We start from the raw sequence: 288,358 nt of genomic DNA on the forward strand, positions 1-288,358 counted from the left end.
TTTCTTTGTGGTCGGTTAATATTATAGTTCAATGGTTAATATCGAACTAAATACGTATACAGCTGTAACGATCCTTGGTGTTGATTAATTGATTTGCTTTATTTTACTTCGCTTTTTGTGCCACTTTTGGCTAATTTGCGAAGATGGGGATGAGTGATGATATGATGAAATTGATGAGTGGAGAATCACAAACATCCATGCCCAGGCCGGAATTCGAACTCGGGACCCCTGGTGTAGCGATCATTGTGCTTATCATATTTACAATTGCTTAGATATATGGTAACATTCAATGTGCGATATAACTAAACTAAAGTAATGTTCATACAAGTTCATAAAGGATTTAATACAAACGCTGCTAAAATAATTCCTAATGTTTACGATCAGTGGCGGCAATTGGGTTCCGAAACCAGGGGGCAAGGTGCCAAAACTGGGGGGGGGGGCAAATAAAGTAAATTTTCCTTTGTAGATAAGATTTAGCATAGTGCGGGGGTAAAAGTGGCGAAAAGTAGGTGGGGCAACTGCCTCCCCTCGCCCCCCTACGATTGTTTACGATTGTTTCCTGTTGCAAGTACCATTGTAAGATAAAGACACAGTTTTATTGACCACAAACTGTATGCCAAAACATTAATGCCGAACATAATCTAGTTTCTAGGTGATAGTGGATAGATGTCGTACGGATAAATAAAAGTTATTATTAATATTTTGGCATTGATTTCACAATATTTTACGAAATTTCATGGTAATGTTAAATTTATAATTACGAAAGTACAAAATTGAAGGTAAAAGTTTATACTCTTGACTCTTAATTACTGTAGTATATTTAACAATTCACAAAAGCCACAATAATATTTTTAAATTAATGGTTGCAATGATAACGAACAGTTGTTCTATTCCCCTCGAGCGACAGTCGCAGAAGAAAACACAACAAGACAATAATAACGCCAATGGAAGGGGGGAAAACAATAGAAGTCAAGGAAAGGGTACTTCAAACCAGCAAACAAGACATTTCATTCATTGTATGCAGAGGCATCTCGTGAACTCATGCGCTGAATGCTGCGCATGCGTCAATTGTGGGAAAAAGGACAGCTTGCTCTGCGACGACATTAATGAGCATTTCTACATTCTAATTTCTTCATATAGGAGAAGTATTTATTTTACACGAGAGCACTCAACTAAGCTTATATTACATTTCTTGGATCTGAAGTCAAAGAAAGTAATAATTCTTTTCCCACAATTGACGCATGCGTCACTTCAGATCCAAGAAATGTAATATAAGCTTAGTTCAGAGCTCTCGTGTGAAATAAATACTTCTCCTATATGAAGAAATTAGAATGTAGAAATGGTAATTAATGTCGCCGCAGAGCAAGCTGTACATTTTCGCGCAATTGACGCATGCGTTCACGGGACGCCTCTGATTGTATGCATGCAGTATGCTACAATCGAGGACTGAAGTGAACACGCTTGGGGACTTTGACTCTCCATACTTGGAAGAGATCATCGAAGATATTGAAGCGACGATGATTGTAGGTTACTAAATGGTACCAGATACAGGTCTGTTAGCATTTGTTAAGAAGACTTGTCATGGTGAAATAGACGAAGGATAACTCCCACTAGAACACTACTATCGCGCCTCTCTGTCTAAAAGAAGCTTGTGGATTTATAACCATCGACCATACGCATGGACGTTCGCAGGATATTTTCCAGGGAGGGGCAAGCAAAATAGGCAAGTTTTGCCCCCTCAAAAAACATTGCTTCAGACTCTGACTGAAATGAAATTAGGTGTGATATTCTATAGGGGAAGGTGGGGGAATGGCGCTCAGCGGGCAATGGCGCTCACCTCTCTGTAGTCGTTACGGAGGGTGTTATTGAAGAGTAATCTCTGCTGACATCTAGAACCCAGTACTACGAGGCACCAAAAAAAAAAAAAAGGGCGGCACATGTGGAGTTGACTTTTAAGAAGCAGGGTGCGAAAAACGAATTCGTCATATTTTCTTATAAAATTGGGAAGGAAAGAAGCGCAAGGTAAATAGACGGAACGTTTAAGCTAGAGTCTTGAAAATTTTACAGATATAATAATAGTATCTCCTGTTTATTTCTTAATTATTATGAAGTAAACATTTGAGGTTTTTCATGAGACGAGAAACAAAGAACATAATATGGCGCCTATCGGGTAATGACGCTCACGCTGTTTGTGATGGGAACATGAAGGGTGCAAAGACGTTTCTCATAATAAGCGTCCCATGTGTGCATTTTTGTGCAAAATTGTGCTCAATTTAATTTGTATCTGCATATTAATAAATATAAGTACTTAAAGATATAGTTTCTGTATAGTACAAAAATGGTATTGATTTATTGTTAGGATGATTACTGAGTGCCATTACCCTACCAATAGGGCAATTGCGCTCACACGCACATTGTTACTTTTTGATGTTTACAGATATAACTATTAACGACAGGGAGCAAAGTGATACGCAGAGATGTACAACAAACATTGCTTTTACATGCCCACATTTTCTTTTTTTTTTACTGCGTACAGTTTTTGAGATTTTTAAAATCTCCCTTAGGTGGTCGCAATTCCCCCACTTTCCCCCACTTAGGTGGTCGTTAATTTCCCGGGGGGTGGGGCGACGTGGCTCCCCTTGCCCCCTCATCCGGACGTCCATGACAACACCTGACTATTTCATACTTAATGAAGTATAACAGAGGTGAACGATGCTGTATGAAACTTTCAAGAAGTGTCCCCTAGGCCCATATGGTTTGATTGATTGATTGATTCGGTGTTTTAAGTCCACTTTATGCACAGTAAGGCTAATCGGGACTGGACCTATGTGGGATCAGAACCACTGTGTGCCTCCACCGGGTATCGGACCCGGAACCCCTTCATTACAAGGCGACGACGCTGCCACTGCGCCATCGTGGAGGCCTAGGCCCATATGGAATCCAAGTAAGGATTATACTAATCCTATACACTACAGTGAGAATACCTTCAAAGAAATGAACAAGAACGGGTATCGGCGTATTTTTCTGGCCGTTTCTGACAGTTTTGTTAATCGGTATTACATCATGATGTTGCACCCAACTGAATCATCTGATTATGTCGTCTGCTTTCACGGGAGCAACTAAACAAATAACAAAGTTTGAATTTTCACTGTGAAGAAATGACCTAGTTTATGCACGCTTTAAGATAAAGAAATAGGAGTCTTTGTTGGTTACCAGAACAAGTGTAATTTATGACTGTGACAAAAGTGTAAAGTTAACGTGTATACTCCACATGTGACGTAACCGTTGTGTAACGCTAAGAATCCAAAGGTTAAAAAAAATGCTTGCTCAATAACTTTTGGAGAGTATTTTACACGTAGAGCTATTTCAGCTGGGGAAATGTTGGCATTTTTTAATTTCTCTAAAACTTTGTGGGTATCCTGTGACCAGTTTCAAACTAACAAATTACGGAGGTGGGAGAGGGCAGGTTGGATCCTCTCGGAAAACAAAGTTTCCCAAGCGTATTTACAAACCCTATAGTGCTGCAGAACCTCCAGCGATATTCGGCTTGTGATTGGCTGTCATTCCGGAAGTTAATGCAGTGTTTCTCCAAGGTAACGCCAGATGGCAGGGATCAAGTTGACAGTGTAGATTTCAGAGATCTATCCCAACAAGATAAGAAACCCCTTTAAACTGAAGAAGATTTTTAGCACATTTTTTAAATTAATGTTTTGAAAGATAGAAATCAGAACTCTTCACATTAGTAGAAACATTGTAACTACTTACGACTATTGAGAAACGTATGTATTCCAACTTATTGCAAACAATACCACAATGAAGCCACTGGTATATATGATGAAGTAGTTTGCCCAGTAAACTTAATATGTATAATTTATTGTATTTTCAATTGTATTTCCAAAGATTCTTGATATTGTTCAACAATATTATGCTTCTAATTTCTCATTGCAACAGTTTGTTGTGCAGTACAGAAATTGCATTATTTAGCATATTTCAAGTTATAAAATTTCTCCTGTAATGCAGAAATCACTTCACATACATTGCAAGCCCTTTCAGAGATATTCAACATTATATCACAAAGTAAAACATTATTTCGACAATTTGATTTCAAACATTATTACTAAATAAAAACGAGTGTAATTTTTCAATACTTTTCCTGTAAACCATAGACATACTACTCTGTAAACTAACAAGCAAGGAACGATGGACACGAAACATAAACACTTCCGGTGCGCACAGCCAATAAGAAAGCGTTATATACCTCTGGTTCTGCAGCACTTTAGGTTTTATAAATACGCTCCCCGGAAGAGAGAAACTTATTTTGATGGGCATAAGGGATGTGCAAGAGGGATCGTCTAATATTATTTAAATTTATTATCAATAAAGTAATATGCATTAATCTCAACGTGTAGAACACGAATGAACTGAATATACGTGTTTTTCTTGTAAATCGTCATAGTAATCTACGAACGTGCAGTATTGGCCAAATTATTGGACTCATTAGTTGAAAAAATGAAACACAGAAAAACTCTCTTTATGTAGAGAAATTTGACAGAAATAATGTTTTGTGATACACATTGCATTGTGACACACACTGCAAGTACAGCCAGTACTTCGTATGACCACCTTTGGCTCTTTTTGACCCAATTTTAATCACTGCTTGTGTACAATTCCTTTATAACTCTTATTTCTAAACATCAAACCACGTGGTATATGAAATTGCATGTTGCTCCGGAGACACAAATAAATAACACGCTTCAAAAATCAGAATTAATATTATTTCATTTGTTATAACAAATTTTTCATTTGGCATCGAATCGAATACTGATCTACACTTAACTGATGAAAATCAGCCAAAATAGAGAAACGTGACAAGGCATATTTTAACATATCTTAGCAATCTCGCGTTTTTAAAACATATTTCTTCAATTTTCTCATAATAAGACATATCTCTGTATAATTTCGCAATTGTCTTGCACATAATCGGTTATTTTATAATTTATTCTTCGTACCTTTAAAGCAACGGATAGTTTATATGATCGATGCAGTATAATTAAATTAAGGACAAAGAAATTGAAAGAAGATGCGGTCTTTACTTACCAACTAATACAGAACAATAATACTCCTTCCCAGATTTTTTTATCCCGCGACAATTGATAGCGGTGCGAACATTATTGAGAAAAAATGTTCTCTGTCATTGTTGAAGTGCACAAGACTTACAGTAAACAAGTTTCAATTGTTCTCATTTCTTTACCTTTTTTTCGCTTCTCACAACAATTAGTCAAAGTAAAAATAGCATTCTGTACATTACAGCCCCCGGCAATCGAGTACAGGAGTTTCAAGATATCTTGTCGTTGCAGCCAGTGTGTATACTCTCTCCCTGCTTAAAATAATTGCAGTGAACCTCACGATATTTTCTATAATTTCCCACTACATTCTTCGGTTAATGGAATTCTGTCTTCATTTAATACCCCACCCTAATCCATCTTGCCTGGAAGATACTGACTTCCCGAATAATGAGAAATTTGAAAGTACTGTTGTGCATATATTTAGCTTTACAGGGAATATTTCTGATTTTTTGACATATTTCTAATTTTGTGTGACATATTTTTCAACTTTTATGACATAATTACATACATATTTTACAGTTCTATAGGACAAAGTTCCGGGCCCAAGTTATAACCAAACAAATAGCATAAGTAGCACGGGAAACAATATACGTGTTGTTCCAGTCATTTTTGCGAATATGCAAAGAATCGTGCTGCCATCTATCTTTGGGACACAGTAACAGAAAGGATTGTGGGAAACAAGATTATATCGAAGCAGACAAACAGTGTAATCCCATAAAAAGTTATAACAATCATCAAATTTATTTAGTTAGAACACGTTCAAAACAAGGAAATATGCTTTTTCTTTCCAAGGAGTCCAATCAGTGGCGGCGATTGGGTTCCAAAATCGGGGGGGGGGGCAAGGTGCCAAAACTGGGGGGGTAAAGACAGTATATTTCCCTTTGTAGATAAGATTTAGAATAGTGCTGGGGCAAAAGTGGCGAAAAGTAGGTGACAACTGCCCACCTCGCCCCCCCGCCGCAACTGAGTCCAATAATTTGGCCGATACTGTATACACAGTATAACCCCAGCAAATTAGAATATGCCGTGAAGCCATATGGAGGGAGTCGTCCCATTTGCAAAGGTGATATGATCAGCACCACGCTCCGGCAGGATATACCACCCAAGTTTCCCTAGATACCCTCTCCATGCAAGACAGTACTGTAAAATTCACTACAGTAGACAGACACCCTACCGATTGGATCTCTCTCTCTCTCTCTCTCTCTCTTTGTGTGTGATGGTGGGTGTATGTGTGCAGGTGTGTTTGTTCCAAAGCCAACCTCCGTAACGCAGTGCAACGTGCTACGAAAGCCAGATGTCCCAATTCAAATCCTGATTAAGGCATGGATGACCACGTAATCAAGGACTCTTAGGTTCGATTCACAGTTGAGGCACATTGCACAGTAATTCGGATCCTATTTTAAACTGTAGGTCCAGTCCCGATTAGCCTACCTGAGCAAAATGAGGCTTAAAAGCAAACAAAGCATGGATGATTCATTGTGTCATCTTGTCAAGTTGTCTTTTGAATTTCTTTTTTAAGTAAATGACTTAGAGTTGGTTTGCTCAAAAAATAACCCTGTTAAATTGCTCATTTTGAAATGAAACTCAGGCTACAGTTACTTTAAAAAGTAATTATGCATTACTTTTACAGTTATTTCATTCTAAATAAGCTATAAATAATAGAAATATTGCATGCATGAACAGAACACGTTCTTCTCTTTATTGATTATCCTTTAAGTTAACATTAATTTTGTATTAAATTATAATAAATTCCTTTCATTTAAATATGCAAATATAGTGACAAGAAAATACACAAACCAAACCTCTATACTTTAAAACGTTACATCATAAAAAGCATGCTCAATAATATGAATATTAACATTTTTCTGTTTTTATTTCTTTTTAGCAAATCATAATTTTCTTCAACACTATTGAGATGTACAGAAAAGTAACTAACTGCCAGAATAACTGTTCATTTCGTCACTCATTACATGAAAAAGTAATTGACTTACAGTTGGAGTTACTCAATTCAAAAATTAATTGTAATATAATTAAGCCTTGTCTCCATATTAAAAACACTAAGTTGCTGACCAAGGCAGTTTATTAAGATAATTATCTTAATAAACTGCCTTGGTCAGCAACTTAATGTTTTCAAAAATTAACTAGTTACTGTTACTCGGAAAAAGTAACTGTTACTTCAAACCGTAGAGAGGGATTTAAAAAAAAAAAACTACCTGTTTGTCGTTAGAAACAGGTTCCAAATATCTAACCCCCACCGACCCCATAATTTCGTAAAAATATTTTTGAATGCAGTAAAAATTTCGTTAACCTCCTCAGCTACATTATGGATAAGTTTCTGATTACAAGCACTAAAAAATAAAAATAAATTTACAACAGAAATGAAGACGTTGTTTGTCTCTTTCCGTTGTGATTCTGTGGCGGTTTAACAAAAATGCTACAACAAAATTTTGACTGCAATAACCCTCTACCAAGAGGCGTAAATAAGTGACGGTAGACCGTATGGAAGTTTCCGTTTCATTTGTTCAGTGACAACACGTAAACCTTTCATTAATTCTTAAATTCCCTGAACTTTGTTCTTTGCAAATAATGTTCCTTATATTGCGAGCATCGAGATAAGATTCTGGGTTCTTCTGTCTGGCTACAGTCAAGATGGAAACGAAACAGAATTCACCCGAAGGTGATGGAGACCGTGGTGAGTTCCATTTCCATTTATTTGTTCCTTGTTGCTGCTAAGTGTACGCAACATTTTGGAGTAGTCTGGATAGAGATGTGTACACGAGATATTTGGAAGTCATCAAATAATAGATCGGCGCCAAAACATCTAAGTTGGGAAGTTCAAAGTATCCTGTTATTGATATAGAAACTAGAAACTATGAGGAAATTGCTTATAACTTGTGCTAGGACATATACAGAGTGTCCCAGAATTCTTTCCCTGATTACAAACTTTATTCATATCCGCTATATGCAATATAGAGATGTGAAAGTGGTGCCAAAATGTTGGAAAACTAACCAAGTTTATTTGTTGCAGGTTTCAGTAATGTGGCTGTAGTGTAGCAGTGTCAGTGCCAAGGAATCTGGAATTAATGCTCTTGACACTGGGTGGCATCTTTCTATACAATGTTTCTTGGACTTGACAGGATTTGGGAATGAAGATGAATTCCATTTTTTAAATGCCAACTTATTGGTGGCAGATATTCTAGACGAAAGAATTCTGTACATTTGAAAGTTCCTCTGCACTGTTATTGGTGACTGGGTCTCGTGATACCAGAGGATATGCTGAGCTTTTTCCTGATTTGTGAACATTTCCGGTTTTCTGGAAACTGACACTGTTACACTACAGCCACGTTGCTCAAACCTGCAACAAAAAAAACTTGGTTAGTTTTCCAACATTTTTTCACCACTTCCACATCTCTACCTTGCATATAGCGGATATGAATAAAGTTTGTAATCAGGGAAAGACTTCTGGGACACCCGGTATATAGGGTTGATGCATAAGTTAGTAGCGTCTCTTTCACCGTGGCAAAAGTATTTTTATTTTATACTAATTTGAGATGAACAAAATACATTAATTAATCAGTAATATATTTTCCTTCATTGTCTATAACGGTCTACCAACGCTGGGACATTTTTTCAATTCAACGCCTGAAGATATCAGCTGATTCCGGGTTAAAAGCATCGTCAAGCCAAGTTTGAAGAGCATCTTAGTCACCAAAAGCGCTTCCTTGAATATTAATGGATTGAGAGCTGAAAAGGTATAGCAATCCGAGGGAGCAAGATCGGGGGAGTAAGGAGGATGTGGAATAAACTACACAACCAAGCTCCTGGATAGCACCTTCTGTCATGTTAGCGGAGTGTGGGTGTGCATTATCGTGCCGCAGGACTTGACTTTTTGGCCTACTCGCTGATTTGGATGTTTTCATTTAAAGCGTTCAAATCCGGGAACTTTTCTAACGTTGGAAGCGGCTCCGGCGCCCACCCAGCGTCGAATGACATGGGTACCTGGGGGAATCCCTGGGGGGTAAAGGCGGTCAGGGGAGTGATGCTGATCATATCACCCCCACTCACGACCGGATCAAGAAAGTGTGGGGCGTTACCCCTATACCCCCTATACGCCTTCATGGCGTGGTGCTAAGCACAGGGGAGCACTTTACCTTTTTTATCATTTAAAGCGTTCGGTATCCTGAACCTTACCCATCCAATGCAAATGTCGCACGGTGGTTGAATGGTCACAGTTCATTGCATTTGCTAATTCTCGAGTCGACTGATGTGGATCCTTGTGGATTAAAGCGTTTGAACTGTCTTCATTAAAGCCCGATGGTCTTCCTGAACGTGGAGAAACGCTTAAGTCAAAAATGCCCTCTTTGTAATGACAAAACCATTTTCTTGCCCTGCTTTCCCCGTTGGCATTCTCCCTGTACAAGGGACAAATGTTTCGAGCCACCTCCACTGCCTTTGCCCCTATGTTAAACTCAGATTCCCCCCCTCCAACCCCCACTGGACACTTATTGCTCAAATCTGTAAAATTCAATGCGTTCACAAGCACAACAATGTCACTCCAATTGATGAACATTAAACGATAAACAAACTCCTAACACCGCAGTGTTGCCATACCAAACACAAACGCTACGAACTTATGCATCAACCCAATAATAATAATAGTAATGAATTATTACTACAGTAAAACCTCGTTAATCCGGACTAATGAGGGATAAGTTGACCGGTTTAACGAAAGTCCGTATTAACTTAAATAACCTAAAAGACAGTAGAAAGCGCATTAAAACTCCGTTTATAGCACACGTTTATTATGCTGTATTTAAAGGACATAGGCCTAAATACACTATACAGCACAGTAAAATATAAAGCAATACGACAATGCAGTGCTTCTAGCCACATTTAAAACCTTGCATTCTGATATTTCTTTTTGCCTTTTGCCTGTCCGGATTAAGCGAAGTCCGGCTTATCGGCGTCCGGATTAACGAGGTTTTACTGTATTATTGATAATTACTAGTAGTGATTCTAATTTTAAGTTATTTTCCGAGATGAGTTCAACATTGAACTAGAGAAAGTTTGAGATGATTCGTCGACTACAAAGCGGCACATTTGTTTTATTTGAGCCCCACAACTTTGTACCGATTTCTTGCCTTGAAATGTTCCTCATGAGGTAAACGGGAGAATAAAGAAAATATGAAGAGGAAAGGGTGTGGTTCAGTGGTGTGCGTCTACGCGTAAACAACGATAGTCTACATTCTACACGTAGACTATGTTGTACACGTAGATTACGTAATCTAAACAACACGGCGAAAGGTGATAGCTTAGCAAAGGGCGGCGTGGAATTAGAAGAAAATTATACTGCGTATCAGTTGCTGATGTTTAAGAAGAAATTTTCATACTCTTTCTTCCAAATTCGAACAATTTCTCATCTAGGAAGAAACCTAATATAGGAGATATTCTCGTGTTTTATGGGGAAAAGACCACTCTTGCTTCACGACTGCCATCTGTTGTTGTTTTTTTCATAGTATTTATCTTCTTCCATAGTTGATAATAGAAGAGAAGAAAAATTTTGTTGTAAATAGGGTTCTTTTCATTTTGTTAGGAACCAATATAGTTGAAAATGTAACATTCATTTCATGAAACCCTTGAAAATTAATTTTAATGCACTTTAGATTGTCTACGTAGTCTATGTAAACTACAACCCAATGTAATCTACGCGTAGATTACGTGTAGACAACGCATGTACACGTAAACTTATAGTCTAGGGCGCATCATTGGTGTGGTTGCAGAAGCATGTCCCTGGATCAGAAATAAGATCTGGATATAATTGTATTTCTAATTTCTTAAATTATCGCCCTTTCAAGTTCCTATCCCCCTCCCAGAGAAGCAAGTTTGCAAACATAGGGTGCTATGTGCTAACGAAGCTCAAATTGTGCTAGGTCTAGCATCTTTGTGCCACGGTTGGCATCGCTGCAACCATTCCTCCCCCACATCTTCCAAGATAGTGGGGAGGGGAGGGAACTAAATAGCTTAAGGCTATAGCTGAGGCAAATTCATCATCTATAGCAGTAGTAACACTGTTAAACCTTGTTTCCATGTTTGATCAAACACTCAAACACTGACAAAGGCAAAATTTATTGTAATTTATTGTGAATCTTTGTCTGAAGAAGACCCACTTAGAGGTCAGCGTTTGAGTGTAAATTCCGCTTTTAAAAGGCAATGCCCTATATCAATAATGCTACTCGGAATTATCTTAATATTTTTTTAAACTTGATACATTAATTAATATGTACACTTGAAATAAAATCTTAACAAATGAATTGTGGCATAATTATAAACAGCAATAGCTCGATCATGTCTAGGTTTGCTGTCCAATGTAAATATTTGTTGAGAAAATTGCTGGGCACACTAAATCAGCACATATCAAAAAAGCCTCTCGTTGCTCGGTATAACTGATGCCAGATTCCGGAACCGGACCGCGGCCGGGTGGTTGAGAAACAGAGACCTGAAGTACCCACCTCACAGGACTAAGGTAGGTGAGCCAAAGGTAGCCCATGTTCCCAAGATGGCCTACGTTACGTTAGTATTTAACACAGCTAACAAATGGCATTAATATACGCAGTCCCCCCCCAAGTGCACCATGCAGAAACTTAACTGTCTCGGGATGCCAGCAGCCATTTTATTTAAGTTCTTGTGGAACCCCTGGCGTCGTAGGGACTGTGCACACCACTCCTCCACAAAGATAGGACTGTATATAATGCATGTCAACAATCAAAAGTTTGACACCAACAATTTTCTCTAATAAGATGTAGAAACATGAATAAATATGTTTTCTTGAGCACAAGCATTATTATTTAAGGGAACAGATGTAACGGTTTTGTAATTCTTGTTTTTTTTTTAAAAAAAAGTTACAAGCAATGTTACAAAATATCCATTTGGTACACGACGTTAATTAGTTACAGGAGTTATTTATTTTAATTTCAGAAATTTATCTCTCATTAGAGATTTGTAAATTGCCCTAGACGCTTAACTTGGGCCACCTTGGGTTCACCTAACTTGAAAATAGAGTGCTGTAGGAAGAGGATTTTGCTCGAGCGCCGAATAGTTCGCACGGACGACGCTAGATAGCGTACGGAATTGAGAGCTTCTTCACTCGAGCGAATAACGCTCGAACAGGCAAAGCGAGCGGCACGCTCGAAGCCCAGTAGTACACATATAACCGTAATTTGTTTGTGATAGTGGGTCCTCAAATTTGAATCGTGATGTGAAAGACACAGTGAAATTGAAACTTAAGTGAACATAGCCATCATCTCCATGTTAAAATGTAGTTCCTGAAACTACTCACCAGTGTTGCCACAATTTGAGGGCACAATTTCCCTTTCTAAGAGTCAGAATTTCCCTTTTCGGAATAATTTTTTCCTTCACCTAAAATATCAAATAATAATAACAGTAATAAAAAAAACTTGTAGCAGCACCAGTTGCAATTCTTATTATTATTAGTGCTGGTTGTGGTAGCAGTAGTAGTAGTATTTACGTTGGTCAATTTCGAATAAATAAAATATATTAAACAAATTTTTCACAAATGTCAGCTTCATCCTGGTCAGCAACCATTAAATCGTTAATCCTCATCGTTACTATTATCCGAAAATGCATAAAAGAGACGTACGTACAATAGATAAACTTAACAGAAATAGATACAGGCTTATATTCAAAGGATCAGAATGAGAAGGAACAGAAAAAAATTAAAAATATTGAAACGTGGATATGAAATTGGAAATGAACATAAAACTGTAATAGTGTAGAGTCAGTTGTCTTAAAATTTCCCTGAAATTGTGGTATTTTTCATCAAAATTCCCTTCTTCTTTTTGACTAAAAATTCTGTCCGAATTTCCCTTTTGCAGGGAAATTTCCCTTCATGTGGCAACACTGCTACACACGTGTCTACAATTACTGTTACGTTAAAATGATATTCCATTGTCAACGCTCGAGCGTGGGAGACTCGAACGAGTATGATCGAGCGAAAGTGGTCTCATGCAGTACTCTAATACTGTAGAAAACTCAGTAACATGGGTCAGGTTTATGTCCAGTAAGAAATTCCGTATGAACTGTGGGATAAAAGTCCTATAGCACCAATGTAGTAAAAAACAATGGAAAAGACTACGGCACAAATCTCTGTCCCCTTGATGCAAAGCTCATTTCATATGCCTTTCTTACATCTTGAATCTCCGAAGGCAGGAAACTAGCTCCAGCAAGATCCTGCCAAGTCACTCACCACACACAAGCATGGGCGTCGGCAAGAGAAAGGGGGTGGAGGGTTGAACGGGTCCGGCGACTCCCCTAGAAATCGGCATCGTTCATTTCACGTTACAAAAAGCAGAAAAACTGCATTAAATCGAAAAAATATAGTGTAAAATACAGTAATGAGGCTATATTTTAATCTTCTCTCATTTAGTTCGAATAATAAATGGTTTCACAGTTTCCAAAATTCCAAAAAATATAGTTTTACTTGACAGGTCACACACATAAACTTTATGAATAAAATTTCCCCGTAGGTGTTAAAGCCTTTTCTTCAACGATGTGAAAGTTAATAACAAAATACAATAACTAAAAATTTCAGTACGCTAACTGTACAGTGTACATGAGTATTACCGTGCAAATTGTCCATCATCATGTTCGTGCACTTAATTTGATCCAATAAGAGCTTCAAAAATAAAAAGAAGACTAAAAACAAGCTGTTGATAACTTCTGCACCAGCATACATAAAAACCCATCGCTTAAAAGAACATAGAATGTAAGCAGCGATGTGCCGTAGACTATACGTTTACGCCTACATGCGTTGTCTACACATAATCTACACGTAGATTACATTGGGTTGTAGTTTACATAGACTACATAGACAATCTAAAGTGCATTAAAATTAATTTTCAAGGGTTTCATGATAGGAAAGTGACATTTTCAACTATACTAGTTCCTAACGAAATGAAAAGAACCCTATTTACAACAAAATTTATCTTCTCTTCTATTATCAACTATGGAATAAGATAAATAGCAAAAAACAACAACAGATGGCAGTCGTGAGGCAAGAGTGGTATTTTCCCCATAAGCACTAGAATATTTCCTATATTAGGTTTCTTCCTAGGTGTGAAATTGTTCGAATTTGGAGGAAAGAGTATGAAAAGTTCTCCTCACACATCAGCAACTGATACGCAGTATAATTTTCTTTTAATTCCACGGCGCCCTTTGTTAAGTTATCACCTTTCGCCATGTTGTTTACATAGAGTACGCAATCTACGTGTATAACATAGTCTACGTGTAGAATGTAGACTATCGTTGTTTACGCGTAGACGCACATCACTGGATGTAAGAGAACAATTAATGAAAATAGAAATGGACAATTTTCACGGTAATACATAGATCCCACTGTACGAAATGTAAAAAAAATGGAAAACAGTTATGCTGGACATTCATTCATCTGGTAGATAGAGTAGCATTCCCCATTTATGTAATAATAATAATAGTCTATTTTCTATTAATTTATATTTATTGTATAATCACAATTATAACCTTAGTAATAATAATTATTGTTGTTTTTACTTTAGTTTCATCATTGGTCTGCCCCCCTTCAAAAATTTATGGCGACGCCTATGACCACTCACCCCCTCTTGCTAAATAAAGCTCACAGGGTAGGAGCGGTAGTGTTCTCCCAAATATACTCTCTTCTTATACGAACAAGTGACTAAGTAACACATCCCAACTCCCTGATCAGAACTCTCGCTTTTTGCTTGAGATGAATAAGTTTTTGTATCGCATTGCAGTCAAATACTTAAATAAGTTTTGCATTATTTATAAACATAGCACGCGAAATCAAATATGGATGCTAAATGTTTTAATTATTATGTATCTAATAGATACGGGTTTACGTTATGGTTAAGCAAATCTCGAGATACCAAATACAGATTTGACATTCAGAAATATACAAAATCATTCCTTCATATGTTATCGTCATAATAGGGCATGGATGTTGTACAAAATCATAATATAATGATATGAGTTAAAATCATGCACAAACAAAAACCGAGTTAATCGTATATGTAATTCATATTCGAAACTGTAACAAATTAAGTTTTATTTTGTATAAAGGAAAGATGTCAAAAATATTTATTTTTTTGCAGATGATCGGAACGAACGCATCTCGGCAGACTTCGAAACCGCCATTCGGCACGCAGGTAAGAATGTCTTTGCTAGAATTTATAAAGTTTTAGAACGTCTTTTTACACTTTATCTTCGTCAGTATCTAAACTAGGTGATATGTAACCTCCTTCCATTTGCACAAGATTTAGCACAAAAAAAAGACTCCTAAATGAAAGGTTACGTCACTATCTTTGATATGGATATTGATTGGCCTATCTATAACTTGTTCCTGTCGTTGACTTGGAAGATCGGATTTTTATTTTGGAATTCTAGAAGAATACTTTATATACGTTATGAGTTAGTAATTGTTGTTAAGTTGACAATACATGTGTTTTCCACTGAATTTGTAACGTGTTAGTGGGGTCAACTTGTGGTTGCACGCGATATTTAATTTGGAAACGGCTGCACGGCAACCACAACCACGAATGCAATAAAAAAAGGATCTGAGACCCGTACTACACGTCGCAAATTTCTATTTGCGTCGTACTTCCTGCACGGTGCTGCGGGAGTTTACAGGCGGCACATGCAAGAAGCACGAGACAAAAGCCCTGTAAGAAATGCACATATATAATTACGCAAAATATGTCAAAGGGCCCGACAATGAATAGCGAGTTAGGCCTTCTCCATTGTAAGCAAAGTTTAAAGGTCGTATTTTACCCAACGATATTCCCTTTCTCAATTGCCCCTTTAGATTGCCTTAAGTTTTAATTTGACTCGCAATACAACTTTCTCTCGCGCGGGACTTACTGACTAGAATTTGACAGGTAAATGAATTTATACTACTCCACAATTCAATCAACAATAACATATGTATATTGTCCCATTATGATACATTCTTATAAATACAATTATCCAAAAGGGTGTTGTAACAAATATCAACAAACGTATAACCCAATCGACAATCTTTTTTTTTTTAGAGCGCAATCACTCAATTATTTTTGTCCGCACGTCCAGCGTGCTATGCCCTTTTTTTTTACATTTAACTTTAATTCTGTACCCACAAATTATGCGTAATTTCCAACGCGCATGCATTCTTAACAACGGACTAATTCAACACTCACTACACACAAAAAAAGGAACAATTAACGTATGCACCATTCTCTCTCTCAAGCGTGCATGTAACGTTCAGCAGATCCCCCCTTTTTTTTTTACCTAATCAATGACACCTTTTTACTTTATTTTGTATTAGACTTAACCCCGCTGTTATTTGTTTTGTTCTGGTCCCTTTAGCATCGTTAGTGCTACCGTTACAAGAATAGGATTAATAGCAATTTGCGATTCAAACAAACTAGGAAAATGATGGGGGATTGTAGTTTTCTATGCCGTTTTCTTAAGTTCAAATAATGTCCATTTAACGCCACTAAGCCCAGTCTTGAATAAACAAGAACATCAAGTTGCACTGCAAGGTCGAACACACAGCTCGTACATCTGCCATATTATAGTACGCCTGTTCATTAAGTAACTAACCGTGCCATATACGTTACTTACAAAAACACTGTTCAAGAGAACGTATTTATGAAAAGGTAATTTTAACTAAGTTCGCTCATGTTTTATGCACGTTTTCCTTCTTTTGCCCCTTTTACGACACACACGCAAAAATATACTTATATATTTATTTTTGGCACAATTAAACTGTTCAACACGCGAAAAGAAGGGGGCAAAAATGTTGGGGAGAAGCTATAGGTTTCTCGTCGTTACTATTTAAGTCGCGTGAAAACAATGACGTCGCAAATAATTTTATAATGAACGGCGACGAGAAGTTAATGAGTTCCAATATCACAGTCAAGAGTTTTCTTACGTACCTCACCACTAATGTTCAGCCGATGTAAAGACACAAATCCACTACTCCATCGGGATCCTTGTGCTCATTGGCCTGGCCTCTTCGTGCTGGTGGTTCGCGTGGCAGGCTTCTCCTCCACAGGCAGCGTGGTTGAGTACGGTCCCTTGCCGACGAGGAATAGATGTAATACGCAAAAAACTGGTGCGTGCCGTTCGTAGCGGGCGATCGAGAGAGACTGTTTGCACGGTGGGGCGAGATTTACGGCCAGGCGTTTTACGCCAAATTGCCACTAGAGGCAGCACCAGTAGAGCTATCGAAGGAAGGAAACGCCCTCTGATAGCCGAAAATTGAACAAGCACTTCAATTTTCAATTATGTAATGTTTGCTGGTACGAAAGTAATGAAAACGTTACAAATTACAAATGAGTCCCCCCCTCCCACCACAAAATTTCCGAGACCCTATATGTATATGGAAACGGTTGGCTAATATAAATAACAGTTCACAAATGCTATTGACGGTTGACAAATATAAATAAATGTAAACATGTGTAAATAACTGTTAATATTTATAAATGACGGTTGACAAATATAAATAAGCGTAAGCAAGTGTAAATAACGGTTGACAAATATAAATGACGGTTGACAAATATAAATAACTATTGCAAATTTAAATAAGTGCAAGCAAATGTAAATAACGGTTGACAAATATAAATGACGGTTGACAAATATAAATAATGGTTGGCAAATTGAAATTAGTGCAAGTAAATGTAAATAACGGTTGAGAAGTATAAAAAACGGTTGACAAATATAAATAACGGTTGGCAAATATAAATAACGGTTGGTAAATATAAATAAGTGCAAGCAAATGTAAATAACGGTTGACAAATATAAATGACGGTTGACAAATATAAATAATGGTTGGCAAATTGAAATTAATGCAAGCAAATGTAAATGACGGTTGACAAATATAAATTACGGTTGACAAAATAAATAACGGTTGGCAAATATAAATAAGTGTAAGCAAATGTAAATAACGGTTGACATATATAAAAACGGTTGACAAATATGAATAACGGTTGACAAATATAAATAAAGGTTGGCAAATATATATAACAGTTCGTAAATATATAGAAATAATGGTTTACAAATATAAGTAACGGCTATTATGAAGACGAACAATCAAATATTGTTAAAATGAATTTGTTTATAAAATACTTCCTAACTTCTTTCCTTCAAAAGAAATGGAAGAAATTAAAATTTAACTTTAGTTTTCAATAGTTCAAAAATAAATCATGTATTAGCTGAAATATACAAGGTACTCATGTAATCGAATGCGACGATTTGCATTTACTATTAACTGTTACTTGTTAATTATTTAACCAATTACGAGATATATCTGATTATGCGTTTTAACTTCATTACATTTCAGTCTGTTTAACGCTCATAAGACAGACACGTGCGAACTGCCCATTAAATTAAAATAAAAATGTTCAGTTTATTATTATTAATTACGGGCAAATTTTACTATTATGGACAGATCCATTGTTAATACATTAAGCTTGTATCGGAAATGTAGGAACTTTATTTTACTTTATAAGTTTCTTATTTTAGGCTACGGAAAATACCAGATTGCCTTGATGCTGGCCTGTGGTTTTTACTATGTATCAACAGCGTTTGAAATCATGGCGTCTGGTTATCTTCTGCCATCCGCTCAATGTGATCTCGAAATGACCACCAAGGAAAAAGGAATTCTCAACGCTTCGCCGTTCATAGGTAAGTTCCTCTTTAATCCAAGTGTAGCACCAGCACCAAAGTTTACTCAAGGATCATATTATGAATTTGTATTACGCGGTTGTATACATACAGGATAGAAAATGCCGTTTTTTGAAGGCTGGTAGTGTCAAAATGAAATCTCACTGTAATAAACCTTATTGAGAGAAGTCTATTTTCTCTTTTTTGGCCTATTGCACCTTCTAGGCGGAATGTACACTAATATACAGGATTGAGATCAGGCAACAGTTCCGGCAATTTGCTGCTATGCCTTGCTCTTAAACTAATTTCTTGCCAAGAAATAAACATTAATTGAACATAAGTGTTTTCAGTAATAAACGAACTAAATTCTCGACAAACAAAAGGCTAGCGGTCAAGAAACGTGAGTTAAATTAGTGATTTTAATTACGTTAAACGTTTATCAAGACATACATCAAAATAACTAATGCAGGAGATCCAGAAAACACATGAGCAATAATACTGAAAGCTTTCACTACCTGACATTAATTTAATCAACAAGAGTAGCACATCAAATACTATCTACAATATGGGCCTCCCCCATGGCGCAGTGGTAGCGTCATTGCCTTGTAATCAAGGGGCCCCGGGTTTGATACCCGGTGGAGGCACAAGTGGTTCGGATCCCACTTTAAACTGTAGGTCCAGTCCCGATTAGCCTTACTGTGCATAAAGTGGACTTAAAGCACCAACTCAAACTCAAACCAAACTATCTACAATATTTACAAAACGATGAATTTCAAATTAAATACTTCGCCTCTCATGCATAAGTAATTCGATTATTCTGATGGATACGTCATCTGTTATTTCAGAATTAAGATATGTTGGATTTGTGACGTAATGGCAATTGTTATCGATAGATAGAAGGATTAAATTTAGAATTAAGTTTTTACTTTCTTCCGAAACTTTGTCATTATTACGTAAAATATTCCTTCTATAAATTATGTAAATTTACATTTTTATAATACTCAAATTTGACTTCACTGTGATTTTCTACACATCTAATCTTATACAAAATCACTAAAAATCACTAGAATTATTTATAAAAATAACGCAACAAAGTCTCAATTAATTTAGTGTTATTTATTAACATTGATTGATTCAACTCTTCCATGGGCTAGATGTAAGTTTGTATTTAGAGGAGTGAAAGAGTATTTTTAGACCCAAAATGAGCAAAATTTGGGGCTTGTGAAACATTGTAGGAGTATATTTAGAACATTTTGGAGGGTGCTGGTGGTGTGCAGATATATGACTATTTGCGAAAGAACAAAACTTCAAACGTTTACGTAACACGCTCCGTGAATCACTAATCGACCATCAGAAGTAAGATAAATCCATATAGGAATAACGAAAAATAGCCAGAAACAATTTTCATATAACTTTTGTAGCTTTTCAGATTAGTTACTTTTATTTTCTAATTTACTGCTCTAATACTTTCTGTAGTGTTGTCATTTTACTCTCTTGTATTTTCTTATCTTTCAATTTATTTGTAATTAGTAATTTTATTATTAAGTTGTAAACCAGCAAACAAAGCAAATTCACTTCATTTCAATAAGTCGAGCAGGGTTGTTGTAGGTCCATGAACACATAAATTCTGGCTTCCGCAACAGGACCGGAAACTTTTATCTCGCAAAATTTAAATTCAGTCCAAGTTGCGTATTGTTTCATTGAAAAAAGATTCCTAGACGGTATTTAAATTCATCCGGAAAAAAAGATTCCTGAACCGTATTTAAATTCATCCGAAAAAAAAGATTCCTGAACCGTATTTAAATTGATCCGGAAAAAAAGATTCCTGAACCGTATTTAAATTCATCCGGAAAAAAAGATTCCTGAACCGTATTTAAATTGATCCGCAAAAAAAGATTCCTGAACCGTATTTAAATTGATCCGCAAAAAAAGATTCCTGAACCGTATTTAAATTGATCCGCAAAAAAAGATTCCTGAACCGTATTTAAATTGATCCGCAAAAAAAGATTCCTGAACCGTATTTAAATTGATCCGCAAAAAAAGATTCCTGAACCGTATTTAAATTGATCCGCAAAAAAAGATTCCTGAACCGTATTTAAATTGATCCGCAAAAAAAGATTCCTGAACCGTATTTAAATTGATCCGGAAAAAAAGATTCCTGAACCGTATTTAAATTGATCCGCAAAAAAAGATTCCTGAACCGTATTTAAATTGATCCGGAAAAAAAGATTCCTGAACCGTATTTAAATTGATCCGCAAAAAAAGATTCCTGAACCGTATTTAAATTCATCCGGAAAAAAAGATTCCTGAACCGTATTTAAATTGATCCGCAAAAAAAGATTCCTGAACCGTATTTAAATTGATCCGGAAAAAAAGATTCCTGAACCGTATTTAAATTGATCCGCAAAAAAAGATTCCTGAACCGTATTTAAATTCATCCGGAAAAAAAGATTCCTGAACCGTATTTTAATTGATCCGCAAAAAAAGATTCCTGAACCGTATTTAAATTGATCCGGAAAAAAAAATTCCTGAACCGTATTTAAATTCATCCGGAAAAAAAGATTCCTGAACCGTATTTAAATTGATCCGGAAAAAAAGATTCCTGAACCGTATTTAAATTCATCCGGAAAAAAAGATTCCTGAACCGTATTTAAATTGATCCGCAAAAAAAGATTCCTGAACCGTATTTAAATTGATCCGCAAAAAAAGATTCCTGAACCGTATTTAAATTCATCCGGAAAAAAAGATTCCTGAACCGTATTTAAATTCATCCGGAAAAAAAGATTCCTGAACCGTATTTAAATTGATCCGGAAAAAAAGATTCCTGAACCGTATTTAAATTCATCCGGAAAAAAAGATTCCTGAACCGTATTTAAATTGATCCGCAAAAAAAGATTCCTGAACCGTATTTAAATTGATCCGCAAAAAAAGATTCCTGAACCGTATTTAAATTGATCCGCAAAAAAAGATTCCTGAACCCTATTTAAATTGATCCGCAAAAAAAGATTCCTGAACCGTATTTAAATTGATCCGCAAAAAAAGATTCCTGAACCGTACTTAAATTGATCCGCAAAAAAAGATTCCTGAACCGTATTTAAATTGATCCGCAAAAAAAGATTCCTGAACCGTATTTAAATTCATCCGGAAAAAAAGATTCCTGAACCGTATTTAAATTGATCCGCAAAAAAAGATTCCTGAACCGTATTTAAATTGATCCGGAAAAAAAGATTCCTGAACCGTATTTAAATTGATCCGCAAAAAAAGATTCCTGAACCGTATTTAAATTCATCCGGAAAAAAAGATTCCTGAACCGTATTTAAATTGATCCGCAAAAAAAGATTCCTGAACCGTATTTAAATTGATCCGGAAAAAAAGATTCCTGAACCGTATTTAAATTGATCCGCAAAAAAAGATTCCTGAACCGTATTTAAATTCATCCGGAAAAAAAGATTCCTGAACCGTATTTAAATTCATCCGAAAAAAAAGATTCCTGAACCGTATTTAAATTGATCCGGAAAAAAAGATTCCTGAACCGTATTTAAATTCATCCGGAAAAAAAGATTCCTGAACCGTATTTAAATTGATCCGCAAAAAAAGATTCCTGAACCGTATTTAAATTCATCCGGAAAAAAAGATTCCTGAACCGTACTTAAATTCATCCGGAAAAAAAGATTCCTGAACCGTATTTAAATTGATCCGCAAAAAAAGATTCCTGAACCGTATTTAAATTCATCCGGAAAAAAGATTCCTGAACCGTATTTAAATTCATCCGGAAAAAAAGATTCCTGAACCGTATTTAAATTCATCCGGAAAAAAAGATTCCTGAACCGTATTTAAATTGATCCGCAAAAAAAGATTCCTGAACCGTATTTAAATTGATCCGGAAAAAAAGATTCCTGAACCGTATTTAAATTCATCCGGAAAAAAAGATTCCTGAACCGTATTTAAATTGATCCGGAAAAAAGATTCCTGAACCGTATTTAAATTGATCCGCAAAAAAAGATTCCTGAACCGTATTTAAATTGATCCGCAAAAAAAGATTCCTGAACCGTATTTAAATTGATCCGCAAAAAAAGATTCCTGAACCGTATTTAAATTGATCCGCAAAAAAAGATTCCTGAACCGTATTTAAATTGATCCGGAAAAAAAGATTCCTGAACCGTATTTAAATTGATCCGCAAAAAAAGATTCCTGAACCGTATTTAAATTCATCCGGAAAAAAAGATTCCTGAACCGTATTTAAATTGATCCGCAAAAAAAGATTCCTGAACCGTATTTAAATTGATCCGGAAAAAAAGATTCCTGAACCGTATTTAAATTGATCCGCAAAAAAAGTTTCCTGAACCGTATTTAAATTCATCCGGAAAAAAAGATTCCTGAACCGTATTTAAATTGATCCGCAAAAAAAGATTCCTGAACCGTATTTAAATTGATCCGGAAAAAAAGATTCCTGAACCGTATTTAAATTCATCCGGAAAAAAAGATTCCTGAACCGTATTTAAATTGATCCGCAAAAAAAGATTCCTGAACCGTATTTAAATTCATCCGGAAAAAAAGATTCCTGAACCGTATTTAAATTCATCCGGAAAAAAGATTCCTGAACCGTATTTAAATTGATCCGGAAAAAAAGATTCCTGAACCGTATTTAAATTGATCCGCAAAAAAAGATTCCTGAACCGTATTTAAATTCATCCGGAAAAAGAGATTCCTGAACCGTATTTAAATTGATCCGCAAAAAAAGATTCCTGAACCGTATTTAAATTGATCCGGAAAAAAAGATTCCTGAACCGTATTTAAATTGATCCGCAAAAAAAGATTCCTGAACCGTATTTAAATTGATCCGGAAAAAAAGATTCCTGAACCGTATTTAAATTGATCCGCAAAAAAAGATTCCTGAACCGTATTATTAAAATTGATCCGTAAAAAAACATTCCTGAACCGTATTTAAATTCATCCGGAAAAAAAGATTCCTGAACCGTATTTAAATTGATCCGCAAAAAAAGATTCCTGAACCGTATTTAAATTGATCCGGAAAAAAAGATTCCTGAACCGTATTTAAATTCATCCGGAAAAAAAGATTCCTGAACCGTATTTAAATTGATCCGCAAAAAAAGATTCCTGAACCGTATTTAAATTCATCCGGAAAAAAGATTCCTGAACCGTATTTAAATTCATCCGGAAAAAAAGATTCCTGAACCGTATTTAAATTCATCCGGAAAAAAAGATTCCTGAACCGTATTTAAATTGATCCGCAAAAAAAGATTCCTGAACCGTATTTAAATTGATCCGGAAAAAAGATTCCTGAACCGTATTTAAATTCATCCGGAAAAAAAGATTCCTGAACCGTATTTAAATTCATCCGGAAAAAACATTCCTGAACCGTATTTAAATTGATCCGCAAAAAAAGATTCCTGAAGTATTTAAATTGATCCGCAAAAAAAGATTCCTGAACCGTATTTAAATTGATCCGCAAAAAAAGATTCCTGAACCGTATTTAAATTGATCCGCAAAAAAAGATTCCTGAACCGTATTTAAATTGATCCGGAAAAAAAGATTCCTGAACCGTATTTAAATTGATCCGCAAGAAAAGATTCCTGAACCGTATTTAAATTGATCCGGAAAAAAAGATTCCTGAACCGTATTTAAATTGATCCGCAAAAAAAGATTCCTGAACCGTATTTAAATTCATCCGGAAAAAAAGATTCCTGAACCGTATTTAAATTGATCCGCAAAAAAAGATTCCTGAACCGTATTTAAATTGATCCGGAAAAAAAGATTCCTGAACCGTATTTAAATTGATCCGCAAAAAAAGATTCCTGAACCGTATTTAAATTCATCCGGAAAAAAAGATTCCTGAACCGTATTTTAATTGATCCGCAAAAAAAGATTCCTGAACCGTATTTAAATTGATCCGGAAAAAAAAAATTCCTGAACCGTATTTAAATTCATCCGGAAAAAAAGATTCCTGAACCGTATTTAAATTGATCCGGAAAAAAAGATTCCTGAACCGTATTTAAATTCATCCGGAAAAAAAGATTCCTGAACCGTATTTAAATTGATCCGCAAAAAAAGATTCCTGAACCGTATTTAAATTGATCCACAAAAAAAGATTCCTGAACCGTATTTAAATTGATCCGGAAAAAAAGATTCCTGAACCGTATTTAAATTCATCCGAAAAAAAAGATCCCTGAACCGTATTTAAATTGATCCGGAAAAAAAGATTCCTGAACCGTATTTAAATTCATCCGGAAAAAAAGATTCCTGAACCGTATTTAAATTGATCCGCAAAAAAAGATTCCTGAACCGTATTTAAATTGATCCGCAAAAAAAGATTCCTGAACCGTATTTAAATTGATCCGCAAAAAAAGATTCCTGAACCGTATTTAAATTGATCCGCAAAAAAAGATTCCTGAACCGTATTTAAATTGATCCGCAAAAAAAGATTCCTGAACCGTATTTAAATTGATCCGCAAAAAAAGATTCCTGAACCGTATTTAAATTCATCCGGAAAAAAAGATTCCTGAACCGTATTTAAATTGATCCGCAAAAAAAGATTCCTGAACCGTATTTAAATTGATCCGGAAAAAAAGATTCCTGAACCGTATTTAAATTGATCCGCAAAAAAAGATTCCTGAACCGTATTTAAATTCATCCGGAAAAAAAGATTCCTGAACCGTATTTAAATTGATCCGCAAAAAAATATTCCTGAACCGTATTTAAATTAATCCGGAAAAAAAGATTCCTGAACCGTATTTAAATTGATCCGCAAAAAAAGATTCCTGAACCGTATTTAAATTCATCCGGAAAAAAAGATTCCTGAACCGTATTTAAATTTATCCGGAAAAAAAATTCCTGAACCGTATTTAAATTGATCCGGAAAAAAAGATTCCTGAACCGTATTTAAATTCATCCGGAAAAAAAGATTCCTGAACCGTATTTAAATTGATCCGCAAAAAAAGATTCCTGAACCGTATTTAAATTCATCCGGAAAAAAAGATTCCTGAACCGTATTTAAATTCATCCGGAAAAAAAGATTCCTGAACCGTATTTAAATTGATCCGCAAAAAAGATTCCTGAACCGTATTTAAATTCATCCGGAAAAAAGATTCCTGAACCGTATTTAAATTCATCCGGAAAAAAGATTCCTGAACCGTATTTAAATTCATCCGGAAAAAAAGATTCCTGAACCGTATTTAAATTGATCCGCAAAAAAAGATTCCTGAACCGTATTTAAATTGATCCGGAAAAAATGATTCCTGAACCGTATTTAAATTCATCCGGAAAAAAAGATTCCTGAACCGTATTTAAATTCATCCGGAAAAAAGATTCCTGAACCGTATTTAAATTGATCCGCAAAAAAAGATTCCTGAACCGTATTTAAATTGATCCGAAAAAAAGATTCCTGAACCGTATTTAAATTGATCCGGAAAAAAAGATTCCTAGACCGTATTTAAATTCATCCGGAAAAAAAGATTCCTGAACCGTATTTAAATTCATCCGGAAAAAAAGATTCCTGAACCGTATTTAATTTCATCCGGAAAAAAGATTCCTGAACCGTATTTAAATTGATCCGCAAAAAAAGATTCCTGAACCGTATTTAAATTGATCCGGAAAAAAAGATTCCTAGACCGTATTTAAATTCATCCGGAAAAAAAGATTCCTGAACCGTATTTAAATTCATCCGGAAAAAAAGATTCCTGAACCGTATTTAAATTCATCCGGAAAAAAGATTCCTGAACCGTATTTAAATTCATCCGAAAAAAAAAGATTCCTGAACCGTATTTAAATTCATCCGGAAAAAAGATTCATGAACCGTATTTAAATTCATCCGGAAATAAAGATTCCTGAACCGTATTTAAATTCATCCGGAAAAAAAGATTCCTAGACCGTATTTAAATTCATCCGGAAAAAGAGATTCCTGAACCGTATTTAAATTCATCCGGAAAAAAGGATTCCTGAACCGTATTTAAATTCATCCGGAAAAAAGATTCCTGAACCGTATTTAAATTCATCCGGAAAAAAAGATTCCTGAACCGTATTTAAATTCATCCGGAAAAAAAGATTCCTGAACCGTATTTAAATTCATCCGGAAAAAAAGATTCCTGAACCGTATTTAAATTCATCCGGAAACAAAGATTCCTGAACCGTATTTAAATTCATCCGGAAAAAAAGATTCCTGAACCGTATTTAAATTGATCCGGAAATAAAGATTCCTGAACCGTATTTAAATTCATCCGGAAAAAAAGATTCCTAGACCATATTTAAATTCATCCGGAAAAAAAGATTCCTGAACCGTATTTAAATTCATCCGGAAAAAAAGATTCCTGAACCGTATTTAAATTTATCCGCAAAAAAAGATTCCTGAACCGTATTTAAATTGATCCTGAAAAAAAGATTCCTGAACCGTATTTAAATTCATCCGGAAAAAAGATTCCTGAACCGTATTTAAATTCATCCGGAAAAAAAGATTCCTGAACCGTATTTAAATTGATCCGGAAAAAAAGATTCCTAGACCGTATTTAAATTCATCCGGAAAAAAAGATTCCTGAACCGTATTTAAATTCATCCGGAAAAAAAGATTCCTGAACCGTATTTAATTTCATCCGGAAAAAAAGATTCCTGAACCGTATTTAAATTGATCCGCAAAAAAAGATTCCTGAACCGTATTTAAATTGATCCGGAAAAAAAGATTCCTAGACCGTATTTAAATTCATCCGGAAAAAAAGATTCCTGAACCGTATTTAAATTCATCCGGAAAAAAAGATTCCTGAACCGTATTTAAATTCATCCGGAAAAAAGATTCCTGAACCGTATTTAAATTCATCCGAAAAAAAAAGATTCCTGAACCGTATTTAAATTCATCCGAAAAAAGATTCATGAACCGTATTTAAATTCATCCGGAAATAAAGATTCCTGAACCGTATTTAAATTCATCCGGAAAAAAAGATTCCTAGACCGTATTTAAATTCATCCGGAAAAAGAGATTCCTGAACCGTATTTAAATTCATCCGGAAAAAAAGATTCCTGAACCGTATTTAAATTCATCCGGAAAAAAGATTCCTGAACCGTATTTAAATTCATCCGGAAAAAAAGATTCCTGAACCGTATTTAAATTCATCCGGAAAAAAAGATTCCTGAACCGTATTTAAATTCATCCGGAAAAAAAGATTCCTGAACCGTATTTAAATTCATCCGGAAACAAAGATTCCTGAACCGTATTTAAATTCATCCGGAAAAAAAGATTCCTGAACCGTATTTAAATTGATCCGGAAATAAAGATTCCTGAACCGTATTTAAATTCATCCGGAAAAAAAGATTCCTAGACCATATTTAAATTCATCCGGAAAAAAAGATTCCTGAACCGTATTTAAATTCATCCGGAAAAAAAGATTCCTGAACCGTATTTAAATTTATCCGCAAAAAAAGATTCCTGAACCGTATTTATATTGATCCTGAAAAAAAGATTCCTGAACCGTATTTAAATTCATCCGGAAAAAAGATTCCTGAACCGTATTTAAATTGATCCGGAAAAAAAGATTCCTGAACCGTATTTAAATTCATCCGGAAAAAAGATTCCTGAACCGTATTTAAATTGATCCGGAAAAAAGATTCCTGAACCGTATTTAAATTCATCCGGAAAAAAAGATTCCTGAACCGTATTTAAATTCATCCGGAAAAAAAGATTCCTGAACCGTATTTAAATTGATCCGGAAAAAAGATTCATGAACCGTATTTAAATTGATCCGGAAAAAAAGATTCCTGAACCGTATTTAAATTTATCCGGAAAAAAAGATTCCTGAACCGTATTTAAATTCATCCGGAAAAAAGATTCCTGAACCGTATTTAAATCATCCGGAAAAAAGATTCCTGAACCGTATTTAAATTCATCCGGAAAAAAAGATTCCTGAACCGTATTTAAATTCATCCGGAAAAAAGATTCCTGAACCGTATTTAAATTGATCCGGAAAAAAGATTCCTGAACCGTATTTAAATTCATCCGGAAAAAAAGATTCCTGAACCGTATTTAAATTCATCCGGAAAAAAGATTCCTGAACCATATTTAAATTCATCCGGAAAAAAGATTCCTGAACCGTATTTAAATTGACCCGGAAAAAAGATTCCTGAACCGTATTTAAATTCATCCGGAAAAAAGATTCCTGAACCGTATTTAAATTCATCCGGAAAAAAGATTCCTGAACCGTATTTAAATTCATCCGGAAAAAAGATTCCTGAACCGTATTTAAATTCATCCGGAAAAAAGGTTCCGGGACCGTATTTATATTGATCCGGAAAAAAATTCCCGGACCGTATTTAAATTCATTCGGAAAAAAGGTTCCTGGACTGTATTTAAAAGATCCGGGAAAAAGGTTCCGGGATCGTATTTAAATTGATCCGGAAAAAATATTCCTGGACCGTAATTAAATTCATCCGGAAAAAATGTTCCGGACCGTATATAAATTGATCAGGAAAAAGATTCCTCGACCGTAATTAAATTCATCCGGAAAAAATATTCGTGGACTGTATTTAAATTGATCAGGAAAAAGAGGTTCCTTGACCGTATTTAAATTGATCCATAAAAAAGGCGCCTGGACCGAATTGAAATACTTTACAGATAAAAAGGTTCTTTACGGTCCACAACCCATTTACACTTGCTGATTTTCTCTCCTGGACCGGAATTGAATTTATTTAATATTCCTGGACCTTTAACAACCCTGCCCTAAAGCACCAACCCTTTCAACCTGCTCTCTTAAGAGGAGACCGCTATTTGGAGGTTAATCCCTTTGCTCCACTGGTCTGTGTTGTTTACAGTAATTACGTTTCACCAGGATACACAGTTCACTTGTGGCTTGTCCATTAAAAGGTTCCTTATTCGGGGCATACTTGTGGGGCTTCCTGGCCGACAAGTGGGGGAGGAAGAAGGTGCTCATAGTAACTTTGGTTATCGACATTGTGTGTGGCGTGGCCTCAAGTTTCTCTCAAACATTCTGGCTTCTGGCTAGCTGGAGGTTCTTCAATGGCTTCAGGCAAGTTATTCTCAAGTTTTCAAATATCTTTCGGCCCAGTTCATGTTATTTCTGGGGTGCGGATTTATAGGCACTAAAAACCTCTCAAATAAGCAGGCAAATAGGCACCAAAAATTATGAAAATAGGCACTTAAAAAGGCGCTATAAAATAAGAAAAGGCACTAAAATAGGCATTGAAGTTATAAAAAAATGACAGAATTGGCATTTGTAGGCACAATTAAGAAAAATAGGCACTTAATCATCAAAATAGGCATTTATAGGCATTATGAAAATGCGTTTTTGGACTACAAACACCATGAAAGGAACTTTAAACATTAAAGCCTATGTTTTACTACATAGGAATAAACAAAAAAGTCAATATGCTGACCAAGGCAGAATTTATTTTATTTTTAACATAAACTAAACGTTACGTTTCAACCTTCTAGCAAGGTCTTCTTCAGACTCTGTGCCAAAATACAAATGAAAATTTTCATTTTCAAAAAATAAATACTGCCTTAGTCAGCATATTGAGTTTTTTTGTTATCATGGTAACAAGACTTAATGGTGTTTTATGAATAAAAAAGGCAAATAGGCAAAAATCCGCACCCTAGTTATTTCAGTAGAAAATACAAGGTCTGATTATTCGACATTATTAGTGTTACTATTAAAATATTATTTCTATACTTCATGATTTTCTTATTTTGTGTTGCTTCCTGTCACTTTTGACTGATTAATTAAATGTGACTGATAGAGAAATACAAGGAAACAGCCATGCCTAGACCGTTACTCGAATTCGCAACCACAACAGCTACCAGGATGACTATCATATTATAAATGTATTTATTACTTATTCGAGTTACATATGCAACCATATTTTTCCCCGACCTCCGTGGTGGAGTGGTTACTGCAACGCGCTAAAACGCCAGGGGTCCCGGGTTAAAATCTAGGCTTGGACATGGGTGTTCTTTGCGAGTGTCACTTCATCAATTTCATCATTCCATATGATTAGCCAAAAGTGGCAGGAAAGCGACGTTAAATAACAAAAATCAAACCACAACACATAACTACGGAATATATTGACACATTAAGTGCAATAACTACGAAATATATTGACACAATAAGTGCAATAATTACGAAACATATTGACACATAAAGTGCAATAACTACGAAATATATCGACACATTAAGTGCAATAACTACGAAATATATCGACACAATAAGTGCAATAAATACGAAAAATATTGACACATTAAGTGCAATAACTACGAAAAATATTGGCACATCAAGTGCAATAACTACGAAATATTGACACATTAAGTGCAATAACTACGAAACATATTGACACATTAAGTGCAATAACTACGAAATATATTGACACTTAAGTGCAATAACTACGAAATATATCGACACATTAAGTGCAATAACTACGAAAAATATTGACACATTAAGTGCAACAACTACGAAGCATATTGACACATTAAGTGCAACAACTACGAAACATATTGACACATTAAGTGCAATAACTACGAAACATATTGACACATTAAGTGCAATAATTACGGAACATATTGACACATTATGTGCAATAACTACGAAACATATTGACACATTAAGTGCAATAACTTCGATATATATTGACACATTAAGTGCAATAACTACGGAATATATGAACACATTAAGTACAATAACCACAAAATATATTGTAAGGATATAAGGTTAATATTATGTGTTTAACAAGGACTGTGCCGAAGGACTATATTCAAAATGTTTTCCAACAGGAGAAAGAAATTATGAATCAAAATTTGCTTTTCATAAATCCATTTCATGCTTAGATAGGCTAATCGGGACTGGACGTACAGTTTAAAGTGAGATCCGAATTAATGTAAAATGTGCTTCTACTGGGGATCGATGCACTCCTCAATTGCAAGCAGATAGAGTTGGCCAATAACAGTGTAAAATAGAATATTGAATACACGATGCTTAAGTGTATAACCACATAACCAGTGAATAACACTTATAGGAAGTATGAAGTGTTATTGAGATAAGAATAGTAAGTAATACAAATATGGTGAAGGGAGTTTTCCTTAGAGAAATGTCTAAAATTTATTCCATACTTTCTTAATTGTTTATAAATGCACAAAAATAAAGAGCGGTCATCAATAAGTGTTGATAAGGACAGCGAGTTTCGTTTTTCTTCGAGTAATATTTCTGTTTACCTAAGCTCCATATAATTTATATTAATATTACTATTGAATTATTTGTTGCAGCGTTAACGGAGCTATCAGCATTGTTTACCCATATTTTGGGGAGTTCCACTCCAACGCTCACAGGGCAAAGGCGATCTGCTGGATCGAGAGTTTCTGGGCAACTGGAGTGTTCTTGACACCAGGTATGAATTTATATTCTACTTCATTCCAAGTCATTCAGTGTTAGTTGTGAAGTTATTTCGTGGATCAGTCACACCTCATGGAGTATTCAAAACAGTTCCCTTGAAATGTATTTTACTTTGCCCTCATTCAAAACAGTTCGCTTGAAATGTACTTTACTTTGCCCTCATTCAAAACACTTCGCTTGAAATGTACTTTACTTTGCCCTCATTCAAAACAGTTCGCTTGAAATGTACTTTACTTTGCCCTCATTCAAAACAGTTCGCTTGAAATGTACTTTACTTTGCCCTCATTCAAAACACTTCGCTTGAAATGTACTTTACTTTGCCCTCATTCAAACAGTTCGCTTGAAATGTACTTTACTTTGCCCTCATTCAAAACAGTTCGCTTGAAATGTATTTTACTTTGGCCTCATTCAAAACAGTTTGCTTGAAATGTCTTTTACTTTGCCCTCATTCAAAACAGTTCGCTTGAAATGTATTTTACTTTGCCCTCATTCAAAACACTTCGCTTGAAATGTATTTTACTTTGCCCTCATTCAAAACAGTTCGCTTGAAATGTATTTTACTTTGTCCTCATTCAAAACAGTTCGCTTGAAATTACTTTGCCCTCATTCAAAGCAGTTCGCTTGAAATGTATTTTACTTTGCCCTCATTCAAAACAGTTCGCTTGAAATGTATTTTACTTTGCCCTCATTCAAAACAGTTCGCTTGAAATGTATTATACTTTGCCCTCCTTTTCGACGACTTTTAGACTAATCGCAATAATGAAGATGAAGAAGGAATGCCTACAAGAGAGCATCAGTACATAAGGCTGTGGGGTTTACTAAAGGATGCTACTTTATATATACAAGGGAGAGAGAAAGAGAGAGAGAGAGAGAGAGAGAGAGAGAGAGAGAGAGAGAGAGAGACACGCGTACTGCCAGAAAAGTATCACAGTGTGTACAGGGTGGTGGATAAGTAGGGTGGTAGTTGACATATGACAAGTAGGCAAAGTGTGTGAGTTTGTTTGGAATATCCTCTCTTGCATCACACCCCAGGAAAAAGGCGTAAAAGAGACGTAATGTCTAGATATCATGGGAGGCACTCAATGCTACCAGTCAATGTAAAATACAAAAAAACAAAAAAACACCCCACATACACACATTATACTATATATATGCCGTACATATTACACGCCTGAACTCTCATGATGAGTATTAACGGTGCTTTGTGCAGTGAGAAATAGCAATTTATCTTGGAAATTCATTCCGAAGTTAACACCTATAGAAATGCTCAATTGGAAATTTAGCAGGCTTAGGATTGTTTCTACAAGTCTCCATAGAAGACAAAAGAGGATCAAGAGCTCGAGAGTGAAGTCAATTACGGCATCCACACCGGAAAATGTTAATTACAGCTTTTGTTCTTGAATCACGAAGAAAAGACTGCCACGGCTTCTTGCTCATTGAACATCATAGAAGAAAGCTGAACACGGTTTTCCTTTTTCGTACGGAGCGAGGAAAAGTCCCTTGAAACCCTACAACAAAAAAGGCCAACATCGCAAAATAATGCCGATATAAAGGAAATAATAGGATATATTTGCTTCAGCATCTTCGTCTTTCATTCCAGAATTTCCGAAGAGACTTTGGAGAAGTTACCTTTGAAGTGAAACCACATCACAGCAATATTGAAACCTTTGTAATTGTATGCTTTGCTTTAATTCCATTGGCTTCATACATTTCCATCAGGAGCGTCGCCAGCGGAGTGAAAAGGGTTGGCACCAACCCACCGTGAAATAGTCCTTACTCACGCAGGCTACATGAGAAATCTTCGAAATCATGGGTAGAGCAAGAATCGGACACTAGAAGAAACATACAGAAAGCAGAGAAAGAAATGGAAATAGAAATGGAGAGAGAGCACCAACAAACATGGTACTCAGTGGCGTCACCACAGAATTTCGTTTTGGTGAACTCGTTCGGAGGTGAAGGAATATCTTCATGTGAGCTCTGCTTCCATGGTGATGGTTACAACAATTCGCACTTGTCATTCTTTCTTCCTATTTTTCATATCTTCTTATTTATATATTTCATTCTCTTCCTTTCTTACTATGCTTCTCTACTACTTTAGTCTTTCTTCGTTCTCTGTTTCTCTATTGCTTACTCTCTGTTTCAATATTTCTTCCTTTCTTTCACTTTCTACTTTTATTTCTGCCTATCTGGCTCTTTATTTCTTTCTCAATCTGTCCTTCTCTCTCTCACTCTCTCTCTCTCTCTGGCGAATGTGAAGGCCATGTGCAGTCACCATTACGTGACATGACTCTCCCCGGAAACATTTCACGAAGAGTCTCCATTGAGACACGCGCTGTGTGCGCTGTGGCGCCATCTTATTGGAACCATATCATATCTACTACTGCTTTGATCTGCTTCACTAAATAAGGAGTGAAACAGCGCGCTATCTATATGTGAATGGCGCTAATTTCAAACTGTCTAATGAATTATGCCGCGCCTTGTATATTTTTCTGATAATTCACAGGAAATTTCAGTTTCAATGGAATGTGGTCTTATTTGGCTTCTGAATCAATCAGTGGATCATGCCTTACGAAAGTGTTTGTACGTTTGCTTCGTTCGGGAGTGGATTCCAGATTTTAGGTGCCATTAAACTAAATTAAGATTGCCAGACAGAGGTTCTGCAGCGAGGTATGTATACTTCTGGTGGGGCACTCCTCGCTCTAAGCTTCGCAGTCAGATAGTCTGGCACGAGACAGTGACTTACTGCTCAAGAGAGCTTTCATATTACTTGTCACTTGGGAAACGAACCTATAGAAATAAATGGAACGTTTCGTACCGATGTGAAACAACAAGCTGCACGTGTCGCTCTGACTGGGCCGTTTCCCCAATACCGTACATCATGTCGCCTCGGTATGTTGGTCGCTTTTGTTGCAGACCCCAGGAGACAGTCTCACTTGCCGCTGGGTTCTGAAAGATCGTTTACAATGTCTGGTTAGCTAACTACCAGTTCCAGTTTACCTCCAGCCTTAACACTTAAACGTCGAGGGCCTTGTAGGTAATTGGACCTCCCACATGGCGCAGTAGTATCGTCGACGCCTTGTAATCAAGGGGTCCCGGGTTCGATTCCTGGTGGAGGCACGTTGTGGTTTGGATCCCAATTAAACTGTAGGTCCAGTCCCGATTAGCCTTACTGTGCATAAAGTGGACTTCAGACACCAAATTAATCAGTTGTAGGCCACTTCTACACAGTATCTCTACACTCAGAGAACTAAATGCATCATATCGATTGATACACCAGAATGCATTGACTGATGCACTAAAGTGTATTTTATGGCTTCTTCAAGGAATCAGATTCACATATGATGCATTTGGGTACATTTCTGTATGTCGTGAAAGAAACACCAAAGTGCATCATTTGATTCAAGTGAGGATTCCTTTCAGTCGAGATGCACTTCAATGCATCAGTTGACGTTCCTTGATGCACCAGAATGCATCTTTGTGAATCTGATTCCTTGAAGAAGGAATGATTCCTTGAAGAAGAAGAATCTACACAGAGAGAGAGAGAAAGAGAGAGAGGCATTGATAGGCAGAAATGAAGAGAAAATGAGGGATAGAAAAATAGAGAAAGGTAGAAGGAGAGAGGAAGCAATAGAGAAGTAGAGAACCTCGACGTTTAAGTGTTAAGGCTGGAGGTAAACTGGAACTGGTAGTTAGCTAACCAGACATTGTAAACGATCTTTCAGAACCCAGCGGCAAGTGAGACTGTCTCCTGGGGTCTGCAACAAAAGCGACCAACATACCGAGGCGACATGATGTACGGTATTGGGGAAACGGCCCAGTCAGAGCGACACGTGCAGCTTGTTGTTTCACATCGGTACGAAACGTTCCATTTATTTCTATAGGTTCGTTTCCCAAGTGACAAGTAATATGAAAGCTCTCTTGAGCAGTAAGTCACTGTCACGTGCCAGACTATCTGACTGCGAAGCTTAGAGCGAGGAGTGCCCCACCAGAAGTATACATACTTCGCTGCTGAACCTCTGTCTGGCAATCTTAATTTAGTTTAATGGCACCTTAAATCTGGAATCCACTCCCGAACGAAGCAAACGTACAAACACTTTCGTAAGGCATGATTCACTGATTGAGTAGTATAATTGATGCTATAACCAGGACACTTATAGCGTAGAAAAGAAGAGCTCATATGATTAAACAGCCCGATTTGGCCACACTTAAGACTATGCCAAGATGCCCTTATTCCCCATTTCTTCAAGTGTGATATGCTCTCAATACCAAGAATCTTGAATCCTAGTGTAGAAAAGAAGAACCCTCAATAGACAGATTTGCCCATAACTTAAAACTATGTCAAGATGCCCATATGCCCCAATCGGCCATGTGTGTACATATTTAAATCTAAAGAATTTTGAATTCTAGTGTAGAAAAGAAGAATCCCCCTCAGACAGATTTGCCCATGTGTGTAAAAGATACATCTCTCAGTTTGTTGTCCATAAACTTGTCAAAAATATGCCCCCTCTTGATTTTGTTTTGACTATACTTAAAACTAGGGCAAAAATGCTTATAAGAGCTTTTGCTTACACAATAATATAATGTAATATATGCTTAAATACTTGTTACCTGGAATATGCTCAATATTGTAATTGGACACCAGCCTCAACTCTTATATCTAGTACTAAGACAATGTAATATGCAAAAATCTTCTAGAATTGCTCTGTGACTCTCTCATTTCTTACATCATAAACATATGATTTTTCAGCTATAAGAATAACACTACATATGGTGTCATCAGGGAGTGTATCGTGGAATTCACAGATAATTTTAATGTTTGTCCTGTCATTAACCACAACTTGTTTCCTTTTTGAAGTGTTGATGACAAACATGGGTCTCTGTGGTTTGAATTCATCTGGTGTGTAATGTAATACATGTCAGTATTGCCAGTAGTGACCCTTTTGTATGCTGTAAATGCTTCATATAATTTGAGGAAATCATCCTTGGACATGTCTAAATTATAATTTTCTCTAGGAAATACCTAATTTCTGCCATTTTTAAGATAAATGTTCTTGATGTTGCAGTTATCAAATTTACTTGAATTTTTTCCTGATTATTGTGTCTTCCAGTCTGAAACAGTACCACCACAAAATCCGGCATGTCATATTGCATACTGGAGAATGAATTTGTAGCATCAAACTCATAATAAGTACCAGCGGCAGGCTTCTGTACACATTGATATGTATAAAATTGTAAAGGAATCTGTGGATTTTTTATTATATCTGCTTTGTATTTAAGAGCATAACTGGCTTCATATTCAACAACTGGGATTCTTAGCTCCATAGTCTGAATAAGGCACTTGCCCTCATCAGGTAGGGTATTAGGCAAAGCTTCCCCGGTAGAGTTTATTGCACTGTACCTCATCAAAGCATTATTATCATTGGCAGCTCTTCTAAATGTGATTCTTAAACCACCCTTCCACATAATATCTTTGTAATCCGAGAAGAATCCTGGCAACAGGTGCATTGGGAACAGCACTGTGTGGCTCTTGGATATAATTTTATCACCAGCCTCAAATCCACCTATTTTGTAGTAAGAAGCCTCGGTTTTGGATAATTTTAGTGTGGCCAAAGCTGTGGAGGTAATGCCGGGATAATCCACTCTGTTTATAACAACACCATGTTTTCTGATCTCAATTTCAGAGAATAGATGCGGCACAAAATTGTCTACCAATCTTATATTTGAATTTGCCGGATAATCTGTACCATCGAGCTTTACAACATCAAATTTGATGTATAGATCTGCTCTGTGGGGGTGTATAAAGCCATCCCCTACATCAAGATCAACCTCAATTTCTGTGTTGGGTTGATTTAAATTTGCAAATGTCCTCCTGTTTGGGGGGAATGAGTGTAGCTCATAACTCTCAATATTTTCCATTTTTTTTTGTATGTATTTTTGTTTAAATATTAATCTCTATGATAGCAGTTGTTGTGGCACCAGCAAAATCAACTAATTCTTCTTTTTCATTAGTGACCATCAACTCAATATAATCTATTCTATTATGGCACACAGGAAAATATAATGTTGGGGATGGAGTGTAGATGATTGGCTCCATAAATTCAGAATTAGGTTTAAATGTTGCAATAATGCCAGTTTGTGTGTGAGTGCCTATGCCATTTGATTTGGTGATCATACCCTCAGCCACATTACAGTGAATATTCAGAATCTCTATGGCTAAGAATTTAGGTATATTAATAGCAGTGTGTTTGATGGCTGGTTCAAGTTTTGTGTTGTTCTCAAAGCCTAACAGCTCTCCTATAGTACCCAGATCCACTGTCTCTGTAGCAGATACAATCTCTACTCTGTGAGTGACAGAATTTTGAGTTTACACTATACCTCTGGGTAACTGAGCATTTAGAGATTATATTGCCCTGGAGTGATGACAATTTTTTGATCACCAACTGCAATTGTGTTGTTGTGGTGTGTAATATTAGGGATCAAGTACATGCCATAAAATGCTCTGAGAGCTATTGTTTTGGGATACACTATATCATCATGTAATTTGAGTTTCAATATTGAATTTTGGCTGGTGAGATGGAATACCCCCATGATGTTTCAGATACCACAGGGCTTTTTGAAAATTTTCAATTGATGGTTTATTTATTTGAGACATATATCTAAGAACAGATAAACACAAATGTCCACAATTAACATCTTTGAAGTTTTGAACACGGGCATTATTGTAATAAAGATTAGTTGATTTTAGATATTATACTAAATTTTCAGGTGGAACACCTCCAAATGAATCAAACACAAAAGCCTCATCTTTTAAATATTTAAGATAACAAATCCAGTGAGTGCCCTGATTTTTGTACTTATCCAAATTAACAATGCCACACTCTTTGTTGAGTGGTTGTTCTGGTAAAGAATCAGACATGTACACACCTCTAAAATCTTTGATGCCCAGTGGCTTGATTAAAGCTTCAATATCTTGGTTTGTAAGCGGCTCTTGTTTTTTTTAAACTTATTCATGGCTCTCTTAACACCTTTGCCTTGTTTCTCCATGGCCAGGTTATGGCACTTCAATTCATCTAATTCTGCCCTATTTTTCTTGGCATCTATTACTGTTTTTGCTATGGCAGCTGATCCCCCAGCCAAGCTCCCAACAGCCCCAAGTGCTGCTAAGATGGCCGGGATAGTAAATATAAATCCACCCACATGTGATTTTTTTCTAGATTGTTGTAATTTTTTTTAATTGGGGGATACTAAGCAACAATTTCATACCATGGCCCTTGGCAATACAAGAATTTTTTTTCTTGCGCTGCTTTTTGGTTAAAAGACTATTAATAAGGTATTTGATACATAAGACCCTTGGCCTTCATCCTAGGTTTATTATATACATATTCACAGCCCCCACCCCACTTTTTGTTTGGTATTCATAGCTATGGTGGTCCCCAATGCTGCTATTCTCTCACTCAAAGAAGCATCTTTGCTTACAAATCTACCAAATGCAGACTCTTCTAATTTCTTGTCTGCAACATGTCTCTTGTCAAGATCAGAATGTGTGTTGTATGCTGTCATGGTCTCTGCAAGCAGCATCTAGGGGATTAACACCAGGGTCCCCTCTTTTTAATCTATGGTCCAATTTTGTACCGGGACCACAATACTGATAGCCTGGAATATGTAGTTCAAATGGCAGCTTGTTTATAATGTCATTAACCAACCCCCGACCCTCAGAAATATTCCAAAATTTAGGTGGTAGAGTATTAATATTTTTTATAAGATATCCAATCCCCTTAGTGTCATTCACTATAAAATTAGACAATTTTGTGCTTATCATGTCCATAATTCCAACCTTTTCATTGTAAAAATTGTGGTTGCCAGCATTTTCCTCCCCAGCTATCACCAATAACCTATCTACAAGTTTCCTGACATCATCAACCCAGACAAATTCTTTAGGCAGGGTGTTGTATTGTTTGATTCCACTGCCAGTCTTGATCTGTGACGAAATGGGCTTGATTAAGTTGTTATATTTTGCTGCACTGCTAGACTTGACTCTTCTTTGTGTGGGATCATTGTTCTGGTATAGAGCATCTGATTTTATTAATATTTCTTTGTAATGCTCATAATCTTGATCTGTATAGTTGCCAGGTCTCTTCCTAGTCATCAGTTCCCACAATCCAGGTGTGCCGGGATATTTAACAAAACCACCTCTTTCTCCAAGATGAGATTCTGAATATACAATTACATCATCTCCCATAAATGTTATTCTGAAATTGCCAATTCTATGTATGATGCTACCATCACGCTCTGTGTCAGCATATAAGCCAAAGACCTCATCTTTGTTGTCTTTAGGTGTGGTTAAATATTTTTGAGCAAGAAGACCCAAATCAATAGGATCCTGACTAGCTTCAATTCTTCGAGGAGCAACAGGACTAGGTGTATGAATACTGGAAAGTGTGGTGATTGGATAATCTAATATGTTTCTTGCAGCTACAGGTACAAGCTCTGTGATCAAATTTTGATTTTGCTCTGTAACAGTTTTGATATTTTTACCTAATTCACTAATAGCATCAATAATAGGCTGTTCTGTTTGTTTGTGTTGTTCATAAATTCCTCGGTTCTCTGATTTCCATCCCTTAAATCTTTTTACAAGATAATCTCTTAATTTAAGATCATCAATGATTGGCCTTTTCATGGTTATTTATATATGTTTCAATGTCTAGAAAATTGTTGATTTTATTTCTGTATTTGCCACTATTGGGTTTTCTTGTCATATCAATTGTGACAAACCCATAACTGTCCTGGTTCCAGCACCTACTGCAAAACTTGGAAAAATCATTGTAGCTCAAGTCCCCACCTACATATTCATCATGTATGTGTTTGAGGTTGGTATGATCTTGATGAAACACACATATAAAATTGCTGTTGTCTCGGATCAGCTGCTTCGGTATTTTAGAAAAAGTCTGTGCCAGGTAGAAGCAATCAATGTTTTTGTGTCGGCCCTGTGTAAAGAAATTTCTAACCTTGTTTTGATTATCCAGTATAATGTCATCAAACACAACAACAGAATTTTCGAGACATTCATAAAGTGGCTTAACATCTGATTCAAAAGTGGCAATATCCAGTCCATCATATAGCTTCATCAGCTGCTGATATTTTAATTGTTCCAAGCTCTTAGAGAAAACATACAAGTGCCGGTTTTTCCAGTCTAACCAGTTGGGTGCCAATAAAAAATTATCAATCATTAGTGTAGTTTTACCACAAGCTGATGGCCCAACAATAAGACATCTAATATTATCAGGCAGCAACTTGCCATTTCTCTTAATCTGCTGTTCAGGTTCTGGCAGCCTTTTTATAACATCCCAGGTGCTCATATTATCACTTTGTCTGCATCGATCCAGCTGTGTTCTGGAAGTCCTAGCCATTTGACAAATAACTTGTTGCCTTTTCTGCGGATGATTTTTTCTATGAGATATGTGTCAGGCTGTTTAGTTTTGTTGAGTTCTTCTTCATAGAACCGGCCTTTGAGAATTTCTCCTCGGTGGTCTTTTATTATATATGTGTTAAGGGTCCCAGGTTTAATTTGAACCACTGTAAATAATTCAGTGCTCCAGTTTCTTGTAAAGCCTCTTTTGAATAAGTGCTTATATTTGCTGATTCTTACTTGATCACCCACCTTGTATTTGGCCTTTCTTGTTGTTGGCTGGTATCTAGGATAATAAACAGTCCTGATCAATTTTTGCTCATCAGATGAATTTACTTCAGAGGGTTTCATGTTGATTGTGGAATGGACCGAGTTGTTATATTTATGTAGAAGATCTGGAAGAATATTCAGCCATTTATAATTACCTTGAAGTGTAAATTGTTTATACATAAGATTTTTTAGGGTTTTGTTGAATCTCTCTACAATTGAGGCCTTGAGATCACTGTAACTCGAATAATGTTGTATTGACTGGCTTTTAATAAATTGTTGGAACACAGAATTATAAAATTCTTTGCCATTATCTGTTTGCAAATAGCGCGGTGATCTTCCACTCTGATTGATGATTGTCCTGAAGGCTTCTGTAACACATTTTCCAGTCTTGGATTTGAGTGGCACAGCCCAGGCAAATTTTGAAAATGTGTCTATTACAGTAAGTAGATACAGTAAGTAGATACTTGTAGCCCTTGTTGATTTTGTCTAAGTTTTTCAGCTGTCCACTTGCCATCTCAATCAAGTCGCTCTGCCATAAATCATCTATGCCTTTTGTAACTACTGGCAGTCTCTTATAATTATGTCTGGCTTGTCTGTGTAATTCATCAACAATAATTTGTCTAGACATAATATGAAAACAAGAATATTGCAACTATGGGGTGTTCAGCAGCTGATACTACAGGATTTTCTAAATATAATTTGTCTCCTATTTGTATATGAAATTCCAGAGAGCCATCATCTTCAGCATAAGATGTTTCTAATGTATTGGGATCTGTAAAATCCTCTAACTCTACACTGGTGATTTTTTTTTGTTGTCAGCATTTGTTATTGATAAGGTGGGGTAGTGGTGTGCCTGTGGTTGTAGCCAATATTTGATCTTGATTGGTCTCAGTGTGCCCCCAACAAAAAACTGGTAATAAAATTGTGCAGGGGACAGCATATATATTTTGCCTCCTGGTGTAAATGGTGAATCATATTCTTTGTTGGGGATGCTGTACAATTCAAGAATTACTGTATGTTTAGGATTCTCGATTATGCCTGTTATTTCTTTTTCTGCTGTAAGCAATCTGCTTGTTACAGATTCAAGGTGCTCATTGATGGTCCTAACAACATCATCATGGCCTGGCTTGATTTTTATGTCCACAACAAGTTTCTTGTATTGTTGCACAATCTCTTGAAGCTGGGTGGCAAAAACAGACAGAGCATTTGCTTGATTGGATTCCATGGTCCCTAGCTGTTGCTTGATATTAGCTACAATTTGTTGCAAATTTTCAATAACTGCCAATTTTGAATTTTGAGCAGTAAGATCATGGACCTGTCTTCTGATATCCTCAAACAGGGCATGCAGTTCATTAATATGTTGATTGGTTGGTAGAGTGGCCACTGTCTGAGTAAGTTGTTTGATCTCTGTCTGGATATTCTTGATATCTTCTGATTTCAATATGCGATTCACTGCTCTCTTAATATTTTTAAGTTCCTGTGATGTAGGCAGATTTGTTACAGTATTTTGCAAAGATTCAAGTGCCAATTTCACATTATTTAATTCAGAAGCATCAGCCACATTTTGCATAGCATTTTGGAGCAGGGCTATATCTGCCTGAGTGGGTGTTGATTATTGTAAAATTTCAAGTTTTGTTTGGATATCATCGATCAAGTGATGAAAATGAGATAGCTCAGATTCAGTGTTGAGGTTTTCAAGCTTTGTGATCTGTTGCTGGACACTGACAAGTGTGTCTACAATACCAGGCAGGCGGGATTCTAGAGATTCTTGTACATTTGTCAAATCACTTTGCACTGCTGCTATTGTACCCTCAAGATGGGTTATGGTACTTTGAATTTTTCCAAAATCTTCATATGTTTCAAGTTGCAGCTTAATGTTGGCAAAACTCCGAGTTATTGCACTCAAAGCATCAGAAGATGGCAAGTTGTTCATAAAATTTTCAAGTGTCTCAATATTTTCTTTAACCTCGGCTATGGCATTGTTCAAGGGGTCCAGATTAGGTATCTGGAGTGATTGAATCTGTTCCTTTAGAGTGGAAATCACTAGATCAAAATCTTCTTGTGATTTTATGCTTTTGACAATTGTTTGGAGCTGTGTCTGGACATTATTTATCTGCTCTTCCAATTGCTGTTTCAATTGCTCAGAGTTGGTGGCCTGGGTCTTAAATTTGGCTTGAAGAGCTTCTACAGCTTCTTCTAAACTTTGAAAATTATCCAATGTGGCCAAGTCAGTATATTTTTGAAGCAGCAATTTGAGTTCAGAATCAATTTTAAGAAGAGGGTCCATGCATTGTGATTGCAAATTTGTAATTTCTAGTTGAAGACTGGCATTCAGTGTGGTTTGTAAAGCTTGCAAATCACTTCTTAATTTCTTGACTCTGACATCAAGCATCAGAATCTCATCACTGTGATCTTCATGTCTTGTATGGCCAAATATATCATTAGGCATTTTTGTTTTAGTGGTTATTTATTATTGAATATCTAATTCTTAATTCTATAAAAAAAGGTATAAGCTTGTCATAGGATCCAGGGACCTCAATATATAAGCAGTCAACAGCAGAAACAGTATATACAGTGCCAGAAATCATGTTTGAGTGCTTAATTCTATAAATATTTCTCCCTACTGAAATCTTGACATTACCCTCAGGGGTTGTAATAAATTGCAATTGACCACCTACAGGTAATTGGTAATGATTTAAATTATTGTTAAATATGTACAATGTTTTACCTGTTTCATCATCAACATCTGTAAGTATGCTGTTCAGATGAATAATTAACAAAGCACTTAGTTTAGATATTATATGAGAAGAGGCTTGTGGTGTTGGCAGGTCCATAATAGCCTGTTTTTTGAACCCAAATAAGTTCATAGGCATGTTTATTTATTTCAAATCATGCTCTGTAATTGGGCATTGATTACCACTTTTCAAATCACAATGACCCCATGGTAGAGTATGTATGCCACATGATAAAATGCATCTCTTATCATCATGTGGGTCCAGAGCCACTTTTCTTACAATATTGCTAGTCAACAAGTGATCCACACTCTGAATTCTGGATTCTGATGTTCTGATTGTGCTACATAATTTGAGGCAATTTTTGTAATCTTCAAATTCAAGCTCTTTGTCTACAGTCACTCTGCCAATGCTCTTGGCCTTTTTGGCAACAGCGCCACTACATGTTTCAAAGCTGTACATCTTGGCCCTTAACCCAGCAAATGCCACAATAACATCACCAAGTGTCTCATCTTTTAACTTGCCAGGCACCTTTTTGTTGTGGGGTTGCATCTTTGTATGTTCACTGGTATCAAAATATTCAAGCAATGCAGGCTGTGCTATATCTTGATAAACATCTTTTGTTTGAATATCAAGAACAAAACTATCTGTGTCCATGTACATCAGTTTTACACGATCCTTATAAAAAGGCTTCAACACATTATAAAACAATTTTAACATGTGTAATTTGGCCAATTCCAATATCACAGCCCCTACATAAATAGGCTTATCAAACTTAATCTTTGTTTTTTTCATGTTGAAAAGTGCCATATTCTCATCATAAATTCTTCTGTAATTGAAGTTGGGCTTTGCTATCAATTTTTTGCTCCGGCTGGGGTAAGTAATTAATTTAACATCAGTATATTTTCTGACATTTTCAATTGTTTTGCCATACACAGAATTGACCATCAATTTAAACAAGGTCTTATCAAATTGGCTCATTGCAGATGTTCGAAGCTCTGTGTTTGTATCAATATATGGTTTCAACCATCTTGAGTGCTTGAACCTCAAAACTTTTCCAACTTTGGTCACTTGGACACCATGATTTATTAGGAACTGGAGGTTTTTGTAATATAAAACATAACCCTGTTTTGGCTCTAGAGTCATCATCAATTTCTTTTGTTTAGAGCCAGGTGAGCACTCAACCTCAGGAATTGGGGGCAGATCAGAAAATGTGTTGTGTAAATCATCAGGAATTGTCAGATCAACCTCTAAGAACAGGCCATAGTTACTGTCATCAAAATCCTTAAGATCTTCAATATTGAAATCTTCAACCCACTCAAGCCCTGCATATGGCAGTTTATCCATCATGGCATAACCATACAGGCTGTTTGCATCTACATACAGTATATAATTTGATGGCAGTGCTGGATCATAATCAGGAATATATTTGTTATTTGCTCTGGCATATCTCTGAGAACATTGCACCATGCCTCCTCTTATACATTGTTCCATAAACAGATACATATCTTGATCCTGGATCAGATCCAATTGCATTTTAGTGTTTAAAAACATTGCAGACCATGCTAGGCCCGGAGCACTGTAAAAATACATTGGATCCAGCTTATAATTTTGCATGGAAGATTTTCTAAATGCCTGAAGTATATCAGCTAAGAGGGTCACATCAAGTTTTAAATATGCCTTGTGATAATCACCAAATGTCTGGCATTTTAAATTGTTCCACATCAACTGGGCATGGTGATAATCATCATCAGTGATTCCAGATGCTCTGATTTTGCTGTAAAACTCTTGTTGTGGTGGCAGAGAACACTCATCAAATTTAGAAAAATCTGTAACATAATCATATGGATATACACCCTTCCGCTTAATTAATTTCAGGTCCTGATTTGGAAACAAAGCACATGTGATTTTGAATTGATCATCAGATAATTGAGCGGCCAGTGTAGCCAGGCTAGCAGACAGAATTCTGTATGAATCAAGAAATTTTAAGTGAATAGGAACACCATTAACTTTAATTATTTTGCTAATGGCAATATATTTTTCATTATTTTCAGCTAAAATATTTAAATTCTGCTTGTCAAACCCCTTGTACCTGATCAGATGATGAAAATCATAATTGGATGCACCATGGCAAAATATGGGGACAAATTTTGGTCTGTGGATCTTAATATTACAGCTATTACACAGGGCCATTAAGAATTTACCATCTGTATGAGAATGGTGTTTCACCTTGATATTTGTATCTGAAAATTCAGAATCACATACCGGGCATTTTTCTGCATTGTTGAAATCTTTAATCTGTTTCTCTGTTAAAGGCAACATGGGTTTTGATTTTAATAAGATATTAGATGCTATGTCATGGCACTCATTTTCTATTCTATGTGCAAATTCTTTGATGGCATCTGGTCCCATGTATAAATATTCTTTACTAACAACACCATCCTGTACAACAACATAATAAAAACTAGAAGGTTCATGTAACTGGTATGGTGTAATTGAAGATTCCTCAGGATCTGGGCTACAGAATGCAAGAGGTTTGAGATTTGATTCAAAATCACAGACTATATATGCTGGGTGTTCCAACAAGGGTTCAAATTTTTTGAATTTGGCATTTTCACTTGGATTAGGCATAAGCATATGAACAGGTTTATGGTTGCCACAGTATTTCAGATGCTCAATTAACTTGTTTTTAGCAATTTCTGCATTCACTTCACAAACCCCATTTATTATTTTTTTACCATCAAATACAGTTAAACATCTTCTGCACAACTTAAATATTGTATTGGATTTGTCTAGTTGTTTTCTGACTAAAGCTTCAAGACTGCGTATCAGAGTATAATGGTGGGTATCATCCCCTTCAATTAAGAGCAGATCAATCGGAACAGGAGAATCATCATCAAATGTACTGATTCTGAGAGGTACTATCAAGCAAATCCCACTTCTAGTAGAACAAATAAATACATTAATAGATAATTGTTTACCATTGATATTCCTGGCCTTTTTTTTCAAATTTATCAATATTCTGAACAGACATTGGATATTCTAAACCCTCCATTGCTTCATCAAAATCATTTTCATGTTGTTTATAATAACTTATTCGCTGAGGATGCCTTGAAACTGGATACAAAGCAGCTAAAATACACCACAAAAAGCATTTCTCATCATTATTTTTTATATTAACCACGGCTTGTTTGTTTTTAATATTGGCAGGTAATGGCAAATATGTAGTAGATCCTTGCAATGGGCTGAATTCAGAAATATTAACATAGAGCTTGTGTGGAGATCCGCATAGGCTCCATCCTGATTCTTTTGCAGCAAATTCAGAGTGTTTAATATTCAATTGATCTATCAAACTGCTTATTATTTTGTCTGAATTTGCATTTGAATATACAGCTACAGTTTTTGTTATGTGGGGCTGTGTAAATTTTGTGCCATTTGGCTTCTTATATTGTGTAAACAATTTGAGGGACAGCTTATAAGAGCCATTTTGTGCATTTAGAATTGCCTGCACATCAGAATTTATACTGTTCAAAAAATTCTTAATGTCACATTTTGGCTCTGCTACAAACCGGTAATCCCTAAGTTGGCCATTAAAACTGCTATGGATAGGTGGTGCATAGCCTGGCTGCTTTGCCGGTCCAGCATTAACAGGTGTTTCATGCTTCCTTTTCAGACCAGATGTAGATGGTTGTGAGGGCAATGTTGATGACTGTTCATAACAAATCACACTTATGCCATTTGTAATAAGCCTTGCTTAATATTTTGTGGCATCTTGGACACATTTTTGTGGCCTTTCTGCATTTCTTAGGGTCACAAATATGCCGGTGTCTAGACCAATTAGAACTAGATATATTTTTATTACACTGATTGCAATATTTTTGATTTGGCATTTTTATTGTTTATTTATATAAAATTTCCTGGTCCAAAAAAACAGAACTATGGATAATATGCCAAAACAATTATAACAGCAATTAGTGGCTGAACTGGTGCTTTTATACCCAAACAACAGCAATAACTAGGCTCTGGTGATCCCCAATATAAAATAGTTTTGCTCTTTTATGCTGTTGTACAACACACTTTACCAGGTTTCAAACCTCAGGTGTATATCAGCTAGCAGTAAATATTCTCAAAATCTCACGTGTGGAGATATTATTTTGCCACATGTATTTCAATCTTACACATTTTACCAGGGCTCAAACCCAGAGCTCTTCTTTACAAGGCAACAATATTAACACTTTGCAATCAGAGGAGACCTCACATTTTACCAGGCCTCAAACCCAGAGCTCTTGTTTACAAGGCAACAATATTAACACTTTGCCATCAGAGGAGACCTCACATTTTACCAGGACTCAAACCCAGAGCTCTTGTTTACAAGGCAACAATATTAACACTTTGCAATCAGGGGGGAGGCCTCACATTTTACCAGGCCTCAAACCCAGAGCTCTTGTTTACAAGGCAACAAGCCATGGGACTATGTCCATATTCTATTGAGCATCAGAACCCAGGAGTTATGAGCTTTATATCAGCTAAATACAATTGAAAGTTGGACTTTGAACTGTGCAATGAATATTCTGTAAGTCTCACTCGGGTATATATTATCAGAACAAGGCAAAACCTGAATCCAATTCAGGCATATATGACAACATGCAAAAGGCCAATGTTCTTTTTACTAAGAATTTCCCTTGGAGTCAATGACATGATGGCATGTATGGGGAATTTTCCCTGAAAGGGCACAGTGTAGATTTTATCTCATGCATGCAAGCATATAAAATCTCCCAGGCGTGCATAATTTATTGCTGGCCGGGACATGAAACTGATCAAAGATTAGAAAAAACATGAAACCAATTTGCTTGCCTGCCCTTGTCCTATTGTATTGATCTGTAAGTTGTAGAGGATGAGAATATAAGCATTTTTGCCCTAGTTTTAAGTATAGTCAAAACAAAATCAAGAGGGGGCATATTTTTGACAAGTTTATGGACAACAAACTGAGAGATGTATCTTTTACACACATGGGCAAATCTGTCTGAGGGGGATTCTTCTTTTCTACACTAGAATTCAAAATTCTTTAGATTTAAATATGTACACACATGGCCGATTGGGGCATATGGGCATCTTGACATAGTTTTAAGTGATGGGCAAATCTGTCTATTGAGGGTTCTTCTTTTCTACACTAGGATTCAAGATTCTTGGGATTGAGATCATATCACACTTGAAGAAATGGGGAATAAGGGCATCTTGGCATAGTTTTAAGTGTAGGCAAATCGGGCTGTTTAATCATATGAGCTCTTCTTTTCTACGCTATAAGTGTCCTGGTTATACGAGCACTGTAGAATCAATTATACTACTTGATTGATTATCAGAAGCCAAATAAGACCACATTCGATTGAAACTGAAATTTCCTGTGAATTATCAGAAAAATATACAAGGTGCGGCAGAATTCATTAGACAGTTTGAAATTAGCGACATTCACGTATAGATCGCGCGCTGTTTCACTCGTTATTTAGTGAAGCAGTTCAAAGCCTTCAGTAGATATGGTATGGTTCCAATAAGATGGCGCCACAGCGCATGTGGAGACTCTTCGTGAAATGTTTCCGGGGAGAGTCATGTCACGTAATGGTGACTGCACATGGCCTTCACGCTCACCAGACTTATCTCCATGCGATTTTTTCTTGTGGGGATATTTAAAACAAAAGGTGTACGTGAATCGACCCCACACTACTGAAGCGCTGACGGAATCCATAAGATCTGAAATTCAGAACATTCTACTGGAGATGCTGCGCAATACGATGAAATCTGTTATGCAGCGTGCAATGATATGTTTCCAGAACAATGGAACTCATCTCACTGACATTATTTTCAAATCGTAAACACCAAATGAAATGCTGTTGTATGTACCTTGCAGCAATATACGTGGTTGATCATCAGTCTATAATACAATACATAGTTTTGGAATTGCAAACTGTCCAATTAATTCTGCCACAACTTGTAGGTATTACCTTAAACTGGACTGAAGCTAAGTAATAATATATGTATTATTATTACATCTGTCTTTTATTTGCACACGCGTAGAGTCGAATTACTTTCGGAACATCTCCAGCGGGCTACGCTAGTCTGTCTAGCGAGCCTAGTGGGTGTGTGGAGCCTGAGCAAGTGGCATTGCGATAGGTTCTGGGTTGAGATGACGTCAGCGGCTCGCTTGGTTAATTGGCTGCTTCGAGAGTTGTGATTCGTTCCGAAGTTTCTAATGCATACCAGCCAAAGATGTTATGGAAATAATCTCCCTCTACTGTCTCTTTTCTTTTGTCATTTCCCTGTATAGTAGTAGTAGCTTTTCAAATAAGTTATTTTTTGTTTCATACCTGTAGTATCTTGTAATTTTCCTGTATGTGGTTTGATTGATTCCTTGATTTGCTTAATTTTACTTCGCTTCTTGTGCCACTTTTGGTTAATATGCTAAGATGGAGATGAGTGATGATATAATGAAATTGATGAATGGACACTCACAAACATCCATGCCCAGGCCGATATTCGAAACCGGGACCTCGTAGCGCGATGTGCTAACCCCTCCGCCAGAGATCCGGCTTCCTGTATCTGCTATATGGGTTTAGGTGGTATAGTGAAACCACAGGCAAAAGAGCCTCCGCAGATCCACAGCTCCTGTTCATCACACTCGCGCTTGGAAGGGAGAAACAGAGGCTCTGTCCGCAAGGTACAAAGTACAGACTTGAAGTATGGTCTTGGCGGAAGTGACGTCACGTAGTACAGTTCAAAAGCGCCAAGAACAGAAGCACGCAAGTACACAGCGTGCAGTACAGATGGTTGGTGACTAGGTCACGTAGTTTCCGCACTCGTTGCTCATTTGTTTGAAATCACGGAGGTAGAAAGCGAGCAGCACAGGTATAGCTCGATCACAAGGAAAAAAAACTTCCGTTAAAAGCGTTCGCGCATCTTCCCTGCCGTTATCGGTGCTCGGGGCAGTGTTGCCAGGTCAGACTTGAAAAAATCGGGAGATTGTTCCTTAGGAAACCAGAAGATCTGCTACAAAATCCGATGATATAATAGTAGCAGATGAACAACTTTCTCGGGGGCGGCACAGGCGTGCGCACTGGGGGGCAAGGGGACGTCCACAGATTTTTTCCAGCGAGGCGGAAACAATGTATTTTTATCAGGCGGATAAACCGAGGCATATTACCCCGTAATAATGTTGCCCTCTCAGAAAACACCAGTTGAGTTTGAAATTATCACGTTCCTACATCCCTATTTTTAATAATGGAAGTAAATTACTGTGACTGAAATCAACTCATACGTGTGAAATAATAGGTACTTTTATGTCAACATTCATTTTCCACAATCTTTCAAGTCGAATGCTAACAATAACAAATTAATTTGCCTTCTGTTGGTGTTAGGTGTACAGGTATCGTTAGGGGTTGGCACGCATCCTGCACCATAATGAGAAAATGAATTACGTGTGTGAAATATATTGGTGATTTATACAGCATGTCTTCCTCAATAATTCAAGATAGCAACGCCTATGCTAGGGTGCCACCTATCTTCCTCATCTGTAGAAATACACATACACACAACACCCACACACATATATACGTATAGATACATGTATACGTGCATAACACGTTTCACTGTGTTTGTGTCACTTCATCCATTTCATGAGTTTTTCATTCTTCCATATTGTCGTACTTACCCGTAGAGGCACAAAAGCGACGTAAAATAACTAAAATAGAAATAGAGTTTAGGGTGGGATAAAATACAGCCATCTAAAAATAGTAATGTAATAATAGAAATAAAATAACAATAATGTCCTAGCACAAATTGATTATCGTCTGGCATAATTTCACAGTTCAAACAGCACTTTTCATGGCTGAGTGGAGTTCCACTCTATCTCTCCCCTCCATGTTCAAGTAAGATGAGCAGGAAACGTGTTTTTGAGCAGGACGTTGGAGGTGCCATAGAAATAGTTTATTAAGGAATTCTCCCGAGAAATCAATAGGTCTGGCAACACTGACGTGAGCCGCGATGAAGGCCCCTTCCCCTCTGTCCTTTCCCCACCAGCCAGAGCGGTGAGGCTCTGCGCAGGTTTCTTTCCTTGCGGTCCCACTATAGATATACAGGGTGATTCTAAAGGTAGGGTACAAACGAAAACCACAGATTCCTCCCATGAAATAGAGACGAAAGTTCCCCTTCCACTTTGCCGAGAGATGCCTCCGTGAGGAGCTAGACAACGCCGAAAACGTGTGAAAATGAACTTCACACCGCTGTACAGCCAGTACCAGTGAAGATAGAAAGGCGGAACAAAAGAAGTAAAAAGGAACACCAAAGTCGCCCATCCGAAAATCACCAGGCGGCAGCTGCGCAGCGCATGCGCATGGGGTTCCACAAAGGAAATAGGAGTGTCCCGCAACACAAGTGCAGGGAAAGGGTATCGATCGACAACGGTAGGGACAAAAGAAGCAATGAAGCATGAAGTAACAATTGCACAGCGGCAAACAAACACCATGGCTGAACCATGAACGCGATAGTTGCCTGTCGAGTGTCACGGACCACTTTGCTTGCATTCTCGGTGTGTTTCTTCGTCCTACGTCGTCCTCCCGTGGTTCTGCAACCCCGCACTACTTTTCTCGACTGCACTGCTTCAGTAACGGTGATTTTCGGATGGACGACTTTGGTGTTCCTTTTGACTTCTTTTGTTCCGCCTTTCTATCTTCACTGGTACTGGCTGTACAGCGGTGTGAAGTTCATTTTCACACGTTTTCGGCGTTGTCTAGCTCCTCACGGAGGCATCTCTCGGCAAAGTGGAAGGGGAACTTTCGTCTCTATTTCATGGGAGGAATCTGTGGTTTTCGTTTGTACCCTACCTTTAGAATCACCCTGTATAGGTTATGGGCCAGCAAGTTGTTGGTTATAGTTCTTCTAATGTCTGGAAATGTATGTGTACGGACATTTGAAAATGCAACGTGATTTCTATGGTGAAAGAAAAGTGCTTAAAACGCGAGGAAAACGACGAGTACTCAGTTTTATCTCCTGATCGTATTTGGCGCTGCAGTCGAAGTGCAATTCGAAAGACAACACTTCCAGTCCACGACTTGAAGACCGCACTCCAAGACCATACTCGGAGGATGCTCGCTTCAAGTACGGTCTTGCATCTTTCGGACACGGCCTGAGTCTAGCATGATTCATTACGGCCGCAGTTGAACCGGTGGAGGGGGAAATTGCGCAGACAATTTTGGCTCACGTTTCTTTTCCGTGTGGCCTCTCTGTAGATCAGCATTTGCTGATCCTCGGCCAAGAATAAAAACTATTGAATTATTGAAGTATTTAGTTCAATGGCGAACCTCGAACATAAACTAGTACCACTTTTCTTCTAGTTTTAGCATGGCTCGTGATTCCCAGGGACTGGGGCTACGAATCCCCATCCTTCAAGTACAACTCCTGGAGGATCTTCGTGGCCCTCTGTGCTGTACCCAGCCTCATCACCATGATCTCGCTCTCCTTCTTTCCCGAGAGCCCCAACTTCCTCATGTCCAAGGGCAGGAACGAGGAGGCCATCGAGATATTCAAGAGGATCTACAAGGTGAACACAGGCAGGGAGGCACACACGTACCCGGTAAGCAGGTAATACTTGCTGTGAATCTAGAAGAGAGCGTTTGTAAATACGCGTTCTGTTTACTACCAGTAGAGCAGATTAAATTAAATTGTTGGGCGTTTCTGACCGTAAGACCATCTTGCACACTTCAATATATCCAGAGAAATAGCCCGTTATCTAATTTTCTTTTTAGTTAAGGGTTAAGAAATCCCCTTGGGAAAACTTAATAGTGCATTGTTGTAAGGGGACCGGATAAACACAACCCAATAAAAAGGTAAAAATACACTAAAACTCAGACAGGAGAAGAGAAAAGCGAAAAACATTTGTTAAAACACTGTCGTCATCTGCCAACAGTGATGATAAACAGTTGGGAAGATTAAAGGTCTGCCTGAGGAAACCAAACTCGAGAATATGGCGAACAATCAAATGGAAAATTGCTACTTACCTTGCACGTCACAGCTCTAGTGTTTTCCATTGGTTAACACCAGCGATCGCATCATCATCTATTGTTCGCAAATGTTCCTTTTCAATCCGCAATAGTGCAAATGCTTGTAGGGGATACTGTAATAAGCAAAAGAGAAGAAACCTTCTAATACCATGTAATATGTAAATACTAACATTTAACAATTTATTTTGTGGCATGATTTACGTAACATAGTATTGTATAATTTAAAATTAATAGTGTATCTCTTAAACCCTTAAATTTGATTGCCAGTTTATATGAAGAACTGACTGTTAATATATTTCGATATCAATGCACACATACACAGAGAGAGAGAGAGAGAGAGGGGAGGCTTTGGGGTTCACCCAACCTCTAATAAATGGGTACCCGGGGGCAAATCTGGAGATGAAGGCTACCGGAGCGTGGTGCTGATCACATCACGACAACAAATTACCGAGATTGTGTACATGTGGGGGCCTACCTCCATGTATCGCCATATGTATGCAGGGGCCGCCCCCCGTGGCAGAGTGGTTAGGTCCCGGGTTCGAATCCCGACCTGGGCATGGATGTTTGTGAGTGTCCATTCATCAATTTCATTATATCTTCACTCATCCCCACTTCACAAATTAGCCAAAAGTGGCAAGAAAAGCGAAGTAAAATAAAACAAATCGATAAACAATAAAGAATATGCAGCGGATTCCCCGATGACGCAGTTGTAACGTTTCTTCCTTGTAATCGAGGAGTCCCAGGTGGATCCACTTTAAACTCCTCACGTATAGGTGCAGTCCCTATTAACCTATCTGTGCATATAGTGTATTGAAAACAAATAATCTCAATGTGCAGGAGCCTCCCCGATGGCGCAGTGGTAGCGTCATTGCCTTGTAATCAAGGGTTCGGGTTCGATACCCAGTGGAGGCACATAGTGGTTCGGATCCCACTTTAAACTGTAGGTCCAGTCCCGATTAGCCTTACTGTGCATAAAGTGGACTTATAACACCAACTCAAACGTAAAAATATTGTAAACACTAAAAATATGAGCCATTACATTTGCAAGAGAAATGAGATTTAAATTCCAAAACATGTTTTCGCTATGGTCACAGAGTTTCTCTGGGTTTCAATTCTTCATCCATCCTAGGTAGATCGGCTGTTGGCTGAAAGCAGTAACGAACAAATGAAGGAGCCAGAGACTAAACACTCCTTTCGGAAAGTCCTGCTGTTGCTGTGGCAACAGAACAGAGATCTCTTTGTTCCGCCATTGCTTCATTACACCCTGGTGAGCTTCATGACGTACTTCTCGCTGCAGTTTGGGTAAGTGAAGAATTATGCATTTGACACTAGGTGGCACTGAAATGTACAATTTGTAAATGTTGTGTATTATTTCTATGTTACACTTTTGAATACGACTAAATTGCTTTCTTCGGTCACTTTTATACATACTACCATTGGTTTCTACAGGAAAGATCAGCCCACCCTTGAAATGAGGAGGAATTGCGTATTTCCTTTCACTTCCCACCTTTATTTATATCCCTCTTTTATTTTTCCTGATCCACGAAAAGTTTTGGCAAATAGTCAGAAGTGCAGCAACAGTCGTACAGCAACACACAACACCAGTTCTACAACGACAGGAAGAACTTGTCTTCGATCCAGCTGAGCAAGCAGAGCTAATGGCGGAACAACAAACACATCCAAACGAAACCCCACAGAACCTTGCCTTCAGCAGAGAAATAGAAACAGAGATTGCAGCCTTCAGATTCTATCCGGCTGCTACGCAACCACAGCTGACCACGCCAAAAGTACGCGCCATCATCAGTCGAATATCCAATAAAAAGGTCTCTGGACTGGACCAAATAAAACCAGAACGTCTGAAGAAACTACCCAGGAAAGCTCTAGTCTATATAACTAAGATCTTCAAAGTCATTTTGAGAAGCTCCTACTTGCCAGCGCAATGGAAGACGTCTCTCATCTGGAGCATCCCGAAACCAGGATTAGCAAAATGCTATAGACCCATCAACTTACTATCGCACCTCAGCAAGATCATGGAGCGAATTCAACTGCGCCGACTACAAGAACAACTTGCAGCTCATCACCATTGATTTGCCGTAGACTACAAGTTTACGTCTACATGCGTTGTCTACACGTAATCTCCGCGTAGATTACATTGGGTTGTAGTTTACATAGACTACGTAGACAATCGAAAGTGCATTAAAATTAATTTTCAAGGGTTTCATGAAAGAAAAGTGACATATTCAACTATATTGCTTCCTAACGAAATGAAAAGAATCATATTTACAACAAAATTTATCTGCTCTTCTATTATCAACTATGGAAGAAGATAATAGTATGCAAAAAACAACAACAGATGGCAGTCGTGAGGCAAGAGTGGTCTTTTCCCCATAAAACACTAGAATATTTCCTATATTAGTTCTTTTCCTAGGTGAGAAATTGTTCGAATTTGGAAGAAAGAGTATGAAAAGTTCTCCTCACACATCAGCAACTGATATGTAGTATAATTTTCTTTTAATTCCACGGCGCCCTTTGCTAAGTTATTACCTTTCGCCATGTTGTTTACATAGATTACGTAATCTAAGTATAAAATAGTCTATGTGTAGAATGTAGACTATCGTTGTTTACGCGTACGCACATCACTGGTCATCACCTGATACGATACTATCAGCATGGATTCCGCGACTCAGCACAACAACCCAACTAACTAGAGTGGTGGACTTCCTCACCAGCCAACAAAGTATGCGCAAAGCAGCAGTTTGGAGTCTTCCTTGACGTAGAAGGCGCGTTGGATCCAAGGACTGATCTGGAACCTGCAGAGAACACCAATACTGGACTCCTTCATTTACTCCAAAGCTATCTCGAAGATCGAACATTCATTGCAAGCTTCCAAGGAACGTCAACACTCGCCCGGCCAGTCAAGGCAGGGGTACCACAAGGCTTCATACTGGGACCACTCCTGTATTCACTTTACACGGCAGATATACCATAAGAACCGGCCTGCTTCCCAGCGTATTAAGCAGAACCATCACATGGAACTGTAAAGCACTCTCCAGACAACTTAGCAAACTAGATGCCTGGACAACAAAATGGCGAACAAAAATCAATAGCGTCAAGAGCATGGCAGTACAATTCAAGAGATCACGACTCTACAAAAGGCCTCCAGAATTTCGATTCCATGGACAAGCAATACAACTTACAGATACAGCCAGGTACCTAGGACTCACACTAGATCAGAGTCTGAACTTCAAGCAACACGTAGAAGAGACCAGACATAGAAGCAACGAGCGAATTGCGGGATTATACTCCATATTCCGCAACCTGGAAATCCAAATGGAAACTAGACTCCATAGCTATAAAATGATGATCAGGCCTGCCATCCCAGCTTGGCACAACATAGCACGTACCAACTTGTAAAAGCTGCAGATAATTCAAAACAAGGCTGCACGCATCATCAGCGGACATGGCTGGGGAACAAAAACCAGCACATTCATGAGACTTAGAAACCCTACAGGACATAATCGCCCAAGAAGTACACAAGTTCTGGAATGAGAAGATACCAACACATGATAACGCAACAGTACGCAACATAGGAATACAACCACTCGGTCGGGCCAGTACACGAACACACAACAGCAGCGGAAAGCAGACAGGGAATGACAGATTACTAACAACAAGTATGCCCTTACCAGTACCATCAAAATCATATGGATTATCGGCCCACTTAAGGACCACAATTTGGTAGGCTCTACCATTACCACCACAAAGCAGATCGAACTCCAAGCGACAGCGGCAGGAGTTATAGAAGATATATCAAGCAAATCACGCCAATAGTTAACTCCTCACAATACCAATAGAAGCCAGGCTTAATTCGACACTTCAAAAACCAACAGCAAAATAACATGAATAATGAAGTATGCTTGTTCGCGTTCTTCTCATTTCTTCTAGGATACCTTCCTTTTCCTTTGTCATTTTGTTATCACTCACGCTCTCTCTCTCTCTCTCTCTTGATCTGTTATTTTACTTTTATCTCTCTCTTCCTTTTATTATCTGTGTCTCTGCTTTTCTCTCTCTCTCTCTCTCTCTCTCTCTCCCCCAAACACACACAACCACAGTTCTTTATTCATCTTCCCCTTCAATAAATTGAATAAGCTTATTTACCTTAATTCCTGTGTCTATGTTTGAGAACATATGCTCCCGAGTCTGGCCGATGGCCTAACTGTAACATAGTCGCCTTGTAATCAAGGGAACCCTGGTTCGATACCCAGCGGAGGCACATAGTGTGATTCGGACTCTGCTTTAAGCTGTAGGTCCAGTCTCAATTAGCCCTTCTGTGCTTTAAGTGGACTTAAAAACCACCTCAATCTCACAAAGTCTATCGAACTTGATTTCCGTGTCTGTTTCCAAGATTATCTGCTCTTCTTCGAGCAATACATTGAATACGTCTGCTTGCATATCTGAGGCTTCCTTGCTGCGCTTTCAACATGAAATTGAATACGTTTCCTTAACCTAATTCCTGAACATATTCTGAAACTTAGCTGTGCCCTTCTTAACCAAAAACAAACTTGTAAATTTGAAATCTTATATTTCATAGGTACTTTGGATTCGGTCTGTGGTTCCCTGAACTGTTCAACAGGTTCGAGGAGTACTACAAGATGTATCCCAACAAGACCGCCTCGGTGTGCGAGGTGGCAATGATGAGGCAACAACAGAACATTTCGGCAGCAGACTGGGTGTGTGACGACACCATTGAGGACCAAGTCTTCATCAACAATATCGCTATCGGCTTGGCTTGCATCCCGGGGAGTGTGTGTGCCGGATTCTTTGTGAATAAAATCGGGAGGAAGCGCTTCCTTTGTAAGTTATGTTTTGTTCATTTGTTTAGATGGTTTATGTACAGTCATCGGCAATAATGTGTGTTGCCTAACTCCACGGCGATGCATAGATTTAAATAGCACAGTTTCAATGGTAACATAAAATCGCCGTAGAGTTGTGCAACACACATAACGCCTTGCAGGAAAGCGATTATTTCAGGATCTATGTGTCCCGTTTTCATTGCCGGTGAGTGTACCTTCCGAGCTTAATCGCGACTATATGGATGGAAGACAAACTAATGAAAAGGATTATGTAAACTCTTCCTATCTTAATAAGGATTTGAAAGTATACTTTCCTATAGAACACTAGCTTCGAAGAACAATGTTCTAACAGCAATTCCACGGTGATCGGTGTATATACGCCATTAGAACATTCCATTACATTTACAGCATTCTACCGTTAAATTTTAAGGGTCTGGCTGTTCATTTACAAAAAAGGTGTGCAACCGATTTTTAAAATTAAACTTTAAGTACTATTTTATCATGAATAAAGGTAGATAATGATTATAAATTACACATACAAGTAGTGCTAATTAGTTGTTTCAAAGTAACACTTGGTACGAGTGCTTTTTTAGCCTCTTTTTTTATCAATTGAATATCACTTTTTGACATATATTGACAATTTTTTGTCGATGTTTTAGCGCTTAGCGATGTTTTAGCAAAATTTCCCATTTTTCCCACCTCACACTTGGTACGAATGCCACGATCTTACGTGATATAACTTAACCTATCCTTTTTTATTACGTGCTAAACTACACGAGAACCTCTACTAGTAGTGGTAGTGTCCGGGTTCTGGAACCTTAAGTGGGGATCAAAAAAACCTCAAAAACTCACTTTCTCTCCACGTTCCGCGCCTCGTTTATTGCGCTGACGATGTTTCGCAGCGAAGAAAACAGCACCAAAACATCAAAAACTCACTTCAATTCACTGAAGTGAGCCACAGTGTTGCAAAACCTACGAAAATTTCATCAAAACCTCAAAAACTCACTTTCTCTCCACGTTCCGTGCCTGACGAATGTTGGTATGGTACGTTCTGGAACCATCCTTTTGATCTATTTTTTTTTATTATTTTACGATGTTTTACGGGTTAATCTAACCTACAATGAGAGAAAAGTGGACAGGAAAAAAAAAGCTCTGGCATCACTTTTTTAAGCTCCTCCTGCAAATTTTTGCTCTTATGCTACCTCGTCCTTTGACCTACACTTTTGAAATGACTTACGACATTTTCCTATAAGTCTGCTGTCTCCTCTTACTGTAAGGTCCCTCAGTGTAATCTACTACGACCTTGTGCTCTCAGCGTAATCTGCTACGATGTTTTTTTTTTTTTTTAAAAAAAACTCATGTGTGATCTTCTGCGGTGTGTGTGTGTGTGATAATCAAAATTATTTTTGTTAAGACCCTCAAGAAAGAATAAAAAATATTCCGCCAGAGAGGGGTGCGTGGTGCCCAACACCAGTTCTAAATGGTCATGGCTATCGAAGCCATGCCTCTGTAGAGTTTCATGAGTTATTATTTTTTTTTTTGCGCACCGAACTAACTTACATTGTATTTTATATAACCTTGTTGATTTTTTTTTAGTATGTGGCAATTATTTTTTTTTTACGAATTATTTTTTAAAACTGTTCCGTGACCCTCTCGTTCTTCACGTCGTGGACGAAGGACTTCTCTGCAATCAGGATGACGCTACATAGAGTATCCTCCGGCAGCGCGTCGTGGAACTCGCAGACGATCTTGATGTTGGTTCGATCGTTGACCACCACCTGCTTCCGCTTCGTGGTGTTGATGACGAACATCGGCCTGCGTGCTTTGAATTCGCTGGGCGTGTAGTACATGTCCACGTTTCCCTCCGTGACCCTCTTGTAAGCCGTGTAAGCTTCGTAAAGTTTTAGATAATCATCTTTGGTCATGTCGAGGTTGTAATTCTCGCGCGGGAACACTTCGTTCCTACCGTTCTTCAGATAAATGTTCTTGATCTTGCAGTCGTCGAACTTGCTGGAATCTTTCTCCTGATTGTTATCGCGCCCGGTCTGAAAAAGCACTACGACGAAATCTGGCATGTCGAACTGTATGTTGTTGAACTGCGTCGTCACGTCGAATTCCATGTGACTTCCCGACGCTATCTTTTGCACGCACTGGTAACCGTGAAAGTGAATCGGTACCTGCGGACTCTTCAAGATCTCCGCTTTGTACTTGAGGGCGTAGTTCGTTTCGTATTCCACGATCGGCATTCTCAACTCCATGCTCCGGATGACGCACTTGACTGCTTCGGGTAAAGTGTTGGCTATCGGCGTGCCGTCGGCGTTCAAGTTGGTGTATCGCATCAGTGCGTCGTTGTCGTTGGCCGCTCTTCGAAAGGTGATCCTCAGTCCTCCCTTCCACATGATCTCCTTGTAGTCCGAGAAGAATCCCGGAAGCAGACGCTTGGGAAAGAGCACCGTGTGACTTCTCGTCGATATTTTGGTTCCCGCTTCGAATCCTCCCGCCTGGTAGTATGCCGCGTCCGTTTTGGATAATTTCAATGTTCCCACTGCCGTCGACGTGATGCCTGGATAATCTATTCTGTCGATGACGGTGTTGTGTTTCCTCACCTCCACCTGCGAGAACAGGTGAGGCACGAAGTTGTCCACGAGTATCAAGTTTGCTGCTGCGGGAAACGCGTCTCCGCTTTCCTTCTTCACCACGTCGAATTGAAGGTAGAGGTCCGCTCTGTGAGGATGAACGAACCCGTCCCCTACGTCCACGTCGTATTCGATCTCCCGGTTCGCTTCGTTCAAATTGGCGAACGTGCGACGGTTGGGAGGGAAAGATTGCAACTCGTAACTTTCGATTTGCTCCATGATGTGTATGGTTATTTATTATACGTTGATCTCCACGATGGCAGTGGTCGTTGCACCTGCGAAATCCACCACCTCTCCTTTCTCGTTCGTCACCACCAACTCTATGTCGTCTATGCGGTTGCGACATACTGGAAAATAGATCGGCGAAGAGGGTGTGTAGATGATCGGTTCCATGAATTCGGAACTGGGTTTGAAAGTGGCTATGATTCCCGTCTGCTTGTGACTTCCCAGCAACCCCCCGTCCGAAGATTTCGTGATCATGCCTTCCGCCACGTTGCAGTGTACGTTCAAAGTTTCGATGGCTAGAAATTTAGGAATGTTGGTTGCTACGTGTTTGATGCCAGCTTCGAGTTTTGTGTCGTTCTCGAAACCTAAAAGTTCTCCCATGGTGCCCAGGTCCACGGTCTCCGTCGCCGACACGATTTCCACTCTGTGCGTGACCGAATTTTGAGAAAGGTACGTGCCTTTGGGTAACTGAGCTTGCAAAGTAGAAAGATTGTATTGACCTGGCGTGACGACGATGTGTTCGCTTCCGACGCTAATTTTGTTGTTGTGCTGCGTGACGTTAGGTATGAGGTACATGCTGTAGAATGCACGCAGAGCCACGGATTTAGGATAGACGATGTCGTCGTGCAGCGTGAGTTTCAAGATCGAAGATTCGCTCGTGAGATGGAACACGCCCATCCTAGTAATGATGTTTCAGATTCCACAATGCTTTCTGGAAATCTTTGATCGTAGGCTTATTTATTTTAGAGAGAAACGCGAGCATGGAGAGGCAGAGATGACCGCAGTTCTCGTCTCCGAAATTTTGAATTCGTTCGTCGTTGTAGTATATACGATTGTTCGTTTTCAGATAATGGACTAAATTTGTAGGTGGAACACCTCCGAAAGAATCGAAAACGAATGCTTTGTTATTGTCGTTTTTGTGGTAACAAATCCAATGCGTGCCTGGATTTTCTTGACCGTCCAAGTTGACTACGCCGCATTCTCTATTTTTAACGGTTGAAGGTAACGAGTCGGACATGAAAACTCCTCTGAAGTGTTTGATTCGTAATGGTTGGATCAGAGATTCAATGTCTCGGTTGGTGAGTGCTGCTGTTTCTTTTCTTTAAACTTTTTCATCACGCCCTTCCCCCCTTTCTTCTCCATGGCCAGGTTGTGACGTTTCTGTTCTTCCAATTCCGCCTTGTTCTTCTTCGAGTCGATGACGGTTTTCGCGATGGCGGCGCTACCGCCGGCCAAACTTCCAACGGCCCCCAATGCGGCCAGGATGGCCGGGATGCTGAATATGAAACCTCCGATCTTTTGCTGTTTCCGCGAACGCTGCAAGCGTCTCAATTGTGGAGTGCTGAGAAGTAATTTCATTCCGTGTCCTTTGCTCAAGCAAGAACGTTTCTTCTCGCGTTGTTTCTTGGTGAGTAACCCATCGAGGGCACCTAGATTTTTTAGATAGGAGTATGGTATCTGGTACACGACACCCTTGGGCTTCATGTTGATGCTCTATGTGTTATTTTCACGGTATGTTATTTATATAAATGTTCTGCGATTTTTTTTTCTTTCGCGTAATTTTTTTTTCAAGGTATGTTATTTATATATATAAATATGTTTCGAGATTTTTTTTTGTTTCGTGTAATTTTTTTTCACGGTATGTTATTTATATATAAATGTTCTGAGATTTTTTTTTGTTTCGTGTAATTTTTTTTTCACGGTATGTTATTTATATATAAATGTTCTGAGATTTTTTTTTGTTTCGTGTAATTTTTTTTTCAAGGTATGTTATTTTATATATACTCCGCGCAGTCGTTACACAAATTCTATTACGTGCTTTGTTTTCTTACCAAGAAGTTCCTTTGTTCCCTTGTACACGATTCGAGTTTTGTTCTCGATTAAAATAGCTAGCTTCTCGTCGGATAACATGTTAGCGTATCGATCTGGTAAAAATAGACTGTATTGTCCGTCGAGCAACAGACGCACCTTGGGACCATACTGGGTAGAAACAATTGAACCGGAAGTTATCGTGTAAGGTTTGCCGACTTCCAATTCCTGAATTTTTACATATTCGACTGACAAATTTAGCATTTGTTTTAATGCTTGGAGGTCACTCATTTTTTTTTCAGTCGTCATATCGAAGAGAAATTTCAGTGTTATAGAAATTTAATTTTTTCACAATGTGTGTTATTTATATACCGAAGATTATTTTTTTTTCACGATGTGTGTTATTTATATATCAAGTTTTTTTTTTTGACTTGTACATTTTTTTGACATGTATATTATTATTATTTTTTTTCACGGAGGAAGAAAGTCCGTGCTTCCGACAACGCGATGATGTGCGTAATAATATCTTCAGTTTCCTGTTTAGACTTGCGCCAATCATCCGTGTATCGTCTTCTTCCCTGCCTCGCCTCGTGCAGTTCATCCATTCTCTTGTTTAATTTTTCCCCTGCGGCCGAAAGAAGAGTATCGAGATCACCGCACCTCATGCCACTGATCTCCCGAAGACGGTCCTTGACAGCCATTTCACATGGGATTCGAAATGCCGCCGTCGTTTTAGCTATGATCAAAAGTTTCCCTATATCCTCACAATCTCCGTTTACTGCCTGTTTGAATATTTTTCTAAGCAGTTCGTGCGGCAAATCAGTTATGCAAGCCATGTTGTTTTTTACTGTATGTTATTTATTTATATACCCCACCCAAATTTTTGTTTCGTGCTCATGGCGATGGTGGTGCCCAGTGCTGCAACTCTTTCTCCCAACGAAGCGTCTCTGCTGACGAACCTTTCGAAAGCTGCGTGCTCTAACTTTCTGTCTGCTTCGTGACGTGCATCCAGATCGGTGCGAGTGGTGTTGTAAGCGATGTCGTGATCTTTGCATGCGGCGTCCAACGGATTCACACCCTTGTCTCCTCTCTCCAATCTTTTCTCGATTTTGGTACCCGGTCCGCAGTACTGGTAGCCAGGTAAATGCATCTCGAAAGGTAACTTGTTGATGATGTCGTTTACGAGTCCCTTTCCTTCGGCCACGTTCCAGAATCTCGGAGGCAGCGTGTTGATGATTTTGATGAGGTAACCTATGCCCTTGTCGTCGTTCACGATGAAGTTGGAAAGTTTCGTGCTGATCATGTCCACGATGCCAACCTTCTCGTTGTAGAAATTACGATTGCCTGCATTCTCTTCGCCGGCTATCACCAACAATCGGTCCACGAGTTTCCTAACGTCGTCCACCCAAACGAATTCTTTGGGTAACGTGTTGTAGCGTTTGACGCCGCTGCCTGTTTTGACCTGGTTCCAAATCGGTTTGATGAGATTCCTGTACTTCTCGCCGCTGCTCGATTTCACCCTATTCTGCGAGGCATCGTTGTTCTGGTACAAGGCATCCGTCATGATCAAAATTTCCTTGTAACTCTGGTAATCTTCGTCGGTGTAATCTTTCGGCTGCTTTTTGGCAACGAGTTCCCACAGTCCCACCGTACCCGGATACCTGGTCCAACTATCCTTCTCGCCTAAATTAACTTTAATGTCGTTGCCTTCGAAGGTCACCTTCGATTTCCCAATCTTCCACACCACACCACCGCCTTCGTTGGTTTCCATGCTGGGATACAATCCGAACACTTCATCCTTGTCGAACTTCCCCGTGCTCAGGTAGTCTCGTGCCAAAGGTCCCAACTCGATCTTATCCGAAGACGTGCTACCTATGGCTCGACGTCGTGCCGGTACGTCCTTCAGTTCGAACGGCGTCGAAGGAATGCTCGAAATGGGCGTGGGTACAGCGTAACTTTTAGCTGCGAGTGGTACGAGTTCGTTGATCAAATTTTTATTTTGTTCCGTGACACTTTTAATTTCTTTACCTAGACCGCTGATGGCATCGATCACAGGTTGATCCTGACGTTTCTTCTCTTCGTAGGATCCGCGATTCTCGGATTTCCAACCTTTGAAGCGTTTCACGAGGTATTCTCGCAACTTGAGATTTTCGTCTTCTTGAAATTGACGTTTTGACATTTTTCTATATACGTTGAAACGTTTTTGAAACGTCGAATTCTCAGCCTATACGTTCGGTTCTCGTAGTTTTCTGCTGTCACCCTCTTGAGACTGTCCACTTTTTCTAACACTCACTTTTTGTTGTAATGGTTATTTTATATATGCTTGTCAGACGTTTGAAAAAAATAGAACGTTTTTTCAAATTTTATTTTTTTAGATTCTCGATTTTTGATTTTTTGGATTTTTTTCTTCTTGTTGCAAATCTGAAATTGTCCTCTTGTTAGCCTTTGAGACGTCTAGATAAACGTTTATTTTATTCCTATATTTTCCATGGTTTGCTTTTCGAGTCATGTCGATGGTCACGAATCCGAAATCACCGCTGTTCCAACAGTGGGAGCAGAATTTAGAAAATAGATTGTAATTCATTTCAGCCCCTACGTAATCATCGTGTGCGTGTTTTAAATTGGTGTGGTCTTGTCGAAACAAACATATGAAATTAGCGTTGTCGTGTAGCAGTTGTTTCGGAACCTTGGAAAAAGTTTGTGCCAGGTAGAAACAATCCAATAATTTGTGACGACCTCCAGTGAAAAAATTACGAATCTCGTTTTGATTTTCCAAGATCATGTCGTCGAACACTACAACGGAATTCTCGAGACAATCGTCTAGTGGAATGATTTCAGATGCGAAAGTTGCAATGCCCAGTCCCTCGTACAGTTTCATAAGTTGCTGGTATTTCGGTTGTTCGAGACTTTTCGAAAATACGTAGAGGTGTCTGTTTTCCCAGTCTAACCAATTGGGTGCGAGGATAAAATTATCAATGAGCAGTGTCGTCTTTCCGCACCCCGAAGGTCCTACGATCAGACACCGTATGCTATCGGGGAGCAATTCGCCGTTCCTTTTCTTCGTTTGATTTTCCGAATCAGGTAAACGTTTCACGACATTCCACGTACTCATAGAATCACTTCGTTCGAATCGATCCAACTCGTTTCCGGAAGTCCCAGCCATTTCACCAAAAGTTTGTCGCCTCTCTTACGCAAAACTTTTTCGATAAGGTACGTGTCGGGGTATTTAGTTTTAGAGAGTTCCTCCTCGTAGAAGCGCCCCAATAAAATTTCACCGCCACTGTCCTTTATTATATACGTGTGACGGTTCCGGGGTAGAACTCGAACCACGGTAAAAAGTTCCGTGCTCCAGTTTCGTGTGAAACCCCTGTCGAACGTACGCTTCAATTTACTGACCCTCACCTGGTCTCCAATTTTGTATTTAGGTTTTTTTGTCGTGGGTGTGTACTTTGGACAGTAAACGCTAGAAATTAAACGTTGCTCGTCGGACTTGGTAAAGTCAGCTGGCTTCATGCCTATCGTTCTGTGCACCGTGTGATTATAGTCGTTAACGAGTTCCGGAAGAATGGTGACCCACTTGTAGCTTCCCTGAAGCGTAAAGCGTGACCACATGCGCGATTTCAGAGTGCGATTGAATCTTTCCACGATGCTGGCCTTGACGTCACTGAAGGTCGAGTAATGTTGAACGTCGTGTTTCCGAATAAACTTTTGGAATACGGCATTGTAAAATTCCTTCCCCTTGTCCGTGTGCAGAAACCGAGGTCGTCTGCCGCCGCTTTCGCGAAAAATTGTCTTGAATGCTTCCGTGATGCACGTTCCTGTTTTCGCCTTCAAAGGTAGAGCCCATGCGAATTTCTAAAATGTGTCTATGACGTTGAGGAGGTACTTGTTGCCCTTGTTCAATTTATGTACGTTTTCAACTTTCCGCTACTCATCTCCACGAGGTCACTTTCCCAGAGGTCGTCGATGCCCTTGGTTACCACCGCCAAACGTTCGTAGTTGCGGCGTGCAGGTTTATGCAATTCTTCGACGATGGCTTGCCTAGACATTTTTTTTTAGAGATTACGTTTGAAGAGAAGCACCAGCGTGATGGGATTCAAAGAGGGTGGCACCTCGCTCGTGTTTTGAACGATCAGCTTATCGCCGGCACTCACGTCGAAAACGGTAAGATCTTCGTCTTCGTGTATTTCATATATGTTGCGCGTTTCGTTCCAACGTGCCAGAGGAATGTTTCCTGCTTTCTGGACACCACGATTCGATATCAACGTCATGGTGGGAACGCTAGCTTTTCTGCCGTGAGACCAGTACGAAAATTCGTTTATCTGAATCGTGCCATCGAGGAGAAACTTGTAGTACGGATGATAAGGATGTAACATGTACAGTTTGTTACCTTCGACGAACGTGGAGATTCTCTGTTGATTGGGTACGCTGTTGATTTCGATGGCTTGCAAGGTGAACAATTTGGCGAATTTAGTGTCGACGCCGAGCAGATTACTGTGAACGTGTCCGAGTTTATTTTCGATGGGCAGCAAATGCTCGACTATGGTATCCGTTACGGTAGAAAACGACGGTTTGATTTTCACTTCCACGTTCAACTGCTTGTAGTTTTCGTTGAGTTCTTGCAACTTGGCACCGAAAGAGGCCAGCGTCGATTCCTGTGTGGATTCCAGCACTCCAACTTGATCTCGGATGTTGACGACAATGTTCTGAAGGTTCTCGACTTGATTCAATTTCGAACTTTTCTCGGTAAGATCGTTCACGATGCTTCGCATCTCTGTAAACTGCGTGTGAAGATCCGCGACGCTCTGCGAAGTGGGCAGCGTCGACACCAGCGAACTGATTTCGTCTCGAATCTGTTCCACGTTCGCCGTTTCCGTTTCCAGTCGTTTCAGCATTCGAGATATGTTTCTTTTCAAAGCGTGTAATTCTTTGGAGGTGGGGAGATTGGCCACTTTACTCTCGAGATCGCTCAATGAACTTTTGATGTTGCTCGAATCGGATAATGCCGTCACCGCCGTTTTCAATTTTTCCAAATCTTCGCTCGAAGGTACGCTCGTCCGTAACGATTCCAAGTCACCCTGTATGTTGTCCAGTACGTGATGAAAATGAGCAAGATTGGATTCGACGTTCAAATTTTCTAAATATTCGATCTTCTGCTGAACCGTGCTTAACGTGTCTTGAATGCTCGTCAGCGCGCTCGCTTCAGCGTGAATATTTTTAATTTCTTCGTTGATCAACTCCAGAGACGCCTGAAGCGTAGCGATGGTGGTTTGAATGTGTTCGAAATCTCGATAAGCCTCCAATTGAATTTTTATGTTCGCGACGCTTTTACCGATGACCTGCAGTTCGTCTGACGATGGTAGGTTCGTCATTGTATCTTCCAAAGTCTGCAACTTGGATTTAATTTCTTCCATCGTGCTGGTGAAATCTTCTTGTAATTTGGAAACGACGACATGCAAGCGTTCTACATCTATATCGTTCACGACGGTTTGAAGTTCAGAGAAATTCTTTTCGATTGCGGAAGTTCGTTCTTCGATTTCGAGTTTCAATTTTTCCAAATCTTCATTTTTCGATTGAAATTGCTGTAATTTGAGCAAATCATTTTGAAGCGAATCCACGCTCAACTGTATATTTTGAACGTTGTCGTAAGAAGGTACGTCGACATAATTTTTTATGAGCGTTTTCAGTTCGGAATCGATTTTCAGAATGGGGCGAGACATTGCGTTTGGAGCGTAGCGATCTCGGACTCTAAACTTTTGTTTAAGGTCTCCTGCAAAGCGATCAAATCGCTCCTCAACTTCTTGACTCGAACATCCAGCATGAGAATCTCTTCTGCGTGGTCTACACGCTTGGTGTGGCCGAAAATGTCGTTAGGCATTTTGTTAACGGTTATTTATAATAGGATAGACGATTCGTAATTCTACGAAGAGAGGAATGAGTTTGTCGTAATCTCCGAGGAGTTCCACGTAAAGATAATCTCCTGCTGAAACATCGTACGTTATGTTAGAAAGCATCTTGTCGTGCTTCATTCGAAAAATGTTCTTGCCGGTAGAAATTTTGATTTCGCTTGCGTTCTCCGGATTCACGGTGATTTGAAGTTTCCCACCGATCGGAATTTCGTAAAAATATAAATTGTTATTGAAGACGTAAAACATCTTGCCCACGTCCTCGTCCAATTTCGTCCAAATGCTGTTGAGGTGAATGATCAACAGACCGTTGAGTTTAGTTAACACGGAAGGTAGAAATTCATGATCTGTCGTGCGGTGTACAGTCTCCATTGTTTGCTTACGGAAACCAAAAAGATTCATTGTCCTTGCTATTTATTTATTGTGTATGTGAGACAGTTAAAGTTTATTTTTTTTATTTTAATTATAGTTATTTAAGTTTATTTTTTTTTCATTTGCATTGCCTACAATTTTTACTAATTTCTAAACGATAGTGTCCCCAAGGCAACGTGTGGATTCCACAAGACAAAATACATCTTTTATCGTCATGCGGATCCAGCGCAATTTTCTTAACTTTGTTTGTGGTAAGCACGTGGTCTACGCTTTGTATTCTTGTCTCCAAACGTAGAATCCTCGACTGTGAATAGAGGCAATTGATGTAATCCTCGAACACAAGCTTGTTTTTCACGGTATTTTTACCAACACCTTTGGCTTTTTTGGTGATGCTGGTTTCTGTTTTCACCACATACATTTTGGAACGTAAGCCGGCGAACTCCAGAATGATTTCTCCGTTGCATTCATCCTTCATTTTACCAAGCACTTTTTTATTGCGAGAAGGGAGATCAAATCTTTTTTATTTGAGGGAAGGAAGATGTGTCGAAATGATCAATCATTTTCGGTTGTTTCAAATTGTTGTAGAGGTCAGATGTCTGTACGGAATAAATAAAACTGTCCGTGTCCGTGTACAAAAGTGTTATATTTTCATTATAGAAAGGTTTCATGATATTATAATGAAATTCAAACATATGCAGTTTAGATAAATCCAAAACCGTCGCCCCCACGTAGATTGGTTTGTTGAATTTGATTATTTTTTTATCCATCACAAACAAGGCCAGGTTTTCATCATATATATATCGTGATTTGAATGTCGGCGATGCTATCAATTTTCTACATTTATTTGAATCGGGAACTAATCTCACGTCCACATGCTTCCTGACATTCTCCATTGTTTTTCCGTAAACAGCATTATTCATGAGTTTAAAAAAATCTTTATCTAAATCTGACGTGGCGCGTGTTCTATGATACGTATTTTTTTCAATGTAAGGTTTTAACCACTCGGAATGTTTGAATTTCATTATTCTTCTCACATTTATTACTTGAACTCCCTTCTCAATTAAGAACTGAAGATTTTTGTAATGGAGAACGTATCTCTCTTTCCTATCCAATGTTAACAGAAGCTTACGTTGATTTGAATCAGGCGAACATTTTAGTTCGGGTGCAGGAGGTAGATCTTTGAAGTAATCGTGTAGATGGTCGGGGAATTCGAGGTCCACCTCTATAAACAAGCCAAATTCACAGTCGTTGAAATTATGAATGTTAATGGAAGTGGTATCCACCCATTCGAACCCGCCGTAAGGAAGTTTTTGTATCATAGCATGTCCGTATAAATTATTTGCATCCACATAAAATATGTATTTCGATTGTTCGTTAGGATCGTATTCTTCTGTCATGTGAACGTTATTTGCTTTTGCATGTCTCTGTACGCATTGCACCATTCCACCTCGTATCCCCCTCTCGATAAAATATAACATGTCCACGTCCGGTATCAATTCCAGTTTTATTTTTGTCTGTAATAACATGGCAGACCACGCTAAGCCCGAGAGACCGTAAAAATATGCAGGATCTAATTTGTAAATATTCGCCGACGTTTTCCTGAATGCTTGAAAAACATCCGCGAGTATCATCACGTCCAGTTTCAAGTAGGCATCGTGATAATCGCCGAGTGTCCTACATCCTAATTTGTCCCACATCCGTTGCGCGTGTTCGTATTCATCGTCCGTGATTCCTTTCTCTCTGAGTCGACTGTAAAATTCTTTTTGAGGTGGAAGAGTGTCGTCATTAAATTTAGAATTATCACTAACATATTCGTAATGATAAATCCCTTTACGTCTAATCATTTCTATGTCTACGTTGGGAAAATTAGCTCTCGTTATTCTAAATTGTTCAGCCGAAAGTTTGCTGGCAAGAGCGTCCAGGCTGGCAGATAAAAATCTGTAAGAATCTAAAAATCTCATCTCCACAGTTTCGTTTGTTCCCGGAATCAATACTCGCTTGCTGACACTGATGTACCTTTCTTCATTCTCTGCTAGAATATTTATTTTTTGTCTATCATATCCAAGATTCCGTATTAAGAGATGGAAGTCGTAACCGCTGCCATTATGAAGGTATATGGGGACAAACGTAGGTTTTTGGATCTTTAGATTACACGTGTTACAGATTCCACCGATGTAGTTTCCGGTGAAGTGATTATGGTGAAATACTTTCCGGTTCTCGTCGGTGAAACGTTGATCGCACACCGGACACGTTTCAATGTTATTGTGAGATTGAAGTTCATCGCTGGATAATGGAAGCATTGGTTTCGATTCGCGTAAGAAGCTGCCAATGGTCTCAACCTCTTCAACCATCTTTTCAAAAAAATGTTTGATTACGTCTGGTCCTCGGTAAACATACGGTTCATCTATCCTATCCTGTCGCACGACAACATATCCGAAACTCGAGGCTTCGTGCAACTGATACGGTGCTGTGGAAGAAAGTTCGGGGTCTGGTTCGCAGTACGACAACGGTTTGAGAAAAGACTCAAAATCAGCAATGATGATTGCAGGATGTTCGAACAATGCCTTATGCATCCTAAATTCTTCGACCTCTTTTGATTTCGGCATCAACATGCAAGTCGGTCTGTTGTCACAGCAGTAAATTTTATGTTCGGCAAGTTTCTCGATAGCAATCTGACGTCCGGTGTAATTTCGATAATCGACTTGTTTTTGATCGTCGAACGTGGTTAGGCATCTCGGGCAAACTTCGATGTGGTTTGCATGCTTGGTTGATTGACTTCTGACCAAGCGTGATAGTGAACGAATTAGCGTGTAGTGATGAACATCCTCGTTTGAAATTAGAAGAAGATTAATCACACGAGCATCATCATCGTCGATATCGCTTATCCTGACGGGATGCACGAGATATTTATCTGACGTGAAGGAATACACATTAATAGCGATGCGTTTTCCTGCACGATTTTCGAACTTTGTTATATCCGACAATGTCACCGGGTATTCGATGCCAGACATTACACTTTCAAAGTCGGTCTCGTATTGTTTGTAATGAGAAACCTGTTCTGGATTATTTGACCAATGAATCGGGTGAAGTTCTGCCAACACACACCAGAGAAAACACTTTTTATCGCCGTTCTGTATATTTAACACAGCCCTCTTGTGTTGAATGTTCGGTGGAAGAGGAACGTAGCTGGAAGCGCGAAGAGGCGAGAATCGGTTCACGTAAACAGTTAACGTGTGAGGACTTCCACATAGAGACCATCCCGACCCTTTAGCCTCGAAACCGTCATGTTTCTTAACCAGCTCATTGGTAACTTTATAATAGAAGTTGTCTAAATTTTCGACGTCAGCAAAATAAAGTGTCTGGTGTTTTGTACGATGATAAAAAATACTTGTTGTGCCATCAACTTTCTCGTATTCAGAAAACAGAACAACGTATACTTTTATAGAGTTGTTTTCAAGTTTATCTTTCAAAATATTTAGTACAGATGTTTTCGTTTCGTCCAAGAAACTTAGAATGTCACGGCCTGGTTCTGACTTAATTGAAAAATCCTGGAGTTGGTCGTTGAATGCAGATCTAATTGGTTTGCGTTCATTAGATAATTTAATTTGCTTGGAAGTGGAAGCTTCCGTATCTACATTATCGATTTTTCTTTTCGATGCTTGTCCGGTCGATGGTTTGCAAATTTTGAGGTGTTTACTTAAATGTGCAATGCTGATCATCTTTCCGCATCGAGCACAAGACTTAGAAGGTAACGAACGATTAATTCTCGAACCTGTTTCGCTACATCTTGCCCTGTGCTTGCTAATATTAGTTTTAGATATTAATTTTTTGCAAGTAACACATTCGATCAAACTGGAATCCATTATGCTTTCTCAAATCACACAAACCAAAAAAATAATTTCCAGGTATGTTATTTTATATGGAATTTCTCGGGGTGATTACAAAACTCAAAAAAATTCAATCTATACTGTGAATACAATTTTCAAGTATGTTGTTTTATATAAAATTTCTTGGGGTGATTACAAAACTCAAAAAAAAAAAAATTCAATCTATACTGTGAATAGAATTTCAGGTATGTTATTTTATATAGAATTTCTCGGGGGAACAGATCGTCACGAGCATCGTGTGGCCCACGGCGAAGGCTTACTTGGAGTTCGTGGAAAGGCACGCGACTCAATTCGATCTGGGGAGGAAGCTCGATCTGTCAGCTCCGCTGGCTAGTTTCAAAAGCGACTGCATCAACGCTCTGGCTTGGCGTCACGTTTTCGAGAAGGTTTTCGGAAAGGATCCGGCCAAGTACCTGCGAACGATTTTTCCGAACACCGTCTGCGACGGCCACGTTCTCAACGAATTCACGTGGACGACCCAGCATCGTTCCACACGCATTACTTTCTCGGCTGGGGTCTGATCTATCGATTCTGCTGCATCATCCCGACGTTCTTCATCATACACTGCAACATCAATTACTTGGTGTTGCATTATACTGTTTTGGAAAACAAGTTGAACGTCCTGAAAGATTTGTACCAGGACGTGACCGAAACTGACGCGTTCAAAACTCAATTTCTGCGCCTCCTGAGGACGGAAAAAAGAATATCGAATCAGTACAAAACCTTCGAACGGACGATCCTGCCCGATAATTTTCGTTTCCACCAGATCGTGGAGGGTGGCAGCGAGCAGCACCACAAAGTGTGGTCGTGGGCCGCGTACATCGATTCTCTCAATTTGGACGCGAGCAAAGAACGCTATTTTCCCAAAAAGGATTCCGCGTTCGTTCGGGAACGTATCGAGCGCGTGAACTGGGTGAAGGTCCCCGCACCGTGGGTCGACGTCGTGCGAACGCTTTTTTCTTATTTTCACATGAAAGATCGCAATTTCGGAGCCAGGCAATTATTTGGAACCGAGGTGAACAACAACACCGTGAAAGCGGTCGTTTCTCCAAAGTTGGGATTCAGCTTGATTCTCGACCAGATCGACCTCCAAGAGAACGAAGCGTGCCTGCTCCATTTCATCCCGGGCAACAACATTCGCATCGAATTCTCCTGCTGCGACGTACCGGACTCGTGCTGCGAATTTTGCCACACGATGTGTTTCCTGCAAACGCTGACCAACACAACCCCGACGCTCATTTCTTCGGATTTGAAAGTTATACTCGTAGGCACCGAACCTTCCTCGTTGCAACCCATCACGAACAATTACTGAGTATGCCAAAAATGCCGCGCCTGGTTTAGGTCGTCGTCCGACGTCGATGCTGCAAATTTACAATTAATTCACCACCCTAGTGGATTAGTTTTGGATTTGCGCCAGCCCGACAGAATTGTTTTGAATCCGTTTTTGATCGAAGCAGCCTTAGTATCGGCGAATTAAAAACGATACCACCACAATGACGAGCATCGCCAGCACGACGGATACATCTTCGGCTACAACAAGCCCCTCGCACACCACTTCGAGTACGAAGACTCTCGCAACCAACCTCGGTGGTGCGAAAAATAAATTTCCACACTGGTCCGAGCACACCCTTCCGCGCATACGAAAGCACTTCGGCAAGCGCGTGTACGATTTGGACTTCACCTCGACGACGCTACTGCAAAACGACGACGATCCAGCCGATAAGGCACCTCCGATCAAATTAACGCTGCATACCACGATCGGGATCCAATGTAAGTTAGTTCGGTGCGCAAATAAAAAAAATAATAACTCATGAAACTCTACAGAGGCATGGCTTCGATAGCCATGACCATTTAGAACTGGTGTTGGGCACCACGCACCCCTCTCTGGCGGAATATTTTTTATTCTTTTTTGAGGGTCTTAACAAAAATAATTTTGATTATCACACACACACACACACACACCGCAGAAGATCACACATGAGTTTTTTTTAAAAAAAACAACATCGTAGCAGATTACGCTGAGAGCACAAGGTCGTAGTAGATTACACTGAGGGACCTTACAGTAAGAGGAGACAGCAGAGTTATAGGAAAATGTCGTAAGTCATTTCAAAAGTGTAGGTCAAAGGACGAGGTAGCATAAGAGCAAAAATTTGCAGGAGGAGCTTAAAAAAGTGATGCCAGAGCTTTTTTTTTCCTGTCCACTTTTCTCTCATTGTAGGTTAGATTAACCCGTAAAACATCGTAAAATAATAAAAAAAAATAGATCAAAAGGATGGTTCCAGAACGTACCATACCAACATTCGTCAGGCACGGAACGTGGAGAGAAAGTGAGTTTTTGAGGTTTTGATGAAATTTTCGTAGGTTTTGCAACACTGTGGCTCACTTCAGTGAATTGAAGTGAGTTTTTGATGTTTTGGTGCTGTTTTCTTCGCTGCGAAACATCGTCAGCGCAATAAACGAGGCGCGGAACGTGGAGAGAAAGTGAGTTTTTGAGGTTTTTTTGATCCCCACTTAAGGTTCCAGAACCCGGACACTACCACTACTAGTAGAGGTTCTCGTGTAGTTTAGCACGTAATAAAAAAGGATAGGTTAAGTTATATCACGTAAGATCGTGGCATTCGTACCAAGTGTGAGGTGGGAAAAATGGGAAATTTTGCTAAAACATCGCTAAGCGCTAAAACATCGACAAAAAATTGTCAATATATGTCAAAAAGTGATATTCAATTGATAAAAAAAGAGGCTAAAAAAGCACTCGTACCAAGTGTTACTTTGAAACAACTAATTAGCACTACTCATACATGCAACATAAACACATTTTTAGAAACTGAACCATTAAAATTACAATAATTATTGTAATATCATACTAGCCGACAATACTTTAAAAACAGTCACAAACATGTTTTACGGTAGTTTGACGGTCATAGATCGTTTTTTCTCCAATCAAATTTTTAGCGTGATACCGTTAAATTTCTTTTGTATTTCTATAATTTATTAAACGTAATAAACATTGCAAAGTTTTGACCAAGGTTGTCCGTAACATCATTTTGTTATATTAGAAATAATTTACACATGCCCGCATATACTCAGATTCTGTTCTCATTTTTAGGTAGTTGTATGATTATTTCTGGCAGCTGCGTGATTGGTTGTTACTTCGTTAGGACAGCCATTCAAAATCTCGCCCTCTCTTGTATATTTGCTGCCCTAACTGCCATAGCATACAGTGTCCTTAGTTGCATCATTGTGGAGTTATTTCCAACCCATTTAAGGTGAGTATTTTCTAGTAGGGTATGCTGTTTTGCCAAGTTAAAAATTTATTTATTTACTTTTGCATATTGAAAGTGGGTTTCATGCCTATTTTTATCGCAGTATCTAATTCAGCATTATTTAGTTTTACAATTCAGATGTTACAAGATTATCTGTAAAGGTATACTTCATCAAGAAGCCGGTGAAATTTATTTCCGTACCCAAATCTTGAGAGATACAAGAAATCCTTGATTTTCCCTGTTTTTAATGTTTCGGGGAATATTTTCAAAATTCCCTGACATGTCCAATACCCTTGTCACTGCCATTTTGATATATTTAACTTCGGCAGAATTTCCGGGTCACTGAGAACCTTGCTTAATTAGATTCAAAAGTATGTTCTAAATGCCTCTTAAAAGAATGTTTTACTAGATCCAGCGTCTGAAGCAATTTTAAATTGACGTTTATTTTGATTGACTTCAAAGGTCAAGTTTGGAATGAAATGTACATTGGGATTTCTTTCAATTATATTAATAAATTTTATTTTATTTTATGTTGTATAGATGTCAGAATTATCTATAGTTTTAATCTTAAGCTTTTGTTAGGAAAGCACGATCATAATTAAATCACTGTTGAAAATATTGATGCATTTGTAAAGTGCTTCCAGAATGTTTTATAAGAATAGTATATATAAGAAATATATTGTTCATTTGAAATAACTTATCAATATTACTTGCTGTTTGAAAGAAATATTATTAAAAATAATTTTAAAAACTTCTCAGAATAGATACTCATTCTAACGTATTCATCGTTTGTATCTTTCAGCCGTAACTAATAGTTGCTTATTGGCAAATGTACTTTTAAGTCCACTTTATGCACAAATAGGTTAATCTGGATCACTTTTTGCTCTCGAACATTATGCTAAACCTTATGTATCAAGGGAAAGTAAACTGTTCTTGCCCCCCCCGCCAGTTTTGGCACCATACCCCACCCCCCCACTTTTGGAACCCAATTGCCGCCACTGATATGGACTAAACCTGCAGTTTTAAAGTGGTGGACCACAGTCAGGATTGAACCCGGGACCTCTTGATTACAAGGCCTCAGTGTTACCGCCACTTCATCGTGGAGCTGTTTATTTAAGAAGTGTAATGTAAGTCTTTCTCTTTCGTAGGGCTTTCTCCATATCGCTAAGTGTTATAATTGGATACTTAGGGGCAGCAATGAGTAATGTTGCATTTGGTCTCTTGCTGGATATCAACTGTGCTATACCCATCTTCCTCGCTGCGTTCGTAACGATAGGTACGTATCATTCCATGGGAATGCAACTGATATATTTAGTTACTTTGGTTCATTGTCCAAGGGAGCTAAATTTATTAATTAAGAAAAGTCTGAGAAGCTCTTAGAAATTGACTTCGTTATTCGTAGACCACAGATCCAGTCGATGCTGCCAATCCATTTGCGATCTGTTTATGATTGGAGGATTAATTAGCTGTCAAGCGTACCTGATTCTACATTCCAGGTGTGGCAGATCACAAATCATCTCAGCGTAAACCTTGCCTTTTAAGTGACCCCAAAGATAAAAGGCAATTGGTGTCAGGTCTGGAGTTCGAGGTGGCCACTCGTCATTTCCTCGGCGACGTATCCAGTGTCCTGGAAACTGGTATTCTCGTAGAACAGTGGCATAATGAGCCGGTGCACCATCATGTTGAAACTAAGCTTCAGGATTAAGCATGTTGAGTAGTGCTTCAGAAGCGAGCACGTTTAGATAACTGTCCCTAGTGGTGATGTTTTCGAAAATAGATGGACCAATGATCTTGATTATTCCACATCAACAACTTACTGTTAATCGGTCTGCACCTTGCTCCCTGCTTAACTAAAATAAGTGTGGAATTAAAGGGACACCAGTAACAGTGGCTATTTAAGGAAGTACGTGTCCTATTTTTATTGCAGGTAACTATTTGATAATTTAGGTGTCCTATAAATATTACAGGTGACTATTTCAGGATCTGTGTGTTCCATTTAGTTGCAGGTGACTATTTAAGGATCTAGGTGTCTGATTTTTATTGCAGGTGACTATTTAAGGATCTAGGTGTCTGATTTTTTGCAGGTGACTATTTAAGGATCTAGGTGTCTGATTTTTATTGCAGATGACTATTTAAGGATCTATGTGGCTCATATGTTATAACGATCAAATCTTGCCAACTATCAGGTAAATAGATTAATCGCCGTAATAAGCAATAAAAAAATGGATTGTGGCTGTTCACCGAGAGTTGCACTGTGGAATACGGAGGACAAGCCAGTTTCCCGAGCGAGGAGGTTGATCCTCGGGTAAAAAAAATAAAATAAAACTTTGGAGCCAATGAACGGATTCGATTGAAATTTAAGACAGCCTAGTATCAGATCCTGATCAGCAAAATCCAAAAAACACAACCTCATAGGAGGTGAATTATGGGAGATATTAAAGGTTAAAGAGCGAGATTGGATGACAATACGTACAGACTCCCCCTCGCTGCCTACAGAGCGACCGTGCAGAATACAATGGATCCGGCGAGATGGTAGCCTCCCTTCGAGGAGTCGCGGAAGATAGGTCAAGGAACTCAAATTACACTGGCAAAGATAGAAGGGTAAGATGCCACAGTTTGAGTACGATTTAACAAGGCGTAGACCGAGAGGATATAATAACGAACATTTGGAGTAGCACATAAATAGGCAAGCGGGGAAGCAAAAAAACAGTTTATCTTTCACCACTTCTCCGGAACCATCCGCGCTTACAAGTACTCGCCTCTTGTGTCTAACCAATCAGTGTTGTGTTTAGTTCGCCCGAGATTGTTTACAATCACGATGGAGTAGAGAGCGGGAAAGAGCCCACGTGGGGGCGTTCAAACCCTGGCCTCCCTCGAAGATGCTGAATTCTAGAAGTGTGAAGTCTTACCGTCTAGAAGCCATCCCATTCATCACGCCGCCAGGAGCATCAACATCGCCAAGAGGATTACGTCAAACAGATCCGGTAAGATAAGCCGAGTGAAAAGTGTAAATGGAGAAGCTTCGTTCGCCCCGTCGTAACTATAAACGCCCAATGAACTCGCATATTTACGTAAAAATTACTCATTGACATTGCTTATTACGGTTATTAGATTGTACCAGCGATAATTTTACCATGTAAATCAGAGCACAACTTTCAGTCATTCAATTAGGCAAAGTACTTAACCTTCAGATTGTAAGACACTATAAATTGTCGATGTAATTATATAACGGTGATCAAATTTGACCTCAAAAGAGCATTAATATAAAGGCAAACCTAATAACATTCAATTATACCTGCATAAAGGAGTAGTGTTTTCGTCCTTGCTTAAGCTCCTACCTGAACATAAGTTACCCGGAAACGGAAACGTGAAGGTAAAAATATGAAAAGATGTAAGCATTGCTACGGTCTTTAAACATCACCCGAAACTAAATTTCTATTAATTAATGATGTATTTTGAAATGCCGAAGTATGCGACAGAGAGAGTGAATGTAGGAATGGAAGGCGCATTAATGTAAGTGTTTCATGCGTGTTCTCTTATCTAGCAATTATATCATATAAAGTTAACTAACCATGTCATGTGTAATTTTCAACTGTAACATCTATTCTACCCATATACAATCTCTTGGGCTCCAACTGATGGCACTTGCCCTGGCACAAAAGGTAAATATTGTTTTAATCATTAGCCGCGGTGGCTCAGTTGTCGGCCCCTGTGGCGGAGTGGTTAGCACATCGCGCTACGACGCCAGGGGTCACGGGTTCGATTCCTGCCTCGGACATGGATGTTTGTGATTGTCTGTCCTGAAAAGTCCTGAAATTGAAATATGAATGAAATGATATGAGTGAATGAAGTGTGATGGGGGAAGTTTCCGCATAGGGTGCTTTCCTTCTATATATATATATATATATATATATATATATATAAAAGTCGGCAACGCGTCTGACTACCATGCTCAAGGTCCCAGGTTCGATCCCCGGCCGGTTCAAATCCGGGAACTTTTCTAAAGTTGGAAGCGGCCCCGGTGCCCCCCACGCGTGGAATAACATGGGTACCTGGGGGAAACCCTGGGGGGTAAAGGCGGTCAGGGGCGGGATGCTGATCACATCACCCCCACTCACGACCGGATCAAGAAAGTGTGGGTCGTTACCCCCACACCCCCTATACGCCTTCATAGCGTGGTGCTAAGCACAGGGGAGCACTTTACCTTTTTTTACCTCTTGTTTATTTGTTTCTTGTTTGTTTACATTACCCATGTAAATACCGCCGGAGCGTCGTCAGACACACTAAGGTCGACGCCGTTAAAATGTATTGACGGTCACTGTACATTATTATTATTATTATTATTATTATTATTATTATTATTATTATTACTACTTAAATGCAACCTTATGTTAACATTCACATTTATATTTTTTCTTTCCACATTTGTATTTTTCTCTTGTTCTTTCAAATTTATATTATCTTATGACTAAGATTACTGAAATGAGAATATTCGTAATTATAGGTAATGTGATTTTTTAAATTTATCTTTAGTATAATCAAGCTTTCCATCTGTACTCATATATTATCATATTATATTATATATACACTTTATTTTCTTATGTAGCTCATGACAAGGATTAGGTGGCAGAGCAGCCTACGGCTGAACCTCGCCCGCTAAATAAAGGAATTATAATAATAATTATTATTATTATTGTAACAATATGTTTATCTTCTAGTGCATTGTGAGAACATATTAGAACCTTTTATTGCTTTTAAAGGACATACGTTAATCATTAATGAATTTTGAGGACAAATGCTAATGACAGTTCAATTATGGGACAATTTGGTGTCTTACGTCATATCTACTACCCCGCAAAATCTGCTTTCTTCATATAATATTAACACATTCTTGATTAACGTAACAATTGAAATGGGCTGTGTTTGAGAGTAAAATGAAAGTACAAATCGTAGCCGGTTTGTTTATCTGCTGTTCTCAGCAACATTCCGACGAGTTGCCTCGGACGATGCGGTTCTCCTGAAGGGACGGGACTCGGCAAAGGTAATGTAAATATCCCCCTCTGTCCCCCAAGGTCTTGTACAAACATTCTGAGCATACATCGGCACCGGAAATTTTCTTTTCTCACACGCACCGGCGCACACTGGCGGTACATTTCAATATATGTAACTCCCTAGCGAAACCGCTGCGTGGAATTCGTATGGAATATTTGGTTTGTCTCATTCATTCTCTTTTTTCTGCCGTGGACATATGGACTCTCTCGCGCGGCGCGATAAATTTTCACACATGGGAAATTTCTCTGCTTGTTCCCCCATCCATTTCCTGCAGACTTTGAAATCAGGGAAATTTTTATTTCCACTAAAAATAAATCGGTCGGAGAGTTGTAATCGTTGTGTAGTCTTTTGAGTATTAATCAACCGTATAATGCTTCATACCCTTCGTATTTTAAGTTAATTGAAGGATGATCATTTCATTAAATGGCAATTATGTCACGGCAATCTTACTCAGAAAGAAGGTCAATTATGTTGAACAATTTCAGAAATCTGTTTTGAAATTGAATCATAATACGAGACATCTAGATCCTTAAATTATCACCTGCAATAAAAATAGGAAATCTAGATTCTTTTAATAGTCACCTGCAATAAAAATAGGATACCTAGGTTCTTTAATAGTCAACTACAATTAAAATAGGACACCTAGATCTTTAAATACTAATAAAAATAGGACACCTAGATCCTCTAGTAATCAGCTGCAGTAAAAATAGGACACCTAGATCTTTAAGAGTAATAAAAATAGGACACCCAGATCCTTTAATAGTCACATGCAATAAAAATACGACACCTAGATCCTTTAATAGTCAACTGCAATAAAATTAGAACGCCTAGATCTTTAAATAGTAATAAAAATAGGAAATCTAGATTCTTTTAATAGTCACCTGCAATAAAAATAGGATACCTAGGTTCTTTAATAGTCAACTACAATTAAAATAGGACACCTAGATCTTTAAAGAGTAATAAAAATAGGACACCTAGATCCTCTTAATAGTCAGCTGCAATAAAAATAGGATACCTAGATCCTTTAATAGTCAACTGCAATAAAATAGGACGCCTAAATCTTTAAATAGTAATAAAAATAGGAAATCTAGATTCTTTTAATAGTCACCTGCAATAAAAATAGGATACCTAGGTTCTTTAATAGTCAACTGCAATAAAAATAGAACGCCTAGATCTTTAAATAGTAATAAAAATAGGACACCTAGATCCTCTTAATAGTCAGCTGCAATAAAAATAGGACACCTAGATCCTTTAATAGTCAACTGCAATAAAATAGGACGCCTAAATCTTTAAATAGTAATAAAAATAGGACACCTAGATCCTCTAGTAATCAGCTGCAATAAAAATAGGACACCTAGATCTTTAAAGAGTAATAAAAATAGGACACCCAGATCCTTTAATAGTCACATGCAATAAAAATACGACACCTAGATCCTTTAATAGTCAACTGCAATAAAAATAGGACGCCTAGATCTTTAAATAGTAATAGGACACCTAGATCCTCTAGTAGTCAGCTGCAAAAAAAATAGGATACCTAGATCCTTTAATAGTCAACTGCAATAAAATAGGACGCCTAAATCTTTAAATATCAATAATAATAGGACACCTAGATCCTTTAATAGTCAGCTGCAATAAAAATAGGATACCTAGATCCTTTAAGAGTCAACTGCAATAAAAATAGGACACCTAGATCTTTAAATAGTAATAAAAATAGGACACCTAGATCCTCTAGTAGTCAGCTGCAATAAAATAGGATACCTAGATGTTTAAATCGTCTCCTGCAATAAAAATGGAACACCTAGATTCTATAATAGTCGTCTGTAATAAAAATTGGACATCCATCTCTCCCCAGCACTTATTCTGTTTTCTTCTGTGTCTTCCTTTCTCTTTCCTCTCCCTCGCCTTTCTATTTATCTGTTTTTATCTCTCTCTCTCTCTCTCTCTCTCTCTCTCTTTCCTTTTGTCTTGATTTCTCCTTTCCTTTCCCTGTCTGCCTGTTTCTATTTCTAAGTCGCGTTTGGCCAACAGTGAAAGAAATGCGACAATATTTCTCTATCTACTACCCTTTCTCCTTCATATGTGTTTTCCTTTAACTGTTTCCCTGGTTTGCAATTTCTTTCTTCCCAAGTTTATCTTTCAGTGTCGTACTTCGTCTTCTTGATTCTCTTCTTACCATTCTCTTTTATTCTCTGCCTCTATTTCAATTTTCCTTTTCTAGCACGCTTTATTTTATCTTTCTCTTTCCCTCTCTGTCTAGATCTTTCTCTTGTGCGTTTACTCCAATTTTTCTCCTTAACTGATTTACTGCCTCTCTATATATTTATCATTACTTCTTCCCCTCTCGTTTCTACTTTCTCTTCTCTCTTCAGGAAAACACCCCAACTTAAAAAAAAACATGTAAAATTAATTTCATTGGTTCGTGAGGATGAAATAATTTTAAGGTGGGCGAATTGCTCACGTTTTCTATCCTAATTCCGAGTCCTTCTAAAAATTATTGTTGAATCTTCACACAACATAACTTTCCTACGAATGCGTTCAATTTAATTATGTATTAGTATGTAAAAAAGTAACAGGAGTTAGTTGGAATCATAAGGCAATTTAATCAATCTTCTCAACAATGTAAAGAAAGTATAAGTTATAATGCTCTCTTAACGGAAGAAGACGCTTCACTACTCGTTTCATCTTACTAACAAGATAATTGTTTAAAGCTTCCTCTAGTTATTCCATAATGATGATAAGAAGGACTTACAAATTCTTTCGCATATTTGTATTAGCTGTACTTGCTTCATAGAATCTGATTTATGGTGACGCCATCTCTTGCTCATTAAGTCAATTAAGAAAACTCGAGGGGTCCAATTAAAAATCAAACAAATATCTTGTTTTCCCTATCGCTGAAAAATCGTATAAAGTATATTTTTTTTGCCATAAAATTGGAACGTTCATGTTTTTTGTGCTACAAGTTTCTTGTTAATTATGTTTTAATCACCTCATCAGTGTCTGAAATGTTCTTAACGAAGGTGTTACGAATTGTGGAATATTTTGAATTTGTATTTTATATAACGTCGCTTTTTCGTTTGAGGGTAATCGCGACTATGAATATGCACGGTGACAAAATAAACGTTCATACCGATGACAGGTCTCGAACCCAAAATGGCTTGAACTAGAGTCGATCACTCAATGTGATCAGTTACTATTGTATCGTGGCGGCACTTGAAAATGTTAATTTGACAAGAAATGACACACAAAAAAGTATGCATGGCTATTCAGAAGAGAGTGCAGTAACAACAAAACTATGTATGAGGGCTGTTTAAAATTTTACATTACGAATGGGAACATAAGAAGTGATCGCCTTCTTCAAGAAATTCACTTTCGAGTACCGTCCCGCACCACAAGGAGCACTCAGTTTTTCACATATCAGTAACCCAGATTAAGTCTAATATAGCGTTTCTCTTCCACAAACTACCCGGCCAATACAACACTCTACCAAACCAAGTTGATATCTTTGAAAACCAGTCACGTTTTAAAAAGCTACTGTGTAACAACATGTAATCCATTTTATCTCATATGTGTGTATGCACAAACGTGAATTATGAAGGGTAAAAATATTTATTTTAGTTTGTTATTATTATTATTTATTGTTACTTCCATTGTTATTTTTTGTTATTTCTATTGTTATTATATTCCGATATAAAATGGCCAAAGCTGTATTTGGAATTCTGTGGCAAATAAATAAATAATTAAGGGAGATAGTGAATTGTCAGGTTGTATGCAGTCACAACTTCGGAAGCATTTCTAATCTTTATTATTTTTACTTTGACATTGAAGAATGGACGCTGCACACATATATTCCGTCTTGTAAAAACGAATAGGCTATGTATGAATACAATTGTTTGAGCACAGATTCTTGCCACATTAATACTGAATCTGTAGGAAACTAAAGCATAGAAAATATCCGATTTTTATAGCTATTCATCATATTGCAAATTCTGCCACCTGGTGACAAAATGTATAAGATTACGCTATCGAATAGCGCGGTGTACGAAATAAACTTATATGTTTTCTTACTCACTAGTTTATCTACCATAATCACTTTTTAAAAATATACTGCGTACCCTTCGAAATCAATTCATGATATTTGTTACGTGGTGATTCAAACATTTCTTGTTTTGTGCCACCTTTCTATTACTTTTGGCTAATAACGATCGATTGGACATCTTTCGATGGGAAAATGTTCACATATTCCATAATTTCAAGACATCCGAAATGTTCTCGTTCTTAACAAATGTTGTATGTTGACGTGTGTCAATTTATTTGAAAGATACTTAACAACTTTATAGTACGGCACTGTCAACCAAAAAATTATGATAGGTTCTACATACAATATGCCAACTAATGCTGTACAATTTGGCTCAACTTTTCTTAAGCACACGGGACAAAAATAGGCCTATTTGTTTCTTCCATTTTCCTATTTATAATATTATATTCAGAGAGATTCCCAGTAGGTGCTACCCCTTTTAGAAAAATTCTCGGTGAATTTATAGATTTCAGATTTCTCTCAGACATTCGACTTGAGAACTTGCATGAGAAACTCATAAATATGAACTAGTAGTTTTAACAGAAATTGCCTTAGATACTTTTAACTTTTCAGAAATGAAATATTTCAGTTCTGTAGTATCATTCACTATAAATACCATCTTGTAATATAGAGGTGTCGGATTCGATTCCTAGTGAAGAGCATAGTATTTCGAATCCAACTTTAGACTGTAGTCTATAGTCCCGATGGGACTTCATGCGCATAAACTGGATTTAAAATAAATTTTGACAGTTAATCTTTGACTAGGAATAGGCTACAGCACCTTTGGGTTTAAACATTAAATGCGTTTTCCGAAAATAAATGAATTGATTTACTACATCTTCTTGTTACAAAACAAATATTACTTTGAAACAGATATACATTTGTACTAATTTCATATATGGAACGAGTATTCAAGAAGGCTGATGTGATTTTACCCCTCTGTTATAGCCCGTGTTACGTAAAAGATTGGTAATACAAGAAGCTGCAACTTCATGACAAAATCCCTGAGCACGCCAATGCATGCAAGCATACGTTTTGAAGCGTTAATGCACGATTCTGCAAGATCCCAGAAAAGTTTCACACCGTAGGCCCAACAACACCATGGTTCAAATATCTCCTCCGTTGACTTCCACACAAGTCTGTAGGTGGAATCGCAGGCTGTGGAGCATACTCAGAATATTATCTGAGTTATGGCACGGCATTCGTCCTCAATACTGGTGCAAAGATAGGTCAGAATTAGAATCTTCACTATGTACACCCGAATTTCAGATACCCCAGAATTCAATGTGCAACGGATTCAAATCCGGCGACCGTGGAGCCCACTCAACGGGTCCTCTGTGACAAATCAAGCATTACGGAAACGTGGTATTCGCACAGCCCTCGTATAATCAATTTACCATTTGGTCTAATTGTCAAATCAAGATATTCTTATTTCAAACCCTACTTATTGAAGAATTACGTTAAATTTCAGGAAATAATATGATTTTCTTTTTAATTCCAGGTTGTGGATTATTATGTACAACGTTACCTGTTAAAGCACAAGAATCGAAGTAATTTTCCTGTAGATATTCTGTATGAACTAAAATAACATATTACAACACGCTACACTCAATAGTAGCGTCATCTATAGAGGACTGTGTACATAGTTGTATTGTCATAATTTTAAAGTGATGTGAATGTAGACATTTCTAGAAGGTGTAAAATACAAGATAAATATTATATAAAAATAAATGCTAATTACATGCATTGTATACTAATTGACAAATGTAAATACATGTAAAGGTTAAATAAGTAAGAGATGTCGATTAAACTATTTAACTTTCTTGATAATGTTCTTGTTCTTAAAATGTGTAAAAGATAGTAATAATTAAATATAAAAGTACAATATTTCTATATTGTTTATTGTTGTGTACATTAGCAACAACTGGGTTTCAAAACTAGAGGGAGGCGGAAGGACAGTTTACTTCCTCTTGGTAGACAAGGCTCAGCATAAGATCTTTTTAAGGTTCAAAATTTGCCATCTTGAAACAGTTTGACAGCTTTCGCCCAATTGCAATAGTTGGTCAGTCACCCGACTTGATCCCCTTTCCCTCCTTAACGGTAGATTGATTTGGTGTCTTAAGTCCACTTTATGCACAGTAAGGGTAATCGGGTCTGGACCTAAAGTGGGATCCGAACCACTATGTGCCTCTACCGGGTATCGAATCCATAACGGTAGAGAAGGGGAGAAAGCGAGTAGGCAGAGAGGCTGATAGCTGCAGTCGCGTTGCCTCCCCTCTGATGCAATCCCTGTCTCTCTACGCGTTTATTGGTAGAGTCCTCGCGGGTCGCTACCTGCGCTGATGACTTGTTTTCGTTCGTTATCTCCGCAGATCCCTGGGACAGAGTATAGCTAGAGAGATGAATACGAATAGTTACCAAAGCAGGGGTACCAACAAAGTAGCGAGATAATCGTTATCTTTCGAGACTTTGGTCGTAAAATACTGAAAGACGTATAGATTAAATTTATTTATTTAACATGTACTTCAGTTACAGTTTATTAAAATACACTCAACATATAGTTTGTTTATAGTAATTACATAGTAAATCCATTAAAGCTAATTGTGTGAACTTGTGCTGCGTGGTTGCATACGCATTCAGGATAAACCTTGCATTCTAGACTCGTAGAGTCTACAAGATGCACCAAACTTAAAAAGGAAATTTTGTTTGCATAATGACCCTTATACGCTGTACAAATTTGTATTGTGATACGTTGTCTGTTTATATTGCGTGTATTTCAAGACCCTCGTCTCGTCTGGTTACCATCCCTAACCTACAGTGAGGGTCAATATTATACACAGTTCGTCTACCGACTGTACAGAACAAGCACTATGCACGCCATCAAGCGGCCACCCACAGAAACAGACAGGAGCTGTGTGAGGTAGCCTCGTCATGGATGTGAGTACGGAGATAAGAATGTCAGCAGGCGAGGATACAGTGAGAAAGATTGTAGTTGAAGGATTCGACGTGTCAGACCAAGCACGTGAGAATCTGGGGACTGGTGCACGGCAGCGCCCCGTCCAGCAACGCGACAATCGTCAAGGCGTTTTTGACCAAATAAAGTGTGACACTGCTTCACCACCCTCCGTACTCGCCAGACTTAGCACTCGCTGATTACCTTTTTGTTTCCAAAACTGAAACCCGACTAAAGAACTACATCTACAGAGGTATCCAGAAGCTGTATGACCGTACAAATTAGTGTGTACAGTTAGGAGGATTATGTCGAAGGCTTAACGATGAGAGTGGCATTTCTTTTACTTACTTGTATAACGCTGGTCCTAAAACTTAGTGTTCAACAGATATTGCAATTGTGCGGCGTGAATGGACCTCCAAGATGCATTAGGTTTTTCCCATAGGCTCTTACTGAATCTATATATTGCCCCTGAGGTGTGACGGCTCGGAGGAACGGAAAATCGTCGACGTATTAGATTTCAGCGTCGGTCGATACCAGTGGGTGTCGGGATTCAGTCGGTGAGTTGATATTGATCGATAAGCCTTTATAGGCAACTCCTACAGTAACTAAATGTAACCCCGCTGTGGAAATTACAACCATACCACCACACCGTATTTGTAATTTTTAAACGCCACTCTTCAGTGTCTTTGGAATAATCGCAGAGATGAGCATGAATGATGAAAATAATCAAGGGACACACGGGTAGCACTCATTGACGGATTTAGCGAGAGGGGCTAAGAATTATGAAAATTGGATTATATTGTAACGAACAGAGAATGTTCGATTAACCTTAACGAGATAGTAAAAATATAATAAAAAGTTAAGCAGAAATAGATTAATTGGGACTTGATATGCTAGAGAAATAAGTCGTCACCGGAAATGGAATAAGGGGCTTGTTTTGTAATGACGTTAACTGCTGGATACAAAGCGAGAGGATTCTTGGTCAAATATTTACCATATTTGTGACAGTTCCTATCGATTTCTGCAATAATTATCAATACAAATGAAGTAGAACTACTACTATTTCATAAGAACCTACTAATCTTATCATTAGGGAACGGAACTTTATGTAAATAAATGTTTTTTCTGCGATAAGATAAAGACCCTCGTTTTTGCAAAGAATTCTGATCATAGCCTTATATGTCAACAGCAAATTTTACTTTACATAAAAATAAATATTTTCCAGTTTTCCGTATGTAAATACATATTTTGCGAATTTTCATTTTAAATACATAAAATCGCTCATTGACTTCAGCTACCTCGAAATCCTCGAAGGAAACATGTTTATTCTCCGCACCTCTCTTTCATATCGAGAGTGTTCGGTTTGTTTTGTCTTTGAACACGCTCGCTGGCAGACTTCTGGCGCCTCGCCTAAGATCCTATTGGGTGAAAATATTACCCCCACTGGATCTAACGCACAAGTGCTAATGTCTAAATGTACAGATATTTTTGGGAAAAATCAAGGTTTTTCAAACGTTGTGCCAAATTGCATGTGTTTTGGAAGGACGTGAAGTAGAGGAAGCTTTGGAGAACTTCAGCGTTAGTGGCATTTCGTGCTTCAAATATGCAAGAATTGTTTCTTGTGACGTGGAGCGATCTTTCTCACAATATAAGATGCTTTTTAGAGATAATCGTCACAGATTTACAATGGAGAATTTGGAAAAAACTATGGTGATCCATTGCATTTCTTCCAACAAATAGCTCACTAAGAGGTAAGCATTTAGAAACTGATTTCAGGTGTTTAAAATGCATGTAATATTTTGTTTTTGTTACCAAATGGCTTTTATTTTTGTCACATATTTTCCTGTTTTATCACATATTTTCAACATTTATGACACATAAAAAATTAATATTTCTGAGTTTTTTAGCACATAAAGTTCCGTTCCCTAGTTTTCACCTTATAATCATAAGAGTCTTGGCCGATGGCACAGTAGTAGCGTCGTGGCCTTGTAATCAAGGAGTCCCGGGTCCGATACCCAGTGGAGGCACATAGTGGTTCGAATCCCACTTTCAACTGTAGGTCCAGTCCTGATTAGCCTTACATGCATAAAGTGGACTTAAAACTCCAAGTCAGTCATATAGTCCGGGGTTAGTTTGCTGGTCGAGGTACAGTCAGCGTCAATAAAAATACTCGCTTCCCTGCAAGGCGTTGTGTGTGTTGCTTACGGTGATAAGTTGACTTTAATAGCAAATTTTCAATGGCAACTCCTAGCATCGCCGTAGCGTTAGGCAACACGTACAACGCCTTGCGGAGAAGCAATTATCACGGACTAGGTGTCCCATTTTTTATTGCCGGTGACTGTACCTCCACCAGCAAATGTCCATGATATACAGGGTGGCGCAAAAGTCAGTTTACCCACACACAAATTCAAGTTTATACACAGAATTCAAGTATACCGGTGGCCAGAATTAAAGTTACCCAACTCAAAGCCCTCTGTAGCCTGTTTGAGGCATCGTAGAACTCTGAAATTTGGCGAATCCACTATGCAGACCATGGGGAAGAGGATGGCTATAATAAAAAAGTTCAACTTTCCGCCACCAGGTTGAAATGTGGCGCTGTACTTCCACGATGGGTTGTAATAATTTGCCTTTACCTTGCAATCTTGCAATAAACGAGAGATTATTTTCTCGCAACTTCCAGCCACTAACAAATGGCTTTCTAATGAATAACTCAGCTAAATCACTTAACGTGAGTGCTGAAAAAAAGTTCGGAAGTGATCACCATGCCATTAAATAAGAAAGAACGTGCATTGCTGATGAAGTTGTTTTATCAGAACGGTAGTAACAGTGCAGCTGCACTGCGAGGTATTTGTCATGCGAGAGGACTTCGAAAGGGGCTCATGAGGATATAGAAATATAGATGATGAAGACATTTGAAGAGACTGGAGATCTTGGTGTTGCAGCAGGAAGAGGCCGCCGGCTGATTGCAGAAGAAGTTGTCACCGAAGTGGCTGTTGCAGTGGCGGATAGAGCCTCTTGTTCCCGATATTCTGCGACTAGTGTGCGAGCCTACGTCATTATTACAACCCATCATGGAAGTACAGCGCCACATTTCAACCTGGTGGCGGAAAATTGAACTATTTTTTTTATCGCCATCCTCTTTCCCATGGTCTGCGTAGTGGATTCACCAAATTTCAGAGTTCTATGATGCCTCAAACAGGCTACAGAGGGCTCTGAGTTGGGTAACTTTAATTCTGGCCATCCGGTACATACAAAATACAAGTAGATCGTAATATTATTATCAATGTGCTTTTTGGGTAAACTGACTTTTGCGACACCCTGTATACATGACTACATTATACAGTGATTCGAAATACACTTTGGAGGTCCACGTGACTACAAACTGTGGGGAATACGCACACACAAACGAACATATCTTAATATTCAGGCTGTTTTTAATATGTTGTAAATCTTCACGCTGAATTTTCAGTGTTACATCTTATAGGCTTAGAGCACATTCTGTGCCCCTCCCGGAAGTAAATTCTAGATCCGTAACACTCGTAACCTTCAGTGGTGACATCCCGAGTTTAATTTCTCGGACACCAAAACTGCTGCCTCTGTGGGATTAGGTGTGTCCAAATATTACGTTGTGGAATGTTACGAGCTCTACCTTGCATAATCTAGAATTTACGTTGAAGGTCAGACAATCTAGAGTACTGCCATAGCTATGTTCACGTAATATAAACCTCCACACTAAGAGATAACGTACCAGTGTACCTCGTGTAAACAGATATGCAATAAGAAATCCACTAACCCTCAAAACTAACCAAAACTTCATAGAGACCGCTTTGCCATCTCATTCAGATTCACGGTAAATAAAGAAAATAGGAATAGGCTGCGATTATTTTACGCAACGTAATAAAACGTAAAATTTTTCTAAGACCATGGCCTTCACTGGGTTTCAGATGTATTTGTAGAATAAAAAAATGTCTGGGAAAGATACCGTGCTACCTTGACGACAATGTTGACAGAAGAAGGTTTCCAAAGGCAAGAAACTGCAGGGTGTTTACAGAAAAAGACGACAAGAGAGGGCAGTGTGTTTAGCTAGCTGAAAGCTATTGGTGGCCTACTCCTGAAGGCGTGTTCCAACATGTCAACCACTGAAAAATCAAAGGAACCTCTTAACGGTAAGTTGTAAGTGCGCTTGAGAATTTAACCTTTCTCCAGTTTCGTCCCTAAAAATCTACGAGCAAATGCAAAGATCTCATCTAAAAAAATATAATAATTTGTTGGGAGTACTTTGGCTAAACACAGACGGTAAAGTATTTAATTACAGTCGCATTTGTATGCCACATCTGTAGAATTATAGTGAAACAGATTAATTCCACTTGCACTACATACCTGGCAGAGAGAATGAACAGGGGCGGTTCCAGGGGGGTTACGAAGGTGTGCTCGGCACCCCTTTTTCAAAATCTATTTTCAACCGAATACATTATTATCTTGCCGTGCCATATTATGTATCGAGCGTAGAATGTTAGGTATTGAAATGATTGGATTGGATTGATTTGATGTTTTAAGTCCACTTTAAGCACAGTAAGGCCAATCGGGACTGGACCGTTTAAAGTGGGATCCGAACCACTATGTGCCTCCACCAGGAATCGAACCCGGGACCCCTTGATTACAAGGCGACGACACTACCACTGCGCCATCGGGGAGGCATACAGCAGGCAAGCCATTGATCATATTCTGAAAGAGAAGCCGCATTTGCATTCCTGTACAATGATCATCGGCTGTTGTCTTTTTTTCGTCAGCATTGTTGTAAAGAACTGTTTCTTCTTTTGTGAGACAATATATGTCATTTGCCTGCCCAGTGGCGGAGATTGGGTTCCAAAACTGGGTGGGGGGGTTGTTTACTTTCCCTTGGTAGTAGATAAGGTTTTGCATAGTGCTGGGCAAAAGTGGCAAAAAGTGTGGGGGGGGCAAAGTGCCAGGCAGGGCTGCCCATCCCCCCAATGGCCAATGGCGCGTGCACCCAAATCATGTCATAATCTCCATAGAGAATTTAATTACGACAGCGTGTCTACTGAAAGTAATTATTTTAAAGCTTTACTGAACACTATACTTGATCTTCCGCCCATCCCCTCCAATTCCCTCCCAAAATTATTCATCATAATCCCTCCAAAATAGGTTGGATGAATACGTAATAATTGATTTCTATTTGAATGCAATTGCTTGTCAAACTGTCCACATTTTTTTATTGTTCAATTTTTCGAAATAACTGAAAGCTAGCATATTGATTGGTTACTTAAGTTAATCTCAAATGTCATAAATTAAATTACATAAATATGAATTTAAACAGTGTTTGTGAGTGGAGAATAAGATTTGTAAAACCCACAATTTAAGTATTTAACACAAATTGTAACGAAACTTAAGATTGAAAATGCAACCTGGAAAAACCAAATAACGTGCTGCTGTTGTCTGTTAACAAAAACTAGGTTTGTCTGTGTGACAGTTTCAATTATTGTTTCACGAGACATATCCAGAACACTAGCTAGAAATTCCTAAGGCTCAGGAGATAATACAATAAGAAGCCTCCTTCAAGGAACTCTCTCCTCCCTTAGGATAAACATAATTTATAATCCATAGCAAAAATTACGTGAATTTTATCTCAAGTGCAAATCTCACTTGTTAAAGTAAAATTGTCCTGCGACAAAAGTTAGAAATACAAATTTGACATTGTTTTCCTGTTTAATTGGGTAATGTGCAAGGTGTTACTATGAAGTATGCTTAGTATAAACACATTATATATATTTATGAATTATAGGCATGCTTTCTATCAGAGCCCGGACTAGCTAATATCATCGTGAGGTCTCTACATACAATTTCAGATGTAACCTTTAAGCCAAGCTATGTCAGAGGGTACATATTTTTTAAATATCTTTATTACATTTGAAATATCTAGTTTTTACCATTAAGTAGCTCTTATTCAAGAATTTTTTCCCCAGTGGAAGTCACATTTGGAGATGAGTCACGGGATGAGAAGCCGCTCCCAAGTTGCTAAAAATCCAGGCCTTCCACTACTGAAACATAGCCAATCCTATAATAATTACATGCTACGTCAAATAATGTGTTGATAATCACTAATTGTTAATGTAAAATTTAAGTTACATCACTTAAAATGTGTTATTGTGAATTAAAGTAATAAACGCATCAAAGGAAGTGGGTTGATTCCTTATTTTTTTCTTATTCATTCTTATTTTATTATCAAGAAAGTATAAAGGGAACTGACTACACCACATCATGTGATAGACTGGGCAATTTGAGGAAGAGCGTGGACAAGGGTGCCCGTATGGTGTCTACAAGAGACACTCAAACATGAGAAATCAGCGGCAAGTCTATTGGTAGAATGCAAGGCACAAAAGGAGAAATGGACAGCCATTGTTTCGAACACAAAAGCTAATTTCCCACTTCTGTTTTTCTGTTCCAAGTTATCTAACGTTTACGCTCACCTGTCGCTTCAAGTATCATCTACAGTGCAACTTTCATATCTATGACTTGACACAGCTTCAACTTCATTCCAGTTTCACGTGAATCATACTAAGATCATGGCCGTAGATGGGAGCATAGCTTCGAATCCATGCCTCCTGCTTAGTTAACATTTTGCACTAATTATACAATTAATAAAGAAAGGCTTACGGCGTTAACATTTCATCCTTTCAAGTTCTACCTCTTAAACCAAAGAATGAATAACTGAATTACAGAGTTTGCCAAATTCTAAAGATGAAATTTTTATCTAACGTAAAATTTGTTACTAAACGTTTAGTTTAGGGTTAGTCAGACGTTGTAAGAAATACAAATGAGGTAATGTTTTAAAATAAGCAACGATGTCATTCATCTAGTAGTGTATCAAGTAAAAATCTCTTCTCAAGGATATGAAAACAATAAGAGCTTGTTATTAGATTATAATAAGAATTGTTACTATTGTAATTATATTATTATTAACACCCCCCCCCCACCCACGAAAATCCAATGACGAATACTTTCAAGCCTGTTGGAGGAAGGGACGCTACCTTCTCATACAGTTCACTATTTGTCGAACAAAAAACAATTTTTCCTTAGTATCAATATAGGACTGCATACGCTCTATAATAACAATCCTCATTCCCTAATAGTGTAACTGTAAAATACATTATCGTTATAACATTGCGAATATAGTCCATGCTATACTACACTGTATTAATTTGTTCCATTATATTTGAGCTGACCTCTGTCGCGGAGTTGTTACCATAGAGTGTTTCGACACCAAAAGTCCTGGGTTCGAATCTCGGGATGGCCATGGGTGTTTTATGAGTGTCCCTTCATCAATTTCATATCATAATTCGTCAACATCTTCGCGATTTGCCAAAAGTCGCAGTAAAATAGAACAAATCAATCAGTCATTATATTTGAGCCTGTAACAGATGTAAGCTATTTTGTTTGTACTGTTTGCTCGTCGATGAAAAAATATTAAACATAAAGTAGCCAAAGGATGGAAATTATAAATTAATTCATAAAAAGACAGTTCATTCATCCCAAAATTTCACGTTTATTAGAATTTATTTTATTTTTCCTTACCTGCAGGGGCCTGAGGTTCATGTGTTGCAGCCCCCTCCCAAAGTTATATCCCAAATTGCGTTGCTAAATCATTCATTATAATGGTCCTCCTTGATTACGCAGTGGCTTGAATACAACAAACATGGATTTTCAAGTTCGATTTTCGGTGGGGATTACTGTATATTACACATAGACAGTTTTTTTTTTTTTGGATTTCACTTTAAACTGTAGCTTCAGTGTCTAGCCTATCTCAGCATAAAGTGGACCACTTAAACAGACCTCCGTAACGGAGTGGGGCGGAGACCCCGAATTCGAATCCAGGCTTGGGCATGAGTGTTCTTTGCGAGTCTCTCTTCATCAATTTCTTCATATTTTTAGGGATAACCACAAGGAAGGATAATAGCGGAGAACGAGCGGCATTAAAATTTGTGTAAGGAATTATTTCCTTAAAATATTTCAACATGCATATATTTTTCTAAAACATATATATAAAAGTTTACATCTTGGCACCATGCTTCAATATGTGCAATATGAGAGAAGGAGGAGAAATCAGGATATATTTCCTTATTAATTAATTTACTTAGCTTGTTCCAAGTCACTTTTGCAACTAGGTCCACCATATTTAATCCGTTAGATAAAGAGCAAGGAAAAATTTAGGGGGCAGATCAAGCAAAGCGTTCAGTAAAGCTTTAAAACGTGACTTTCAGTAATAGGAAATTAGTAATTAAATACTTTATGGGAATTATGACATGTTTTTGGGAAGCGTCATTGGCCTTGGAAACAGTGATGTGCGTCTACGCGTAAACAACGATAGTCTACATTCTACACGTAGACTATGTTATACACGTAGATTACGTAATCTATGTAAACAACATGGCGAAAGGTGATAACTTAGCAAAGACCGCCGTAGAATTAAAAGAAAATTATACTGCGTATCAGTTGCTGATGTGTGTGGAGAACTTTTCATACTCTTTCTTTCAAATTCGAACAATTTCTCACCTAGGAAGAAACCTAATATAGGAAATATTCTAGTGCTTTATGGGGAAAAGACCACTCTGGCCTCACGACTGCCATCTGTTGTTGTTTTTTGCATACTATTTATCTTCTTCCATAGTTGATAATAGAAGAGAAAAGAAATTTTGTTGTAATTAGGGTTCTTTTCATTTCGTTAGGAACCAATATAGTTGAAAATGTCACTTTCATTTCATGAAACCCTTGAAAATTAATTTTAATGCACTTTAGATTGTCTACGCAGTCTATGTAAACTACAACCCAAGGTAATCTACGCGTAGATTACGTGTAGACAACGCATGTAGACGTAAACTTATAGTCTACGGCACATCACTGCTTGGAGAATGGGCAATCCTGCATATCATCACTCACCCTCATGGTCGCAATTAGCCAAAGGTAGCATAAAATAAAACGAACTTGGCAGATTTTATGTTTGGGAATATGATGGGACACGAAGGTGGGATCCTCCGCCTCCACTCACCACTCGCTCTTTATTCACCCTCTCACTCAGTGTCTTCTTTCTTCTTTGCTTAAAAAAAAACAAAAACAGTGCGGTTTTGACGTTCGTGTCCTGGTAAGAAGGGATATTACTTTAGGAGTGGGTTAGAAGGATTCCACTGTTGACTCCTCTTCAAATACGATTGAGAATAGAATAAGACGAGTATAAGTGAAACTTGAGTCTTGGTACCTTTATGAAAAGCCAGACGTATGAACTTTCATGTAGGTTCTTTATAAGTTTGTTGAGTATGTGTTTGGGAATGCTGGTACACATTACTCAAATCTAATTATATTGCTGGATAAAAATTAAGATTTGGGGTGTAAGGGTTACCTTCCATGTAGGCGCCAAAAAGTCAATCTCACTTCCATGTAGTACACCCTGGACTGCATTTTGCAGACGAACGAGGCTCTGGCGACTGGCCCTATGGCCAGTATAATTCTGTGTGCTGTCCTGTTTTCTTGTCCTTGTGTGTGCTGAGTGCCCGTTTACATCCTCAGCTTTTAACGAGTCAGAATATTTTAAGGTTTTAGTTACAACACGACGTTAGTTATGTTACTTTAGTTATGGTAAGGAGTGACGGGTGCAAACTTTAAGTGCTGACGCAGCCAAAAATTCAAATTCAAATTTAAAAATAATAAGATTTGAGTTGCTAAAATACTTTCCTACCTAGGATTGAGTAAATATGCATATCGTTTGTACATAGGCCCCAGTATGCAGTTGCGTAGCTTCAGGGGAGTCATTGGTTGAGACTAGATTGCGCGTCAAATCTCCTGCATATGACCTTGAACGGCTGAACAGCACCAGCGAATCACAGACGTGCGGCGTTGTCTAGTTCCGTGACAAAGCGTTTCGCTCAACCACGCTGTCTGTTTTCCGTGTGAGATTTCGACATGGCACCGCTGCAGTGCGCTGCTATTGGCTATCGCCGTATGCAGGAGATTTGACGCGCACTCTAGCACCTAAAATTTCAGACACATACCCCCTAACACTGTACAACGTTGCATGCACGATCGGATTAATTCAATATGTGTCTAATCCCTCAGACAAAAGAGGAACTTTAGACGTCGTAACTAACTGAAACTAACCCTTGTTAACTGGAAATAGCTGGTCTGAGACTTTGAGCACGAGCAAAGACGGCGATGTAGAAAATATTAAAGGGTGCATTAAATATCGAAGAGAGTAAACACGATTACTAAGCCAGAACACAGGACGCCTCTTTTGTTCCCGAGACCTGGCTTGTTTGACTTTGCAAGGCGAGACAATTCTGGTTTTTATTGCGTTTCGTAAGATCACGTTAAAATTCTGCCCCCACCTTGTTATCTCCGTGGTATGCCAGAGGGCAATTTGAGGTGATAGTTTTGCCTGCTTGTGATGTATTTCATATCTTGTAAACGGTGATGAGGACTGGTTGAGGGCAAGTTTTCGTATACACAAGGCATGTCTACCGAGGAACGGAAAATCCGAAATTCGTCTGCAGGCAAGTGTTTACATGAGTTTGACCTTCGCCGTGTTAAATTCTACTGATAAAGATTTGCATGTATCATAATGACGCAAAACCTCTCACTAAAACTGACCGTCAAATTTACAGTATAATACAGTTAACAGCTGCCTGTTAATTTACAAAAACGGTACTCAACTGTTTTTTACTTAAAATTGACAATTTTATCATGCATAAAGATGGATAATGATTATAAATTACAGTTGTGTATGACAAAGTTAAATTATAAATAGAGGTACATATTATTACATAAGATGAATTAAAAGTATTTTAACTAGTGATTAATTAAAATTACATTAAACAAACTATATTATGGCCGGTGATACTTTAATAACGGTCATGATATTTTTTTCTGTACTTAGGTGGCAGCGAGCATTCACGGTCTTAATGCGCCATTTCTCCAGTTAACTTTTTGCCAGTTATACCAGCCAAGATGTCTTTTGGGATGGTGGCCATGTATAGCTAAACTTTTATGGAACTTGCAATGTCTGTCACTAACTATGCATATCAATTTTGGTAACTGTATTCATAAAATTCCACTTTTACCAGGATGATATCGAATCGTAATACGATTTTCCCGGCGTTTTTCACAGAATGTGCATAAAAATTTGGTCAAATTCGCGAGGATCACTAACAATCACATAAATACTAAATTTGCATTGTTTAAACGACTTAGTATGAATAAAAACTTCGTTTGGCACATCAAGTTATCTACTTACAAGCAATTTGCGACACTTTTAGAGTTTTTAGGCGTTACTTCAACTGATGAGAATTAGGGAATTTTCATATGGAACATTCAATGCAACATTTGAGTGTAGCATCAGCTACAACATGACAACAAGATTAAACCAACAAAAGTTAATACCATTTTTCGTTATCAAGCACTCCAAAACCTATCAGGAACCGATACTTTTATTTCTGTTAGTGAGTGTAATTTGACAAAGTTATACGAGGGCCCCGTACCCAGTGAACGCATTCCTTGCTAAGCCAGTGGTGCCAGCTTATAGAGCTGCAAGATGATGCTGTCGGAATCTATTACGTGCGTCATCTTGCAGCGCTGCTATCTGAGATAGACGTTTTGGCCCCCCCTATACGGGGTTCTCTGCAATTGACTTCATGCATGATCTTTCGTAAGACGATTTGGCACTCATAATTTCCTGCAAAGACGGCATTATTTTAATAAAGATCAATAACATTAGTTAAGGAAACATTTGAACCATTCCGTAAAATAATAATAACAATAATAATAATAATAAATTAATAAACGCCCCAGATCTTCACATATATAAATCCTGGCCTGATTATTACATTTCACCCAGATACAAGTAGATAAACAAATAAGATATTTGTTTTAGAAGTTATGGGATATTTCAAAGTACCAAATTATGAAATACAATTACATTGGACATTCTGCTTTTACAGGCAGCGAGATGTCGTCAGAGCCTGCAGATTTTGAAACGGCAATGGATCACGTGGGTAAGTACGTCATTTACCATTCACACAATATGCATGTTCCAAAAGTTTCAGGAACGGATTCGTTTTTTTTTTTACCTAAACACGGAGCATGTTCACTTGCTAACAATTAGTATTATTTAGTAAATTGAACTAACTGAAGTACATGTTAAATAAATTTAATCTTTACATCGCATTCTGTTTTCGATCTGGAAGTCCGGAAGATATTATAAAGGAAGAGAAGAATAAGAAAGGATGTGAAAAGGAGGCAGATAAAGTGAAGAGATAAGTAAAACAATTGAGATGAAAGAATTAGTACAGAAATTTACACTCTGCTTGAGATAACATGGAGAAAATACTTGAAATTAATTCTTGTTTTCTTTTTTAAATAAAAACACCAAGAAAAGACATTATAACTCATACAGTATATGCGATTTTTTGTCTACTTCAAGGCTAAAACGAAGCATACGACAGTGCATTGTAGATTAAAAACAAAAAAATACTTAGGTAAAATGCTATCATTAATCTGCTCTTTATATAAACTTAGTAAAGTTTAATAGTCAGAAATAGTTCTGAATTTCTTTAAACAATTCTGTAAAGCTTCGAAAAGAAACACGAAACAAAGAAAATGAAATACTTTAAGCCCCATCTAACGTCAGTTTAAGCAAGACTTTCCTAACTGTTTCGTATTACATTACTGTTCCATAATACCCATAACTTCCTGTACCCAGTGGTCCGTTCAAAACAAACAAATTTATGAATCTAATTAACATTATATACATTTACAAATGTAGATGTAACTGCAAGTTGATAAATTGTGATTTTTCTCCTACTTTTTCTTTCAGGTTACGGGAAGTACAATATAGCACTATTATTTACAAGTGGCGGTTATTTCTTGGCGTGTGCTTTCCAGGTATTGTGCACCGCCTATCTCCTTCCGTCGGCTCAATGCGATCTGGAAATGACGTCACAGGAGAAGGGGATGCTGAATGCTGCACCATTCGTGGGTGAGTGTATTTCCATACAGAATAAATCTCCAAGGGATGTCAATAGGAGACCCACAAGGTCAAGATGAGGTCCATGGATATCCACTAGACGCTCCTTGAGTGTCAAATTCTAGTTGGACGTCCATGGAATGTGCAATATTGAATATCGATAGGACCTTCCTGGACATCCATGGATGTGTACTGGATATTCCTGAATATCTGTTGGACATACAGAATATCAAAAGACATCCATTTGTGTGCTGCATGGGTCTCAGATATTATTTACGATTAATTGATTTAGTTTATTTTACTTCGCTTTTCTAGCGATTTTGGCTAATCGCGACGATGGGGGTGAGTGTTGATATGATTAAACTGATGAAGGGACACTCACAAAGAATACCTATGTCCAGGCCGGGGATATTATTCACGAGAAAGCAGGAAACACACAATTGTCTAAACGCTCTTGCATGCTTCGTTTAGTGAGTTCACTTGGTACACTTCTCAATATTTGACATGCAGCAAAGGTTCGTCAGATTCCTTAATCTAGTTGAATTGGATAAATGGACAATTGCGTGGTCCCTGGGCAATGCAACTGTATAGTTGTAGCAGGAGGGAGAGGGTGAAGGTGAATGTCCAGCGCCATAATTGGACCAAATCGGCTAAAAGAGCACACCCCCTACACAATAGCATGCAGGTCCATGAGGTGGCTGATCTTCCCCGATGATAGAGTCATCGCCTTGAAATCAAGGGGTCCCGGGTTCGAACCCGGTGGAGGAACATAGTGGTTCGGGCCCCACTTTAAACTGTAGGTCAGTGGTGTATATTGAGTCCAATATCTAGGCTATCTCACTATGTCACGTGGTCCTAGGCTATGAATAGAAATGAATAAAACAGAAATTAAAAATAAATTTTAAAAAAAATCAGTAAAAACGGAATCAACATGTTCTGAAAATGCCAGATAGCTGTTTGCCTTGATTTTTTTAAAATTACAGGTCAACGGGAAAAATAAATTTAGAACGGCAATATCGCCGATGGAATTATCAATTTTTGTATTCGTAGAACGGGCTTTGGTTACCCAGACCATTAAGAGGGAGAAGAAAAAGGCGATTCCGTCAGTATCTGTACATTCCCCACACGGGCGTTGTCTCAGAATAAGCGAAGGTGGGTCTTATCCAGTGATGTGCCGTAGACTATGAGTTACGTCTACATGCGTTGTCTACGCGTAATCTACGTGTAGATTAAATTGGTTTGTAGTTTACATAGACTACGTAGACAATCTACAGTGAATTGAGATTAATTTGCAAGGGTTTCATGAAAGGAAAGTGACATTTTCAACTATATTGGTTCCTAACGAAATGAAAAGAACCCTATTTACAACAAAATTTCTCGTCTCTTCTATTATCAACTATGGATGAACATAAATAGTATGCAAAAAAGAACAACAGATGGCAGTAGTGAGCCAAGAGTGGTCTTTTTCCCATAAAACACTAGAATATTTCCTATATTAGGTTTCTTCCTAGGTGAGAAATTGTTCGAATTTGGAAGAAAGATTATGAAAAGTTTTCCTTACACATCAGTAACTGATACGCAATATAATTTTCTTTTAATTCCACGGCGCCCTTTGCTAAGTTATCACCTTTCGCCATGTTGTTTACATAGATTACGTAATCTACGTACGTGTATAAAATAGTCTACGTGTAGAACGTAGACTATCGTTACAGCGCCTAGAATAACGTAGTGTGGAAAACGGCATGCTTCTGCGGTCTCAGGCTGGTTCCACTCGAAAATGATCCGCTAGAGGCGCTGGTGTTGGCACCGGTGCTTGGTGTTCGACTGCTTATAATGGAAGTAAATGGAGTTTTCGCTGCAACGTCTGATTCTTTTACATGAAGCATTTCTATGAATGTGATAATTGCTATGATATTTGGTACAGTGGTCACGAAGATATTAACGAACATTCTAGACAGTCGACCACGTCCTGTTATCGTCATACTTTCGTTAATAATACGGGAGAAAAAATACGCGTGGAATGTTCTTGGCAACTAAATTTTTGTGTATGAATTAGGTTCATTATTATTATCATCATCATCATTTCTTTTAAAGATATACACACTGAAGCATTTGTATTTTGGATATTTACTGTCTCTTTTCTTCCGCTATAAACTAATCGCGGCGATGATGATAATGATGTTTGCATGAAACGACAAGGGGAACCCCACAAAACTTTCTTAGTGCCATCGACATGAGTGTAAGGCAACTTTCAAACCAATGGGACAAGCGAGACGGGATGTTCACACTGTCACACTAGTGACACACACTTCCAGACTGTAAAATAGCATTCATTGCACATGAGGGTCCAAACAGCAAACGACACGTTCATATGTTGTATTCGCATGCTACTTGTTACTTCGGTCGGAAAGCTCCTTAAAGGAATGGTGCTCAGACCGAAGCAACGCGCTACAGGGGGAGTTCCCAACTACAACCTTAGTGAGAATGAAGTTCGACCAGTCACAAATATAGGAGTGCGTTGTGAAAGAAGGAGAACACATGCATATGCTGAACATATTTTATTCAGCAGGCTACATGGAACAAAGGAAAACATATATTTCCGCTGCAACGCATCAATGTATGGTGTCCACACAAAATAAAACATTTTCGTCCATCTACACGTGACATTGAAGTTCGACCACTGTTAGAGGGGATCCTGTTTACCATGGTGTGACGCCGCCCCGTCGGCGAATAACTGTGGCAATGCGTCGGGGCATGCTGCGGACGAGTCGTTCAAGGTATTCCACATCGATGCGGTGCCATTCCTCCTGCAGGCAGGCGATAAGAGCAGCTACTGTCGTGGGTCCCCTCTGTTGCACACGTCGCTCAAGAACACGCCACACATTCTCAATGGGCGAGAGTTCGGGACTCGATGGTGGCCATGGCAGAGTTCGCACGTGATGGCGAGTCAACCATTATCTTGTCAGCCGCGCTGTATGAGGCCTGGCATTGTTGTGTTGAAAGATGAGACGCCGCCTGTGGAACAGGTGCCTTCGCACTGTGGGAAGATGCCGCTCCAGTATGCGTGTATAGGCGTGTGCATTCACAATGCCCTCACAGACGTGTAGTGGGCCAACCCCAGATGCCGTCATGCATCCCCATACCATCACTGACGCAGGTTTCTGTACCCGACGTGCATAACATTTTGCTTCATTCTGTTCCTCCTTCCGACAAATGACTGTTTTCCGTATTTTCCCGTACACAACATTGAAAATGGATTCGTCCGTCCACAAAACCCTGTTCCACTGCCGAAATGTCCATCCCCGGTACATTCGTGCCCACCGTAGTCGATTGCCTTTGTTCAACATGGAAAGGAAGGGTTTACGTTTCGCCTTGTACACTCGGTAACCGCATTGCTGTAGGTAACGGCGAATGGTTCTGGTTGACACTTCAATGTGAAAGCGTTCTCGAGTCCACAGTCGTAATTCGGCCACAGAAACATGATTGTTGGTCTGGATATAGCGCCTAAATATCCGTAGGTCACGCACGCTCAGCAGGCGTTTTCGACCGGGGGCCTTACCTGGCTCTGTAGTACCCGTATTTTGGTGGTGTTTGATGATGCAGTGGACGGTTGACTTGGGTAAGTTCAGTTGGCGCCCTATTTCCCGTTCACTGAGTCCATCCCGTTGCAACTCCACCACTCTTCTCCTCACGGTGTTGTCAATAGGTTTGCCCCTGGGCCATGGTGATGATGCACTGCGGTTCCTCGGTGCACAGCACGCGCTTATATACGGCGGACTCCCTTATCGTGTCCGTGACGTCATGCTTCCGTCGAATGCGCCACTATCTGGAATTTTCCGTATGAGTTTGGTGCCTGGTCGAAGTTCAATGTAACGCGTATAGTTCACCGTCTTCGTTCTTTACGTGACCTTGGGTGCAACATGCTGGGATCACGATTCTTGCCTGCTCACACGCCTCCTCTTACACACATGCGTCACTTCTGCGGATCACCCATTCCACCGCCTATGCCTCTGTGCATTTAATCACGTATTCCTTTCTGGTCGAACTTCATTGTCACCAAGGTTGTAAGTGACAAGCGACATGGTGCCTTCAGTCTATTAGCAAGCGTTGCTTGCGAACAACAGATAGGCGACACGATAAACCGCACAATACAACAACAGATCTAGGCGACACGATAAGCCACACGTGTCGCTTTGTCGCTTCTGCGTCGCTCAAACTGGGCCATTTCCTCAATAGCTTGCAATATGTTGCCGTGGTTTGTTGTTCGCGCATACGCGATGCAATGAGTGTCTTGCTTTAGTGAGATTGCGCACCAAAGCGACAAGCGGCACGCGACACTTATCGCTTGAGGATTTCACCAACCGAACGCTGGCCTGTGCTTCTCGTCATGCCGCTACGATGTGAAAAGTTGCTCTTGATTGGCTCCTTTCCAAGCAACATGTGTCACTTCGGTATGAAAGTTGCCTTGGACCGAATGACCCGTGTCGCTTTGGTGTGAAATCCTCGTATCGTTTGTCGCGTGTCGCTTTGGTGTGAAATCCTCGTATCGTTTGTCGCGTGTCGCTTTGGTGTAAAATCTCCTTGAGGAAACGGTGCAGTCAGAGCTTTTGTCCCTACGGTTCGAAAGGCTGCATTGATTTCCGACTGCTCGCTTTCAAGCGACATTTGTGGTTTGTCGCTTTGGTATGAAATATCTCTCAGGATACTATTTATATTCTAATAAAAAATAAACTCTAATACACAGTCCAAGACCTGACGTCCGGAATCACATTACGATGTTTCTTCTTGTGTTACGCATGCTATTTATTTATTAATTTTATTTTACTTTTCTTTCCAAATTAATGCCATTTCGTGACTGCAAATCACTCCACAAATATAACTGTTTCCATCAATTCACTTACCGCCTTTCTAGAGATACAAATCTACACAATATATTCCAAAAACTAACTAAGCCGCATTACTTTCATAACAAAATTAGCACCTGGGTCGATCGCACTGCCATCTACTTGTCATCGTCTCGGGGGACCAGTTTCTTGGGTCGTTTTCCACACTACGTTATTCAAGGCGCTGTACTATCGTTGTTTACGCGTAGATGCACATCACTGGTCTTATCCCACCTTCCTACAGTCCAAATAGCAGGAATCGTCCACGCAGAGGGATAAAGGAAGAGTTAGAAGGACGTTGAAGGAAACGATAGGAACAATGAGACAGAGAGAAACAGAGAAACAAAGAAAGAGACAGAAAGAGAAGGAGGCAAAATACTCTATATTGTTTTATTTAGCGTCGGGGTTTTTCCACTTTGGCTCGCGACGATGATGAATACATGGAGTTTGATGACGGGTCATTCGCAAAGGACACCCATGCCCGGAATCGAACCCGGAAATTTCAATGGCAAGATCGAAATTGAGAAAAATAGAGAATCTCGGCCACCAAATCAGAACCATGTGATCCTTGAGTCCATCCGAACCAAACTTTCTGACGAAGGGATCGAGTTGCCTGTGGACTTCCAACAGAAGGTTTTACCAGCAGTCGCCGCATGCTACTAAACCCATACAACATGATAAGCCTTACATGTTCATACGTCACCATTTGCTGTCGCATTTCAGGAAACATATGTCGCCAGTACAACTTCTATCAGTGGCGTAGTGTGATTTATTGAAGACCATTACCTTCGTAACGTTAAACACCATGTGAAAAAGCGCTGTGTATTAAAGATCATTAAGCAATTTCTAGCAAACCTTATGTAATTCGCGCAGGATCGTATACATGGGTTGTTAGTCCGAATCAGGACAGATCAGGAAAATAAGTTTCCTTAGGAAATGAGGAAATTCCCGTCTCCGAAAACACACAGATTGACACATAGGCAAGATGTCGTTCGCAGAAAGAAAACTTAGATTCTTCTCACGACGTAATTCCCATGCCCTTCATCTCCTCCTCCTGTTGGCACTACGTCTTCTTGCCACGAGTGTACAGTCTTAGAAAAAAATACCTGGGCCACGGGACGTAGAATTTCGTAACGTCTTAAAGCCTGTTGTTTATGCAACCCAAATAACAAAATATTCGCTTAAGTTTGCCTGGTGATTCTGAGTTCTCGGGAAGGATTGAGCTTTGATAGCATGAGTCACATGACTCGTGCCCCAGCCACAACAAACAGCTGGGTGCTACGATGCCTCCAGAAGAAAATTTCAGGAACTGGTTTCTTGACAAGAGCTACTCGTAAGGAAATACTATTCTTTCGAGTGATATTAGAGTCATTGTCAAGAAGGTTCGCTGAAATGATGGTTCTCATCACAGACCACATGCCACACGTTAATTGTTTAAGTCCAGTTCACGCACTGGACCTACAGATTAAAATGGGATCCGAACCAAATGCCTCTCTATTTGGTATTGAATTCGGAAGCCTTTCATTACATGGCGAAGACGTTACCACTACGACATCAGAGAGGCAATGGAACCCCTTGAGAAAGAGATAAGCGAAAATTGCTACGTGACAAACCATATTTGCCCGTAAATTTTAAAAATAAGACAATATTTTGTACTGACAGTTTCGAACCGTGGGAGAGGCATATATTTTTTTGTACCATCGTCCATTTCACGAGTTTATAATTCTTCCTCACCGACACGAGTAACGCGAGTGGTAGAAGAAAAGCGAAGTAAAATAACCGAAACAGAAATAAAAGGAAAAAGCGAAATAAATTTTATTCATAATATTCTCCAGTCACTTGAGTTGTATTCACGGGATGCTATCTTTAAAGAAAGCCGTGGTCTCTTCCTTGTCTTTTTCGCTTTCTTTGTGCTCTTGCTTCCCCCGTCACGATTGGTCTAAAACTAATTAATGCGACGTTAATTAAACAATCCAAACAACGAAACAATGCACAATCAACTGCACAAAACAACATTCCAAATATTTTCGAATCGGAAAACAATTGAGATGCTGTAAAATGACTTAAGATGCAGTAATAAAGTGGGAATTCGGTACCGTATAGAATTAAATCGGTAGAGATGTTCGATTTGATTGGATGTTTGTTATCTAGATTTGCTATTCTTTCACTTTTGGCAAATAGCGACGATGAAGATGAGTGATGCTATGATGAAATTGATGAAGGGACACTTACCAAGGACACCCACGCCCAAGTCGAGATTCTAACCAGGGACCCATGGCATCGTAGCGCGCTGTGCTAATCACTCCTCCATGGAGTGGACATTATAGCATATTTTGTGTGCTCAATTGGGATCAATCAATGGAATGAATAGGCATATTATATGATTAATAAATTCATATCATAATGCCACGTCATATTATTCGGCACGAAGTAACATCAGAGACATTCAATCTTGCATTTCATCTCTCACGAAATCTCCTACAAAACCGGAATATATAAAATACATGTATATTCATTCACATACATTTTCGATTTCTATATTTAACTAATCGAGACCGAGAACGGGAGAGCAATTTTCAAGTCGACAAACCGAGAGACGGAGAAACTGTCAAGTCTCGTTTCTTCTTGGCACCTCCGTAATCGAGTTGTTTTGTTTGTCATTGGCTTTGTATTGGCAATTATTGTCATTATTCTTCCCCTGCAGGTAAACCATAACGATGAATTATGATGAAATGAAACAGATAAAAGGGCAAGAACAAGAAAGTCATGCCTGTTCGGGATTCCAACCCAGAACCTTATGTAACGAGATTTGAAATTCTGGAGAAGGCGTGGTTTTCTCTTTCCTCTACTTCTCTTATATTATCATACATGTATAATAAAAATGGATCTGATACGATATGTTGCGATTCATAATTGTGCTGGTTAGATGCTACAGATGTGAACTCCAACCTGCAATATATTATTCCCTTTTGTTTCGTATCTGGTTGAACATGAAATTTTCTTACACTGTGACAATTTCTTTCTTAGTTTTGGTTTGGTGCACAGATATGCTAATCTGGACTCGACCTTCAGTTTAAAGTGGGATACTAACCACTATGTGCATCCACCGTGTATCAAACCCGGGATCCACTGATTACAAGGCGACGACGTTATCACTACGCCATCGAGGAGGCCCCATGACAAAATGTTATTCACTCGATCTCTACCATAATTTATTTCAGCATTTACATTTTCGTTTTCTTCTTCTTTTTTCCTTTTGTTAACTACTCTTATACAACTCTTTTTGCGTCTTCGAATTTCTTCTTGTTTCAGGAAAAAATAATACATGCAGGCTGTATAAAAATCCCCCGTTCAAATACATAAAACGTTCACTCTCGAGAACTAATTTACATGTTTATCACTAACGTAACCATTAGGAAGGAAACTATTGAAATATTAACTGATATAACTGCAGATGAAACAATACTTACAGCCACTAACGAAATATCTATTCTTGTGTAGCCTCACAGACAACAAGTATATGGTGAGTCATTCACTCTTGCTGACTACGGGCGAAGGTCACTGAACTAAAGGGTGGTGGCAAGCAAGCAGGCTTCTGCTCTACCAAAGACGAGGTTACGTGTTCCAGTTATCAATGGCGTACGAAATAAGGAGGAACACAGCTATCTGACGTATGTTTTGGTCCCGTCATTGCACGTAGAACACTTTTTCGTCGTGGCCTTGAAGTTCCCTCAGGGCACTCCTACGTAAAGGCTTCTCAGCTAGAAGGAAATCTTCCCCATTGAGTGGAGGAAAAGTGGGTGCGTATAGAGGTTCTTCAACTTTCGTATTCTTTTTCATTTCAGAACCCGTGCTGTATCGTCGACTTAATCCAATCTATCCGATGTAGGTTTTAGGTTCTGTTTCTGTTCGGTTATTTCACGTTGTCTTCCTGCTTATGTTATTCGCGACGAAGGTTCTGGATTCGATAATCTGGACAATAACGGGATTGTGTTGGTTGGTTGATTGGTGTCTTAAGTCCACTTTATGTCCTGTTAGGCTAATCGTGAATGGACCTATAGTTTAAAGGGGGATCCGAACCACTATGTTCCTCCACCGAGTATCGAACCCGGGATCCCTTAATTACAAGGCGCCCACGATCCCACTGCGCCATCGGGGATTGTGTTCGAAACAAATGAATCAAATTTGAGTGATATGGTATGCAACCATTGGAAGACTATTGAAAGAAAAGCTATGGGAACCTGCCAGTTTTTCTACTGCAGACAGGAAACCATAAAGCTTATATTCTATGAAACCTGACGCTATGTGCTCGAATACTGGCTAAATATAATCCATAGAGGCATAGCAACGTTAAACAACCTCTTATATGATACATATAGGTTTAAAAAGGTCGAAATACAAAGATTGTGTGCGCCTCACTGATGGCGTAGTGGAAGGCCTTGTAATCAAGGGGTCTGGGGTACGATACCAGGTGATCGCACATAGTGGTTCGGATCCCACTTTAAACTGTATGCACTTCAGATTAGTCTATCTGTGCCGGTGACTCAGTCGGTAACGCGTCTGACTACCATTCTATAGGCCCCGGGTTCGATTTCCGGCCGGTTCAAGCCCGGGAACTTTTCTAACGTTGGAAGTGGCCCCAGCGCCCACCCAGCGTCGAATGACATGGGTACCTGGGGGAAACCCTGGGGGTAAAGGCGGTCAGGGGCGTGATGCTGATCACATAGACCCCACTCACGAACGAATCAAGAAAGTGTGGGGCGGCGTGATGCTGATCACATCACCCCCACTCACGAACGAATCAAGAAAGTGTGGGGCGTTACCCCCACACCCCCTATACGCCTTCATGGAGTAGCGCCAAGCACAGGTGAGAACTTTACCTTTTTTTTTTTTTGCATAAAGTGGACTTACAACAAAATTTAAACTTGCGATAAAGATTATGATAAGGTATTAAAGAATTGGGTCTAACACATTTTTTTATTGTTTACCAATGACATTGTTAACTAATATTCTTAATTTCAGTTTCAAGATGAAATCGGCTACGAAATAAAAGGAGTGAGTTCATATTTCTGTTACGAAATTCCACTTTTGTAGTAGACTTGTGCCACACTAAGTTGTGACAATAAACAAATCTGAGACACTTTCAAAGAATTAAATTGCTATCTACGTATTTGGGAAAAATCTTTCAATATAATACTTTCTTTGGACGCGTCAAATCATAGTATTTAATTCCTGTTTTAGCAGCTTTAAGAAACCTGATTTTTTTGGGGGGGGGTTGCAAATGCCCTTTCTGCTCCCGTCAAGTTACGCCTATGACAAACAGGAATTCAAAGTAAAAGACTGTCCCGACTAAATCGGGAGACACGTCTGATAGATTTACAATTGGGAAAATCATAATTAAGCGTGTAGTTGAAAACAACCTATTTTCATATATTGCATGCAGCTCTACTTTTTCTGCAATGTGGATCAAGAACTGGGGACGTGGAGAAGCACAACACTCCACGTAACCAATAGTCACGTGACCCTCTTTGCTTTCCTGTCATGTTGACCTTCGCGTGGAACACATTTCTCGGTGTTAAGACAGGCAAAATCACCCGATCATCGAAGGGTGCAATATGTGTTGCCTACCCTCCTGCATTACTTGCTCCTATTAAAGCCTTATGGGGAAGAACTTTTTTCCATGACTGTACATACACTCTCTCCACGATCAAGTACAGTACATATGCACACTGGCAACATTCAGGTGTCGCATGGGTTGCATAGCTACGAGGATATGACGGAGAAAGAGCATGTTGAACATCCTTGTCAAACGTATTCTCCCATCCACTATAAGAACGAAGTTAATGCAAATGAAACTACGTGACTTCTGAGAAATAGCCCCTTTGCTATGTTAGTTCTGGCGTTATTTTGCCCATGAATGTATTTGTCTTAGCTTATAATATAAGGTCACACAACTTCAAGATATCTGCTACAATGAGTGGTATAGCTATATGCACTATCTGGCATTGGACCAACCAATAGGATATCTCACGAACTACGTATATTTGTTTTTGTTTTTTTTGGTCACATTTCTATGACACTTTCTACTTCGTTACTAAATCGTCACGATGAGGATGGATTTTGAATTTATAAAATGTGCGACGAAACAAACACCTACACGTGGCTTACCAATAGGAAAAATACTGTTATAACGGCTTGCTTTTGCAGTGTTAGGCACAGCCACAGCACAATGTGCTCGAAGTGAGGGGGACTGCGGGCATGATATCCCCTAGCTGGCAAAAATTTCTCCAAGCATCCTCCTGGCTGTCTCATTGTCACGGTGTTAAACCATAGCAGCATATCACCAGCTAACCCCAATGTACGACCAAGCATATCCCCAGATAACATTTTCCACTTCAAGCGCTGTATATATATATATACACACACACACTGTGTGTGTGTGTAAAGTTAAGTAGGTAGAAGAGGGCCTTTGGTAATATTTTGCGGGGAAGCCAAGTTTTGTAGGTCCGGCATTGGTATTGCTACTTATCGATAACTTATTAAACTCTCTCAACAATCTATTGGCCATACTCTCTTAGATTCTAAATATTGCGATTTCAAGCTGTGTGTGTGTACCCACTGGCGTACGTAGACAGGGGGCTGATGGGGCTACAGCCCCCTCCGAAATTTTGAGAAAATCAACATTTTCAAATAAATGCAGTGAAGAACTCGGGCTCTTAAAATGACCCCTAATTGCCATTTTTGAGAGTAGAAAGTTCTAAAAATAAGAAATATCATATTGTTTATGCCCCCTAGAAAGCAGCTATGTACTATCCACCCACCTGTAATCTTCCAGCCCCTCCCGAAACAAAATCCTGCGTACGCCACCATCCCTAAAACTGATGTTACGTACTTCAAGAAATTCAAATATCACGAATCAAAAATTTACTTAGGTTATTATTTACAAATGTACAGCGTGTCCACAAAGTCCTGCTACCGTTACAATGAACCTTAACTCCTAAACTATATGAGATAAAGACATGCGGTTTTTTGCAACGTGTTCTACAGCTCTCAAAGTTTTATTTACAATTACCAGACTCAGCATACCACACACATTGTGCCTTCTCCCGTGCTGTCGTCATTGTCACTCACAACATAATCTGCAAAAAAACAAAACAAAAAAACAACAATAAAAAATTAAAATTAAAATAATAATAATAAAATACCACTACTTATTAAAACTTTGAGAGCTGTAGAACACGTTGGAAAAAACCGCAAGGCTTTATCTCATATAGTTTAGGAGCTACAGTATGTTTCATTGTAATGGTAGCAGGACTTTGTGAACACCCTGTATAACTTGAGTAGGCGTCAGAGCAAAATAAGGCTTTAAATATTGACTAGTGATTCTTGAATCGTCATTCTTCCCAATCGTCTTTGTAAGATAATCTACATCACACCGCATCCTACAATTGTGTGTGTTCACAGATTGTCGCACCAGTAAAGTGAGACACGTGTATATATACATAGGTATGAATGGGATTCTTGTGAGTACGTTCAACCTGTTATCCGCCACAGGTGTCACGTTAAGACACGTATAATTGAATAGCAGCTGAGAAACAATGTGCTTTGCTGACAGTGTTGCAAACGTTGCAGTTCCAATAAGTTACTAACTGTAACGTAGCCAGGAGACGGTTTGAGATGCTATCTGTATATTTTAAAAGGGGAGGCCAGGGAAAAGTTAAAGTTGATCTCGGTCTCATGATCGTTGAGATGGGATGTGTTTCCTAGGGAAGGAGACCATACTTTTATCTTTTCTGTCTTTAGAGTTAGACAATCTAAGCACTTTTAGTGCTTTCTGAAAACGTTATTCCTATACATTTTTCTCAAGTCTTGTCTCATAAGTTCAGTTTTAAACGGCTGCAAAAACAGGAATCATAATTATTACAGAGAATAAAAGGGTAACTTACATATCTTTCGCCGTTTCATTGCATTTGAGTCGACTTGACTCTGTAACAATTGTGAACGCTTAAGTGTCGCTCTAAAATAGATAATATAAATTATTGGTAACAGTTCGTTATATCGGAGACACATTTCTTTATTTTTACAGAAGAAACTACTTACGGAAATGAGTTTCTCCAAGCTTTCCAATGTTCGTCCAGGTATTTTCTTTCATCGTGGAATATATTTGACCGGGAAATCATGTATTTTTCAAGAGAAATATCTCACCTACGCACAATTGCCATTGTTTTCGCTACGTGAACTGCATGCTGTGTACGTTTGATGACATAAGCACCTGTCAGTGTTTCCAACACCTTTTTTTTCACTATGCTTGCCTAACCTAACCAAACCTAACCTAACCTAACCTTATCGGAAATGGTTCGTGGGGCTATCCGTCAGCTACTGTGCATAATGGTTTGTGGGGCTATCTGTGAATGATTCGTGGTGCTATCCGGGAATGGTTCGTGGGGCTATCCGTCAGCTACCCGTGCATAATATAAAATTTTCACACGTGTCGAACACGATAGTAGGTATTTTGCGGTGAAGAAGGTTGGAAACACTGCAAACCCACAACGTGAGTCAAAAGGTGCCCGCCATATTGTGTGTTACAGAAGCGAAGAAATGAATCAAAAAAATCACTCTGTATGTGAAAAATTGTGTTTGTTTTTGTGTGAAAGCATAATGGCACCTTGAACTATGTTCCGCAATACACAATTGGTAAGTTCGAACCATGCGAAACACAAAATATGCAATATAACGAACTATTACCAAATTATTTTCTGCTACATAAATTAGGGTTTTCATCTTGCTTTTATACTACGGTGTTTTTAGGACATACTTAATTGTAGCGCCATCTTTCGGCATGACAGTCCACAAATATGCATTGACTTGCAAGGGTTAGTTTAGGTTAGGTAATCTTACCTTAGGTATTTAAGTGATGAAATATGAAACTTGCGGAATCAGTCCAAATAGGGATTTTAAACTATCACTGGTAAGCACCGGTGTGTTTCAAATTTACTGCCGTACTCTTTCGACTCACTCTGTAACCCAGATGAAAACTAGATGTCGACACTGGCAATCTTACTCAATCGTCTTGGCTTTCCTATTATATACCTCAACTATTTCAAGCCAGATGACATTGCTTTACTGATAACACTGAGGAACAAATTAAAACTTTTTGTTTTGCCACTTCATGAAAATAGGTGATCTTTAATAAATCGGGTGCGCTGATTTCAAAAATCATAACAAAAATGCTGTATCACGTACCATTTCTGGCAGAAACCATTTTGAAAAATTTTCACCACACATTAAAAGAAGGGTAAAATATAGCATATTGCTCCAAACCTTAATGTGATAGTGTGAATTTTAGTAATACATTGGGTTCATAGAATACCAAATATGATTGTAAATTATGTAGTTATGACATGCACTAAAATTTGCAGTTGCAGTAAAATAGTAATCATTAAAGAAAACAGTAAAAGTAATGCACCTTCAAAACGTATTTCTGTATGATTTCCGCGTGTAGCAGGCATGTTGAACATCTGAGACTGTGTTCCAGCAGTAATCCGCTAGTAAACTGGGAGACCATCTGCCTTTATAACGTTTTTCCATTTCTGCGATTTGTTGGTGAAAGAGTTCGACCTGCTCGTCACTCACTGCACCCAGATTAGAGGTGGAAAAATGTAAATGGGAACACAGAAAGTGTATCTTGAGAGACATATTGCACCTCATTTTTTGTGTGTTGCCAGCATACGTTCTACAAGTTCAGAGTAATTGTGAGCCCTGTGGTTGCTAAGGAAATTGCGACACACACCCTTGAACGCACCCCATGCTGTTTTCTCACTTTCACTTCACAGTTCTTCAAAATTGGGATCGTTCATTACCTTCCGGATTTGAGGGCCAACAAATATGCCATCTTTATTTTAGCATCGCTTACACCAGGAAATTTGCTTCGTAAGTACTCAAACCCTTTTCCTTCTTTGTTATTGGCCTTCACAAAGGTCTTCATTAACCCCAAGTTGATGTGCAGTGGGGGGGAGTAACACATTGTTGGCGTCGATAAGAGGTTTGTGAGAGACACTTTTTTCTCCAGGTGTGCAACACTTTCTGGGAGGCCAGTGTTTAGTTTTGTAATGCATGTCCTTTCCTCTGATGTCCCATAGATGGAGGAAACAACAGAATTTTGTGAAACCTGATTGCATCCCCAAAATAATTCCCAGTACCTTCAGATCAGCACAGATTTTCCGCTGGTGTTTGTCGTAGCCAGTAGCGTACGCAGGATTTCATCAAGGGGGGTGTTATTTCGAAAAGTTTCTACAAATTCACATTACCATTGTTTTATTATACTTTAATTAATAATAATAATTAATAAATTAATATTTTTTTATAATTAGTTTAATTACTACTAATAATTAATACTAATGCAGCTGTTATTTATGAAAGAAATAGAACAAAATTACATTTCTTTTGTTTCAAAATAATTGTCTAGTCAACGTTATTTGTATATGATAAGTGAGACATTTTAAGTGTGAAGAAAATCCATAAAAACAAGCAAATATATTACATTTATTGAAATAATCGAAATATGAAACTCATTCAAGGAGCCGCGGTGGTCTAATCTGACAATCTCGTGGGATATCCGGGTTCGATTCCCGGAATTGGTTGGAATTTATCCAGCCTTGTCTCCGCACCCAGCCTCATAGCAATGGGTACCTGAGAGCAACCTTGGGGGATGAAGGCTGCCGGAGCATGGTGCTGATCACATCACCTGCAAAATAGTTCGAGGTCGAGAATCTTTGGGGCCCACCATGGCACGGTGCTATATGCACGGGGGAATTTACATTACCTTTACCTATGGAACTCGCCCAGGATGATGATGAAGCGCGAGAATACATGTTGCTAAATTCCACTGAGTCTATGTTTTCGTTGAAAAGTAAGTTTATAGACATTCCAACACATTTATCACTTCTAGGTGATTCACAAAGCACTTCTTTAACATTATTTAATGATGTGGATGTAGACTCAGCATCACTTGAGAGTTCACAAGGGGATGTGAAATCAGTACCAGGAAGAACGTTTGCAATAAGGACGAAGCAAGGAATTTTCACAATTCTCGCGAAAGTCACTGCGCGACTTTTTGCAAAAAAAATTGCAAAATTGAACTTTGCGGCCGCTTAGATTGTGTTTGGAATGTTGTGTTTTTCTTCATGCTGCATGGGAATAATAATTCAAATTACTATTATTATTATTATTACTGTCGCAGATCTTTGACTGTGATAAATTAGCCATTTTAAATATTTTTCTACAGCATTTTCCATAATATTTCAAAAGCTCAAGGGGGGGGGGTTTAAACCCAGTAACCCCCCCCCTTGCGTACGCCACTGGTCGTAGCTAACACTTGTTTTCATATGTTTCCTTCAATTCACTCGCATGAGCAACTGGCACTGAAGGTTTCTCATTTCCATTATGCAAAAGGACCGCCTTCAAGCTAGTTTTTGACGCATCGATGAACAACCTCCATTCGCCTGATTTATAGTTTTCTCCTAACTCCTGCATTAATCCAGTGACATTGTTGCAGTATACCAGGGACCCATTCATAGAAAAAAAAGGAAGAAAATTTTAGTTGACGTTTTCTGAATGTAATACTTGTCCCTGGTTCCAGCAGGTTCCTCCCTTGCAGTCTTGAACCCATCAATTCTGCTTCTTTCTATGTAAGGTTCAAATCATGTATTAAATCATTTAATTCTGGCTGGGTGATAAGATAAGAGTCTTCCGTGACTCTTGAAAGTTAGGATCATGTCCAAGAGAAGATATCGGTTCATGTGAGGAAGTTTATGTATCCTCTTCCAAAGACCATTCCAATGGTGGCTTTGGAACAGGTAATGTCTTATCATGTTGCACTGGTCTTATTGCAGAAGGTAAATTTGGATACTGTAGGATTTTTTGGATTTTCTTGAAAATCCCGTTACATTAGTTAAACAGAAGTAACAATCAGTAACGTGATCTTGAGGTTCGCGCCATACCATGGGAACAACGAAAGGAATGGATAGATGGGTACCATGTACCCACCCTCGTAAATATCGCGAGCATCTACTGCAACAGACATGAGGCGCCCACCCTTTTTTATCTTGCATCCGAAATATAGCTCGTAAGCTTTCTTCACTATTGGTGTAATTGAGTTTCGTTGGGATTTTGTAGTGAACTCACTGCACACATAGTAAAACAGATTGGGTGAATTTACACATTTACGAGGTATCACTGCACTATTTTCAAATAATACACAAAACAATCGCGATGAAGCACACAACCTAACACACAACCTACACTTCCAGCGAACAGAACGCAACTGATAAAGACACAGTAGAATAAGTCACCTTGCCTCTTTAACAAAGACTTTTCTCTACTCTTATCATATATCGGGTAACAAAACAAAAAACAATGTTTGCCCTTTTGTTGTCGTTACAAAGCTTTCTTCATATTACGCAGGAAAAACAGCCACACGTGATCTCTTGAAGAATCCTTGTATATCTTATGGCGAAAAAAAGGCTTTGTCACATTTACTTCAATTTCGTGTTTTTTTTCCAAAAACTAGATGTGGTGGAGAAAAAAAAACCCATCATTTTCGTGTTCAGCAAGTCTAAAAACATGGAAATAGGTTGTTTTCCGGTCGCGGCAAATTTCATTGTTCCTCAGTGATAATCAGTATGGCTTTTTCGTCATTCATAGATTCGCCGATACTTGTCAATGAAGACACAGCACGTGCTCTTTTCAGTTATTAAGTATGAAGATGGCAACATTGCACACTGAAGATGACCAGGAACCACTGACGAATCAAAACCAGTCCTCCGAAGGTCACGAGCTTTGCTCCAGGCTTTGCTCTCATCTCCATTGAGATGGGTAGGAAATCACGGCCGCCGAGAGAATTTGTGTTATTTGCATGGTTGCCAGGAACTAAAATTATCGTACTGAACCCATGATTTTATACGTTTTCTTTTATTTAGTTGTGGTTCCGGTATTGAAAGTAAAGTCAGATTATTTTCGAAACATATCTCCTACACGACTACGCGATCTAGCTAGTGAGCCTATCAATAATGTCGCTAGTGAGCTACAGGGTTAGCGATAGGTGCTGGGATGAGATGATGTCAGCGAGTCGCTTGTTGATTTGTAGATTCGAGAAACTCTGTTCTCAAGCTGCATATGCCGAACAGCTGGAGATGTTATGGAAGTAATCTTTACTAACTCCAACCATTGGTTCCAAATGAGGTATATGGAATGGTAGTACAAGATTAAAGTTGTTGAGTGGTATCCAGTGATGTGCGTCTACGCGTAAACAACGATAGTCTACATTTTACACGTAGACTATGTTACACACGTAGATTACGTAATCTATGTAAACAACATGGCGAAAGGTGATAACTTAGCAAAGAGCGCCGTGGAATTAAAAGAAAATTATACTGCGTATCAGTTGCTGATGTGTGTGGAGAACTTTTCATAATCTTTGTTTCAAATTCGATTAATTTCTCACCTAGGAAGAAACCTAATATAGGAAATATTCTATTGTTTTATGGGGAAAAGACCACTCTTGCCTCACGACTGCCATCTGTTGTTGTTTTTTGCATACTATTATCTTCTTCCATAGTTGATAATAGAAGAGAAGAGAAATTTTGTTGTAAGTAGGGTTCTTTTCATTTCGTTAGGAACCAATATAGTTGAAAATGTCACTTTCATGAAACCCTTGAAAATTAACTTTAATGCACTTTAGATTGTCTACGTAGTCTATGTAAACTACAACCCAATGTAATCTACGCGTAGATTACGTGTAGACAACGCATGTAGACGTAAACCTGTAGTCTACGGCACATCACTGGTGGTATCAGCGATGACTACAGGAAATGGCTGAAGAGGGATAATCAGAAATATACCGGGACTCGAACACGGAACTTTCAGTGGTAACGCGCTTGCCCACCGAGGTTAACTATTTTTATGAATATATTTTCACTTTGTGTTTCTTACTACGCTGTTCTACTCTCGGATTCATCGTGACAATAAAGATGAATGGTTGTTGGAATAAATACAATGGCATATTTATCTGTGCCTTACCCATGATTCGAACCGAAACGCTTCAGTCATCTTATCGTTATCCATCCTCTTCCTGGCGATTAGCCTAAAGGTGAAGAAAAGCGACGTAAAGTAAAAACAAAATTATGAAATATGTAATTTGACGTTAGAACCACTGACTTCAGAACTAAGTACTAAGTGTATATTCCAAAGTGTATAATTTAGTATAGATACAGATCCATTTCAATATAGAATACTTCGCGAAAAAGCTGTGATTGGCATGGCTATTACAATTTGAGTTGGTATTAGAATATCCACAATGTACAGATTAGTTCCATAAATATTATAGATATCCAATGGACGTCCATTAGATATCCAATTTTGGGTATCCATTTCTGGATATCTGTTGTACGCCCATGGGATAACCAATCTGGGATATTCATAGGATCTTCACTCCTGGAAGGTCTCCTCGATGGCGTCCTCGCCTTGTAATCAAGGGGTCCCGGGTTCGATACCCGGTGGGGGCACATAGTGGTTCGGATCCCACTTTTAACTGTAGGTCCAGTCCCGAATAGCCTTACTGTGCACAAAGTGGATTTAAAACACCAACTCAATCAATCAACTGGATTTCCATGGGATCTATAATTCTGGATATCCATGGAATATCCAATGGATATATACTGGATATCCATACATTTTGTAGATATATCCAAGAGATATGCATTACATGTCTTTTGGACATATATGTGTGGGTTCGATTCGTAGTGACAGTTCAAGCTTAGCGCGTCACATCCAGTCCTGATCAGACCATCTGGTCATGACGTGAAATTAAGGCTTTGTATGTGTATATAGCATATTGCCAGCCTACGTCGTGAAGAGGTTACCAAAATGTCCTGCGAAGTCATACTCCTGATTTCGAATACGGGTCATTGTGTTCCCTCTCTCATTTAAACAATTTGTCCGTAATCTTCGCGATTAACCTTGGAAGATGTGAAATAAACTCAAAAGTAATTACACTTTGACTATGATAATATTTGAAATGCGCCTGGCAACCTTGCCTCATTGACCTTGGCTGTGAGTCTTGACCTACAATCTTCTACTCAGATGTGTATTGGGAATATCATGTGGAAAGAGACGCGTAAGAAATCCGTCGGTGGCTACACCTACCACATCCTCGAGACTGTGTTGTGACACATTTTCATCGCCGGATTCTTATATGTGGAATTTCCGGAACAGCATAACTTTGTGGTGAGTTTCTCCGCGGGATGGTAGAGCAGAAGCTGGTGAAAGCGGAATTGAAAGTAGATGGGTTTGGATGACCCCCCAGAGCAGCATGTCTCTCCCGTATATAAAGTGTTGGGTCAAAAAACAATGTTGCCCTGTCGTGATACTAATCACTGCTACGAAGTACAAGTTTACGAAAAAGTTGAACTCAGGTTTCTGAGATGTTGCTGACCTGCTTTGTTCAGCGTCACGCAAAAAATGATCGGATGAAAGGGAAGTGAGAGTTCGTGACCTTATTTGACAGTATCGTCCCAGCATTTCCTTCTGCGTGACTGTGGAACACTACGAGAAAAACTAGAGCTAGGAAGGCCAGGTGTTGGGATTGAATCTTCGACCTTCTGAATACACTCTTTACGCACAGACGGCCTATTGAGATTTGGACTGGGATTAGATCTAATGGCGTGCGGGGATTTGAATTCGTTATACAGGGTGATTCAAAACTCTGTGAAACATTTTAGAAATTTACTGCAGCTAAACGATACAACTGAGAGTGGACGTGTTTGCCTTTACTAATGGTAGGTATAACTGCATTTTGTCCCACACGCTTGTTAGTATATCACGGGCGATCAGTGCCACAGCCGCGGTGATACACAGTCCGTCCAGGTGACTAATGAGAAATGAAAGACAAGATGTTGTGAACTGGTAGTTTACAATAACGTTTATTCGAAATAGACACCTTGTGAGCAGTGATGTCCGTCTACGCGTAAACAACGATAGTCTACATTCTACACGTAGACTATTTTATACACGTAGATTACGTAATCTATGTAAACAACATGGCGAAAGGTGATAACTTAGAAAAGAGCGCAGTGGAATTAAAAGAAAATTATACTGCGTATCAGTTGCTGATGTGTGTGGAGAACTTTTCATACTCTTTCTTTCAAATTCGAACAATTTCTCACCTAGGAAGAAACCTAATATAGGAAATATTCTAGTGCTTTATGGGGAAAAGACCACTTTTGCCTCACGACTGCCATCTGTTGTTGTTTTTTGCATACTATTTATCTTCTTCCATAGTTGATAATAGAAGAGAAGAGAAATTTTGTTGTAAATAGGGTTCTTTTCATTTCGTTAGGAACCAATATAGTTGAAAATGTCACTTTCATTTCATGAAACCCTTGAAAATTAATTTTAATGCACTTTAGATTGTCTACGTAGTCTATGTAAACTATAACCCAATGTAATCTACGCGTAGATTACGTGTAGACAATGCATGTAGACGTAAACTTATAGTCTACGGCACATCACTGCTTGTGAGTCAATACATGCACTGAAGCGGTTGTAGAACTTTGTGAAGCAGTCTTGGCACTCCTGTTTTGGAATTGCCTCCAAAAACGCTGTCGAAGCCTTTTGGATGTTTGGAATGGTGTCGAAACGCCTTCCTTTCAACGTCAATTTCAGTTTTGGAAATAGTCAGAAGTCGCATGGAGCTAAATCTGGATGATTGAGGGAGTGATTGAGCTTCACTATCCCTAATTTGGCCAAAAACTGGCGTACCAACTTGCTCTTGTGCACGGGTGCATTGTCGTGCAACAGAGACCATGAGCCTTGTTCCAGATATTCAGGCCGAACTCTACGAATCCTGGCCAATAGACGATGCAAAATACCCGCGTAATACCCAGCGTTCACAGTGTGACCGTCTGGAGTGAATTCCTTGTGGATGATGCCTTTGGAATCGAAGAAAACCGTGAGCAGGGTTTTGATTCGGCTCTTCTGCATGCGCACTTTCTTCGGTTTTGGAAAGCCTGGACCCTGGACCATCACGAAATCTTGCACACCACTTAAACACGTTCTTACGGTTCAATACCTCTACACCGTAAACAGTTTCAATCATTTAAAACGTCTCTGTTGCACGTTTACCCAACTTGAAACAGAATTTAATGTTGGCATATTGCTCCGTTTCCGACCGACGTTCAGCAGATACTGTCAGTCACGAGACCCGTATGCGTCGACCGTTGACGCTAGTGCTTTGCAACTTTGCCGGAAGAAAGTCGAAATGTGTCTCTACGTAGTACATATACTTCTCTATAGATGGCACTGGTGGTTCCGTGGCAAAAAAATCAGTCACCTTTCCTATTGGACGGACTGTGTATGTTTGCAAACTTCCTGGACCATAGCGGGGAGTGGGGGATACATACTTCTGAAATTTTGCTCCAAATTGTAGCTGCACAGTTGCAGCGAACAAGGCTACAACATTTAGTGCCATCTTTGCTCTTACTGCTACTAATGCCTCCTAGCGGCAAACCATGGTAACTATGCGCTCGTTCGATTTCCTACAAAAACTTGGAGAGTTTGTCGTTCTGTTGCATAGTTTATCTGTGGTGAATTTCTAAAATGTTTCACGGCTTTATACCATTATAAGTTAATAGCGTTAACTGTCACGTGAAGTTAAAATGTGTCGCTATTAATTTCTAGGATAATGACGTAGACGAATCGAATGTGATTGTCGAATGCAAGGCGGTACTGGAGAGTAGATTTAAGCCGAACGAGCTAAGTCAGAGGTCTCCAAGGTTCGAACCCTAGCTATGGCTCCATTGAGTTGAACGGTCAATAGAAATGGCCAAGTTTTTTCAGTATTACTAGCGAATAGCTTTATTTTGTGTATGCGTTCGGGTTATCTTAGAATGTAAATATACTAAGTTCTTCTAAATTACGTGTAAATGTTATCATAAAATTTAATGTCCTAGGTTGGAGCCACAGGCAACTGCAAGGCAATCGTAAATTGGTTATACAAATTTTCATACCCCTAAAAAAAACTGCACCCGCAATGAAATCACAAATAGGCCACCGAGTGGGCATCCCCCCCCCCCAAAGCAAAAAGCTTAATTCTCACGCTGCTACAATAGACATTTCTCTTAGAAATGCCCTGAAACAGTTTCTAAACTTAAAAGCTTACATTTTCTGGGCAACGAACAACATTTTAGAGCAAATATTCAACCTACATGTGACATGCACAGGTATAATATTGCATAAAATTATGTTACACATTTCCGAGTTTATCTCACTCAATGAGTTGGTGCCACTGAACCCTAAGATTACAAGAGGACTCTACTCCAGTGTTGCCACAATCTGAGGTCACAATTTCCCTTTCCAAGGGGCAAAATTTCCCTTTTTGGACTATTTTTCCCTTCACCTAAACAAATATAATAATAATAATAATAATTTTTATTATTAGCAGTGGTAGTAGTAGTAAAATTTCCGTGGGCCCATGTTCGTATGAATAAAAAATGATACACACATTTTTCACATACATGTCAGCTTCATCGCTTTCTGGTCAGATGTCCCAGGTTTCAATCATGGTCAGGAATCCATTAAATCGTTAATTCTCATCGTTACAATTATCCGAAGATACAGAAAGCGACGTACAATAAACTTAAGAGAAATATAAATAGATGAGGACTTATATTCAAGGGAGCTGAAATAAGAAGGATCAGAGAAAAATAAAAATGTGAATATGAAACTGGAACTTAACATAAACTGTAATAACGTAAAGTCAGAAGTCTTAAAATTTCCCTGAAATCGAAATTCCCTTTTCCCTTTTGGCTAAAATTTCAGTCCGAATTTCCCTGCAAAAGGGAAATTTCCCTTTATGTGGCAACACTGCTCTACTCTCTTAGACTGTCGCCCTGTCTCGTCTTGATATCGTCGTTAAATATCACAGGGAGACATATTCGATGCAGCCCATAGAACCATGAAGAGCAATCCCATAATGGAAGCCGATACGAAACTGGAAACTACATTAAACTAACTTTACAAGCTCACACCTGGTCTCCTATTTTGTGACCCAATGCTTCGGGCCGTGAAGTGGACTCTGAGTGTAAACAGTGCACTCTGGTGAAGGATTGGTCAAACACACTTGACCCCTGTACCTCGAGGGATAATGTGTGAACACCCTCGCCCTGTACGAGGTACTCTCTGCGTGGAACGTGAGCTCGATACATCTAGAAACTGGAATCTCTGCTCGATAATTATTCCCCAACAAGCGTGGCCCACTTTCAAAGACTGAATACCAAAAAATCGTGCATTCCTCGGCTTCTTTTCGGAGCCATCTTCGTCCGAACAAGAAGGTCAAGATCATTTCTAGCGTGCTCGGAAGATGGCGTGCAATTAAGGCTGTGATAATTATAGTGAATTCCCTGCTTTTTCGTTATCATAATCCCAGGGCTATGCTTTCCTTACTGTGCTTCGAGAGTCGGCATAGTGTTGCAGCCAGTTTGCGAAATGACTGTAGGAGGGAATGTAATTTTCGTCCTACTGGTGTTTCTGGCGCCTCGCAATAGGTGATTCTGGTAGTATTTTGAATGCTGATCACGAAAATGACATCCATTTTTTCCCATCACGTCAGGATTTCTCACAATTTCACAATCAAAATTATCATATTCGCCATTCCATTACGACTATTACAGAATACAATAAAATAAATTTAAGCAAGCAAAATTTCGGTTGTTTACAAACCAATAGGTGATTCTTGAAGTATTTTGAATGCTAATTAACCAAACACATGATATCCATTTCCCACATGATATCCATTTCCCACCATCACGTCAGGGGTTTTTACAATTTCACAATCAAAATTATCATATTCGCCATTCCATTACGCTATTACAGAACGCAATAAAATAAATTTAAACAAAGGAAATTTCGGATGTTTACAAACCAATAGGTGATTCTGGAAGTATTTTGAATTCTGATGACGGATATAACATTAATGTCTTCGCATCACATCAGGATTTCCCCCTAGATCAGTATTTTTCTCCACATCATGAAGTTCAATCAACTCACTACATTTTAACATTGAATTTCGGACATTTTGTGAAGGAAATTTTTATGAGGGATTTTGAAAATGGAATTTACGTAATCAAAGTTTACAATTTTCATATCGATGTGTCTTGTGAAGATAGAAGGTCGATTCAATGCTAACTACTCTATGTGCATTTATAGTTCAAAATTGGAGGATTTGTATTCTAGAAAACCAATAATATTTGGTAAATTTCTCGTATCGGACAAACGGATTTCTTCAAATTTACAGGAGAAATTACTTACCGAATGCAGTTTCTTTAGACTTGTGGAAGTTCGGGGAAGTGTTTTCTCGCATCGTTAATTGAATTTTGCTGGTAAATCATCTATTTTTCGATATAAATGTGTGACCGATGCACGGAAGCTGTTCCATCCATTTCCTTCCAGCTTGATGTAGCCTGTGTGTGATGACGTAATCACGGTCAATGCCGGTCAGTGTTTCCAAACACGTGTTATTGTAACTGAAGAAGGTACGTTTCCGCAAATGGTTCGTGGGGCTATGTGTCAATGATTCGTGGGGCTATGCGAGAATGGTGTGTGGGGCTACGCATTTTTTTTTCCTAAACCAATTTTTAACTATTGAAACCTAAACGTGACCCTACCTAACCTAACCTTACCGGAAATTGTTCGTGGGGCTATGCGTCAATGGTTTGTGGGGCTATGTAAAATTTTTGGGTGCAGTGGGGGTGGAAACACTGCATGCCGAGTATGGTAGTGAAACTGTGACCGCCATTTTGCGTGTTACCGAAGGCAAAAAGAAACGAAGAAAACTTACTCGATATGTCGCGAATAAGCGAAATGCCACCTTCAACCATGTTTCTCAATGCAGAATACGTAAGTTCGAATATTGAAATTAAAAGAACTAGCAAATTTCAGCCGTTTGTCCGATACGAGAAATTTACCCAATATTTTATCATGATTTAAACAGAGCTATCTATTGAGGAAATCGTGGAACTACACATTTTATTGTGAAATAAAGGCACTTAATATATATATTGCTATTTTCTGAAAAAACTACACGTGATGTATAAAAATGGATTTCAATTTTTGGAATCAGCATAGTGAAATTATTCAGGGACAACAGTCATCTGTGAGTCATCCAAACCCATGCAGGCCTGTGTTATTGGACGATTACATAGCAGTGGTGCTGGCAAGTGCCATCTTGTTGTGCAGAAACAGCCTCTACCACGACAGGCATGAAGGACAATCCTGCACAGTTCTCATTTTTTTCAGAATTTACTTATCCTCCTCTCCTCCTAGCGGTTTTTTTCCAAATTTATTTTGTTCTTTCTCTTATTTTACATTGCTTTTACTCGTCTTAGGTTATTAGGAGTAATAATGGAATTGATGATGGAACGAGCAGAGGCATGGCAGGCTTTTTTTTTATTTGGGCGTGTTTCAATTGGCATCAAGACAATTTTAGCCTAATTCTTGTAAGTTCATGTAATTTTTTCACAAAAACTTTTAGGTACATGGTAGAGTGATGGAGCGAGAGCATTTCGCTCGATCGCCAAATAGTTCGCACGGACGACGCTAGATAGCGTACAGAATTAAGAGCTTCTTCGCTCGAGCGAATAATGCTCGAACAGGCCAGACGATCAGTATACGCTCGAAGTCCATTAGTACACGTACAACCTCAAATTTATCAATTTATCTGTAGTAGTGCGACAGTGATGTGCCGTAGACTATAAATTTACGTCTACATGCGTTGTCTACACGTAATCTACATAGACTACGTAGGCAATCTAAAGTGCATTAAAATTAATTTTCAAAGGTTTCATGAAATGAAAGTGACATTTTCAACTATATTGGTTCCAAACGAAATGAAGAACCCTATTTACAACAAAATTTCTTTTCTCTTCTATTATCAAGTATGGAAGAAGATAAATAGTATGCAGAAAACAACAACAGATGGCAGTCGTAAGGCAAGAGTGGTCTTTTCCCCATAAAGCACTAGAATATTTCCTATATTAGGTTTCTTCCTAGGTGAGAAATTGTTCGAATTTGGAAGAAAGAGTATGAAAAGTTCTCCACACACATCAGCAACTGATACGCAGTATAGTTTTCTTTTAATTCCACGGCACCCTTTGCTAAGTTATCACCTTTCGCCATGTTGTTTACATAGATTACGTCATCTACGTGTATAACATAGTCTACGTGTAGAATGTAAACTATTGTTGTTTACACGTAGACGCACATCACTGTAGTGGGACCTCAAATATGGATCGTGAGGTGAAGGACACAGTGAAATTGAAACTTAAGTAAACATAGTCAATATCACCATGTTAAAATGTAGTTTAGTCTATCTTACCAATTCAGTGATATATGATTGTGGACTGAAACTACCAGGACGTATATTTTTGAATACGATTATTGTCACAAGTAGTGTAAAAGTATATACTACTGGCGCGAGAAATGATGAGCCCCTCTCAGGCAGATTTGCCTACACTTAAAACTTGCTCAACATGCCCATATGAGCTTTTTGCTCAAGTGTGGAACCCTGTCTAATCCAAGATTTTTGTAAAAATGCCCTCGGGAATTTCCCGTGAAAGTATGACTCCCCTCAGATTGATTTGCCTACACTTATAAAAGGCACTTCTGTGAGATTGTTGTCCATAAGCTTGTTAAAAATATGCCCCTCTTGATATTTTTTGTGCCCACACCTAAAACAAAAGCTCTTGCATCATGTTATGCATCAAATTATGATGCAAGAGCTTTTGTTTTATGCAACAAATTATGATGCAAGAGCTTTTGCATTGTGCAACAAATTATGATGCAAGAGCTTTTGCATTATGTTGTGCAACAAATTATGATGCAAGAGCTTTTGCATTACACATCAGTTAGTATTGTGAGAGTGGCTGAGGAATATCGAATGTGTGGGGAAAGTACGTTGAAGAGCTCTACCAGAAAGAGAATCGCCCAGACAGTCTGAATGTAGAAAAGGAAGACGACGTGCCTGACGATGAGAAAGGATACTATATCCTGAATGAAGAATTTGAGCAAGCACTCAAAGAAATGAGGAATGGGAAAGCAACGGGCACTGATGAAATTCCTGTTGAACTTATCAAATGCCTGGGAGATAGAAAAAGAGAAATACTGCATTTATGCAATGAAATCTATGAGAAAGGGGATTGGCCACAAGATTTCACGGAGACTGTTTTGGTACCTCTGCAGAAGAAAAGCAATGCCAGAAAATGTTCTGAGTACAGGACAATCAGTTTGATATCTCACTCGGCAAAAATTCTTCTAAGAATTCTGAACAGACGCCTATACTCGAAGGTCAGTGGCGAGTTAGAGGAAGAACAGTTTGGTTTCAGGAAAGGAAGAGGTACAAGGGATGCAATTGGTTTACTGAGGACCATTGGGGAAAGATATTTAGAGAAAGGAAAGGAGGTGTTTGTAGTATTTGTAGACCTGGAGAAAGCCTTTGATAGAGTGAATTGGGTTAAACTTTTAGAAATTCTGAAGAAAATTGGTGTAGATTGGAAAGAGAGAAGACTTCTAAGCAACCTATACATGAATCAACGAGTTAAAGTGAGAACAGGAGACGAAATGACAGAAGGCTGTGAAATTGGAAGAGGAGTACGACAAGGATGCTGCCTATCGCCTACTTTGTTTAATATTTATTTAGAAGATATAGTGAAAACTTGTTTCCAGGGCACAGGAGGTGTCAAATTAGGAGGAAGAAGAATAAACTGCATAAGATTTGCTGATGACATGGCATTATTCGCTGAGGATGAAATAACCATAAATAGTATGTTAGAAGAGTTAAACAGCAGCTGTGAGCAGTATGGGATGAAGATTAATGTAAAGAAGACGGAAACCAAGGAATATTAATGTGAGAGCAAACAGTGAAAGAATCCAGCAAGTGGATAGCTTCAAGTACCTCGGATGCACTATAAGCAGTGACATGAGCTGCAACCAAGAAGTGAAAATGAGAATCGCAATAGCAAAAGAAGCTTTCAATAGAAGAAAAAATGTTTTTTGTGGACCCATGGACATAGGTCTAAGGAAGAGATTAGTGAAATGTTTCGTGTGGAGTGTAGCACTATATGGTGCAGAAACCCGGGCGTTGAGAAGAAATGAAGAGAAACGACTCGAAGCTTTTGAAATGTGGACATGGCGAAAAATGGAGCGTGTAAAATGGACGGACAAGGTAAGAAACGAAGCCGTACTGAAAAGAGTTGGTGAAAAAAGATCTATACTGGAGACCATCAAGAAGAGGAAAAGAAACTGGTTAGGACACTGTCTAAGAAGGAACTGCCTGCTAAGAGATGCCTTGGAGGGAATGGTTGAAGGAAGAAAAGTCCGTGGAAGAAAGAGATATCAGCTTATGGATGATATTAAATTAACTGGGTCGTATGCTATTACGAAGCGTAAGGCAGAGAACAGGGAAAGCTGGAGATTGCAGTGAAAAACCTGCCAATTAGGCAGAAAACAATGAATGAATGAATGTATAAATTGAATTATAGGTTTGTTTGATTCAATATATTAGAAAATTCTATATATTGAACAAAGGGTTTATATTTGCCCTAGTTTGTTATACAAGATCAATACATGACACATGGCATTAGGTCAATGCCTTTCCATGCACATCACGACATGCCTGTGCAGACATGCAATTGAGAAAGGTCAGTGCTTCAGTGGATCTATACTTATTCTATCTTTGTGCATGTAGGCTATCCTGTACAACCTGTCATAGGTTTATTAAGTATAGAGTTTTGATTTGAACCCCAAGAAATTTTATATAAATACCAAAGCCAAAAATATTAACACACATACACACATACACACACACATACACACACAAATCACACTGCTGAACCCACCTGATATTTTTTATTAAGCATAGAATTTTGATTTGAACCCCAGGAAATCTTATATAATAAACAACAACAAAAATGCCAAATCAAAAATATTGTAATCAATGCAATAAGAATATATCCAGCCCCAATTGGGCCAGGCATCAAAGGAATTGTAATCCAGACAAATGCAGAACTCCCACAAAAATATGCCCTAAATGCCATAGAAAATATAATCTGGAATATTTCACATATAAACATAAAGGTACTTGTTCTGCACAGTCATCAACATTGCCCCCACAACCATCTACATCTGGTCTGAAAAGGAAGCATGAAACACCTGTTAATGCTGGACCAGCAAAGCAGCCACGCTATGAACCCATCCATAGCAGTTTTAACGGCCAATTAAGGGATCACCGTTTGGTATCAGAGCCAAGATGTGACATTAAGAATTTTTTGAACAGTATAAATCCAGATGTGCAGGCAATTCTAAATGCACAAAATGGCTCTTATAAGCTGTCCCTCAAATTGTTTACACAATATAAGAAGCCAAATGGCACAAAATTTACACAGCCCCACATAACAGAAACCGTACCTGTATATTCAAATACAAATTCAGACAAAATAATAAGCAGTTTGATAGATCAATTGAATATTAAACACTCTGAATTTGCAGCAAAAGAGTCTGGATGGAGCCTATGCGGATCTCCACACAAGTTATATGTTAATATTTCTGAATTCAGCCCATTACAAGGTTCCACTTATGTGCCTTTACCTGCCAATATTAAAAACAAACAAGCCGTGGTTAATATAAAAAATAATGATGAGAAATGCTTTTTGTGGTGTATTTTAGCTGCTTTGTATCCAGTTTCAAGGGATCCTGAGAGAATAAGTTATTATAAACAGCATGAAAATGATTTTGATGAAGCAATGAAGGGCTTAGAATATCCAATGTCTGTTCAGAATATTGATAAATTTGAAAAAAAAGCCAGGGATATTAATGGTAAACAATTATCTATTAATGTATTTACTTGTTCTACTGGCCGTGGCAATTGCTTGATAGCACCTCTCAGAATCAGTACATTTGATGATGATTCTGCTGTTCCGATTGATCTGCTCTTAATTGAAGAGGATGGCACATATCATTACACTCTGATACATAATCTTGAAGCTTTAGTCAGAACACAACTAGACAAAACTCATAAAATATTCAAGTTGTGCAGAAGATGTTTGTCTGTATTTGATGGTAAAAAAATAATAAATGGTGTTCGGGAAGTGAATGCAGAAATTGCTAAAAACAAGTTAATTGAGCATCTGAAATACTGTGGCAACCATAAACCTGTTCATATGCTTATGCCTAATCCAAGTGAAAATGCCAAATTCAAAAAATTTGAAGCCTTGTTGGAACACCCAGCATATATAGTCTGTGATTTTGAATCAAATCTCAAACCTCTTGCATTCTGTAGCCCAGATCCTGATGAACCTTCAATTACATCATACCAGTTACATGAACCTTCTAGTTTTTGTTATGTGATTGTACAGGATGGTGTTGTTAGTAAAGAAGATTTATACATGGGAGCAGATGCCATCAAAAAATTTGCACTTACAATAGAAAATGAGTGCCATGACATAGCATCTAATGTATTATTAAAATCAAAACCTATGTTGCCTTTAACAGAGGAACAGATTGAAGATTTCAACAATGCAGAAAAATGCCCGGTATGTGATTCTGAATTTTCAGATACAAATATCAAGGTTCATCACCATTCTCATACAGATGGTAAATTCTTAACGGCCCTGTGTAATAGCTGTAATATTAAGATCCAGAGACCAAAATTTATCCCTATATTTTGCCATGGTGCATCCAATTATGATTTCCATCATTTGATCAGGTACGAGGGGTTTGACAAGCAGAATTTAAATATTTTAGCTGAAAATAATGAGAAATATATTGCTATTAGCAAAATAATTAAAGTTAATGGTGTTCCTATTCACTTAAGATTTCTTGACTCATACAGAATTCTGTCGGCTAGCCTGGCTACACTGGCCACTTAATTATCTGATGATCAATTCAAAATCACATGTGCTTCGTTTCCAAATCAGGACCTGAAATTAATTAGGCGGAAGGGTGTATATCCATATGATTATGTTACAGATTTTTCTAAATTTGATGAGTGTTCTCTGCCACCACAACAAGAGTTTTACAGCAAAATCAGAGCATCTGGAATCACTGATGATGATTATCACCATGCCCAATTGATGTGGAACAATTTAAAATGCAAGACATTTGGTGATTATCACAAGGCTTATTTAAAACTTGATGTGACCCTCTTAGCTGATATACTGCAGGCATTCAGAAAATCTTCCATGGAAAATTATAAGCTGGATCCAAAGTATTTTTACAGTGCTCCGGGCCTAGCATGGCCTGCAATGTTTCTAAACACTAAAATGCAATTGGATCTGATCCAGGATCAAGATATGTATCTGTTTATGGAACAATGTATAAGAGGAGGCATGGTGCAATGTTCTCAGAGATATGCCAGAGCAAATAACAAATATATTCCTGATTATGATCCAGCACTGCCATCAAATTATATACTGTATGTGGATGCAAACAGCCTGTATGGTTATGCTATGATGGATAAATTGCCATATGCAGGGCTTGAGTGGGTTGAAGATTTCAATATTGAAGATCTTAAGGATTTTGATGACAGTAACTATGGCCTGTTCTTAGAGGTTGATCTGACAATTCCTGATGATTTACACAACACATTTTCGGATCTGCCCCCAATTCCTGAGGTTGAGTGCTCACCTGGCTCTAAACAGAAGAAATTGATGATGACTCTAGAGCCGAAACAGGATTATGTTATATATTACAAAAACCTCCAGTTCCTGATGAAACATGGTGTTCAAGTGACCAAAGTTGGAAAAGTTTTGAGGTTCAGGCACTCAAGATGGTTGAAACCATATATTGATACAAACACAGAGCTTCGAACATCTGCAATGAGCCAATTTGATAAGACCTTGTTTAAATTGATGGTCAATTCAGTGTATGGCAAAACAATTGAAAATGTCAGAAAACATATTGATGTTAAAATAATTACTGACCCCAGCCGGAGCAAAAAATTGATAGCAAAGCCCAACTTCAATTACAGAAGAATTTATGATGAGAATATGGCACTTTTCAACATGAAAAAAACAAAGATTAAGTTTGATAAGCCTATTTATGTAGGGGCTGTGATATTGGAATTGGCCAAATTACACATGTTAAAATTGTTTTATAATGTGTTGAAGCCTTTTTATAAGGATCGTGTAAAACTGATGTACATGGACACAGATAGTTTTGTTCTTGATATTCAAACAGAATATGTTTATCAACATATAGCACAGCCTGAATTGTTTAAATATTTTGATACCACTGAACATTCAAAAATTAAACGCCACAACAAAAAGGTGGCTGGCAAGTTAAAAGATGAGACACTTGGTGATGTTATTGTGACATTTGCTGGGTTAAGGGCCAAGATGTACAGTTTTGAAACATGTAGTGGCGCTGTTGCCAAAAAGGCCAAGGGCATTGGCAAAGTGACTGTGGACAAAGAGCTTGAATTTGAAGATTACAAAAATTGCCTCAAATCATGTAGCACAATCAGAACATCAGAATCCAGAATTCAGAGTGTGGATCACTTGTTGACTAGCAATATTGTAAGAAAAGTGGCTCTGGATCCACATGATGATAAGAGATGCATTTTATCATGTGGCATACATACTCTACCATGGGGTCATTGTGATTTGAAAAGTGGCAAACAATGCCCAATTACAGAGCATGATTTGAAATAAATAAACATGCCTATGAACTTATTTGGGTTCAAAAAACAGGCTATTATGGACCTGCCAACAGCACAACCCTCTTCTGATATAATATCTAAACTAAGTGCTTTGTTAATTATTCATCTGAACAGCATACTTACAGATGTCGATGATGAAACAGGTAAAATATTGTACATATTTAACAATAATTTAAATCATTACCAATTACCTGTAGGTGGTCAATTGCAAATTATTACAACCCCTGAGGGTAATGTCAAGATTTCAATAGGGAGAAATATTTATAGAATTAAGCACTCAAACATGATTTCTGGCACTGTATATACTGTTTCTGCTGGTGACTGCTTATATATTGAGGTCCCGGGATCATATGACAAGCTTATACCTTTTTTTATAGAATTAAGAATCAGATATTCAATAATAAATAACCACTAAAACAAAATGCCTAATGATATATTTGGCCATTAGGCATGAAGATCACAGTGATGAGATTCTGATGCTTGATGTCAGAGTCAAGAAATTAAGAAGTGATTTACAAGCTTTACAAACCACACTCAATGCCAGTCTTCAACTAGAAATTACAAATTTACAATCACAATGCATGGACCCTCTTCTTAAAATTGATTCTGAACTCAAATTATTGCTTCAGAAATATACTGATCTGGCAACATTGGATAATTTTCAAAGTTTAGAAGAAGCTGTAGGACCTCTTCAAGCCAAATTTAAGACCCAGGCCACCAACTCTGAGCAATTGAAACAGCAATTGGAAGAGCAGATAAATAATGTCCAGACACAGCTCCAAACAATTGTCAAAAGCATAAAATCACAAGAAGATTTTGATCTAGAGATTTCCACTCTAAAGGAACAGATTCAATCACTCCAAATACCTAATCTGGACCCTCTGAACAATGCCATAGCCGAGGTTAAAGAAAAAATTGAGACACTTGAAAATTTTATGAACAACTTGCCATCTTCTGATGCTTTGAGTGCAATAACTCGGAGTGTTGCCAACATTAAGCTGCAACTTGAAACATATGAAGATTTTGGAAAAATTCAAAGTACCATAACCCATCTTGAGGGTACAATAGCAGCAGTGCAAAGTGATTTGACAAATGTACAAGAATCTCTAGAATCCCGCCTGCCTGCTATTGTAGACACACTTGTCAGTGTCCAGCAACAGATCACAAAGCTTGAAAACCTCAACACTGAATCTGAGCTATCTCATTTTCATCACTTGATGGATGATATCCAAACAAAACTTGAAATTTTACAGCAATCAACACCCACTCAGGCAGATATAGCCTTGCTCCAAAATGCTATGCAAAATGTGGCTGATGCATCTGAATTAAATAATGTGAAATTGGCACTTGAATCTTTGCAAAATACTGTATCAAATCTGCCTACATCACAGGAACTTAAAAATATAAAGAGGGCAGTGAATCGCATATTGAAATCATAAGATATCAAGAATATCCAGACAGAGATCAAACAACTTACTCAGACAGTGGCCACTCTACCAACTAATCAACATATTAATGAACTGCATGCCCTGTTTGAGGATATCAGAAGACAGGTCCATGATCTTACTGCTCAAAATTCAAAATTGGCAGTTGTTGAAAATTTGCAACAAATTGTAGCTAATATCAAGCTACAGCTAGGGACCATGGAATCCAATCAAGCAAATGCTCTGTCTGTTTTTGCCACCCAGCTTCAAGAGATTGTGCAACAATACAAGAAACTTGTTGTGGACATAAAAATCAAGCCAGGCCATGATGATGTTGTTAGGACTATCAATGAGCACCTTGAATCTGTAACAAGCAGATTGCTTACAGCAGAAAAAGAAATAACAGGCATAATCGAGAATCCAAAACATAGAGTAATTCTTGAATTGTACAGCATCCCCAACAAAGAATATGATTCACCATTTACACCAGGTGGCAAAATATATATGCTGTCCCCTGCACAATTTTATTACCAGTTTTTTGTTGGGGGCACACTGAGACCAATCAAGATCAAATATTGGCTTCAACCACAGGCACACCACTACCCCACCTTATCAATAACAAATGCTGACAACAAACCAAAAATCACCAGTGTAGAGTTATAAGATTTTACAGATCCCAATACATTAGAAACATTTTTTGCTGAAGATGATGGCTCTCTGGAATTTCATATACAAATAGGAGACAAATTATATTTAGAAAATCCTGTAGTATCAGCTGCTAAACACCCCATAGTTGCAATATTCTTGTTTTCATATTATGTCTAGACAAATTATTGTTGATGAATTACACAGACAAGCCAGACATAATTATAAGAGACTGCCAGTAGTCACAAAAGGCATAGATGATTTATGGCAGAGTGACTTGATTGAGATGGCAAGTGGACACCTGAAAAACTTAGACAAAATCAAAAAGGGATACAAGTATCTACTCACTGTAATAGACACATTTTCAAAATTTGCCTGGACTGTGCCACTCAAATCCAAGACTGGAAAATGTGTTACAGAAGCCTTCAGGACAATCATCAATCAGAGTGGAAGATCACCGCGCTATTTGCAAACAGATAATGGCAAAGAATTTTTTAATTCTGTGTTCCAACAATTTATTAAAAGCCAGTCAATACAACATTATTCGAGTTACAGTGATCTCAAGGCCTCAATTGTAGAGAGATTCAACAAAACCCTAAAAAATCTTATGTATAAACAATTTACACTTCAAGGTAATTATAAATGGCTTAATATTCTTCCAGAACTTCTACATAAATATAACAACTCGGTCCATTCCACAATCAACATGAAACCCTCTGAAGTAACTTCATCTGATGAGCAAAAATTGATCAGGACTGTTTATTATCCTAGATACCAGCCAACAACAAGAAAGGCCAAATACAAGGTGGGTGATCAAGTAAGAATCAGCAAATATAAGCACTTATTCAAAAGAGGCTTTACAAGAAACTGGAGCACTGAATTATTTACAGTGGTTCAAGTTAAACCTGGGACCCTTAACACATATATAATAAAAGATCACCGAGGAGAAATTCTCAAAGGCCGGTTCTATGAAGAAGAACTCAACAAAACTAAACAGCCTGATACATATCTCATAGAAAAAATCATCCGCAGAAAAGGCAACAAGTTACTTGTCAAATGGCCAGGACTTCCAGAACACAGCTGGATCGATGCAGACAAAGTGATAATATGAGCACCTGGGATGTTATAAAGAGGCTGCCAGAACCTGAACAGCAGATTAAGAGAAATGGCAAGTTGCTGCCTGAAAATATTAGATGTCTTATTGTTGGGCCATCAGCTTGTGGTAAAACTACACTAATGATTGATAATTTTTTATTGGCACCCAACTGGTTAGACTGGAAAAACAGGCACTTGTATGTTTTCTCTAAGAGCTTGGAACAATTAAAATATCAGCAGCGGATGAAGCTATATGATGGATTGGATATAGCCACTTTTGAACCAGATGTTAAGCCACTTCATGAATGTCTCGATAATTCTGTTGTTGTGTTTGATGACATTATACTGGATAATCAAAACAAGGTTAGAAATTTCTTTACACAGGGCCGACACAAAAACATTGATTGCTTCTACCTGGCACAGACTTTTTCTAAAATACCGAAGCAGCTGATCCGAGACAACAGCAATTTTATATGTGTGTTTCATCAAGATCATACCAACCTCAAACACATACATGATGAATATGTAGGTGGGGACTTGAGCTACAATGATTTTTCCAAGTTTTGCAGTAGGTGCTGGAACCAGGACAGTTATGGGTTTGTCACAATTGATATGACAAGAAAACCCAATAGTGGCAAATACAGAAATAAAATCAACAATTTTCTAGACATTGAAACATATATAAATAACCATGAAATGGCCAATCATTGATGATCTTAAATTAAGAGATTATCTTGAAAAAAGATTTAAGGGATGGAAATCACAGAACCGAGGAATTTATGAACAACACAAACAAACAGAACAGCCTATTATTGATGCTATTAGTGAATTATGTAAAAATATCAAAACTGTTACAGAGCAAAATCAAAATTTGATCACAGAGCTTGTACCTGTAGCTGCAAGGAACATATTAGATTATCCAATCACCCCACTTTCCAGTATTCATACACCTAGTCCTGTTGCTCCTCGAAGAATTGAAGCTACTCAGGATCCTATTGAATTGGGTCTTCTTGCTCAAAAATATTTAAGCACACCTAAAGACAACAAAGATGAGGTCTTTGGCTTATATGCTGACACAGAGCGTGATGGTAGCATCATACATAGAATTGGCAATTTCAGAGTAACATTTATGGGAGATGATATAATTGTATATTCAGAATCTCATCTTGGACAAAGAGATGGTTTTGTTAAATATCCCGGCACACCTGGGTTGTGGGAACTGATGACTAGGAAAAGGCCTGGCAACTATACAGATCAAGATTATGAGCACTACAAAGAAATATTAATAAAATCAGATGCTCTATACCAGAACAATGATCCCACACAAAAAAGAGTCAAGTCTAGCAGTGGAGCAAAATACAATAATTTAATCAAGCCCATATGGTCACAAATTAAGACAGGCAGTGGAATCAAACAATACAACACCCTGCCTAAAGAATTTGTCTGGGTTGATGATGTCAGGAAACTTGTAGATAGGTTATTGGTGATAGCTGGGGAGGAAAATGCTGGCAACCACAATTTTTACAATGAAAAGGTTGGAATTATGGACATGATAAGCACAAAATTGGCTAATTTTATAGTGAATGACACTAAGGGGATTGGATATCTTATAAAAATTATTAATACTCTACCACCTAAATTTTGGAATATTTCTGAGGGTCGGGGGTTGGTTAATGACATTATAAACAAGCTGCCATTTGAACTACATATTCCAGGCTATCAGTATTGTGGTCCAGGCACAAAATTGGACCATAGATTAAACAGAGGTGATCCTGGTGTTAATCCCCTAGATGCTGCTTGTAGAGACCATGACATAGCATACAACACACATTCTGATCTTGACAAGAGACATGTTGCAGACAAGAAATTAGAAGAGGCTGCATTTGGTAGATTTGTAAGCAAAGATGCTTCTTTGAGTGAGAGAATAGCAGCATTGGGAACCACCATAGCTATGAACACCAAACAAAAACTGGGGTGGGGGCTGTGAATATGTATGTAATAAACCTACAATGAAGGCCAAGGGTGTTATGTATCAAATACCTTATGCAGGTCTTAAATCTCTTAAAACTATTGATAGTCTTTTAACCAAAAAGCAGCGCAAGAAAAAAAGCTCTTGTATTGCCAAGGGCCATGGTATGAAATTATTACTTAGTACCCCCCAATTAAAAAAAATACAACAATTTAGAAAAAAATCACATGTGGGGGGTTTCATATTTACTATCCCGGCCATCTTAGCAGAACTTGGGGCTGTTGGGAGCTTGGCTGGGGGATCAGCTGCCATAGCAAAAACAGTAATAGATGCCAAAAAAAATAAGGCAGAATTAGATGAAATAAAGCGCCATAACCTGGCCATGGAGAAACAAGGCAAAGGTGTTAAGAGAGCCATGAATAAGTTTAAAAAAAACAAGAGCCGCTTACAAACCAAGATATTGAAGCTTTAATCAAGCCACTGGGCATCAAAAATTTTAGAGGTGTGTACATGTCTGATTCTTTACCAGAACAACCACTCAACAAAGAGTGTGGCATTGTTAATTTGGATAAGTACAAAAATCAGGGCACTCACTGGATCTGTTATCTTAAATATTTAAACAATGAGGCATTTGTGTTTGATTCATTTGGAGGTGATCCACCTGAAAATTTAGTAAAATATCTAAAATCAGCTAATCTTTATTACAATAATGCCCGTGTTCAAAATTTCAAAGATGTTAATTGTGGACATTTGTGTTTATCTGTTCTTAGATATATGTCTCAAATAAATAAACCATCAATTGAAAATTTTCAAAAAGCCTTGTGGTATCTGAAACATCATGGGGGTATTCCATCTCACCAGCCAAAATTCAATATTGAAACTCAAATTACATGATGATATAGTGTATCCCAAAACAATAGCTCTCAGAGCATTTTATGGCATGTACTTGATCCCTAATATTACACACCACAACAACAAAATTGCAGTAGGGGATCAAAAAATTGTCATCACTCCAGGGCAGTATAATCTGTCCACTCTAAATGCTCAATTACCCAGAGGTATAGTATTAACTCAAAATTCTGTCACTCACAGAGTAGAGATTGGATCTGGGTACTATAGGAGAGCTGTTAGGCTTTGAGAACAACACAAAACTTGAACCAGCCATCAAACACACTGCTATTAATATACCTAAATTCTTAGCCATAGAGACTCTGAATATTCACTGTAATGTGGCTGAGGGTATGATCACCAAATCAAATGGCATAAGCACTCACAAACAAACTGGCATCATTGCAACATTCAAACCTAATTCTGAATTTATGGAGCCAATCATCTACACTCCATCCCCAACATTATATTTTCCTGTGTGCCATAATAGAATAGATAACATTGAATTGATGGTCACTAATGAAAAAGAAGAATTAGTTGATTTTGCTGGAGCCACAACAACTGCAATCATAGAAATTAATATTTAAATAAAAATACATACAAAAAAAATGGAAAATATTGAGAGTTATGAGCTACAATCATTCCCCCCAAACAGGAGGACATTTGCAAATTTAAATCAACCCAACACAGAAATTGAGGTTGATCTTGATGTAGGGGATGGCTTTATACACCCCCACAGAGCAGATCTATACATCAAATTTGATGTTGTAAAGCTCGATGGAACAGATTATCCGGCAAATTCAAATATAAGATTGGTGGACAATTTTGTGCCGCATCTGTTCTCTGAAATTGAGATCAGAAAGCATGGTGTTGTTATAAACAGAGTAGATTATCCCGGCATTACCTCCACAGCTTTGGCCACACTAAAATTATCCAAAACCGAGGCTTCTTACTACAAAATAGGTGGATTTGAGGCTGGTGATAAAATTTTATCCAAGAGCCACACAGTGCTGTTTCCTATGCGCCTGTTGCCAGAATTCTTCTCAGATTACAAAGATATTATGTGGAAGGGTGGTTTAAGAATCACATTTAGAAGAGCTGCCAATGATAATAATGCTTTGATGAGGTACAGCACATTAAACTCTACAGGGGAAGCTCTGCCCAATACCCTACCTGATGAAGGCAAATGCATTATTCAGACTATGGAGCTAAGAATCCCAGTTGTTGAATATGAAGCCAGTTATGCTCTTAAATACAAAGCAGATATAATAAAAAATCCACAGATTCCTTTACAATTTTATACATATCAATGTGTACAGAAGCCTGCCGCTGGTACTTATTATGAGTTTGATGCTACAAATTCATTCTCCAGTATACAATATGACATGCCGGATTTTGTGGTGGTACTGTTTCAGACTGGAAGACACAATAATCAGGAAAAAAATTCAAGTAAATTTGATAGCTGCAACATCAAGAACATATATCTTAAAAATGGCAGAAATGAGGTATTTCCTAGAGAAAATTATAATTTAGACATGTCCAAGGATGATTTCCTCAAATTATATGAAGCATTTACAGCATACAAAAGGGTCACTACTGGCAATACTGACATGTATTACACACCAGATGAATTCAAAGCACAGAGACCCATGTTTGTAATCAACACTTCAAAAAGGAAACAAGTTGTGGTTAATGACAGGACAAACATTAAAATTATCTGTGAATTCCACGATACACTCCCTGATGACACTATGTGTAGTGTTATTCTTATAGGGAAACAATCATATGTTTATGATGTAAGAAATGAGAGAGTCACAGAGCAATTCTAGAAGAATTACATTATCTTAATACTAGATATACAAGTTGAGCCTGGTGCCCAATTGAACTTAAACCGGAAGTAAATATGTGTGGGTGTGTGTGGGTGTGTGTGTGTGTGTTAATACGTTTGCGTAATTTTAGGTGTGGGCAAAAAAAATATCAAGAGGGGCATATTTTTAACAAGCTTATGGACAACAATCTGACAGAAGTGCCTTTTGTAAGTGTGGACAAATCAATCTGAGGGGGCTCATCATTTCACAGGAACTTCCCGAGGGCATTTTTACAAAAATCTTGGATTAGACGGGGTTCCACACTTGAGCAAAAAGCTCATATGGGCATGTTGAGCTTGTTTTAAGTGTAGCCAAATCTGCCTGAGAGGGGCTCATCATTTCTCGCGCCAGTAGTATATACTTTTACACTACTGTCAGACACACACATGCAGTACTCTAGTATAATTTTAGCATTATAGTGTCCGAGTATTCGTTATCACTTTAAGAATATTGGTACAGAATAACCAACTCGAATAAATACAGGGTAATTCAAAATGAATGGTGCAGATTTACACAGTTATTACGACGTTACTATTTATGATAGAAAATCAGACAAGGCATCAATATAAAGAAGAACTCTGGAAGTTTTACTCACATGACTCACAATATAAAGATTCACCATGGAAACCACGTGTAACGTGGAAAAGGTCCAAACGATTATCAAGTACTTGCTATGCACGAGACAGCAAGTCGTTGTCAACGGTTTCGAATGCACTAACAATTCGCAGTTGTAGGGGAAGGTGGGGGAATGGCGCTCAGCGGGCAATGGCGCTCACCCCTCTGTAGTCGTTACGGAGGGTGTTATTGAAGAGTAACCCGTGCTGACATCTAGAACCCAGTACTACGAGGCACCAAACAAAAGGCGGCAAATGTGGAGTTGACTTTTAAGAAGCAGGGTGCGAAAAACGAATTCGTCATATTTTCTTATAAAATTGGGAAGGAAAAAAGTGCAAGGTAAGTAGACGGAACGTTTAAGCTAGTCTCTTGAAAATTTTACAGATATAATAATAGTATCTCCTGTTTATTTCTTAATTATTATAAAGGAAACATTTGAGGTTCTTCATGAGACGAGAAACAAAGAACATAATATGGCGCCTATCGGGTAATGACGCTCACGCTGTTTGTGTTGGGAACATGAAGGGTGCAAATACGTTTCTCATAATAAGCGTCCCATGTGTGCATTTTTGTGCAAAATTGTGCTCAATTTAATTTGTATCTGCATATTAATAAATATAAGTACTTAAAGATATAGTTTCTGTAGAGTACAAAAATGGTATTGATATACTATTAGGATGATTACTGAGTGCCATTACCCTACCAATAGGGCAATTGCGCTCACACGCACATGTACTACAAACATTGCTTTTTCAGGCCCACATTTTCTTTTTGTTTCACTGCGTACAGTTTTTGAGATTTTTAAAATCTCACTTAGGTGGTCGCAATTCCTCCACTTTCCCCTAACTTTGGCAAATCTTTCGTAAAGGTGAAACATATGCATTACTACAACAAGCATGCGGAAATGTCTTTGCACCATTGTGATTTAATCAGTTCTCGATAGCTTCAACACACAATACACATTCTACTGGTCATTAGCCATTTTGCGACACTGGCGATCCTGGTGGAGCATCGGCTAAGCAGAATAAGCCCGCTAAGTGGGAATAAAACTTCCAGTTTTTCTTTATATTGATGCCTTGTCTGATTCTCTGTCATAAATAGTAACGTCATAATAACTGTAAAGTTGCACCATTAATTCTGAATTACCTTGAATAATACAACACAACGCCATATCTCTAGAGGCAACATCAGCTGAATCCCTATCATTAAATAAACAAGTAAGTTTAGCTCTGTACGATTTCTAATGCGCATTACTTTTATAACATTACAACATTGCACCTGGTCACTTGATAGTTAATATCCTGTGTGACTTATAAAGTGAAAAACATCTTTGGTACGTGATTATCTGGGCGGGGGAAGGGGGACATTTGAATTGAAATAAAATAGTTCACTTAAAAGAAAAAATGTATTATTTTAATGTTAGTTTTTACATTTCATACTTTTTGAGGGCACGTTAGGGGGAGTCCAGACACCACTTCCCCCCCCCCCCCCGCGAAAGGCTATGGGAACAGTACAATGATATGGACATGCCTTGATCAGCTTTTGAACATGGGACCTCTGGTTCCGTAAGGCGTTGTGCATTTTCTTAATTCGGGTAACATCTACTACTTTACTTAAGAACTAATTACTTTACGTATTGAAAGTAAATTCCAACCGTTAAATGTAGTAAAGAGGAGTAACAGTGACGAAACTATTAATATTTCAGTCCTGAAAATGTATTATAGCAGGTCGTAAAATTCTCATTATACAGAGTGTCCGAAAAGTCACGCAACCCGGTGTTTACGACCGTATAACGGAATAGCGAAACGGAACGAGAAGAAACGCTTTCTGCCAAGAGAATGCCCTGTATATTGGGAAAATTTAGAGAGACAAACATATGTAAGAACATGCATGTTTTAATAACAAATAAGCAAAGTGTTGCCAAAGGCGGAAAAAAAATATTTGCAAATCGTGTATATTGATGCACAGAACTCACTGAGGTAAATTATTGCAACATTTCACAATACCAACGAACAATTTGGATGGCCATCTAATGAATTTGACAGAAAAAGAACTTTGACGAAGTTTCAAAAACATTGCAGAAGGGAATAAATGGGCTGTTCCAAAAATCGATGTTTTCACAATATTACGAGGGACACTGGCAACACTGTTGGTGTCACGTGTCACTATGTCACTAACAGACGTGTTTCACCTCAGGCTATCACACTAAGGCACTTTTAACGACAAAGGAGAAAGTTGGTTATTCTCGAACATATGCAATAAATTACATACACCTTGCAACCCTGAAATGTGGTTTCAATTGGATAGGTATGTCAAAAGCCAAAATTCCAGGCATTGGTCGACAGAAAACCCACATCAGTTGCATGAACTACCCTTGCACTCTCCGAAAATCGGTGTATGGTGTGGAAGATTGCGACGTCGTATTGTGGGACCGTTATTCTTTGAGACAATAGTGGATACCGCTGTGTACGGGGATCTCATAATGCAATTCGTTGCTCTCCTGGAAGACGAACGTGATGTTTGGCTACAACAAGATGGAGCAACTTGCCATACATCTAAAGAATCTCTTCGTATGCTGAGATAATTTTTTGGTGATCGTCTAATATCCAAGGATTTATGGCCCAGTTGCTCGCCCGATTTAACATCTGGAGATTTTTTCTGTGGGGTTAGTTAAAGGGGAATTATACCAAACGGGACCCAGAACATTGGAGGAGCTGAAACGAAACATTACACAGGAAATTAATAATATCGGTGCTGCAACCCTCAGGAAGGTATCTGAGAACATGATCAAGCGAACCAACTTATGTATCCAAGAAAATGGTGGACACTTCAAACATTTGCTTTAATTTGTAGTGATACCCACATTTCAGGGTTGCAAGGTGTATGTAATTTATTGCATATGTTCGAGAATAACCAACTTTCTCCTTTGTCGTTAAAAGTGCCTTAGTGTGATAGCCTGAGGTGAAACACGTCTGTTAGTGACATAGTGACACGTGACACCAACAGTGTTGCCAGTGTCCCTCGTAATATTGTGAAAACATCGATTTTTGGAACAGCCCATTTATTCCCTTCTGCAATGTTTTTGAAACTTCGTCAAAGTTCTTTTTCTGTCAAATTCATTAGATGGCCATCCAAATTGTTCGTTGGTATTGTGAAATGTTGCAATAATTTACCTCAGTGAGTTCTGTGCATCAATATACACGATTTGCAAATATTTTTTTTCCGCCTTTGGCAACACTTTGCTTATTTGTTATTAAAACATGCATGTTCTTACATATGTTTGTCTCTCTAAATTTTCCCAATATACAGGGCATTCTCTTGGCAGAAAGCGTTTCTTCTCGTTCCGTTTCGCTATTCCGTTATACGGTCGTAAACACCGGGTTGCGTGACTTTTCGGACACTCTGTAAATTAAATGAAAGGTCTTAATCATATGTTAGAAGTGCTGCCATCTACAATTTCTAAAGCGCAACACTACGACTCCAGAGTTCGACAGTACTAAAAGTGGTTAAGTTTCAATTGCGTTAGAAAAGAAGTGAAACAAATGCTTCCATGCGCCCCTCACAGGAAGAATCAGGTGAGTGCCCCTTGCCCCTCCCCTGGATTAAGGATAAATGACTACCTATTCTTCCTTTCCCCATCTCTTTTCTGGTTCTATTATTCTCTTGTATCTTCTTTCAAACTTTCAGTCTTCCATTTTCAATCTTGGTATTTCATTCGTCCTCTCTACTTGATTGATTTATTTCTCTATGTTGCTCTACAGATTCTGTATCATTCTCTGCTTTATTCTTTATTCTACACACACGCACGCAGGTATGCAGGTAATGTATTCTTTCTGTTTCGATTCATTTACTTTCTCTCTCTCTCTCTCTCTCTCTAGCCTCTTCTTTCATTTCCCTTTTCTCCCTCCTTCTCTTGCTTCTTTATTTCTCTTCCATTATATTTTTTGCTTCATTAATTCTCTTCTTTACTTTTTATTACTCTTCCTTTGCTCTTCTATTCTCACACACACACACACACACACACACATTTCTTTATTTACTTGCCTTCCTGTCTCTCTTATTTACCTTCCTTTCGCTCTGTGTATCTGATTTTTTGTTTCTCTTTCCTTTCTTTTTATTTCCTTCACCCTCTTCCATTTCTTAGTTTCTACCTCTCTCACTTTTCCTTATTTATTGTTCTTTCTGTATCTCCCTATTCTCCTCTTTGTCGTTTCTTGATTTACATTTCATCTCTATTTTTCTTTCTCTCTCTCTTTTCCTTATTTCGTGTTCTTTCTGTACTTTCCTTTTCTCCTCTTTGTCGTTTCTTGATTTACATTTCGTATCTCTTTCTTTCTTTCTTCCTTATTTCTTGTTCTTTCTGTATCTCCCTATTCTCATCCTTGTTGTTTCTTGATTTACATTTCATCTCTATCTTTCTTTCTCTCTCTCTCTCTTTTCCTTATTTCTTGTTGTTTCTGTACTTTCCTTTTCTCCTCTTTGTCGTTTCTTGATTTATATTTCGTCTCTCTTTCTTTCTCTCTTCCTTATTTCTTGTTCTTTCTGTATCTCCCTACTCTCCTCTTTGTCGTTTCTTGATTTACATTTCATCTCTATCTTTCTTTCTCTCTATCTCTCTTTTCCTTATTTCTTGTTGTTTCTGTACTTTCCTTTTCTCCTCTTTGTCGTTTCTTGATTTACATTTCGTCTCTCTTTCTTTCTCTCTTCCTTATTTCTTGTTCTTTCTGTATCTCCCTACTCTCCTCTTTGTCGTTTCTTCATTTCCATTTCCTCTCTATTTCTTTCTTTCTCTCTCTCTCTCTCTCTCTCTCTCTCTCTCTCTCTCTCTCTCTCTCTCTCTCTAGGTGTTCGTGTGCTTTTTTCTTTAATTCTTGTCCTTTCATACATCTCCTACTATCTAAAGCTTCTCTCGTGTATCTCTTCTTTCTCTCCCCCTCTAAAACACACTCCCTCATAACGACATGTGAACATAAGGTCAAGACACAATTTTCGATTTTGATTCCACCCTTAAAAAAATTCTTCTGGCGCCAATTAATCTTTCTTACTTCTTATTATTCCCTTCGATAGTCACGGTTTAAGACAATGTAAGGGGTAAACATAACTGGCGCGTAAATATAATTTCACATTTTCAGGATCCATCTTTGGTTCGTACATCTGGGGCACCATTGCCGACTCTCAGGGAAGGAAGAAGACGCTGGTGGTGTCGCTCCTGCTCGACTCGGCGATTGGGATTGGTTCGAGCCTTTCTCAAGGCTTCTGGCTGTTCGCTGTTCTCCGGTTCTTCAACGGATTCACGTAAGAATACGAGGTGTAGACCAAAAATACAGGCTTACGTCTTGTCCAGTTCAAAAGCAGTTGCCTTCCTCAACTTTGCAGCTCCCCGTCCATGTTCTGCAAGGAATGAGAGGAGAGTTTCTTGTACTATTTTTATTTCCATCTATTAAAACAGTAGTTCAGAATTTATTTACAGATACTGTATATACTGAATAAGGTACAGGGCAACGCACAAACTCGTGCTAAATAATACTACACAGTCTCATCTTTCAACAAAGTTTGAAGACAAGTTTCACAAAATGTGCGAGTGTCAAGACTTCAACAATGTTTTATTGTTCATTCCCGTATTAAGTGAAGGTGTAGATTCAGTGCTGACGCAGCCAAATTAATTTTAACAATAAATTCAAAGTACAGGGTATTCAGCCTGAAATAACACCGTGGCTAGTTAATTTACCTATACTTTTAGGCTGAACACCCTGTATATTATCTATATGGCAAGTAACAAGACTGGCAAAGTTCATGTTCACTTTATACTCAGGTAGGATAATCGGGACTGGATATACGGTTTTAAATAGGATCCGATAGTCTGTGCAATGTGCCTATGCTTGGAATCGAACGAGAGGCGCCTTAATTACAAAGTGGCAGCGTTAGGCTAGCCACTACATTATTGGACAGAATCAATACATAATTGGGGAAATTATATTGACTGCTACTCAGTCCCCAAAAATACAGAGTGTCACAAAAAATTAACCGAAAGTACTGCACACGGCTTGACCAAGACGAGAAAAGCCCTCTGGTGCTTTCGTCGCTGCAATCAGCTGTTACCCTGTAATTCTGCACTTGCGTTGCCAAAATATACAGGATTCTTCAACACATCAACGCCATCTTTATTCAATGCCAAGTGTTCGTATCGACACTGAGTGTTGCACCCGAGCACAAGCGAAGGGGAAGAGAGAGGAGAAAACAAATAACTGTCCACTTTAGTTGCCCGGAGTTCTTCTCATCTTGGTTGAGCTGCAGTCAATATTTCGGTTAATTTTTTTGGACCACCCTGTAAGTTGTTCGTTGCTTAAAATATTGACAATCTGTGTGTGCGTTTGTTCGCAGGATAAATTCAGCGGTGGCTATAATTTATCCATACATAAGTGAATACCATTCTGATAAATACAGAGCCAGAGTGATTTGCTACTTGGAGTTATTCTGGGCGTCTGGCCTCGTTCTCTTGCCAGGTAAGATTCAGTTTATATTTTGTGGAATTATTATCTTACATATTTTATTGATTTGGTATATTTTGCTTCGCATATTTGACACTTTTGGCTAATCGCGAAGCTGAGGATGAGTGATGGTATGATGAAATTGATGAAGGGACCCCCGCAAAGAACAGTCATGTCCAGGTCGAGATTAGAACCCGGTACTCCTTAGCCACGTGGGCCGGCTCTGCATGTTTATTGTATATATTTTCCTGGGGTTTAACTTGCTGAAGATGCATTTCTAAACACTTTTTCAATGTTAGCAGTTTCAGTGTACTGACTGAGATAACTATACTATTCTTTGCTGTTTCAGGGGGTGCATCAAAGGGAAGTAAGGGTTCATAGGGGGTCAGGACTCCCCTCTCGACTTCATTTTCTTGATAAAATTGGCACAGTTTCATTCAAAAATGTCCAATTATAACACCATTAAGCCTTGTTTCCATGATATGAAAAACTCAATATGCTGACCAAGGCAGAAATTTATTTTATTATAAAACATAAACTAAACGTAACGTTTCAACATTCTAGCAAGGTCTTCTTCAGACTATGCACGAAGTACAAATGTAACAAGGACGATATATATACACAAAAATACTCCCCTCCAGACCATTAGATAGTAGTTCTGGAACAATCTAGCAGGTGGCTTACCCTTGTCAACTGTACTTTCACTTGAAAGAGAATGTGGTTGGACTCTTTATGTCACGCTCTATTTCCTTCATTCTTCTTCCTTCTTCTCTCCTCTTTCTCTCTTGTCCTTTCCACTCTTTCTAACACCTTCTATTCTTTGTTTATCTTCAGTCCCCCATTCCAATTATTGTGTCTTCTTCACCTTTCTTCTCTATTTCCTTGGCTTCCTTCCATTTTCTCACTAGTATTCTCCTCTCCCTTCCTATTTGCTTAGCCTCATCCCACTCTATGTCATGTCCTGTTTCTCTCGTGTGTTTAAATATCGCATTTCTCTCTCTCTCTGAAGTCTTACATCATCCCTATGTTGTTTCAACCTGTCTTTCAGCCTCTTTTTCGTTTCTCCTATGTACACACTCTGACATTCTTTACATTTCACTTCGTAGATAATCCCTTCCTCTTCGTCTTCCTCTTCTCTGCTTTCCTTTTTCTTGTTTGCATTCTTTGCTATTCTTAAGATGCTTCGCCCTCCCTTCCTGTAAGTTTTAATGCCCGCTTTCCTAAGCACCTAAGCACTCCTTATGCACATACTTTACAGATGATAGTAAATGTTTAGCTAAATCGCTTGTCAGGTGAAAGTAAAGTTGACAAGGAGAGGTCACCTGCCGGAATGTTCCAGAAAAAACTTTCTAATAATCTTGTGTCTGGAGGAGAGTGATTTTTATGTGTATATATATATCTTCCTGTTTTGTACCTTGTTTCATTTGTACTTGGTACAGAGTCTGAAGAAGACCTTGCTAAAAGGTTGAAACGTTACGTTTAGTTTATGTTTTATAATAAAATAAATTTCTGCCTTCGTCAGCATATTGAGTTTTTCAAAAGTGTTTATTTTCAGCAGTTGTTTGCTAGACCAAACGAAAACAATTGATCATTTCAGTAAGTATCCAAAGAACATTCATGGACACACCGGGATTCGAACCCGCGACTCCTGGTATCGTATCGCGCTGTGATAACCACTCCCCTACACTTTTGGCTAATTGCCAAGATGAGGATGAATGATGGTGAAAAGGTGGATGGATGAATGAACAATCACAAAGCACAAGGACATATGCGGACGACACAACACAATCGCAACAGAGTATTATAAGTGGCTGTGAGTCAAGACGCCAGAGCCTCGATAGTCTGCAAAATATAGTCCAGGATGTACTGCGTGGAAGGACGTTTCGATATCTGCAGGAAAGACCTCCCCGCTATTACAGAGTGAATAAAACTGGTGAAATAAAAATTGATGAGGTACGTAAAACGAACAAAAATTGACAAAGCTTACGGAACTGTACGCATTATTTATTTTTGCGTTATGTTTTCAGGTGTTGCCTGGCTTATTATTCCTCGAGACTGGGCCTACAGATCCGAGAGTTTCACGTATAACTCGTGGCGAATTTTTGTGGCTGTGTGTGCCGCTCCAGGACTTTTGACCGCTGCCGCACTTTCCATGTTCCCAGAAACGCCGCGGTATCTCATGTCAGAGGGTCGCCTTGATGAAGCGCTGCCAATATTTAGGCGAATGTATGCAGTGAACACGGGCAAACCTGAGGACACATATCCGGTAATTTACAAGAAGTCCAACTTCTCGACAAAGTTCATATATTTGTTCATATTTCAACTCTCTCTCTCTCTCTCGTCCCTTCTTCTTTCTACATTCCCTTTTCAACTTTATATATCTCTCTCTGTCTCTTCCTCCCTTCATCTTTTTATATCAACCCTCTCTCTATATCGTCGCTTTTTTTTTCCTATATTTCATTACCCTATTCTCTCTCTCTCTCTCTCTTTCTACTTCCTTCTCTTTCTATATTTCGTTTGCCAATCTCTTTCTCTTCCTTGCCCTTTCTCCCTTCAAAATTCATTTTTCTCTTTCTTCCTCTTTTTCCGTCTCGTCTCCTTTCTATATTTTGTCTCTCTCTCCCCTTCTCTATCTCTCTGTCTCGTCCCTTCTTCTTTCTATATTCCCTTTTCAACTTTATCTCTCTCTCTGTCTCTTCTTCCCTTCATCTTTTTATATCAACCCTCTGTCTATATAGTCGCTTCTTTTTTTCCTATATTTCATTGCCCTAATCTCTCTCACTCTCTCTTGTCTTTCTACTTCCTTCTCCTTTCCATATTTCATTCTCCAATCTCTTTATCTTCCTTGCCCCTTCTCCCTTCAATATTCATTTTTCTGTTTCTTTCTCTTTCTCGTCTCGTCTCCTTTCTATATTTCGTCTTTTCGTTTTTTACCTATTTCGTTAAATCTCCTTGTATCTTACCTCTTTCTTCTACCTTTCTCCATCTCATTCTCCATGTTGTGTTCTGCAATCAAGGTGTTCCGAGTTTGATACGAGATGGAGGCACATAGTGGTTCGGATCCCACTTAAAATATAGGTCCAGTCCAGATTATCCTGTCCGTGCATAAAGTGGGCTTAAAACCAAAGCTGAAAGAGACAATAAATTCCTTTGAAAATACCAATGTATGTACAATTTTTATTGTTCTTAAACAGTCAATGTGAACTTCTCAGTTGTTAGAACTGAACGATTCAAATATTTATAACTTTCCAATAGGGAAACGTTATTCTTATCCTAAATTGATATTTTTAATCGGTTGTAGAGAAGAGGATTCAAATGTGGAAATCAAATTTTAAATTTTATATTGTTTCTTCAAGATTTTTCTTGAAACTGTAGCAGGCAACAAAGAATTTTACGATGTAAATTCAGTTATGAAAAGTAAATGAGTAGTTGCAATCTCAATTACTCATTACAGCGAAATTTACTCAAAAACCAAGTTTACTTTTTAATGACTTTGATATCGATAATTCATTTGTATTTGCAGATAAAAGCCCTAACTGCGGAGAATGAAATTACTTCAAGCATTGAAGAAGCGCCGAAGAACCCAGGAATATTGCATACTTTGAAACATATAGCTAGTCAAACAATATCTTTGTTCCTTCCTCCCCTTGTCTGGAAGTCCCTGGTCATCTTTTTCACTCTATTTGCTTTGCAGTTCGGGTAAGTATTAATTATAATTTTCATTAAATTTCTTTTCTTGCATAAATTTTTTACTGTTGTAGTTATTTGTGCATAATTTCCAATCGATATTATTGGGATCTCTTTACCCATTAAAATCTAATGAAGTATTCTAGAACGATAGATAAATAACCATGCCCAAGCCGGGATTCGAACCTTGACCTCTGGCGTCGTAGCCCGCTCTGCTGGCCACTCGTCAAAGGAGGTCGCCTTATTAGTATTATTATAAGGGGCGTTAGGACGTCTGACTGCCACGCGGAAGTCCCAGATTCGATTCCTGGGACTAACCCGAGAGGGGAAGAGCGCCTGTGGAACCTACCTAGCCTCAAATCAATGAGTACCTGGAGGTAAAGACGGCCAGAGGGTGGTGCTGATCACATCACCTCCACTATGGCTGAGATCTGGTATGGGGTCCCACGCCCTTACCCACTATGTGCCTTCATGGCACGGTGTAATGCACCTTTTTACTAATTACTCTATACTGTAATAATAATAATAATAATTTAGTAACAAAGTGTATAGACCACACGTTTACTTCGTTAACGTCGAAGAACTGAAGAAAGCCGCCGCCAAGAACGTTGGTGGGGATAAGTAGCGGGCGAGTTGTTTTCGTCCAATCACACTCAACCTTCAGCCAATGGGCGCAGCTGTCATTCTGCTCATCTACTCCACGTGGAGTCTCAGTCACATGACTGCGGATACGCTGTTGCCGTACTATGCAACTTCAATGCGGAGACCGTGGGAAGGTGCTTGTGCGCGGAGGGACAAGGTGGCGTAGAGTAGATGTGTGGCAACACTGTGCGTTGAATGCGATTGTTGCAGCTGGTGGGCGCGGTCTGTCGTCAACGTAGCTGGCGCGTCGACTATATTTGATGAAGGTGCATATGTGGAATCTTGCGCCGACAGGGAAGGGGACAACTACCTTCCTTAAATTATGATTCATTAATTCCAATAACGTTAATTCTTTTCAGATATTTTGGATTCGGGTTATGGTTTCCGGAACTGTTCAACAGATTCGAAGAATTCTACAAAATGTATCCGAACAAGACGGCGACAGTGTGCGAGGTGGCTCAGCTGAAAACAGACACAGAACACGAGGCAGAGTGCAGTGACGTCATAGAGCAACAAGTGTTCCTCAACGCTCTGTTCGTAGGAGGCACGTGCTTCGTAATGGCCCTTCTCACGGGGACGTTCATCAGGAGACTCGGGAAGAAAGTCTGCCTTGGTAAAATACGCACCAATTTTCTTTATCTGTGGTGGAAATTCTCTTTATGCACGAAAAAAATTTATTTGTGTAATGTTTATGTGGTAGAAGTTTCTTTTATAAATTAAACAAATTTCATTTGCCTACAATAGAAGTTTCCTTCATGAATGAAACAAATTTTCTTCGACTACAATAGAAGTTTGTTTGAACAAGATAACTTTCCTTCCTGTACAATGAAAGTTTCTTTTCTGAAGGAAACACATTTTCTTGGACTACAATAGAAGTTTGCTTGAACAAGACAACTTTTCATCCTATACAATAGAACTTTCCTTTGTAAACGAAACACATTTTCTTGGACTACAATAGAAGTTTCCTTGAACAAGATAACTTTCCATTCTATACAATGGAAGTTTCCTTTGTGAATGAAACACATTTTCTTGGACTACAATAGAAGTTTGTTTGAACAAGATAACTTTCCTTCCTGTACAATGAAAGTTTCCTTTGTGAACGCAACACATTTTCTTGGACTACAATAGAAGTTTGCTTGAACAAGACAACTTTTCACCCTATACAATAGAACTTTCCTTTGTAAACGAAACACATTTTCTTGGACTACAATAGAATTTTCCTTGAACAAGATAACTTTCCATTCTATACAATGGAAGTTTCCTTTGTGAATGAAACATCTTTTCTTGGACTACAATAGAAGTTTGTTTGAACAAGATAACTTTCCTTCCTGTACAATGAAAATTTCTTTTGTGAAGGAAACACATTTTCTTGGACTACAGAAGTTTCCTTGAACAAAACAACTTTCCTTCCTGTACAATGAAAGTTTCCTTCGTGAACGCAACACATTTTCTTGGACTACAATAGAAGTTTGTTTGAACAAGACAACTTTCCTTCCTGTACAATGAAAGTTTCCTTTGTGAACGCAACACATTTTCTTGGACTACAATAGAAGTTTCCTTGAACAAAATAACTTTCCTTCCTGTACAATGGAAATTTCTTTTGTGAACGAAATACATTTGCTTGGACTACAATAGAAGTTTCCTTGAACAAGATAACTTTCCTTCCTGTACAATGGAAATTTCCTTTGTGAATTAAACAAATTTTCTTGGAGTACAATAGAAGTTTCTTGGAACAAGATAACTTTCCTTTCTGTACAATGGAAGTGTCCTTTGTGAATGATACACATTCACTTTGTGCACAATAGAAGTTTAGAAAAGAAGTAAATGCACTTTGGGTACAAAATAAGTTTCCTTTGTGTATGCTCTACCTTGAATATGAGAGAAGTTTCTTTGAATACAATAGAATATTGCTTTGAGTAAAAACAACTTCCTTTGTTTACCATAGTTGCTACCTTTGTCAACGAGAGAAAAGTTTCTTTTATGAGTCAAGGAAATGCAATATAAGTTTCGTGTACGATAGAAGTTTCCTTTCGTGGTCTATATTAATTTCTAAAATACACAATTTTCCTTTGTGTACGATAGAAACTTCATGTGATGCAATAAAGGTTTCCCCTGTATTCGACACAATTTCTTTGCCTGTGTTGGAAATTTACTTTAATTTCAATTCCACAGACATTAAATTCCAATATCTTCGGCTTGCAATACAGGGTGATTATAAATTCACTCTACATTTCTGCATGAACAGGATATATTGCACATAATGCAATATGTACTGAAACATATATCACAGTAGAACACAAAATCAGTATAACTCAATGTGAGCACCCCTCAAATCTAGAAACACCTTCTCCAAAATAGCTAGCGTAATCTCAGCACCTGCGGCCGTAATACGTTGTTTCAACTGAACTATGCTGTAGATGTTCACCTCCCACACCTTAGACTTGATAAACCCTCAAATGAAAAAGTCTAAGGGAGTCAGGTCGAGGGGGAGGATGGCGAGGCACGACCAATCCATCTACCGGTGAAAACTTCGTTCACGTGATCACGAACGATGATGGCAAAATGTGGTGGTACCTCATTCTGTTGGTGTACATTAAGGAGCTTGGTGTTCCCCAATCCAGCGTGCTATGAGCCACAGTTGGTAGCCGATGGGATTTTGGATACTGAATCTCCTCGTCGATGCGGTGGAGCTACGTGTGATCGCGTCTTGTACACTTCGCACAATTTTTGGTGTCATGGCTGGCCTACCAGGATGTTCCTCATCCACAACACTTCCAGATCGCATGAATTTGTTGACCGGATTCTTGTGAGGCCTGTTTCATTCTGAATTTCCGGGTGAAGTCCGTTCGCACCTGTTCACACGTCATTACACGCAGACAAGCACAAACAACTGCTGTTCTTTCTTCTACTGTTAGCATTGCTTGACATAACATGCCAAAAAATCTATTTTGTCACGATATCACTAAAATGTATAGAAACTTTATAATCACCCTGTATATGAACAATATCTTGATTTTTTATATTTGCATGCTACCACGTCCACTTACGAACAATGTTAAACTGGATTAGTTGGTTGGTGAGGAAACATCAGAGTGATATCAAAGCCTAACAATTGTAATGTCTCCAAAATTCATTTCCAGTTGGAGGTTTGCTCGTTGGTGGCTCTTGCGTCATCGGCTGCTATTTCGTGAGGACAGCCATTCAGAATGTGATCCTGACCTGTGCATTTGAGTCTTTAAACGCCGTTTCCTGGAGTGTCATGTTCACCATAATTGTCGATCTATTCCCAACACATCTGAGGTAAGCGTTATGCTCTTGTATCTTGCAATACGCTAGCACTACTTGAAATTAAAAAAAAATATGTACTGGTCTTTTAAAACTTCGGAATTGTTTCCTCGCCCAATCCACACGATGGAACCGATATTATGATTTATCATGATCCCAAAGATGAAACTGTTTTTGGTATGAATTAATATATTTTGTAGCCTACCGACATAAAATTAATCTTTGGCGCATTGATGTTTAATAAATTGATCCGAAAAAGATTTAACTATTATCTAGAATTTCCTGATGGGAGCTAGAAATAATATTGGTGTCATATTCAATTCTCATCAGAAGAACGATATAATAGAGACTGAAAGAAGTGATGCGAAAGAAGCGACGGAAATAGAAATAAGCAAAAGATGGGATATAAAAGAAGCGAGAAACAAAGAGAAAGAGAGAGAAGATAATTGAGAGGGAGAGAGAAGTGAATTGAGAGAGAGAGAGAGAAGAGAATTGAGAGAGAGAGAGAGAGAGAGAGAAGAGAATTGAGAGAGAGAGAGAGAGAGAGAGAAGAGAATTGAGAGAGAGAGAGAGAGAGAGAGAAGAGAATTGAGGGAGATAAGAGAATTGAGAGGGAGAGAGAGAGAGAGAGAGAGAAGAGAATTGAGAGAGAGAGATAAGAGAATTGAGAGATAGAGAGATAGAAGAGAATTGAGAGAGAGAGAGAGAGAGAAGAGAATTGAGAGAGAGAGAGAAGAGAATTGAGAGAAAGAGAGAGAAGAGAATTGAGAGAGAGAGAGAAGAGAATTGAGAGAAAGAGAGAGAAGAGAATTGAGAGAGAGAGAGAGAGAGACGAGAATTGAGAGAAAGAGAATTGAGAGAGAGAACAGAATTGAGATAGAGAGAGAGAGAGAGAGAGAGAGAGAGAACAATTGGTTGATTTTATGGGAAATGAAAGAACCGAGAAACAAACAGAAAGAGAGAGAGAAGAAGAGAATTGAGAGAGAGAAAAGGAATAGACAGAGAGAAAAAGAATAATTGATTGATTTTTATTGACTTGGCTTATTTTACTTCGCTTTCCTGCCACTTTTGACTACTTCCGAAGATGAAGAGTGATGATATGATGAAATTGATGAAGAAACGCCCATAAAGAACGGCCATACCTAGGCCGGAATTCGAACCCAGGATCCCTGTCATCGAAGCGCGCTGTGCTAACAATTACACCACGAAGGTCAGCAAAAAGAGAGAATAAGAAAATTAAATATAAAAATAAATAAGCAAGAAGAAAGAAAGCAAGTAAGAAGAGACTGAGAAAGAAGCCATAAACTAGTCAAAACATAGAAGAAAATAAAAACAGAAATTGGAAAGATATAGAAATAAAATTGAAATAAATATATTATAAACTTTTATCTATTCTAGAGGGAGACACCAATGATTACATGTATTATGTTCCATGAAATATATATTTGTTCATCTTAGAGTTCCAAAAATTGGCCTTATTTATACTTTTATCACGAGTAATAAATTTGGCTAGTTCACGAGGACCTCATCCGAAATATGTTTCTAGAAAATACCTACACACTCACTCTTTAGCAGATATTTACTTGTACATAGGAAATATCAATATTACGGATAAAGCTCCCAGCAGTAGTTAAACAGTGGTTCAGATTGTTGTTCTCTTTTCATTACTAATGCAGTTCTCAGCCCACAACAATATGATAACAATGCTTAACTGCTACGGATCCTACTTCAAGCTGTAGGTACCGTAACGTAACTCCCATGCTGCGTTTGGGATCGAACCAAGAACCTCTAGATTGAATGGGGTGATGTAGTTATTTCTCATTCATCTCTCAGATGGTTATCACTCGCTTGGCCTAAATGTGATAAATGCAAGAGGTTACATTTAAAGGAATGCCGATAGAAATTAACTTAGGTTAGATATGGGTTTTATACTCTCCATGACTGAACCGATATGGATTGGTTTAGAAAAGGATATTACTTGCCTTGCAAATAGATGAAGATCATTCCTATACTTGTCCTCTCAAATGTCACTGTCTGACCTCCCCGTCAGACATCGATTCAATCACACACCATCGTCCAATAATCGTTCTCCACTTTGCTCCTCTCTCACAATCCGCAGACCTTACTCTCTCTTTCGCCAACTGATCATTCATTCTCTCTCCCTTCCAAATCTCATGCCACATACGCCTTCCAAGTCAATCACCCGACCTTTGCCTGATTACTTATTCAGCATTCCTTTCTCTGCTAAGACTTTATACTTCTTACCCAATACCTTGGGTACGATACGCTCCTCTGCCCCCTAAAGAAAATCTTTAGATTTTCACTTAAATATGAAAGATTTAAAGTTGTATTCCATATCGATCCTTTGTATGGAGAGATTTTTTTATTATAAAATATAGTCCCAAAATTATTGAATTAACATACCATAACCGAAAATATGTAATTTGATTAATATAGTTCTTGAAAAGGGAAAAGGAATGTGAATATGATTGTCCATGCATAAAATATGTAAACACACACCACGTGATACAATTATAAGGTCATTGTTCCATCAGTATTGACCTATTTAAAAGGTTTATGTCACAGTAACACACTAACGAGGTAGTATGTAATCAATCCTATAAACACTGACACTGCACAACACTATTAAATATTTTGAAGTTAATATTTACGAAATCAGCAACGTTTGTGATACTCATCCGAGTTACACTTGCACACATATGTCATTATCGATGTAAATTTCACCGTCTCTTACTTTAGTGTATCATGTAAATATCGCTGTCGTTTTTATTTATAATATATGTCAACTATCACAGTAAATATTTAATTAGAAAACTTGAAGTTAATCAAAATATATACACTGTATCAGTAACTGTCCTTGAGTAATAATATATGTACATGAATTTATGTATGTGAAAATAAGAATATAATAGTGTTCGATAGATAAAATCACAGCACTGACATTTGTCCATAAAATTAATGCTTGAGTGATTCTGAGTCTCACAAGGAGTTCAAGTAAAATACCATAATTTTACTCTTGTACATCACTTAATAGTCTCTGTATAGCAATGAATTTCCTTCTTGAACCAAACCACGTATATATGTATATATTAGTTCCTTGTGGCCGTGAAAAATGTTTTTAACTTTGATGCATTAACATTGCAGCTACAAATATTGTCATTGATACAGTTCGATACGGTACATTTTCAATCATCTTATCAGTGCAAAAAGTAGACTTAAAACTCGAAGAAAAATGAATATCTAATGAAGGACGGGTGTGATTTATGAAACATTTCAATAACAAGGGTTTAAGGGCCTGGAATAATAAATGTGTCCAATGCCAGTAAAACCTACGCGCATAAAAGAAGAATTATTGAAATTGTTCTTCGAGCAAGTAGTCCTTAAAACACTACTATCAAACGAGCATTTAACACTATATATTTTCAGACATAGCTTATAACTACAACAATAATAGAACTTATGATTGTTTTTATTTAAAACATTAACGTCTGAGTTAAGCTTAAGTGTCCAAATTTTCTCTCTTCAGGGCTATGGCCACCTCTTTATCAATGTCGTTAAGTTTCATAGGAGCGGTCTGCAGCAACATGGTCTTTGGTCTCCTGTTGGACATTAACTGCGCTGTTCCTATTTTCATGGTGGCGTGTTTTAACATGCGTAAGTAGTTGGTGTATTTTTAAATACCAAATTCCCTTTCAATCCAAAGTTATCATTAAATTTATTTCTTCCAGATTCCTATTAGTAGTAGAGACAAGTTATACAACCTTTGTCAGAAAAGTTCCAGGACTGAGCTCGTAAAAAATAATTTATTCAACTTAGGCTATCTATACACAGCTGCCACCGTTTCTGGAGGTCATGGAAGCAAGCAGGGAAAACTTCATCTAGGATGCTTCTCAGCACATCTGTCAAAAATCATTTTGATTGCTACCAATATCTTCAAGACGTTTCCTTTTCAGCGGAATTGCTTGACGCAAATGTTTCAGGACGTCAATATAAAGGTTTTTGTTTATCGTCTGTCCTTCAGGCAGATATTAATGGTGCACCAACCTTTAGTATGAAAAAATGGGATCAATATTGTCTTTGGATCATCTTGCACTGAGTCTCTGCCCTTCCAAAACCTTTTGTGTCAATCAAAGTTACGGCTTCTCGATAATACCTTGTCACCAAATGCTTGCTGTATCATATTCAATGTTTCACTAGGGGTTTCCCAGCTTAACACAAAACTTAATGTTAACTCTCTGCTCGGAATGCACGTCCATCACGACACTTGTGTAACTTCCAACTAAATGCGCCAACAAGCCAAACAGCGGGCTGCTACGCACAGCCCTGCCACCTAGTGTGTTTACATGGAAACACATCCAAGGCCATTCCTATTCAGAACACACATCAGGTGACTGAATAACGCCCATTTCTTGTGTTTGAATATCACAGGTAAAGAATAAAAGAATCAGTCCTGGAACTTTTCTGACAAAGGTTGTACATAAAAATTGGGTGTCTGGTTTCAGCCCGAGGGATTAAGTTTCACCCACGTCGTTCTATTTTGTATTGGTTGGGTATAAACCTAAGCTTAATCGGTGCATTAAGTTAAGTGCTGCATTATTACAGAATTTATTGTAAACAATTTCTATTTCAAGTAATAGTAATATCAAATTGTCTTACTTTGTAGAGGGTCATGATATAAGGCTTGTGCATTTAATGTATATTGACAGAGAATTTTACCGTTTATTAACTTTATTTACCAATTAAGTTTGCAAGATACATCTTTTCTTGCATAGCTACCAATGTAAGAACTTAACAATTGTACCCAATAGCGACGATTGGGTGCCAAAACTGGGGGAGAGGTGAGCAAGAAGAATATGTTTTCCCTTGGTAGACAAGGCTTAGCATTAAGCCACCTCAAATCGGAGCGGGGGCAGGAGTGGCTGCCGCCCCACGTTCCCCCCTAATCTCCGCCACTGATTGTACCAAATACTCATGTATTTAAAGACCTTAAAGTAAAATGTACATAATTGTTGTGACTTTTACCAAATACTTATGTTTATAAAAGTGGTAACTTTGTGCTAGCTTTTACTTTCAATCAGCAGTATTTTTTCAATTTATTCTCATTCCTTAGAGGAATTAGCTAAATATTATGTACGAGTAGTTGACTCGTTGGTTGTAGTCACATTAATGACAATGTATATGTGTGTGTGTATAAAAATAAATCTTTGCAGTGTACTTTTACACAATAATTGCAATGTTCTTTAATTTTTGCAGTTTGTGGAGTGCTATGTCTTACATTACCCACTTCTTCTGCGAAATCGAAAACTCAAGTGGAGAATAATCTTTAACCTCCCTCCTTATTGCACTATTCGACAAAAGTGAGCCAAACATAGAAAGAACAATAACGCGCAAACAAGAATATATAGCACAAGAAGACGAGAAACCATGAAGTCAATAATGAAAGATGTGAGAGTAAACAACAATGGGAATTTCTTTGTAAATGTACCAAAATTTCAGGGATATAAATAAAATTGTTTGTTGTTTGTATGATGTGTTATTTTCCTAATACCACATCGGAGTTATGGTGTTTTTAGATACCTTCGAAAGAACGTCACTGCTGTTTATCTGAACTAAATGGTACACCCATAATGTTTTGCATTCTTAATTATTTTATGTCTTTGTACAGTCGGTAACAGTTCGTTATATAGGAGACACTTTTCTTCAAATTTACAGGAGAAACTATTTACGGAAATCAGTTTCTGTAGCATTGTCGAAGTTCTTGGAAGTATTTTCCTTCATCTTTCAATCCATTTCAGCCGGAAATCAATTCCCGTTGCTTCAAAACGTAACCACGCCGTTTTTTTTTAACTATGTTTGCCTAACCTAACTGAACCTAACCTAACCTTCTGTGAATGGTCCGTGGGGCTATCCGGGAATGGTTTTTGGGGCTATTCGTGGATGGTTATACGATCCCAAATGGTTTTTGAGGCTATGCGTGAATGGTTTTTGGGGCTATCCGTGAATGGTTTGTGGGGCTCACACCATGACGTGCGTTCCGTAACACTTCGAGAAATGGCTTATTTTAGTGTAAAAAATGTTTCTAATCGTGTGAAAACCTTAATGGCACCTTAAAATATGTTCTGCAATACACAATTGGTAAGTGCGAACCATACGAAATACAAAATATCCGATTTTAAAGTGTCTCCGATATAACGAACTGATACCGTACAGTCTTGTTTGCATCAATTCCATTGAAAAGTATATGGGGCAGTTACAACACAGAAGTATTCGTAACTGTACAAGTTCTCTGCCATAGAATTTCTTTCGTTTTAGGAGGGCCGAGGTCAAAGATGGACGAAAATGTTTTGGTGGTTCCAATTTATCTGTTTCTTCCCATCTGTTCATCTTCCTTGTTTCCTCCTTTTTCATTGTAGTTATTCCTTTGTTTCTTAATTGTTTCTTTCCTTCTCTTTTCTATCGATTTCATTCTTTCCATTTTCTCTTCCTTTCTCTTCTGCGTCGTCCCCTTGTAATTCAAGGGGTCCCGGTTTCGATTCCCGGTGGAGCCATATAGTGGTTCGGATCCCACTTTCAACTGTAGGTCCAGTCCTGATTAGCCTTTCTGTGCATAAATTGGACTTGAAACACCAAATCAATCCATCAATCAATCAATGTATCTTTTTCTTTCTTTCCCTGTCGCTCATATTTTCATCCTCTTTCTTTTTATCTCTTTCTTATTATAATTTTCTTGTCGATTTCTTCTTCTTTATTCCTTTGTATCGAACCTTAGATCTGTCAATTACAAAACGACTATGTTACCAGTATACACGCTATAGGGAAAGCCATTGTTGCTATTGTTGATATGTAATTTGATTTGACAATACAAACACGGTCTGGAAGTTATCATGCACACGGCTGAAGATCTTGTTAAGTAGTACTGTAGTAATTACCACGTTGTTACTGTCATGTACGAGGAAATCAAAGATTATTCCTAACCGAATTAGTGTTCAGAAGTCGTACCACGCGTGTGGCCATCAACTAAATCATCCTCTCATGCTGCGCAGCGCTATTGTTAGACAATTGTTGATCGTGAGTCAACTTTTAATTGTTCCTTAACGCTGCAGTACCTTTGTTGGTGGTACAAGAATAACATCTTACGTTCCTATTCTTTGAATCAATATGTAGATGGTATCACAACCAAAGACCTTCAGTGGGTCTTCAGGAAATGCGAACAAACACTAATACAGGCTAAGGGTTAGTCTATAAAAGCTTCTGTAGCATGCAGAGCGTCAACAGTTCTGAAGAACTTGAGGATAAGGCATCTTTAGTTCAGTGACTGTGTTCTCGCTTCCTGTTTGCTGTTCTTTAAAGTGGGGATAGTTTATCAGAAAACACAACAAGATGTCGATCAGCGGTCGTCAACATGTTAGAAATCAAATCATCATCATGATCATCATTGTCTCATGCTGCATTGGTAAGTATCGAATAAGATAGAAATTTATTTTTATTTCCATTTCATGCTGTTTTTCTGTAAATCGCAACGATAAGAAGGGTGAACTGAGGAAATGTATGAGCGATAAACGTAATGATACACCCATGTCTTACACAGAGCTCGAACTAGGAACCTTTGGCTTCGTAACACGTTACGATGACCACTTTGTTACGGAGACCGGAGTTTTTATTCCCAAAAGTAGAAGAATGAACGAGAGAGAGCAAATTTGATGTTTGTAACCTTTTCTTAACAGTATGTCAAAATAATCTCTACCATCACTAATATAAATAGAAAACTGATGTTCATCTATATCTATTTATTAATAGGTCGCAGGTAACTAATACGCATACTAATCGGTTTATCATTTTGAAGTGATGTAGAGTGAAAAGTGCGCCAGAAACAGACTAATATTATTTAACCCTTTTTGCCACGCTGAAGGCACCATACCGTATAACCATTGACAAAATCAATTTCCGAAGGGTCTTTGTTTTCTCTCTGGTAATAATTTCCATTAAGTTCATCTGATATTTGGATAGGCTAAGTGGGACTGGACCTACAGTTTAAAGTTGGGCCGAAACCACCCTGCCTTTCGCAGGGATCGAACCCTGGAGCCCATGATTACAAAGCGACAACACCACACGGAGGGTACTCGTTATCGTGTCTGGCAAATGCGGATTCCACATCATGCCCACAGTACTCTATTGGATTCAGGTCTGAGTTATGTGGATTGCATTTAAAATTGCTAAACACCAGCGTACTTGACCCTTTAGAAATTTCAATTAAACTCTTAATTATCTCTAGGACAACTCATTCATTAGGAGTTCAGTAGGTAATTATTTTCTCGATTAGCCAAAAGTGGCAGAAAAGAGAAGTAAAACAATCAAAGGTAATTATTTGTTTAACAACTCCCAAACTACAAATTTACGAGATTAAACCTTGATTAGGTTTTGCATTTTATACTCCACAAAAGACCTACCATGCACGTCATGTCGAAAACACTCGTAAGGAAGCAGCACAGCCGTAACGTTTGTTCATTTATCTAACTCATACTCTCTCTCTCTCTCTCTCTCTCTCTCTAAATATATATATATATATATATTAAAATACCGTATAGGTACTTACAAGTGCATAGTTGATACGCACCCACTTATTGTATCATTTTAAGTGTTTAATATGTTAAATGTCTATGATAACATACGCGTCATTTGTTTTGTTCAATTGGGTAGTCTGTTATGGTTATGGACTAACCTTAAAACATTTCATTGTGGGTTGTGAGGTGAGAGATATTATGAATGTTGCGGGATGATGGAAGTGATTTTGGAAATGTGAATGTGTTAATTTGTGTAGTCAAGAACAATTATGATCTTAATACAATTTTGTTTTGTAATAAGGAGTTTAATTGCGAGTGCAAGTGTAATATATTAACATTAACTGACATCTAAATATATTTTTGGTGTGCGAGAGTTAGTAAGGTTTACGTAAACATATCCTTATCTGATTTCCCACTACCTGAGGGCTTCAAAGTAGACTGATAAGTCTCATGCTCGCCGTAGAGGAATAAAAGTAAGTTGGTCCATTGAGAATAAAACGGGGAACGTAACATAGTATCACACTTAAAAGTTCTGAATCAGGTAAAATAATTCGGTCTGGTGTTCAAAAGCTTGTGCATAACATGAATAATCTAGTAATACATTCCAACATGACGTCACATATAGCAAAGTAAAGTATATAGGGAATGTTAAGTCTACACAGGGATGGATGAAGATAAAAATTTCACCTGGGAAAGGTAAAGTTTTGAGAACTGAATTGGTAATGTACACTCTAAAAAGGATATCGTCAAAACTGATACAAAATTATCCCTTATAGCTTAATTGAGTGTTCAACCAGCAGACAACAATTATTTCACGCGTAACATTGCTGTGGTAATTGTTCCACAAGAAATATTTCTCACCTAACTCGCTATTGGTTGCATGAAAAACGTTTAGTTTTACGTCATGGAACAATTTATGTCTTTTACTTGTTTCACACTTTCACATATAAATGCTGTAATTATGAGAAAACAAGGCATCCGATAGAACTATTTGCGAGAATGCCAAAACAATTCCGAAACGAGTATTTGCATATGAGTAAATAGCACGCAGTTAGTCTATTGTGACTACGTCATTTCTATCAATGAGTATTTAAATTCTCACGTTAGTATTATCCTGTTTTCCTAATTGTATTTTTCTCTACTTCACAGCATCTGAAGCGCAACTTAACTTGTGCAATGTTTTCGGTCCACAAGGTGGACTAGCTGGTAGCGCTGCTTGCGCCGCGTGGTGCCGTAACCAAGGATACTCTCTGGGGTACTGCACTGGTGGCCAGTGCATGTGTATCAAGTGAGAACACTACTTTTAACACTTACGCAGAGCTACAACTATTACAATTGGAAATGACGTCCCAGTGTTGATGGTGTAGGAGGTCAGTTAATTGATGCATATTCTGTTTGAATTTGTGGTGCTTTTCATCATCTTTTGGCTTCGTGAAATATTCAGTGTACAATTTTTATACAAATCCATTTGCATACATAGAAATTGGACGAGAAAGTACATTCAATTCATATTCGTTTCCGAGCTAACATCAGTGTCCGTATACCTTGGACAATGTTTCTTCCTGTTTATACTACAAACCATGCACAGAATAGCACAGTATTACTGAATATCCGAACCTACATTGCCATTTGTCTAGTCATATCATTGTAGAGTCACGGATAGTTTGGGTTATAACATTTCCATTGACTGTTGATGGGATTGTTACAACGCATGAGTGTCCGTGACTGTACATATTTGGAAAAAGGTATAAATGTTATTTTCAAATTCATTTTAGGCACGGACAAGCAAATTGGTACTGAAAAATTTAAAGCGTGATCTGAACCACTGAGTTTAAGCCACTACGCTCTCTGGTAGAAACATGCAATGTGTGTGTTGCCCATATGCACAATCTACCACAACCCAACACACATATACTCGCTAGAATTTTTCCCGATAGCGTAGTGGTTAACACTATCGTCTTGTAATCAAGGGGTCGAAGGTTTGATCACCGGAAAAGGCGCATTAAATAGTTGTTCAGATCCCACTTTAAAGATCCAGTCCCGGTTAGCTTCTCTAAGATGAAAGTGGACTTAAAACCAACTTTGAATTTGCGATAAATTATTGCTTGAATTGTAGAATTAATCGCCTAGTTTACGGCTATTTCAAGCATTTATACAAATTTTCATCAAAAGTGCCTATTTATATAGGGTCAAGTCCTGTAATACGGCCAGTCTTTTAAAATGGCCAGATATTATATTTCGTACAGCTGTGCCTCGACGACTGAAGAGACATCTATTTGAGTATTACCGAACTGTTAGTGAGAGTTATGGCGACCGTTCTGTGGCAGTGAATGTTGAGCTCCGTGCTTTGTTAAGCCGTACACGTGTTTTAATGAAACAACTGTGTCTGAAGGTGAGTAAAGAACAGTCATATTGTTTTTTGGTGATTTATATTCTTACGTAGCATTAGTGTTAGATGTGTGTTGCAAACGGGAGCGTCCTGTGTCGGTAACATGTGCTCATTGTATTATACAAAGGCACTGTGTGAAGGCAACAAGTGCTGCCATCTATGAGCCACAAACGGAACTGTGTATTGGTACATAGTCTTGTATAATGACCAGGCTTCTAGTCCTGACGTCACCAGGCCACATAAGGAAGATGTCAGAGAAGAAAGTGGATAAATTATAGAAAAAGAGTAACAGAAAGCAGAAAGGGATCGAAAAAGTTACGCAACAAAAATCAAAAGATGGAGATAACGATTCACAGTGCACTTACTGTAACAGGTTTTTACAGCGATGATCATGGAGATGAAATATTGGTTTCTTGTACTCGCTGTGGGAACTGGTGTCACGAGGAATGTGCACATGCTGAAAATGTGGACATATTCGTGTGTAAAGACTGTAGTACTCATTGAGAACATCACATGTAATACCTTGTCCATATTGAAGGACTGTTTTGTAAAATGGTCAATTTACTGTTTATGTGAAAATATTAGTGTGTGTAGATATTACTTACTGTATTGCCTTTCATATTAAACCTAAATTCAAGGTATTTCCGATTATAGTTTACCATGTATTGTGGAAAGAAAATTTGCATGGCCGTAATACAGGACTTGACCCTATAATGTGCAGAAATAAATCTATTCATAAAACCCAACCATTACAATTCTTATTATTTTAACTATTTTATCGTACTACAGAAAAAGCAAGTTAAAGTTATTGTAATCGAAATTTGATTTGTCAACGTTAACTCATTAAAAATCAAATGAGCTGTTTGGATTACATAACGTACCTTACTTATACCGATAAGCTAACTACGACGGTGAACACAGCTGGACGAAAGGTGGATCAAAGGGACAAGAATATGGAAGAGTATGAAATGAATAATTCTAACCACTCCCGTCACTCGTTCATCATACATGCTACAAACATAGCAAAGAAACAATTTGAAAGAATTTATTTTTATTTGCACAATACAGGTTGTTGATTATATTAATACGTAAGTAATGTTAGTATTAATATCAAGAAAATGTTCATTTCATGTAATTAGATATCATCATGAATGTTAATTATGCATGCACTATTATACTACTTGTTTATTACATGCATGAACTACCATCTACCGTGAAATTGCAAGACGTCCAGCTATTTATTACATGCACTGACGGACGTCTTGTTCAAATTTAAAAATTACCGTTATTTAATAATATCCCCAGTCCTCTTGTTCGCACTGGCAAACGTCATCATCATCGCAGTGACCAGTGGGGAGGTCGACAGTTGAGCGACAATAACTTCGGCATCCCCAGTTGCCCATATCTCCACATTTAATCTGGTAGGTTTTGGATTCTGCAGAGAAAATATAGTCTTATAGTATACATGTGAATCATTTAAAAAAACGTGGCATCTTTCATCTTTCGACATGTAGAACATGCTGTGGTTCATTAGACACACTAACTCAAAAAGTTTTTATTGTGTTCGGTTCACTAGTTCATCTTTGGTGGCCCGTACATCTAATCTGTATTCCAACACACTCCACACAGAACAAAATATGTCATTGTTAACAGTCATTTGATGACATCTTTGATGTCATTAATATTAGTTTGGCACACGTAACATATTCCCACCAACAGTGGCGGCGATTGGGTTCCAAAACTAGGGCGGTCAAGGTGCAAAAAAGGGGGGCAGGGACAGTTTACTTTCCATTGGTAGATAAGGTTTAGCATAGTGCGAGGGTAAAGTGGAAAAAGTGAGGGGGGCAACTGTCCCCCACGCCCCCCCCCTAATCACCACCACTGCCCACCCCCAAAAATTAGCGGAATAATATCAGGAGATCTAGGAGGCCAGACAATTTATTCTTGTCTTCCATTGCATTGTATGCCGATGACATGTAAATGTCACGAAAGAGACACCGTGGAAGTGAACTGAACAAAATAAGATATTTTTAATTTAGTAAATTGGATGAACCATGCAGTATATTCCTGTGTATTTCCTTCCACGCAGTACACCATGGACTACATTCTTGCAAACTAACGATGCTCTGGCGTCTACATTCACAGCTAGTACAGTCATGGACACTTCTGGGTTGTAACGATTCCATTGAAAGTTAATGGAATTGTTATAACCCAGAAGTGTCCGTGACTGTACAATCCTCTTTGGGGCTGATGCTGTGTCTTGTCCATGTGAGTTTGTGCTCGATCACCATTCATCCTCATGACAAAAGACCATTCTCCTCCACTGATAGCTCAGTGGTAAGGAGCGAGAGGTGAAACACACATTCAAGAGATGGCAAAACACAAGTATTCGAATCTTACACTTTCAAGTCTGGATCACGCATGGTTAAAACTACCTGCCTTTCGCCGACAGCTCTGATCTCCAAAGTTAACACTTATGCCTGAGGCTGTGCCGCTTCTTCCAAAGACTTCCTTGCTGTTTCCCAGCCACGCTCTACTCCAAAGCTCTAATCAAAAGATCCCTCACCGCCCGTTGCACTCAATACTTATTTCCTCGCCCTTCTCCATATTACCAAGTCATTACCCCGTAATACCTTTTGGGTCAGCCTTATTTACCTGTTTACAATACCACTAATTCAGGAAGGTTGGTTAAGTTCTGACATGGCATTTCTTAGATACCTATGAGTGCAACGGCTGCTGATCGGGTTTATGAACTTCGTACCTGATAAAGTTTCTCTGTTTTATGGGGGATGTTACGCTATCATTTTTCATCTTCGTCTTCGCGGTTCGCCAAAAGGGGCAGAAAAGCGAAGAAAAATAAAGCAAATCAATCCTATGCAGGTATTTAACAGCTCTCTCGTTCAATTGTATACAATTGAAGAAGTAACCAATCTTTCTGTAATCGAAATTGCTTAAAAATAATCTCTACCATGTAAAATAGATTAAACTTCTTTCTGCTATATTCTGGCTATTTCAAGCACATAAGAACATGTACATTGTGTGCAATGTTCCTTGACTAGGTATTAATTTGAAAAACACAGTTCATACGATGCTCGCGTGTAATATAATTTAACGAGATTAAAACATGTGTTTATGTGCTTGTAATAACCAGTATGGCAGTAGACCGAAGTTGTGCAATGAAAACATTACGTACAGTCAAGAGCATAAATAATTACAGACAAATAGCCCATCGCTATTTGTATTCATTTTTCTAACATACTACACACTCGTACAGTGATATTAGTGCACAGACTACCAACTGATTCAATGCAGGTTTGATTTATTTCTTGAAGACCGTCAAACGTAAAACACATTGATATGAACAAGGGAATGGACATTTTATCTGGGGATATTTACAGATCCCTGTCTAGCACAAAAACAAGGAAAAGAGTCAACCTATGACTTTAACTGTAGTCTTGCCTGAATGATAGCAACAATAACAATAGTAATAAGAGCATAAGAATAGTAGCAACGACTGATTTCGAGAGTAGTGACATACAAGTATACGATATTATCTGCACCCAACGCATCTGCACATGAAAGTAGTCGAAAATCCAAAAGTAGGACGCTTGTTTTGCACAAATTAGTAATTTAGCTTTTCATTTTCCTAAAGATGAGTTTGAAGGCAACAAGGCTAAACTTTACTTTCCCTACAGAGGAGAAAGTGGTCGTTCAGTTATTTTGGGTGTGTCCTCTTTACATGATGCGAATATGTTAACTGAAGCAACCTATTGGAAGACATCGATGTAGGTCACAGACCGTCTGCGGAGTTCTTCAATGAACGAGGAAAGTACGTCATTTCAGGTTTGTTTATTGAATATGTAATATTGTCTGACGAAAATTGATATTGTAATATTGAACCTTATCAGCTACTTTAAAAAGAGTTAATGTCTTAGGACCCTGATTTTGATGACCTAAAATCTTTGAAAAATGACCCACAAATTCGTACAAAACTGAATCTACTTATTGAAAGTAGTATATATATTCCAAGACAAACAATTTAACAATTGCTTCTTCACCTTGCTGTGTTGTACGAACTGTGAATAAGGAACTCGACAATGTTGCATTTCGCGATTTTCAGACAGGCTTTGTTGCGCTGGTAGTTAAACACAGACTAAGTACCGCAAGATAACATTCAGACAAAACAGAAATTGTTGAACTTCTTATGTTTCAGCATGCAATGAGACAATTTTAAAAAAATGACCTAAGAATGACTCAAAATTTTAAAATATGACCTAAAAATGACGCAAAATTTTAAAAAATGACCTAAAAATTACGCCAAATTTTAAAAAATTACCCAAAAATAAAAAATGGTAAAAAATGACCAAAAAATTATTTCTTCAACCTGAGAAGGGTGTTCAGGATTTCTGTACTAGTAAGCAATGTCTACGTTGCACCAGTTAAAAGAAGAAATGTCATCAACATCAGGGCCCTACATGAGCATTTACAGATGTATGTCTTCGCCGACCCCTCTGGCGGTGTGGTTGTTACAGGATGCTACGACGCCAGGGGTCAGTGGTTCGCTTCTTGAATTTTCGGCGTTTAGGATAGAAGTGTGGAAGCATCGAAACACTTACTTTTTCGAGTAACTATAACTCGATTACTTTCTCCAGTAATTAGTAACGGGATTTTGGCTTCGTGTAGCTAAGTGGTCATCGCTCAAGCCTTTGTTGCAAGCTGTACTGGGTTCGATTCCCGGTGAGAGCTCAAAAAGTTTCGACCCAGCATCGTGAGGTCAATTGGGGATCAACTTGAAAGACTGAAAACAGCGGCGATAGGACTCGATGCGCTAACCATGTCTTACCCAACGGAAAGCCCTACTGGTCCTAGCCCTCAAAGGGCTGGTGACCCAGGGAGTTTTGGAGTTACTTTTACAGTTCTCATAAACGGAAATTTTCATCAGTCAATCTTTTTTTCAATTTCTTGAAACCAAATGTTCTCCTGTAGAATTAGGAGAGTTCATGCTTATTAGAACTGTCAGGAAAATGTTCAACTTGTATCTCCGAAATCGCCCCAGAGTATTCAACTTTAACTTCTAGGAAAAAAGAACATACGATCTCTGACAATCATGCCACAGCTTCCTGTCTCGGCAGTAACGAACAAAATTATGAATTTCTAAAATATAGGAAATAATAATATAGGCCTGAGCCGATAACGATGCAGATGTTTTGGTATCGGTAGATACCAGCGGTATCGTCAGTAACGGTAGAAATTCATCTACCGATACCACCCGCAGGGTCCGCAAGAATGGAACGGGAGTGTAATTATCCTAGATGTTATGCAAAATTCAAAGTTTCAATTGTGATTTTGTGCCAATATGACGTTTAAAAAGCTATATTTTGCGATTACATAAAATATATTTTTATATTATGAACTTCGTTTTGAAATTTTTAAAGTAAAACTTTGATATATTCATGCTTATAATTGGAGTAGCATACTCAATATTAATCAACAACAACAACAACAACGAAAAGCAGACTTTATTCAGGAAATGCGTGTTACTTTTCTCTTCATAAACTTTTATCTTCTCGTATAATATCTAAGAAACTATAAGTTAAAATTTACAAAACAGTAATCTTGCCTGTAGTATTATATGGATGTGAAACTTGGTCCCTAACATTAAAACAGGAACATAAATTAAGTGTGTGAAAATAAAATTCTTTGAAAAATAGTTGGACCTAAAAGGGATGAGGAGACTGGTGAGTGGAGAATCTAATATATAAAAATGGATGTATGTGTGTATGTCTGTTCCGGCATAACTCTTGAACGCCTGGAGAGATTTCAACCAAACTTGGTACACGTATCCCTTGCAATAACGAAAGAAATACTGTGGGGGTAAGACACCCCTGGCACCCCTAGGGTTGGGGGTAGGGGAGGGGTGACGTAAAAATAATCGAAAACGACCGATATTAGTGTGGAATCCATAGTTTTCGGGGTCGCTAAGATGAAAAGTGACACTCCCAATGCCGTTCAACTCCAAGTTCATTTTGCGCCATAGTTAGAGTTCATTATGTTCCTGTCTAATAGAAGATTGGGATAAATAAATGCCCGGGCAAAGCCTGGGAATCAGCTAGTGTTATATAATTTAGAACTGCACAATTTTAATTCCTGTCCAGATATTATTAGAATAATTAAATCAAGGAAGATTTAGATAGGCAGGCCATGTGGCACGAATGGGAGAGGAAGAAGAGTTTACAGGATACTTGTTGGGAAGCCTGATGGTAAGAGACCTGTAGGAAGGCCAAGACGAAGATGGAGGGATAACGGTGAGATGAACCTAAAGGAAATCGGTAAGGTTGGAAAATTGGACTGATCTTGCCCAGGATAGGGACAGATGGAAAGGCTTGCGTCGCTGCAGCCATAAACCTTCGTGTTTAAGAAGGCTAGAGAGTTAGTTAGTTGAACAACTTTTAATCGGTATCGGTGGGAATGAGGAAGAGTATCGGTTTGGGTATCTGTTAAAAGAGGTATCCGGTCAGCCTTAATAAAATATTAAATCTTATTTCCAAGTACAAAGCTCAAAAGAGAGAATGCGTCTAAATTGTCACTGACTCAACACACCTTAAGGAAAGAATTTTTCTAGGTTTTTCAAAAGTCACGTGTACTTACTGTCCTCCCTGTACTCCGGTTTCAGCATGCAAGCGCAGACATCTCCTTTACACGTCCCTTCCATGGTCATCGACTCGCATATCTCCACGCACTTCTTATCCTCACAGAAGTCTATCGCCAGAACTGTGGGATATGAAACAAAAGATAGGCGTTATTAAAATGCTTACGTCGTCTGCATAGAGGGCAGAGAATTAATGTAAGGAAATTTAATTGCAAGCCGAAAGAACGCTCATAAACAGTTGAAAATCTAAAGCGAAAAATTTGTACTGAAACCATTGAAAAAGTAAGAAATATGAAACACCGAAAACATCATATTAGCAGCAACATTTCCGGCATATTTTATTGAAAGAAATTTCTCAAGCTAAACAATCCAACAACAATAAGAAGCAAAAATGTGTTTCAATTTTAAAATATCGAACTTCTGCTATCGTTAAACAGGGTTTTATATTGACTCAATTTTAACTGGTGCACATTTAAACGTCGCACAAATCTTTATATATATATATATATGAGTCCATTACGGAGAAAGCCAAGACATGTGGTGAAAAGGTGAGTTTACTTTAGTGAAAGTGGATTGGTTGGCAAACGGTGATATCAAGATGTAGTGTATGAATTTATAAAAGTAAGTAGGAGGATTCAATAGTTGTCCTGGTACTTGACTAATATACTTACATCCAAAGGAATAATATTAATTTCTACTAGTTATTTCAAAGGGAAAAAAATACAAAGAAATATAATTGAGATGCAGTTCATACATATACTGGCCAGTTAGGTACAGGAAGTGACGTAATTGCATCCAAAGTAATTTACTGATTTATAATTTTGTATTTTTTGTTATTTGGCGTAATTTTTCTGCCACTTTGGCTAATCCCGACGACTTGAACTTATGAGATTGATGAAGGTGCATGCACAAACAACACCCATGCACAGGGCGAACCTCGACCCCGGAACTTTGGTGGCGGGTTGGAAAGTCCACCACTTGATGCCTTCGGTCACAGAGTTGGCTATACTACAATTTTAATAGGTTTATCGAATGTCCCATGTTACCCACTTATATTCAATTAAAAGTGTGCTTCGGAACTCCTGTTTCCTTTTAAGTGGTAAATGAATCTTTCAACTGCGCCACCGACGAATATAGACGAAAGTTTCCGAATTCTTACGACGCTTTCTATTGGCTAACCTATTACTTACCATAGAAAGCACCGATGAGAACCAAAATAACAAGAGACGCTATCCCGTATCAGGACGACAAAAGATATTCTCCTATTGTAAATAGAGATGTCGTGAAGGAATGGAGTTTTCTTTATGATGTTAAACACAGAAAATCCGATTTGCGACTTACAAGAGGAGACAAGTCAACAACCCTCGAAATGCCATGATCTCCTTGGAGACGGAATATAAAATAATGATGTTTGCTCTGGCTGACAACAAAAGAAATATCTGTCACACATGTTTAACCATTTTCCAAGCATGTCTGTTTACTTCTGGTGATTGTCTTTCTATTCATGTCCATATATATTTCTTCAGGATTTCCGTGAAGTTCTTAGGAAATTTCCATCTCTGAGGCGGAGTAGAGAAACGGAAAATTCATTTGTAACTTGAACTTCGTGGAAAAATAACAAAATGGTTGTTATTGTCTTGCATTCAAGATTGTGCGTGTACGCACAAAAACGAATCAAATTATACATTTTATTGTAGATGGACGATACCGAAAATTAGATATGACATCTGTAGCCCTTCGTCGTTAAGGCACAAGGCTATATTTTCCGTGTCGTGATTTCGATTATATACGGGGTGAGGCAGAAAAACCCGATGAGTTTGAAAATGATATAACACAGTAAATGAAAAAAATACGTCTTTGTTCCTGTGCTAGCATAACAACCATATGTATGCCATCATTGAAAAAAATATGATTCACACCAACGTTATGCGGGAAATAACATCTTGCTAATTTTGGTCTACACACTGTTGAGGAGTCGGACGCTGAAACTTCTTTTTTCTGCGTAAGAAAAAATCTACAGTTTGTCGTTTTGTTAGGATTCAACTCCTCATTAGCTGCCATTTCAGTCACCATGAAGCCGCAACATACCGCGCTTTGATTGTTGAAACGTTTGCAAGATGTTATTCTCCGCACTTGACGCTGGTGTGAATCATAATTGTTTTAAAATAATAATGGCTATATGTCTGTAAGGCTAGCACACGAATAAAGACGAACTCTTTTTATGTACTGTGTTATTATATCATTTTAAAAATCATCAGGTTTCTCAGTCTCACCCTGTATATTGTGACCATCTGTTGTTTCGACGAGGCAATAGGAGTATAGTATACCTCCTAGTCCTACTCTGCCAGTGAGCATTCTATTATCTACATGTAGAACCAAAAATGTGTGTCAATGGACAGAAATATGTTGACGAGAGGGATATGATTACCATACCAGAGACCACCTTAAGATATACTTCGCCCATCCTTGAACCTAATCGAACGTGCCGTGTTACTGTCACACAAACGTTGTCTCTTTAAGAATACGTTTATTGTTTATAAGAAATACTTCCCCAAGAATTTATTGTGTCTAGGCAGCCGGGTTATACCCGGTGTCACAGAAGTCTTTCCCTGATTACAAACTTCATTCATATCCGCTATATGCAATGTAGAGATGTGAAAATGGTGCCAAAATGTTGGAAAACTAACCAAATTTATTTGTTGCAGGTTTGAGTAATGTGGCTGTAGTGTAGCAGTGTCAGTGCCAAGGAATCCGGAATTAATGCTCTTGACATCGGGTGGCATCTTTCCATACAATGTTTCTTGGACTTGACAGGATTTGGGAATGAAGATAAATTCCATTTTTAAATACCAACTTTTTGATGGCAGATATTCTAGACGAAAGAATTCTGTACATTTGAAAGTTCCTCTGCACTGTTATTGGTCACCGGGTCTCGTGATACCAGAGGACATGCTGAGCTTTTCCCTGATTTGTGAACATTTCCGGTTTTCTGGGCACTGACACTGCTACACTACAGCCACGTTACTCAAAGCTGCAACAAAAAAACTTGGTTAGTTTTCCAACTTTTTGGCACCACTTTCACATCTCTACCTTGCATATAGCGGATATGAATAAAGTTTGTAATCAGGGAGAGACTTCTGGGACACCCGGTATTACAAAATGTGATACATTGACGGAACACAGGGAATTTTAATGCATTTAGCTCACATTCCAAGCTGCAGCTATTATTTAAATGACTGTACATAATTTTCCGTCATTCATATGACATGTAATACTGTTTTCCCTTATTGATTAGCCGTTTTGCTTAGTTTTCTAACATTGTAAAATCAACTTACCAACACAGATGGCGGCGGAAGCTAGGAAAATGGCCGGATACCCTGCAATTGCCCTCATTCTGCTTTCGAACGTGTGCTGTGACGTTCAATAAACTGATAACGTCGTAGCCAGCTAAGCTAGAAATGTACGTAATATACTTTACATTTAGCCAATGGATTGAACCCACGAATATCTTATTTAGAATGAAACATGTGAAGTTGTTCCCGCACATTTGCGATACGTTCCTTTGAAACAGTAACATCTGCATCTTATGAGCATATGTCGTTAAATATCTTATCTCTGAATGATGATGCGACTTAAAGAAGAGTTTTACTCTTATCAGAGCTCTTTTGGTTCGATCCAAGTGCGCCCGCAGAGGGGGAAGGCAGGAAAGGCTCTTGCCCCACCTTTGAAAAACGTTCATATTCGAATGTTGAAATTGTAGCGATATGTTATTACAAATACAGTAAAACCTCGTTAATCCGGACTAATGGGAGGATAAGTTGACCGGTTTAACGAAAGTCCGGATTAACTGAAATAACCTAAAAGAACAAATGAAAGTGCATTTAATCTCAGTTTATAGCAACAAAACACGTTTATTATGGTGTAGTTAAAGGTCATAGGCCTAAATACACTATACAGCACAGTACCATGTCTGCGGGAAACAGAATTTCATCAGTGGTTGACTGCCTTTTCTTTGGGGAGTTCTCTTGTTGACTTCTAGCCACATTTAAAACCTTGGGGGGCCTTTTGCCTGTCCGGATTAAGCGAATTTCGTCTTATCGGCGTCCGAATTAACGAGGTTTTACTGTAATAGTGTTTTCTATGATTTACAGGGTGTACGTTACAGTAATTAACTGCCATGGTGAACAAAATAACGAGAGAACATTCTCACAAGAGACTTTAGAATCATGTTGACTGTCGTGATCAGGGCTGTACAGGACTGCGAAAAGTCTGAAACAGATAATTGTTTCTGGAAAGGAAGTTACGCGAATCCAGTTTCTATTTAAATAGTGGACCCAGGTCTGAACTTATCAACAACTCTAAAGAATTTCCAATTGAATTGCGAGCTTATGATTTTTTAAATTATAATAATATTATTTAATAATATAATAATATTTAAGTGATGAGCATGATTTGACAATCAAGTACATCACTATAGGGTCAATCCATATGAAATCATACCAGCTGGTTGCTTGACCATTTTTAAAAAAGTTTATTTTTTGAGTGGTGTGAGCCTCATATATTGACAGTTCAGAACCACTCTTATTTTATTTTTACTATCACCGATTTGAAGATGGCGGGCATTTTTTTATCATGGCGCGCGTCATTTTCTCCATTCGTAAGCATCAGCGGCAACTTTTTTTTCTCAGCTCTGGTAAGTCCTACGACAATGAGACAAAATCTGTGATGTTAAGCACATTATAGGCTACAATTATATTTCTGTGTAATTTTCTAAATATTATTCCTTCATAATAAATTTTAAGGTTGAAATTGTGTATTTTAATCGCTCAAAATGACATTTTCGGACATTTTTTTAAGGGGGAAGGCAGTTTACTTGACACTTGAATTCTTTTGCGCAAGTACCTGTGTACCAATAGAGTAAGTCAAAATTATTTGAAGCTTGAGACTTTAATATTTGTTTTTCTACAGGGTCATAAACATGTACTTTTTGTTAAAAAAAAGTCCAAGTTCAGGGTTAAATATCTCTGGTGGGCAGTTGTTTAAAAATCTGAAATTTGTACACAATACAGTACTTCGGGATAAGTAACTTCAGTAAAAATTTTGAGTTTGAGATTTAATTGGTTTAGGAGAAACAAAACTCGTGAAAAATTCAACATTTTGCATTAAATATGGCATGCCTAATTTCATTTCTTATTAACATTTTGTGTTGAAATTCTGCAAACTGTAATTTGGAATGTCAATGAACAACATTACAATCCTGAAATGGATCTACAATAAAGTATATATACGAGGGCGTGCTGAAAAGTAACGCTTCCTATCAGGCACGTATCCAGGAATTCCTTTCGGGGGGGGCTCAACACCATTTTTTAAAGGGGTATAGTAAGAACCTCACAATTGTGTGTTTAAGACCAGAGGTGGCAATTGGGTTCCAAAACGGGGGGGGGGGGGTGCGGAAGGCGTTGCAAGGAAAGTTTTCTTTCTCTTGGTAGCCAAGGCTTAACATTAAGAGGTCATAATGTTCAGGCAAAAAAATTAAAAATGGGGAGCAACTATCCCTTAAATCGTTGCCACTGTAAGGCTATCATTTTAATCAGAACGTGAAATCGGAACATTTTTTACCACTCGACTCCTCTGTGCCGGAACCATCTCAGTATGTGGGTTTGTCCATTTCTTCTCATCAGGCATAAAATCATCTATGGTGTCTTTGAGTGTTTTTACGAAGGTGTTACACATGCACGGAATGAACAATCCACTCGACAACGCGAGATTCAAATTGTGGGCTGCGAACTGGACGCAGACAGCTCTCGAATATTTATCTCTGATTCGAGCCTGAACACCACTAACGTGTCTTGTCCTCCCATTTTTTCAGCTCTTATTAAAGCCGAAACCCAACAAATTGTTCAGATTCAGGCCTTAGCACTCACAAGTGTTCAAAAATGCCTCTCACAGCTTCCGGAGTCTTGTCATATATCGGCACGAAACAAAGGAAGTCTTCTCGAATACAGGTGGATCACGAAACAATTAATGCACAGTGAAAACCCTTCCGTTCCCAACACATCTAATGTTTCGTCTCCCAGTATGATGAAATGCTTACTCATTTATCTGTAGCGACGTGCCCAAGGGAGGTTTGGTGAGGTAATAACCCCATTTGACCCAGTATTCTTAAAAAAAAAAAAAATCCTTGTGACTTGGATTTTCAAGACTTAGGAAGGTTTCAGACCGAAGGAACACGCGATACATGTCGATCGGAATGGGCCAATCAACAGCAACGTTTCACACCGTAGCGACACAAAAGGCCGCACAAACCTAATCTTCAGGCGACACGGTGTGAAATCTCCCTTATTAGGCCACTGTCATTGTCACCTCGAAGTAGTAGCTCTTGTGGACCACAGAAAAAATTATCCTCAACCGGTGATAATGCTCCTCAGTTTTCTTCTCTCTCCTATATTTTCTATGCTTGTTCACTATACAGGCAACACCTTACAATTTGATATAAACGGGACATGTACTATGTAGACATTTTAACGAAAAATCGGTTGAAGTCAAGGATGGCTAGGTGGCTCAGTTGGTAGAGTCCTAATTTGGGTCCTGGCAGAGCCTGCAATTACCGCCTAAAATGTCTACATATGCAACATCATCTTGCTTTCTCTTCTCGACATTCATAAAATTTTCGGCTCTTTCTTTATAGTAGTTAAGTGTTTGAATGTGTTTCGAACCCAGTAGGCTTAAACAAATCTATTTCTTAATACCATGAAATTCTCGGACTGCATATACGAAATTTTGTTCTGGCAAAACTAAATCATCACTCAAAACTTCGACTTTCAGTTGATCTATGCAGCTTATTTCTGTTTTAATAAACCACTCCAATATCCGGTAATGCTGAAATATTCACTTTTGAGAGAGACCTTTGATCTCTTCGGCCCTCGAACCGTACTAGCGCTACACTGAGGCCCCGGAAGTTTCGCTGTCGTCAATGTCTTCATTTTCGTATCACTATATCTTATAAAGCAACCAGAGGACGCTGACTGATCACTAATCGACTGTGTGAATTGTCACACTTACCTCTGAAATCTCATTAACCGATTCTTTGTACAGATCAACCGAAAAATTGAATCCGCATATTTACATCATTATATTCTAGAACGTTCCTCAGATAAAACGATTCGTTAATATCGCCAGTAGTTGACTCCTTCTCTCATTCAATAACGTACCCTCTCCCGCCTTCCAGAGATTAGAAATTACAACGAATCGCCCTACGTGTGGCGCTACCTTTGTTGTGCAGCTTCCAAATGCTGACAAGTTTCTACATAGTGCTCAAGTGCGCTGCGACAACACCGAAAGCTCAAGAAAAGTGTACGTGCAATATTATCAACAACAGTTTTATAGAACATTCTCAGTCTTGCCTCGATAATTGTCTATCTCCTTAAATCATCGTCACATTATTCAAAAAGCCAAAAACCTTATTTTATCTAGTGTAAAATAAAAAAATCATGGGGGGGGGGGCTCGAGCCACCTCAACCCCAGCTTGGATACGTGCTATTAACAATGACAGGGTTATAGAACATTCTCCATCTTGTCTCGATAATTATTTCTCCCAAATTATAATCACATTTTTCAAGAAGCCAAAATCCTAATTTTATCTAGTGTAAACAGAAAAAATTCCTGAAGGGGGCTCGAGCCACCTGATTCCCACCTTGGATACGTGCTATTGATAATAATAGGGTTATAGAACACTCTCCGTTTTGTCTGGATAATTATTTCTCTCAGATTTATAAATTTATTATCTTCACATTATTCAAGACGCCAACAATCTAATTTTATCTAGTGTAAATTGAAAAATTTCCTGAGGGAGGGGGTGGGGGCTCGAGCCATTAACAATAACAGGGGTAAAAAACATGCTCCGTCTTGCCTCGATAATTATTTCTCTTCTTACAGTATTTTCACATTATTTAAGAAGCCAAAAACCTAATTTTATCTAACGTAAACTGAAAAATTTCCTGGGGTAAGGGGCGAGCCCCCTGTGCCCCATCTTGGATACGTGCTATTATCAATAACAGGGTTACGTAACATTCTCCGTCTTGTCTCGATAATTATTTCTCTCCTTAAATTATTGTCACATTATTTTATTTCACACCACAAGAAATCAAAAACCTCATTTTATCTAGTGTAAACCTAAAACTTTCGGGGGGGGGCTCGAGCCCCCTAAGCCCCCCCTCTGGATACGTGCCTGCTTCCTATGTTTTTATTTTCTTTGTTACCTTGTAAACGCATTTTGGATTTTTAGCAACCATACATTGCACTTATAAGACTTTCCCGCTTCTCAATTGAAGGTTTCAAACTTCTATCGCCAGGGGGCGCTGAACTATTGCGAGGAAAATGGCAGCATGTAACCATGCAATGTCGGTGAAGTACCTGAAGTAGCGTGCTGTGATAAGAGTTTCTAAACTCAGAAAATGTGCTATAAATTGACATTCATCTGAGACTGAGGGCACTTTATGGGGATGAATGTGTAGACATCAGTACTGTGCAATCGTGGGCTGTTCATGCTCGTAAAGATAACCCCAGCTGAAGAAATCTCAGCTATGTGAGAGAATGGAATGAAAGGCCGCGAAATGCAACTGATGGAGGTTATCGGAATCGTGTTCAGCTGGGGTTATCTTTACGAGCATGAACAGCCCACGATTGCACAGTACTGATGTCTACACATTCATCCCCATAAAGTGCCCTCAGTCTCAGATGAATGTCAATTTATAGCACATTTTCTGAGTTTAGAAACTCTTATCACAGCACGCTACTTCAGGTACTTCACCGACATTGCATGGTTACATGCTGCCATTTTCCTCGCAATAGTTCAGCGCCCCCTGGCGATAGAAGTTTGAAACCTTCAATTGAGAAGCGGGAAAGTCTTATAAGTGCAATGTATGGTTGCTAAAAATCCAAAATGCGTTTACAAGGTAACAAAGAAAATAAAAACATAGGAAGCGTTACTTTTCAGCACGCCCTCGTATATATACTTTATTGTAGATCCATTTCAGGATTGTAATGTTGTTCATTGACATTCCAAATTACAGTTTGCAGAATTTCAACACAAAATGTTAATAAGAAATTAAATTAGGCATGCCATATTTAATGCAAAATGTTGAATTTTTCACGAGTTTTGTTTCTCCTAAACCAATTAAATCTCAAACTCAAAATTTTTACTGAAGTTACTTGTCCCGAAGTACTGTATTGTGTACAAATTTCAGATTTTTAAACAACTGCCCACCAGAGATATTTAACCCTGAACTTGGACTTTTTTTTAACAAAAAGTACATGTTTATGACCCTGTAGAAAAACAAATATTAAAGTCTCAAGCTTCAAATAATTTTGGCGTACTCTATTGGTACACAGGTACTTGCGCAAAAGAATTCAAGTGTCAAGTAAACTGCCTTCCCCCTTAAAAAAATGTCCGAAAATGTCATTTTGAGCGATTAAAATACACAATTTCAACCTTAAAATTTATTATGAAGGAATAATATTTAGAAAATTACACAGAAATATAATTGTAGCCTATAATGTGCTTAACATCACAGATTTTGTCTCATTGTCGTAGGACTTACCAGAGCTGAGAAAAAAAAGTTGCCGCTGATGCTTACGAATGGAGAAAATGACGCGCGCCATGATAAAAAAATGCCCGCCATCTTCAAATCGGTGATAGTAAAAATAAAATAAGAGTGGTTCTGAACTGTCAATATATGAGGCTCACACCACTCAAAAAATAAACTTTTTAAAAAATGGTCAAGCAACCAGCTGGTATGATTTCATATGGATTGACCCTATATGTATATTTGGTCATACAAAATTACAAAATTGAATACATAATTACATAATAATACAGTGGATCCTACAATCTTATACATCATAAATTCAAATTGTAGGTTTCCTGAAATTCAGCTATTAAATCTCTGACCTTTTTGCCTTTTTGAGACATGTTAGAATTGAGATATTCCTCTGGGAATGTCTGGGAATTTTATAAGATATATTATTCAAAAATAATTCACTATCTATTTGGAAAGTTGATATCTTCTGTATAAGACTGATAATAAAAACTGCCTCCCCTGAGAAAAAAAAATCCTGTGGGCGGTCTTCGTTCGATCATTGTTCGAGTTACGTTTTACACAGTCAATAGGTTGGATCCCAATTTATACCACACGCTGATTTAGGCTGAATTAGCGTCGTAGCGAGGAGTGCATATTGCAGTGAGGCAAATACACCATTTAACAAATACAGCAACTTAGCAATCATGACTCCCTACAGACACAGAAATTTTAACTTAACTAACTAACTAACTATGACTCCCTACATGAAAGTATTTCGTTTAAAGTGGAATTTGAAACATTGAAAAGTTTGCAACTCTGAGTCCCTTCCACCCAGCCTCCAGCACGATATATGTAACTTGATGCCGAAGGGACCAAATCTACTTATGGCAATTATTCAGAATGTTGGAAGTTTTAGATGAAGCATAGCAGCAGAGGTGTCTCGTGAACGCATGCGTCAATTGTGGGAAAAAGGACAGCTTGCTCTGCGACGACATTAATGAGCATTTCTACATTCTTATTTCTTCATGTAGGAGAAGTATTTATTTTACACGAAAGCGCTTAACTAAGCTTATATTACATTTCTAGGATCAGAAGTGAAAGAAAGTAATAATTATTTTCCCACAATTGACGCATGCGTTACTTCAGATCCAAGAAATGTAATATAAGCTTAGTTCAGCGGTCTCGTGCAAAATAAATACTTCTATATGAAGAAATTAGAATGTAGAAATGTTCATGAATGTCGTCGCAGAGCAAGCTGTTCTTTTTTCCCATAATTGACCCATGCGTTCACGAGACGCCACTGCATAGCAGCATAAGACATTAAGACCATTCAACTGTTATTATGACGTCATCAGACATATGTTAATCCCAAATAAACAATCTTGTATTTACACACTTAAAAAAATGTTTAAATGTTAGGCGCATGTGCGTAACATACACTATTGTAGAGTATCTGTTTTACACTCGCATCTGTTTTGCCCCTCCCTCTCATTCTTACGGGGACAAACAGTTTCACGCTCGGCTCCCCGAACTGGAAAAGTTAAACAAAAGTTTCGTTTAGCAAGTGTCCGCTGGAGCATGTCGCCGGAACTCATTTCCATTTCAAGCGCTTCACTTTCGGTAGCGTGGAAACCGAGCTTCCAGCGCGACGGGGCGTGGTTGTTCTGGAAAACGTGACATTTGTTGTCGAGCCCCCCCCCCCCAACCCCTCTCTAAATAACACACCATCAGAGCGGTGTCAGAGCAGCTTGAACCGAGCGCAAGTTTTCACACCACGACTTGTTTGGCAGTTCATACAACTGCGCCAAAGGCAAACACAAAGTATGTAGTCCAAAGTGCAATAGTCAACAAGGGATACCTTTGAAAATTGCTTACGTCTTCCGAATCCACAGTAACGTTCTAAATCAATTATTTTTGTGTCATAAATACGTATGCGTAAAATGGGGGATGTGTGTTTTATATGTGGGGCATTCCATTGTCATGGGTGGGACAAGCGGACTACATTTTTTATATGAAAGGAACTATTTTACTGATAGTTAAGCAACATTTTCCTTACAGTTTCTGTGCAATTAGATATGAAACTTAACACTGTTGATTAAACATAATTACCAATTAATTTTGTGTCACGGGTGGGACAGTGTCCTAATTGCGAACAGTGCCTAAATCATCCTAATTGCGAACATACAAAAGTGAGGAAATACTTCCATGTCCTAATTGCGAACACATGAAACTGAAAAACCTTTTTTCAAAAACTAATAAGGGTAGTGACTCAGAGAGACAGCTGGTTTGACTAGCAACAATAGCTAGTGACTAGTGACATATCACGATGGATGATTTTTTTTTCGAAAAAGTAGCCAAGAGCACTAAGATGGTATACATACATTTTAAGTACAGCGTCATATGTTTTGAAATTTGAATTTGAAATTAATAATTATATTATTATATGACGAAGCTCTTTTCAATTAAGAATTGTGCAGTATGTAGTCGTTATATAAAATAGGCCACACTTTTATTATTTAATTATTTATACTATGCAACGACTTTAATCATGTCGAATTATCTATGTTCCAACAAGGCTCTGACCAGTCTCAAAGTCCCTGAAAAAATCGTTAAAAAGACGCAGGAAGTGGAAGAGAAAGTTGTAGGTCCAAAGGCGGAAATTGTGTTCGCAATTAGGACACTGGCCTTCGAGGTTAATCCTGTTTAGGCAGGAAGTGTTCGCAATGAGGACTGTTCGCAACTAGGACTGTTCGCAATTAGGACGACACCGACGAAACACTGCATCTATACTTAATAACAAAATTATTTTAATTTCTGTGAATTGTCAAATGATGAAAAATGAATTACTTATGACAAAGAGAGAAGGTAATTGACATTGAATATTCTAGTGTAGTTGAAAGGGAAATCAATGTAACGGTTAAAGAGAAATTAATTGTTTTTTTTTGTGTGAAGGGTGGGACACAATACAAAACTGAACTATATCAAAAAGTTAAATTGAACGAATGATATGTAAAAACCTTCTACATTCTAACTTAATCTTAATATATAAAAATGTATGTATGTGTGTGTGTGTGTGTGTGTGTGTGTGTGTGTGTATGTATGTTTGTTCCAGCATAACTCTCGTGCGCCTGGAACGATTTTAACCAAACTTGGAACACACATCACTTGCAATCTGGAAGGAAATACTATGGCGGTGAGACACCCCTGGCACCCCTGGGCTGGGGAGGGAGGGAGTGACATGTAAAAATAATCGAAAACGTCCGATATTAGTGTGGAATCCATAGTTTTCGGGGTCGATAAGATGAATAGTGACACTCCCAATGCCGTTACACTCCAAGTTCATCACCTATCGGTTTGGGGGGTGAGGGGGTGAAAATTAAAATGTCAAAAAAGACCAAGATTAGTGTCGAATCCATAGTTTTTGGAGTTGCAAAGCTACTTGGCGACATTCACGATGACCAAACTTGGTACACATATGACTTACAATGCGGAAAGAAATACTGTGGGGGTAAGACACCCCTGGCACCCCTAGGTATGATTTGGGAAGGGGGTGACATGTACAAATAATCGAAAACGGCCGATATTAGTGTGGAATCCATAGTTTTCTTGGTCGCTAAGATGAATAGGGACACTCCCAATGCCGTTCAACTCAGACATTGTGGCACACCTAGATGTGAGGGTGGAAAGGGGGGTGACATGTAAAACGACCGATATTAGTGTGGAATCCATAGTTTTCTGGGTCGCTAAGATGAATAGTGACACTTCCAATACCATTCAACTCCAAGACACCCATGACACCCTTAGAGGTGGGGTGGGAGGGGGCGACATGTAAAAATAAACGAAAACAACCGATATTATTGTGGAATCCATAGTTTTCTTGGTCGCTAAGATGAATAGGGACACTCCCAATGCCGTTCAACTCAGACATTGTGGCACGCCTAGATGTGAGGGTGGAAAGGGGGGTGACATGTAAAATGACCGATATTAGTGTGCAATCAATAGTTTTCGGGGTCGCTGAGATGAATAGTGACACTCGCAATGCCGTTCAATTGATTTATTCTTGCTCCTGGATGTGGAACTGAAAATGTTGTTCATAAATTGTTGTTAATTTATATTATAGTGAAATTGTAAAATATAATAGTTCGGTACTTTAAAATGAATCCATTAAACAGCCGGGCAACGTCGGGTAATGAGCTAGTTATGTATAATACTTGAATTTTGATCCAAAGTACACATTTAGCCTATATTGTTCACTCACAAGATAGGAAAAGATAACAGCATTGCATTTAATTTTTAAAAATTGAGGTTCAGGGCACTTTCTCATGTGTACTTACAAACAAACAAACACACACAGAGCTTCAATGATGGCAGGCCTGGGATGGTCTCTCAGTTTAATAGTGGTTCACCAATCTGTCTACGCTTGTAAGTTTAAAATAGTGTTGAAAATGTAGGTATATAATTGGGGATAGAATTAGCCAGAACTTGCAACACCAATATGCTTGTGGCTTGTGTAAGATCAATACTTGTCACATCTCTTTGTTGCCTCAAGAACTTTTAATCGACATAAGCAAAAGATAAGGACAAAGAGACCCAGGGCTATTTGATAAAGCTTTTATAACTTTTAATTGGCGATGATATAACAAAAGAACCACCTTGTTTTTCAAAGGCATAATATTGTAATTACTGTGCAAGAATTAACAATGTGTCATTGTTATAAACAATGCAGTTTTAACAATATCCACGGGCAAGAGAAGACAATTTCAAAGGTTACCCAGCTTATTCAGCTACATGTAAAATGCTAAAGGGTAGTTATGTTGAACAGGAACACAATACCTCCCTAATTCAAACATTTCTTGTTTTATGCTTGTTAGAAAATTGGGAATTTCAAGAACTAACGTCACTCTTCAGTCTGGAGATTTTGAGAGCTAACATCGTTCTTAAATATGTGGTTTGCGGATTTCGGGTACTAACGTTACTCTTAAGTTTGGAGATTTGGAGAGCTAATATAATTTTATATTTAGTCTGGTGATTCAAAAGATAATATCACACTTATATATTCAGTCTAAAGATGTGCAGATTCCAGTCTAGACATTTCCAGAGCTATTGTCACTCTTATCTTCAGGAGTGAGGCTTTTGGAAGTAGGCTGACTATGCATCACTATTGCTCTCGGGGACTGGTATTATAGAGATGTAACGTCATATCTAATCCATAGACTTAGGCTTTGGAGCTAACATCATTGTCATATTCAAAAATAGTTTAACAATATGTCAACATCCAGTGGCAGTTAAAGGACAAACTATATAGTTGAGAACTACATTGTACTACATTTCTTAAGTCAAATGTGCATTATAAATACACTGATGAAAAAAATATCGAACATTTTATCCATGTTATTCACACCGTATTGTTCGTAGTAAAAGCATTTGTCACTAGATGGAAGAGCTTCCGTTTAACATTTTACATAAAATCACATGAATCTACAAGTACATTTGTTTCATCTTGATGAGTCAATTATTGCCATATTTGATCAGTATTTTATTTAGTGTAGTCTAGTTATAAATCATTGTGATCATGTAATAATTATTAAAACAACAAACAGTTTCTCATTAATAAATATCTTTATTTCATTTTTAAAAAATAAACGTGGATTTTGTATTGCTATTATCCATAACTCATTGTGGGTTTTGTCCTATTTTTTTTAAAAAAAAATGATGAATGAAGTTTTCATTGCAATTAAAAATGTTACAATGTTTCACTTGCTTATCTCCACAGGAAGGACCTTTAGACAAATATACAGCATATGCAATATATGCTTCACAATAGAGTACTTGTTAATTGCAAAACTGCTCAAGTAATTTTGTTTTATTAATAAAATCTATAAAATGAATAAATACTAGTAACATGACGCATAATAGAAGTAATAACAAAATACTTTATGCACATTATTGCGAATTTCTTAAACATATTCGTACAAATGTAAAATATTTATAATTACAATTCATTATTTGCTAATTGTTAAACATGCTTCAGTACAGAACGATAAATTCATCTTCCTTCACTTCACTCTTATTTTCTTCCTCTACGTGGTCATCTCCCTTTGATTTACTCGATACATCTGAATGATGATGAGTTTTTAAAGATTTTTCCTCTGAACTATTGTGTTCATCCTTGTCTGAAGTATGGTTTGAAATGTCCACTTCTATGCTGTGGTGGGATTTATTTATTTCTTCGTCTACTTCAAAGTTCAGCGTTCCACCTTCGTTCAGAATGTGGAATGTATTTTCTGATCCCAGATTAATCCTTGGCTGTTCCTCAGATTCGCCATCTTGAAATCCATCTTCCACTGCGAGCTGTTCTAAATTAACTTCCGGTTCAAGGCTTGTTGGTAGGTTGTACTCGGAATCAAGCGGCTTGTGGTGAACTGTTGACAAGTCAACGTTCTCCACCAATTCTTCTAGAATGTCTTCGACAAAGTAAGGTTTCAAATCTTCCAAAGAGTGTTTTGTGTGTACATTGCCTGAGGAGTGTTCCGGGACGACAGTGTCGCCATCCTCGGCATTTATCGCAAAGTGGATCCTCGGTACGTGTGCATGGATCAAAGCAGTGTGTCCAGGAACGACAGTGTCGCCATCCTCGGCGTTAATCGTAATGTGCGTCCTCGGTACGTGTGTAGGAATCGAAACGGTGTGTTCCGGGTGTGCATGAACGTGCCGGCCTAAAAACGCATTGTGTTGTGGAGCGTAAGGGTGGTGAACCGTTCGTTCTTCGTCCATTACTGGCTGTGAATATTTCGGTTTCTCCTCAACTATTAGAACCGGCGATGGACCGCTGTGCGCATGATTAAACGCCTCAATGAGTTCTTGAGGTGGAGGCTCGTGGAATTCCTCTCTTTGCCGTCTCTCTATGTCCCTAAACATGTCCTCGTGCCCTACGCAGTGAGCGATGCTGTGGTGTGGATGCCTGTGGTGGTCATTCGCAGAGACAATGATCGCAATGCCCTCTGGTGGCAGTACTTGAAACTCGTGTCGCAGCGCGGGCAGCTTCTCGTCGATGACATCGTGAGGGGTTGGCTTGCGAGTCTTAAGATGGTCAATGGACTGATCTTCCTTCAGGGCAGGACATTTGATTAGTACTTTCTTCTCGTGTTCTGAAAGTACGAACGGAAAACCTGTAACCAAATATTGCAAGTGCACAACAATAAGTAATAATATAACTATCTTTTTTTAAAAAAGAAAAGGAAGATAGAATTGCATCCGGATACCGTGGGTTCAATCCAAGCGACCAGCTCTCCTGGGTGAGATTTTACATGGTTTTCTTCGGTTACTGCAGGAAAATAACGAAGGACACGTTTGCTATTTTGAGTTTCCATGCACATGTCCGTATGCTTTTGCCCTGACGATACATACATAAGCGGTTGTTAAAAAGTCAACAACAATATCGACTTAAAATTGTTAATTTAGGTATTATTGTAAATTCGCAAACAAATGCCCAGGCCAACTCACGTCTTCAAAATAATTAAGTCCCGGATTGAGTAAACTTTTTTAAATTTGAATTTAAAATTTTGGGTGCGTCAGCACTTAGGCTATTTTGCACCCTTCACTTTATACGGGGTTCAGCCCCTTACCAGAACTAAAATATCATAACTGTAATATCGTGTCGTAACTAAAATATTAAAATATCCTGGCTGGTTAAAAGCTGAGGCTGTACAGTGGCACTCAGCACACATAAGGACAAAACACTGGTCAAAGGGCCAGTCGCTAGAGCCTCGTTCGTCTGCAAAAAGCAGTCCAGGGTGTACTACGTGGAAGTGAGGTTGACACTAAACTTATGAGAGTTATGAAACATAAATAGGAATTATATGCGTGACAAGGAGGCCGGCAAATCGGAGAGGAGATTTATTCGTTCGTTTTCCAAGAACGTCAAGCGAATACTGGTATAGTACCTTTAAGGAAGTTCACACGTGATCTTCTGCTATGATCTAAGTGCATTCTTGTATCAAGAGGGAACAAAATATACAATGAAATACAGTTTGATTTTCGTTACTTAGCTTTGCTTTTCTGCCACTTTTGGCTAATCGCGATGATCAGGATGAGTAATAATTAGTGCCCGGGACTTTATGTTCTATAAAACTGTAAAATATGTAGGTAATTATGTCATAAAAATGGAAAAATATGTCATAAGAATTGAAAAATATGTCACAAAAATGCAGAAATATTCTCAGTAAAACCAAAAATATGTACGACAGTACTTTCGAATTTCTCATTACATGGGAAGTCAGTATCTTCCAGGGAAAATTGATTAGGGTGGGGATGGGGTATTAATTGAAGTAAGAATTCCTTTAACTGAATAATGTAGTAGGAAAATACTGAAAATATTGTGAGGTTCAGTGGAATTATCCTAAGTTTTACTTACCATTATGTCAGATTTACACCTCTGTGGAAATTGTGTGGTGGATCTGTCTTGCAGCTACTTGGGCAAATGCTTGTTTTCTCGCTTGCTCAAGAGATAGACGTGGCTCAAATGACAAGTGAGCTTGAAACTTCCGTACTTGATTGCCGATAGAGCAGGGACTGTAATGTACCGAATGTTCTTTTTACTTTTGACTGATGGTTGTGAGAAGAGAAAAAAAAGTAAAGAAATTAGAACTATTGAAAGTTGTTTACGGTGATTCTCATGCCTGCACAACAATGAGGGAGAACATTTTCATCAATAATGTTTGCACGGATATCAATTGTTGGCAGGATGAAGAAAAGGTATTATGAAATTGATGAAAACACACTCAGAAAGGACAGCCAGGCCAGGATTCGAACCCGGGACCGCAAGCGTTGCAGCGCGCTGTGATAATCAATCCGCCACGGAGGTTGACAATAAAGCTACATATTGACAGATAACAATAATAAGAGGAAACAAGAACAATAAAGTATGTGTTTGTGTGTGTATATTAGTCAGAGAGAGAGTGAATGGGTGTTCACGAAGCATTGGAACTTAGTATGGCACAGAATTTGTATGGGCTAATATCTTATGCAATTAATATTATAAATAAATAGAAAATTGTGTGCAATTTATAAACGTATAAGTTTTTCACACACACACATATTCACTTATTGATCCTCCTAAACACACAGTAGATAAGTCTCTAAGAAAGGAACAGAAATATAGGAAATAGACACTAATCAGTTTGAGACAGAGAGTCGAACAGTGGGAAAGAAAGAGTTAAACGGATCGAAAGAGGAAGCGAGGAAAAGTAAAAATCATAACGGGAGAGAAAAGGAATCAAGCAAGAAAAAATATTATAGAAAGAACATGAAAGAAAAAACAGAAAGTAGGAAACGGGGTCCCTTATTCCAGGCAGGGCAGAGGCAAATGCTCCTTGACCCCTCCACGTGGGTGTCCATGTAAGTCACATACTAATACACACATTATGATTGCTCTCGACCATATTGGAGGTAATATGATCAGCACCAAGCTCCAGTCGTCTTTGCCCTCTAAGGTTGTCTCAGGTGAGCCCCTGAACTTTAACATGGTCTGAAAAATTCCCCACATGAGATGACCCATTCCGGGAAAAGAACCTGTGTCGTTTGCCTGCCAGCCAAACGTCCTATCGACTGGACCGCTGTGATTCTCTTTACTTCTAAAGAAAACAGTTAAATTCCAAAGTACGTTTTGTCTGCTTTATGCTCATATAGGTTAACCTGGATTCGAAATACAGTTTAAAGTGGAATCCGAATCACCGTGCTCTGTACCTTTCCCCGGAGATCAAACCCGGGACCCCTTTATTACTAGACGACTACGTTGAACAAAGAAATCAAGAAAATGATAATTAAAATTTTTGTCATAATAATAATATCGTGCATTTATCTTTCCTCAGAAAGAAGGTTTCCTTTAAAATATATGCTCTTCCTGTTTTGTTTACACCCCCCCCCCCCCACCGTCCAACAAGCAAGAGTTTTTGACTGAGTAAGTCAACGTTATGCACATATATGCTAATCGGAACTATACATAAGGTTTTAAGTGGAATCGAACCCGTAACACCTTGCTTACAAGGAGACGACGTTATCTCGAGCAAGAGGAAATCAGTTTAACCAGTAGCGTGCATACAAGGTAAGCTACCGAAGCATTGCTTCGGAGTACAATATGCAATAAAGTAACAATATATTATCATAATCACACGATTATTCAATAATATCTAGATAAAACCGTCCCATTTCTTCGCTACAAATAGAACAAATACCAGTCCCTGCAGGGCTGCACTGAGGTTGAGCCGAAGCAATCTTTCTCTCGCATCGGTTAAGCAGTGGCTGACAGTTGCGCACGCACCTCAAGGTCACGGGCCGTGTGCGTGTATTTCTTCTGCAACCGAAGCTAGCATCGGACAGGGAGTTCGAGAGAGTATCGGAGTGTTTCAACTCGTATTGTTTTCGGTTTTCCTCAGTTTACGGGTTTGGATTGCCGAATGTATATGCAAATATGTGAAGGTACCAGTTAGTATCTAGTAATATAGAACAATGTGTATTATAAAAGTGTTTTTGTCCAAGCGGTTTTCTGCCTGTTCTTTCTCAGAAAGAAATGAGATAATTAAAAATGACGGCCAACACCAGAACTACCGGACTTGGTTCAAAAGACCAGTAAATTCACTAGACTTTTTCAGTGTAGTATACCAAATGTGACTGGTTAGCCGATAGCGCTGAGCTGTTTTGCTGGTATTGTCTGTTGTTTGGAAAGGATAGAAATACTTGTTGGACCAAAATTGGGTACATGCATTTGGGAAATTTAGAGACGTCAATAGCCGAGCACGCACTGTCTGTTAGCCATCTACGACCGTCTGTAGATATAGCTGCTTTTGGGGAAAACAGAATAGAAACTGCGCTTGATGACCAGCTTAAAAATGAAATTAACTATTACCAACTGTGATTTTTATCAAGGCAAGCTTGTCCCTTGATGTGCTATTGTTTACTTAAAAATTATATATTCAGTGCTTGGGCTATCTAAATGGTCACCGCACGCCACTGAGTTTAACAGTAAGAACAAGTCACTAAGGATGTAGACATACGCAGACACATGGTAGAGTTTGTGGCAGTTGCACAAAATGGTGACGAGCAGTGAACAGTTTTCACAGTTGAAGAGTACTTAAGAAGTACACTGGCTCAACATCTACTGGTACTTACTTTTACGCTTGACACATCTGGTAGACAGCCTGTTCTTCTTCTCCACCGCCCCCACGAGACCATCTCGAAAGGACTTTGCTGCCGCGAAGAGGTGAGGGAAAATTGAGCGAAAGCTGTCGGCAACCATTCGCAAGCAAGGGGAAACTAGAAAAAAAATACATTATTAGAATGCATAAATCTTTGCAGACTTTCCGTGAAGGCTTATTTGTTGTAACTGGCATTGCGTTTCATCCTGTCCATTGATGCTGACAAGGAGACAGGAGCATTGTATCGAAACATCGAATAATTTACATGTTCAGTCGTTGCCAATGCGGTTTGATTGTTATAGTGGGACCACAATCAAAAGAACCTGCGCAGAACCGTGCGTCGTGTGCATTGTACTCGCGCGTGGAGGGGAGGGATTGAGTGAAGCACGCTTTACCGTGGACCGAGCTGAACGGATGGAGGGGAAGATTTGCGAAGGCCTGGTCGAAGGTTCTCTTGTTTGTGGTCGCTCTATACAGGGTGTCTCATAAGTAATAGCGCAAACTTACACAGGTGTAGGTACACGATAATAGAAGCAAGAAAGTCTCAGTAAACATGGGTCTGCAAACGAGCAGTTTTCGAGATAATCGCGAATGTGTGGTTGCAAGGCACCACTGACTTCATTGTTTGTAAACGTCGTCCTAGTTGTAAAATGCTAATAATGTGTGCGAATGTGTGGTTACAAGCCATCATTGATTGCATTTTGTAAACACAGAGTGCTTTACTCCTTGCGCGTTCCGAGGTTTACTCTTTGTTTACAAAACAGAACATTTCCGAGAGGTGGCGTTGTAATCAAACAGGATGACATTTACAACCACTGAAGTCAGTGGCGGCTTGTAATCACACATTCGCGATTATCTCGAAAACGGCTCGTTTGCAGAACCATGTTTACTAAGACTTTTTTGCTTCTATTATCGTGTACTTTCACCTGTGTCAGTTTGAGCTATTACTTTTGAGACACCCTGTATTGCCAATAACACACACACACTTTGAAATACATACATAGTACGACGACGTATGAAAGTCAGGATTAATATCAATGAGACATACTTGAACAAATTAGAATCGGTAATACTTACAAATATTTAAATAATACTGTAAATAGTAATTACTTTGTTGAAAATACGCGGGTTTGAGATTTAATAGTGGCAACACTGCTGTATATACTCCACGAAACGGAACCGCTGCTTCTCGCTTATACCAGACGTTAGTTTGATACCTAACCTAACCCACAATAAATGGACTCTTCCTTCCAACACTAGGCGCATGCGCAGTGACGAGAGGAATAGAGTATCGTTGGAGTTGGCGGTCTAAAGGTCTAAAGTTTGTTACGTTCCCCGGTTTAGTCTCAATGGATCTACTTACTGTTATTCCTCGACGGCGAGCCTGAGACTTATAAGCCTACTATGAAGCCCTCAGGTTGTGGGAAATCAGATAAGGATATGCTTACGTAAACATTACCAACTTGCACTCGCAATTAAACTCCTTATTAGAAACAAAATTGTATTAAATTCATAATTGTTCTTCACTACACAAATTATCACATTCACATTTCCAAAATCACGTCCATTATTCCAGCAACCTCCATAATAATCTCTCTCTCCTAACAACTCACAATCGAATGTTCTAAGGTTAGTCCATAACCATAAAAGACTACCCAATTGAACAAAACAAATTACGTCATAATAGACAATTAACATTTTAAACATATTAAACACCTAAAATGATACAATAAGTGGGTGCGTATCATGGCATCCTCCCACAAACAAAAAGAAAATTAACAAAATGAAAATGGAGTAAATTTTCTTTTTCAAAACTCTAGGGCCATCCACTCAATTCAAAACTGCTTCTCAGTTTCTTGGAGTGTAGGACGGGGCAGACGTATTCCAAGTGGTAACATCTAATTGTTTAACACTAGTTTCTCCACTATCGAAATCTTCCGTCTGTGTAGCACTTTCTTTCCTCCTCCAATTGTAGTTACCTCTATACCGGTTATAGCGATGTGGGGAGAAATTATTATTACCATATGAACTTCTTCGGAATGGCGTTCTTCTTTCTTCTCCAGAAGATCGCTGTGATCCCTCGCAGTTCCTTCTTCTGTAGAACCTGCCTCTATTTTCTTCTCCTGAAGTATTGTTAGTTTGTCGAGCGCTACCACTAAAGTTCTCATTATCAGATCTTCCGTTACCAGCAGGCACCTTCGCTGAATCGGGTTGATTTCTGGAGAACGTCAATTGCCTAACTCTAGCTTGGTTGGTTCTTCTGTCCTCGAATCTCGGGTTTTCTGTCCTCCATCCGTCGAGTTGCTCCGAGGCTTCATATCTTCCCAAGAAACTGGTAAGTTGGTCCATGTTGCGTGGATCGCGAGTAAGTACCAACTGACGCACTCGCAGCGGAAGTTGACTAATAACCAAGTTCAGCGCTTCGCTTTGGTCAACACTATCCACAAGATTACAATAAGAGCCATATGTGTCCCAGCAATATTCTTCAAGTGAGAGGCCACAGCTCCTCGTATAACGTTTGTTTATCAGAGTCTGCATTTCCCTTTGTTTGGCATCAGCAGAGGCATATTGTTTTCTAAAGGCAGAACAAAAGTGTTCAAAAGTCTTACACTTCTTCTCATTTGCAACAAACCACGCCTTAGCCTTTCCTACCATAAGAGAGGGCAATAACTTCAATCTAAAAATCATAGGGACATTCATTAGATCCAGGTATGTTATTAGCTCTTTTAAATACCTCTCAGCAGAGACAGTATTAATCTCTCCAGCAAACTTTGAAAGAGCGTTAACATCAGACATGCGAAAAGATTTGTAGGAGCTATTCTTATAGGCATTGTCACGAGATATCTCATCCTGTACCAATCTCTCGGACTTTCCATTATTATGTCTCTTCCTGGGCTTTGTAATTTTCATATTTTCAGTTTCCTCAGAACTAGAGGAAACTGCAGAGCAAGAACTTGACGAGTAACGATTTCTTTTCCTCATCTTCCCCTTGGAATCACCTCTAGTTGTTGAACCGTTCATTCCCGGTTGAAATACAGCTTCACCATTTTGAGAAGGTTCTAGAACCCGACAGCCTGCCATTAACATCTGTAGTTGATCGACCTGCCTATCTACAGATGCGACTTTCTCCGTAACTTCTTCAAGTTTCCTTTCTTGCCTTCTCTGATTTAGCTCTAAATTATCAAGTAATTCTGAGGAACCATGTGTTGCTTCTGGCCTTGCAATTATTTCAACACTCTCTATTCGTCTCCTCAATTTCTCAATTTCATTTTCCATTTCCTTTTCTTTAGCTTCTCTAGATGTTTTCTCCTGTGTCAAGTCTAAGTTCCACTTTTCATAATCCTCCTTTTGTTTTTCTTCCAGCTTTAGTATTAATTCAGCTACTTGCTGCCTCTCACACGCAATTTCCTTCCTCAGAGTCTCCTTAATTTCTCTACATTCCTTTCGCCCCTCTTCTATTCTAAATAATAATTCTTCCTTATCTTGGCTGAGCAGCTTCATCAATTCTCCTCTTTCTTCATTCCTTTTTCTTTCTTGTTCATTTCTTATCCTTTCCTGTTCCTCTTTATCTTCTTTTCTTATCCTTTCCTGTTCCTCTTTATCTTCTCTTCTGATTCTTTCTTGTTCATTTCTTATCCTTTCCTGTTCCTCTTTATCTTCTTTTCTTCCCATTTCCATTTTCTCCATCAGAGTTTGAAACAACTGTTCCAAACAAGGACTTCCTTTGTTACCCTTCTCTTTACAAATAAGACATTTCAATTCTTCCCCCTTATACTGCGATTTTGGCAAAGGATAACCAGCACAATGTAAGTGGAAGCTTCTTTTACAATCGTTGCACTCAACCTCTTCATCATCAGCTTTCCCTTTATCGGAACAGCAACTTAAAGTATCCATTTTTAACTTACGACGATCACTTCTTAAATTATGCTTCTGCATATCCTACTCAAACACATTTATCGAGCCCCACGTTGGGCGCCAAAAAGTTTACACCTGTTACGTTCCCCGGTTTAGTCTCAATGGATCTACTTACTGTTATTCCTCGACGGCGAGCCTGAGACTTATAAGCCTACTATGAAGCCCTCAGGTTGTGGGAAATCAGATAAGGATATGCTTACGTAAACATTACCAACTTGCACTCGCAATTAAACTCCTTATTAGAAACAAAATTGTATTAAATTCATAATTGTTCTTCACTACACAAAATATCACATTCACATTTCCAAAATCACGTCCATTATTCCAGCAACCTCCATAATAATCTCTCTCTCCTAACAACTCACAATCGAATGTTCTAAGGTTAGTCCATAACCATAAAAGACTACCCAATTGAACAAAACAAATTACGTCATAATAGACAATTAACATTTTAAACATATTAAACACCTAAAATGATACAATAAGTGGGTGCGTATCAAGTTGTGTAGTCAGAACCCCACTAATGTGAAAGTTATGGTGATTCTCGTGTATGACTGTGATTGTGTTATCTTAACGCCTGCAGTACGTCAAAGGACAGACCGTCAATGAGCAGTATTACTGTTCATTTTAAGAAAATGACTGCGTTGCGAAAGAAGAGGCGACACTTTCTGCTTAATTCTCACATCATTTTGCAGGACAATGCTCGGGCGCATGTAGCGCAACCTGTGGCTAATTTGTTAGCTCGATGGGGCCGGGCGGTGATCTACCATCCCCCATACTCCCTGGACTTAAGACCCTGTGACTTTGATTTGATCCCTAAGATGAAGGGCATTCGCAATAGACCGCTCCATTCGAACCATCAACAAAACAGGCGCTGCTACAGGTATACTACGACTTCCACATCGCTGGCAACGGGTTGTGCAGAATGCTGGTGACTACATCGAAGGGCTGTAAAAGTTTCACAGAGGTATCGCTTTTGTATCATTTGTAAATAAATAGTTGCCACTAATAAATCTGCAACCCACGTATATACTTTGTATCTTCTCATAATTCAAGAAGAGAGAAATGTTAAATATAAACTTCCCCAAACGGAAGCTACAGTATTCAATCTAGTACAAGCTAACCAGGCTCGTAGGGGAGGGGGGTCATCCCTTTTCAGCACAGGCGTCACCACAAATATTTGTCAAGTGGGCAGGCCACTGATAAAACTTATTAGTAGAAATAATAATGATAATAATACTTATTGCTACTGTTATAATTGTCATTTTACAATAATAAATTACAAGTTATTAAAAATAAACTATTTTTAATCCAAAATTATTATTATTATTATTATTATATAAATGGAAAGATTTTATATTCGATCCACCGTATGAGTGAATATCCAACACAATTGTTGTCCATTATTGTATTTACATTTTGCACAGTTAGTGAACTGAAATTCATACTTATTGTATTTTGTTATGAACTTTTACACATTCCGTTCAAAAAGGCTTCAAAAGTTAGGAACAAATTTTTCTCGTAATGTTTATATTGTGTGACCTCTTACAAAGAAAACTATGCATTTTGAGAGCTGTGGGATTCATTAATTCTTTGGATTAAATGCTAGAATATAATAATATAACCTGGTTTCTCTATTATACACTAAATGTTTCTCGATCTAATGTTTAATCCTGCTAAGGAAGTAAAATTAATTACCACTATACACTATTTAAATTAGATATTCGTTGGAATTCGGGGGGGTTCAGCCCCCTTAGCCCCCTTGGCTACGTGCCTGAAGCTAACAACAATGTTTGCAACGATAGTAGATCAGCTGATAGGTGATATTACATTGAGCAGATCCTACTCTGTGATGACGTGTCAGAAGTTCGGAAGGATAGGAGGTAGTGATTGATTCCTTTCATTTGTTGTGAAATTTAGCGTCGCTTTTCTGCAACTTTGGGCTAATAGCGGCGATGATTATGAGTGATGATATGATAAAATTGATGAAAGGAACACTCTCAAAGAACACACATCCCCAGGTCGGGATTAGAACCCTGGATGTCGGAGGACGCTGTGCAAACCACTCCGACGCGGATGTGAGTGTACTCACAATATTTTCTAGACCAGACGGCAATTTCATAAGACGAGCCAAAATCTCTTCTCGTCGTCTCGTTGGCAACACTGGGAGGTTGCAGTAGAAATGAACATGTTTGCAATGTAGTAGCTGACGGAATTTTCTTAAAAAAACTAAGTTTCCATGCACTGTATAAATATAACAATTAGAGTGGTGTAGGACGACAAATAGTTCGGACGGACGACGCTAGCGGACGGAATTGAGAGCTTCTTCGTTCTCAAGTAATAATGAATATTGAATATCACGTTAAGGGGGTTCTAAAGCCATGTTAAAGCATAGGTCCAAATTTCAATGGATGAGCGTACAACTAATATAGATTCGGTAAGGAAGATATTTTCCGATATAAAAGATTGTTTTATTCACTGGAACATGTGAACCTTATAATTTTGTTACGATTAATGATATTTAAGTAAATAACAGAAAATAAAAGGTCTCTGTCATGTTCAAACTTCTGCGTAGAGATGGCGCTGAAGTGGTAGTATTGTCAATACCGGTGCATTTTTTCTCTTTTATGACTAGTATGGAAGATTTCGTGGTGAAACAAAGATCACATGTTTTTCCCGCAAGCATCTGAAATACTATGTGAAAATATGAAAACATTTCGTACCTTCAGAGAGTAGTCCTTATCATTAAAATTTTTGAAGTGGCGTTTGTCGCAATATACTCCGTGGTGCAGATTTTAGCCAACACTGTTGCCGAGATTTCACTCTGTGCTTTCTAACGATATGATCAATGCAAGTGCTTCGAAATTGTGAAAGTTAAATCAAGTTACCAGAGAATAACGAATCCAGTAAATGTTGGAAGAAGGAAACATCGGAAAAAAACGGAAAGGTAAGTCTTATATTTAAATGCTTGTTGCTTAATCCATTAAAAGCAAAACGTTTGCAATATGCAAGAGTGATGCAGAATGTATGATTTATTTATATGTTGAGGAAATACCTTCCGATATAATTTCTGTGAGAATATCGCTTCGAAGTGTCTACATTTTCAACGCAGCACGCATTTTTTCCTTACAAAGGAAGTTGATAATTCTTTGCAACTGTAAAATCATAAGAAAATGTTATTTTAAATTAGGCATAATGCAGATATTACAGTTTTGTGATTATTACTAGAGCATAAAATACGTTGATATAGATTATATTCTGGCATTAAATCGATATTGCACAAAATGCTCTACTATCGTTCCTGTGAGATGAGATTATTTTCGTATTTCACTGGTGCTATTGAAAAGTACGTACTTACATCGGAATTTGTATTACGAGTCGTTCATTATAGTTTCACTTTGCCCTTGTACATGGTTGGAACGAGTCGTTTCTGACCTGTTTTGAACAAGATTTTTGTCCTTTATATATATATAGCTCGCAAGTGTTAAATGCATTAAGTAGGTTAAGCTAAGTTAGGTTGGATTGGAATAGATATAATGTGAGATCCCCGAATTTTGTGCAAGTTCTGTACAACGTTCTGTTATCTTCTTTCACAGAATCAGGTCAGAAAACCGGTTTCGTAAGTTGTATAAAACTCTTCGGTTTTCTCGTACTTTCATAATTTTGAACGCCTTGTAATAGTAGTGCAGCATTTCCAATAAGTTCAAGCTTTATGTATTTAAAGTGTAAAAGTATACCCTAACAGCTAAAACAATAAAGTTCTAACCGTCTACCAAACAATAGTTTGCGTGTTTACTGAGAATGTACAAATTTCTATAGATTAGGAAAGTTTTCTAGTTTACATATTTTACAAGTGCAAAGCCAATCATTTATTTGTGGGTAAGATTGATTGATTTTCAGAGAAATCATAATCTGTCCGGATTATGTTAGGAATATTTGATTCAATAACCTACTGAAGTCCAAATCATATTTAACATGCACTGTAAAGATAGATCTGAATCTGAGCTGATATAGTGAATCAAACCTTTAATAATTCTGTTATAACAGGACCACTACGTTAACAATTATGGTGTAGTCTAGATTAATTATATTCACATCCACTTACACAACATCTCTAAGTTGTTTTCATTTTATTATTAATTCAACTTGTCTCAGGTTGTATCAATGTAATGAAAATTTTTTTTTTTCTTTGTTTGTTAAGTTCATAGTCTCATACACCATATTAACAATATTTTTATTTGCTCCTCTTGCAGATGAACATTTGAGAATCCATTTGATATGTCTTCTAAGAATACCTTGAAATTTGTAAAAAGGACAACAGATTTGACAAACAATGGCAACCCAATACAGTGGAAGTTTGTGGATATGCTTCTATGGAATCAAAATCGTCTTTGTGGATTGTTTGACCTGTACACAATTTGCAGATACATGGTTGAATGGTGATGGTTTACAAGATATCAAGAGTCCAAAATATACTCAAGAAATTATGTTGCAAGACTTCTTAATATCTGGTTGCAAGTAGTCAGCAATTGGGAACGGTATATTAGAAAAACTTAAAATAATGGGAATGGTATAACGTGTGTGTCTTGTCTGTCAAGTTATAGCACACATTCCTTGAAAATTTTTGCTAGTTCCAATTTTTAAGGGAATTTTCCCATCATTGCTTTCTGAATGGGATGATGATTACAAGACAGCAAGAAGCATACGTATCTATGAAGGAACGACATAATGTTTTGCAGGATGAGAAAGAAGGAGAATGAAGTCACATTGAAACAAAAATGTTAAAGTGAATTTATACGTATATCCCGAATATATAGTTTTTGTAGTCCTTTCATGCAATGATTTTTGAATGATTTGAATTCTAGTCTAATGGTAATTATTACCATATTGTATCTTAGAAAACTTCTCTTACAATTCTTATCTGAGTAATGCTGAACTCTAAGATATCAACAGTGTTTGGAAAGTTACTTTTCAAAAGTAATTCAAAGTTAATCACTTGACAAATTAATTCAGTTATAATTCTGTTGCTTTAAAAAGTATCTAATTTAGTTACTATTACAATAATTGTAATTATTACTTTATTCTAGATTAGTTGTATATTTTAAGACATGGTTCAGAATATGAAATGCAAGCGCACTATTAATTTCATCACAGATGATCACCAACAACTTGGCATTAAGTTTCATATATAATTATAACTGCTGGTCTCCGTGTTGGAGTGGTTGGGGACAGTCTGCCTGCAGCTCGTGCAGGTATCAGTTCGTACCGAGCTCCGCTCTTCGCGTGAGAAGGCTTAGTGATCGAACTGTCCGAGTTAGCTAGGGCCGTATACGGTTTGCTAGTGTTGTGTTAGTTCTTTTTTTCCTTTGGAGTGCAAGCGAGGTTTTGACTACAATTACCGTGAGCCAGTGAAGATACGATGAAATAGTTCACGATGAATACACAAAGAGAAAACACCTTGAAATTTGTTTTCCGTGAGGTCAAAACGCGACCTACGTCATTGGATTTTCATCGATGGTTTCATGATGTCTACCAAGTGCCTACGAACTAAGTGCTCAGTTTTGAAATAGATTACTTTCGTAAGTGTTTGTACGTGAAATTTGCGACAAAAGTGGTAGGAGAACGGTTACTAAATGATTTTGGTGCTGAGGTAATCTACAGTGACGTAGATGGTGATCATAAAGTTGAAGTAGAATGGGCCCACCAGCGGCATGTAATCGTCAGAATCCATGTAGTCCCAATTGAATTAAGTGCAGAAGTGATAAGTCGTGTCATGAGGTCTTATGGGGAAGTGTTGAAAATCGAAGACGAGACATACTCTGCAGATCACATTTACCCTACTCGAACTGGACGTGTCTTGATTAAAATGATACTACGTAAACCCATACCCTCATATGTAACAATGAATGGAGACTCTTATTGGGTAACATACCCTGGGCAGGTGCGTACGTGCCTCGCGTGTTCGGGGGAGGATCATGTAGTTGCTCAGTGCCCTAAGCGTCGATCCTCAGGGAACCAGCCCCGCAGGGGTCCGGTTAATATACCCGCTGACAATGTACCGATGGTATATGAACCAACTGTGCTACCCGTACGGACTAAACCAAGAGATTCAGCTCCGTTAGTTGCAGAAGTCCCAGCGTCAGGAGATAGCAATGGAGGGAACACGGATAGCCCCAGAATCACCGACGAGGAGACAGGTACCAGACAGGAAGTTAGTGAGAAGAATGCACCAACAGGAAGGGACGAGATGGAGCAGCCAACATTGACCACTGCAGAGGAGATGCATCACATACCCCCGCCCCCACCCCCAAGTGCTTTGTTCGCGGAGGCAGAATTCCCCGTAGTTACCTCTCCTAGGAAATCACGGTCAAGATCTGTATCAAGGTTACGGTCAGTGGCGGAAGAGTCCATGGTGCTACGTAGAAAGAAGAAGAAAAATAATGAATGCGTAAGTTCCACAATAGTTCATAACGAATTTAGAGTAGAACCTGGTACCCCAAAACAAGATGTTTCAAAGGGTAGTTTAACAAGTCATTCAGGAAATGTAATTAAAGAGAAACCTTCGACGAGTAACAAACTTACCCCAGATTTATTTAGTGGAAAGCATAGTTAATGCATTCTAGGCAGAAATTAGAGTTTAGTAATGTTGAAGAATGTAAGTAAGTTTAGTTTTCTTTTGTGGACAGTTCTAATCATGCAAACATTTACCTTGGCATCTATAAATTTGAATCAAATGCAAAGTAAGACCAAAATAATTGCTCTCAATGACTTTCTCATTAAATCGTCTATTGATGTGGCCCTCTTACAAGAGGTAGCCATAGACGATTTTTCTGTACTGAACATGTTTAAAGTTTACAACAATTTTACTCCCTTTGCACAAGGGACTGCCATAGCATGTAGGCGACACTTGGATTTACGTAATGTAGTGCCCCATCCCACGGGCAGACAAATAACTGCCAAATTAGGCTCAGTGTTTCTCTGTAATGTGTATGCTCCGTCAGGAAGCCAAAACAGACGGGAAAGAGAAGATTTTTTTTCAACAGTTGTAGGGCCCGAGTTGACATCCCACACACTAGACACTATACTAGTGGGAGATTTTAACTGCGTAATTCGTTCACAAGATCAAAATCCAGGATACAACTTCTCACGTGCGCTCTATGAATTAACGCAGGGGTTACAACTGCGTGACGCTTGGATACACACCAATGGCGAAAGTCAAGGTTACACACATATCACCTCCAATAGTGCGTCAAGGATCGATAGGTTTTATGTCGCACCAAGATTTCAGGAATATATCATTAGTGTTCAAAATTTTCCAGTATGCTTTAGTGATCATAGTGTCCCAATTCTCAAAATAAATTTAGATTTGATCAAACCCCGACAAGGTAGCGGATACTGGCTTTTAAATAGCACATTATTACGCAATGGTAGTTATGTCCAGCTAATCAGGGAAACGTGGAACGAACTCAAGGCCTCTCGGCCAGTACACAAGACCCTAATCGAGTGGTGGGAAACTCGAGTTAAGCCTAAATTTCGTCAGGTCAGTAAATTCTTCAGTGCAGAAGTTAGTAGAGATCAAAGAAACAAATATAATTTTTTGTATGCAGTCTTGAATGATCTCCATCGTTTAGCATTGCAAGGTAATTTCGATCGTCCTTATGCAAATGAAATAAAAGCGCAATTACTTGCTATACATAGGAAACGAAAATCTGCAGCAATAATAAAGAGCAAGATTCTTCCTATAGACCCAGACGAGCAAGCCACACTAAGTCACATTCTTCAAGAACATAAACACGCCAGGAGTCACGTTATTCATAAATTAACTTTAGATTCCGGTGAAGTTGTCACCAGCCCTCATAGGTTTTTGCAATACTATAAAAATCTTCTTGGTCAAGCCTTTAATCCAACAGAAACGCAATGCAATTTTTTGAACTACCTCCCTGCGTCACTGACAGAAAATGAAAGAACTGAGCTCACACAACCGTTTAGTAAAAAGGAGGTTCATGATGCAGTATTCAAAGCTCCGAGGAATAAAACTACAGCCGAAGATGGATTACCATCAGAATTCTATCAATGTTTCTGGGATCTAATAGGAGACGAATTAACGGAATGGGTCAACGAAGTGTTGACAACAGGGACCATAGGGAAGACCAGTAGCACGGGAGTTATAGTGTTAGTTCCCAAAAAGGCAAATCCAAAGTTCGTCACAGATTTTAGGCCAATTTCCATATTGAGCAGTGACATCAAACTTATAAGTAGGTGCATAAATCAGCGTTTAAAAAAATATATGGTTAAACTTATTGGCAATTTACAGTTCGCTTGTAATACGTCCCAAAGTATACATCACTTGCTACAAACGATAAGAGACGTAATTATTACCAAACAAAATAAGAATGCATCAGAGGCAATTCTATCTTTAGATTTTTCTCAAGCATATGACAGAGTGAGCCACGAATATCTGTACAAAGTCTTAGAAGCATATGGCTTCGGAGACACTTTTCTTAATTGGATAAAAACATTATATAATCATATGCTGCTAAAACTCAAAATAAATGGTTTCTTGACAACAAGTTTTAAAATGCGACGAGGTGTACTACAAGGTAGTCCCTTGAGTAGCACATTGTACGTCCTCACAATAGACCCCCTTTTTGTTTAGTATCCAGCATCATTTACAGGGCATTTCTATGGCTTCCACCACAATACAAGTTGGCAGTTTCATGGACGACGTCACGATTTTTCTCAAGGATGAAAGAGATCTGTACAGTGTTAAAAGCCAAATACATACTTTTGAGCTCACATCAGGAGCAAAACTAAACAATCGAAAGTCATTCCTGATGCCCCTTGGCAAGGAGAATCCTTTCACAAACAATACGGAGATCCCTGTAGACAAGAAAATAAAAGTTTTAGGTATAAACTTCTATGCAAATATCGATGAAACGATCGAAGCCAATAGTAATCTCACGTGCGAGAGGGCAATCTACGTCCTCAGAGTGAACAAGATGCGCTCTCTGAGTTTAAAAACACGAGTAAGATTTATCAACGTTTTTGCTCTCTCTAAGCTTTGGTATGTAGCAAAAATCCTGCCCTTCCAAACACAGCACTTAGCCAAGGTCAACAAAGCAGTTGGCTGCTTTTTGTGGCACGATACAATTTTCCGGGTGGCAATAAATGAGGTCACGTTATCAGAGAAGACAGGTGGTTTGGCACTAATACACGTGAACACACAGGCAAGAGCATTGTTTGTACAGACTGGCCTTAAAACAGCTTTCTCACTGCACGAGTCAACGACCCAAGCATGTATACAGAAGATAATACAGGACATTCCATTAGAAGCTCCCATCGATATTCAAAGTATCCCCAAAAGATTTTCGTTTTATAAGGACATCGCTTTACAGGTATGCTACCAGTTATTACGACATGAGACAATTACACCATCTGTTAAAAAGTTATATAGTGAAATCAATAGTTTCAAGCACACAGTACCACGAATAGTCCGGGATTTCAATACACATAATTGGCCACAAATATGGGAAAATGTCTCCGCCAAACACCTTTCAAAAGCTGCCCAATCAATATGGTACAAAGTGGTTCATCGTGTTATAGTGACAAGAGATAGGACATACCAATATGGAATCAGTGACTCTCCTAACTGTATATCATGCAACGTGCCTGACTCTTTAGCCCACAGGATAACCAAGTGTCGCAACTCCTCCACGGCGTGGAACAAATTGCGAACAATGCTCAGTCGTATATGCCGCACCTCATTAACAAAGTTTACGGATACAGATATAGTTTTTCCTGCTTTCAATTTTTATCCACCAACAAAACAACGAGCAGTACAATGGTTGATAACAGAATACTTATTATATATATTTCACAATGACGAGAGCAGTTTTAAGAAACAATTCAGTATCTTCTTGCAAGAACAATATGAAAAAATTCCTCTCCAAGCAAGGAAGAAATGGTATGCAAATTTCTTATTAGTGCTTTATACTTAATTTAGGTCAAACAAAAATGTAAAGGTTAACCAGATAGAAATACGAATTGTAATAGCAGTACTACACTTATGTCAAAAACAATGTAATTCCATAACTTGTATATCAGAATGAGACAATAATAATAAAAAAAAAAAGAGTGGTTAGAACAGCGAGTTACGACGCTAGGAGTCTCTGGTTCGACTCCCGGCATGGATATTCTTTGTATGTGATCCTTCATAAGTTTCATCATATTATCACTCGTTTTCATGTTTGCGATTAGACAAAAATAGCAGAAAAGCGTAGTAAAATAAACTAAATCAATCAACCATATAATTATAAGTACTCCTCCGTAGCCGAGCGGGTTAAGGCGTTCACTCGTCTTGAGATCGTTCGCTGCGGGACGGCGTAGGTTCGAATCCGGCTCTGGTCGGAATTTATTCGGCCTACGTATAGGGCCGGTGGCAACCCACCATCGTGAGGAAATTGGGGAGCTCCGAGTGAGTGAGCGTAATCCGGTCACGGAGACCTACTATAACGGCTGGGGATACGTCGGGCCGACGCCCCGACTATTCCAATACCGGTTGAAGATCTCCACGCTTAGAGGTGACGAATGAAAGCGTGGGAGGGAGACCGGCAGTCGGTAGGTACGCCTAGGCCCTTCATGGGCTGTTGCGCGACGGATTATTTATATAATTATAACTAAGTTAATATATTTTACATGTAAATACAGAGGCAATAAAATCCATATATTTTACATAAAGATGAAAAAATAATAATTTGTTGTATTTTTGTTGAGAAACAATATATTATTCAGAATTACTGTTGAACTGTGCTATACCAATGAGGATTGTTGGAGATTATATAGCCTTTTGTCGAAATTATTCTAATTAAAATACGCTTGGAAGAGATACATTCTGGTCCTTGGCAATAAATAAGATTGTTCTCATGGTCTCAGGATTTCAATCCATTGTTTCAGGCGAGGATATGATTCAACAAATTGTAAAAATGCAACAAAGGAAAATTCCTTTCTATGCGAAAAAAGTAGTAATTGTACACTTCTGTTCAGATCAATTGGTACATACTTCAACTGTTCGACCCTATAAAGAGACACTTTATGTGAAGAGGAGTGTACAACTAACTTTCAATTTAGTTACAATTTAGGTGGAAAAATAACTGAATTTCAGGTACTAATTTCATAAAGTAAGTAGTTTACAGTTACTGTTACACGAAAATGTTACTGTTACTTCTAAAGACAGCTGCAGAACAAACCAGTATAATTCGTGAAGAACTGTGAAACAGGACTTTGGACATTGTGCGGAGGCAACTTGTGTAAAATTGTACTTAAGTATTATGAAACGAACAAATAATCACTCTGCTTCTCGTTTACCTTTATTCCCGGTTTTCTAATAAAAGCATCCCCGATGGCGTAGTGGTAACGCCGTCGCCTTGTACTCAAGAGGTTCGATATATGGTGGAGGTGCATTACACAGTGGTTCGGATCCCACTTTAAACTGTAGGTCCAGTCCTGATTAGCCTATATGTACATAAAAAGGACTTAAAACATCAATTCAAGGTTTTCAAATAAATATTTTTTATAGTATAGTAATTTGAGCTTTAATTTCCATTGTAACAATGTTAAGCCTTGTTTCCATGTTAATAAAACATTAAAATGCTGACCAAGGAAAACTTTTATAGTATAAAGAAATATGCATAAAAACGTAACGTTTCCACCCTCAATTGTGAATATTCGTCTGAAGAAGACCCTGTTAGAGGGTGGAAAAGTTACGTTTTTATGCATATTTCTTTATACTATAAAAGTTTAAAAAGTCATGATTTTAATGTTTTTTGAATTTTCATCTTCAGTTTTCTTCCAATATTGCGAATAAGAACTTTTGCAGGTTTTAATATACCCGAAAATATTATAAACTATCGTCATCCTTAGAAAATGGAACAGTTTTTTGTATCAATTGGAATTCTTCAAGGAGAATACATTAAGAAACTGAAATTTACGGCCTTGTGGAAAAATTAACATTACTACTTTTAAGCATTTTTCAACAATGTTTATAATTGAAAAAATTGAAAATGTGCTTTATCTTTAATTTCATTTTACTAATACAGGGTGCAGAAAATGGCGTTTCAACAATGAAAGCACGGTGCGTTGCGTTGCGTTGCGTTCTACCCAAGAATATTTTGAACGGTCACTCCATACACAAGAAAAGAACTTCGCTGGAGGAAACTAACGAAAACAAGTATCTGCGCAAGTAGTGACGTGATACGGCTCTACCAATGAACACGTGAAAGGGAACGGGATTGCGTGGAACGGGTGAAAGCGGCTGTTGTTACTAGCTTTCGCAGCATCGTGTACTGCTTCGCTCTGCCCACTCGATCCCCCCCCCCTTCTCTGCCGCTATGTGCAGCCTTGCTGCAGCAGAGATAGTCGGGACAGAGTATAAAGTCTCCAATCAATGGAAGAAAGTACTGTAATACAAAATGAAGTGTACAGTCAACTCAGACACGTATCCAGAAATTCCTTTCGAGGGGGGCTGAACAATATATTTTTAAGGGGTATAGATATAAACTCACAAGTGTATGTTTAAGGCCAGTGGTGCCCTTTGGTGGCAAAACGGGGGGGGGGGGAGGAGCAAGGAAAGTTTACTTTCTCTCGGCAGACAAGGCCTAGCATTAAGAGGCCATAGTGTGGAGGCAAAAAATGGGAAGCAACTGTCCCCTAAATAGTAGCCACCGTTTAAGGCTGCCATTTTTTATCACAACGTGTTTGTCCGTTTCTTCTCATCAGGCATCAAAACATCTTTGGTGTCTGAGTGTTTTCACGAAGCTGTTACACAATGGATGGACAATCCACTCGACAATGCGAGATTCAAACTGTGGGCTGCGAACTGGACGCACACAGTTTTCGAATATTTCTCCCTGATTCGAGCCTGAACACCACTATTGTGTCTTGTCTACCCATGTTTGCAGCTCTTATACAAGCTGAAACCCACCAAATTGTGCATATTCAGGCCTAAGTACTCGCAAGTGTTCAAAATTGTCCGTCACAGCTTCCGCAGTCTTGTCATATATCAGCAAAAAACAAAGGAAGTCTTCTCGAATACAGCTGGATCGAGAAACAATTAATGCACAGTGAAAACCCTTCCGTTCCCAACACATCTAATGTTTCGTCTTCCAATATGATAAAATGCTCACTCATTTATCTCCAGTGGCGTGCCCAAGGGAGTGAGTGTTGTTGGGGGTCATAACCCTCCTTTGGCCAAGTATTTCTAAAAAAATGAAGGTATAAAGCAGAGAAAGATGGTTAAATGAGGACTGACTAACGAAAAGAGTATACGTACCCCCCTCCCTTCGAAAATCCTGGGTATGCCAGTATAGAAATGGCACGATATACCAGAGACCCTGGTTCGGGTCCTGGCAGAGCCTAAAAATTCCGCTAAAATATCTACATGCAACATCTTCCTGCTTTCTCTTCTTGACATTAATAAAATTTTCGGCTGTTTCTTTGTAGTAGTTAAGTGTTTGAGTGTGTGTCAAACCCAGTTGGTTTAAATAAAAGTCATTTTTATCCCATGGAAGTCTCGGACTGCATACACGAAATTTGGCCCGGGCACAAATAAAATTACAGTTGATCTGTGCAACTTATTTATGTCTTAATAAACCGCCCCAATATCCGGTACTCGTGAAATGTTCACTTTAGAGACCTTCGATCTCTTCGGCTCATGCCCCGAACTAGCACTAACTACACTGAGGCTCCTAGTCGGCAATATCTTCAACTTTGGACACGAACTGGAACTAGAAGTAGACTTTCGTAGTTTACAGGAAATTGCGTCACTAGTCCTCTTCATTTTCGAATTACTAACAGATTATGTTGTACTGATCAACCGGGAAATTGAAGCCGGGTATTTATTTATGTCTTCATTATATTCTAGAATGTTCCGCAGATAAAACCTTTCGTTAATGTTACCAGTGGTTCGACTCCACCTCTTATTTAAGAATGTTTCCTTTTCCGCTTTCCAAAGAATAAATAATGCAAAGAATCGTCCTACTCGTGGCACGCATTGTTGTGCAGCTTCTAAATGATGACAAATCTTTACACAAAAATCGCGCTCACTGCGACAACAACAATAAAAACGCAAGAAAAGTTTACGTGCAATATTGTCAATAAAAGGGTTATAGAACATTCTCCGTCTTGCTTCGATAATTACTCTCCTTAAATTATCGTCACATTATTCAAGAAGCCAAAAAACTAATTTATCCAGTGTAAACTGATAAGATTTCCTGCGGGGGCTCGGCCCCCTGATCTCCACCTTGGATACGTGCTATGATCAATAATATGGTTATGGATCATTCTCTACCTTGCCCCGATAATTATTCTCCATAAATTATCGTCGCATCTTTCAAGAAACGAAAAACCTAATTTTATCTAGTGTAAACTGAAAGATTTCCCTTGGAAGGGGCTCGACCCCCCCTGATCCCCATCTTGGATATATGCTATTATCTATAACAGGGTTATAGAACATTTTCTGTCTTGCCTAGATAATCATTACTCTCCTTAAATTATCGTCACATTATTCAAGAAGCCAAAAACCTACTTTATCTAGTGTAAACTGAAACATTTCCTGGGGGGGGGTCCGACCCCCCTTATCCCCACATTGGACACGTGCTATTATCAATTACAGGGTTGTAGAAAAATTTACCTTGCCTCGATAATTATTTCTGTCCTTAAATTTTCGTCACATTATTTTATTTAACACACACAAGAAACCAAAAAGCCTCATTTTATCTAGTGTAAACCGAAAACTTTCGGGGGGGCTCTAGCCCTCTGAGCCCCCTTGGATACGTGTCTGAGTCAACGCAGCATTTGCTTCAAACGTATTCACAAAATGTCTTCAATTATTTCAATTACTGTCGTCACTTGGTCCGTTTCGTGTTTGAATTAAATAAACTTATTATTGTATTTTCTTCTCTGCGATCTGAATATTAAAATAAATACTGAACATAAAACAACGAATTTTATATTAATATTTAACTACACTCATTATTGCATTTTCATCTCTGCGTTCTAAATATTAAAACAAATACTTAATATAAAACAATGGATTTTATATTAATATTTCGACTATTACTACCTTCTACTGATGATATATTGCTTATTTCTGTAAGAAGAACATATAACTAAAATCTCATGATTATCAATTTCCCTTATTTACTACTTAATTTTTTAATTCACTAACTCACCTATAACCAATATGGCGTCATCTCAGATCGAGTACCCTAATCGACCTACCTGTATGTATCTACCTTGGTTATATTTACCCGGATATGTGGCAACATGGCCCTCGGTTGCCATGGCAAACGGTGCTGCCATCTGTTATCGAAAAATTACCACAAAATTGCCTTTAGTACGGCCTTAAGTGATTTAGCTGCTTTATTAATTAGAAAGACATTTGTTAGTGGCTGGAAGTTGCGAGAAATAATCTCTCGTTTATTGCAAGATTGCAAGGTAAAGGTAAATCCATAACCAATTGGAGCAGTTTACGTCATTATTACATCTCATCATGGAAGTACAGCGCCACATTTCAACCTGGTGGCGGAAAATTGAACTATTTTATTTTTTATCGCCATCCTCATCCTCTTCCCCTCTTCCCCATAGTGGATTCACCAAATTTCAGAGTTCAACGATGCCTCAAACAGGCTACAGAGGGCTCTGAGTTTGGTAACTTTAATTCTGGCCATCCGGTATACGCTAGAGGGTGTGAGACTCAAGCGAGTACTAACGAGCGAAAATGGTCCCATGCAGTACTCTAATAACAATAGTATAAATATATGCAATGAATAATACTCTTACATTCTTTTGGTGAGGTGTAGCAGACGCACATGTTGTCACGTGATCCCCAGTATCCATCGCATGAGGAACAAACATCTTTACATTTCGCATCATAATGTAGCAGCTGTGAGTCTTCCTCTGGGCTATAGTTCATATGGAGCGGGCGGCATTTCACGTATCCTGAAAGATAAACATTACGAGATAAGAAAGCAACATAGCCGATAGCAACGAAAAAATATAGAGAAAAGGTTCATAGAGTGCATAACAGCACTACTGCCGACAACATCCACATACTTTGACAGAGTGCAGTGGATACCAAGCCGAAAAGTAGGGCTGAGCCGATACTACTTTTAACCGATACCCGATACCCTTACCGATTCCCACCGATACAGATACTTGAAAATTGCAATAATTAAAATTTGTTCAAAATATTGATCAATATTGTTATCTAAATATCTTCTCCCATTATATGCTATATGCATGAATTTATCAAGAAAGTTGCTTTAGAATATTCAAGAATATGTTATGTAATTAAAAAAATACATTTTTGGAAAATATTTACTATCACACAAACCCATTTCGGTACTAGTTTACTATCCTTCGGACAGATTTCTTCATTTTTACAGAAGAAACTACAGTACCTACCGTAATAAGTTCCTGTAGTATTGTCTAACATCGGGAAGGTGTTTTGTGTGAAATTCAGGTAAGTTTTCCGTATCCTGGAAACGGATTTCTTCAAATTTAAAAGTTTGGGGCTCATTTGGGGCCAATTTCTAACAGGGCCGGGGAGCCGGAGCGGAGGCGGGGCCGCGTTAGCGGTTAGGGGCGGTAGGTCAATTACCCCAGGGGGGGAGCCCGGAATCGGTGGGAAATTTGGACTCAAAAATTTCAAACGAAAATAATTTTTTAGTTTAAATTTCCCACCCATTCCGGGATGGATAGCCCCCAAAACCATTCACGGAATGTTCCGCGAAGCAGGTAGGTAAGTTCGAATATCAAAAATTGACGAAACTAAGAAGTTATAGGTGTCCAAAGGATAGTAAACTGTTACCACATCGGGAAGGTGTTTACTGTCATGTGGGAATGTATCATAGCGGAAATTCAAGTTTTCTGTTGAAAATTAATTCTCCGACGCACAATGGCCTTTGGCGCGTACACCTTCGTAGATCATCGCGCGTCGTGCTTGTGTTTTGTCGATGTTCATTGGGTATGCAGTGTTTCCAACCTTCTGTGTTTCCAACCAAAAATACAAACATAGTTAAAATCCGTTGAACCATTCACGATAGCCCCAAGAAACATTGCGTAAGGTTAGGTTAGGTTTAGTTAGGTTAGGTAAACATAGTTAAACGAATTTTAACTATGTTTGCCTATCCTAACTAAACCTAACCTTACGTAATGTGTCTTGGGGCTATCGTCAATGGTTCAGCGCATTTTAACTATGTTTGTACTTTTTCGGTTAAGAAGGTTGGAAACACTGCATACCCAATGAAAATCGACAAAACACAAGCACGACGCGCGATGATCTACGAATGTGTACACGCCATATTGTGTCTGACGGAAGCAAAAAAACGAAAAGAAAGAAGTAGGCTACTCGTAATGTGAAAAATTGAAATTACTTTAATCAAAAAAACGTGAATACGCCTAAAGCAGATAGGCAAGTACGAATGTTAAAAATGACGAAATAAAGAAGTTACATGTGTTTGTGGAATAGTAAATTTTTACCACATTTTTTTTGTGAAAAATCAAACGAAAGTTTGATAACTTCATAATTAGACTCAGCGAAAGTGTCGCACGGCATTATTGCGGACCATTTCGAAAGCCCAATTCCAAACGATATTTTCCGATACCAATACCACTAGTATCGGCAGTTTTAACCTCCATGTATCCAACCACAAAGCACAGATTCATGGTTGCCACTGACAATTTTTTTTCCTTCGGACAACAACAATATCATTAATATAGACAGCATAACAAAGACAAGCAATTGTTCGACAAAATTCACGAATTTGAATTTGAAATTGTAAAAATTCTCATTAGTTCATGTCGCTGTTCCTCTCATTATTCGTGTCTCCGTTCATAGATACAAAGGTATCAGATAAAAACAATGTGAATGGGTACGAGTTATATTTTCATAATGTGAAAAAAAAATGTAAGAGAAACGTCTTACTCTGACGGCAGATTTCCTGCTATAGCCTCTTTGTTCTCATTTCTGGCTCGGAAATATGTTGCAAGATTTCAATTGGGTTATAAACTTCCATTTGGAACACAGAGAAACGATGGTTATTAACCTGCATAACTGGGCCCTCAAAGGTTCGTGATATTGTCAGTAATTATTATTTCCATCAAGCATGAAAAGCACTGGATCATATACGACAGTTTATTAACAATCTTTATTACTTGAAATTTAACAACAATAAAGATTGATTTGCTTTATTTTACTTCGCTTTTTGTGCCACTTTTGGCTAATTTGCGAAGATGGGGTGAGTGATGATTCATGAAATTGATGAATGGACACTCAAAAACATGCATGCCCAGGCCAGAATTCAAACCCGGTACCTCTGGGGTCGTAGCGCCATGTGCTAACCACTCCGCAACGGGGGCTGGCAACAACAATAAAGAAATACATAAACTGTCGCCAAAATATTACAATAATATTTATAATGATATTGATCAATTTTATAGGGAACGACTTAAGATGACCGAATCCCTCTCCGATTTTCTTCATATTTGGCATACTCACTAATTGAGGCCTCCTGATCACGAATCTGAAGATAAAATTTGTCGGAAACGTCTAGAAATTGCAAAATAAGCTAAAATAAGGCGTTAGTTTTCGGAATGGAAACATTAGATTTTCGCGAATTTCATTGTTTCACAAGGAAATATATATATCCCTGATACTACCACGTCACGAAATGTTAACGGCTTGCCTAACCTAACCACACGTTAATGGTTCGTGGGACTAGCGTCAATGGTTCGCAATTATTTTGCAATTTCTAAACGATTCCGACAAATTTTAACTTCAGATTCGTCATTAGCAGTCCTCAATTAGTAAGTATGTCAAATATGAAGAAAATCGGAGAGGGGTCTGGTCATCTTAACACACACACACACACTCACTCTCTCTCTCTCTCTCTCTCTCTCTCTCTCTCTCTCTCTCTCTCTCTCTCTCTCTCTCTCTCTCTCTCTCTCTCTCTCTCTCTCTCTCTCTCTCTCTCTCTCTCTCTCTCTCTCTCTCTGTGTGTGTGTGTGTGTGCCTGTCTGTCTGCTATTAATCATAGTGGTGTTGCCCACGAGAAGAGACTTTGGCCTGTCTCGTCTCGTGGAAATGCTGTCTCGTCTCGAAAATATTAGTTTGTCTCATGACACATGGTCAATCTCGTCTCGTCTCGAATTTTTAAAAGCCTGTCCCGTCTCGTCCCGTGGACAACACTAGTATATATCCCCCTTTAGTGTGATATGACGATCATTCGGGTTGAGCTCAACAAGAAAAGTAATTACTACTTCTACAAAACAAACTAAAAATAGTGTTAACAACTAACTACTAAACATAAACCAAACAGTTACCACTACGTGCAGTCAAATCCTATCCCCTGTTGAACTCGTCCGTTACGTGGGGTGTCCGCTTAAACAGGTAGCAAGGTGTAGGGCAGCTGGAAGTGAAGCGAGTGACCTGCGTGGGTGGGTGACATAAGAACACAACTGCGCTATCTAGTGGCATTTACAGAAACTAAACCTTTTTCCTTCAGCTAGAGAGGTCAAAATGCTTCACAGGCCTACACTGCACAAAAAATAAATGTCGGTGGCAACCCTGAATTTGTGATTCATGATTCCATACATACAGAATTCTTTTGCAATTGAGGTTTTAGAGGGTCCGTAGCGTCGAAATGAGGCATCAACAAATGAAACCTTGTTACGCAGAGAAGTATAGGAATGGAAGCACTGACGTATGCAAAGAGCTCGGGAGACAAAAAGAAGCAATGTAAACTTTTCTAAAAGTTACCCCTCCCCCACCCCCGATTACTATTTTTGTCTTTGAACAATTTCTAAAACTATGGTAAACATAGTAATTGTGAAAAGTTTTATTGTGTATCGCGCCTCCTCCAGAAAACAGCTCCCTACGAAAAAATATTCTACGCACGCTAGTGGGTGGAAGTGCCCAGTTTTGGTCAAGGAATGTTAGTCGACATAGACTACAACGGGAAAGGCATGCCTGCAAGGAAATGTTAACTTCCATGAGAAAAAGATAGAGCTCTTCGAAAATAATAAAAGAAGAGAGGCACAGAGGACCTGCTGTTTTCATTCGTGCATTTCGGAAGCTCTCTCACAGAAAATCAATGGAGCGAAAGGTAACAGGAAGCCATATTTACTTATCCTTCAGCTGAAACACAATGAAGTTCAACAAAGCGGAAGTGACGACCATAAGTGCACCGGAAGTGGAAATCTTGTCTCTTCATCCCCACTCCCCCAGCGCCCTCCACCCTTGCACACACGAAAGAGGTTACCTTGGTTTGATAGTAAGTGTAGCGCAGTGAAACATGACACTCGTGTAATTTATAGCGAAGCTGTTTCGGAATTATTAAATCAATATTCAAGAAAGAGCTACTAAGTTAACATGAGAAATATCTGTATTTGAATTTTTCTTTTTTAATGTCACATTTCTGCCCCTTTGGGCTAGTAGCGACGAAGGACATGAAATGATAAGGTGACACTGAAAGGATCTCCCATACCCAGGTTGTTGATTCAATCCCGCAACCATCGGTGGCAATGGGGTAGTGATAAAGAAGCTAGTGGACCAAAAGGCTGACATAAGTGAGAGATCTGGATAACAGAATGCTGGAATAGTACCGCCAACAATGACCAAAGATTCTACAGTCCAATGAAACAATTAATCTCCCACTTAACCGCCTCGTCGTTGTTGCACTCCCTATTGTTGCAGCGATAAATAATTCAATAACAACATTTGCGATGAACAAACCAACACGAATATAAAGACTTACCGAAGAAAATCACTTGAAATGTAATGACAAATCCTACAGTCTTCCACTTGATTACAACCATCGTTGCAACCGAGACGATGTACCTGGAGTAACTAAATCCATGCAAAAGTTGCGAGTGAATCCATTTGTGCATTTACAAGTGTTGCAACAGTTACCTCGTTGCAGTTTTTTGCTGATTCCTCGAAACTTATAGACCCAGTAAAAGAGTTACAAAGGTGCATCAGCTGAGAGAAAGATAAACAAGAAGGATCTCATTGTCTACATCCATTAGGGCAGTCGGTACCTTCCTTTGTTCTCATCTTGACAAAGGGGACTGCAATCCGTTTATCTAATTTTCGTGTGCAGTTGCAGTTCTCGAGCTGCATGTTTCTGATGACGTCGCGTTGCAGCTGCAATAGTAGAATCCGGAACACAATGACACTCCTGCTGACTTCACTGACCTAACTTTTTTTTTTCAAACTAGGATCTGAGAACGGAGGCACGGATAATGATGGGGACAGTGATACTAACCGCAGACAATTTTCCCAAGAATTTGGAATGATGGAACAAGAAAATCTGGCCAAAAATGTCGGGGAAAAGAAAAGAACGCGTGCATGACATTTGGAAAGTTTGTCATTAGTCTGCAAGGTCATCTAAAATGCCAAGCAATCCTCGTTTAGTCTGCAATTCCTCTTCCATACCTTATTTAAGCACTTACAGCGTAGAGGGTGTGGTGCTAAGTAACTCAAAGTGTAGGGTTTCAAACAGTTAGTCGTGATGTAATGAATCTTCATTTCGACCTTAAAGTGGAATTGAGGTTGTACATGTACAACATTAAAGCTGATGTCTTGCCACACCACTGGCCAATTTCAATGGCCGAGCATGTCCAATGGTGGTCACCACGCCACTGAAGGTTCCGGAATCGAGTCCCAGTAAAGGGGTTCCTTTGTGTGGGTCTTTTCATCATCCTCATCGTCATCATTAGCCTATAAAGGTAGAAAAGTGGAGATATGGCCATTCTCGTTAAGCGTCATCAACAGCGCACCAAAATGAAGGGATGCTACCCGTTTAGCATAGAGCAGACAAATTTTTGTGACACCTTAGTCGATCGGGTACCTGGTTGCCAGGCAGGAGACCCGGTTCGTTTCCCGGATGGGAATTTCTCTAGCAAGGTTCCTGCACGAAGCAGCTCTGGTGTTCATCCAGTCTCTACAATAAATTGGTGTCTTGGAGCAACCCTTGAGCTCTTGGTGAAGAGAGAGAAAGGAAGCGGAAGGGTGCGAGAAAATGAAACTGACAGCGGGAAAGAGGAAAGAAGGTGAAGAGATAAGGGAAAGCTACAGAAAGAAGGAAAGTAATGGAAAATGGGGGGAAAGAATGGGAGATGGCGAAGAGTGGAGGATTATCAGCGCAGAGCTTACTGAAAATATTTTATCCATTCCTGAACCGAACGGAATTCTTTAGTGACACTGTACTTATGCTTTTTCTACCCTTGTGACCATCAGAGATGACTTTTAACTTATACAACTTACTTCTTGAATAGTATAAAACTTGTATAGCTAAGTTCTATCGGGTGATCCGTTTGAAATGTCAGAAAAGAAAACCGTTGTGTACAATAGGTTTGTTGTAATAATAATAATAATAATAATAATAATAAAATCGCCTTTATTGGAGCGGGCGTGTTTCGGCCTCTAGGGCCGTTCTTACAACAGACCCTTGTCTGGAAGATTAGTACAATGGAATAAAGAGTACATTGAGAAAAAAATACATTCAGAAAAAAAATAAAAATAAAAACATGAAAAGGATTACATATCAATACAAATAAGAATAATTAAATATATAGGTATATACGCTTAGGATATATATATAGATAATGAAAAAGAAAGACAGATTTACCTATAAATTGTTGAACATAGGTATCTTTTTTTTTTTTTGCTTTTGTTTTAGTACACATTCATATATATTTAGTAATCTGGAAAAATAGAAAATATAATAGTAATAATGAAGTGAAATAAAATTATGAAATTATAAGATTTATGTGCACACAGTTGCCAAATGTTACAATGCGTATTTTTATGAATGAAAAGTTGCTCGTGATTAGGTATTTCGCTGCCTTGCCAGTAGATACTGTTTTAGATTCTTTTTAAATAGCTTATGGTTGTTGATGGATGTTAGGGAGGTTGGGAGGGAATTCCATTCTTTAGTGGCAGTTACAGTAAATGATTTTCCATAGGTGGTCGTATTATGTACTGGGACTGACAATAATTTCTTTCGTCGTGTTACATGTTCATGTCTGCTCGAATTTGTGTTCAGTTTTTCAAAGAGGTATGCAGGCTGTTTGTTGCCTAGTACTTTATGTGTTAAAGTTAATAATTGGTATTTCGCGAGATTCTTGGTGTTAAGCCAATTCAAATTGAATAAGTATTTTGAAATGTGGTCCCTTTTTTTCAGCTTGTAAATGAATCTTATGCATGCATTTTGTAGCTTTTGTAGCTTATTAGTTATGGAGCTGCTTGCATTGTAAGCAACCGTGGCTCCGTAGATTAATCGTGATAAAACTAGACTCTCGCACAATTTTTTTTTAACCTCAATGCCTACAATATTTTTCAAGTGATGTAATGCTCGAAGAGATTTGTTGGCTTTTTTCATCTGCTCTGAAATATGACCTGACCATTCTATGTGGGAATCCATGACAACGCCAAGGTTATTTACAGTATTTTCTAAGTTTAACGGATGGCTATTCAATTTGGGGAGAATCATGTTATCTGTGTTTTGGCTAAGCTTTTTTACCAGAAATTTCGTTCCCATTATGACAAATTTTGACTTGGTTGGGTTCAATTTTAGGAAGTTAGTTTGTGCCCATTCACTTATGGCGTTCAGGTCTTTCTGTAGTTGTGATGCTGCATTTGAGAACTCTTCTATCCTTGTATGTATGTATATCTGAGTATCATCAGCATATTGGTGATACTGCGCATGCGAGAGGTTCTTATGTAAGTCCATTACATAAATGGAGAAAAGGAGAGGTCCAAGAATGCTTCCTTGGGGAACTCCATTTCGAATGTTTAACCACCCAGAGGAACAGTTATTTTTGCCTCTGATTTGTACACGCTGCTTCCTGCCAGAAAGGTACGATGCAAACCAATCAAGGGTTATGCCGTTTACCCCAATGCTGTGCAATTTAGCGAGTAGAACTTCATGGTTCACGCAATCGAATGCTTTAGAGAAATCAAGGCATACAAGTAAGGTGATTTTGCTTTCATCGATAGCTTTTTGTACATCGTCAGCAACTTTCAGAATGGCTGTTGTGGTGCTGTGATTTGGCCGAAAACCAGATTGATGCTTTGGAAAACTAGATGTAGCTGTTACGTGTGTGAACAGCTGCTCGTGTACAATACGCTCTAAAATTTTCGACATTATGGGCAGTATACTTATTGGGCGCAGGTCATTCACATTTTTAACAGGCTTGCATTTTGCGAGCGGTAAAACGATTGCCTTTTTCCACGCTTCTGGGAAGATACCCTGTGCTAGGGAGTTATTTATTATGACGGTTATAGTATTTACGCAAAATGGAAGTAATAATTTTAAAATGGTTAAGTTTATGCCATCGTCTCCACATGCTTTACTACGTATCCTGCTGAATGCCTTCCGTATGTCTTGAGATGTCACTCTAGTAAAGGTAAATGAATTTAGGGATTTGAGGGTCAAAAATGTTTTGCAAATTTTTTCCAGGCCATCCTGGTTCGCTTCACTTTGCGAAGCTTGTATAAAATAGTCATTAATGCTATTTGGATCTAGTATTTTTTCGGGAATATCTTGACTGACATATTTGCTACCTATTAGGCCATGTTTACGCAGGTTCGCCCACATTTCTTTCGCATTATTTATGTTCTTATCGATTGCAGATTTATAATAGTGAAACTTGCTATTTCGCACTATCTTTTTAGCTCTGTTTTTAAAGTATTTGTAGCTGAGAAGGCTATCGTTATCGCCGGTGTTTACGTATTTCAAATGATAGTAGTCCCTAAGCTTCCAAAATTCACGAACGGTATTGTTTATCCATGGCGCGGGAGGCTTTGTCACTCTGCGCGTTTTAACAGGGATGTGTTTGTTCGCCAGCAATAGTATTTCATCGTTTATCATTTCGACCTGGCTGTTTACGTCCTCACATCCCTCTATATCCTCCCAGGCTGAATTTTTTGCGTCCTCATTGAATTTGCTGATATCTAGTTGTTTGAAGTCACGGTAACGGACAAATTTCGTTTTCGATTTTTTTACACTATTATAAACTTCAAATACTGCATACACTGTATCATGATCAGATATACCTGGCAATGACTGTTGATTTACGTATAAAACCTTTGTCTTTTTAGAACAGATTATAACGTCTATTAGGGACTCCGACGTGGCAGTTTTCCGCGTTGGCTTTTTTACAATTTGAATGCCGTTTAGTTCTTTAATTATACCCGACAGTAATTTTGTATCCGGTTCTTTAGGTTTTAAAAAATCTGCGTTTACATCGCCGATACAAATATAATGGTCGTAGTTTACGAATGTAAATTGTAATACATCGTGCAAATTATTAAATGTGGTATAAGATATGTTTGGCGGCCTGTACACCAACACAACAGCTACTTTCTCTTTATTGCAACAAATTTCGACTACTAATATTTCGATTTGTTCGTCTAGTTTTAAAAAATTGTCAATTTCTATTATTTTCCATCGAATATTTTCTTTGATATAAAAGCAGATTCCACCCCTGTTGCATCGAGTTCGATCTTTCCTTACTATTTCGTAACCATGAAGTTCCACAACGTTATTACTTATCCCGGGCTTTAGCCACGATTCAGTGATACCTATTACATCGAAATTAGCAGGTGACATGATATGCTTAAATTCATCGAACGAGTTCAGTAACCCTTGAGTATTTAGGTGACATATTTGTAAACCTCTGCTGAAGGCGTGAATGTCGTCTGCGAAGCCATCTGTGCTGGCTGTAGAGGGGGCCAATTCTTGGAATGCTGCCTCAACTCTCCCACCCTCCTCCAGGTCACTCCTTTCCGCGTAACGGTAAGCCATTGTCATCGGGGGCAGGCACGTATCCAGAGGGGAGGCTTAGGGGGCTCGAGCCCTCCCCGAAAGTTTTAGGTTTACACTAGATAAAATGAGGTTTTTGGTTTCTTGTGGTGTGAAATAAAATAAGGTGACAATAATTTAAGGAGAGAAATAATTATCGAGGTAAGACGGAGAATGTTCCGTAACCCTGTTATTCATAATAGCACGTATCCCAGATGGGGTACAGGGGGCTCGACCCTCTCCCCAGGAAATTTTTCAGTTTACGTTAGATAAAATTAGGTTTTTGGCTTCTTGAATAATGTGAGAATAATTTAAGGAGATAAATAATTATCGAGGCAATACTGAGAATGTTTTATACCCCTGTTATTGTTAATAGCACGTATCCAAGGTGGGGATGAGGTGGCTCGAGCACCCCCTCCCCCCTCAGGATTTTTTTAAAGTTTACACTAGATAAAATTAGATTTTTGGAGTCTTGAATAATGTGAAGATAATAAATTTATAAATCTGAGAGAAATAATTATCGAGACAAGACGGAGTGTACTATAACCCTATTATTGTCAATAGCACGTATCCAAGGTGGGAATCAGGAGGCTCGAGCCCCCCTTCAGGAAATGTTTCTGTTTACACTAGATAAAATTAGGATTTTGGCTTTTTGAATAATGTGATGATAATTTTGGGAGAAATAATTATCGAGAGAAGACGGAGAATGTTCTAGAACGCTGTTATTGTTAATAGCACGTATCCAAGGTGGGGTTGAGGTGGCTCGATGCCCCGCCCCAGGTTTTTTTTTATTTTTCACTAGACTAAATTAGTTTTTTAGCTTTTTTAATAATGTGATGATGATTTAAGGAGATAGACAATTATCGAGACAAGACGAAGAATGTTCTATAACCCTGTTGTTGATAATATTGCACGTAAACTTTTCTTGGGCTTTCGGTGTTGTCGCAGCGCACTTGAGCACTATGTAGAGACTTGTCAGCATTTGAAGGCTGCACAACAAAGGTAGCGCCACATGTAGGGCGATTCGTTGTAATTTATAATCTCTGGAAGGCTGGAGAGGGTACTTTCTTGAATGAGTGAAGGAGTCAACTACTGGCAGTATTAACGAATCGTTTTATCTGTGGAACGTTCTAGAATATAATGAGGATATAAATACGCGGATTCAATTTTTCGGTTCATCTCTACAAAGAATCGGTTAATGAGATTTCAAAGGTAAGTGTGACAATTCATACAGTCGATTAGTGATCAGTCAGCGTCCTCTGGTTGCTTTATAAGATATAGTGATTCGAAAATGAAGACATTGACGACAGTATAACTTCCGGGGCCTCAATGTAGTGCTAGTTCGGGTCGAGGGTTGAAGAGATCAATGTGTCTCTCTCTCTCTCTCTCTCTCTCTCTCTCTCTCTCTCTCTCTCTCTCTCTCTCTCTCTCTCTCTAAAGTGAATATTTCAGCAGTACCGGATATTGGAGTGGTTTATTAAAACAGAAATAAGCTGCATAGATCAACTGAAAATCAAAGTTTTGAGTGATGATTTAGTTTTGCCAGAATTAAATTTCGTATATGCAGTCCGAGAATTTCATGGCATAAAAAAAATACTTTTGTTTAAGCCTACTGAGTTCAAAATACATTCAAACACTTAACTACCATCAAGAGACAGCCGAAAATTTTATGAATGTCGAGAAGAGAAAGCAAGAAGTTGTTGCATATGTAGACATTTTAGGCGGAAATTGCAGGCTCTACCAGGACCCGAATCAGGGCTCTACCAACTGAGCCACCTAGTCATCCTTGACTTCAATAGATTTTTCGTTAAAATGTCTACATAGTACATGTCCTGTGTATATCAAATCGTAAGGTGTTGCCTGTATAGTGAACAAGCACAGAAAATATAGGAGAGAGAAGAAAACTGAAGAGCATTCCCACCAGTTGAGGATAATTTTTTTCTTCTGTGGTCAACAAGAGCTACTACTTTGAGGTGACAATGACAGTGGCCTAATGAGGGAGATTTCACACCGTGTCGCCTGAGGATTTCACAAGTCGAAATTTGGTTGTGCGGCCTTTTGTGTCGCTACGGTGTGAAACGTTGCTGTTGATTGGCCCATTCCAATCGACATGCATCGCGTGTCCCTTCGGTCTGAAACCTTCCTAAGTCTTGAAAATCCAAGTCACAAGGATGGAAAAGTAGGGCCTTGATAAGTTTAGGTGTGAAGGCAGGCAGACGACAGCAAACTAAAGGATCATATCCAAACCTGCAGGAAGAATGCATCTTACTTTAATCTCCAATACGGAATGATAAGAACTTCTGGTGAGTTGATTTTAAAAAAATGTGTCCGAGATAAAGAGTGGCGTGCCCAGGATTTTCGGAAGGGAGAGGGTTTACGGATACTATTTTTGGTGTTCAGTCCCGATTTTGTCATTTTTTTCCTGTCTTTTACGTTCTTTCTTTTAAAAAAAAGTATACTGGGTCAAATGGGGTTATGACCCTTGGGCACGTCACTGGAGATAAATGAATAAGCTTTTGATCATACTGGGAGACGAAACATTAGATGTGTTGGGAACGGAAGGGTTTTCATTATGCATTAATTGTTTCGTGATCTAGCTGTATTCGAGAAGACTTCCTTTGTTTCGTGCCGATACATGACAAGACAGCGGAAGCTGTGACAGGCATTTTTGAACACTTGTGAGTGCTAAGGCCTGAATCTGCACAATTTGGTGGGTTTCGGCTTTTATAAGAGCTGAAAACATGGGAGGACAAGACACGTTAGTGGTGTTCAGGCTCGAATCAGAGAGAAATATTCGAGAGCTGTCTGCGTCCAGTTCGCAGCCCACAATTTGAATCTCGCGTTGTCGAGTGAATTGTCCATCCCATGCATGTGTAACAGCTTCGTAAAAACACTTAAAGACACCATAGATGTTTTTATGCCTGATGAGAATAAATGGACAAACACACATACTGAGATGGTTCCGGCACACAATGTTAATGCATGGAAACAGAGAAGTCGAGTATTAAAAAATGTTCCGATTTCACGTTAAGATTAAAATGACAGCCTTACAGTGGCGACGATTTAAGGGATAGTTGCTCCCCATTTTTTTGCCTCAACATTATGGCCTCTTAATGTTAAGCCTTGTCTACCAAGAGAAAGTAAACTTTCTTTGCACCGCCCTCCGCCCCCCCCCCCCCCCCCGTTTTGGAACCCAATTGCCACCACTGGTCTTGAACATACAATTGTGAGGTTCTTACAATACCGCTTAAAAAAATGGTGCTGAGCCCCCCCCGAAAGGAATTCCTGGATACGTGCCTGATCGGGGGGGAGGGGGAGGAGTCTTCTAGCATCGGCCAGCGGACAGCGGACCGTCACGAGCAATGGTTGGGAGAAAGTGAACATTTTTAGATCGTGAGATATAGCAACTGGTTTAAGTACTTTGGAGACTGAAGCTACGTAAATTAGGTTTTTAAGAAGATAAAAAGAAAAGGAAAAAATATAATAATATTGTGGCAAATAAGAGCTACTTTATAAGAAAAGTGAACTTGCAGGTGGCTTAATATATCTAATAGTGTAATAATAATAATAATAATAATAATAATAATAATAATAATAATAACAATGATTATGATATAATAATTAGGAAATAGTAATAAGAAATAATGAATGGGATATGTTTTTCACTACTCGCTCTGGAACACACACTTGGGATACACATAACTTATCACACACACTTGCAGCAACACTCGTTAGAGTTCTTCGAGCCTTGTTATGTATTTCCTTTCCGTCTCTGTTTTGATGACGATCTTCCCGTCCTCAGTCCAAACATTTCGATTCCCGTACTTGTCCTTAGCTTTCCGTAACAGGTGGAGTCGTTCCTTGCAGAGGTCCTCAGCAATGGCAATGGGCGTTCCTGCTAGCTTCCTTCGGTTTTTCAGTACCAGTGTTTTCGATCTGTAACTCACGAACTTTACTATGATGGGCCTTGGATTCTTGGATGGACGTCCTACCCTGTGGGACCTGCAAATATGCTCCTCTGTGATGTTCAATTTTAAAGTTTCTTTGAAGAGATTAACCGCGATTGAGTCGGTATTCTCCCCTTCTTTTTCCTTGATGCCAAAGATTCTGAGAGATTGTCTTCTCTGATATTGTTCCAGCTCAGTTGTCTTCAGCGTCAGGTTGTCGGCAAGGGTTTGAAGCTTTTTCTCATAATTTGATAATTTACTTTCCATGTCATTTATTACCTTGGCGTGTTCATTGTTTACTTCCTGACAGTTCTTTTCAAGGGCGTTGAATTCCTTTTGGAGGTCATGGACAGCTTCAGAATTAAACTCGATTGTGTCACTCAACGCTTTTATCACTGCAGTAGTTACCCGTTCGACTATTAAGTCAGCAAGACATTTTTGAAGATATTCACTACTGATCTGAGCCTCGACGCACTGTTTGATGGTGTCCGAAAGGTCACCAGCGCACACGGCGCCGGTTAATTTCCTCGGGCTTACCTGCAGCTTGCTGTCGGGAACAAGCGTGCCTCCTTCCCGTCTCGCAGCGTGGCTCGACGCGCCTCGTTGGGATCCTTTTCCACTCGGCATGTTTTCTTCTATATCTGCGCTTTCTACACTTGTAATCCCACTTCAACGTTCACACCACGAACAGGAGTAAACACATAACGTCTAGGTAAACTTCTTGCTAAACATGTTTGCGTTGTACCCAGGTGGCTCAGAGATTGAGTCGGAGTAGTTTCTTAGCTGACTGGTGCGTCCTGAGTGAGTGCAGGTTTACAGACTTCAGCCATGTGGCTGTACTAGTGTGCATATAACACTCGAAAATTTCACATCCCATACAAGACATTGTGCGCTGTTGTGGCGTGACACTATCTTTATCTACCATGAATGCTAGCACCACGCGGCTGAAGTATGAAAAACTCAATATGCTGACCAAGGCAGAAATTTATTTTATTATAAAACATAAACTAAACGTAACGTTTCAACCTTCTAGCAAGGTCTTCTTCAGACTCTGTACCAAGTACAAATGTAACAAGGTACACAACAGGATGATATATATATATATATATATACACACACACACAAAAATACTCCCCTCCAGACTATTAGAAAGTAGTTCTGAAACAATCTAGAAGGTGGCTTTCCCTTGTCAACTGTACTTTCACCTGAAAGAGAATGTGGTTCGAAGGGAAAGCCACCTGCTAGATTGTTTCAGAACTACTTTCTAATAGTCTGGAGGGGAGTATTTTTGTGTGTATATATATATATATATATATATATATATATATATCATCCTGTTGTGTGCCTTGTTACATTTGTACTTGGTACAGAGTCTGAAGAAGACCTTGCTAGAAGGTTGAAACGTTACGTTTAGTTTATGTGATATGATATGATTTGCTTTATTTTACTTCGCCTTTTGTGCCACTTTTGGCTAATTTACGAAGATGGGGATGAGTGATGATATAATGAATGGACACTCACAAATATCCATGCCCAGGCCAGGATTCGAACCCGGGACCCCTACGTTTAGTTTATGCTTTATAATAAAATAAATTTCTGCTTTGGTCAGCATATTGAGTTTTTCATACTTCAGTCGCGTGGTGCTAGCGTTCATGGTAGATAAAGATAGTGTCACGCCACAACAGCGCACAATGTCTCGTATGGGATGTGAAATTTTCGAGTGTTATATGCACACTAGTACAGCCACATGGCTGAAGTCTGTAAATCTGCACTCACTCAAAACTTACATCCTTTCTGCATATATTACAACAAACTGCTCAGAGATACGTACATTAACCTATTGTACACAACGGTATACTTCTCTGACATCTCAAACGGATCAGCCGGTATATTCAAAAAAATGGTGAGAATTAATTTTAGTTTTATAGTTTCAAGTAGTAATGTGCACATGTGAAAACTATCCTTCATAGCTACAAGAGTAACTAGACATACCCTTTACTCCACAACGAGCAAAAAGGCAAAAATTGTTCCGGGGATGTAAGAAGTGGTCGGGCGTGACTCTGATAATTGCGTAAACTTCCTTAATTACAATCAAGATTAAATACAGAGCATAAAAGTATTAAAAGCGCCTATCCACAACGACATCCGGACATTAAAAATTGGCCAACAGAACAACCATGTGGAGAGAAGCATGGATAACGGTAGAAAAGGGGAGAGTGACATGCATAGTTCGGATAACATTCGGAAAAGCGTGAACCATGCCACTATCTTGTTAGGGAACTAATTGAAGAAGGATTCGTGCAGCGCTTCTCACGTTACGAATATGTTCTGTACACGCCGCCTGCCTCGTAAATTACAGAAGATTTAATAAACCGCTGTTCTCACACGAATCTGCGAGTACGGGGAACTCAGAAACGAGGGCCATGACTGGTAACTCTTCCGATAAGTATGTTGGGATGTGAAGAGGCCAACACGAAGCCTGGAATGGAACGCGGCACCCGTTTGATCTTCTAACTGATTGCACTGTAGGGACCTGATTCCATTGTAGAGATTAGTAATGTCCAAATTAGGAAAAAAAAATATCCGGACATCGGATAATTTTTTATCCGGACATCAAATATCCGAAACATCAGGATATCTGAATGTGTACATTATCCGGACAATTTTATCGTATATCCGTTTTACGGGCTATACACATATTCTTTTTCGTATTTCACTGTAAGTATTTTCCACAAACCCTTCATCAAATCTGTTCTATCCGGGTATCCGAATCTTGTGGACATCCCTAGTAGAGATATTAGCGAGCTTGGTACAACTTTAGTTTACTTCAATCAACCCAATTGTAGATATATATTGGGCCAATAGTTAACTTGATAAATGTTACTACTCTGTGGTGGAGTGGTAGGCCAGCGCGCTACGACGTGAGGGATCCCGGGTTCGAACCCTGGCCTGGGCATGGATGTTCTTAGTGAATGTCCCTTCATCAATTTCATCCTCATCGTCGCGATTAGAACAAAAGCGACGCTAATTATATAGCTATATAAAAAGTTTTACTACTCCAAATGATCACAGTGTAAAAACATTACTCAGTATATTAGCATGGAAATATATTAGTCACTTCAATTGATCAACTTGCAAAGGTTTTAACTAATTCCTTAGTTACAGGGTGGGTCAATAAGTCACTTAACACCCTCAGTACAAGGCCACTGCGGCATGGAATGTGAAAATGGCGATGACCAATCATTGCCTGGCCAAGGGGGAACCACATTGACGCCACCCACACTGTCGGCGGCCATCTTGATGTCCGCCATCTTGAATTCAACTTCAGAATTTTAAATGGGAAGGGGGTCGTGCGACATATCAAAATGGGCTAGAATTTCACGAGAAATGCAATGGTGAAGGTTTTTTCGACGTACCTTTAACCAGTAAAAAGTTATTACTGAATTCTTGTACCAATTTGCTCCTTTTCGAGGTGTTAGAAAAATGCCTTAAAATTTGTTTAGCGCTTCGGTAATGCATCGAGATCAAAGTGACGTCTATGGAGAGACGTTCGCATGCCATTGCACATTATTTTAATCGGATACATCCATGAAGAGCTGTGCATTATGAATGGTTGTCGCGAACAATTTACATTGTGACGCTTCCATTGAATTAAAAGTCCTTCACAGTGACAAGGCTAATGTTTATGTTCAGAAGGAAGTTCATAAACAGAATATGCTACCCTTGTCATCTGATAACTAACTTTGGACAAAAACTGCTTCATAACGTTCCCATAAGTGTTCTGGTGTTCTTCCCTATTGAAAAAACTCTGTAAAAAGTACCTTCTTCCATAAGCAAGGATGAAAAAAACTGTTTATTTAACAAATCCAAGTAGCCCTAAGCATTTAAGGTTCCGTTGATGGAAAATTGACTAACCAATCGTGTTTTACACAGCACGCCACACCATTAACTTACCAACACTAACCATTCAGCTTTGATCTGTCGAAAATGGGTTATCAGATAAAAAGCATCGAATATTCTGTTTATGAACTTCCTTTTGAACATAAACATTACCCTTGTCACTGTGAAGGACTTTCAATTCAATGGAAGCGTCACACTGTAAATTGTTCGCGACAACCATTTATAATGCGCAGCTCTTCATGGATGTATCCGATTAAAATCGTGTGCAATGGCATGCGAACTTCTCTCCATAGACGTCACTTTGATCTCGATGCATTACCGATGCGTTAAACAAATTTTAAGGCATTTTTCTAACACCTCGAAAAGGAGCAAATTGGTACAAGAATTCAGTAATAACTTTTTACTGGTTAAAGATACGTCGAAAAAACCTTCACCATTGCATTTCTCGTGAAATTCTAGCCCATTTTGATATGTCGCACGACCCCCTTCCTATTAAAAAATTCTGAAGTTGAATTCAAGATGGCGGACATCAAGATGGCCGCCGACCGTGTGGGTGGCGTCAATGTGGTTCCCCCTTGGCCAGGCAATGATTGGTCATCGCCATTTTCACATTCCATGCCGCAGTGGCCTTGTACTGAGGGTGTTAAGTGATTTATTGAGCCACCCTGTAGATTCCTAGTTAGCTTAGCACAATTTCAGTTACTTCAAACGATTGCATTGTAAAGACAGCCAACTGTCTTTGGATAATATATTGAAAAATATGTTTGAATTGGATTTGCATACTGACCTAACTTAAATTTAAATTCATCTCATTGTAGAGATATTAGTCAACTACTTCCATAGCACAATTTTATTACTTTAATTGACAATTGATATAAGGTAATCAGTAAACTTGGCATAGTTTCAGTCATTGCAGCAGATCTTATTGTGGAGATAGTACGTAGCTGTTGGTCCGGTACTATTTGAGTTACTGAGTTTGAGTTTTATTTCCTTGTGCGAGCTGTACGCTGTACGTACTACATAAATTTTACTTTACACACACTTTCTCTTTCCTTACAGTCATGTATTAATATTGTACCCTCTTTACGTTAATGTAAAAATACTCTTAGTAGTTGATCAGATATAAGAAAATTAGACATAATAAGTATAGTTTAGCAATCCAAATATTGAACATGCAAATGAAGTTATGTGTCTGGTTCCTTTGGTCTCCAGTCTCTAACATACCTTTGTTCCAATCTTTTACTTCCCACACAAACTCCCCCTTGCACTATTTCTCGGGCTGCCTTTCACACTTCCATTATCATGTTTACACTTTACGTTACACTATAAAGATGGCTCAGTTTGAGCATGATCACTAATTTCGCTGTCTTCTCTATTAGCTTTCTCTTACTTCCCCCCAGGTATTTCCCCACTTGTTGTCCCTCTTCTGTTGTCTTTATTCTATCGTTTACCACTTCTGCAGCTAATGACAATTTATGGTGAAAGACCCCAAAAAGTTCTTAATTTGATGAAATGTTATTTACTCGATTTAAGTATTTAAAGTAGACGAACCACTGCACTTTGCTTTCACTGAGAATTCAACTCTGGAAGCCTATAATACAAAGTGACGCTGGCACCATTTGAGTTGTTAATTGGCAAACTAGTTAGTTTAGCACCGTGTGAGTTATTTCAGCTAGTTCCATTGTACAGGTATTAGCCAACTAGTTACCTCAGAACTGTTATTCCAGTAGAGTTATTAGTGTGCTATATGAGTTATTCCATTCATATTTGGTTCATTGTAGTTATTCGCATTGTAAGCATTCGTTAATACAGGTAATCGCATTATGGAAATACAAGTAATTAGATATTATTGGTTGCGACAAACCTTGTGGGCTATCATGTGTGAAATGTGCATTGCTTTTGCACAAATAAAGTTACACATGTAACATAAACAAAGCTGGGATTACATTAGTTTATTCACCAGAACGACAAACATATGAGATATGGAACAAAAAGCAATTTTGATGTGTAACAACTCGTGCGTTTTTGTCTTCATTTACTGTAGCAATCAAGACTTAATCATTTTATTTTTTTATTGACATTCACAGAGAAAACGAGCAGATCTGCTGGTATTGCAATAAAGGCGGCGCTTCAAAATGAAAACTTTGGCACGAAGAAGAGATACAGCGACAAAAAGATACGTGTTTATGGCTTCGTTAAGAGAAGATGAAAGTTGTACGCCGTAATGGCTTGGTTTTTACGAATGGATGATTTTTTTAGTTCTTCATCCGCGTTGCTTGAAAGCGAGTTGTGTTTTAGAACTTCTTTCCCTTTTAACAGCAGGACTGCACGCTATGCTGCGTTTCCTGCGGAAGCTATCCAAGAAGCTACACGTGTCGCAAGGGCGCAAACGAGGACGACACAAATGGTACACATGGGGAAATTTGATCTTGTAAAAAGTGACAGCGTGGAAACGCTTAAAAACACGATCTACTGATGTTAACGCAGGCATCGTTACCTTTCTCTTCCCCGGTGACGTAGTGGTTAACGTTGCAGACTTGTAATCAAGGTGTGATACCCACCGGAGGCACATGCAGTTTAAATTCTAATGGGTTCTATTGGATTCTGCTGCAAAACCAGAATCTTTTTTCTTGCACGATTTAAATTCGGTACAAGTTGCGTATAGTTTCATTGATTGATTGATTGATGGATTTGGTGTTTCAAGTCCACTTTGTGCACAGTAAGGCTAATCGGGACTGGACCTACAGTTTAAAGTGGGATCCGAACCACTTGTGCCTCCACCGGGTATCGAACCCAGAACCCATTGATTACAAGGCGACGACGCTACCATTGCGCCATCGGGGAGGCCCCATAGTTTCATTGAAAAAGGTCCCTGGACCGTATTTAAATTCATCCGGAAAAAAGGTTCCTGGACCGAATTGAAATACTTAACAGACAAAAAGATTCTTTATGATCTTGAACCCATTTACGCTTTTTGATATTCTCTCCTGGACCGGAACTGAATTTATTTAAAATGTCTGGACCTTTAGCAACCCTGTTCAGTCCCGATTAGCATATCTGAGCATAAATAAAACTTGAAACAAATTTTTGACAAATAAAACATACTTTTGGATTATTGGTGATGTTATCTTCTCATACCAGTATGGCATTGTAGGGGAAAGAATAACAGGCATCTCTCTCCAGCTTTCTATATACATGAACCCTATTCTCGGATTGTAAATTTTGAGCCCTGTGGCTCCGTAGGGATTACTATCAGATTAAAAATTATGGATACTCTAGTTTGGACTCCAATTAAAAATTAACCAATAGACTTACATAAAAACGAGTTACATTAAAATTTAACTTATTGAATTCTGCGTTAATCTATTGTAGAGATATGGAGACCATTAAACCGAGAAAACCTCGTCATGTTAACATTCACCCTTGTTCATTTCCTGAACTTGTCCGACCAGCGAGCGATCTCAAGAATGCGCTAACTTGTAACTTCCGTAAAACAAGGAACTGGAAAGGCAAACGCGTGGATCTAAACAGGATCTACCGCGTTTGAAAGGTTTAACAACCTTTCGACGCCTAGAATGATAAAAGCAAGCTCCTACCCGGAGCTCGCTCTCTTTTGATTCTGACACTCATCGACGCTACATGGATAACTAGTCCGATTACTCTACAACACGTTACACTGCTAACTACGACGATGGAAGACGGAGTTACCGCTGCCTAGCATGCTACAAGGCGCAAGGGATCGCTTGGCTTGGTGAACTGAGGGTCGCTGGATAGAACCTTGGAACTGTCACGATTCGGTCTGCGAGAAACATCAGGACAAGACATCACACACATCTACCAGGTATGAACAAGCGTGAATAACCTTACACCAACTTTCCATATCTCTACCCTCCTAACGGAGCAGGTTCAGCCATCAAATATTATTAAGCTCTACCTAAATGTTTAAATGAAACTTCCCTGTGACCTCTCAGAGCCCAGGAAAACGGGCTTACAACAAGGTGGAGGTGCTTCAGGCCCTTTTTGCAATTAAGTACCCTCCTGTACGAATTGCTTTACATTAAATTATTCTCTCCCCCCCCCTCCCTCCCACTTTGGGAGCATTTTTAAAGTAAATTTTTAGTAATTCCAACTCATACTCCCACAGTACGCTTAAGATGCGTCAGACCCAGTGACAATTATGTGTATTACCCTATGGACAACAACCCCTCTTTTTCTTTTATGCCGAGCCCCCCCTTTTTCAACGAAATCTAGTTCTTCTGCATAACATGTATTCAAGCATCATTCACACAGGAATGAGAACACTTGCTTATACTTATTTGACCAGCGATATATTAATGACGTAAATAACTGTATGCCCATACTTTCATTTGTTCTTTGGTCAGCACGACGAACCTTCGTTTATGAATACGTCACAGATAGCGTTGCACGAACACTTAGATTCCTCCCTCGACCAAATCATAGAGTTAGCAACTGCAATCACGGCAAATCCAATAAATTCACGACCTTTATCCCCAATTCCCTCCCCTCCACTAACACGGTTAAGGTCTACTAATAGAAATTACCCTCAATTTGTCCTTGGACTAGCAACACCCGACAGAAACCGACCCCAACCCTTAGCAAGTACCCCAGCTCCCGTTTCAACTTCCTCTAACACTGTTAATAGTTCTGGTAACGTAGCTGTACAAATTTCCACCACTAACATGGCCACCCCAATCCCAACTGCGTTGTACCCGGCACCATTTAGCGGAAATGACCCTAAGCACATTGACTCATTTTTCCTCAAGTTCCAAAATGTAGCACACGCCGCAGGATGGTCGGAAGCTAAGCGAAAAGAGATGTTACCTTTATTTTTGACGGACACCGCTTTAACTTATTTTCATGACATACAGAAACGACCCAATTTTGTAGACTTGACATATACCCATATCAAAGACGAGCTAAGTACGCTATTTAAGGGATCATACTTGTCAGCGGATCCTGTACAGATAATACTCCAAAGAAAACAAGTGGTAACCGAGCCCATTCACACCTACGTTATTGCTAAAAAGGCATTAGTCCAGCAATACTTCCCGAACGCCACTGAAGAACAAACTCTCTCTTACATCATCACGGGACTGCGAGCCAAATACATTGGCTGTTTAACCAACAAGCATTTTGCTAGAACAGAAGAATTAATTGCCCACCTACAGAATTTCGAACGCCAGCAGTCATTAATTAATTCCCGTATGTTGGAAGAGAAATTAGAAATTGATCAGGCCATCGCTCAGGCGAGCTTGCCCCAGACATTCACCCCGTCACCACTTCACAGCTGTTCGCATGCACAGGTCTATTCCCCCCTCCCCAGTAATTCTCACACCTTGACTCAGCACTTTGTACCATACAACCAATGTCCATCTCCTTCTCTCCCACCATTGACACATCAAGTCCAAAGTCTACAGTCCGATCCCGCTTCTGTAAATAGTTCCCACACAGTGTATCAAGGAATGTATCATATACCGAGTTCTGATAGTGCCCGCTGCGCGGCGATACCAGCCGTACCCAGAGTAGAACACGCTCCAAGTGCTACCTCTGGTGACGAAATAAACAAACTCTCGTCACAACTGTCGAGCATGTCTCTCTTTTCGAACGAACAGATGAACGCTAGTTCTCTTTTCAATCTTTGCTCAAATGTACTGGAATTTGCGAAGACAGCTAATCAAAACGCACATAACAGAGGTTTCAACAAGGGGAATAATAAGTCCTCTTCCTACAGAAATAATAATAATTCTAGAGCTAATCACAGAGGTAACTTTCGATCGAACTCAAGAGGCCAGTTCAGAAGTAATGGTAACAAGAGGTTTCAACGTCGAGATCAGGCTAATCGCGACGATGCAAATACCTCAGCCTGCAAGTTTTGTGGTCGTTATAATCACGAGAGCGACAACTGCTTTTACAAGCCACAACGAGACAGTGATTTAAACTAAAATCGTCTTCGACTTGCAGGGACGAAATCGAAGATAATACCAGATTAGATAAAGTTCCTATAATTGAGAGAAATGGCCTATACTTTATTAATAGTAGCATACAAGGCAAACAGGTAGATTTACTTATTGACGTGGGTTCCCAAATCTCAATTTATCCTTCCCATCTTCTCCCTACTGAAAGAAAAACATACAAAGTACAATCCACAATCCAAGGTGTGTCCGGATCGAAACTGAGTGTGTCTGAAATTGTAGTTCTTCCTATCATAATAGGAAAGCGTAAATATTCGCACCCATTTAGAATAGTAGATTCAACTAACGTCCCTCCCCTTTTAGGAAATGACTTTTTACGAACGCAGAGGTGCGAAATGTCGTTAAAAGACAATACAATAACTATTTATCATTTAGGACGTACTCCTAATTATAGTATTTTAAGATCAAAGTACAAGACTCACCAACTGTCCCATGACATATTTACCCAAATTGAAAATGTAAATGTGTATGAGGGAAAAGCTACCCTTTCAAACACAGTTCAGTTAAGTCCACGATCCAAGACTTATATCAATTTGAACATTACCACTACGACACCTAATACCCATAAGCCTGTACTTTTTACACCATCTGCTTCCCTTATGAGCCAGCATCCAGTAGTCCTTCCCAATGCTGCAGTAAACCCGCAGTCACCTGTCATTCACATACACAACCCTACGGAAACCACAATCACTTTGGAAAGTGACACAATATTAGGCGAAATATCGACATGTGAAATTTTAACTGACGTTACTTCCGTTTGGGAACATAAAAGTGAAGATGTTGCATTTTCATACTCTTGTAATGAAAATACTACAGTAAAGCAACAACTTAGTGAAAGTCAAAAGAAATTTGACCCCTCCCTTCTCACAGTTAACCCTGATATTCCCCGAGAAGAAAGAGAAAAAATCCTAAAGCTCGCATACACGTATGCAGATATTTTTCTCTGGCCAGGGGATAAATTAACTAAAACCAATGTATTGGAATATGATATCAAACTGACAGATGACACCCCAGTGTATGCCAAAACCTACCCTATTCCTTTTCATTACCGAGAACCCATGAAACAGGAAGTTCAGAAATTACTAGACCAAGGTGTTATAGAGCGCTGTGAAGGGAGTCCCTATCGACACCCAGTCTTATTAGTCAAGAAACCCAATGGGACTTACCGTTTTATCTCTGACCTCCGCGACCTTAACAGAATAATAGCTCCGATTTCCTTACAATCCCCAGACATAAAAACCATCATGACAGAGATGGCTGGAAAGAAATATTACTCAATTCTAGATATGTCCAGTGCGTTCTTTCAGGTATCATTAACAGAACGTTCTAAGGACATTACCGCCTTTTCTATTAACAATCTGGGTAGTTTTAGGTATGCTAGGTTATGCCAGGGATTGAAAACATCGCCCGGTGTAATGAACCGCGTAAGCGAACTTGCCCTTAGCGGAATAGACAGTTCAGAACTTTCTGTTTACACTGATGATATTATTATTTACAGTTCAAATCTCCCCCACATGCTTAACATATTGGACAGAGTGTTTCAAAAGTTACGAACAGCATCCCTTAAGTTATCACCCTCTAAGTGTAGGCTAGCTTTTACCGAAGTAAAAGTCCTTGGTAACTTGGTATCTCAAAAGGGAGTTAAGATTTCAGAACACATTCTTAAAGCTATTTTGGAATATCCCACCCCTACCACCAAACGCAAGCTTCGTAGTTTTCTAGGACTTGTCAATTTCATTCGACGATTTGTGCAAGGTTTTGCAGGACCAACAGAATGTTTATTCAAGCTTCTTAAAAAGAATGTTAAATTTCAATGGACTGATGAACACCAGAAGAGCTTCGAAACACTGAAAGAAATGATTACGTCCGCCCCTATCCTCCGCCCTTATGACCCTAAACGCCCCTCATATGTATACATTGATGCGAGCGGAATTGGCATTGGAGGAGCCTTGTTACAGCCTGATGAAGAAGGAAATTTACATCCATGTGCCTATTGTTCACGAGCCTTAACAGACACAGAGAAAAGAGCTGACACATTTTCACTCGAAATTGCAGGTGCATATTATGTATTGAAAACTTTCAAATTTTTTCTTATGAATCAACATTTTGTGGTTCTCACAGACAATAAAGCCTTATCTTATCTTCGTTCAACTAAACACCATAGTTCTATTCTAGGAAGAAGAGCCCTTTATTTTCAGAATTTTGATTTCGAAATAAGGCATGTCAGCGCTAGTAAAAATGAACTTGCGGATGCACTCTCCCGTGCAAGTTTACCGCTTGACAAGATTAATCATGACAAGAAAGATGATGATGATGATGATGACTTATTTTTTCATCAAGTATTTCATGCACAAGCAGCAGATTTTGATATTAGTTCAGAACAACGTAAAGACCCCTATTTCAGAGACATTATTGACGTATTAGAAAACAAAGATAAAGCTAGTGACCCTAAACTAGAAAAGCTTTCGTATTCTTATGTACTCAAAAATGGAGTCTTATACAGGACTAATAAAATCAAAACTGGTAATAGGGATAGACTTTGTATTCCCCATGCATTAAGAAATCAAGTTTTGGACCTTATTCATGCACACAAAATGAATGGAAGTCACCAAGGTGCTCAAAAGACATATAATTTAATGCTTATGCGTTACTTTTTCCCTAATATGAAGAAATTTGTGTACGATAAGGTTCGACATTGCATCCCTTGTCAGATTTCAAAGAAACCACAAGGTCCTAAACCGCATACCCTGCAAACATTTCAACCAGCCCAAATCCCTTTCCAACGAATTCATATTGACGTATGTGGTCCTTTAGTCTCTTCAAAAACGCACAAATACAAATATTTCCTATCAGTAGTCGATAGTTGTACAAGGTATGTAATTACAGCTCCTTTGGCTAATCACGATGCACAAAACATAGCAACAGCCCTAGTTGAGAAAGTCTTTTTAGTTCATGGCATCCCAGAGACGATCTATTTAGATCGTTCAACACCCAATTCAAGTTTACTCTTACGAGAGTTAGCTAATATTACAGGCGTACAACTAAAATATGTAGATACTTGTGCCCATTTCACGAATGGATTAGTTGAAAGTTCATTTAGTTACTTAAAGAAAGCTATGAGAGTTTTTGTGTTAGAAAAGAAGGATTCGTGGTGTGACTATTTAGCTAGCGCAGCGTTCAGCCACAACGTTACAATCCATTCTGGATCCCTCCAGAGCCCGTATTTTACTTTGTTTGGCTACAACCCAAGGATCTTAGCTGACGCAGTCCTTCCTTCGAACCCCGACAATGTTTCCCAGACGAACGCACAGAGACTTGAACTCCTGACCTCCATACGTAAGACAGCACATGACAACTTGAATAAGCGTTACGAACAGCAGAAAAAGTACGTAGACAGCACTTCTAGGAAAATACAGTACTCACCAGGACAACATGTATGGATTCTAGATGCCACTCCGACTCCAGGCGTGTCAAAAGCCTTTGCGTCCTCTTATAAGTACAAAGGAACTATTCTTCGCAAAGTTAACGAGAATTCCTACGAAGTAACTTTCATCGACGGCAGGAGTAAACAAAAGACTGACACTATTACTATTTCTAGACTCAAAGCCCGCTACGACTAGTGCCATAAAAACCCCACTAACATTCATTAACACGCCACTACGTTAACCTCTCTTTAGCCTCATCGCTCCGTACATTGCACATGCTAGCATCCCATGATCCAGCATTTTCTCACGCTCATCGACTCCCCTCCCCCCTCTTTCCACTTCCAGTGCTCGCACTGCATTTCTTCGTTAGAACGAACTCATTTTTATTTTTAATACAACATGGTTATTTTTATTTTTAACAAGATCAGGATTACAGAATGCTATCTCAATCGTCGGAACATTTATAATACATCTCTTGCCTAATAATTTATTTTTACTGATATTTTAATGTTATTTTATAATATGCGATTAAACGCATAGTAATAGTCAGAACATATCACTTAGCTGATTTGACTAATAAGTACTTAGTGTGTTTATGATTCTAACTAGCAAATATTTTTTTTTCCCCATTTGCTGGTACATATACGCTCAAATGAAGAAAAAAGTACAAAGAAATAAAGAACGAATGAACTAAGATAGAACAAGATCAATGATTTAAAGAACAAATGAACTGCGTAGAACTTGCTTGAACTTTTGGCTTTTTGGCCATAGCAATTTTTATTTACGCTTAGGTGTAACGCGAACTGCTTCTTTGAAAGCTGCAATGCACTAAATATGTTAATAAAGCATATAATAAATATAGGCAAATGTTCCCACTCTCTCCTTTAATATTTTAGTTCCAATATTGATAGCATACAACATGGTATAGCTCATATCCCATGAAATTACAATCTACTGTATTTTTCAACGAACTCTTACACAAATCTATTACTTACTCTTTTTCACTTCTTTTTCATTTTTTTTTATTAGCAGCGAATCGAAGGCGCTTAAACCTTTGTCCACAAGACACGTAAAATTCTTGCAATTGCTTTTATAAACGACATTTACACATATTACAGAAGGAAATGTCTCGTAATCACTTAGTTCGTTCTATTATCGCTGAATTCCCCTTTTCTTTTCTCATTTCAGACCCCTACAACAAGATGTCTCCAGCTCATTATGCTATTATCGCATCCATCGTAATAGCTCTTCTCGGCATACTTATTTTATTGGCATTATTAATTATATCTTGCTGTCGTTCCCCTAAATCACCTGTCACCACACCCCAACAACAATTAAAGAAACTTTCCATCAGTGCCCCGATTGCTTTACAATCACTTTCGCATGCCCCGATTGCTTTACAATCACTTTCGCATGCCCCGGAGACACCAGTCATTCCCACACCACCCCCTCTTCCCCCGGCCCCTTTCACTACTGGTACAATACAAATTAATACTCCCACTCAATGTACCACCATTCTTTCGAAAGGACGCCGACTTCCGGCACCTCAAGTCAAGCCACCGCCGCCCCCGGCCCCTATCCCGGCTAAGCCGACTATTTCACCTATTCCCCCCCATCCCCCCCCCGGCGAACTTCCCTCATGTAAACCTGTTAATCATAAACAGGTCCCCTTAAAAACTCTACGTCAAATAAGCAACAACGCCCCTTCGCCGTCATTCAAATTAGATATTACCTCCCCTCCCCCCCAAAATAATTCACCAGCTTTAACTGAAAGTCCCTTTTCAATTGATTTCATAACCCGTCATCATTTATTGTAACCCTGCTCCACTACCTTTTGCTTTTTCCTAATTTTTCCCTTTTTTGCGCTTGTTTCATTCTCATCGCCACGGATGCTGCCGGACTCATGACGACCACCGGCCTGTACCATCGACCGAGAGACCTAGGCTCATCGCAGAGACCGACGACGATTTTGTGGAATTCCAGCACCAACAAGGACCCGTTCCCGTCTGGACCCCATGGCTGATTTTTCCATCTCCCACGCCGCGACCCAGATGTGGAGCGCTTTACCCAGGACGTTTGTTGACCCAAAGCGCCATCGCAAAGTTGACTTCCAGACTGCCTTCCCATGACGATCTACATCGACAAGGCCCCGCCCACTGAGTGCATTGTGCTCTTGTTTCCTGACGTCATATGATGCATATGTTATTTTTCATCGGCTACAAGTGTTCCGGTGCTCAGCTACTTCAACTACAGTAAGGCACATGCTATTAGTACACACGCATGTTCTTTACAGTGCCAAAGTTTGTGCCCATGGGTACTACCCATATTGGATTAGAGATACGTCTCTTTCTTTTGTGGTTTTTTTTTTTCTCTTTCGTCAGCTGCAAAGAATGTCCAGCCTAAGGCGGCATGCAGTTTACAGAGTTGCCATAGGTAACATACCTCAAGGCTCCGCCCAGCATCGTGTATGTTCCGCCGAGTGTACTTTGAACTCAGCAAACAGTAAATACAACCGCTTGCGGTTCCCGGCGTTTCTTCACACTGTGCTGACATGTGATTTTTTTTATTATTATTGTGCTGTCATCATTCAATCAAAACTAGTTCAGTGTCACACTTACGTAATTATTTTATCCATGCCTCAAGACTTAGTTAATTGTGCTCGTACTTTTTGAGTTTATAAGAGGCTATGACCTACAATTTAATTTTTTTTTTTTATTCTACGTGTTTTTATATTTTTTTCTCAACGGTGTTTAGTGCCACGTTATTTACGAGATGATATGACTATTCTGGTGATTACAATTTTTTTTTATGGTGATGCGATTCTTCTAGTGATTTTCTGTATTGGTTTTCTACGAGTTTGATTTGTTAATAAATCCTAATTTTTAAATATAACCTACTCCGGACGAGGTAGTCGACCATCACAGAGTGGTTCGATTATTTCAACAAGGGGAATGTAGAGATATGGAGACCATTAAACCGAGAAAACCTCGTCATGTTAACATTCACCCTTGTTCATTTCCTGAACTTGTCCGACCAGCGAGCGATCTCAAGAATGCGCTAACTTGTAACTTCCGTAAAACAAGGAACTGGAAAGGCAAACGCGTGGATCTAAACAGGATCTACCGCGTTTGAAAGGTTTAACAACCTTTCGACGCCTAGAATGATAAAAGCAAGCTCCTACCCGGAGCTCGCTCTCTTTTGATTCTGACACTCATCGACGCTACATGGATAACTAGTCCGATTACTCTACAACACGTTACACTGCTAACTACGACGATGGAAGACGGAGTTACCGCTGCCTAGCATGCTACAAGGCGCAAGGGATCGCTTGGCTTGGTGAACTGAGGGTCGCTGGATAGAACCTTGGAACTGTCACGATTCGGTCTGCGAGAAGCATCAGGACAAGACATCACACACATCTACCAGGTATGAACAAGCGTGAATAACCTTACACCAACTTTCCATATCTCTACCCTCCTAACGGAGCAGGTTCAGCCATCAAATATTATTAAGCTCTACCTAAATGTTTAAATGAAACTTCCCTGTGACCTCTCAGAGCCCAGGAAAACGGGCTTACAACACTATGGTAACGAATTGCTTTACGAGTATGCCTTCTATTTTTTATCGTCGTGAGAACAAAAAAAGGTGCCAATTTGCAGACGATCGCTCATTTTCAAATTCTACATAAAAAAATAGCGGGTGGTCCGATTGTGATGAAATTTTAATAAGGTGCAGGCAGAAAGGTTTTAAACATAATTTTTATCTTTCATATTTTTAAAATTTAGGTTAATGTATGGGACTATTGTTTGAAGTATACATGATATATTCTGAAGCCAATAGCTATCATATGTAAGGCAAATTTCTGCAGGTCTGGCAAAGAAGTGTGGTATATTCAGTTCTTAGGGTCCTTTATCTTTCCACATGCGTCTGTGACCTCTGAAATTTCGCCCACGCTCTTATTTGATAATCGATAACCGTCAATGCTGCGATAGGTTTGGAGAAATGTTTACTTGCAATTTATGTTCATGCTAGCTCAAAATAGTCGTCCTTTTCTGTATGCTTATTCTCCACTCACTGTTAACTGCATTATTTATTCTTTCCTTTTCTGGTCTTTGTCAGTATCCGTTTGGGAGTTTCAACAAGTGTACAGACGCAAATGAGCTTGTTCACTCGGGGAGATATCGACTTGCATCTCGATGGCGTACTTTGCATCAAATTTCATGTTTGTGTCCAAATATGCAGTACAAATAGAGTAAGAACATGCATTTGTAAGGTAAAAAAAAGTTTCGAAAGACATTTTTATTTGTATTTTCCAGACAAACACTCAAATTTGCTTATTGTCACTGACGTACGCAAGGGGGAGCTGGTGGTGCTACAGGTTGCGTCCTATTTGCGAACAGTGACTGAATAGTCCTAATTGCGAACACATGAAACTGAGAAATATTTCCACGTCCTAATTGCGAACACATAGAACTGAAAACCTGTTTTTAACCTGTTTTTAAAAACACGAGAATTCTGATCTTTGCCAGCACCAAAGGAAGAGAGACTTTGAAGACCCAAACACATTTTTTTTATGAATAAAACGTTCAAAAGCTGTGCTAGCCAGTTTTCTCAGATACCATACATGCAGACTTGGGAAGTACGAATTTAGAAGCAAATGTTGTACCTCTATTCTTTGCGTTTCCACCAGACAAGAAGAAAGGCATTTATTAGATTGTTTCGATGAATCTTGAGGGAAATACCAGAGTGGAAACGGTAAGCATTGACTCCGAGGCTGATGCTATTTCTGGTTTAAAAGAGGTTTTTACCACGATTAACATTCACGGTTGTTTTTTCCACTTTACACAAAGTCTTTGGAGGAAAGTTCAAGAAACTCGAATGACTACATCTTGCAATGAAGATGAAGAAATAGAGAGGAGAATCCGTATGTGAGCGTATTTAGCTTTTCTAAACCTAGAAGATCTTGAAGAATGATGGCTTCATATTTACGAGCAAGCTGAATCCACAAGCAAGCTACATCCAATAGTGGCAGAGATCATTAAATGCTGAGGTAGAAAAGTCAGATGATATAATTATGAGAATGGGATTGAACTTGGAAGGTGTCAAGCGGAAGAAAATATATGTTTTGTTGGACGAGAATAGCAGGAAGCACCGACAAATACAAGGAGACTGGTGATATCCCTATTTTTTTAAGAACAATATCATATGTTTTGAAATCTGACTAGTTAACGTCGTAACGTTCACCGCATTATTAATTGACAAAGTTATTAATTGTATTATTAATTGAATAAGCTCTTTTTTGTACAATATGTGTAATGTGTGTATATATAACGTATGTAGTTCGAGAAGGCTTTAATCATGTCAGATTTTATGTTACAACTAACATGCTTCAATTTGAGGTGCAACTTTTACACCACCAGTGACCCACAGGCCACTGATCAGTCTCAAGTCTGGCACTGAGTATATTTTAAAATATAGTTAAAAGGACTCAGGAAATTGAGAGAAAGTTGAAGGTCACAAGGCAGAAAAATGTGTTCGCAATTAGGACGCACCCCTTCCTGTTCAGGCAGGAAGTGTTCGGAATTAGGACTGTTCGCAATTAGGATGACACCGGTGCTACAGGCTCCTCCTAATTTTCAAATGAAAGCGGTAAATAACTCAGGGAAAAACCAAAGTGATAAATGCAAACGCTCTTAAAATGATTCTCGATTACTATTTTTGTCTTGGAACAAATTTTTAAGACGAAGGTTAAAAATTGTAATTACAAAATAAGTGTATTTTATTGTGTATCCCACCCGTCTACTAGGTATATCTACCTTTACAATTCTAGTCTCCTTAAGAAAAATCCTACGAAGGCTAGTGGTTATGGTTACCTGGGTGCGAACAGTTCCGGGTTCGATTCGACCTAGCGTAGTGAGAACAATTAGGTAGGGCTCTGGTCTGAAAATCAGAAAACAACGGCGATGGGACTCAATGCAATGACCACTTGTCTCCAAATTTGAAAGCCGCTTGGCAGGTTCTGGCCTTGGAGGGCTGTTAGGCCATGGAGTTGAATTTTCTTTAGTTTACTACTGTTATTTATTAATTTACAATATTTTCAATATTTTTTTTAAGGGTTTTCTTATTTCTCTTTCTAAAAATTCATCTGAAACGGAAATTATATGTATTTTCATTTCATTTTTAAATTATGAGAAAAATTTTTGCAGCTTAGAAAAATTCTGGTAACCATTGTAAGGAAGACTTTTAAAAAACGATCAAGTCAATGTGTTGACTGGTCCTAGAAGTATGGTCAATAACAACTGGTGTACACAAACCAACTTGCCTGGCTGACATTTTACAGATGACGGATTTCCTCGTATTGCGAATTGCCAGGATAACTTCAGAAACACTTGTTGAGCACATCCCAATAGGTTTCGTGTTGTTATTGTCCAGGTATGGCTCAAACTTGTATGTCTAAACACGCCGGGCTATTAATTGAGTGCATTTCAAGGACAGTCACAGAGAAGCAAGCCATGCGAATCATGTATGAACATGGCTGCATTTGATATTACACTCCTCACATGAAGAGTTCTTATATTCCGATCCACGCAAACTGCACTCGGGCATAAACACTCGAGCTGCTCCCATCGAGAACTTCCTGTTGAAACGGAAGCCATTGACATTCTTGGCGGCGTTTCGCTTCGCCGGAGTAAAGAGAACCGCCACAAAATGAAAGTTAAGTACACACCGTAGCGCTCAAAGCCAAGGTTTCTTGGTCAGGAGTACAAGAGGATATTTCGTCTCTGTTTGTCCACCGGCGATTCTCAAAGAGGCTCTATTTGCCCATCGAGATGTCTCGCGTTCCCCTTCTTTCGCCTCGGCGGTAGCCTTCCGCCACTGGAACGGTAAGGACAAGGCAACGCTGTAGCGAGTACAAACGCGAAAGTGAAAATTTCGCGCTTCTGCCAACACTGAGTGTGGATCTCGCGTTTGTTCATTTCGCGGTTGCTCTCGTGTTGTTTCTTCTATATTGGTTGTTCCTTTTGTGCTTAATTCGGTAGGAACATAAACAACGCAACAGGGTAGGCGAGGGGCCTCTATTCACATAACGAGGATTCGGACATCGGATCCTAATGGATTCACATGACTAAGATTCGAACATTGTGGATTCACATAAAGAGGATTCGGACATCGGATCCTAATGGATTCACATGACGAAGATTCGAACATTGGGGATTCACATGACGAGGATTCGAACAATGGGTATTCACATAACGAGGATTCGGACATCGGATCCTAATAGATTCACATGACGAAGTTTCGGTCATCGGATCCTAATGCATTCACATGACGAAGATTCGGATATCGGATCCGAATGGATTCCCATGACGAAGATTCGAACATTGGGATTCACATGATGAGGATTCGGACAACGGATCCTAATGGATTCACATGACGGGGATTCGGACATCAGATCTTAATGGATTCACATGACGAGGATTCGGACATCAGATCTTAATGGATTCACATGACGAGGATTCGGACATCGGATAATTCGGATTGGTATTCGAACATCCATTCCTAATGAAGAGAAATAGCTAGCAATAGAGAACGATAGAGAGAGAAAGATTGGTTGATTGAATTAGGTTATTGCACGTAGTTTTTCTTCCCCTTTTGCCGAATTGTGACAATGAGGATGATGAAATTGACGAAGGTACACTCACAAAGAACACCTATGAGCAGGCTGGGATTCGAAACCGGGACCTCTGGTACCGTAGTGTGCTGTGCTAACCACTCCGTCACAGAGGTAGGTTGAGAGAGCGAGAGAAGGCAGATAAAGATAGAAAGAGGTAGGTATATAGAGAAACAGAAGGGAATAGGGAGGCAGGGAGAAATAAAGAAAGAAGCAGATGAAATAAAGAGAGAGAAGCAGAGTGGGGAAAGCAACAGTAGACAATAATATTTATATAAAATATAGATTTATTTTTAAACTGAAGAACTATTCTTAAAAAGGAACACAATACAATTAAAATATTATCAGTAAGAGTGTCGTAATTCCTACAAAAAGCAGGTAAAAATTGAAGACGCTATACTTGAGGATCAGTTTAGATGCTGAATGTTCATCATGGAGATACTGAAATCGGTTCATGCAGCGGTTAGAAGACCGTGTACTCATTTAACACCCCGTTGAGACAATGCCACTCTTGCATAACAACGCCCAGGCACCGCACAATGGCAGAAGAACATAATGGTGGGTAATGATGTAACAGGGATTCTGTTAACGCATGTAAATCTGGCCACGAAAGAACTGGTGGCTGAGTGAATATTTACGTTTGCCCGTCACCGCTGACAGCCGAGGTCGCACACTCCAATCAATCTTGCTTAGGCATTGGGAGCCTCTCTCCCTGGCTAAATTATTTTGCAGCAGGACCGGCAACCAAGTGATAATCAAGCTGAGAGATGAATATGTTGCGGAGGACGTGAAGGCAGCTGGACTAACGCTTAAACTCAGTGTTGATAACTATTCTTGCCTTGAACTTACTGATGGGGGATGAAGATTACCATGTTGTACTAAACTGTCCTTTGATCCACAATAGTGCACAACTTTAGTTATTATAAGTCCTAAAAAAAGGTTAAATCTAATCACCGGTAACAATTGACAGACCAACACAAATTAGTGCATTTATTTGTCTTGGTAGCTCTAAGTACTGTACTCACTTTTTAGCATGCACGTGCACTCTAGTACAGCAAGACCAGCGGTGCTGGCCCACAATATTACAGTTGGGTAACACTTTACTATAGGGGTGACGGATTTCTTACTTTTTACAGGAGAAAGTACTTACGCAAATCATTTTCTTTAGCGTTGTGGACGTTCGTGAATGTACTTTTGATCCATTTTAATGCGAATGCATGTTGTTTTCTGCGAAAATCTCTGTCCGACACGCTGTTTCTGCTGCCGCCATTTGCTTTCTGCACGAGAGAACAATGTTCCGTGTGTTAGATGACGTAAACTCTGTAGTCAGTGTTTCAAACTCGCCGTGTTTTCACTATAACATGACCTGTCGAGTATTTTTATTTTTTAAATTTTTTTTAACTATGCTTGCCTAACCTAACCTAACCTAACCTGACGGAAAATGGATTGTGGGGCTAACGTGAATGGTTTTTGGGGCTAACGTGAATCGTTTGTGGGGCTAACGTCAATGGTTTGTGAGGCTAACGTCAATGTTTTGCGAGGTATTAGCATAATTTCAAATCCGGCACGAAAGTAGATATTTTCCGGTGAACAAGGTTGCAACACTGCATAAATCGACCCAAAAAAACTATCACAACGCGCGACGAACCAGTACGCTATCGCCATGTTGTGTGTTACAGAATCGAAATAACGAGTAACAGTAAGTACTCGTAAATGTAAGAAATATACATTATTTTCGTTAGAAATTCATTATTTCACCTAAGGAAATGTTCCGCATTCCAGAATAGTACGTTAGCAATGTAAAAAAGTGCTAAATAAATTATTTATAGGTGTCACCCCTATAGTAAAGTAGTACAGTTGCAAAATACCTTTTTAAGACACTTTTAATTTTTCATTATTCTTTTCGTCTTACCTCAACAGAATCAACCTGTAAATCTCCAAGGTTTGTCCTTTTCCGATATAGAGCCATCCACACCCTCTTGTGGAGTGTTGACAAAACATATGAGACCAACCACTCTGACGAGGGTGAATCCAAGGGAAGCAGGGCTCGAAATTAAAAAAAGGCGACCTTGAGCCATCCAATGAGAGGCTACTTTATATGGAGGGAAACCCCCCTCCCCCTTAATCTGCAGAGGACTAAATAACAGTCGATCGAGTCGAGTACCAGACGCGAGGTCTACTCATGTACTAAAGTGTTGCTAACTGTTCGATCAAGTTTTCATATGTACTATAGAATATTGCCAGGTTTGTAGTAGATCAGGTTATAATTTTTATTGGAGCGGTTACTCCAGGAACACAATTGTGACGCACACGGTTGCTCCTGGAATACAATTCGGACGGACATGGTTCCTTCTGAAATACAATTTTGATCAGAATGTCTACTCAAGGAATACAATTCGGACGGACACGGTTGTTCCTAGAATACAATTCAGACGGACATGGAGCCTCCTGGACAACAACTCTCAGAATACAATTCTGACAGACCCGACAGTTGCTTGTAGTATACACTTCGGACGGACAGCTTCCACCTGGAATACAATTTTGATTAGAACGTCTACTCAAGGAATACAATTGGGACGGACACGGTTGCTCCTAGAATACAATTCGAACGGACATGAAACATCCTGGACTATAATTGTGATTAAAACGGCTACTCTCAGAATACAATTCGGACGGACATGGTTTCTCCTGGAATACAATTTTGATTAAAACGGCTACTCTCAGAATACAATTCGAACGGACATGGTGTCTCCTGGAATACAATTTTCATTAGAACGGGTATACGCTCAGAATACAATTCCGACGGACATGATTTATCCTTGAATACAATTTTGATTAGAACAGCTTTTCTCAGAATACAATTCTGTCCGACACGGTTGTTCCTGGATACAATACAGACGGACATGGTTGGTCCTGGAATAAAAAAGGTAAAGTTCTCCCCTGTGCTTAGCACCAAGCCATGAAGTCGTATAGGGGGTGTGGGGGTAACGCCCACACTTTCTTGATCCGGTCGTGAGTGGGGGTGATGTGATCAGCATCACGCCCCTGACCGCCTTTACCCCTAAGGGTTTCCCCCAGGTACTCATGTCATTCGACGCTGGTGGGCGTTGGGGCCGCTTCCAACGTTAGAAAAGTTCCCGGATTTGAACCGGAATACAATCTTGCTTAGAACGGCTACTCCAGGAATACAATCTGACGGACGTTGTTGGATGTTCCTGGAATACAATGATGACTCACACAAGAGGACAAGCAACAAGATTCTGATGAAAAATTTAGCCTTTGTAATGTAATTCTGAGCAGAGTTTCGTTACAATCGCCGTGCAACTAACATTTCTTCCTAACCCGCATGGCTACTTCACCTGAATACGATGACACGATACCCTCCTGTTCCTTTTCCACGGAGGACTGGTAAATCGAGTTTCCTCGGTGGATTTGTTTGAGGTTTATGTCCCAGTTCCTTGTAGCATTGTCAATAGAAACCTGCTCGACTAAATCCAAGCACATTCACAGATGAAGCATCTTCCGTCCTCCCTCCCCCCCCCCCCACAACAACTTAAAGGGCAGCCGCATCCTAAGGGAAAGTAAATATTTGAGCGTTTCGCCTCTGGCGTGCTAAAATGAAAACCACAAGGGTTAGCTGTGAATGCAATAGAAGGTTTCTACGCTCGTTGGCAGTTTTAAGTAGCCGAACATGTTTCAAAATCCGTGTGTCAGTGAAATACATGTACAGGGTGGTCCGTAAGTCCCTATCCATTCATATAATGTATCTAGTGTTTCCTGTGTGCTGTTGGGCATAATATTATGCGATGCCATGTTCATGGGCCACTAAACCATATCTCAATATGTTACAACAATGGTTCATACCGAAACTCGATGAACCTGGATTCAGAGATGAGGTTTGGTTTCAACAAGATGGGGTTCCGGTTCATTATGCCCTCTGTGTGCGTGAATATCTCAATTACAACTTTTTTCTAACAAATGGATAGGTCGTGGTTCTGAAAGACATTAAAATATGGAGTTCCCCAAGGATCAATATTAGGCCCACTACTTTTTCTTTTGTACATAAATGATTTACCATTTAATATACAGAATACAAAGATTGTGTTGTACGCAGACGATACTAGCGCAATAATAAATGGAAATGATGTGAACGAGTTAGAAGCCAACATTGAAAAAACAATGGAAGAAATGAAATCTTGGTTTGACAGTAATAAATTACTATTGAATGAACAGAAAACAAATTACGTGCTATTTCACACTAAACAAAACAATAAAATTAAAGATGTAGTAAAGAATAGCCATCTTCCAGTAATATTAGTTAGATAAACAAAATTTTTAGGAGTTACTATAAATGAACATCTAAATTGGTCAAACCACGTAAAAATACTTGTTAAAAAACTAAATTCCAAAATATTTGCACTGAGGATATTAAAACAAACACTTCAAAGAAATTCACTAATTCAGGTATATTATGCAATGTTTCATTCACTAATAAATTATGCAATATAATTTTGGGGGAACTCACCGGCAAGTTTAGAAGCATTTAGAAAACAAAAGCAAGCCATTAGGATTATAGCAGGTATAAAGCCTAGGGAATCATGTAAAATGTTGTTTAAGAAATTTAAAACATTAACCCTCCCTTCTCTTTACATATATGAAATGTCATTATATGCCAGCAAAAATATTGCGCTGCGAAGTTCAATGGAACACACATATAACACCCGAAATAAACAGCTCTTAAAGCCTTACTAGATTGTAAATTATAGATATTTTGTAATTATATATATTTTTTTATATGAACTGTACTGAACCCTCCAAATACCAATGCATATGGTTTACATTGAGTAATAAAATTGAAAATTGAAATTGAAATATCCCCGTCGCCTATGAAATGACCCGCAAGAAGTCCGGACTTGACAACGTGTGATATCCCAATTGGGGACATAAAGGACATTGTGTCGAAACAACGTTATAATTCCAATGATGAGTTGAGGTCAGCTGTTACAGCGACATTTGGAACAACAGCACCTGCTATGTTACGAAAAATGTCTCACAGAACAGGGCGTCGCATAATATTATGCAGCGAGAATGAAGGACAGAACACAGATTCACTGGACACATAAAATATATGAATGGGTAGGGACTTACGGGCCACCCTATATGTTCGCACTCTTCTGTACAGTAGCCAGCACGGTCGATTAGGGTTAAGGAGCACTTAAGATAAATTGGGAGGCAAATTAAAATCTTTATACAGTAAAACCTCATTAATCCGCACCTCGATAAGTCGGACTTCGGTTAATGCGGAGAGGCAAAAGGCAAAAAAAAAAAAAAAAAAAGAATGCAAGGTTTTAAATGTGGAAGTCACTGATAAAATTCTGTCTCTCGCAGACTTTGTACTGTACTGAGTGGCGGCGATAAGGGGGCGAGAGGGCAGTTGCCTCCAATTTTCGCCACTTTTGCCTCCGCAGTATGCTAAATCTTATCTACAAAGGGAAATATACTGTCTTTCCCCCCCTAGTTTTGGCACCTTGCCCCCACCAAGTTTAAAGACCCAATCGCCGCCACTGAGTCTGTACTGTATAGTATATTTAGGCCTATGCCCTTTATATACACCATAATAAACGTGCTCTGTTGCTATAAACGGAGTTTTGATGCACTTTCTACTGTTCTTTTAGGTTATTCCTGTTAATCCGGACTTTCGTTAAACCGGTCAACCTATCCCTCCATTAGTCCGGAATAACGAGGTTTTACTGTATTAATAATGTGTTTATATTTTTTGTATTTTTAATCTATTTTTGCCTCTTTAGGTTAATTACAACGAGAAGGATGGATGAATAATTTATTAGATGAAATGATGATTGATGAAAGGAATTTAGGTAAAAATGCCAAAGGAAAGAATAGCAAAGTGGAAATGGCAAGCGGAAAAATGGCAAGGGAAAAAAATGGCCAAAGGAAAAAATGGCAACGGTAGAAATGACGAGAATATAAGTGGCAAATACAATTATTATGATTTTACTTGAAAATTGAGAAATTTCTCGCATTTCACAGTTTGAAATTAAAATTTCATACAATGGTGGTATCTTTTAACATTAATTTGTCTTTGAATGGATACATTTTATTTGATGTTTCCAAAAATAATTATAATATCGTTTATTTATTTCTTTTGGGAGGAGCTACTGCTGCTATAGAATCACATGTTAATAAAATATAACCTTTGTAAATAATTTGAAGCATGTGTAATGAAACTCGGGGGGGGGGGGGGCAGCATAGCATGAGTTTTCATATTGACCGAAAACAAGTTTACGCCTTGCGCTCACCTGCTGACCAATCACACGTGTTTCTTACCATTTTTACTTTTGCAATTTGTACGGAACACCGATGAAAGGGCAGTCACAGTCCAGGCCAGGAATATTTGGTGGTAAGATATTGTAAGTCGTGGACTCAACGGGCACTGGCACGAAACGAATTTATTGTATGCGTGTACGTATATTACAATGTTGTGTTTTTTTTCTCTGGGAAGATACATGTAGGTTCCGGTACTCTTCAAGTTTGTTTGTTTCTTACAAGAAATACTGGAAATATTGTGACATGTTCATGTGAGCACCAATAAAAAAGGTGCCGGTAATGTGTATCGCCAGAAAAATTCACTTTGTAGGCTATACATATATTATTTGAAAGGTAATACAATCTTACTGTCAAGCTCTTCGACGTGCTACACCCTGGAAACTGCATTCTCGCAAGCAAACGAGGCTCTGGCGCCAGGATCCACAGATTTGCCAAAATTGACAGAATATATATACGTATGATTCAAATAAAACACAAATCTTGCGCAAATTCATAAGCGAATCCAATAACGTTATAATTACATTCTGAAGCACACTCAGTTTGTACGTTTGTGTAGGACGTCCAATTTCACACTAAGATTTAAAATCGTTGCCAACATCACTAAGAGTCTCCACGATGGCGTAGTGGCAACGTCATTGCTTTGTAATCAAGGGGTATAGGGTTCGGTACCCAGTGGAAGCATACATAGTGGTTAGGATCCAACTTTAAACTGCAGGTCCACTACCGAATAGACTTCCTATGCATAAAGTGGACTTGAAAAACTAACTCAATCAATCAACCATTTTTCACTACGCAAATATAAATGAACAATGTATGTTGCGTTTTTGCTCTACAATGCGTGACACTCATAGTAATTGCGAGATAGTGGGTCTCCACTCGGGAAAGTGATTGATTAATTGATTGATTTAGTGTTTTAAGTCCACTTTACGCACAGTAAGGCTAACCGGGACTGGACCTACAGTTTAAAGTGGGATCCGAACAACTTGTGCCTCCACCGGCTATCGAACCCGGGACCCCTTGATTACAAGGCGACGACGCTACCACTGCGCCATCGGGGAGGCCCCTACTCGGGAAAGTGAAAATGACACCTGCTGAAGAGAGAGAGAGTAATTCGTGTGGTGTTATTCCCAGAAAAATTTCGTAGTGCAGGCCCAGTGTGAACTTTGTCGCGTGTCTGGGAAGGACACCTCAGCACGTAACAACATCAAGGCATGAACGAAAGATTTTCTCTTAACTGGGTGAGTGTTCATAGAGGCAGCAAACTCCATGATGTGCACCAACACCATTGGCGCTTTTTCATAGGAGATTCGTGTCTGCAGGATGGTCCGAATGTCCTGTTACCTCCAGGTGGTTATCACAGTGGAACTCATTCAATTTGATCTCTGCCTTTAGAAGGCAGATACAAGTAACTATGGCGTGGTGGACGGTGAACAGCATGTGTATTGACACATGAACATCCTTACCTTACTCTGTGGCTCTACAGCCCAAGTAGGGCCTTGGCCTCCTCCACAATAGACTGCCAGACGCGTCTATCTCTTGCTTTCTTCCTCCATCCTCTCACTCCCAGCTTCCTTAGATCTTCCTCAGTCTCCTGCAGGCACCTCTTCCCTTCCCATCCTGCCCATCTTCTTCCCTCTGGTCTTTCATACATTAATTTCCTCATACACTTCCTTCCCTCCATCCTGTCCACATGTCCTAACCATCTTAGTCGCATCCTCTTGATTTCATTCACAATATCTGGCTGCTGATATAGGTCCTGGAGTTCTTTGTTTGTTCTTATACGCCAGAGTCCCCTTTCATACACTGGTCCGTATATTTTCCTTAGGATTTTCCGTTCCCATACGAGTAGGTTTTTCTCATCTTGTGCTCTTAGACACCTTGCTTCTGCTCCATATGTGACTGAGGGTCTTATTACAGCCTTGTAGAGCCTTATTTTGAGATTTAGAAATACTGTTTGATCTGAATAACTTCAAGACGGAAAAATAGCATCTATTGGCTGCAGCTATTCTGTTGTTTATCTCTGTACTTATATTATTTGTATCTGGTAAGATTGTCCCCTATATTTGAACTTTTCAACTCTTTCAAATTTCCTGTTGTTTATTTGTATACCTTTAACTTCTTGATATTTTCTCTTCTCCCGCGTGTTTATCATGTACTTTGTTTTTCCTTGTTGACTGCGAGACCCACTCTTCTGCTTCATTCCATAGTTGTACAAAGATTTCATTGATTCCCATCTCAGTTCTGCTTGTTAGACATACGTCATCTGCATAAGCAAGATATTGTTTCATTCTGTTGAATATATTTCTTCCCTTGTTTATTTCTATCCCTCGTATGGCTTTTTCAAAGACCAGCTGGGTTGAGAGTACATCTCCCTGCCTCACTTCTCGTGATATTTCAAATTCTTCAGTATATTCACCTCCTACTTTCACCTTTGCCTTTGGGTTTACTAACGTCATTTTAATTAGCCTGACTAGCTTCAGGGGTATACCAAATTCTTGCATTATGTTAAAAAGGACTTTTCTACATATGCTGCCATATGCTTTCTGGTAGTCTATAAATATTTGGTGTTAGGTGATGTTTTGTTCATAGCACTTTTCGAGTATACGCCTCATTGAGAAAATATGGTCTGTGGTTCATCAATCTTTTCTGAAACCAGACTGACAGTCTCCTGAAATATCCTCGCTGTAAGGTGTTATTCTCCAAGCTAATTTCCAACAATCAGTTTTATCATTTGATTTATGAATCGGGCAAATGGTACTCATTGCCCAGTCTTCTGGCATCCCTTCCCTTTACCAGATTCTCTGTATCAATTCATGTAGCTTCCTTACTATCCTCTCTCCTCCATACTTTAAAAGTTCTACTTTAATTTTGTCTTCTCCTGGGATTCTGTTATTCTTCATTACTTTTATGGCTTCCAGGAAGGACTTCCTCCTAGCTAGGTTCAGGTATATTTGGCTATGGTCCATAAAATACTATTTCCTCCATAACTTCGCTCTCTTGTGCTGTTGGTGTATTCAGCAGTTCTTTAAAGTACTCTGCCCATCCCTTTAGCATTCCTTCTACTCCTACAACTAAATCTCCTTTCTTAGTTTTACAAAATACAAATCGTAGTTGATACCCTTTCTTTATTTCGCCAGTTTTTTGGTACATTTTTCTGGTCACCTTATTCCTTGCAAGCTCTTCTATTTCTTGTATTTGTTTATTTTCATAGATTCTCTTCTCTTTGCGGTACACTTTCTTCACTCTTCTTTTCTCCCTGAAGGTTTCCACTAAACTAGTGTTCTTCTCATTAACATTTTTTTGTCTTGCCTCGTTCCTTTCTTTAGTGACTGCCTGACATTCTTCATTATACCATACATTCCTAATTTCTCTCCTTTCATATCCAACAACGTCTTCTGCTATACTTGTTACAATTTCCTTAAGAATGTTCCATTCTTCTTTGACTGATGTTTCTCTCTGTTCGAGCAATCTTCTATCTATCTTCCTATCTCCTCTTTATATTGTCTTGCTACATTTCTCTTATTTTTCAACTTGCTTACATCTCTTGCATACATTTATTTCTCTCCTTTTTTAATGAAATCCTTTGTTTGTACTTCATTCTTACCACGAAATGATCCGAGTCACAATCGGCAACTTCTTGCGTCCAGCACATCTGACTCATGTCTTCTATCAATAAGCAAATGGTCTATTTGATTATATGTACTTCCGTCTGGTGACATCCATGTCATCTTGTGTTTGTTTTTGTGTGGGAACTTTGTGCTGCACACAATCATTTTTTTACTGAACACATGAACATCCAGACACCAGTAAAACAATAAGAGAAGTGCAATATGACTTCACTGCGAATAGGTCGCATGAGGCACAACTTCTGAACAGAGCGTCTCCTTAGTTACTTTACCGTGTGCGACCCGGCGTTATCATGCAGCAGTATCACCTGCCTACTTCCACTGCCGGTAAATGGTCTTTTCCTCACAATTTCATTACTCAAACGAATCAGTTGGCGTTGAGTCTTGCATTTTTCTTCATCAGTTGCTCCACTTTCCTTGGCTTTCCATGACGGTGATGATTCTCCTCCAGAAATCGCTGAAACCACTCCTTGCAGGTGATGTATGATATGGTATCTTCATCCAAGGCCGAACAAATAATTTCTTCAGCTGATATGCAAGAAGCAGTCAGTGCCTAACGTACTGCTTCTCGAACAACTTCGTGCTCAATGTGCTTCTTTATGTTACATCGTCTTTTAATCGAGTATTTTACCTTTTTAGGTTGGTACTGGAGTGCTCAAATATGGCGGACAAAGTTCTAATTTGAACAATCGCAGCAGTATAGTATTACATGAGTCAAATGAAAACCTTAAAAGTCCGACAAAAAATAGGGAACATGCTGTATACAGCTCAAATTGACATGAGGTATCAACTGTTATTTATAAGACAATCTCATGGCTGCAACACTGATCAAGTGAGCATCAAAACGCCATTTTTGTCATTTTAAAGATGGCGCCTCCTCTACACACTTGCAACTGCGAAGAGAAGTGCTTTCTTGACATCTGTCAGCTTAAAACGTACAGAAATTTCTCGGCAAATGATAATTCAACATCTGTGTGCATGTTTACCACACCAGCAAGTTTACTAATGGAGGAGAAAGTTCGACAATGGCCTCAGTTCGAAGGCAGATGGGTGGAAAGGCCTTTACAGTGGCTCATATGTGACTGGACGTGGATCTCAAAAACTTCTTGGGGTATACAGGCACCAACTCAAACTTTAAATATATGTAGATCAGGAATAGATCTGTGCAACAAACGTGTGCAACACTACACACAGGAATCTACTAGACAAGAAACAAATTAAGGTTTTCATTAAATATCAATATAACTTGGTGAGCTCTTCTTCAAATTGAATACCATAGTCTCACTGTGTTCCTTTATTTACTTACAGTAATTCAAGATGCGTCAGTCTCAATCCGGCCCCCTACAGAGCTTCATTTACAAGTTCTCTTTCATCTTATTTCCTCTTGTTACCTCACTTCTTACCTTCTTCTCTGAATTAATTACAACACTGTTACGTGCCAGGCTATTCCTAGGATGCTTCATAACCTCTCGCACCGAACAGACATCTTAGTGTTTAATATCATTCATACATATCGGCTTCTCACGGAGAAACACTTTGTGTTGACGGCAAATTGGAAGAACCGTTACCTGAAACTCAAATTAAATAGCAATCTGGCCTTTAAGGGGTAAAGGCCTGGAGGCTCTACAGTAAGCGGATTTGGAGTTTCCAGCAATTAGGGCTTTCGTCTTCCAGATCTCTAAGAGGGATTTTCGTTTTCGGGACTTCTCCCTTGGGGATGAAGATCCTGAAAGGAATCGGGAGGAAGCTTTTCGGGGAGATTTCTTTTCAGAGGTGATGCAATGTAAGAGGTTTAGCGGCTTGCGAAATTTGGCTAACTGCAAAATCTTAATCTCTCACTTTGTGTGACGTCACCTAGAGATTCTGAGAGGATGCTTTCTGGGTCAAAGAATGCTGAAACTACGATGCTGTTGCGTACTCGGCGTAGTAGAAGAGAATTTAGGGAAAGTGCACACTTAGATGCAAGCTTTAGCAAAGTTTGTTTTAAAGCCAAAGTTAGGCACAGACAGGCTAATCAGGAATGGACCTACAGTTTAAAGTAGGATCCCAATCGCCATGTACCTCCACCGAGTATCGAATCCGGGACCCTTAGATTACAAGACGACTAAGCATTATTTAGTTGTCAAAAAGAGTTTACAATTCTAATAATAATTTCCGTTAATCTGAATGCAAAAATGGGCCTAGTTAGAAAGTAAATACTTACCGTAATTTAATTAGAAGATGTCTGTCATACATAGTGAAAAGAACCAAAAATATTACATGATGTGCTTGATTAACTGATTGACAAATTTGGTTTATTTTAATTCACTCTTCTGCCACTTTAGGCCAATAGCAAATATAAGGGTGAGTGATGATGATATGATGAAGTTTGATGACTGGAAACTCACAAAGAACACAAGTTCCCAGACGAGGATTCAAGCCCGGAAGCGACACAGAGGTCGATATCACGTGATATGTACATGTGATAAATAGGGCATATGTAGTATATAATAATGAATATATGTTGATAAAATATAACAGAATATAGTATTAAAGAAATGCTGATGTCAAAGATAGGTATCGCCAGTTAAAATCACACATACAAATATGCAAGTAGGTAACATTCATATGTGGCAAATTACGACCCTTTTAAATCCCCTCCCGTATTATTTTCCTACGCACGACGCTGGACCATAATGCGTTAATTGGTGCCGCATTCATCAATCAGATATTTTAATTGAACAGGAACTGCACGATACACACTAAACATAAGTTTATCGTCTCGTCATCTGATAAGTAGACCATTTCATAGCGGCCCCTCGACACGATTTTGATTAGTGCCAATAAAAACGAAATTTGCAAGGCTCTCTCGTCGAGTCCCCATTAACGTGGATTATAGCAGGATCGGCAGCTTTTCAGCCATTAAGGTGCATTTTTACGTGTGACTTTATTGCGTATTTTTTCGCTTGATATCTCCCATAAAGAGTTAACCGTAAACAGGACCATAATCTCGCTAAAAAAATCGAGTCGTCGATAATCTTACAAAAGCCTAGAGAATCCTTCTGTTCTCCAAGAATTCAGCAATTCTCTTAATATAGATTGGCTGCCATGTCGTAAATAAGTGAATATCGTGTCCAACACTTCCTCCAAACTTTTGCGAGAAGGAAGTGGTTTGAAGTTTATGAGTTCTGATAATTTTTAATTAATTGGCTGTGATTCCTTATCTACAAGTTTTAATCAAGCATGCATTGTTGAACACTTCTCTCTTAATATCTTAAAGATTATTTACGAAGCTAAGCTTCACATATTTACGCAACAAAGCTGGCTTTTCTTCATTTGTAGCTTGGGAGCGAATCATAACCCCTGAGCAGCGATGTGCGTCTACGCGTAAACAACGATAGTCTACATTCTACACGTAGACTATGTTATACACGTAGATTACGTAATCTATGTAAACAACATGGCGAAAGGTGATAACTTATCAAAGGGCGCCGTGGAATTTAAAGAAAATTATATTGCGTATCAGTTGCTGATGTGTGAGGAGAACTTTTCATACTCTTTCTTCTAAATTTGAACAATTTCTCACCTAGGAAGAAACCTAATATAAGAAATATTCTAGTGTTTTATGGGAAAAAGACCACTCTTGCCTCACGACTGCCATCTGTTGTCGTTTTTTGCATACTATTTATCTTCTTCTATAGTTGATAATAGAAGAGAAAAGAAATTTTGTTGTAAATAGGATTCTTTTCATTTCGTTAGGAACCAATACAGTTGAAAATGTCACTTTCCTTTCATGAAAGCCTTGAAAATTAATTTTAATGCACTTTAGATTGTCTACGTAGTCTATGTAAACTACAACCCAATGTAATCTACGCGTATATTACGCGTAGACAACGCATGTAGACGTAAACTTATAGTCTACGGCACATCACTGCCCCTGAGGGTTTTAATCAGCAAGCGTGCTTGTGGCGTCATCTCAATCCAGCTCCTATCACAAGCCCTCTTTGCTCATGCATATTCTGTAAGTAGGTCCGCTGGCTGGAGATGTTCGTAAAGTGTGATCCTACATTCGACTTATTAATGTGGTACCTGGCGCAGCTTTATGTAATACCTCTACATATTTTTTTGGATTATCGGAAGAGATATGCGTCTCCTAACTCCCCATTTCCGACGCCTGTACTTAATTTGATCTGATTTTTGTTACTTTGTGTAGCTTCTCTGGCACTTCTGGCAGATCGCGACGATAAGGATGAGTGATGATATATGATGAAATTGATGAAGGCACACTCACAAATAAACCCCATGCCCAGGATGGGATTCGAACCCGTGATACACAGCGTCATATTGTACTATGTTCTTCCCTCCTACTGCTATTTTAAACCAGAAAAACTACATGAGGTATCGAAAACGTGACTATGTACAGTCACTTACAATAAAAATGGCACACATAGATCCTGAACAACTGCAATTCCTGTTGCCTAACTCTACAGCGATTAGCGAACTTCTAGAGCAGATTCTGCTATCGCCGTGGAGTTACGGAACACACATAACGCATTTGCATGGAAGCCAGTACATCTAGATCTAGGTATTGCATTCTTATTGCTGGTGACTGTACATGAGTTAAAACAAATAACTTGCTTCACTGTCACGAACGAAAATAAGTAGAAGAACTAGCACGTACTTTTGTTGCTGTAAAGACCTGAATATCAATCAATTTACCAGATTTTCAGTTCCTTAATTGACTCCTTATTACTCGTCAGGTTTTGCTAGTGGAAAGCTGCGAAGGTACGAAACGAGAAATGAATCACGTGATTGTTTCTTGTCTCTTCTCAAGAAATCCATCAATGCGAACGAAATGAGTTTTGTAGTAATAACATCAAGTATATCCTTTCTTTTCTCTCTAACATAATGGGGAAAGTGATTTATTGGTATGTCGTTACTTTTTGGGTTGTTATGGCCCACTGAAATGTTTTTTTGTAATCACTAAATAACCGGTCATGACACTTACAGGAGAAGGTCTAAATATGGGCGAAAGTTTAAATATGGGTTTTGAAGTTATCATCGCTCCCGGGTGCTGCAGCCTGGCAGAGGCTATTGGAACTGGTTATCTGTCAAGGACAAAGGTTGCGGCGCCAATTCGCAAGAGAAGGTGGTGGTTAGTTTAGGCCTTGGACGCTGTTACTGAATTGCGACCTCCGAAAACCTTTTGCAGGTATGTTTTAACTCAGCGTTTTCTGAGTTCTCATCTGCTTTGTATAGGTTATGATATTAGCGGTACATAAAACAAATGTGGGCTTTTATAATGCCATGATTTGTTTGTGAAATACGTACCACAGAGAGCGAAAAAAATTGAAGAAGAAAAATAGCGTGATGGTCTAAATATGGGCTATGACATGAGGTCTAATGTTGAGATCACATTTTCAATGATGTTTTTCTTAATTTCGATTTTTCCCATTCCGCGTGATTTTGAAAATAACAGATTATTCATAAATATGAATTTTATAATGTTTTAGCGATACATGACTGTTTTTTAAAAATTTTAATTGCTTTTTGTGATATTGCCACTAGTAGCCCATATTTAGCCCACAATTTTGAAATACAACATTTTACCATTTTTTTGGAAATTGCTTTTCTTTAAGAAAAATGGAAACCATCTATACTTTAGCATGCTATTACATTTAAGTATATGTTTCATAGATATGCATTTTAAAGGCAGGTGCTTCATACATTATTTTTTATCTTCCGAAAACGATAAAATAAAAAAGGGGGCCCATATTTAGACCTTTTCCTCTACCAGACATGGTATAAGAAACCTATTACCTAGTGGTGTTCTCAGAGAGGATTGATGGGCGTTGGTTCTCTTCTTAATAGTAAGGTCTCACATACAAGAGCTCACCCGTTTGTATAGGTGGTGTGATCAGGACTACGCTCCGTCCGCCTTTAACCATTGCCTCCAGTATCGAAGTAATAGGTGCAAAAATGTCAACCAAAAAAATGTATTAAAACTAATTAAGAATATATACGAAACTAAGAATGGCCACAAATCCGGATAATAAATATTATGTTTTCAAATTATCCGATATCCGCTTCGGATGCAGCGGATAATCCGCATATGCGAATTATGCTTGTGAACTTCTCTTCCCAGACATCAGTACGATGCCTTCCTCAAGCGTTTGGAGCATTCTAGCATTGTTTTCTCACACCTGGAAAGTGAGATGTTTGTTACAAGCCTGCAGTCTTAACTTTTTCCTGATTAAAGATAGGTTGGAAAAAACATTAACCATTGCATTTCTCGAGAAATTCTAGCTTGATTTTGATATATCACATCATCCTCTTCCCATTTAAAAATTTTGAGTTGAATTCAATATGGCGGATGTCTGCTTGTAAGACACCAATATGGTTCCTCCCTATTCTATTATGACTAGGACCCAGGAATTTATGTTCTATAAAACTGTAAAATATGTATGTAATTATGTCATATAAATTGGAAAATATGTCATGAAAAATTACAAATATGTCAGAAAAATGCAGAAATATTCCCAGTAAAGACAAAAAATATGCACAACAGTACTCTCGAATTTCTCCCATGCCCGATAGAGTAGAGTAGGGGCTGTAATGTTCCGAATGTTATTTTTACTTTTGACTGATTTTTGTGAAAAGCGAAAAAGGCAAAGAAATGAGAACGAAACTTCTTTACTTCCCGTGCAACAATGAAAGAGAACATTTGTCCTGAATAATGTTTGCATGGCTTTCAATTGTCGGAGGGATAAAAAAAAAGTGGGGTATTATTGTTCTGTACTAAGAAAAGACGGCACCTTTCTTCCACCGTAATTTCCATATCCTGCCATCGACAATATGAACTATCCGTTGTGCTAAAGCTACGAAGAAAAAAATTATGAAATAACAGATTATGTGCGAGAGAATTACAAATTATACAGAAATATGTCTTATTTCAACAAAATTGAAGAAATATGTTGTAAAAACGCGAAATTCGTGTCAAAAATATGCTTCGTCAAGTTTGTCTATTTCGGTTGATTTTCATCAGATATGTCTCGGGCCCTAAATCATTTGTATCCAGCCTAACTCCTTTACATTTTATAGGGGTGTTAAGGGACTTTTGAATCACCCTTGGTTTGGTTTGAGTTGCTGTTTTAAGTCCACTTTATGCACAGTAAGGCTAATCGGGACTGGACCTACAGTTTAAAGTGGGATCCGAACCACTTGTGCCTCCACCGGGTATCGAACCCGGGACCCCTCGATTACAAGGCAATGACGCTACCACTGCGCCATTGGGGAGGCCCTTTGAATCACCCTGTGGCGGAGTATGCTAAGTTCAATACTCAAATCCTCGCCACAGAGGGTTCCAGGTTCGAGTTGTTTCTGTCATATCAGTCCAGTCACAATTGATCAACATAATCGCGATTAGCTTAACAAGCAAAACGACGACGTAAAGTAACAAAATTCAAGCAACAGGACTGGTGGCGACGTCCTTGCAGCCGGCGAAGGAAACTCGTCTGTAAACAAACATTAATTCGTCGGTGAAAATGAGTCTTCGAAATTAGCTTAGCTGAAAACACTTAGTATGCAGTCCGTCAACAAGCCTCTCTTTTGGGAATGTAGGCCGCTTTCGAGCAACATTTGAATCATCACTCCACAAAGAAACAAAAAAACCTGTTGCATATGAATATGCGGTTATTAATGTTTAACCAGGTAGAAAAATCATGGGAAATGAGGAGGAAAAACACATGAAGAGTCTTCTCCATGTAATTTCAATTTTCCTGACATCCTTTTCCCCTTCTTGAACAGGTTTTTTTTTGGCTACCTTAAATTCCGGAACGTCTCTCCCCGCACATTTGTGTATTGTGAAGCATGTGCGTTTTTTTTTACTCTACATTGATGCAAGTATTATCGAGTCACAGTTTCCAACTGTAAAAAGTAGATTCAATACAGTCCTCCGGTAGAAGGAAATTCATCTGCACTCACAGTACTGAATGCTGTAAAACGAATTCGGGTTCGAATCCCTGGCCATGGATGTTCTTCGGGAGTATCGCTTCATCAATTTCATATCATCACTCATCCTCATGTAAATAAAAAAAATGAATCAATCTGAAAATTATTATTGTTTTAATTGCATTTAGGTTTAAATGTTTGGGAATGTATACAATGTGCATATTTCAGCATCTGTGTGCTACATGCTTCACAGACAAATGAAGTCAAACTGTGTTACATTTTTAAAGCGTCATACATTTTCGTTAATGCTTTTCATGCATTCAGGCTATGCCATCATCAGGCACGTATCTAGAAATATATTTTTTGGGGGGATCCGAACCAAGTGTCTCAGGAATAATAATAATAATAATAATAATAATAATAATAATAATAATAATAATAATAATAGTAATAATAATATATTAAAGTAATTATAAAACAAATTAATATTAATTACAATTCATAAATTAATATTATATTATTATTACACGATTAGGAAAAAAGACTGTATAAGAATATAGATATACGAGTGCATATCCATTACGTAGCTTACCTGTAGTTAAGATCGGAATAATTTACTTAAAAACAAGTGCCCTGGCAAATAAAATTAATGTCAAATAGATGAATAATTGAATATTTATCGAATAATAAAAATGATGTTACATGTAATTCGAGAAAAGTAAGTTTCTGATTAAAATGTTATGCATATTATTTTGAGTAGTAGTGTACATAAATCTTCTTTGTAATGTCATTCAAAGCCGTATGATCTCAGTATATTGCTTGCCTTCTAAAAGTTCAGAGGAAATTAATAACCATCGACTATGAAACAAATACTACTATTTTTATTTCTTAATTTAGGTATTTGGTGAGTCTTTCGGGGGGTCTGAACTCCAGGACCCCTTAAATATGTCCTTCCTGTCCTTCAAAGCTGTATGATCCCAATATAATCCTTGTCTTCCAATAAGTTCAGAGGAAATTATACAACAAATGCTAAACGAATATATTTTCATTATTTAATTTTCGTACTTAATACGTCTTTCGGGTAGGGTGGGTGGGAGGTGTCAAGACGCCCTAAATACGTCCTTCGTGTCCTTCAAAGTTCTACGATTCCAATATAATCCTTTTTCTTCCAATAAGTTCAGAGGAAATTATACAACAACGCTTAAACGAATATATTTTTTTATTATTTAATTTTAGTACTTGATAAATCTTTCGGAGAGGTCCGGATCCCTTGGACCCCCTAAATACGTCTTTGGCCACCATGCTAAAGTTTTTTTTACTTGTTGGCATAGCAGACACCATAAAGTACATGTACTTCATAATTCTATGAAATCAGTTCATTATGAAAGTTTCAATCAAATCTTAGTCTAGAAAATTACATTTGATATGCAAAATATCACACACGTAACGCTGGAATGTCGAAATTGTAGATTCTCGAATATCAGAAGAGCCTGCCGTTAGATACATGTGGGGCCTGGGGTAAGTAGGCGAGTGGCGTGAGAAGACAAACCAGGGCTCGGATTCTATGATATAAACACCTAAAATTTGAAAATAGGACAAGTAGAACCTAAAAAGATTACTAAAGCTTACTAGGTATAATAGTCGCGGTAGCTCAGTCGTTAGGGCGTCTGACTACCATGAGAGACACGAGTTCGATCCCGGCGGGGGACAACCGGGACTTTTTCAACCTGTTCAAGCTGCTCCGGCGCCTACCCAGCGTCGTATAAAGTGGGTACCTGGACGAAACTCTGGGGGATGATCACATCACCTCCAGCTCGGCCGAGATCAACAAAGTGTGGGGCCCTTATTCCATACCCCCTATACGCCTTCATGGCATGGTGCAAAGCACAGGGAAGCACTTTACTACACTTTTTACTAGATATATATATATATATATTTCCTTTTGCAACGTGTCATTTACAACATATTGATGACTCTGTTGCTATATGCAGAATTTTAATTAATAGCACACTTTTGGTTAAGCCTTTTGATAACCATAAGCAAAGAATTTGGTAGGCTTTGCTAAATTTGATAATTTTTTTGTTATCTAAAAATCAAATGGTCGTTATTAATAAAACAATCTCGTTGTGGTGAAAATCATTTGCTCACCAATACCAAATCCCCTATTTAAACAAAAGGTTTGGTTACCAAAAAACATTTTCTTTCGTTATTCGAAATTATGCTCAGCAAACGTTTTTATTCTATATAGTGCAACGGTCGAAGAAAACTCACACTGCTTGAGGCACGTGCCTCATATATATATATTTTCCCAAGGAAACAAGATGCGAGTTTAAATTTCTCGCGTGGAAGGATGACAATAGGAAATGGCTTTCCCGCGTGCGAAAACCGTGTGAAAGTGGTGCAGCCAACCAGTGCCCCACCACCTCCCTCAAGAACAGAAAGCTCCGCCGCTGACCGGTCTGGCGGATCCGGTTACCTCGGTCGCTCACAGGACACGCTAACCTGCATCACACCTTCGCCCTTGACTTTCACCTCCAGGAGGACTTCCGTGGGAAGCGGAGGTCGCCGCGAGAGAAGGCTTTCACACGCAGCATTAGTCGCCTCGTCAGCTGCGGCAGCTCCCACTCGGGTGGGTAATGGTGGGTAATAGCAAGTTGCGGAGGGCAGGGTAATGTCTCGTCAATTTGATTTGATTTGATTTGATTTTAAAATTTTGGGTGCGTCAGCACTTAGGCTATTTTGCACCCGTCACATTATACGGGGTCCAGCCCCTTATCTTTACAAATAACAACTCTAACGTTGCATAAGGAAAATCTTAAAATGTTCTGACTTCCGTTAAAAGCTGAGGCTGTAAAGGGCCCTCAGCACACACAAGGACAAAAAACAGGACAACACACAAAAAATTATACTGGCCAGAGTGCCAGTCGTCAGAGCCTCGTTCGTCTGCAAAACACAGTCCAGGGTGTACTAACGTGGAAGTGAGGTTGACAGTTGGGTGTACTACGTGGAAAATCACCCCTTACACCCCGGTAATGTCTCGTCCCCCCGTTTGGGTGGGTCTGCCTCGTTCTCAGCTTTTTTTCCATTCTCCTTGGACAAGTCTCGTCTCGAGATATACAGGGTGTTGCAAAATACCTGTTACAACGCTTGGGAGGTGATTCGACAAGTAAAAACAAGGAAAAAATGCCATGTGAAAAAATGTCGAAATCGGCACCGTTTTCGAGTGACAGGCATGCGAAAATCGCCTCACACCATGTGTAAAGTACAATAACTCAAGAAGGAAGAAAGATATCAATGTCGGATTAAAAGAATACAAAGAAAGTCATGCCTGACGAATACAATGGTGCATCAATTGAGGCCCAGTGTAAATTGCGCAAGGGGAGTCTCAAAGAAAGTGGGGAATCCCCTGATGGAAAATACAAGAAATTTACTACTTTTTTCTACATAATGTTGAGATCGGAATGTAGGCAGTAAAAAATGACGACGTATGTCCACATGTCCCACTACTGCTGGGACACCGTCCCACACTCGGGAAATAGGAAATTCACTCGAAAATGATGCTATGCCGTCAGATTACGCTGAGATTGATTTCAGCTAATTGATACAAAAAGCCCCACTAGAGGCGCTGTGACTGTAGGTCACCTGTTACGTATTAGTGTTGGTGGATACTACGTAGAGAGTGTAGTCGACCGTTGTTTTTCATGTCTTGTTCTGCGTCTCGCAGCGTGGAGTTTAGTCTGGCGTGTGTGTATGGTTGAATTGCGCCAAGGAATATTGTAAGTAGAGTACGTATTCTCGTGTTCTTTCTCGGTTTGCAACAACTGCATGGACACCTGTGTGACATTGCATGGGTGCTAATCACGGTAGTTGTGATCCGTCACTCGGAGGGAAAGTGCCCCTGTTGCTGGGCAGTTCTCGAACATGACAATAGTCGAGTACTCCACCCACGAGCTTGCTGATATGCATCTCGTTTATGGAGAGGTAAACCGAAACAGCCGTGAAGCACGGCGTTCGTATCACGAACGTTTTCCCAATAGGCGGTTACCAGCACATGCACTCTTTCAAAGACTTGATGCTCGACTGCATGAAACTGGGTCTCTACTACCCCGTAGGTGGGATTGTGGAAGACCCCACATTGTGCGCACTGTGCAATTTGAAGAGGACGTGTTGGACGCGATACGAGACCGTCCTGACACCAGCACATGTGTCATTGCTTGTACTCAACAAACCCACCATAGCAATGTGTTCCGCGTTCTTCAGGAGGAGGGATTGCACCCATACAAATTGCATAAGGTGCACCACATACTGCCCACGGACTTTCCCCTACGCATGGATTTCTGCCAATGGTACGTGCAACACACTCTTGCCATTCCAGATTTCCCAACAAGAGTTTTGTGGACCGATGAGGCAATATTCACCAGGGACGGCATGTTCAATAGCCACAACAGCCACGTCTGGGATATGGACAATCCGCACGCAATCATTGTGCGCCATCATCAACATAGGTTCGCAGTGAATGTGTGGTGTGGCGTAGTAGGTGACCACTTGATAGGCCTGTACATTTTGCCCTCTACTTTGTGTGGTTGGAATTATCGGGTGTTTCTACATGACGTATTACCTGAACTTTTGGAAAACGTGCCACTGGCAGGTAGACAACGTATCTGGTTTCAACACGACGGCGCCCCCGCACATTTCGACCGGGGAGCCAGGGCCTTACTCAACGATATTTTCGGCGATCGTTCGATTGGCAGGGGTGGACCTTTACCGTGGCCACTTCGTTCCCCCGACCTCACACCACTGGATTTTTTTTGTGTGGGAAGAAATGAAAAGGCTCGTGTATGAAACCTCTGTGGAAAGTGCTGAGGATCTCGTTGCTCGTGTTAGTGCCGCTGCTGGGACAATTGGTGATATGCCAGAGGTATTTGCGCGTACCAGACAATCAGTGCTTCGCCGATGCCATCTTTGTCTTGAAGTCAATGGCAGACATTTTCAACAACGTCTCTGAGTATACCGGTGTTTGTGAGCCCCTATCAGCACCGCATAGTGTCCTTTAGTGAAAGGTGCGAGTGAAGATGCTGGATATCGCTGTACTTCATACCGTCGATCTGCATGTGCGGAGGTTGTGCGCTTCTCAGTGGAATCCCTTCCAGATGTGCTGTGCCTGGAAATGTTACATGCCATTGTGTGCATTTTCTCGCCATTCTCCGTCTTCATTCCTTCGAGGATTACCCACTTTCTTTGGGGAACTCTCTTGTAGTATATGTACAGCCTGACGACATGTGGCCATTGTTTAACTTTTGTTTTTCGTACTGCAAAGTAGTGTGTCAACATTAAGGGATTGAAAACGTTTTTTTATGATTTTCCAGTATTTTTTTCCATTTGGGATGGTGTTCCAGCAGTAATGAGACATGCGACAAATTGGTTTATTTTCTTCTTCGTACCGCAATGTGAACCGTGTACAACAGGAGATTTGCAGTTATTTTCCTATTTCCCGGGTTTGGGACGGTGTCCCAGCAGTAGTGGGACATGTGGACATACATCGCCATTTTTTATTGGCTACATTCCGATCTCAACATTATGTAGAAGATAGTAGTAAATTTCTTGTATTTTCCATCAGGGGATTCCCCACTTTCTTTGAGAGTCCCCTTGCGCAATTTACACTGGGCCTCAATTGATGCACCACTGTATTCGCCAGGTACGATTTTGTTTGTATTATTTTAATCCGACATTGATATCTTTCTTCCTTCTTGAGTTATTGTGCCATAAACATGGTGTGAGGCGATTTTCGCACGCCTGTCACTCGAAAACGGTGCCGATTTCGACATTTTTTCACATGGCATTTTTTCCTTGTTTTTATTTGTAGAATCACCTCCCAAGCGTTGTAACAGGTATTTTGCAACACCCTGTATATACACACACCGTGTTCACAAAGTTAATAAAACATTATAAACGGCTGTAATTTCACAGCGAGACACAAAATGAAAGACGGACTCACCAAATTATGATCTCACATGTTACAAATGTTCAAGGTGAACAGAAGTACTGTATTAGCCGGGACAATCCCTTGTTTTGAGTCTCTGTCCTGCAGAGGCGTCTCGTGAACGCATGCGTCAATTGTGGGAAAAAGGACAGCTTGCTCAGCGACGACATTCATGAGCATTTCTACATTCTAATTTCTTCATGTAGGAGAAGTATTTATTTTACACGAGAGCGCTGAACTAAGGTTATATTACATTTCTTGGATCTGAAGTGATGGAAAGTAATACTCCTTCTGTCCCATAATTATTGTCCGGTGCACTTTTGTTTGTTGTCCCATAATATTTGTCCGATAGGCAAACTGTGACATTGGTGTATACAGAAGAAGAAAATTAAACACGGGAATGAGTCATACAACGTTATTACTCAAGGATCAGTACAAATTTGCCGATTAAGTATCCAAAAGAACATAAATAAAAAGTCACCATTTTGGCATACCGGACTATAATTATGGGACAGAGGGAGTATTACTTTCCTTCACTTCAGATCCAAGAAATGTAATATAAACTTAGTTCAGCACTCTCGTGTAAAATAAATACTTCTCCTATATGAAGAAATTAGAATGTAGAAATGCTCACGAATGTCGTCGCAGAGCAAGCTGTCCTTTTCCCCACAATTGAAGCATGCGTTCACGAGACGCCTCTGCTGTCCTGATTAAAAAAAAAAAAAATTAAAACGGGACGCGGAAATGTCCCATTTGCGTAACAATGACTGCAACAATACACTTTCTCTACTATTAGAACGAACTACCACTTTTCCTCTGTCTTCACTTAAAGCTCCGCTGGACATTATCGCCGCAACCGAATTGCGCACACTTTATATTCAGGATTGCGCACTGATTTTGATCAAAATTTTGATATTTGATTGCCACTTTGATAGCTTTAAAGTCTGTGCGCAAAATTGTTTTTTTTTTCTTTAGACAAGAAGAGAGAGAGAAATTAGAAATAAAATTGTAAATCATACCAATTTACTCAAACTCAAAAGTTAGGTTAGGTTAGGTTAGATTAATGACGGCAAAAACACGTGTAAGTCCACACACACACACACAAACAAACACAACAGAAGTACAGTACAAAGTCTGCGGGAAACAGAATTTCATCACTGCTTGACTGCCTTTTCTTTGTGAAGTTCTCTTCTTGACTTCTAGCCACATATTAAACCTTGCATTTTTTTATTTTTTTTTGCCTGTCCGGATTGAGCGAAGTCCACCTTATCGGTGTCCGAATTAACGAGGTTTTACTGTATTTCTAATTTCACTGTAGGCAGCCAACCGTACAAAGACTGTTTCCGCGTGACGGTTCTATATACATTACTATTACGTATCTACAACTCCTTTCGTAACATGGCGTGATGTAAAACAACGTAAACATTCACATCATATCGATATGTATGCAATTATCTTCTTGTTTACCTATTAAAACATTTTTTACTTAACTTATCCGTAACCTCGTAATTTTGTTTGTAAGGAGAGCCACATAACAGTGAATTTTGTGCTTCACTTCCTAATGTGTTGAGTGTGTATAAAATTAAATCAGTTGCTACCACCGACAAGTCTCTGTGGCGTCGTCATGGAATATCTTCTCTTCCTCTCTGCGTATCCCTCCCTCTCTCCTCTCTCTCCGTTTCATTTTATCTGTTTCCTCTTTTCTCTGATTCTTTCTTTCTCAGTTTCTCCTTTCCTTTCTGTTTCTGTCTCTCTCCATATCGCTTCTTTTCAATGTCTCCATGTCATTTGATCAGCTTCCTCCTTCCTCTGATTCTGTCTCTATCGTTCTATATTTATCCTTTCCTTTCTGTTTCATTCTCTCTCTCAGTTTCTTTTTCTCTTCTATCACTTCGTTTTACCTGCTTCCTCCTCTCTGTTTCTCCTTGTCTTTCTTTTTCTCTCTTTCCACCTCTGTTTATCCCTTCTATCCCTTCATTTCATTTATCTGCTTCCTCCTATCCCAAATTCTCTCTTCTTCTTTTCTGTTTCTCCATTTCATCTTATCTGTTTTCTCCTGTCTCTGACTTTCTATTCTCTTCATTTCTTCCTTAACTTTGTATCGTTATTTTTCCTTCCTTTCTATACACGATCTATAGATGTATTGCGAGTTACCAGGGCTTAAAGACAATAAAAATCAGCGGATTGACTATCCTATCAAGCAGTACAGGGTGTCTACCGATGGAGAAATTCTTAAATTCCGGGAATTCTGTCATAATTGTCAATAAAATAATCAGCAGCTCTCTTATCCTTTGTGCACAAGGTTATACAGATCAGAACTTCCATTCTTTGAACTTCAGTTTACAGAGGAATATGAGGCAATATAATTATCTTGCTACATACTTGCAGAAAAAGATTTTTTCAGCGGTTGCCGCTCACTTGAAAAGTTCAGGTTGCGCCTATGTGTTTTATAACACCTTTTCCTCAATATCAATCCTCGGCTTAAGCGTTTTATGCAGAAAATTGTAGACGTATTGTATTGCTTCTCCTTTCTTAGTGATTGTACTTTAATAAACATTAAGTGTTCTCGATAATTACCAGAAAAACGTAATTTAGAGAGGTTGTGCTGAATCCCCCAATAATGGAATCAAGGCGTGCATATGGGATGGGGGTGAAAGGTCGCGGTATCTATTGGGGTGACCCCGGTGGCAGAGCCGGAGCAGATTGAGTTCAAGATCAGAGGTCGCCAGCATCACGTGGGAAGGAGCTTTCGCGTCTGGAACCTGCTGGTCCGGTTGGGTCTTGCACCTTTAAAAGGGACGGCCGTAACTGGAAACTGCCCGCGCTCCCTGGGAAAATGGTCTATGGAGGAGTACGTTACCACGTGGAGGATCTGGGGAGGAGAAAGGGGGGGGGGGCAGCAAACGTCTCTTGCTGCATCAGCGAAATGTCTGCTAGATTACGGCTTTTTCCTCGTCGAGAAAAGTCACCTACATCTGCAAGGCGTTTGGGACACATTTCGTCTTCCTGCTACACGCAAGCTTTCATGACTAACCAGCGTAAGAACGTGTAATCAGGAGATTCGTCTAAAAACTTACTTCAATTTGCATATTGTTCTTATAGTCTATGTATTTAAAGTGACTAAAATATGCATCTAAAATGCCAGAAATATGCACTTAAATTGCCAGAAATATGTACAGTAGGTAGCAAAAAGACATTCTGGACAGCCCGAAGTACGTACGAGCAAATCGGGCGGTCGTAGCCTCTTACGGCGTGTATTTTGTAGCCTTTTACAGTGTGTGTTAACCTCACTAGCAGTGTTGCCACCTCTGGTGAGTTGTAGCCTTTTTACGGTGTGTTAACCTCACTAGCAGTGTTGCCACCTCTGACGAGTTGTAGCCTTTTACGGTGTGTGTTAACCTCACTAGCAGTGTTGCCACCTCTGACGAGTTGTAGCCTTTTACGGTGCGTGTTAACCTCACTAGCAGTGTTGCCACCTCTGACGAGTTGTAGCCTTTTACGGTGTGTGTTAACCTACCTACTATGTACTTATAAAGAAAAAAATAACCTCAAAATGCATATAAATTTGAAGTTCCAAATGTTAAAAATATGATCTTAAATTTCCAGAAATATGCACTTAAAGCTACGCCGCTGCTTTCAGCGGACTCGTGCGCTACTCTCTTCAGAGAATTCATTAGACCTTCCCCTTTCAAGCAAAATAAAAGGCACATATGCATGTAAATTTCAAACTATCTTGTAGTGTGTTGAATATTATTTTATATTTTATGTACTCATCGTGGTATGACTTGTATGTGTAAGTATAGTGTGTGTGTCTAAGTATATGTGAAATGAGTATATGTACAGGGTGAGGCAGAAAAACCTGATGATTTTTAAAACGATATAAGACAGTAAATAAAGAGAGTTCGTATTTATTCATGTGCTAGCCATACAGCCATATGTATGCCATTATTATTGAAACAAATTTATGATTTACACCAACATTAAGTGAGGAAAATAACAGCTTGCAAGTGGCACCTATTTTGGTCCACACACTGCTGGAGTCGGTCGCTGAAACTTCTCTTTCCTGAGGAAGAAAAAAAATCCGTAGTTTTGCTATCGAGTCGCGTCGCATGGTGGGGTGTCGAGGTGGCGGGGATTCCACCGTGTCAGTCACAATGGAGCCGTGGAACGCAACGCACAGCGCTTTCAGTGTTGAAACTCATAAAGACACAAAAAATGAGCGCCATTTGTAAGATGTTATTTTCCGCACTTAACGTTGCTGCAAATATATTTTTTTCCGTTAATAATAGCATACACATCGCTGTAAGGTTAGCACATCAATCAAGACGAACTCTTTTCATTTACTGTGTTTATATCATTTTAAAAATCATCATTTTTCTCTGCCTAATCCTGTTTTTTTTGTGCTATTTATGTATAATTTTATGTATAAGGTGAAATGGAAGAAAAGGCTGTGTATGTGTAGCCTAACTCCGATATATACATATATATCCTTTTCACAACATGTAAAAAAATGTGTGCACGTGCAGCACCTAGAATCAACCAGTTTCAATATGTCTGCAAATATTGATATTGATATTTATTGATATTGATACGAGCCCTTCGGCTGTGCGTATCCTACAATATTGTTACATAAACACCCCGCCTTAAAGATACACACCATTGATCATACATTCAGAAACATTTATAAACAGAAACATTTGGAAAAGAATTACATACTAAGTATATATATATAAATGGCAATGTGGTCCTCTTCTTACATTTGAGATTGTTCATTTTCACAACACTGCACTACACGCTCCACCTATGCCTGAGCCACTGCTGTTCCGTACCCTTCACTTTCACCGACTCCTTGCAGCATTTTCCTGTGCTTCCTCCAAACTGCATGTAAATATGAGCCCAGGGCTTTGATGTTTGCATTCGTTATATCACTCCTCTCCTCCCTACATACAGCCTGGATAGTCTGCTCAATGCTGTCCCTTGTGTTGTCTGAGGGGTGCCGACCAAACACACTCATGTAGGATGTCAGCCCTCGTCTCCTCTTCGCCGCATAACGTGCAGATGGCACGACCGTCCGGCCCCTTGAGTTTGTGTTGTCTCCACCCCCTAGCAGGAACCAAGCGAATCCACTTCTTTGCTGGTACGTACACGTATCAATGTATCGTTTTCTTCCCCATTCCACCCACACCCCTGGCGAGCGTTACCTTCTCCCCACATTCTGCCAAGATGTCTTGCCTGCTTCTGTCCACCAACCTCTCCCTTATAATTTGCAACATCCCAGTTTCGCACCTTCCGCCCTTCACACCTTCCCACAGTTCCTCCAGACCAATTCTGTACAAGTCGTCCCTAATCCCTCTTGCCCAGTGGCGTGCGAACCCTTCCTCAATCTGAACTCGCAGACACTGTTTTTTCAGTGAGTCTCCAATGTACACCTTGCTCACAAATTAGCGTTCTACAAAGCCTTTATTAGGCCGTTACTTGAATATTGTTCCTCTGTACTCTATGGGATTAACATAAACAACACCAAGAAATTAGAAAAAAAAATGCAAAATTGGGCTATTCGTAGTATACGAAATACAGCACACACGACTTCAGGAAGAAGCAGAGAAGAACTGCAACTACCCACGCTTGAATCTAGGCGAAAATATGCGTTCGATCTAATAACACCAGTATCCTAGTACCGAAATGTAATAAGGCAAGATAAGATTCAAAATCCCTATCATCGCTGACAAGTAAGGCGTGGAATCAACTGCCTGTAGCCTGGAGAAAGGAGAGAATTTGGCCAAATTTAAACACCAAATTAAGATGTTAATCTATGAATACTGACACCGTGCCTCATTTACCTCATATACTTACTTAATTTTTATTTCTTGTGTGTTTCAATTATATAGATACGCTTGTAATTTTCTATATTTTGTACATTTATAAACCTTCAGCAGAATTGTATAACTTAACAAATTAATTCATGTAGGGCAAGAAGCTGTTTTTATAGTAAGATAATAACTAACTAACTCTCTAGCCTTCTTAAACCCGAAGGTTCATGGCTGCAGCAACACAGGCCTTCCGTCTGTCCCTATCTTGAGCAAGATCTATATACTCTTTTCCATTCCTAGCGATTTCCTTTAGGTCCATCTCAACGTTGTCCCTCCATCTTCGTCTTGGTCTTCCTACAGGTCTCTTACCATCAGGTTTCCCAACAAGAATCCTGTAAACTCCTCTTTCCTCTCCCATTCGTGCCACATGGTCTGCCCACCTAAGTCTTCTTGATTTAATCATTCTAATAATATCTGGACATTAATACAAATTATGTAGTTCTAAATTATGTACCCTTCTCCACTCACCTGTCTCCTCATCCCTTTTAGGTCCAAATATTTTCCTAAGGATCTTATTTTCAAATACTCTCAATTTATGTTCCTCTTTCAATGTAAGGGACCAAGTTTCACATCCATATAATACTACAGGCAAAATTACTGTTTTGTATATTTTAACTTTTAGTTTCTTAGATATTAAACGAGAAGACAAATGTTTATGAAGAGAGAAGTAACATGCATTTCCTGAATTAAGCCTACTTTTTATTTCCTCTTTAATATAATTTTCATTTGTTAATATTACTCCTAAGTACTTGAATTTGGAAACTGGTTCAAACGAGTTGTTATCAATAATTAGATTTTGATTATTACCTAACACTTGGTTTCTAATAATAGTAAGATAATATCTGTGCAAAATAAACTGTAAGCTTAAGTGTAACCCTACTTCAAATAATAATAATAATAATTTAAAATTAGGCATTAATAAATAAACAAATAAAATAATAAAAAATATGCATATACATTAATGAAACCGGAAAAGTTAACAAATAACTTGTCAAATAAATTCAAATTGCTAAGAGCATTGTTATTATTATTATTGTACGAAATGCTACACACGATATTGTACTGAAAGTAGAGTATTTACATTCTGATCGTGTCAGCAGAACATATCTAATAGATGAGAACGCAAATATGTGCAAATAAAGCTCAAACAGTACTGGTACAGTGGGATCCATGAGTATTAATTTGCAAATTGTCCATCACCATGTTCGTGCACTTTATATGACCCAATAAGAGCTTCAAGAATTAAAAGAAAACTCAAAACGAGCTGTTGACAACTTCTGCACCAGCATACATAAAAATCCATCGCTTAACAACACACAAGGTGTACGAGAAAAATGAATGTAAATAGTCACGGACAATTTGCACGGTAATACTCATGGATCCCACTTTACATACACCCCAATCATTATTCCTATGTTACACAATATCTACCTTGTAGTGATAATAATAGTAACATATAAATTAATTATGAAAAAGATGTGTGCAGCCTAAAAATAGATAAGGCAAGAGCGCGTTGTTGTTATCTACTCCGTAAAAAACTTCGGGTACGTTTTCTTCACATGCAAAAAGTCCGAGAAGGTGTTGCAAATCTCCAAGGAAAAGAGAGGGGGAGATTTCGTCACGCACTCCGGGCTTTCAGGAACACGGAATCTAATCCGATATGATAATGTGGTGTGTCAAACATCAGGTGCTGTCGTGGGGACGGAATGATGGGGGAATTCGAGATGAAGAAGAGAATGTGAAGAGAAGGCGTCAGATTGATCCCCGTTGAAAAGGGGAGCAAGAGACGAGGAAGAAAACAGTACTCAGATGCAAACTTTTATGTATGTTTTGAGACACAGAAAGGTATCCTTTAGTCTTGAAGTATTGCCTCTCTCTGTGTATGGGTTTATGTGTGCGAGTGTGTATGTACAGTCAGCGGCAATAAATATTGGACAACTAGATCCTGAAATGCTCGTTTCCCTTTAAGGCATTATGTGTGTTAACTATCTGGCGATAATAGAACTTAATTTAACACATATAACGCAGGGAATCAGGTATGTCAGGATTTGCGTGTTCAATTTTTTATTGCCGGTGACCGTACACACACAAAAATACATACTAGGGCTCAGGCGATAACGATGCTGATGTATTGGTATCGAAGTACTAGTGGTTTCGGAAAGTATCGGTTGAATTTTATTTACCGATACAGGACGACACTTTTCAAGCGTTTTTATTCTTTCGCGGGATCCGCAAAAATGCCAATCAACACTTTCGCACAGTCTAATTAGCATAAAAGTTGTGAAAAATTCGAAGTTTCCATTGATTTTGTACAAATGTTACGTGAAAAAACTATTCCTTTTTTGAATATTTTAAAGCAAAATTCTGGTAAACTGATGCTTATAAATGGGGTGAAGTACTTACTAAAATTAATCAATATTTTGAACAACTCTTAATGTTCACAACATATATATATATATATATATATATATATATATATATATATATATATATATATATATATATATATATATATATATATATATATATATATATATATATATATATATATATATATATATGGTAAGTCAAAAGTTCCTGACCACCCCTCATAAAATTAAAGGGAGTGTAGATTGCAGCAATTGGTCATGGTAGTAATATGTTAGGCCTAGGGGGAAACTTTTTGGTGCATGTCATGACAACGTCCGCCATCTTGTTGACCGCCATCTTAGATCCAACTTCATTTCTTTAAATGGGAAGGGGGGTATGTGGGGTATGGTTTTGGGCTAGAATTTCACCAGGAATTCAGTGGTGAAGTCAGATTTATGAAAACGTTAATGATAAGGAAGTATATATATATATGTGTGTATATATGTGTGTGTGTGTGTGGGGGGGGTGCTAATGGGGTGCGGAATGAAATTTGGGGTCGCGATGTTGAAAATAAAAATAAATAAAACATGAAATATGCATGCATGTTTTAGCCACTGCATAAAATATCGATCAACTTTTAGCAGGTACAAGGGCGCCCGCGGGGGGGAGGGGCAGGGGGGACTGAGTTTTCTGGGAAGAGTTAATGTAATTCAAATGGTGAGATTGCAGCGATATTTTATAACAAAAAATATTGTTTTATGTGACTTACAGGCCACAAGTTACAGCAATTATTATTATTATTTATTTGAAGTAGATTTACATTTAAGCTTACAGTCTATTTTACACTGATTATCTAACTTTCAAAAACAGCTCTTTGTGCTACATGAATTAACATGTTGAGTATACAGTCGTGTAAATTGTACACAGAATATGCAAATTACAAGTGTATGTAATTTTATAAAAGAACATAAGAAGAAGATGTGCTAATAATAATATTAATAATAAATAATAGCAGTAATAATAATAATAATAATAATAATAATAATAATAATTTATACACCGTGGGGAGTAGTTACCACATCGCGCTACGCCGTCAGGGGTCCCGGGTTCGAATCCCGGCCTGGGCATGGATGTTTACGAGTGTTCATTCATGTATTTCATCATATCATCACTCATCCCCATCTTCGCAAATAAGTGGCACAAAAAGCGAAGTAAAATACAGCAAATCAATAATAATAATAATAATAGACTAATAAAGAAATGTATGACCCTGCTCCCTCCGAGAAAATATCCTGCGGGGTCTCTTGATGAGGTATATACAGGGTGACTGGTAATTAGATGTATTCCCTGAAAGGGGTTAAAGTAGAGACAATTTGCAATAAATTTGACCAAATGATACCCCATCCGAAAATTAGTAGTTTTCGAGATAATCGAATTTATTATGTTTCTTTAAAAAATGACAATTTTCCACATAAAAAGATGAATTGAGAAAAAACTGCTCATTGTATGGAACTTATTTCAGCATTTTCTGATAGCTAACAAATAAGTGGTTCTTTGAAAAAAAAAAAAAAAAAAAAGTTTTTCCCAAGTAACAATCACATGTAAGTACCGGGTGGGTCTAAACTTACAAGTGATGATAAAAAAAATGCATTCTTAGTTTACTTGGCAACGTATTATTAATAACAAAAATGGTATGACACGAAGCGTACAAATTACTGAAATTACCTCCTTGAGTCATCAGCTATCCAACAAGGTACAAATGTTGCTAACATTTACATTTGTGTACAGGAAATAATACTTCATTCATCTTCATGTGAATGGAATCAATTAACAAAACAATTAAAGAACATTACACGTCTTGCTCAAAGTGGGCACCTCCATTACGAATGCAGGCACGCAGGTTTTTACGGACATTTGGTCTTGTAACTCGTGATGTGATGGTGTCTTTGATGTGTTGACCAGCTGTTAAGATCCTCTCCCTGAGTTCTTCTTGCGAGTTTACCGGTGTCTTGTAAACTAAGTCTTTCATGTGGCTCCAAATGTAGAAGTCGCAAGGCGGCAAATCGGGGGATCGAGCCGGCCAGGGAATCGGACCGCCTCGGCCAATCCATTTCTTTGGGTAATTTTCATCCAGACACTGTGGCACGCCCAGGCAGAAGTATGGATGGGCGTGATCAACAATCATTTGATCGAGCCATTTTTTCTGCCCAAAATCTGAAATGGCATCACTTATGAACATTTTTTGAGGAATGGGATGGCAATGTTGTTGGAGGATGCGCCTCTAGCTACAAGACGTGACATGATTTATCAGCATACTGACTGCCCAGCTCGATCCCCCGATCGATTTGACGCGTTGCGACTTCTACATTTGGAGCCACATGAAAGACTTAGTTTACAAGACACTGGTAAACTCGCAAGAAGAACTCAGGGAGAGGATCTTAACAGCTGGTCAACACATCAAAGACACCATCCCATCACGAGTTACGAGACCAAATGTCCGTAAAAACCTGCTTGCCTGCATTCGTAACGGAGGTGCCCACTTTGAGCAAGACGTGTAATGTTCTTTAATTGTTTTGTTAATTGATTCCATTCACATGAAGATGAATGAAGTATTATTTCCTGTACACAAATGTAAATGTTAGCAACATTTGTACCTTGTTGGATAGCTGATGACTCAAGGAGATAATTTCAGTAATTTGTACGCTTCGTGTCATACCATTTTTGTTATTAATACGTTGCCAAGTAAACTAAGAGTGCATTTTTTATCATCACTTGTAAGTTTAGACCCACCCGGTACTTACATGTGATTGTTATTTGGGAAAAACTTTTTTTTTCAACGAACCACTTATTTGTTAGCTATCAGAAAATGCTGAAATAAGTTCCATACAATGAGCAGTTTTTTCTCAATTCATCTTTTTATGTGGAAAATTGTCATTTTTTAAAGAAACAAAAGAAATTCGATTATCTCAAAAACTACTAATTTTCGGACGGGGTATCATTTGGTCAAATTTATTGCAAATTGTCTCTACTTTAACCCCTTTCAGGGAATACATCTAATTACCAGTCACCCTGTATGATAATATGCCAGTGAAACGTACGAATAGAGTGAGTGACTCGATTCAATTTTGCTTGATTTTACACAGCAACCACACGTTTGGAAATCTGCATCGGAAAAAGTTTGTTCAAGGCAGGAAAATGTGTCTTACCTATGTGTTTTACAGAACAAGAAAGTGATCATAGAGTATGAAAATACCAACGCAAGTTACAGTCGTAGTCAACTATGTTGTCGAGTGCAAGTAAAAAACATTCTTGAATTAAAAACGCAATTTTTGAACCTTCCCATTACAACAAATGGAGTTGAAAAATTCAGTAGGAAAGGTCGCATTTGTGATGAAAGTTGTATCCTTGTGACATGTGTTGCTTGTGGCTTGTTTCAATCTGAAAGCTACCCAAGACTTTAATCTCCACATCTATTCCTATTTCTTCACTTTATCAGCCATTAAATAAATAGAAAATTTGTACTTTCGGCAACTGGTACCCTTAAGTGGTCGACGGTCCCTAATAATACCTCGGCCTTTGCGTATGCTCCTGTACACATCATATATTTATAAGTTGCTGCAAAATATTATGCTGCATGTAAAGAGAGTTGAGATGGCGTGCAATATCAACACTCTACAAGGACACTTCAAATCTGGCTCTCCCCGGAATTATCGTGGACGAGATCTTCAGTGAACTCGGGCATCCCAAAAGAAATGATCGCCCCTCGTATATGCCAGCCACACGTCCCAGATAACGGACCTGGCCGATACGAGGAAGACCTAACAGAAACATGTCATGCAAAGAGACATAAAAATCCACTTCTTCCCCATGCGGGTGGACTCCCAGACAGTTTACACACTCGCAATGTCAGTTACCTGTAACCTTGGAGCGGAGAAAACGTGGCCTAAAAGTTGGAGAAAGTGCACACAAACACACATGTTGCAGCCCACGCTTTAATTCCTCCCCCCCCACTCCCCCTTGATTGTGCATTATGCGTAGACTTTACCGTTAAGCGCACTCGGTAAGCACTCCGCTGATCCAGGTCATAAACGATCATGGTCTTTCATTTATGCTTGGATTTGCCAGGGCTGGAGCATAAAGGAGATGTGTTATG

The 288,358-nt window shown here is 38.7% G+C and overlaps 4 protein-coding genes across 5 annotated transcripts; 2 read left to right on the forward strand and 2 right to left on the reverse strand.

Annotated features, from left to right (window-relative positions):
• The first annotated feature begins 7,733 nt into the window (after nucleotides 1-7,733).
• LOC145977974 (synaptic vesicle glycoprotein 2B-like) lies at nucleotides 7,734-88,579 on the forward strand. Its single transcript, XM_083110322.1, has 11 exons — nucleotides 7,734-7,818; nucleotides 15,290-15,343; nucleotides 18,699-18,860; nucleotides 29,701-29,863; nucleotides 32,110-32,231; nucleotides 54,025-54,263; nucleotides 55,820-55,992; nucleotides 59,282-59,544; nucleotides 77,485-77,644; nucleotides 78,790-78,917; nucleotides 88,270-88,579. Exons 1-11 carry the CDS (start codon nucleotides 7,776-7,778, stop codon nucleotides 88,320-88,322), a joined length of 1,560 nt encoding a protein of 519 aa, XP_082966448.1. The 5' UTR covers nucleotides 7,734-7,775; the 3' UTR covers nucleotides 88,323-88,579.
• A 5,171-nt stretch (nucleotides 88,580-93,750) lies between these two features.
• LOC145978456 (synaptic vesicle glycoprotein 2B-like) lies at nucleotides 93,751-164,544 on the forward strand. Of its 2 annotated transcripts, none has more exons than XM_083111104.1 (11): nucleotides 93,751-93,887; nucleotides 101,724-101,777; nucleotides 102,599-102,760; nucleotides 150,030-150,192; nucleotides 151,279-151,400; nucleotides 153,413-153,651; nucleotides 154,909-155,084; nucleotides 156,074-156,327; nucleotides 158,855-159,014; nucleotides 162,547-162,674; nucleotides 164,274-164,544. In XM_083111104.1, the coding sequence occupies exons 1-11, from the start codon at nucleotides 93,851-93,853 to the stop codon at nucleotides 164,345-164,347; spliced, it is 1,569 nt and encodes a 522-aa protein (XP_082967230.1). In that variant the 5' UTR covers nucleotides 93,751-93,850; the 3' UTR covers nucleotides 164,348-164,544. The 2 variants fall into 2 exon arrangements, with proteins under 2 accessions (XP_082967230.1, XP_082967229.1); XM_083111103.1 differs by lacking the exon at nucleotides 93,751-93,887 and adding an exon at nucleotides 100,135-100,284 and having other exon boundaries at nucleotides 101,728-101,777.
• A 6,497-nt stretch (nucleotides 164,545-171,041) lies between these two features.
• Nucleotides 171,042-180,084, reverse strand: LOC145977961 (uncharacterized). The gene is made up of 3 exons (XM_083110305.1): nucleotides 179,955-180,084; nucleotides 176,619-176,741; nucleotides 171,042-171,405 (listed from the first exon to the last, which is right to left on the reverse strand). Exons 1-3 carry the CDS (start codon nucleotides 180,010-180,012, stop codon nucleotides 171,260-171,262), a joined length of 327 nt encoding a protein of 108 aa, XP_082966431.1. The 5' UTR covers nucleotides 180,013-180,084; the 3' UTR covers nucleotides 171,042-171,259.
• Nucleotides 180,085-191,773: 11,689 nt separating this feature from the next.
• LOC145977960 (uncharacterized) lies at nucleotides 191,774-220,816 on the reverse strand. The gene is made up of 4 exons (XM_083110303.1): nucleotides 220,685-220,816; nucleotides 217,142-217,300; nucleotides 197,364-197,507; nucleotides 191,774-193,345 (listed from the first exon to the last, which is right to left on the reverse strand). Exons 2-4 carry the CDS (start codon nucleotides 217,272-217,274, stop codon nucleotides 192,225-192,227), a joined length of 1,398 nt encoding a protein of 465 aa, XP_082966429.1. The 5' UTR covers nucleotides 217,275-217,300; nucleotides 220,685-220,816; the 3' UTR covers nucleotides 191,774-192,224.
• Between the last annotated feature and the right edge of the window lie 67,542 nt (nucleotides 220,817-288,358).

Source organism: Lepisma saccharinum, chromosome 24 (genome assembly GCF_977018435.1).
Source record: "Lepisma saccharinum chromosome 24, izLepSacc3.1, whole genome shotgun sequence".
In the NCBI taxonomy this organism is placed as follows: Eukaryota; Metazoa; Arthropoda; class Insecta; order Zygentoma; family Lepismatidae; genus Lepisma; species Lepisma saccharinum.

Coding starts and splice junctions, on each gene's coding strand:
- LOC145977974 (XM_083110322.1), top strand. CDS start 7,776: ATGGAAACGAAACAGAATTCACCCGAAGGTGATGGAGACCGTG. Junction 29,864..32,109: donor AGGTTCTTCAATGGCTTCAG/GCAAGTTATTCT, acceptor TATTTGTTGCAG/CGTTAACGGAGCTATCAGCA. Junction 59,545..77,484: donor CGGGAGGAAGCGCTTCCTTT/GTAAGTTATGTT, acceptor TCTCATTTTTAG/GTAGTTGTATGATTATTTCT.
- LOC145978456 (XM_083111103.1), top strand. CDS start 100,241: ATGTCTACCGAGGAACGGAAAATCCGAAATTCGTCTGCAGGCAA. Junction 102,761..150,029: donor GAATGCTGCACCATTCGTGG/GTGAGTGTATTT, acceptor TCACATTTTCAG/GATCCATCTTTGGTTCGTAC. Junction 162,675..164,273: donor GGTGGCGTGTTTTAACATGC/GTAAGTAGTTGG, acceptor TAATTTTTGCAG/TTTGTGGAGTGCTATGTCTT.
- LOC145977961 (XM_083110305.1), bottom strand. CDS start 180,012: ATGAGGGCAATTGCAGGGTATCCGGCCATTTTCCTAGCTTCCGCCGCC. Junction 176,742..179,954: donor TTCCGCCGCCATCTGTGTTG/GTAAGTTGATTT, acceptor CATATCCCACAG/TTCTGGCGATAGACTTCTGT. Junction 171,406..176,618: donor ACCGGAGTACAGGGAGGACA/GTAAGTACACGT, acceptor TTTTCTCTGCAG/AATCCAAAACCTACCAGATT.
- LOC145977960 (XM_083110303.1), bottom strand. CDS start 217,274: ATGAACTATAGCCCAGAGGAAGACTCACAGCTGCTACATTATGATGCG. Junction 197,508..217,141: donor CTACACCTCACCAAAAGAAT/GTAAGAGTATTA, acceptor TTTTTTTTCTAG/TTTCCCCTTGCTTGCGAATG. Junction 193,346..197,363: donor CAGATGTGTCAAGCGTAAAA/GTAAGTACCAGT, acceptor TCGTACTTTCAG/AACACGAGAAGAAAGTACTA.